We start from the raw sequence: 288,358 nt of genomic DNA, 5'->3' as shown, positions 1-288,358 counted from the left end.
TATAATATCCCAGTCCGGTGTACCCATCCATGCTCTCAGTTTATTTGTCTTACCACTTAGGCCTCTTACATTGAAATGAAAGCAGTTTTACCTAGACTTCTCTTGCTTTTTGCCATACTTTTGCCTGCCCTGTCTAGTGCTAGGATTACCAACACTGCCTTAATATAGAACATAGAACATTACAGTGCAGTACAGGCCCTTCGACCCTCGATGTTGTGCCGACCTATCAGATCAATCTGAAGCCTATCTAAACTACACTATTCCATTCTCGTACATATGCCTATCCAATGACCATTTAAATGTCCTTAAAGTTGGAGAGTGCATTCCACGCCCTCACTACTTTCTGAGTAAAGAAACTACCTCTGACATCTGTCCCATATCTATCATCTGTCAATATAAAGCTATGTCTCCTTGTGCTAGTCATTGCCATCCAAGGAGAAAAGGCTCTCACTGTCCAACCTACCTAACCCTCTGAGTATCTAATATGTCTCAATTAAGTCACATCTCAACATTCTTATCTCTAGTGAATAAAGCCTCAAGTCCCTCAGCCTTTACTTGTAAAGCCTTCCCTCCATATCTAGTAACATCAAAGCAAATCTCCTCTGAACCCTTTCCAAAGCTTCCATATCCTTCCGATAATGTGGTGAGCAGAGCAGTACACCATACTCTAAGTGTGGCTGCACCAGAGTTTTGTACAGCTGCCGCATGACCTCGTGGTTCCAAAACTCAATCCCTCTACCAATAAAAGCTAACATACCATATGCCTTCTTAACAACCCTATCAACCTGGGTGGCAACTTTCAAAGATCTATGTACCTGGACACCAAGATCTCTCTGCTCATCTACACAACCAAGAATTTTACCTTAACCCAGTACTAGGCATTCTGGTTGCTTCTTCCAAACTGAATCACTTCACATTTTTCTTCATTAAACTCCATTTGCCACCTCTCAGCCCAGGTCTGCAGCTTATCTATGTCCCTCTGTAACCTAAAGCGTCCTTCATCACTATCCACAACTCTACCGACCTTAATGTCATTTGCAAATTTACTAACCCATCCTTTCATGCCCTCATCCAAAACGTTTATAAAAATGTCAAACATCATTTTTTGAGAAGGTGACTAAGGAAGTGGATGAGGGTAAAGCAGTAGATGTTGTGTATATGGATTTTAGTAAGGCGTTCGATAAGGTTCCCCATGGTAGGCTAATGCTAAAACTTCGGAGGTATGGCATTGAGGATACATTAGAGGTTTGGATTAGGAATTGGCTGGCTGGAAGGAGACAGAGGGTAGTAGTTGATGGATTATGTTCATCTTGGAGCACAGTTACTAGCGGTGTACCACAAGGATCTGTTTTGGGACCATTGCTTTTTGTTATCTTTATAAATGATCTAGAGGAAGGACTTGAAAGCTGGGTAAGCAAGTTTGCGGATGACACAAAAGTCGGTGGAGTTGTGGATAGTGAGGAAGGAAGTGGTAGGTTACAGCGGGATATAGATAAGTTGCAGAGCTGGGCGGAAATGTGGCAAATGGAATTCAATGTAGCTAAGTGCGAAGTCGTTCACTTTGGTAGGAATAACAAGATGATGGATTACTGGGCTAATGGTAGGCTACTTGGTAGTGTGGATGAGCAGAGGGATCTTGGTGTCCATGTACACAGATCTCTGAAAGTTGTCACCCAGGTAAATAGTGCTGTGAGGAAGGCATATGGTGTACTGGGCTTTATTGGCAGAGGAATTGAGTTCCGGAGTCCTGAGGTCATGTTGCAGTTGTATAAGACTCTGGTGAGGCCTCATCTGGAGTATTGTGTGCAGTTTTGGTCGCCATACTATAGGAAGGATGTGGAAGCTTTAGAACGAGTGCAGAGGAGGTTTACCAGGATGTTGCCTGGAATGGTAGGAAAATCTTATGAGGAAAGGCTGAGGCACTTGGGGCTGTTCTCATTGGAGAAGAGAAGGTTTAGGGGAGATCTGATAGAAGTGTATAAGATGATTAGGGGTTTAGATAGGGTAGATACTAAGATCCTTTTACCGCTAATGGAGTCAGGTGTTACTAGGGGACATAGCTTTAAATTAAGGGGTGGTAGGTATAGGACAGATGTTAGGGGTAGATTCTTCACACAGCGGGTTGTGAGTTCATGGAATGCCCTGCCCGTATCAGTGGTGAACTCTCCTTCTTTATGGTCATTTAAGCGGGCATTGGATAGGCATTTGGAAGTTATTGGGCTAGTATAGGTTAGGTAGGATTCGGTCGGCGCAACATCGAGGGCCGAAGGGCCTGTACTGCGCTGTATCCTTCTATGTTCTATGTTCTATGTTCTATCAGTGGATCTAAAACAGATCCTTGTGGTGCATCACTAGTAACTAAGCGTCAGGTTGAAAATTTCCAACAACCACCTACCTCTGTCCTCTTTCAGCTAGCCAATTTCTAATCCAAACCACTAAATCACCATCAATCCCTTGCCTCTGCATTTTGTGTAATAGCCTAACATGGGGAACCTTATCAAATGCCTTACTGAAATCCATATACACCACATCAACTGTTTTACACACATCCACCTGTTTGGTCACCTTCTCAAAAAACTCAAAGGTCTGTGAGGCATGACCTACCCTTCACAAAACTGAGTTGACTATCTCTAATCAACTTCCTCCTTTCCAGATGATTTTAAGTCCTATCTCTTATAACACTTTCCAACACTTTTCCCACAACTAAAGTAAGCCTCACTGGTCCAGAATTACCAGGGTTGTCTCTACTCCCCTTCTTGAACAAGCAAACAACATTTGCTATCCTCCAGTCAATTTGCACTATACCTGTAGACAATGATGACATAAAGGTCAAAGCCAAAGGCTCTGCAATCTTCTCCCTGGCTTCCCAGAGAATCCTAGGATAAATCCCATCAGGCCCAGGGGACTTATCTATTTTCACACATTCCAGAATTGCTAACATTTCCTCCTTGTGAACCTCAATCCTGTCTAGTAGCCTGCATCTCAGCATTCTCTTCAAAACATTTTCTTCCCCTATCTCCTCTGACTCCATGCACAACTTCCCACTACTGTCCTTGATTGACCTTAAACTTACTCCAGCCATTCTTTTATTCCTCATATACCGAAAGAAAACTTTAGGGTTTTCCTTCATCCTACCTGCCAATGACTTCTCATGTCCCCTCCTGGCTCTACTTAGCACTCTCTTTAGGTCTTTACTGGCTAACTTGTAACACTCAACTGCCCTAACTGAGCCATCACATCTAATCCTAACATAAGCCTTCTTCTTCCTCTTGACAAGAGATTCAATTTCCTTAGTAAACCATGACTCCCCGCACTCAATAACTTCTTCCCTGCCTGACAGGTATGTATTTATCAAGGTCCCGCAGTAGCTGTTCCTTGAATAAGCTCCACATTTCAATTGTACCTGCAATTTCCTTGCCCATCCTATGCATCCTAAATCTTGCCTAATTTCATCATAATTGCTTTTCTGCCAGCTATAACTCTTGTCTTGCAGTATAAAACTATCCCTTTCCATCACTAAAGTAAACATAACTGAATTGTGGTCACAATCACCAAAGTGCTCACCTATATCCAAATCTAATACCTGGCCGAGTTCATTACCCAGTACCAAATGTAATGTGGCCTCGCTCCTTGTTAGCCTGTCTACATACTGTGTCAGGAAACCCTCCTGCACACATTAGACGAAAACTGACCCATCTAATGTACTTGAACAATAGTATTCCCAGTCAATATTTGGAAAGTTAAAGACCCCCATAACAACTATCCTGTCACTCTCATTCCTATCGAGGATTGTCTTTGTTATCCTATCCTGTACATCTCTGGAACTGTTCAGAGGCCTATAGAAAATTCCCAACAGGGTAAACTCTCCTTTCCTGTTTCTAATCTCAGCCCATATTACTTCATTTGAGATGTCCTTAAATGTCCTTTCTGTAACTGTATACTGTCCTTCACTAACAGTGCCACATGACCCTCTCTTTTACCATTTTCTCTGTTCTTACTGAAACATCTAAATCCTGGAATCTGGAACAACCATTTTTGCTCCTGCCCTATCCATGTGTCTGAAATGGCCACAACATCGAAGTCCCAGGTACCAACCCATGCTGCAAGTTCACACACATTATTCTGAATGCTCCTGGCCTTGAAGTAGACACACTTGAAACCAATTTCTTGCTTGCTGGTGCCTTCTTGCGATCTTCAAACCTTAGTTCTAACCTCACTACTCTCAATCTCCTGTATCCTCTAACTAAAATTTAGGTTCCCATCCCCTTCCTGGATCAGTTTAAACCCACCTGAAGAGGATTAGATAATCTGGCCCTCCCCCCCAAAACAGGATATTGATACCCTTCTGCTTGAGGTGAAGACCATCTTGTTTGTCGAGGTCCCACCTATCCCAGAAAGTGCCCCAAATATCCATGAATTCAAAATCTTTCCTCCTGCATCACCGCTGTAGCCACATGTTCAACTCCTCTCTGTCCCTATTCTTTACCTTGCTAGCACATGGCACGGGCAACAAACTAGAGATAACAACTCTATTTGTTCTAGCTCTAAGCTTCCACCTAGCTCCCTGAATTTCTGCCTTAAATCCCCATCTCTCTTCCTACCTACGTCGTTGGTGCCTGTGTGGACCACGACATGGGGCTGCTCCCCCTCCCCATCAAGGATCGTGAAAACATGATAAGAGACATCACAAACTCTGGCATCTGGGAGGCAACACACCAACTGTGAGATTCTCTTGTTCCCACAGAATCTCCTATCTGTTCCCCTAACTATGGAGTCCCCAATGGCAAATGTTCTGCTCCTCTTCCCCCTTTCCTTCTGAGCGACAGGGACAGACTCTATGCCAGAGCCTGCACCCCATGGCTTACTCCTGGTAAGTCATGCCCCCAACAGTATCCAAAAAACTATGCTTCTTGTTGAGGGGACGGTCACAAGAGATCCCTGCACTGCCTGTCAGTTCCCTTTCCTTCCCCTGAATGTAACCCATCTACTTTCTTCTTTTACCTGAGGTGTCAACACCTCCCTGTAACTCCTGTCAATAACCCCCTCCACTTCCCAAATGATTTGAAGTTCATCCAATACCAGCTCCAGTTCCATAATGCAGTTTTCGAGGAACTGGAGTTGGGTGCACTTCCCATAGACAAAGTCAGCAGGAACCCTTACTTCCCACATTCTGCAGGAGGCACATTCAACTGTCCTAACCTCCATTACTACCATTTTAAATTCCCAACAAGACAACTGAAAAACTAAAAAAAACTAAAATATAAAAAAAATTATTGTTAACTGTTAACTTGCTCTCATTAACTTTTGTACTGTTCTCAGCCCTACTGCTTTGCTTCCCATATCCCTGCCAGACTAGCTTAAACCCTACCGAATGGCTCTAAGCGAATTCCTAGTCAGGATATTGGTGCCCCTTCAGTTCCAATACCTCATCCCTCTTGTCAAGTCACCTCTACCCCAGAAGAGATCCCAATAATCCAAGAGTCTGAATCCCTGTCCCCTTTACTAGCTGTCAAATCACAAATTGGTTTACCACATCCTCCTAATCGTGCTCTCGCTAATAGGTGGCACCAAAAGTGATCCAGGAATTATCCCCTTGAAGTTCCGCATTTTAGCCTTCTGCTTCATTCCCTGCGATCACGCTTCAAGACCTCACCCCTTTTCTGAGGAAGTTTCACTCAACCGGAAACTGTAACTCTGATTTCTCTCCACAGATGCTGCCAGATCTGCTGAGCTTTTCCAATAATTGCTGTTTTTATGTCTCAATTATCATCCTCTGCTTCCTGCTACTTAGCCAATTGTGGATCCAGTTAGCTAAATTGTCTTGGATTCCATGGGCTCTGACCTTTGTTTTCAGCCATCTACGTGGGACCTTATAAAAAGCCTTGCTGATGTCCAGATAGACTACATAAAATACATTGCCTTCATCTACAGACCTGGTCACCTCTTCAAAAAATTAAATCAAGTTGGTCAGATATGATGTCCCCTTGTGCTGACTGTTATTTACCTCATCTTCCATCCTACTAACCTCCGTACACATCGCATCATCCTCCACCATTTCCACTACCTACAAACGGACCCCACCACCAAAGATATATTTCCCTCCCACCCCTATCTGCTTTCCATAAAGACTGTTCCCACTGTGACTTCTTAGTAAGGTCCACACCCCCTAACAACTCACCATCCCTTCCTGGCACCTTCCCCACCACTGCAGAAATGGCAAAACCTGTGCCAATACCTCCCCCCTCACCTAAAAGGAGCCTTCCACATCCATCAAAAGTTTCACCTGCACCTCCACACATGTTGTTTACTGTATCTGTTGCTCCCGATGCAGTCTCCTTTCAGACTGGCTGCCTACTCGCAGAGCACTTCAGAGAACATCCCTGGGATTTCCGCAACAGTCAACCCCACTGCTACGTGGCCCAACATTTCAACTCTCCCTCCCGCTCTGCCGAGGACATGCAGGCCCTAGGCCTTGTCCACCACCACTCCCTTACCACCCAATGTCTGGAGGAAGAACACCTCATCTTCCACCTCGGGACCCTTCAACCCCAGGGCATCAATGTGGATTTCACCAGTTTCCTCATTTCCCTTCCCCCACTTTACCCTAGTTTCAAATTTCCAGCTCAGCACCATCCTTAAGACCTGTCTCATTTGTCCATCTTCCTTCTCACCTATCTGCTCCACCCTCCCCTCCGATCTATCAACTTCACCTCCACCTTCATCCACCTATTGCACTCTCAGCTACCTTCCCCACACTCTTCCCATTTATCTTTCCACTCCAAGGCTCCCAGCCTCATTCCTGATGAAGGGCTTTTGCCTGAAATGTTGATTTTCCTGCTCTTTGGATGACGCCATGCCCTACTGTGTTTTTCCAGCACCACGCTAATCTTGTTCTTTATTAAACCCTGCTTCTCTAGATTAATTATGTCCCTTAAAATTGCTTCTAATAGTTTCCCTATTACTGAATTGAGACTGGCTGGTGTGTAGTTTCCTGGTTTATCCCTTGCTCCCCTCTTAAAAAACGGTGCTGCACTGGGATACATTTCATCCAGTCTTTGGCATTTATCTACTCAGAATATCCTTTCTACCTATGCTAATTTCTTTAATTATATCACAGTTCTTTTCCCTGCTTTCTATACCCACATTATAACTCTCTTGAGTGAACATGAACAGAGAAAAGGCATAGAGGAGTATGAGGAGACACGGTAATGTGTGGCAGTAGAAGGTAGTATGAGGTGATTTAGATGGAGAATGGGAAGTGTGTTAAGAGGTGAGTGGTGATCACTCTGAGGACTTTTTAATAAAGGCATTGCTTTTTATAAATAGAACTTGACAAGAATAGGAGTGTGTCTTCCTAGTCTCTGCACTAACTTCAAGGTGCTTGCTAACTCCTAGGGAATCTAGCACCCCAGAGATTTCATTCATACGATATTGAATTACTGAACAAATTTGATAGAATAAAGGACCTCCTCCCTCTTCCAATATGCAAAGCCAGATTTTCGGACAGATGCCTTTACCACATATTCAGGAAAGCACATTAAAAATGGTGCTGGCAAAACACAAGTGACTGAATGATGCGTAAGTAACGTGAGCAATTTTAAATCCTTACTTGCCTGTTTTTCTCTCCACTTGCAGGGATAAAATCATCCCTAAAGTATCTTGAAAATTCCAATACTGTTGCTACTTTATTTTTGATGATGAACAGGAGGCAGAAGATTTTCCTTGATAATATGTTAAGTATGTATTTTGATATATCAGAGGAATGTAAGCTGAATTTATGAGCTAAGTTCTTATAAACATAGCCTTTGCAAATATGCATGGAACATTTTTTTAAAGCAGTGTTCAATAAAATTTAAAATGTGGATCAAAAGTATTTGAACTCAGAATGGAATACAGAAAGAATCCCTACGGTGCAAAGGCAGCCATTCAGCCCACCGAGTCCACGCCAACCCTCTGAAGAGCTTCCCACGCAGACCCACCTCCTACCTTATTCTTGTAACCCTGCTGTTTCCATGGCTAATTCACCTAGCATACAAATCCCTGAATATTATGGACAATTTAGTATTGGTAACCTGCCCAAACTGCAAATCTTCGGACTGGAAGGAAACTGGAACACTTGGAGGAAACTCATGCAGACACTGGGAGAATGTGCAAACTCCCACACAGTTGCCTGAGGGTGGGATTGAACACGGGTCCCTGGTTCTGTGAGTCACCTGGCTGCCCAGTAATATCCTGTAATAAGATACAAATTGATTGTTTTTCCAGTATTCCATAGGATAATGATAATGAGAAATATTTTGTCAAAGTAAGAATGATGAGAGGTAACATAAACAAGGTAGTATAATTAGAAAGTGCAGAAATCACTGAGTGTCCACACACACAGAGCTTTGAAATTGGTGAGACAAATTAATGAAACTATTTTAAAAAGTTAACAGATGCCTTGGATTTATAAACTGGGGAGAGAAATCTATTTGCGTAGCACAAAACAGCATCATACGAATTTACATCAGTTCCCAGGGGCCTACTGCATTGCAAGCCTCTGCCCGTGCGACCTATGTGAGTATTCCATTGATATTATTGCAGAACTCAGCACAGGCTGCCACAAGTAACAGCCCATGGAGCTGTATGCCAGCAAGGACTCAATGTAGTTTGCATATCATTGCTAATTAACATTTCTCCCACAAAAATACAACAGCAAAGATGGTTTGCTAAAACTTTAAGGCTCAGTTGAAGTATCTAGGTGGTGGTGTTAATGCTGTTGGAAGGACATGGAGCCAGTAAAATGATGGTAGATCAATGTGAGTGAATCATTAACATCTTCCATCTAAGAAAGAGAGAGACAGAGAAAGAATAAGACAGCTCACTATCACCTTTGCAAGGGCAATTATGGATTGTCAATAAACACTGGGCTATTCAATTTTCCTACATCACATGAAAATACAATTCTTTAGAAAAACAAGAAACTACACAACAGAATGCAGTTATTAGATGGAGGCTTGTTTCATGGAATTATCAGAGCACTGGCATCTCTGAAGATCGTGTCCAGGTGGACATAAATATTTGCAGAATGCTAGAGAAGGAGCTGAGGTCCCTGCAGTGTTTCAGCCAACCACTTCCATGGACTCAATCCTTACAAATTAGGCTCAATCCAGGGATTTCTCAGTCAGTGATGCTCCAAGTAAACTGCAATTTCCATATACCACAGGACAGGGCAAATAGGTCAGAAATCATGCCAATCGGTTTTCTGTAATTAGGGTGAAGGCAATTGAATTCAGGCCTACAGCAAAATTCTCAGTCAAAGCGGCAATAATTGGACACATGCAGCCAATGAGGTCCCTGAATGCAAGAAGTTTTGTGAACGGGAAGTTATTCCAATTGTGAGAGGGTCGGCTGGTCAGCTGGTTTACCTTGTAGAGTAATGCCAAAAGCATGGGTTCAATTCCTGCAGCAGCTGAGGTTTCCATGAAAATTTCCCCTTTCCAACCTCTTCCCCTTGTCTGAGGTGTGGTTATCCTCAGGTTAAGCCACCACCAGTCATCTATGTCTCTCTCTAATTAGTTAGCAGCCCTTTGGTCCTCCTGTACTTTACCTTTATCTATTCCCCTTGTAATACTAGCAAAAGTATCTGCAGGTGTGTGCACATCTCCTGGGATGCTGGCATGACAAGCACTACTGAGACAGTCCCAGGTCCCTCAGTTTTTCAGGCCACCCAATTGGCTGATTGGATGGATCCTATGTCACTGTCTCCATTAAAGTTATGGCTCTGTGAGGAGTTGCTGAGCCATGGAGCCACCCTTTCTCTAATTATTCCTGCAGTTCGCTCTTGTTCTGTAACTCTGCCAAATCTTTCTTCATGTACAATCTGTATGTAAACTGTAGGTATTTTGGTGCCTTTAGGAATGACAAATTCCTTTAACTTGTTAGAACTTCCTTCCATTCTCATTTTTATTACTGTATATACTCATGTAAAAGTTGGATTTTTTAGACTATTTTTAAAGGTTCAATTCATAGGGTTGACTATTGCATGGGCACTACTTTAGGGGGCTGAAATCCATGCTGCAGTTTGAAATACCGTATTATTAGCAGAAGTCCATTTGATTGCTCAACTAATCTTGGGTAAAGAAGAAAAGCACAATGAACTACGGTAAAGGTAATTATTGGATAAAAGCAAGAAAAACAAGAATGAATTATGAACTACTGGTAGTGATTTTTATTTATACATACAGGTACAAAAATTTAACATGTCAATTATCATTAATATCCTGCTGTTCAACATCGTCATGGCCTCTTAAAATGAAACATTTACTAAATTCTGAATGTATAAGCGTCTTGAACTTTACCACCAAGTTTTTCTGTTTCCCTCCCATTCACTCTCGTATATAATGAAACTCAGTAATATTAACAAATTTGTCAAAGAATTAAAGATATATGTAGCTAACATACCTCACTTTTATTCAGATATAATGGCACAATTGAAATGGCTAACTTTTTAATGATATTAACGTTTGGATGTATAGTGAACAAAGTGCGATTAAGTACCAATAAATGTAGTACAAGTCTGAATGAATGAATGAATCAAAACATGCTGTAGCAAACCAAGTGGACTAAGTAGTGTTATGAATGAATGAATGAACAAATAGAGATGCGATATAGTAACAAATAGTTACCAGTATGAATGATTGAATGCGATTTTGTTTAAGTGGGATAATGTGAACATGCAGTTTCCTTTGTATGAGGCTGATAATGTGATAGAGTAGGGTTGACTTTTACATACAATATATTGAAAATATAAGGGTTTTTTGGCCAAAAGTAAGGGGTCAACCTTTACATGAGATCGATGTTTACATGAATATATACAATAGCATGTTCCCTTACCCTCCAGATATTACTTGGATGGAGGTAGGAAGATTACTAAGGAGGTCCCACTACTCATTCATATGGTCACATGACCCACATTTGACTTCAGTTTCAGGACTTCATCTCATTCAACAACTCCAGCCTATTATGTCAAGTTTTGCAATCCATAGTTTAGGTAGATCTCAAAGCTGTGATTCTATGTATTTATGATTAAAATGTGTATTTTGGTATGAATCACATTTTACAAAGATCACAAATGCTGTACTGAAATTCAGAAAAGAAAACCACCGCACTATATGACAAACAATAGCTTAAAGAAGAAAAGATTGATCACTAAAATACACAGTTACATATCTAGAAAAGAATGCTTATATGCTTTCAAAGAAAGCATGTTTATGATAAGATGAAAGAGCATGGAATCTGGATAATTTATTTTACGCCACCACCTTATAATGACAGGATGGCAGAGGAGACATATTTGGAAAAAAATGTACTCGGGTATCATTGGAGATTTGTCCTTATCTTATGCCTTCTCCAACAACAATGTTATTTGAACTTCTTTTTACTGACCATGATTTTTGAGAAAATTAATTAAAAGGGAAAATGTTGTATTAGATTGGGCAAGATATTTTTGTAACTGGTGTAAACATTAAGATATAATTTAGCTTCATAATTGGCATGCTGAAAGATCTATAGGGTGCCCTCTGACATTTTCTACTTTGTTTTAGATTTTCAACATCTGTCGTTTTCTCTGTACAGTATTTCGCCGATAACACGATGGTTGCATTCTTGTGCAATCCCATGTTATAGTAAAATCATGCTTTAGAAACAGCCCATAAAATGTTGGTGATGTAATTGCATTACAGCCAACACGTTTTAAAAGTTCACACTTTAGACACAGTGTCCCAATTTATCAATCATATTGTCATGAATTTGCATTAACAAAACATGCATTTTAGCACAAAGACGTGTATAGTCCTTAATTAAGCAAGTGGGACTACCCCAAACAAACATTCATGTTTTCTATAAAATATAGTCTCTTATGCACACAATTTAAAACATATTTGACAATCTGCTTCACATTAGTTTCTGTTATGATTTAAATATATCCAGTAAATACTATGGGTATTCCAGACTTTCATATAGTAACTGTTCATGTTTCCATAAGGTTTCCTTCTAAGTTCAATATAAATGTTAGCAATATCTGAGTTGAAAATAACAGTTTTAACTGGCTTAGCAATTGCAATCCAGATTGCATTCACTGCTTTTCTATTTTTGATAATGAACATTTCATTCTGATTCCATAAAGCAGAATACATAACTTACCACATTAAAGTACTGAATGAATGAGATAATCTCACAGGAAAAAGAAATAAGTAGAAAGGAACTGATGTGTTGTATGTTAAATGTTTCTGCAAATTTGCCTCAGAAGACATTACATTGTATTGCTGAGGAGTGCCATGGCATCACCCAATATAATGATGTCATCTGAACTTGTGGGCTGAGCAGCTTAAGATCTCAAAGCAATGTGATCTAATATCTGGTCCTCTTCAAAATCCCTGCAAAAATATCTGTTATATCAATGTAACCTAGAAACAACATGAAATGAATTATTTCTTGCTTAATGTAAAATCCCCTTCTATTAAGACCAGTCAGTGGTTTTCCTTCAGCACAGTGGACTAAGCAGGCTTCTGGATTCCTCCACTTAATGAGGATGATGGCAGCAAACCAACCACATGATCAGTTCCAGACTCTGCACGTACAATATATTGAACATTGGTGTCATTTTTCCTAAAGGTATCAATTTAATTTAAATAAAAATCTGACTTTATCTGAATGCAGTAAATTTATTAGTTAATCCTAATTGTTTAAATTGCAGTAGATTCATTTGGTTTGGTATTTGCTATAACTCTCAGACAGTAAATTAGCTTAAAGTAGACTGAAGGTATTCAATGAATACTTTGCATCTTTCTTTACCAAAATAGAAGATGTCCAGGTCATGGTGAAAGATAAGCTAATACAGATACTTGGAGGGTTTAAAATTGATGAGGTGAAGATACTGGATTGGCCATCTATACTTCAAGGTTGACAAACTGGAAGCAAGCTATGAGATGCATCCAAGGAAATGAAGCGAGAGTGGAAATTGTGAAGACCGTGGCTCTATAATTTCCTGATCTTAGAGTTAGGGGTGATCCCAAAGACTTGAGAATTACAAATTTTATGCCCTTATTTAAAAAGTGGTTTACATATGAAAACACTGACACCTACAAGATCCACATCACTGTCACACATTACTCTGCCTTGGAATTACTGAGTCATCCTTCTGGAGCTTCCTTCCTAACAGTAATATGCATGTATCCATATCCCAAGGAACGAAGTATTTCAAGAAGGCAGATTACTAACACCTTCCCAAAGACAACGAAGCATGGATAATAAATCTTGGTCAGTACATCAAAAGACACATCCTGTGAAAAGATAATAAGAAACAAAAATGTGCAATGATAAGCTTAACAATTACAGCCCAGTCAGTCAGGAAGGGCTGAATATGGGCATTGCTGACTAGGCCACCATTTATTGCCCATTCCTAATTGGTCAAAGGACCATTAAGAATTAATCAGGTTGCTGGAGGTGTGGAGTCACATGTTGGTCAGAGAAGGTAAGGATGGCAAATTTTCTTCCTAAAAGGACATTCAAGAGTCAAATGGATTCTTACAACAATCAACAGTTGTTACATGGTTTCCATTAGGCTAATTTCTTTGTATTCCAAATTTTCTATCATGGTGGGATCCAAACCCATATCCATGAATATAAACTTTGGACTCTGGATTACTTATTCAGTGACATTACCACGACACCATCACCTTCAAATGTCGATGAGGTTAATGCTGTAGATGTGCAGTATGCGGTTTTCCAAATGGCATTTGATACAGTTCCTCACAACGTACTTGTGAGTGAAGTTATGGGTCTTAGTATATTTGAAGAAACAAAATGGGAAGGGTGATAAGAAACAACAAGTAGCTGAAACAACTTTCTTTCAAATTTAAGGATAGTTTATAGTGGAATTTATCAGAGATTTTTGTTATGATCCTTGCTCTTCCTAATATATATTAATGAGATAGATCTTGTGCAATGTTAAAATTTGTGGATTAAACATAATTTGGAAACACTATGAGCCATGAGGATGGTGGAGAAATTCAATAGATGAGAGACAGATTAATGAAATGAATGGACACTGACAGAAAATATTTAATGCATAGAAGTGTGAATAGATTCGTTTTGGTAGGATAAAGGCTACAGTTTAAAAGAGGGTGCAAATGGACCTGGGCAAATATATATGAGCAATTAAAGGTGACACAATAGCTTAATATAGCAGTCAATAAAGCATGCAGGCAAACAGGTTTTATCATAGGGACATAGAGTTCAAAAGCAAGAAAGTTATTTTTTTTAAAAAACAATGGCTTCAACTGGAACCTTATGTTCTATTCTGAGCAACAGGCTCTACAAAGAATCAAAAGACATTCAAAAAAATGTAAGAAAAATTCACAGAAATTGTTTCAGGCCTCCTTCTGTTTTGACATTCGATGTTTCTATTGAATGTGTATCTATTATCTCTGTTTACCATCTCTCTCTCTTCATCATGTATAAATTATAACATTTTGAGGCACATTTCTGGATTTATTTTGCTATCTGATCAACAGGTAGGCATGGTGGCTCAGTGGTTAACACTACTGCCTCACAGTGCCAGGGACCAAGCCTCAGGTGACTGTGTGGATTTGTTTAGCCAAGTAGCCTGTTTCTGCACTGAAGGGATTCTATTAAACAAGAAAAATGCTAAGTGGTGGAGAAAAAGTAAGGTGTTCCACAGTTAGAGAAAGGTATTTATGTTCAGTAAGCTGTTGTTGGAGTAGGACACTCCAGCCAGAACTTGTCTGCTTCACCAGTCTTTTTCTTTTTTATCCCTACTTTTCTCCCATCTATGGTTTCTCTTCTTCTCTTCTGTTTTTCAGGTTCTGGACTTCAGACACCTGGCCCTGGCCTCTGACTCCGGGCCTTTGAAGCAAGGTTGGTGGCCCAAAGCAGGGAAGCCAGCGACAAGTATGACTGTAAGAGTGAAGCCAGTAACTAGTGAGTTGGAGCAGGGATTCCAGTGATGGTGGCCCAGTGCAGAGCAGGGTCAGTGGCCCAGATGTGAGATTAGGGGCAGTGGCTCAGTGCAGAGCATGACGACATGGGGGCCCCTCAGAAAGGCCTTGGAGAGACACTGTGGTGTTTGCCCTTTTAACTTCGCTTCTGATCTGTGGTTATATGTGTAGAGCTGTACAGTCACTTTTTTTCTTCATTTCTCTATTTGGTAACCAAGGATTGCGCCTAGGATTTTCCTCATCTCCTAGGATCCATCCATGCACTTGAGATTAAAGTGAATATCTGAGGTAGTATGCACTACTGGAAGATGAAAGAGTCATGTTGGCTACCAGGAAAGCATGCACACATATGGAGAAAACTCTTGTGATCATGGACTTTGAGAAAGTAGAAGCTCTTTCACATGATTTAATCTCCTTACTGAATGTAAGATAAACTTGTTTTGATGCAGTTTGAAGAAGTTTAATTACACTATTAGGATGAAAAGTCAAACAAAAACAAAATACTGTGGATGCAGGAAATCTGGAATCTAGCATTTTGTACTTTTATTACTGGGATGAAGGTGTTGTCTTATGAGGAAAGGTTGAGCAGGTCGGACCTCTATTCTTTGGGATGTGGAAGAATTAGAGGTGATTTTTCTGAAACATATAAGATTCAAAGGGGCTTTGAAAAAGGCAGAAGATTCTTAGTTGGAATTCTCTTTTACAGAGAGCTGTGAAAGCTGTGTCATTAAATATGTCTGAGACTGAGTGAGATCAGATTTTTGATTGAAAAATGTGTAAGATTTATAGGGCATAGGCAAGAAACTGGCATTTGGTCCATAGTCAGATTAGCCAAGATCTTTTTGGTGCTGGCTTGACCAATTCATTAACCTACTCCTGGTTCTAACACTTATGATCATTAGATCTGATTAGATGGTCATTGATTACTTTAATGTCAACATGGATGTAATCAATGATATTGTACACCTCGTTATGGACCAAGTCAGATGTCCTTAAAATATTTGAAAGAACTGGCCCAGACCCTACATTTGTTCTAAGCAGGGGTATGTGGATACTCCAGATGAGATGCCACTGGTCAAACCACATTGTTTTAAACAAAACAGAAATTATTAACAAGATTACTAAATGAAACACAAACAAAAAGAGAACAGAATACTGAATAACGTAGTGTCAATAAACAATAGACAATAGGTGCAGGAGTAGGCCATTCTGCCCTTCGAGCCTGCACCACCATTCAATATGATAATGGCTGATCATCCTTAATCAGTATCCTGTTCCTGCCTTATCTCCATAACCCTTGATTCCACTATCCTTGAGAGCTCTATCCAACTCTTTCTTAAATGAATCCAGAGACAGGGCAGAGCATTCCATACAGCCACCACTCTCTGGGTGAAGAAGTTTCTCCTCATCTCTGTCCTAAATGGTCTACCCCGTATTTTTAAGTTGGTTCAGGACTCTCCCATCAGCGGAAACATGTTTCCTGCCTCCAGAGTGTTCAATCTTTAATAATCTTATATGTCTCTGAGATCATCTCTCAGTCTTCTAAACTCAAGGGTATACAAGCCCAGTCGCTCCAGTCTTTCAGCGTAAGGTAGTCCTGCCATTCCAGGAATTGACCTTGTGAACCTATGCTGCACTCCCTCATAGAGTCATAGAGATGTACAGTATGGAAACAAACCCTGGAGTCCAACTCGTCCATGCCGACCAGATATACTAACCTAATCTCAGCCAATTTGCCAGCAATTGGCTCATATCCCTCTAAATCCTTCCACTTCATATGCCCATCCAGAAACCTTTTAAATGATGTAATTGTACTAGCGTCCACCACTTCTTCTGGCAGCTCATTCCATACAAGCATCACCCTCTACATGAAAAAGTTATCTCTTAGGTCCCTTTTATATCTTTCCCCTGTCACCCTAAGCCTGTGCCCTCTAGTTCTGGACTCCCCCACCCCAGGGAAAAGACCTTGTCTATTTACCCTATCCATACCCCTCATGATTTTATAAACATCTATAAGGTCACCCCTCAGCCTCTGACACTCCAGGGAAACCAGCCCCAGCTTATTTAGCCTCTCCACATAGTTCAAATCCTCCAACTGGCAACATCCTTGTAAATGTTTTCTGAACCCTTTCAAGTTTCACAACATCCTTCGATAGGAAGGAGACCAGAATTACATGTGATCTGATGGTAGTGTTCCTGTTGTAAATTTCAACCTTCTATTTAGACAGGTCAGCAAAGGACATTTGGGAAACCAAAGATTCATCAAGGTTCCAATATAGCAAAGGACAGAACCCGAATGTTTCTTCCTCAGGCAGCAGACTTCCCAAATAAACAAAGTCATCAGCTATTTATAAATTCAGAATCTGGGAGGGAGGGAGCTGGAGTAGTAATAAAACTTACTTAACTTATAGCAACAACTGTGTAAACAATGTAATAATAGGAATAAGGTTTGGAAGGAGATGCTATATATCACTAACTATCTGAAGAGGGTAACAGACATCATGAGATAAGTTCTGCCCATCAGGATGTAAGACTGTGTATGAGAGGACCGAACCACTTTACTCCACAAACTAATCAGTTCTGTGTTTCTTACCTATTTGGTGTGAGACTTTTTCAGTAACAGTACTCTCATGTAACAGATGTAGTATAGTCTGCTATTAATTAAGATATAATCAAGCAACCTTCTGCCATATAATTTCTGTGGATATTCTTCCCCACTTTGAGCCTGCAATTTAGAATCTCCCCAAGGTATCCTCGATGGCTGAAGTAGACACAGCTTTATAAGATGCTAGAAACACTGAGACTTAAACATATGAAAGATCAAAAGAGTAACTAACTTATATTTCTATTCAAGTCTGTGGCTAGATGTTATTTGCAATGTCAGGTATCTTTATTCAACAAATTATGTGGTATCAGGTATCAGATATACCTGATCAGGTAAATTAATCCACTTATTGGTGCATACACTAATAAGTATATTCCAGTAATAAGGATGTGAAAGGTAACACAGAAAAGGTAATAGATATCCACCTTGCCCTAATTTTAAGGGACATAGACTTGAAAGGATATAGTGGGCAAGACCACCAGATCCAGTTTGACAACTTAAAACACTATTTAGTCCTGACTTAATTACTATATTTATAGTGAAATGATTATTTGCAAGGGCTTCTTCTCCTGCTTTCGCTCTGTTTCTCTTATTATCCCCAAAAGGATCTGTAGTCCATTCTGTTTCTCATCTACAAGCTCTCATTCAGTACTATAACCTGAAAGCATAAAGAGGTGGTGAAAGAGATAGACAATGCATTGGTGATTACCTTCCAAAATTCTATAAATCATGTAATGATCCTGCAGTTTGGAAGTTGGTGAATGTCACCACACTATTTAAGGGAGTAAAAGAGAAAACTGAACTGCAGACCTATTAGCCTTATATCAGTTGCAGGCAAAATGGAAAAAACCATTATCAAGAAAGTGTTAAATAGGCACTTAGGTAATAGTGATTGGCCATAGTCAATGTAAATGTGCAAATAAGAAATCATGTTTGATGAGTTGGCTTGAGTTTTTTGAAAATTTTACTGACAAAACTGATAAAGGAAAGCCAATGGAGCGATGTAGTATAGTTAAGTTTGCAAAAGAATTTTGACAAAGTCATCAACAGGAGGCAGATTAGAAATGTGTAAGCATATAGGATAGGATGCAGTACACTGGCATGGATTAATGATTGGCTAACAAGCAGAAAACAGAGGGTAGAAATGAATGGGTTGTTCTGATGTTATTTGGCTGTGACTACTTGGTATCAGGAGTGTACCAGTCTATCTTTTCACAAATGTTGTGGTAAGTTTCTCATTACCACTGGCTAATTGCAAATTAAACATAAGTGCATATGTCCCAGACTCAAACATTGAGAGCCCAGAAGGAGGCCATTACTGACTACTAATTTTCCTTGGCTCAAGCCCTGGAGGCTATAACTATGATTGAATGTTTAAATACTGTTTACATGTTACAACAGCTTCTGACTCAAACCACCTTCTACCCCTTTCAGGCAGTGTATTTCAGACTTCCGTCACCTTCTGGATTAAACATGTCTCAACTCTACTCTTCACCTTTTGGCTCCCCAGCTGTGCACTATACACTGATTTGAAGATGGAGATGAAATGTAATATATTCAAATTTGCAGATGATACAAAGCTAAATGAGAATGCATGTTGTGAGGAAGATATACATTGGTTTCAGGAGGATTTGGACAGGCTTAATGATTGGGCAAAAATATAACAGATAGAATAAAATGTAGAAAAATGTGAGGCTATTCACTTCGATATGAACAACAGATGTGCAGAATATTTCTTAAATTATAAGTAGTTGAAAGGTGTAATGTGTAAAGAGACTTAGATGACTTTGTAGATAAGTTACTGAAGACTAACATGTGGTTGCAGCAAATTATTAGGAAGGCTAATAGAACATTAAGCTTTATTGCAGGAGGGTTGGAATAGAGAAGCAGTGAAATATCTGGTTCTGAGCTTGGTTAAATCACTCCTGGAAAGCTGTGTCCAGCTTTGGTCTTCTTTTCTCAGGAAAGATATCATTGTCATTGAGAGGGAACACCAGATGTGTTTCCTGGAGGGTGGGACTATTCTCTCAAGTTTTGAAGAATGAAAGATGATCTCATTGAAATTTACAAAATAATTAAAGGATTAAACAGAGTAGATACAGAGAAGATGTTTCCCGTGGTTGGGGATTCTAGAACCACAGGGCACAATTTAAAAGTAAGGAGATACTACATAGTTCTGAGTTGAGGAGCTATTTTTTCACTCTGATATTTTTACCTGTAGAAGGCTGTGAAGTAAGCTTTGTGTTGGAACATATTAGAATAGATTAGATTACTTACAGTGTGGAAAGGTAAGGATTGATAGATTTCTGATTACCAGTGGTATTATGGGTTTGTTTTGGATAAAAGTCATTGAAGTGTTCAGCCAGCCTTGCTCATATTGAATGGTGTGGCAGAGTTGATGGGGTGAATGGCCTACTACTATTCCTATGTTCCTACATTAGATTTCACACGTTGGCTGAAAATACCTAATTTGACCCAACCCCATCTGTTTACAGTCCTCCTACATTATCAAGGGCTTATCTGACATCCAGCATAAAATAAGCAATATCTCCAATTAAATACTGGGAAGATGGAAGTCATAATTTTTAGTCACAGATCGAAACTGTGTTCCTTAACTAATTATTCTGTAGCCTCTTGCCTAGAAAACCCTTTGTATGTATTTTCATATATGCCCCCTAAAACTTTACTGTTTGAGCATTTAATCTAATATTTCTGGTCAAATTTCCTTTTATGATGCTCTTGTGAAGTGCCATGGAAAATGTTATCATTTTGGTGAGGCAGCGTAAAAGAGACATTGCATATTGACAAAACAAACTGCAGGTTATCAATAGAATAAGTAGTTATTCACTTACCTTTTCTGAATTTTGTCTAACAATAGATTTCTGATTTCAACATACTGTTTCCAATTTTAACCTGGCTCAAAATTGTACACTGTACCAACTGGCAAATCCCCTGCTATTCAATGTATCAGAAATTTGGATTCAAAATTACATCACAGGCATTGGACTGGAGATACAAACCACTTATTAACTCCATTTAATCCTTGTGAAGAGACCATCACAGAGGCATTGTGCAAGGTTTAGTAAATGTTTATACTAGCTGGAAGAACAATGGTGGGCAGGATCTTAAAGGGATCTGAGTGATGTGAGATTTGTGGCAGAATCAGGTGAAATGCATAGTGATATCAGGAGCATATCAGTCTACCTTTTCGCAAGTGTTGTGGTTCGATTCTCACCAGCAGCAGCCAGTTGCAAGTTAAGGTGAGGTTTTCCTGTTAATATCATAACTCATTTCATTAGTCTCCTATCTTACCAAACATGATACATAAGCCAGATGTCAAGAAAACTTCAGCATGGAAACTAGACTAAGTACCTAGTAGACGCAGCTTATCCCTTGCTCCGAATGACTTCCACGTTGGCCACTGGGGTACTCGGGTATGTTCCATGGGCATCAGCCACATGCACCCCATGTCAATTCACTTTAGCATCTGATATGTGACAATCTCTAAGAATTCTAATGGTGTACTGTCAGCGAAGAAGGGCTCATGCCCGAAACGTCGATTCTCCTGATCTTTGGATGCTGCCTGACCTGCTGCACTTTTCCAGCAACACATTTTTCAGTATGTGGTTAATGAAGCAGGTTTGGTAAGTTATGGTGAAAGAACTGGCTAGATCTCATGACAGGATCCTTCCAAAAAATTGACACAACTTGGACTTAGCCAATAAATTAAAGATTCAGGTCACTGTTCCTGTACAATGGTTCAATGTTACATGATACATACATATGTTTAGAGAGAGATTTTGTTTCAGACAGATCTAATGGGCTTGTGCCTTCAGAAAATATGCCTGTTGGTGCATTCACAATCATGCAATTTTAACTTCCACAGAAAAATGCAGCAAGATGAGAAGTGAAAGGAGCAGCAAAAGGAATGCTATAGCTTTCTGAGCAACTCTTATCACTAAACTCTGATCACCAAGATCATGTGCTACTTCAGATGTGATTATTCTGGAGTGCTTCAGCATTTTGGAGATTTGAAAGTAGCATGAGGAAGGGATAGAAACATAAGCTGAACAAATGCAACGCATTGCTAAGCAAAAGCTCCTCATGTCTATGATGCTGCAGAGTAACCTTGTGGTGAAAAGGAAGAACATTCACAAGTATAAACTGTTGAATAAGCTCTTTGCCTCAGTGTGCTGGATCAGTTATCATTAACATAATCAAACCATCAGCACTGGGCAATTTATAGAGGTCACCAAAGAAAGTAGAAGCAGGTCCATGGTTAATCTTTGGTAAACTTTCTAATCCAATTTTCCAAAAACCAATAATTAAGAGCTGTGCAATAGAAGGAGTATGTTAAAGCAGTATAAGGGGTAAGTGAAGTGATACACAGCACTTACTTGAAGTAAATGTCACTGTATGTTTACTTGCCTTTAAGCAAGTTCATCTTTAAAGACTCCATGTGCTATGTGTTTGCAATCTTGTGACTGCCTGACAAGTTGCTGCATGGGAGCTGCATACCCTGAAATAAGTTTACTTTCTATAATATCTGCTTTATAATTTGTAAGGTGCTTTACTATCTAAATAAACTAACTCAAATTACTCAAACTCTGACAAAAGATTGAGGAATAAGAGTGGACAATGTTGTGCTGATAAGGGCGATCATGCTTGGGGCCAATAGCAAGCAATATATTCTACAGTTGGATGTTTATGAGTCAATCCTCATTGTCAGTGTTTGTTATGTTGTTGCTAAATGCACAGATTTTTGGTAAACAGACAAATCGTTATCAAAAAGCCAATTTAACTCACTCAAGAAAGGCAAGTAAACAGGCTGTGTGCCAGATCAATAGCACGTGAGAGACAGTTATAGGCACATTGCTAGATTGTTGACAGAATTTCCTAGTTTAAAATTGGGACACAACAAGCCTCTCAACAGAATTCAAAATGTTCAAATGGCACTCAGGGCAATGGTTTGTCTGAAACTAAGCTAAGATTTCCATGATTAATAACCAATGGGTTGAAAGATCCACATAAGACATAGACAATATTGGAAGACCAATTCAGAGACAGATGAAATTTTCCTACTCATTGTTTATAATTTATAGCATTTAGACAGAAACCTATAGAATACATAGACCACTTACTGAGCAGATGAAGAGATACGTAGTCACGTGATTTTTCAGATTGGGAACTAGCAAGAAGAATTGTTCAGGTTTTGATCATAACCACCTCAATGGAAGCTTATCAGAAAGATTTGCTCAATAAAGCAAAGATTAACTGTATCAAATAACTACTAAAAAGTATCAATATAAGTCTGAAGCAATGCTTACAGGTTGAGCAAATTTAGAGATCCTAAGTGCAAAATTGATGGTTGACACAATTGTTAGAACATCCAAACATAGCAAGGCATAGAAAGAATGTGGCCTTCAATGCACCAAGGAAATGCCTTGCTTTCAATTAATTTTCCAGGGCATGTTGCAGAAAAGATCATCAGCAAAGGCTAAACAAGAGCCATTCACACTCAAATTGACTAAACACAAGCAGTGCCCACAATCAATAATAAAGATCAATAAATTTTGCGTCAGAGGCATACACATAAAATGACTGATAAATCAAAATCTGGCAATGTACACATTGAGACAAAGAGTGGTGAATATGTTTCACACTGTCAATCTGTTGAAACACATCAGTGGCATCACATTGTCTGAAGTATTTACAAAACTTCAAGTTATCTGTCCTCAGAAAACTGGTGACTACATTATTGACTGAAAAGGACAATGATCAATTCTACATTGCACAAATTTTATAAAACACAAAATTACAGATAAGACAAAAACCATGACAAAACCTACAAGTATAAAACTTACAGTGTACAATAGTTCTTCATTTCCATGGGCAGAATTAAAACTACTTGAGAGTGGTATAATAAATCCACCTGGACATCATAGATGTTTATGTTGTAGACACAGTTTGACCAATCATGGCAGTTTACCAGCATACTGTAAACTTGCATTGCTCACAATCCACGGAATCAATTAAACATTAAAGACACAACAGAGACTGCAGCAGCCTTTTCAAGAAACACTTGCAGAACTGAATATGAAAGAAAAAATGGACACTTCACTGAATTAGTGAAATGAAAATCTCTGCCCTTTCTGTGGGGTGAAACATTACATTTCAAATGGATAAGACTCAACAACTAGTTTAAGGTGGATTTAAAAACTGAGAATACCATCTCTAAGGTGATGAAATCTTCAGAGGATGCTTCCACTCAGCCTACAAATATGAAAGAAGAGCAGTAGGAAAATATTGGAAGTGGGATGAACCACAAACTCTATTAGCAATCCAATAAAAAATATCATTTGCTTACTCACATTTAATATAGATTGGGCTCAGCAAGAGCAGCTACAGAAATATTGGCTTGATTAATGCTGGAGAAGTGAGAGCTCTGCAAACACAGGCAGAGATGCACAGCACACATATTAAGGAACTGAAAATCACTAAGGGATCAGTCCTTTCAGAAATACATGCCAGCAATGACATACTAATGAAAGAGTTCACGCAGGGTAAGGAGGAAAATCGACAACCACTGAAGCAGCAAATGGAAGAGATCCAGACTTCCAAGGAAAAGAAGTAAAAATGTTGGAGTGCCTGGTCCATTAGAGCTGGTGAACAATAAGAAAACATACAGGACGATCACTCAGTTGCTAACCTGTAACAAAGTTTAGCTTATATTGTATCAGAATGTGCAATTTTATGAACTACAACTATAATCCATGGAAGAAAAAACTTGGCAATTCAAAGAGAAATAATGAATCATATGACTGACAATTGTGGTAATCAATTACAACTCCAGGTAAGGTCACCTTCATGAGATCAGATGGAGCATTAAATTATCTATAATGTCATTAGAAACTCACAGGCTCCATTTTTATTGTAAACAGTCAAAGTTTCTTTTGGAAAGGAGGGAGTATTGTACCTGTACCTTTCCTTTCAGAGAGTTCATTTCTCACCACTCCATAGGGAAGCACCAAGGATCAGAGGAACCTTGGTGTGCACGTCTTCTGGTCCCTTAAGAAAACGGATAGTTAGATAAAAGAAGGTTTATAGGATAATTACCCTTTTTTAGTTGAGGCACAGAGTTTAGAACCAGGGAGATTATGCTGGAACTATATAAAAATGTGGTTAAGCCACAGCTAGACATTATGGAAAGGATATGACTGCACTGGAGAGGGTGCAAAGGAGATTTATCAGGATGTTATTTGGACTGGAGAATTTTAATTATTAAGAGAGATTGGATAGCCTGGTGTTCTCTTCCTTGGAGTACAGAAGACAGAGAGGGACATGATTGAGAGGTATAAAATTATGAGGGAGATAAAGAGAATATACAGGAAGATACCTTTTCCCTTGATGTAGGAATCAATGACAAGGGGCAAAGATTTAAGGTAAGGGGCAAGAGGTTTAGAAGAACTCATAGAATCATTGAATCCATACAGTGGGGAAACAGGCCCTTCAACCCAACATGGAGAAACTGAGAACTACAGATGCTGGAGATCAGAGCTTAAAAATGTGTTGCTGGAAAAGCGCAGCAGGTTAGGCAGCATCAAAGGAGCAGGAGAATCAACGTTTCAGGCATAAGTCTTCTTCAGGAATCATTCCTGAAGAAGTGCTTATGCCCTAAACATCGATTCTCCTGCTCCTTTGATGCTGCCTGACCTGCTGCGCTTTTCCAGCAACACATTTTTAAGCCTTTCAACCCAACATGTCCACACTGACCTTCCGAGGAGTAACCCACCCAGACCCATTCCCCTACCTTATTATTCTATATTTACCCCTGACTAATGCACATAATATACACATCCCTGAACACTATGGGCAATTTAGCATGGCCAATTCACTTAACCTGCGCATCTTTGGATTGAGGGAGGAAACCCACACAGACACAGGGAGAATGTGCAAACTCCACACAGACAATCACTCGAGGCTGGGATCGAACCTGGGGTCCTGGCACTGTGAGGCAGTAGTGCTAACCACTGAGCCACTGAACCACCCTAAAATTGTGAGGAAAAAAAGTTTTCACCCTGAGGGTGGTGGAAATCTAAAACTCATGATCTGCTAGGGTGGTAGAAGCAGACAATCTCAGAACATTTACGAAATATTTTGATGTGCACTAGCGATGCCAAGACATACTATGGGCATAAGTGCTGGAAAATGGGATTAGCATAGTTAGGTGATGGTCATTGACTGTTTCTAAGTTACTAGATAAAAGTCCACACATTATAACAATGGGTGAGGGAAAATGGCTTCCCTCAGGCATCAGGAATTTTACCAGAGAAAGGCATACCAATTCCTTTTGGGAGGTCTGAATTGTTCAGGCAGTATCATTCACATCCATAAGTTGTTCAGCTACCAAAAGGGCAATAGATAGTTGTTATCATGGTGATGACCTTTGTCATCCAGAACTATTTACAAATCAGCATGCACTTGTTCCTTGGTACCAGCCCATACACAAAAACCACTGGAACTCTGTTTCTCTATTGTTTGAACAAAGCTACAGTACAAACATGGCTTACAATGAGTTTCAGCAACTTGCTTTTAAAGAGTGCAGCAATTCCTTCTACCGTGCTTGGCTTTTAAAAACAGTCCTTCTTTCAATAAGTGGAAATAAGCTGGGAAGTACTAACCTAATTATGTATGATGTAGATATAGGCGATGCTGTTCTGATTAAGCAACATCGTTATAAGCATAACCTTGTAAAGTTGGCACCGTGTCAAAAGGAGATTGAACGCATGCTCCAAGATGACAGAATCGAAATCAGTTACAGTAACTGGAGCTCACCCATAGTTATGGTAAACTAGATGGTACCCATTAGTTATGTGTGGACTAATGCAAAGTCAATGCAGTTAAAAGACTGATACAATTCCAATTCCATGTTTGGCAGACTGTGTTGAGAAGATGGGACAAGCAACTTATATTTCTAAGTTGGACTTGCTCAGAGGATGCTGGCAGGTATCTTTGTCAGAAAGATTAAAGGCAATTTCAGCTTTTATAATGCTGAATGGACTGTATCAATTTAAAGTCATGCCATTTGTGAAAACTGCACCAGTCACATTTCAGAGACCAACCAATGAGGTCATTACCAGATTACCCAGCTGTGTTGTATTTATGAACATGGATGGAACGTTTGCAAGATTTATCAGACTTGTTCGATCAACTTCAGAAGGCAGACTTGGTGATAAACCTGACTAAAAGTGAATTTGCTAAAGCCAAAGACACATTCCTTGGCCATGGTATTGGACACGAACAAATGGTTGCGTGGGATGCAAAAACAATGGTAATTGGAGAGTTTCCCATACCATTGACAAAAAGAGGAGTACTATGGCGCCTGGGATTGAGTGGATTTTATCGAAAATTTGCACCAAACTTTAGCAGTGTGACTGTTCCACTCACTGAATTGCTAAAGAACAGCAAGAAGTTTTAGTGGGCATCAGACTGTCAGAAGGCATTTGACAGCCTGGAAGCTGTGTTAACTACTGCCCCAGTTTTAGCCACACCTAATTATGCAAAGCTGTTCAATTGGCTATTGATGCAAGTGATGTGGGTGTCAGTGCTGTGCTCTTACAAGAGGATGACAAGAAGATAGAAAGTCTATTGGGTATTTCTCCAGGAAATTGAACATTCAACGGTTGAGAAGGAAACTTTGAATTTTTAACTTGTGCACTGAGATCCCAAAGTTTCTTGGATCTCTTCTGAAGAATTACTGAAATTTCAAAGCAACCAGTTTTAGTTGTACAGTGAACCTGCAGGTAGCCAACGATGAGGCTGCTCTATGATAAAGTTGTCCAGTTGCTGCTGCTGATAGCAAGTGTAAATTGAGAACATAGAACATAGAACAGTACAACACAGCACAGGCCCTTCAGTCCACGAGGTTGTACTGAGTATTTATCTTAATCTAAGATCAATCCAACCTATACCCCATCAATTTACTGTGGTGTGCTTGTCCAGCAGTCGCTTAAATGTCACTAATGTCTCTGACTCTGCTACCACCGCTGACAGTGCACTCCACACACCCACCCCCTCTGGGTAAAGAACCTACCTCTGACATCTCCCCGATTCTTCTTTCAATTACCTTAAAATTATGATTTCTAGTGACAGCCATTTCTGTCCTGGGGAAAAGTCTCTGGCTATCTACTCTATCTATGCCTCTCATTACCTTGTACACCTCTATCAAGTCAGCTCTCTTCCTCCTTCTCTCCAGTGTGAAATTCTGAGCTCCCCTAACCTCTCTTCATAAGACAAGCTCTCCAATCCAGACAGCATCCTGGTAAATCTCCTCTGTACCCTCTCTAAAGCATCTACATCCTTCCTATAATGAAGCGACCAGAACGGGATACAATATTCCAAGTGTGATCTAACCAGAGTTTTATAGAGCTGCAGCAAAACCTCACAGTTCTTAAACTCAATCCTCAGGTTAATGAAAGTCAAAATACCATACACTTTCTTCACAATCCTATCAACTTGGGTGGCTACTTTGAGGGATCTATACATGTGAACTGCAAGATCCTGCTGTTCCTTCATGCTGTCTTTAACCTTGTATTCAGCATCCAAATTTGACCTTCCAAAATAAATCACTTTATCCGGATTGAACTCCATCTGCCACTTCTTAGACCAGCTCTGCATTCTGTCAATGTCTTGTTGTAGCCTGCAACAGCCCTTGACATTACATACAACAGACCTTTGTGTCTTTGGCAAACTTACTAACCCACCCTTCCACTTCTTCATTTGTAAAAACTACAAAAAGCAGAGTCCCAGGAACAGATCTCTGTGGGACACCACTTGTCACTGACCTACAGGCAGAATACTCTCCATCCCCTACCACTTTCAGACAACCAATTCTGTATCTAGACAGCCAAATCTCCCTGTATCCCATACCTCTCAACTTTCTGAATACCCTACCGTGGGGAACCTTATCAAAAGCCTTACTGAAATCCATACCCACCACATCCAATGCTCGACCTGTGCCAACTTGGCTCATCATATTCCCAAAGAATTCAATAAGGCTTGTGAGGCATGACCTGCCCCTCACAAAGCCATGCTGACTATCTTTAATCAAGCTATGTTTTTCTAAATAATCATAAATCCTATCTCTCAGAATCCATTCCAGTACCTTGCTTACCACAGACATAAAACTGACCAGTCTATAATTCCCAAGGGATTTCCCTACTCCCTTTCTTGAACAGAGGAACAAAATTCGCCTCCCTCCAATCAGTCGTTACCATTCCCATGGAGAGTGAGGATGCGAAGATCATCACCAGGGACACAACAATCTCATTTCTTACTTCCTGTAGTAACCTTAGATATATCTCATCTGGCCCTGGGGATTATCTATCACCCAGAATTTCCAACACATCCACGTTTTTTAATATCAATCTATTCAAGCCTATTAACCTGGGCCACAGTGTTCTCACTATCAACAAGGTCCCTCTCTCTAGTGAATACTGAAGCAAAAAACTCATTTAGACCTTCCCCTACCTCTTCATATTCCATGTACAAGTTTCCTACACTATTCCTGATCAGCCCTACCTTCTCTCTGATCATTCTCTTATTCCTACCTAAGTATAGAACACCTTTGGGTTTTCCTAATCCTTTGCACCAAGGCTTTTTTGTGCCCCGTCCTTGCTCTTCTCAGTCCATTTTTGAGTTCTTTCCTAGCTACCTTGTAATCCTCTAAAGCTGTGCCAGATCCTAGCTACCTCAATCTTAAGTAAGCTTTCTTCTTCCTCTTGACAAGAAGCTCCTCTTCTGTCATCCAAGGCACATTCACCTTAGCATTCCTTGCCTGTCTCAGTGGGACAAAATTATCCAACACTTGCAATAAGTGGTCCTTAAACAGCCTCCACATTTCTGTTGTGCATTTGCTATAGAACATGTGTTCCCAGTTTATACTCCCCAGCTCCTAATTGCGGTATAATTTTCCCTCCCCCAAATAAATAACTTCCCATAGTGCCTGTTCCTATGTCTCTCCATGGCTATGGTAAAGGTGAGGCAGCTGTGGTCACCATCACCGAAATTCTCTCCCACTGAGAGTTCTGACACCTGGCCTGGCCCGTTGCCTGACACCAAGTCCAATATGGCCTCCCTCCTAGTCGGCCTATCTACATTTTGAGTCAAGAATCCTTCCTGGACATACCTGACAAAATTGGCTCCATCCAGACCATCTGCACTAAGGAGGTTCCAATCAATATTGGAGAAGTTGAAGTCACCCATAACAACAACTCTGTTATATCTGTACCTTTCCAAGATCTTTTGTCCAATCTCTTCTTCCATCTCTCTGCGATATTGAGGGTCTATAGAAAACACTCAATAAAGTGATTGCTCCTTTCCTATTACTGACTTTTTACCCATACTGACTCAGTCGACAAATCCCCCTCAACAACCTTCTTTTCTGCAGTAGTGGTGCACTCTAATTAACAATGCCACTGCCCCTCCTCTTTAACCCCTAGCCCTGTTCTTTTTAAATGATCTAAACCTGGAAAATCCAGCAACCACTCTCGCCCCTGTGAAATTCATGTCTCCGAAGTTTGTGACCAGTTTTTTTGTCTCCAACACAAACTGGACTCGTTTTGATATTAGGCTAAAAGAGGATCAAGGGATCCTGGAGTCTGTTCAGCAAAACTTTGTCCAGTAGTATGCTTCCAGTCCAAGGGGAAGGTGGCTAGAATTCGGTTCTTGAGAATGAAGCAAGCAAAAATCAGACAGTTGGAGAACATGCAGGGGGATGTGATCATTGTATCATTAGGTTTAGTTTGGCTATGGAAAATGAATATTCCAGAATAAGAATAATTAGCTGGGGGAAAATAAATTACAGTTGGCTGAGAAAAGATGTGAGTTCAGATATACTGCAATAAAAGGTTGGCAGGCAAATCACTTAAAAAAAAGAGGTTCAGGTGCATTCAATGTGAATTCCTACAAGGAGACAAGGGAGGACAAACAAATTCACAGCTCCCTGGATGATGAAAGAGAAAGATGAAAAAGATGAAACAGAAAATATATCTCATATTTGTTGGTTACAATCTAAGACATTTATTATGTGGAGAATGACGGCCACATGAACTCTTTGGCTGGAGATCAGCTCGTTCTTGATAAATAATTTTATTACATATTACTCAGTGGTTGGTGCCATTACATCTGAGGTGCACGAGCATCTCACAAGAGACTATCAGGTTCAAGGTAAGATTAAGTACAAGCTGTTAACACTAAGAATAAGCACAATGCATGCTCTAGTGAACACATGCACAATTTGTCAGATTGATTAGCGAACAGATTAGTTCCTTCAAAGGAACAGTGCTGATGCATATCTGAGCTTATCCATTGTAATGTTTGTTAAGCTTTTGGGCACTAACTGTAATGCAATGATAAGTGCCCATGACAGATATCAAATGGAAAATATAATGTCCATGAAAAAAGACTGGCATAAAAGGGTATTCAAAAATCTTCAGTGGATAGATAAATAGTAGAAAGGTGATATAAAGACGAATGAGGCAAATTAGGGATTTAAAAAGGCAATCTACACTTAGAGGTGAAGAGCATGGCTGAGGTATTAAATTCTTCTTTAACCTATCTTTACCATAGAAGGAGGTGCCGGCTTGTCCACAGTGAATGGGAAGGTGGCGTGGAGTTATTAGGAGTGAATCGGGGGGGGGAGATCCCAGACTTCAAACTAGATCGATAATTTTTTAAAAACTTGCTATAATTTACTGAAACGCAAAATGCTGTGTATTCATGTTTAACAATAAAATGGATGTTTATTAAGCAATCAAAATTAAGATACAATATAATAAGCTATTTACATATAACAAATTTTAAAAATTCAAAAAATACACAGTAAAATGTAATCCCATTCAACCCAAAAGAGAACACTCCTTTACAGCAAATACCCCAGGTCTCCTTCCTATCGGAAAAATGTTGCGAAATTTGAAAGGGTTCTGAAAAGATTTACAAGGATGTTGCCAGGGTTGGAGGACCTGAGCTACAGGGAGAGGCTGGGGCTGTTTTCCCTGGCACGTCTGAGGCTGAGGGGTGACCTTATAGAGGTTTACAAAGTTATGAGGGGCATGGATAGGATAAATAGACAAAGTCTTTTCCCTGGGGTCGGGGAATCCAGAACTAGAGGGCATAGGTTTAGAGTGAGAGGGGAAAGATATAAAAAAGACCTAAGAGGCAACTTTTTTACGCAGAGGGTGGTCCGTGTGTGGAATGAGCTGCCAGAGGATGTAGTGGAGGCTGGTACAATTGCAACATTTAAAAGGCATTTGGATATGAATAGGAAGGGTTTGGAGAGATATGGGCCAGGTACTGGCAGGTGGGACCAGATTGGGTTGGGATATCTGGTCAGCATGGACGGGTTGGACCGAAGGGTCTGTTTCCATACTGTACATCCCTATGACTCTATGACTCTAATAGATTCCCTTCCCTTCACATTTATAAGCTTAATTTAATGCTAGCTTCAATTCCTTGTTTTAGGAGTCTGATGGCCTCTCCCTGGAGCCTTCATACAACTAAGCTTAGATTTTGTCTTTTTCTAGTAACTCCTTGAGAATTTGAACCAAACAAGTAGGGTCTAAAACCGTCAAACAGTTACTTACGCTTAGGTAACATCTTCCCTGAAGAAAGAAAATGTATCTTCAAGAGGTATTTTCAATATTCAAAAACTACCTCAACTACAGCTACAAATATGTTATATAAATAGTGGCAACATATTGACATTAAACAATGAGTTGCATGGCAATCATATTTTACAATGGGCGCCTCATCACCTCAGTGTTCTACAAACGTGCTCTTCATATAGGATCCTGTATAACATTTTCTGATCTAGGCACATAGATGTTTTATTCAAATTAAATGTTTGGAGAAATAAACTCTGCCAAAACAATTGTTAGCCTCATCAAAAATTGTTGTAAGAAATTAAAAAGATTGTAGTCTGTATTAATAACAGTTTCTTCCATGTTGTCACTGATGTGCATTTCAGAAATATGTAACTGACAGGTCATTCATTCCCCATGTTGCAGTATAAGTACCCTCACTGGTGTCAGCTAGTTTAAGTGGCTTCATGTACCTTTGTAGAGTTAACCTTGGTGCAATTTAGCAGTACAGCTTTCAAATTTTCAAAGGCACATGGTCATTCTGGTGTCCATTCTTCAACAAATCATTAAAGATGCAATAACTGGCTGAAGGTCAGAATCGACTAATGCCAATATAACGCAAAATTTCATGTTTTGTCCTAGGACTTAAACTTCTCTAGGTGTTACTTTGCCTTATCCCATAGTGTGACCCAAACCAAATACCTTTATCTTGGCAAATTCATTCTTAGCAAGATATACATGCAGATTGGCTTTTTATCACCAAATAATTCAACCAAGTGGCATAAATCTTCTTTCTGTGTATGGCAAAAACAAAACCAAATTGTCAGTGTAAACAATACAATTACATAGTCCTTCAATGATAGTGCATCACCAATCACCTATCTTGTTAAAGCCAGTGTTATAAAAGCCATTTAGTTTTCTTTGGCTTTAGCAGTCACCAGAACTTGCCAATTTCCTCCCGGTAAATTGATTTTTGTGAGAAATCAGGTGTCCAATTCACTCAATACAGATCTCCAGTTTTGGAATAAGATAGGAGTCTGCTTTTGTTATCATATTGATTTTGAAATATCTATACAGAAAATTTGACCCACCTGGTTTGACACCATCATGGTAAGTAAGCTATGGACCTCATTGAATCATAAACTTTACATACAGGAAAACATTTGATCTACTGGCTCCCGAAAGAACTCCCAAGCTAATTCCATTCTCCAGCCCTACCTCCATAGCCCTCCAACTTCATAATTTTCAAATATACATTCAAAAAAAGCAAACAGAAATTTGATTGTGAACTGTGTAATGAGTACTCCACACAGAAGAAAGATTCCAGTGTGCTATGTTAATATATTGAAAAGGTCTTATGACAGGGAACATAGTTGGAGAAAGGAGTTATTACTGTAGTGAAAGATGAAGGAATTAAAACAGAAATATTAGAGTAATTTGAGAAGGAGTCATAAGTTGAAAGTTCAACAGTTGACTCTTCAACATTCACATTGGAAAACATGGATTAACATGTTAGACAGTGTCAAACCTTATCTTACCGAGTTGACTTACAAAGGTTATTGATAAACCTTTAACCTACTAAATTCCAGCAACTTCGGACCATGCACACTCTCCTCCATTTCTCCACCACCCCCTATCTTTTCTCACGTAGCTCTGCATCTTGTTTGTATGGGTTCACTCTTGGTAGAGTTGATCTATTTTCTGCTCTTTGCTACTGTAATTATGTCCTACACTATCATTAGTACTCCCTTTGTCTTTTGCTCTGGGTGCCCTTTCCATCTGTTCCTCTTGCTGCTTTGTGCCTTTGTCAACACCATAAAAAGTTTTTCTGAAACCAGTTTCAAGGAAGAGTCATGTTGAAACATTAACTCTGTTTCTGTCCACCGATTGCTGTCAGACCTACTGAGTTTCTCCAGCACTTTGTTACTCTGTCAACTTTTCATAACTGCTTTAACCACCCTTCAAACTTCTGCTTTTTTTTATCTTCTCTATTGACATCTGTGTTTAAAAATTCTCATATTTAAATAATTCGTAGACAATTTATTTGAACTCAGTTCTTTATGTTTACAAGTCGAAACAAAAAAAAGCACATTTCAAAGAAAATATTATATGCCTTTACATTTATATATGCTCTATAGCAGCCATACAAGATGCTCTAACAGCTAAATAAAGGTATCTAAATGGTTTACTCAACTATCAGATATTAAGGAAAAGAGATGACACTGCAAGTGGTATTTTTGATCTGCACTATTTTTCACCAGTGTGAGTCACAGGAGCTTGGGACTCCGAGTACTACATTTTTTGAATGGAGGTTGAAGCACAAAGTTTTCTGATTGTATTTAGCATCCAAGCAGACTTTTAAAAAAAATCACTCATGGCATATGGTCATTACTGGCTGGGCCCGTGTTTATTGCCTATCCCTGACTACTTTTGACAAGGTGCTGATGGTGAGCTGTCTTTTTTAACTGCTGCTGTAGGTAGACCCACAATGCCACTAAAGAGGGAATTCCAGGATTTTAACACTGAAGGAATGGTGATAAATTTCCAAATCAGGATGTTGAGTGGTTGGGAGGGGAATTTGCTGGTGGTGGTGTTCCTATGTATCTGTTGCTCTTGGATTGGGTGGTTATTTGTGGACGTAGTACCAGTCAAGCAGGCTGCATTGTCCTGGTGAGCTTAAAGCTTCTTGAGTGCTCTTAGAGATAAATTTATCCAGCCAGCTGGGGAGTATTTTATTTCAATCCTGACTTGAGCCTTGTAGATGGTGAACATTTGCAGGGTCAGAAGGTGGGTTACTCAGTGCAATATTCCTAGCCTTTGACTGGCATCTATAGGACCCAGGAATGTTGATTAATATTCCAGTTAATCAAGAGATCCACATAATTAACGTCAAAGCACACACTAAGTAATACAAACCTAATGCAGGGACTATACACATGAATGTTTTTTTCAAATTAAATGTTTGGAGAAATAAACTCTACCGAAACAATTGTAAGCCCTGTCAGAAATTGTTGTAAGAAATTAAAAAGATTGTAGTCTGTATTAATAACAGTTTCTTCCAGGTTGTCATTGATGTGCTTTTATAAAAAAAGTAACTGACAGGTCATTCCATCCCCATCTCATCACGTTGCAGTATAAGTACCCCCACTGGTGTCAGCAGTTATTTTTTATTTACATCATAAATCACTTAAATAATAATGCAACTTTGCTTTAAATAAAACTTACTTGCAGAGCGCCTTTTCACTTGCACCCTGAATTGACTACTCAGACATTGCAGAGATCACAATAATAGTAAACTTTCAGTATACAATTTTTGTTGGTTTGTTGAGAGTGCTAGTTCATAAGGTTCTGGTTAAAATAAAGCTTGCTTAACAAGATTACTTTTGTCATATCAGAACAAAAATGACTGTTTAATTGCTTTTTTCCTTCTACTTTATTTTTTTAAACCAATAGTGTACAATTTAAACTTCAGTTTTTTTTCTCATCACTTTGTGGCCCTAAACTGTTGGTTACTAGATTTATGTCTAAACTTGGCACCACATGCTACTGTGGCAAAACAATCATGCTCTGCCTTTTTCTCTCTGGTTATGAAATAACTTCACAGAGGCCAGTATCCCATCACCAACTATGTTTACTTGTATACAATATACTGGCTGAGACCAGCCAACTATGAGTCAATCCCCTGAACTGAAGAGATTCTAACCTCCTGATCATTTGTTTTGTTTTTAAAATTTTCCTTTTGTGTTAACCCTCACACTATCTCCTGGCCCTGCTGGTCAGCCAGGGCTTCCCTGATTGCCCAGGGTTAACAATCCCAATCAACGATCTCGTAGTCAATAAGGTCTACCTGGTTCCAGTCACTACACTCCTCCCCCTAAGTCCGGGGATATGGGTCTGGTCTTTTGCTTGTAGCTTTTCCTGCAATGTTTTTGACCCAAGTCCAGTTCCTCTGACATGAGCAGCGTGTACCGGACCGTAGCCAGTCTTGTGTCCAAAGCATTTTGGAAGAGTTTTCTTCTCTTCCGGCAATAACGGTATCAAGGTTGCATCCATCTCAGACTCTGAGATTTCCTTGACACTAGACAGAGGTTTTTTGATAGGCCTGCTGGCTGTTCTGAGGGACCAGGTATGTTTACTCCTGCTCCATTTGCGATGTAACAGCTTTCAGGTAATCCACGTGTTTGTTCTGGACTATATCACTTACTCAAACTTTGTACATGACAGGATCTGACCTCATGTCAACCTCGCCTCCTACCCAATCAGGACCATTTTCATGGTTCGGATCCCGAACTTCGTCCCCCAAAGTAAATTGTCTCTCTCGCTTAGAGATGGTATGTGGCTAACACTGGCACTCCTGCTCCCATTTAACACTCCCTCCAAGGTCTGGGAATATCAGGTTTAATCCGGTGCGGAGTCTTCTCCCCAGCTGCAACTCTACTGGAGCTATCTCTGTTGTTGAGTGTGGGGTGGTCCTATAAATCGAACAGAAACAGAGAGAGTTTGGTGTCAAGTGACACTGTAGGCTGGCTTCTTTAAGTCTGCCTTCAATGTTTGGACCACTCTTTCCACTAGACTATTGGATAATGGACGGTATGGAGATGGACTTTAAGAAATATTTGAATTTCCTGCTGGTGTTGTTCATGACCAATATTTCTCGGAGTTAATGCATTGTGAACGATACTCGCAGCTTCTTAATAGTCATCCCTGAGTTTGCTGATCAAACGTTATGCAAGTTCAAACAATTTGAATGGGTATTCACAATGACCACAAATATTAAGCCCATGAAAGGACATGTAACTGAGCCCAGGGTTTTACCAGCCATTCCCACAAATGTGAAGGCACTGCTGGTGGCAATTTTTGTCCTTGTTGGCATCTGGGCACTGTCCCCCCAAATGCAACTATGCTGGCATCCAACCTTGGCCATCAGACATAGCTTCTTGCTAACATCTCCATCTTGGAAACCCCTGGATGACTCTGATGGGGTTCAGCCAATATCTGACGGTGGCCTTTGCTCAAGACAATTACCCTTGCTTCCGATATGATGTGATCTGGTCTCACCAGGTCCAGAAAGGTTTCAGTCCTGGTTGGGATGGCCCTTCTGTTTCCCCATTACCACCAGCTGTTTTAGTTTCGCTAGGACAGATCTTTGTGCGTCCACAGTCAGATTTTGTCAGCAGTGACTGGGTGTCCAGGAAGTTCAAAACCAAAATGGACTCTTCCAGGGGAGGCACCGTTGGTGGAGTATTTGCCAGCAGAAGGCAGCTCCAAGCATCCACATTAGCCACTTGGCTTCATGGACGATATTCTGAATTGTACACGCTGAGAATAAAGGGCCAAAACTGAATTCTACTGGAAGCTATGGGCAGCACCACCTTGTCTTTCTTCAATAACCCTCAGGTTTTATGATCTAAAACCATGACAAATTTTCATCCATAAAGGTACTGGTGGAATGTCTCACAACAAAGATGACTGCTACACTTTCCTTCTCTATCTGGGCATATTTGTGTTTGGCATCAGCCAAAGTTCAGGAAGCATATGTTATTGGGCACTCCCCTCCATTGGACCACCGGTGAGCCAACGCTACCCTGATCAAAGACCTCATAGTCAATGAAGTCAACCTGGTTCTAATCACTACAGGTTAGCACAAACACTGTATGCTATACACTTTAGGCATTAAAAGGTCCCTTATCTCGCTGATGCAGTAATAACATTGAACTGCAATACATTACAGATGATATGTGCTCTAGCCAGCAGAGATCGTGACATGAAGAAGTTAATGGCCACAGTCAACAGTCTCTGGCAGTACACATTACCTTGCTTTAAAGAAGCAGCAGGTTTCTGTTAGAACCACCTTCATAAAATGTAGGTAATGCACGTGATTTTGCGTCTAGGTTGGAATGGGAAAAATGTTCTCAGGAGATAAATAAGACATCTTTCAGAGAGGCCTTCTCCACTGCCCTCTCCATCCAAATAGCAATTTGTTTCATTTGTCTTTGCTTGATCTGTCTGTCATACTATAAGCATAAGAAAGTTGGTAACTGCAGCACCAATGGCTGGAAACAAATAGTCTGACCCAGACTTTTGAAGTTCTGACCAAACACTTCTCTGTTTATTGCACTGTTCAATGTAAATTTCACAAACTTGAACCAACTCAAAACAAAAAAGTACTTCAACGAAGCCAGACAGTCAAATAGAAAATCATTAACTCACCACTGTGATTGATGATCACTTTAAATGATAACAGTACAACATTCGTTTGCTGATGGTTTTATGTTTAAGAAAAGTCTCTGGAGTAATAAGGTTGGAATTGATAATGCTGATATCAAGTCAAGCATTAGATACAGATGTTTATAAAGTGTGGCACTGGAAAAGGCACAGGACGTCAGTCAGCATCTGGGGAGCAAGAGTCAATCTTTTGGGCATAACCCTTCCTCAGATGCTGCCTGACCTGCTATGCTTTTTCCAGTGCCACACTTTATCAACTCTGATCTCCAGCATCTGCGGTCCTATCTCCTCATTACATACTGATGATAATACAGAAACTCTGATTGCTGCAATCAAATACTTAACCAGTTCTATATTTGTGAATAGCTCAGGCTTGTTAATGTCCTCTAAATGTCTTGATAGGCATAGGTCACACCGTAAAACATGACTACTATTTTAGTCACTTCAGTCATGTTAAAAGGAAATTGAAAGGAGCAAGCTACCAAACACGTAGAACCTGCACATTTGTGTTTTTATAGGCCTGTTGTGTTTAAACTATACCTCATGTGTAACCATTTGCCAGTAGTTCACTTGTTCAATTTCAACCGTAGAATGGATTTGCATTTGTTTTCTTTCAATGTTTTTAATGCAGTCAAATTAGAGGTCTGTAAATGGTCAAAATCAGAATCTGCAAGTTCCCATGACAATTGGTTCTTTTGCTGCATTCATGAAGTGCATCTTAACAGTCGATTTATTTCAAATTGCCTGGTGTCAATTTTACTTGCTTATTGCTAAGACAGACACATTGCCCAAGCTTCTCATCTGATCTCTCTTTTCAGAGATTTTAAAGTTCTATATTATCACACAACTTCTCACCTGTTTCTGTAAAGATGCAACTTATCACAGTAAATTATTGTGGAAGTAAGTAACTATTTATAATCTGAATGAAGATGAAGGATCATTCTGCAACTTTGCAGATGATATAAATATACTTCACATACTTCTACATGAGAAGAATACAAGCCAGTCTAGGTTCAAAGAGGAAATATTTGGCAGTTGCACATTAATAGGAAAATATAACTTAATCGTGTGTGCAAAACAGATACAAAGGTCTAAATTTCCACTCATGGGCTGCATAGAGTTAGGAGAACTCTGATGCCATGAAACTTACCTTCAAACATGGCTGCCCAGATGTTAGATTTTCAGTCTGGGCAGATTAGAATTCCAGTCAGACAACTCCAGAAGAACCGAAGAGGTTGCCAGGTGTTGATTTGGGGTTTGTAGAAGGCTTGAATTGAGGATACAGCACTACGTCTGAAGTAAAACTATAGTAAAGAATAAACCATGAAATTCCCCTCTATCCCTCACTGCCCAACACATCCCCTCATGCCAAAGATTACCCTTACTAACATCCTATTCATCTTCATGTGCCAAGCCAAGGTATGTCCCCAAACAACTCCTATGGACCCTCATGCCTCCATATCAAGTTACATACCATACCTATACCAAAGGATCCTCACCAACCTGAATCTCTTCCCCACCCAAAACGGTGCTTTATGGTCCCAACAGCAACCGATTGTCAATTCTTGCCAACCAATGCTCTCACCCATCATCCTTTTCTCCTACACTTGCTATGCCAACTCACTTAGTAACCACCTTGGATAGACTTCAGGGCACACTGAAAAAAGTAAAACTTTACAAAATAGTTCCATGTGTGCACTGTGAACTTCACCATATTGAAAATAAATGCTTTCACAAAAAAAAATCCTTCAACTACAAACCTTTTAACAACAGATGTTTCTTTTATGTGCACATCCTGGTATAGCAACAGGTCATGGAAGTCAATTTAAAACCATTTAAATTGTCAAACAATGAAATGGCAGGCACCTTGCTGTGATAGTGGATGACTATGTGATCAGTCACAAAGTAAACCAATAGTGGGAGCCCTCAAGTTTGTCAACAGAGTAAAGTAGCAAGCAATATTTTCTTAAATATTTCAGACTTTTCTCCAAAAATTTCAATGCGGGACTTGTCAGCTTCCTTGGCATTTGTTTTTGACAGGTCTATTGACAGTTAATGGCCTTGACTGTTAGTGCATTTATGCACTTTCTATGCACAGTCATGGCTAGTTTTAGTTGTGTTAAATGGCATCCCCATCCCAAGGTATCCTCAGATGAGGTTTGAGGGTACCATGACAATCCAAAGAAATTGGCAAAGTTTAGACCTTCTCTCATCTGGTCTACTCAGAACACATCAAGTTTGCCACTTCTGGGCTACAAAAATCCAGCCAGAGTAGAGGCAGCTGATGATCTAAATGGCAAGCCACCTCCATATTCTGTATGACTGAATTCCCACCCCATTCTTATCTCAAATATACAATTTCCCACTTCATCTGCCATTACTAACATTGTAGGGAGGCTCTCGGTGTGGACGAAAAGTGTCCAGTCATATACATGCATTTAATAATTCCAGATTACTGGGTGCAATGCTGAATTATAGCAGTGCAGACAAGTTTAACAGATTAATTGATCTTTGCCTCTATTATCTTTGCATGTCTTCATCCAGATCTTTAATAAACGGAGCATGTAACACACATGCATGCAGGAATCTACGAGTTACTAGTTATCAATTCCCTATGCCTACACAAATCCATCAATGTAATAACTAACTCTGAATTTGCTGACCATTCTTAGCAAATCTGTATTGCATACAATTTGTAACAGGCTTCCATCAATATTGTGAAATGTTCAAATTGCAGGACCTTCTTTTCTCAGCTATTCTGAAATTTCCAAACATCATCTACTCCTTTGAGGTGGTCACATAACCCCTGAGACTTTTGCTGCTGACAGTTAAATCAAATACTTATAACTATCTGAATTTTATTTCCTTGAATCTGGCAGAATATTTGCACTTTAGATTGCCTTCAACCACCTGAAATATTAAGTTTTTGTCTCTGTAGCTGTTGCCTCAGTTATCATATACTTTCAGCTTTTACTCTTTTTATTTGTTGATTCTACCATTTACAAGATTTTGCTTTTGACTAAACAAGGGAACTTACTAGGGAGAAAAACTTAGAAAGGAAGAATGTTTTGAGAATTTTTTTCCGCTTCATATTCTTGATTAGTGTGATTTGGATTTAGTTTGTATTTTATTAAGTCAATTTTACATTTAGGCAAGGTATCTATTACATCATTATCTTTAAAGATGCCTAGGATCTTGGTCCCTGCAAGGTTTGTAGCTCAGGTTGAGGTTTAGGATGTAGATTTGCTCACTGAGCTGTAGGTTTGATATCCAGACATTTCATTACCTGGCTAGGTAACATCATCAGTGGCGACCTCCAAGTGAAGCCAAGATGTTGTCTCCTGCTTTCTATTTATATGTTTGTCCTGGATGGGGTTCCTGGGGTTTGTGGTGATGTCATTTCCTGAGGGGTTGATAGATGGCATCTAGATCTATGTGTTTGTTTATGGCATTGTGGTTGGAGTGCCAGGCCTCTAGGAATTCTCTGGCATGTCTTTGCTTAGCCTGTCCCAGGATAGATGTGTTGTCCCAGTTGAAATGGTGGTTTTTTTCATACGTGTGTAAGGCTACCGAGGGAGAGAGGGTCATGTCTTTTTGTGGCTAGCTGGTGTTCGTGTATCCTGGCGGCTAACTTTCTTTCTGTTTGTCCTACGTAGTGTTTGTGGCAGTCCTTGCATGGAATTTTGTAGATGACGTTGGTTTTGTCCATGGGTTGTCAGTTTTTGTTTGAGTGTGTTGGTGGGTTTGTGTGCTACTAGGATTCCGAGGGGTCTTAGTCGTCTGGCTGTCATTTCTGAGACTTCTTTGATGTATGGTAAGGTGGTTAGGGTTTCTGGCTGTGTTAGGTCTGCTTGTCGTGGTTGGTTCCTGAGGAATCTGCAGACTATATTTTTTGAGTATCCGTTCTTCTTGAATACGTTGTATAGGTGGTTCTCCTCTGTTTTCCAAAGTTCGTCTGTGCTGCAGTGTGTGGTGGCTCATTGGAGTAGTATTCTAATACAGCTTTGTTTGTGTGTGTTGGGATGGTTGCTGGTGTAGCCAAGTATTTGGTCAGTGTTTGTCGGTTTTCTGTATATGCAGGTTTGTAGTTCTCCGTTGTCCTTTTTTTTTGACTGTGACGTCCACGAATGCGAGGTCATTGTCAGCCTCTTCTTCCTTGGTGAACTTTATGCCTGTGACGGTGGTGTTGATGATGTTAAATGTCTCTTCTATCTTGTTTCGTTTTGTGATGACAAAAGTGTCATCTACGTAGCGGACCCAGATTTTTGATTTGATGGTTGGTAAGACCCCTCGGAATCCTAGTAGCACACAAACCCACCAACACTCTCAAACAAAAACTAACAAACTTAAAAGACCCAGTACAACCCACGGACAAAACCAACGTCATCTACAAAATTCCATGCAAGGACTGACACAAACACTATGTAGGACAAAACAGGAAGAAAGTTCGCCACCAGGATACACGAACACCAACTAGCCACAAAAAGACACGACCCTGTCTCCCTCGTAGCCCTACACATAGATGAAAAAACTACCATTTCGACTGGGACAACACATCTATCCTGGGACAGGCTAAGCAAAGACATGCCAGAGGCCTGGCACTCCAACCATAATGCCATAAACAAACACATAGACCTAGATATCCATCTATCAACCCCTCAGAAACGAACAGGAAATGACATCACCACAAACCCCAGGAATCCCATCCAGGAGAAAGATATAAATAGAAAGCAGGAGACAACATCTTGGCTTCACTTGGAGGTCGCCACAGATGATGTTACCTAGCCAGGTAATGAAACATCTGGATATCAAACCTATAGCTCAGCAAGCAAACCTACACCCTAAATCTTGGTCCCTCTGTTCTTTTCTTTTTTAGCCCAGTCTGATGTCAATTGCATACACCACATGTAACACATTCATTCAGAACTGAGGGGTACCAACAAGAACAGAACAGGCTGGTGAATTATTTTCTTTTCAGAAAAGATCTTGACCAAAGGCAAGGTGACAATTTTTGCACTCATAGACAGCAATTAAGAGCTTCAAGTCCTTATTGATCTTAATGCATTAGGCACTTATTTGACCTCAGCTGGTGTGCACGTACAGTTGTGGATGCCACATTACAGGAAAAACATGAATGCATTGGAGTCTGCACACAGCAGTTCATTAGGATATGCTGGGACAGTGTTCCTTTAAAGGGTGAGTCACATGAGCACCTGCAAGTTATCATCCAGGTTTTTGGGCTTGCTCAGACTTATTTTGGTTCTTAAGAGTGGACATCTTTGGAACCAACCTCCCATTCAGCAGCAAATGACAAGTTTGTCTGTTCTTTAATTCAAACTGGACCCTAGTAACTGCCCAGAATATACCGTTTATTTAATATTGTTTTACCATGTCTTTCCTACCAAAATGAATTACTTAACAGCATTAAATTTCATCTGCTCGTTCTATCAAGCGGTCAACTTCCTTTCCAAGTTCTACACTTGTCACCTCACAGTAAAATTTGTGCCAAGAGTAAATTGTGCCTTGTACACTAAAGTTTAGGTCATGAGCAATGTCAGGAAGTGAGATGTTTCAAACACTGAACCCTTTGAAACATAGAATATAAGAACCTAAGAAATGGGAACATTAATAGGCCATATATCCCCTCAAAGCTGCTATGCTATTCAATAAGATCATGGCTGGCCTTCTGGTGGACTCATCTCCACATACCCATCTACTCACCTTAAGCCCAATTCCTTTGCTGTTCAAAAACCTTTCTTTGCCTTAAGAACATTCAATGAGATACCCTCAACTGCCTCACCGTGCAGGGAATTCCATATATTCACAACTGTTTGAGTGAATAAGTTCCTCAACTCAGTCCTAAATCTGTACTCCCTTATCTTGAACTTTTGCCCCCTAGTTCTAGTTTTACTCACCAGTGGAAACAACCCCCCTGCTTCTATCTTATTTATTCCCTTCATAATTTTATATTTTCCACAAGATCCCCCTCATTCCTCTAAATTTCACTCAGTATAGTACCAATATGGTTTTTATAACCCAACCCTCTCAACTCCGCAATCAATCTAGTGAACTTCCTCTGCATCCCATCCAGTATATTCTTTCTCAAGTAAGGAGACCAAAACTGTACATAGTACTCCAGCACCTTATATAGCGGCAGAATAACCTCCCTGTTTTTACATTCCATCCCTCCAGCAATGAAGGACAATATTCCATTTGCCTTCCTAACTAGCTGCTGCACCTACAAAACAACTTTTGTGATTCATTTACAAGGACACTATACAGTAGAATACTGCAATTTCTCACCATTTAAATAATAGTCTATTTTACTGTTATTCCTACCAAAATGGATGACCTCACATTTTACCAACATTGTACTCCATCTGCCAGACCATTGCCCTCTCACTTAACCTATCTATATTCCTCTGCAGATTTGTGTCACTTTGCCCTACCATTCATCTGAATGTCATCTGAAAACATTTAATACACTACACTTGGTCCCCAACTCCAAGTCATCTACGTAAACTGGAAACAATTGCAGTTCCAACATTGATTTCTGAGGGATATTACTAGCCACTGATTGCCAACCAGAAAAACACCCATTTATTCCCACTGTTTACTTTCAATTAGTTAACCAATTCTCTATCTATGCTAACTACATTACCTGTAATGTAGTGCACCTTTATCTTATGCAGCAGGTTTTTGTACTTGTTGAATTCCTTCTATAAATCCCGATATATCTTAATCAACTAGTTCAGTTGTCTACCGTGCTCGTATTGTCCTCAAAGAATTCCAGTAATTTAGTTAAACATGACCTGCCTTTCATGAACCCATACTGCATCTGCTCAATGGGACAATTTTTATTTGGATGTATTGCTGTTTTTTCCTTAATGATAGATTCAAGCACTTTCTTCACTACAGAAGTTAAGCTAATGGGCCTTTAGATACCCTCCCCTTTGTCTACCTTTTGTTTAGAAAAAAAGGTGGCGTCACATCTGCTCCTTTCCAATCTGCTGGAACTGCCCCAGAGTCCAGCGAATTTTGATGAATTATCACAAGCAAATTTGCTATTTCCCCACCATCTCTTTTGGTACCCTGGGATGCACTTCATCAGAGCCAGGAAATTTGACAACCTTTAGCCCCATTATCAACAAGTATTGGCTTGTTATTTGTGAAGACTGACATTTGTGCGGCATAAATGTTACTTGTCAGCTCAAGTCTGGATGTCACCCGTGTGCTGCTGCATTTGGACATTGTCTGCTTCTGTATCTGAGGATTCACAAATGATACTGAAAATCAGACTGGAAACTTACTGATGTAGAAGATTTTCTCGAATATAATTGAGGAGTTCTTTCCCTTTTCTGCCCTTAATTATTGCTATATTGATCGTATTAATAGTGTAAACTCTATCTCATAATTCTTGCACTTCTGTTTGCAAATTTGTTACCCTATGGTTTCCCATTATATGGTGACATATAGAATGCAATCAGCACCAAAATGTAACAAGCAAAAACTGTACCAGAGGCATTGAATTGTACAGCATGGAAACAGATCCTTGGATCCATAAACATTCAACTGTGCTGTTTATATAGCAAGTCTCAGTTATCACCATAATGTTGTATTTCCACATGGCTGTGACTAAGGTCACCAAGTTTATTTAGCAACAAAAGCAGGAATTGCTGAAGAAACTCAGGCTTGGCAGCATCTGAGAGACAGCAGAGTCAATGTTTCAGTTCCAGCGATCCTTCTTCAGATTCTCCTTCAGTTCTCCAGCAATCTCTGTTTTTATTTCAAATTTCCAGCATGTGTAGCTGTTTAACTTAATTATCATACTACTGTATTTACGCAAAGTTTGTTTTTATTACATTCACTTTTACTCAGATAACACATCTACTCTAGGTTATCTTTCTCAATTTCGTGCACAGCTCTACGTTGCTAATTTTCCTTTAAAGTTTCTACATCCCTGTTAACTTGGTTTAACCCTCCCAACAGCAACAGTAAGTCACCCCAAAAGGAGACTGGTCCCAGCTCAGTTCAAGTGCGATCTTTCCAGCCAGAAGTCTATAAAATTTCAGCCTTGATTTGAGTGGCAGTGAGTTTGCAGTATACTTCACTTGACAGAAGTTAGACAAATCAATTTTTACCTCTGATTCTTGTCCAACTGTATGTTTTAAAAAAGCACATGCACAGGACTGCACACTGCCTGTGACCTTTATATTGATAAAGGAGTCATAGTCTTAGACGTCCATAGGGCAGGTCTCTCATGTGGGAGCAAGAGTAGAAGGGTGATTGAGTGAGAGGGAGAGAGTGCGAGAGTGAGAGCGAGAGGGCAAGAGAGAGAGCTAGCGTGATTACTGGTGGTGGTTTGACCTAATCTTCAACACTCTTCAGACAAGGGGAGAAGTTGAGGAGAGTTCTTTATGCTAACCCAGACAGGGCATGTGAGAAGTGAACCCACACTACTGGCACCACTCAGCATTGCAAACCAGTTGCCCTGCCAACATTGTAAACCTGCTGACACAATGCTTTTGCTCCACACTTGAACAGTGACTTGAAGTGGGAGGGATAAGGATGAAAAATAAAAATTCTAGAAAAAATTTCAAACTTCATTTCAGTAACCATTACTTGCATTTGTATGGCCTTCTATGAATATATAAAGATTTTAGACATACTGGACAAAACTGATATAATTGGACAAAAGTTTATCTAAGTCAAAGGAAGAAATATGAAGAGTGACACAAGCTTGTTAAAACAAATCAGTTTTTAAGACTTTCCTTTAAGAGACAAATGGAAGGATGAGTATTAAGAAAGGAAAACTGGAGAATGAAGCTGAGAAAGCTGAAGGAACAGCTACAAACTGTAGAGTGGGAGAGATGTATAACAAACAGGAAATGGAGATTTCTTCAAGGTAAGTTATATGGCTGGAGTTCATAGACATACAGAGCTATAAAGAGGTTTAACACTAAAAACATTTCCGAGGCTATTGAGAGATGAGGACCTTATAAAAGTTTGCAAGGCATAGGTGGTGAATGCATGCGATAGAATATGTACTGAATTAAGGTGAGCTTAAGTTTATGGAAGGTAAAAGTTTGGATTGAAAAAAAAATGAAGTTCCAAATTAACAAATATGTAGGTGAATGTTTCAGAAACAGATGGATTGAGGCAGGGAATTGTGAAGATGGAAGGAGTATTGTTGTGTTAGAAATCACATGCAATCAATTGATTAATGAGGCCTAACAAGACTGAACTTGAAACAATGATTGTACTAAATCAATTCCTATTTCCAAAGAGTTCATGGCAAAGCTGCAGAAACAGAATTATTTTCCCCCAAAATTTAACTGGGGGAAACTGCAGCTCATCCATGATTTTAGCAGTCTGACAAAACAGTGGCAGTGAAGTAAACAACAAAGCAGGGTAGAACTGAAGCTTCATATTATCTTTACACATGAAGTTAGCCCCTGTCAAGTCAGCACATAGATAAGGAACATAGCTGGCAGCCAAAATAATAATGCTCAAAATCCATACTGGCAGTGAATGCAAATTTGAATTCATGCGTGGGTGAAAAAACAAACTCCATAACATCCTTTCATAATTGGCTTTAAAGTCAAAACACTAATAAATTGACCCACAGGTAGCCACAATAGATGGAAAACGACATACAAGTCAGTCTGAATCGGGCATTAGATAGCTGAAGGAAAATCTTCCAAAGAAAGGAATGAAAAAATTCATAGTCTGAGCTAAAGATTAGGGATTATAGTCAATTCCTATTAAAGAAGATTTGAAGAACAATTCTCAATTCTGGTTCTGGGTTTTGATGTTTTGCTAATTATTAGTTGCCTTGGAACCAGTGTTTTGCAATAGGATTACACATTGCTTTAAAGATTAAAATTTTTATTCCCCCTCCATTCTGCTTGCTCAATTAATACCAAGCTTCTATCCAACTGCTTATTTACTACAATCAAGGGAGCATAAATAGTTCACTGCTAATAGTTGTCACTCAAATATACTGTATTAATCTATTATAATAGGCCAACATACAGTGATAAAGTTTTGTCACACCTTGTATTGAAAATTAATCTCAATTATATACCAATAACACATTTTGCAATTACCATACTGCCTTTCACAACCTCGATGCTTGGAAGCACTTTACAGCCAACGGAGCATTTGAAATATAGACAATATTGCAATACAGTAACAGCAACAGCTTTCACAAGAAGGCAAAGTTAACAACTTTATCTAATAATTAAATTTACATTGAATTTTAATAATTCTCTTTTCTCCCAGTATTCCAGGACTGTAACTAAACATTTTACATGATATGCATACTTACATATTTAACTGTTTATTGTTTCAAAATTTTGAACTTTTTGCAATACAGTAATGTTCATAACAAAGATTTTTATGATGGTTAATATACAATGAAAGATTGGTTTTAAAATTGCATGGACACTGGTCACTAAGATGAAACAATATATTACATTTAATTCAGCTGTAATTTCTGGAAAGCTTCAGTACTGTGTTGTTTGTAAACAACACAAATTCTTCCATTCCAATGTGCATACAAATGATTAATGATTGATGGTGCTTTTTTGCAGAAATGCAATTTTAGCAACAGATTCAAATTCCAGTCACATTCATTTGAACAGGTCTTCACCATACAGGGCTAGATCTCAATATAATTAAGTAACTTTAGTGTGTGTAGATTGACAACTAGAATGAAAATCCACAGAAGCAAACTGAAGATAAAACTTTATATGGGATGTTTGCATGCTAGGAATACTCCTATAAATATTTAAATGATGAAAGCCATATGGTAAAGATGATTTTCTCAAACTTATGATAAATTCCATTACAAATGCTGGTAATAATGAGAACTGTTTATACATCTGAGTATTCAATGATTTTTGTTTTGAACAGGCAAATCACATGGCTATTATGCCACAATGTAGAGGTCATGCTCTTTGAAAATAATGTATTTGGTCCATTTTTCTAAGTCATCTGGTTAAGAATAAAAGCAGTTCATTGAATGGGACTAGATGCATTTTATGATCTGGACAGTATTGAATTCAATACATTTTGAAGGGGGAGTATCAAAAAAATTAAGCTTTACTCCAGCAAGTTTCTATTTATGTGAATTCATTTGTGCTGCCTTCTTTTCCAGTACCTTTAGAAGCTCCATGACAAATAAAGCCCAAAAAGCTATAAAGGAATTGTGACAGAAAACAAATGTGGGCTAACAACAGTTTGTTTCATATCACTATTATACTTTCTTGTTCCAGGGTACTGCTTTCACTCTGTAGAATTTTGTTCCCAGAGGAACTTTAAATCTGTTTTGAGCCTGAAATAAATCAAACAAAATTTCAGTTTGATCAATATACAAAATTAACATAAGGTAATCAATCCTTATACGTGCATAGTGTCAAAGAATTTCCAATAAAGGTTACACAATCCTAATAAATAATTCCAAGGGAATAAATGTGATCAGATTTGATAGATTCCAAAGCATTCACAGACCAGATGTGACGAAGAAAGGCTAATCAGATTATCTAGTAAAAGCATCTGTTCAGTTTGTAGAATACTAAGAGTGAGTACATCGTCATTTTTATTTAAATTCTTTCAAGGGATGTGCCTGTCTGTTCCTAAATGCCCTGGACAAGGTAATGCTGAGCTGCCATCTTGAGCTACTTGGGTGGACGGGTTTATGGTCACACGCTGTGATAGGTAGGGAGTTACAGGTTTTTGATCCAGATGACAAAGAATAAGCAATGATGTAGTTCTGGTCAGAATGCCATTATGGTATATGGCTTGGAAAGGTGTTCCCACACATTTTCTGCCAATTTCCTTCAATATGGCAAAAGTTGTGCTTTTGAAAAGTGTGCACCTGAGGAGCCTTGATTGGTCAATGAAGTGCATCTTGTAAGTGATATGCAATGCTGCCAGTGTACTAACTGATAATAATGGAAGCAAATGTTGAAGATGGCAGATAGGAAGATGGTGCCATATCTTTTGAGTGTTGTTGCAGCTATACTCTCCAGGCAAGTGCATCACTGTGCCTTGTAGATGGTGGTAGGCATTGGTGAGATAGGAATGGAATTACTTTGCCATGGAATTCTTGGCCTCTGACCTGCTGTTGTTGTTATAGTATTTATATAACTGAGCCAGTTCAGTTTTTAGTCAATAGTAACACCCAGGGTGATGATACTATTCTAGTCAATAGTAACATCCAGGGGGATCTGGCAATATAATACCTCTGATTTCCTCGAATTCCAGGAGCAGCAATTACTGTTTTATATGCTGTTGCATTTTTTTTTCCAATGTTCCAAAACAAAGTCAAAACAACAGCAGTTTAAAAGGGAGAAGAGCAGACAAAGGAAGCACATGGTGAGGACAGTGCAGGAGTGAGAGAGAATGTGAGTGAGTGAGTGAACCTGCACAGTTACTGCCTTTGCTGTTTGAATTAGTGTATCGCTGGACATCGGAGTACATCTGGGAAAATTAACAAACAGTGAAATTCACAACTAATCTTGCCGGAACTGTTGGACAAAGTTCACAGCACAGAATCAGATAAGTTAATCGTTGTTTTGAGTGTGGCCTACAGAGAATCTGCAGTAGTGAGTAGAGTAGGTTCTTTCTTGATTATATGTTTTTGGAGATATGTCTCTTGATTAAACTTAAAATATAAGCCATAGCTATTAGTTTAACCTGGGACAGTGTGTGTCGAGGAATAAGACAGTGTTATTTTCTGTGTCTGTAGATTGTGAAACAGCAAAAAATGGCCTTTGCAGTGATATGTACTTCTTGTCAGATGTGGGAGTTTAAAGAGAGTTTACGGGTTACTGTGGATTATATCTGCCATAAATGCTGTTGGATGCGAGTCTGATCAGATCAAGTGGATCAGTTGGAGAGACAGGTAGAAGCGATAAGGAGTTTGCAACAGCAACAGTATGTGATCGATGGCAGTTATAGGAAGGGGGGGTGAGAGAGGTCAGCGCCTAGGACAGGAGTCTTTTGTGGATATACCCATTTCAAACAGGTATGCTGTTTTGGAAAATGTAGGGGGTGATGGATTCTCAAGGGAACGTAGCACAAACAGCCAAGTTTCTGGGATTGAGACTGGCTCTAATGCAACGAGGGGTACGTCGGCTTCCAAGAGATCAATTGTGTTAGGGGATTCTATAGTCAGAGGTACAGACAGACGTTTCTGTGGCCAGCAGAGAAAAAGCAGAATGGTGTGTTGTTTCCCTAGTGCCAGGATTAAGGATGTCTCAGAGAGGGTGCAGAATGTTCTCATGGGGGAAAAGGGGCCAGCAGGAGGTCATTGTCCACATTGGAACCAACAACACTGGAAGGGAAAAGGTTGAGATTCTGAAGGGAGATTACAGAGAGTTAGGCAGAAATTTAAAAAGGAGGTCCTCAAGGGTAGTAATATCTGGATTACTCCCGGTGCTACGAGCTAGTGAGGGCAGAAATAGGAGGATAGAGCAGATGAATGCATGGCTGAGGAGCTGGTGTATGGGAGAAGGGTTCACATTTTTGGATCATTGGAATCTCTTTTGGGGTAGAAGTGACCTAAACAAGAAGGACGGATTGCACCTAAATTGGAAGGGAACGAATATACTGGCAGGAAAATTTGCTAGAACTGCTGTGGAGAATTTAAACTAGTAAGGTGAGGGTGAAGAAGGGGGGAGGGGGAAGGGGACCCAGGGAGATAGTGAGGAAAGAGATCGATCCAAGACAGGTACAGCTGAGAACAGAAGAGAGTCAAACACTCAGGGCAGGCAGGGACAAGGTAAGACAAATAAATTAAACTGCAAGGGGCCTAACAGGGAAGGCAGATGAACTCAGGGCATGGTTAGGAACATGGGACTGGGATATTATTGCAATTACTGAAACATGGCTCAGGGATGGGCAGGACTGGCAGCTTAATGATCCAGGATACAAATGCTACAGGAAGGATAGAAAGGGAGGCAAGAGAGGGAGGGAGTGGCATTTTCGATAAGGGATAGCATTACAGCTGTGCAGAGGGAGGATATTCCCAGAAATACATCCAGGAAAGTTATTTGGATGGAACTGAGAAATAAGAAAGGGATGGTCACCTTATTGGGATTGTATTATAGACCCCTCAATAGTCAGAGGGAAATTGAGAAACAAACTTGTAAGGAGATCTCAGCTATCTGTAAGAATAATAGGGTAGTTATGGTAGGGGATTTTAACTTTCCAAACATAGACTGGAACTGCCATTGTGTTAAAGGTTTAGATGGAGAGGAATTTCTTGTGTGTATAAGACAATTTTCTGATTCAGTATGGGGATGTACCTACTAGAGAAGGTGCAAAACTTGACCTACTCTTGGGAAATAAGGTAGGGCAGGTGACTGAGCTGTCAGTGGGGGAGCACTTTGGGGCCAATGATTATGATTCTATTTGTTTTAAAATAATGATGGAAAAGGATAGATGAGATCTAAAAGTTGAAGTTCTAAATTGGAGAAAGGCCAATTTTGACGGTATTAGGCAAGAATTTTCGAAAGCTGATTGGAGGCAGATGTTCACAGGGAAAGAGACGGATGGAAAATGGGAAGCCTTCTGAAATGAGATAACAAGAATCTAGAGAAAGTACATTCCTGTCAGGGTGAAAGGGAAGGCTAGTAGGTATAGGGAATGCTGGATGACTAAAGAAATTGAGGGTTTGGTTAAGAAAAAGAGGAAGCATATGTCAAGTATAGACGGAATAGATTGAGTGAATCCTTAGAAGTGTATAAAGAATGTAGGACTATACTTAAGAGGGAAATCAGGAGGGCAAAATGGGGACATGAGATAGCTTTGGCAAATAGAATTAAGAAGAATCCAAAAGGGTTTTTACAAATATGTTAAGGACAAAAGGATAACTAGGGAGAGAATAGGGCCCCTCAAAGATCAGCAAGGCAGCCTTTGTGTGGAGCCACAGAAAATGGGGGAGATTATAAATGAATATTTTGCATCAGTATTTTCTGTGGAAAAGGATATGGAAGATATATACTGTAGGGAAATAGATGGTGACATCTTGCAAAATGTCCAGATTACAGAGGAGGAAGTGCTGGATGTCTTGAAAGTGGATAAATCTCCAGGACCTGATCAGGTGTACCCAAGAACTCTGTGGGAAGCTAGAGAAGTGATAGCTGGGCCTCTTGTTGGGATATCTGTATCATTGCTAGTCACAGGTGAGGGGCCGGAAGACTGGAGGGTGGCAAACGTGATGTCACTGTTTAAGAAGGGCGGTAACGACAAGCCAGTGAACTATAGACCAGTGAGCCTGACCTCAGTGGTGGGCAAGTTGCTGGACGGAATCCTGAGGGACAGGATGTACATGTATTTTGAAAGGCAAGGACTGATTAGGGATAGTCAACATGGCTTTGTGCATGGGAAATCTTGTCTCACAAACTTGATTGGGTTTTTTGAAGAAGTAACAAAGAGGATTGATGAGGGCAGAGCAGTAGATGTGATCTATATGGACTTCAGTAAGGCGTTTGACAAGGGAGACTGATTAGCAAGGTTAGATCTCATGGAATACAAGGAGAACTAGCCATTTGGATACAGAACTGGCTCAAAGGTAGAAGACAGAGGGTGGTGGTGCAGGGTTGTTTTTCAGACTGGAGGCCTGCGACCAGTGGAATGCCACAAGGAACGGTACTGGGCCTTCTACTTTTTGTCATTTACTTAAATGATTTGGATGCGAACATAAGAAGTACAGTTAGTAAGTTTGCAGATGACACCAAAATTGGAGATGGAGTGGACAGCGAAGAGGGTTACCTCAGATTATAACAGGATCTGAACCTGATGGGCCAATGGGCTGAGAAGTGGCAGATGGAGTTTAATTCAGATAAATGTGAGGTGCTGCATTTTGGGAAAGCAAATCTTAGCAGGACTTATACACTTAATGGTAAGGTCCTAGGGAGTGTTGCTGAACAAAGAAACCTTGGAGTGCAGGTTCATAGCTCCTTGAAAGCGGAGTCGCAGGTCGATAGGATAGTGAAGGCAGCGTTTGGTATGTTTTCCTTTATTGATCAGAGCATGGAGTACAGGATTTGGGAGATCATGTTGCAGCTGTACAGGATGTTGATTCAGCCACTGTTGGAATATTGCATGCAGTTCTGGTCTCCTTCCTATCGGAAAGATGTTGTGAAACTTGAAAGGGTTCAGAAAAGATTTACAAGGATGTTGCCAGGGCTGAGGGATCTGAGCTACAGGGAGAGGCTGAACAGGCTGGGGCTGTTTTCCCTGGAGCGTCTGAGGCTGAGGGGTGACCTTATAGAGGTTTACAAAATTATGAGGGGCATGGATAGGAAAAATAGCAAAGTCTTTTCCCTGGGGTCAGGGAGTCCAGAACTAGAGGGCATAGGTTTAGGGAGAGAGGGGAAAGATATAAAAGAGACCTAAGGGGTAACTTTTTCATGCAGAGAGTAGTACGTGTACAGAATGAGCTGCCAGAGGAATTGGTGGAGGCTGGTACAATTGCAACATTTAAGAGGCATTTGGATGGGTATATGCATAGGAAGTGTTTGGAGGGATATGGGCCAGGTGCTGGCAGATGGGACTAGATTGGGTTGGGATATCTGGTCAGCATGGACTGGTTGGACGAAGGGTCTATTTCCATGCTGTACATCTCTATGACTATGAATATTTTGGGGGATTTTTTTTTCTTGTGGATGGTCATTACTTGGAAATTGTATGGTGGAAAAATTACTTGTCATTTATCAACCCAAAGTGATGCTGCATACATACACTGATGCATCAGTATCTGAGAAGTAATAAACGGTACTGAATATCGTGCAATCATCAGCGACCATCCTTCACTTTTGACCTTACGATGGAGGGAAGGTCATTGATGAAGCAACTGATAGTGATTTTGGGCCTGGGGCAGTCCAATTGTGCTAGGGTTCCATAACAAAATTCTCAGTCAAATAATGCCTTGATTTCGAGGGCAATTGTTCTCAGCTTTTTTTTTTAAAATCCAAGTCTGAACTAACATAGTAATGAAGTCAAGAGCCAAATGGCCCTAGTGTAAATCAAACAGAACCTCAGAAAGCTAGTTATTCATTTGTAAGTGCCACTTAACTGCATTATCAACAACCCCTTCCATCATTTTACTGAAGATTGACAGTAAATTAATTTGACAGTACTTAATCAGATTGCATTTCTCTAGCTTTATATACATAGGACATCACAATTTTCTACATAATTAGGCAGTGTTGTAGCTGTACTGAAACAGCTTGACTTAGGGTGCAGCTAGTTCTGGAGCTCAAGTCTTTAGTAAAGTCTCCAATACTACTGTTCAAATGTTGTCTGGGTGTGCAGCCTTTGTAGTAGGCAATGCTTTCAACCATTCCTCTAGATCACGTGGAATGAACCAAATTGACCGAACACTTCCATCTGTATGCTGGGACCTCAGGATGACGCCAAGACGAATTACCCACTTGACACTTCTGCCTGAAGATGGATGCGAATACTTCAGACTTGCCTTTTACACTGAAGTGCTGGGCTCCACTCATTATTGATAATGGGGGAGCATATTTTTGGACAATTCATTTCCTGTTAGTTATTTAAATAATTACCTTCACTATTCATGAGGGAATGTGGAAAGACTGCTAACATTCAATTCATTAAACATGGGATCTTTTAGACTTGTCAACATCATGTTACTTCTGCCGCTTGCATATAAGCAATCCTGCATTGTAATTTCACAAGGTTTACATCTCATTTTTGGATGGGTGTCTGGTGCACCTCCCGCCATGCCGTCTTGCACTCATTATTGAACTAGAGTGGATCCAAGATGGTGGTGGAGTAACAGAGCTGAACCCGAGCTGCCGTTCCTGTCTGCTTTCTTTTCTCCCCCTCTCCTATTCTTTCTACTTTTATCTTCATTTTACCACTTTGTTTTCTTTTCTTTAAAGCCTGAGAATGGCTGGTGAAGGACGTGGTCTTCAGTAGCAGGACGAGCTGGATACTGTTCCATCCCAGCACGAGGTCTCCCCGCAAGCAAGAAGCTGTTAGTGTTTGAGCTGAGCCTGTCTGCTCCAAGCCAGCTGCATTTCCTCTCTCTCTCTCTCCTTTTCATCTTTTTTTCTTTGTCTTTTCTTCATCTTCCTGATGTTGTGGATAGGCCAGAGCTTCGTAGGCTCAATGTGTGGAATGGTGTTGGAGCGTCGGCTGCAGGAATGGTGGAACTGGGACTCCTGGCTGTAGTAGAGCTAGAGCGGAGACCTTGCAGAAGTTCTGGAGCTGCATTTTGGATTCCAACCGATGAAAGTGAACTCTACTTAAGATTAGATTAGATTCCCCACAGTGTGGAAACAGGCCCTTCAGCCAAACAGTCCACACAGACCTTCCGAAGAGTAGCCCAACCCAGCCCCATTTTCCTCTGACTAATGCACTTAACATTATGGGCAATTTAGCATGGCCAATTCATCTGATCTGCACATCTTTGGACTATGGGAGGAAACCGGAGAACCTGGAGGCAACCCAAGCAGACACGGGGAGAATGTGCAAACTCCACACAGTCGCCCGAGGCTGGAGGTTCTTTTATTCCTCTTGCACCTCAAAATTCTGCCACATTGTGGCAACAGAACACTTTTTGCGGTATCGCCCTAGATATATCATGACAAAAAATAAATCATTTATTCATCAATCTCATGGAGGTTAATGGTTATGGTACAGTGGAGGATATGCGGGTCATGAGGCTACAGACAGAGGCTGAATACTAATGGTTCACAGTACCTCATAGATGTCCAGTTTGAGTTGCTTGCATTTGAAGCCTGTTCCATTTAACATTTTGGCTGTCACACATAACATGGTGGAGGCTATCCCCAATGTGAAGACATTGCCAACACAGACACAGTAGCCTGAACATCATAACTGAAACGGTCTCTGTAAGGACTGTACAATGGCTGTTTTTATTCATACTGTTATGGATGGATGTAGATTGATGAAATCTTTCCCTCTTGTTGGCTCTCTCATTAACTGCCACAGATCTGGTCCAGCAGCTATGTTCTTCAGAACTCTGTAGTGGTGTTCCAGAGCCACCTTTGGTAATAAGCACTGGGATGTCCCATGTACAGTCCCTTCGATGTAATTGCCATTCTCCGTTCATCTTCCAAGTAGTGTTCAACATGGAACAGTATTGATTCATGAACCTAGGAGGTGCAGTAGGTTGTGTCAGCAGGGGGTTTCTTTGCACATGTTTGACCAGATGACATGAGACTGTTTGTGTCCAGTATAAACAGTCAGGAACGGATTTCCCTGGAGATGTACTGTTGTGTTACCACCAGGAGGAGCAGAATAAAACCCAGGCATCATGATGATAAAGTAAGGAATGATTCTGTATGGTCTGTTATGTTTGATTCCATGACTAAGACTGAATAATCTATGGGATAGTTCTCCCAATTTTGGCACAAGTCCTATATGCTAGTAAGGAAAATTTTGCAGGATGACAGGAGCCACTTGTGCCATTGTTGCCTAGTTTGATGAAAGGCCATTTACTAAGTTTCATTTCTTTCTTAAGATCTCATAGCACTTTGATAGGAGTGGTTTGCTAGGTCCTTTCAGAAGGCTTTTAAGTGTCAGTCACATTGCTGTAGGCCAAACCAGACTAGGATAGCAGACTTTCTTCTCTAACTAAAACTAGTCAATTAGATAGGTTTTTAATGACAATTTCATTAGTTACATGGTTACCATTAAGCTAGCTTTTAACTCCAGACTTTAATAAATTCAATATTCACCAGCTGCCATGCTGAGATTGAGGCCAGTATCTTCATAACATTAGGTTCATTGCTTTGTATTACTAGCCCAGTGACATTGCCACTATGTCTCACCAGTGACGTGAAATGTCTTCAGTTCGACAAAAGCTTGAGGAAAAACACTCCACCTTTTCACTTGGCACTCTACAACCTTCTAGACTCAGCAACAAGTTCAACAATTTTGGGGGTGGGGGGTGGGGGGGGGGGGGCAGCATGGTGGCTCAGTGGCTAGCACTGCTGCCTCACAGCGGCAGGGACCCTGGTTTGATTCCAGCCTTAGGGGACTGTGGAGTGGTGGTTGGGGCAGAAGGGTGGTTTTGGATGGGGTTGGGTTGCGGGCAGGGGTGATGTCGGACAGGGTTGTTGGCAAGGGATGGTGTTGGACAGGGTTGTGGGACGTGCGGGGACTGTGTTGGGGGTGGGTGGGGTGCGGTGTTGGACGGGGTGGGGGGATAAAGGGCAGTGGGCTGTGTTGGACGAGGTTGGAGGACAGGGGGCTGGTGCTGGACAGGCTTGGTGGGTGAACGGGGTTGGGCGGGGGCTAGGGGTGGTGTTGGACGGGGTTGGGGGTGCGGGTGGACTGGGTTAGTGTGGACGGGGTTGGGGGCAGCGTTGGATTGGTTTGGGGGCAGGGGGTGGTGCTGTACGGGGATGGGGGCAGTCAGGGGGAAGTGTTGGATGGGTTTGCGGGGGCAGACAGGCAGTGCTGTATGGGGTTGGAGGCTGGCCGGGATGCAGCGTTGGACGGGGTTGGGGCGGGCACTCACACACACTGTGCTGCAGTCTTCTGAACGGGGAACAGACTTAACAGAAAACTGAGTCCCATAAGAGAGGCATTAATATTGATTAACCAAATAATTAAATTATCCAAAACGAATTAGTGCCCACCCTCCTCGTTCGGATAATCGCGGTTCCTCTGTATAAGTTTCTTCCTTTCCTCGTTACTATTCCCTTTGGCTTTTATACCATGAAATGTTTGGGCTTTTAATCTTCCTGTTCTTTGCTTTTCCCTCGTTCAACCTATTATATTGTTACTTTACTTCAGTTCTGAAAACTACTTACTTGATAAGTTAACTCTATTCCTCCCCATTGATGCTGCCTAATCTGAATATTTGTAACATTTTCTATTTTATCACTGTTAGTATCATGCACTTGGCAGCACGGTTTGTTTTTCAGTATCACATAATAATGATTATTTGCCAATGGCAAATCGAAATTTTACCCATAAAGTGAAAAACCTCACCTTTTTAGCTTGACAATATTCTTTTTCCATCACTTTTCCCAGTACCCAAGGCCTCCTGGAAGAACCTGGAACTAAAAGTGAACAAAATGTTTCAATGACTAAATTAGTAACAATTAAGTTAACAGAAAACAAATTCAACTAACAGAACCACTTGTTCCTGGAGGAAAAAAAAACTAGAAAATTATATTTTTCAGTTTGGAGAGTGAGAAGTGTATTTCTTAACTTCACTGTTTTCACCATTCCTCAGTGATCAACTAACAGAAAATAATTAACATGCTTTTCTCCTCCATTTTCTGCTTATGTCGAGGAGCTACTACACCTTAGAGACTGGTTCAACTGATATGTAGATTTAAATATTGAATGATCAATGACATTGGGCACTGCCTTCACTCAAGTCTGAGAAATATTTCTCAATGTCAGATTACCAACCATGTAGATAGCTTTCCTTATTCTGATCAGAAGTGTGATTTCATGCATGATGGCTGCTATTATTCCAAAGATAGAAAGTTACATAGTGCCCCAGTTCTCTGATCAAATTACAGGTAAAATGCTGTCATTTTATCAGTTCATACTGTCTCACTCTGTAGTACAGAAGAGATCATTCTTCATAAAGATATCGAACATTCCAAAGTCCATCTAACAACAAAACTGATGTGGCTCATAATTTCAAATACTGCCTCTACAGAATAGCAAAATTTTAAATAAATTCATGGCAGTGTAGGATAGTGAAATTTGAGTTCAATAAAAATCTGGAATAAAAGCCAGCCAAATGGCAACACTGGTGATTGTTGAAAGAAGAAACTAATCTGGTTCAATAACGTCCTTTATTGAATGGAAATGAATTCTGGTCTAGCCAGTGATGTCCACATCTCATATACAAAAAAAAACTGAATTGAACACATACTTCACATTAGTTTTCACAATAAGGAATGAAGTAGCATCCTAGAAGCAGCTTTAAAATTAGGAAATGGAAGGGAAAGAGGAACTCTGAGAAATTACAATCACAAAAGCAGTTGTAGAGTCAAACAGTATGGAAGCTGACCCTTCGGTACAACTATTCCACACTGACCATGTTCCCAAACTAAACAGGTCCCATTTGCCTGTTTTTGTCCCATTTCCCTTCAAATCTTTCCTATTCATTTACTTATCCAAATGTCTTTGAAATATTGGAAGTACCTGCATCCACCACTTTCTCTGGCAATTCGTTCTACACACAAACTACTCTGTGAAAAGCTGCCCCTTAATGTCCTTTTTAAAAACTTTCTCCTCTCACTTTAAAAATATGCCCCCTAGTTTTGAACTTTCTTACCCTATGCAAAAGACTCTTGCTATTCACCTTATCTATGCCTCTCATGATTTTATAAACCTCTTCTTATAAAGGTTACCCTCAACCTCCTATGCTTTAGTGAAGGTCGTCCCAACCTATCCAGGCTACATTTATAAATCAAACCCTCCATTCCCACCAATACCCTGGTAAATCTTTTCTAAGCCATCTCCAGTTTAAGAGTATCCTTCTTATAGCATGGTGATCAGAATTGCAGTGTATTCCAGAAGAGACCTCACTTAAGGCATGTTGCCTGATTTTTCTTTGGCACCTGGATGATAGTGGCCTTCTTGAAGCTGGTGGGAACCTCACATCTTAAGGAGGAGAGGTTAAAGGTATCTGCATACTCCTGCCAGCTGGTCTGTGCAGGATCTGAGTGCACAGCCTGGGACTTCATCCGGGCCAGTCACTCACTTTTTGTGGGTTCACTCTCAAGAAAGCTGATCGGATGTCTGTGGCAGTGACCGTGTATTAGAAAATTATTGGAATTGCAGGCTGATAGTGCCTTGGTCCTTTCTAATATACTTTCTTAGTGCACACACTCCTGTCAAGTTAAGGAGACGACATTGGAAGCCCACAAGAACATATAGATAGGTTACATGAGGGGGCAAAGATCTGGGGTGTAAATGTCAAAAAGGTGAACTGGCAGGAAGAATAAAAGCAAAGCTCTAAATGGTGAAAGAGACTACCAAGGTCTGAAAATGCATGGGAATCTGGGTGTCCTAATTCATGAATGGTAAAAGTCTAGAATGGAGCTATAATACATAATACATAAATGTTATCATTTATAGAAAGGAGAATTGCATACAAAGTCGGGGTGGTTTTGCTACAGTTGTACAGGATATTAACGAGACCACATCAAGGGTAAGTGTATATGGCATTGGCCAACTGATTGAAGGAAGGCTGTAAATATGTTGCATGCAATTCACAGACTAATTTCTGGAATGGGCTTGTTCTCCTATGAAAAAATATTGGAGGCTTATGTCTTACTCTTCTAAGTTCCAATGGATACAACCTTATTGAAACATACAATTATAAAAAGGGTCTTAATAGGATTGATATGGACAGGGTGATTCTTCTTATGGGAGAATCTACAACTAGGTGTCACTAAATAAGGAACTGCCCATTTAAAACTGTACAGACAGATTTTTTTTTCCAGTTTTTGGAAAACTTCCATTAGAGAAGTTGAAACTTTTGAGTATTTTAATACAGAGATAGTCAGTGAAAATATAATGAACAATAAGGATGTATAAGAACAGACTTCAGGTGGTGGATGAATGGAATGTGAAACTTCATACAAGAAGCACAGTGATACATTTTTGCAGGATACATGAAAATAAACAGTACTACTCATAACTGCGCTTTCAAAAGGGAGCTAAGAAGTGATCTTAGAACATTTGCATACAGTTCTTTGGAAGTGGTAGGATCAGTTGAGAAGACTATTAAAATTTATGGATTCCTCAGTTTCAAAAATAAAAAAAAGAATCAGAAGCAAGGAAACTATGCTAAACTATTAGAAAGCACTGGTTAGGTGTCAATTGGGATATTGCAACCAATTTTAAGCATAACAGTTCAGGAAGAATGACAAATGTCTCAATGATGCAGAAGCGATACATTGGAATACTACCAGGGATGAGGGACTTTAGTTATGTGGTGAGACTAGATACAATAATTTATGGTCTTAGAGGAGAGAAGATTAGAAGTATTCAAAGAGTTTTGATACAATAAAGAAAATAAAAACGGTTTCTTGCAGTGACAATTTTGTAACCATAAATAAATAAGTACAGTTTACAAACAAAAGGATGAAGTTCAGATCTGGAAGCACAAACAGAATGAGTGATGGAAATGTAAGCAGTAATAATATTGAAGAGAAATGTAGATTCATAAATTGATTTCAAGTATTAAGAGGAAATAGCAGAGGTTGTTAATAATAAGATAACTCAAGAACCAGCACAGCAAGATGTGCCCTAGTCGACTGATGTTGCATGATTTTATGTTTAAGCTGCACTACGTTTTTACAAGGAAGAGCCACAGTGTATTACAAAAGGTTTCACTCTTCATAGATGCTGCCAGATTGGCCAAGTTCTACCAGCACTTTCTTTTTTTGTACATTTCTTTTTCTACGTTTTTACTAGCTCAAAACAGTTATTCTCAGATAAACATCTAGGGGTTTGTTATGTAACACTACTATGCTACATATGGATGTCACACATAAATCAAGAAAACATTAGACTGCTTAATTATAATCTGAATACTAAGATTACTGGCTGACAATTTACTGAAAATCTTATTTTAATCACTAACTGCATTTTACTGCATGTATTCTGCTATTGATGTTTTCAAATATTTTAGAAAAGAAATGTAATTGAAAGACCATATCAGCCTTATAGCTATTCTAATGCTTTGTGATGCAAACCCATAGAATCATACAGTGCTTATCTAAGTACTTTTTAGAGTTGAAGTTTCCTGCCACAACTACCCTCCTAGGTGTTGCATTCGAGACCCTCACCACTCTCTCAGTGAAAAGTCTTTTACTCGAATCCCCTTTCAACCTTCACTTTAAAATTATGCCCCCTTGCTACTGTTCCTTGACTAAGGGGGACAGCTGGTTTGTAATCACTCTATCCATTCCTCTCATAAACTTATCCTGTTCCAAAAGCCAACCTGAACTTCTCCAACCTCTCTTCACACTGAAATGCTCCATTCCAGGTCAAATCCTGATGAACTTCCTTCGCACTTCCTCTAGTTTATCCAAATCCTTCCTGTAGTTAAGCATCCAGAACTATATACTGTACTCCAGCCATGGGCTAATCATACTTCTGTCCAACTCCAACATGACCTCCCTGCTCTTCTCATCTATGTCATGACAGATATAATCTATGCCATGACGTTCCCTTCCCTTGTCTGATTCCCTGCTCCAAAGTGCATCACCTCATATCTATCGAGGTGAAATTCCATCTGCCACTGATCTGCCCATCTGACCAATCCATTTATATCTTCCTGTAACGTAACACTTTTTTCTTCACTGTCAACCAGGTGGGTAATCTTTGTGCCACCCACAAATTTAAAGATCCCGTTCACATTCTCATCTACATCTTTTGTGAATATCATGAACAGTAAGGGACCCAGCACTGATCCCACTGATACACCAATGCACACGGAGTTCCAGTGACACAAGCAGTCTTCCACCATCATACACTGTCTCCTAAAACTAAGCCAACTTTGGGTCCATCTTGCCAAGTTACCATGGAATTCATCAGCTTTTATCTTCTTTAAAGTTTGGCAAAGGCCTCTCTGAAATAAATTACATTCACTCCCCTACCCTCCTTTCAAACACTTGGTCACCTTCTCAAAAAATTCCACCAAATTTAGCAAATATGACTTAGCTCTGAGAAATGTATGCTATCCATGATCAAATCTTGCCTTTCTAAATGGAGATTCATTTTCTCCATCACTATTTTCTCTAATAGTTTCACTACAGCGGAGATTGGACTTTTTGGTCTATTTCCAGTCTTCTGGCACCTCCTGTATGACCGAAGGAGTTGAGTTTAAAAAAAAGGATCAGGGGCCCTGTAACGTCCTGCATTGTCTCCGTTGACAGTGTGGGATACAACTCATTTGGACCTGGAGATCCATCCACTTTTAAATACACAAAAGTCTCCAATACCTAATTTCTTCTACCAATCTATTCAAGAAATCCACAGTGCATCCTCTTGAGTATGTACTTGCATTGTACTTCTCCTGAGTAAAGATAGATGACTTCCACTTTACACACACATTGCTCCCTTAGTCACTACTCCTTCTCTGGTTATTCCGTTCCTCTTAACACACTTGCAGAATATCTTGATTTTCTTCTTAATCTTGCTTGCCAGTATTTTCTCATGATGCCTCTTTGCTCTCCTAGCTGATTTCTTGAGCTCGACCATGCACTTCCTATATTCCTCTAGGGCCTCCGTTGTTTTGCTCCTTTTCTAATTGTTATAGCCTCTTTTTTTTTTCCTTTTCATCCAGTCCTGAGTATTCCTAGACATTCATGGTTCTTTGGGCTTATTGCTACTACATTTCACCCTAAAGGGAACAAGTGGGCCTATATTCCCAAACCTTTTTGAACATCTTCTGTTGTAGATTTACCCTCAAGTAGTTGTTTCCAGTCTGTTCTGGCCATATCCTGCCTCACTTTAATAAAATCTGCCATACTCCAATCCAAAACCAATTACTTGCCGGCCATCATTCTCTTTTTCAATAAGGAGCTTAAAACAGTGTTATGGTTGCCATCACTAAAATACTTGCCCACTGCCACTGTAAACACCAGTTTGTTTCATTCTACCGATCATTCCACTCGACATATATCGATCAAGATACTCAACTAGTTACATTATGCATCTGTCTATTTTGCACACAAATATATACACAAAAATTAGAGGGTTGGCTCGTAGAGGAATAGCATTTTGAGAGATTTTTATATATCCTCTCCTATTTTCTCATGACAGCAGAGTTGCCTGGTCAGAGATTGCAGCTGACCATCTCACACTCAATGCAAAAAGAAACAAAAGTACATGTTCAGGTTATTGAATATAAGTCACGAACCTGGGACTCTAGCGCTGTGAGGTAGCCACTGAGCCGTCCTTTCTACTAAAACTTGTCAAATTTTAACACAAGGGCACAATTTTCAAATTATATTTGAAATGTTCCCATAAATAATCATGAATCAGTGTCAATAGAGGGAATAAAACACTTCCACAGTAACATATAGATAGATCTTCTAACCATATTGATCAGGTAGCAATCAAAACCGGATTATCTCTCAAGTTACTGTATTAGCAGTTGAAATCATTATTTTTCGACAGCAATATATATTGTAGTATTCTGGGTTATACTTTATGTAAGCCTTTAAGATATAGGACTACACCCACACTTCACTTTTCATTTTACCATCTACTATTCCCCATGCATTAGGGATTTATCAGCTTAAAAAAGTACTTCATACAATTTTTGTGAGCTGTCACAATGGCATGTTGACTGGTGTAAACTACTTTTTAAAAAGATCTATAGAGGTGTAAAACAGTAATGAATGCAGAACACCTGAAGCCATGCTCTTTAAATGTATTCATTAAGCCAATGGAGATGTGAATACCAAATATTAAGCAACTGTACATATCCATTGATGCCTCAATTATACAAGGTCCATAATGCATTGTAAAATTAATGGTCAAATAGTAATATAGGAGCTGCTAAGAATTGAACAACACTTACAACATTAGATATCAAACTGTGCACACCTGTAATGAACTGATTTCTAATTTCTAATAAAACTTGGGCTTACGTTGAAATTAAGATGGAGAAAGACCAGATTAAGGAATTTCTTTTACATAGAATCATAGCAAGTTTTTGGATGACTAATCTTCTAGCCTTGCATTCAATTAATGTTGTTTTAGTTATTGTATTTCAAAGTCTCTTCAAACTTTTAAACTTGTATTATCACCATGCTGCAGTGTTTTCTTTATCTGCAAACTTTTAAACTCCATTACAGCAACACCATATCATTTTCTTCTAATAAAGCTTTCAATTTAGTGTAATTGTAATGCTGTAGTTTTGCTAGTTGTAAATTTCAAACATGTTTTCTGAGAATAGCAATACCACAGCTCACATCTCTGTACTGCTTACTGGAGATTTTCCCACCTTCTACAGCTGAGGTGGAGGCTTCTTACTTCTTAATATGTAAACTGGACAAATCCCCCCCTTTCATGGTATAAACACAATGCACACATATTTTGTACCATTTTTATAATAAACCTGTGGTTTTAATCAATCTTCCTGTCAGAGATGCAGTTTAAATTGTGGATACCCCACTCTTATCACAAGGTTAAATTTCATCTGTCTTCTGTCAAGAGTCCTTGCTCAAATCTTTTAAATTACCTCTGTTGTCTTATGCCTACTGTTTCCTTGTGACCAGCCAATCATCCACCCATGCCAATTTATTTACTCCTCCTACCATGAGCTTTTATTTTCTGCAATAACCTTTGATGCGACACCTTACCAAATGCATTCTGGAAATCTAAGTACAAAGAACTCTAGTAGATTGGTGAAATATGACATCAAATTCACAAAACCATATTGAGTGTGCCTGATTAGCTTGAGTTCGAAATGCCCTGCATTAGCTTCTTTAATAATAGAACAAAGAATAGTACAGCACAGGAACAGACTTTTCTCCCTCAAAGCCTGCATCAACACATTTAGCACTTACACACTAGAACTGTCTTCACTTACATGATCTGGATCTCTCTATTCCCTTCCCATTCATGCATTTGTCCAGGTGCTTCTTGAAAGCTGTTAGTGTGTCTGTTCCCATCACCTCCTCTGGCAATGCGTTCTAGGCAGTCCCCACCCTTTGTGTGAAAAACTTGCCTCACACATCTCTTTTAAATTCTCCCCACCCCGCTGTCGCAACCCTCACCTTGAACCTGTGTTCCCTAGTAATTTAAGCCTACACTGTGGGAAAAAGACTCTTACTTTCCAATCTATCCATCCAACTCAATTTTATAAACTTCTATCAGGTCACCTCCCAACATCCTGGGTTCCAGTGAAAACAAAAACAGTCTATCCAACCTTTCTTCAGTGCTAAAATCCTCTAACCAGGAAACATTCTGGGAAACTTTTTCTGCACCCTTGCCAAAGCATTCACACATTTCTGGCAGTGTGGCAACCAGAACTATATGCAATATGCCAAGTGTGGCCTAACTAAAGTTCTATAAAGCTGCTGCATAACTTGCCTATCTTTATATACAATGCCCCCTTTCAATTAAGGCGAGCACGCCATAGGCCTTTTATAGTACCTTATCTACCTGCGCAGCCATCTTCAGTGATCCATGTACTTGCACATCCAGATCCCTCTGCACATCAATACTCCTAAGGGTTCTGGTGCATAATTTGCACCTGCACTTGATCTTCCAAAATGTATCACTTTTCATTTATTAGGAAAACACGTTCGAACATTTTCTCTATGGCAGACATTATGCTACCATTTCTCTCCCTGCTGTATTATTCTCTTTTATTCTATTCAAACTTCCACAAGTCAAAGGAACTTTGAAAAATTAAATTGAATGTATCAACCACTTCACTAGCTACCTTTTATTTTCAAAGACCCTAGGATGAAGTCCATCAGGACCCAGGCACTTACCAGACCACACCTTCAACAACTAAACCTGGAAATTGTTATTGTTTTTCGTAAAACTAATGCTTTTACAGTGGTAAGATCACTTCTGAATTTTTTTTCCACTGCTGTTACCTTGAACTACATGTGCGACAATCCTACTGCTTATCATCGTGTTGGATGTTGAGATACCAACCACTTGCAGGCTGAGGCCGAGATATATTGCTGTCACCAGTCCTCTGTTTTAGATATTTTAAAAATGAACCTGTTTGGACATGGCATGGGTCATCACCAGGGCAAATGGGACTTCAACTCAGACCTTCTGGCCTAGAGATAGTGTTATTACAACTGAGCCACAAGAGCCCTAGAATTTAAATTCACATGCTACCATAGTGACTTAATATATCTCCAGACTACATGGCTTCGGATTACTCATTCTACATCATAACTACTATTTTTAAAATTCCACAAAATGTCTAGGTGGACTTTGTAACCATGTCCTCAAAGCATAGGTCCAGACTGCCAAGTTACTAACCTAGTGTTGTTATTATGCCACTGCCAAACCCAGATTGTAGATATTTTTAATCAACATGTTCAGACATGTTTAACACACGTCTGGAGCAAGTTGGATTGGAACTCAGCTTGTCTTTCCACAGAAAGGGACACTATCACTGTGTCATAAGAGCCCTATAATATTTCTTCTTGGCTTTGAACTGTGAAATTTTCACGTGAGGCAAACGTGACAACCACTATAAGCTGAGTGTAAGGATCTCTCTAATTCGCAATGGCAGAGGATAAACCACCATTAAATCCTAATGAGAAAATGCACTTGTCTCATCAACAAAATGTAATTCATTGCATGATAGCAATAAAGGTACATTGACTGGTTAAGCATAATTACAAAGAATATCATGGCAGAGATGACATCTGTTTTTATCATGTCTTCATGCTAGATTTCTTTTTATCCATTCTGGTAGGCTGTTTTACTTTATCAGATTGGGTGGAGCTTAATGCAACTTTGCCATCAATTCTTTCAGAACCATTAGCTTAACTGAAAACGTGCAATTTTGTTTTTGCTGTTAGTATTAATTTGTTTTTGTTAAATTTAAGCAAATTTTAAGTGACTTGTATTGTTACATTCAGGTCAACAAACAGAGAAGTCATCTAAGTAATTCCCATCCATCATTAATACTCACAAGGACAACAAACAAGAGGAGAGCAGACGATGAGCAAGGCAGAGAGGAGACAGGTGCAAGAGACCCCGGGGGAAGTACCTGTCAGGAACAAGTTGAATCTTTTGGAAACAGTTGGCGTGGAGGCAGAGCAGAAGAGTCGGACATCGCACAGAGCCATGGTAATAGGGGACTCCACAGTGAGAGGATCTGACCAGGGTTTTTGTGGCAGCAGGCAGGACTTAAGGATGGTGTGTTGCCTTCCTAGTGCCAGAGTTAAAGACATCACAGACAGAGTGCAGAACATCCTCAAGGAAGAAGGTGAAGAGCCAGAGGTGGTGGTACATTTCGGCACAAGTGATGTCGGGAAGAAGAGAAGGAACATACCACAGCAGGACTTTGGAGAACTAGGAAGAAGGCTGAAAAGCAGAAAATCCAGTGTGGTTATCTCCGGTTTGCCTCCAGTTCCTCGGGCTGGTGAGACCAGCATCAGGGAGATAATGGACTTCGTGTGTCTGGGGAATTGGTGCAGTAAGCAAGGATTTAAATTCTTGGATCACTGGGGTATGTTTTGTGGTCAGCATAAATTATACAAAAGAGACGGTTTGCACCTTAATAGGTTGAAGACCAGCATTCTGGCAGGCAGGTTTGCTACTACAACACAGCTACGTATGAACTAAGTAGCGGGGGGAGGGGACAAACTGGATGTTTAAGAAGGAAATTGAAGGGAAAGTTAGAACAAGGGAAGTCAAGAAAGATAACTCTATCAATGAGGCAGAAAACTCAAAAAGGGATCACGCTGTCAGGTTGAGTGAAATAGGAGTTGATGGGAAGGGTGAGGGCAGTAACAAATTAAAATACTATACATGAATGCACGAAGCATTAGAAATAAGATGGATGAGCTTGAGGCTCTTTTGGAAATTGGCAGATACGATAGTGTGGAGATAACTGAGACGTGGCTTCAAGTGGACAGGGCCTGGGAAATGAATATATTCAAGGCTACACGTGCTATCGTAAGGTCAGACTGACAGGCAGAGGGGGTGGGGTGGCCACGTTGGTAAGGGATGATATTCAGTCCCTTGCGCGGGGGGACCTAGAATCAGGGGATGTAGAGTCGGTGTGGATAGAACTGAGAAATACTAAGGGTAAAAAGACCCTCTGGGGAGTTATCTACAGTCCCCCAAACAGTAATCTGGATGTCGGATGGAAGTTGAATCAGGAGCTGAAATTGGCCCGTCGCAAAGGTGTTACTACAGTTGTTATGGGGGATTTCAACATGCAGGTAGACTGGGAGAATCAGGATGGTACTGGACCTCAAGAAAGAGACTTTGTGGAGTGCCTCCGAGATGGATTCTTATAACAGCTGATGCAGGAGCCTACCAGGGAGAAGACAATTCTGGATCTGGTATTGTGCAACAAACCAGAATTGATCAGGGACCTCGAAGTGAAGGAGCCATTGGGAAGTAGTGACCATAATACAATAAGCTTCAATCTGCAATTTGAGAGGGAGAGGGTACAATCACAAGTGACAATATATCTGTTGAATAAAGGGAACTATGGAGCTATGAGGGAGGAGCTGGCCAAAGTTCAATGGTGCAATACCTTAGCAGGGATGACAGTGGAGGAACAATGGCGGATATTTCTGTGTATAATGCAGAAGGTGCAGGATCAGTTCATTCCAAAAAGGAAGAAAGATCCTAGGAGGAGGCATGGGTGGCCGTGGCTGATGAGAGAAGTTAAGAAACATATAAAGTTAAAAGAGAAAAAGTATAACATAGCAAAGATAAGTGGGAAAATGGAGGACTGGGAAGCTTTTAAAGAACAACAGAGGATTACTAAGAAGGAAATATGCAGAGAAAAAAATGAGGTATGAAGGTAAACTGGCCAATAATATAAAGGAGGAGGATAGTAAAAGCTTTTTTTTTAAAAAAGGTATATGAAAGACAAAAAAATGGTTAAGACTAAAATTGGGCCCTTGAAGACAGAAACAGGGGAATATATTACAGGGAACATAGAAATGGCAGAAGAATTGAATTGCTACTTCAGATCTGTGTTCACTGGGAAGACACCAGCAATCTCCCCGAGTGGCTGAAGGACCTGAACTTAAGCGAATTTATATTTGCCAGGAATTGGTGTTGGAGAGACTGTTAGGTCTGAAGGTTGATAAGTCCCCGGGGCCTGATGGTCTTCATCCCAGGGTACTGAAGGAGGTCGCTCGAGAAATCGTGGATGTGTTGGTGATTATATTCCAGAGATCGATAGATTCTGGATCAGCTCCTGCAAATTGGAGGGTGGCTAATGCTGTACCACTTTTTAGGAAAGATGGGAGAGAGAAAGCAGGAAATTATAGACCAATTAGTCTGACCTCGGTGGTGGGAAAGATGCTGGAGTCTATTATAAAGGATGAAATCACGACACATCTGGATAGTAGTAACAGGATAGGTCAGAGTCAGCATGGATTTATGAAGGGGAAATCATGCTTGACTAATCTTCTGGAATTTTTTGAGGATATAACTCTGAAGATGGACTAGCAAGACCCAGTAGATGTAGTGTATCTGGACTTTCAGAAAGCTTTCGATAAAATCCTACATAGGAAATTAGTGAGCAAAATTAGGGTGCATGGTATTGGGGGCAAAGTACTAACTTGGATTGAAAGTTGGTTGGCTGATAGGAAACAGAGTTGTGATAAACGGCTGTTTCAGAATGGCAGGCAGTGACCAGTGGGGTACCGCAGTGATCAGCGCTGGGACCATAGCTTTTTACAATATATATTAATGATATAGAAGATGGTATTAGTTATAACATTAGCAAATTTGCTAATGATACTAAGCTGGGTGGCAGGGTGAAATGTGAGGAGGATGTTAGGAGATTACAGGGTGACCTGGACAGGTTAGGTGAGTGGTCAGATGCACGGCAGATGCAGTTTAATGTGGATAAACGTATGGTTATCCACTTTGGTGGCAAGAACAGGATAGCAGATTACGACCTAAATGGAATCAATTTAAAGTAAAGGGGTAGTACAAAGAGATCTGGGTGTTCTTGTCCTGAAGAAGGGCTTATGCCTGAAACGTCGGATTTCCTGTTCCTTGGATGCTGCCTGACCTGCTGCGCTTTTCCAGCCACACATTTTCAGTTCTTGTACACCAGTCAATTAAGGTAAGCTTGCAGGTACAGCAGGTAGTGAAGAAGGCTAATAGCATGCTGGCCTTCATAACAAGAGGCATTGAGTATAGAAGCAAAGAGGTTCTTCTGCAGCTGTACAGGGCCCTGGTGAGACCACACCTGGAGTACTGTGTGCAGTTCTGGTCTCCAAATTTGAGGAAAGACATTCTGTCTATTGAGGAAGCGCAGCATAGGTTCACAAGGTCAATTCCTGGAATGACGGGACTACCTCATGCTGAAAGACTGGAGCAACTGGGCTTATACAACCTTGAGTTTAGAAGACTGAGAGGGGATCTGATTGAGACATAAGATTATTAAAGGATTGGATACACTGGAGGCAGGAAACAAAGTTTCCGCTGATGGGCGAGTGCCGAACTAGAGGACACAGCTTAAAAATAATGGGTAGACCACTTAGGACAGAGATGAGGAGAAACTTCTTCATCCATAGTGTGGTGGCTGCGTGGAATGCTCTGCCCCAGAGGGCAGTGGAGGCCCAGTCTCTGGATTCATTTAAGAAAGAGTTGGATAGAGCTCTCAAGGATAGTATAATCAAGGGTTATGGAGATAAGGCAGGAACAGTATACTGATTAAGGATGATCAGCTATGATCATATTGAACGGTGGTGCAGGCTCGAAGGGCAGAATGGCCTACTCCTGCACCTATTGTCAAACCATGTCACAATAAACCAGAAATTTATAGCAGATCATATGACAAACTAATCTACATTGGGGAAATAGGTTACAGCCTACACTATGTCATGGTGAAACCACGGAACAAGAGCATGATATCATCCTCAAACAGCAGCCTCCACACAGGCATCTGGCTAAACTTACTCAATAAGCACACTACCCTCTATTTTGCATAGTTGATAAATCAGCGGCAAAATTGTTAGCTCATACTGCTCTATTACCAATACAATAGCCTGACCAATCTTCCGGATAAAATGTCAAGCCTACCAGTTCTTAGAAGAAATATTAAGGTAACTACTCCCTTTCAGAACCTAATCTGCATTACGTAACCAAAATCTTCTTTCTCAATGTTTTTGTTCTCTCCATGTAAATTAACTTTCAAATAATGTTTAGTTTTTTTTTAAGTAAAACTAATGCACATGGCTGTTACAGAAAAGGTTGCATCTTCAAACTGCACCTTACACGTGCCTGAAGGAGCTCTTTTGTTTATTTTTATTCATGGTCGAGTGTGTTGCTGGCAAAGCCAGTATTTATTGCTTATCCTTAATTGCCCTTGAACAGATGGTGAACTATTATGTTAAACCATACAACTATAAGTAGGACCAGAAGTAGCGCATTTGGCCTTGTGCCTGTTCTGCCACTCTACAGGATCATGGCTGATTCAGTATTCCCAAGGCTACTTTCCTGCCCTCTCCCTTGATTCCCACAGTGCTATTAGGCAAGAAATTCTGAGATTTTGAGCTAGTAACCAGGTGGCCCAGTATTAAAGGGAGATCATGCCCAAAAAATTCAGCCAATGCTCTGGAGCCTCCTGCGAAGCGCTTCTTTGATGTTTCTTTCGGTATTTATAGTGGTCTGTCCTTGCCGCTTCCGGGTGTCAGTTTCAGCTGTCCACTGTAGTGGTTGGTATATTGGGTCCAGGTCGATGTGTTTGTTGATGGAGTTTGTGGATGAATGCCATGCCTCTAGGAATTCCCTGGCTGTTCTCTGTCTGGCTTGCCCTATGATAGTAGTGTTTTCCCAGTCGAATTCATGTTGCTTGTTGTCTGAGTGTGTGGCTACTAGGGATAGCTGGTCGTGTCGTTTCGTGGCTAGTTGATGTTCTTCAACTGTTGAACATCAACTAGCCACGAAACGACACGACCAGCTATCCCTAGTAGCCACACACTCAGACAACAAGCAACATGAATTCGACTGGGAAAACACTACTACCATAGGGCAAGCCAGACAGAGAACAGCCAGGGAATTCCTAGAGGCATGGCATTCATCCACAAACTCCATCAACAAACACATCGACCTGGACCCAACATACCAACCACTACAGCGGACAGCTGAAACTGACACCCAGAAGCGGCAAGGACAGATCACTATAAATACCGGAAGAAACATCAAAGAAGCGCTTCGCAGGAGGCTCCAGAGCACTGATTATGTCTCCTAGCCAGAGGACGAAACGTTTGCAACAAAAACTTCCAGCTCGGCGAACAGAACCACAACAATGAGCACCCGAGCTACAAATCTTCGCACAAACTTTGAAAATTCAGCCAAGTTTGTCGAAGACATGATCAGGTGTATAGACAATGCTTTTGAGGTAATCTGCTTGGACATCAGCAAGGCTTTTAATAAGGTTCCACATGGGAGGCTGATAGCAAAGGTGAGAGACAGGAGATCCATGGAAATTTAGCAAAGTGGATTCACAACTTGGCTGAGTGACATTAAGCAAGTAGTTCTGGTTGACAGGTGTTTGACTGCACGTCTATGTCCAGTGGAATCCCGCAGCGACAGCGTTGTGCTGCTGCTTGTTTGGATCTTATATAAGTGATTTAGATTTGAAGAACCTTGGTGCACATACTCACCAGTTCCTAAACACACAAGGACAAGTAGATAAAGTGGTTAAGGAGGCATATGGTATAGTTGCCTGTAATAGCCAAAGTATGGCGTATATCAGCAGGGAGATTATGCTGGAACTGTATAAAACACTGGTCAAGTCATAGATAAGTATACTGAGTGCACTTTTGGAATCCACATTATTGGAGGGATGCATTGAGGTGCAAAGGAGATTTATCACGATTATGCCTGGGCAGGAGTGTTTTAGGAATGGTAAGAGATCAGAGACAATGGGAGTATTGCATTCAATTCCTGTCAGCACATTACAGGAAGGATGTGGAGGTTTTGAAGAGGGTGAAGATGATATATATCAGGATACTGTCTGGATTAGAGGATATGAGCTTTAGGGAGACTAAGAAAACTAAGGTTCTCTCTTCTGGAGCTGCAGAAGCTGAGTGGAGACTTGATAGATGCCTACAAAATTATGAGATGCAAAAGTAGGGTTGACAGTCAGAAGTCTTTTCCGCAGAGCAGAAATGTCCAGTACTAGGGGACATGCATTTAAGATGAGAGGAGGAAAGTTCAAAGGAGATGTGAGGTACAAGTTTTTTTTTTAAAATACACAGAATGGTAGGTATCTGGAATGCGCTGTCAGATAAGATAGGTGCATTTAAAGGGCTTTTAGGTGAATTCAAATTAAATGTCCCTATCATATCTAGCAGCGTGTTCCAGATACCTACCACTGTATGTAAAAAAAAAACCTTGCACCTCACATCTCCTTTGAACTTTCCTTCTCTCATCTTAAATGCATGTGGACCAAAAGCAGGCAGATGTTAATTTGGCATCATGTTCAGCATAACATCATGGGCCATAGTGAGATCTGTGTGAAGCATGTTAATATGTTAGGGCATTTAAAATAAAAAAAGTAGTAAGTTTAGTGTGGAGTAATAAGGTGGACAAATTCCCAGGGCTTGATGGTATCTACCCCAGGTTACTGAGAGGAGCAAGAAAGGACATTGCTGGACCTTGACCAAGATCTTTGAATTAGCGATAGCTCATATTGTTCCTCTATTCATTAAGAGATAATCCAGGAAAGTATAGATCTGAGTTGGTGGTTGGGAAGCTATTGGAGAGAATTCTTAGGGATAGGATTGATGTGCATTTGGAAAAGAATGGCCTAAGTAGGGACAGTCAGCATGGCTGTGTGTGAGGCAGGTCATCTCTTATTGACTTCATTGAATGTTTTGAGAATGTGATTGATGAGGGTAGAGTAGCCAATGTCGTCTCCATTTATTTTTATAAGGCTTTACTTATGATCGACTCATCCAGAAGATTCAGATACATGGGATCAACTGTGACTTGGCCATGTGGATTCAGAATTGACTTGCCCATAGAAGGCAGAAGATAGTGGTGGAAGGGTGTTTTTCTGGCTAGAGATGGGTGACCAGTGGTGTTCTGCAGGGACCCACTCTGGGGCCTCTGCTGTTGGTGATTTATATATAAAGAACTTGGATGAAAGTGTAGATGGGTAGGTTAGTACTTTTATAAATAACACAAAGATCAGTGGACTTGTGATCAGTCTAAAAGGTTGCCAAAGGATACAGTGGGATATATGCCAGTTGCAGATATGGAGGGAGAAATGGCAGGCAGTTTAATCCAGGTAATTGAGAGGTGCTGCACTTTGGGAGATCAAATGTAAGGAAAAGTTTTGGAGGACCTTGAACAGTATTGATGTACAAGTTCCAAGCTCCCCGAAACTGGCCACACAAGTAGAAATGATGGTAAAAAAAGCATTGGGTATGCTTGCCTTTATTTTGGTCAGGGCTTGCGCAGAATCAGAATGTCATGCTGCAGCTTTGTAAGATACTGGTCCAGCTGTACTCAGTTAAAACCCTCTTGAGCAGCACTAGTGAACCTCGCTGCGAGGATATTGGCTCCCCTCCAGTTTAGGTGCAATCCATCCCTCTTGTTCAGGTCAGCACCTCTGCCCCAGAAGAAGAGGTCCCAATGATCCAAGAACCTGAAACTCTACTCCATTCACCAGCTACTTAGCCACTCACTAGCACATGGCACAAGAGATTACTACCTCAAGGTCCTGCTTTACAGCCTCTTTCCTAATTCCCACTTTCTACAAGCGTCATTGGCACCAACGTGCAGAATGACTTCTGGCTGTTCACCTTCCCTCTGAAGAATTTCATGCGACCGCTCAGCCATCCTTGATCCTGGCACCAGGAAGGCAGCACACCAATCTGGAATCTTGAACACAATCACAGAAACAAACACACAAACAAACAAAACTCCTACCACTAGCACTTGCTTGGACTTTGCCCTATCCTGCTCTACAGCAGAGCCAGTTATTTTGCCACAGGCCTGGCTGCTGCTGTGATGTTCCTCTAGGAGGCTATACCTCATAATAGCATCCAAACAGTATACTTGTTAGAAAGGGGAATAGCCACAGGAGACTCCTGCTCCACCTGCCTGACTGCCTCTCCTGGGAGTCACCTACCTACTTGACAGAACCTATGATATGACCAACTCCCTGTAACCAGCATCTAAGACACTCTCTGCCCCCCTAGGCCCCTCTGTGTCTAACTGCCACTTCAACCGAACCCCATAGTCAGTGAGGAGCTGCAGCCAGTCACACTTCCTGCAGATATAGATGTCAGGGACACTAGACTGCTTCCTGATTCCCTCACATTTTGCAGGAGGTGCACACCACTGCCCTGCCATCTCACCCCCCTTACACTAAAGATGGATAAAAGCATTTTACCTTGTTCACCTTTCTCACCAAAGCCCTGTATTCACCTCAACCCACACTTACACCAACCAGCAGCACTTCCATCACACTTCCCTCTCAAAATATTTTGCTGGTGATTTCTAATTAACAGGTTTAAATTACAACACAATCTTTACAAACAGACTAGGTACCTTCCAACGGCCTCTCTCAATCTCTTTTTTATTGGTTTGCTATCACTATGACAACAAGAGAGCAGTGATAAAGTTCAAGTCAGAAAGGTGATATGACTCAGAATGAGGAAATTTGCTTGAGTTTTTATGCATCAGCCACCTATGTCCTTCGATGTGGTAGAGGTGGTTGATTTAGAAGATGTTAATCTAAAATGTTCATCAATTTGTTATGATGTTCCTTGTAGATGATAGAACACTGCTACCACTATGCACAAATAGTTAAGGAAATGAATAATTAAAGTGTTGATGGTGTGCAGTACTGAAAGAGTTGCATTCAGCCAAGTACTCCATCACACTTGTGCCTTGCAGATTACAGGCACGCTTTGAAGAGTCATCAGATGAATTACTCACTGAAGGGTTTCCAACTTTTGACTTGCTTTTGTAGCCAGGATATTAAAATGCTGATTAATTATGATTCTGTTCAATGGTAGTCCCAAGGATGCTGACGGCAAGGGATTCATCGATGGTGACTCCTAAGGTGGACGGTTATATGTATACTGGATACACTACTTTGTGTAGCACATACATTACTTGTCTCTTAGGGCTTGCATGTCCTGGGCCGCCTCCATCACCAAATCCTAACCACCCTTCGCCTGGAGGAAGAACGCCTCATCTTCTGCCTATGGACTCTCCAATCACATGGTATCAACATCGATTTCACCAGTTTCCTCAACCCTTCTCCCCTCACATTATCCCAGATCCAACCCTCCATCTCGGCATCGCTCTCTTGAACTTCTCCTACCTGTCCATCTTCCTTCCCACCTATCCGTTCACTCTCCGCTGCAACCTATCACCATCACCCCCACCTGCATCCACCTGTCACCTTCCTAGCTACCTTCTCCCCCAGTCCCACCCCCCACTACTATTTATCTCGCAGCCCCCTTGGGGTCTCCGCACATTCCTGATGAAGAGCTTATGCCTGAAGTATCAACTGCCCTGCTTCAAGGATGCTGCCTGACCTGCTATGCTTTTCCAGCGCCACACTTTTTGACGCTGCCTCAGTATATAGCCTTATAATGGAGGTAAGGTCATTGATGAAGCAGCTGAAATTATCAGTTTGTAATACAACCCCGAGCAACTCATGCTTTGGTGAGCTGAAACTGAGACAATTGGTCTTGATCAAGCACAATCACCTTAATTTATGCCACATCGTACACTAACCCGTGGGGAGCTTTTCTTTCATTCCCAACATCTTCAAGTATCAATTTAATGATGGTTCCTTAAGTCAGATCCAATGAAATGCTGCCTTGATGTCAAGATAATTTACTCTCACTTCATTTCTGGAATTCAGCTCTTTAGTCATGTCTAAACCAAACCTGTAATGAAGTCCGCAGCAGAATGCCCCGAGTGCAATCTAAACTCAGCATGGGCTAACAAGTTCCTACTAAGAGGAGGGGGAGTAGCATTGTTAATTAGGGAGTGCATCATAGCTGCAGAAAACGTAGTTGTTGAGGAGGTTTTGTCGACTGAGTCAGTGTGGATGGAAGTCAGCAACAGGAAAGGAACAGTCACGTTATTGGGTGTTTTTGACAGACCTCCCCAGTAGAAGCAGAGAGATTGAAAAACAGATTGGACAACAGATCTTGGAAAGTTGCAGACATAACAGTTAAGACCATAAGACATAGGAGTGGAAGTAAGGCCATTCGGCCCATCGAGTCCACTCCACCATTCAATCATGGCTGATGGGCATTTCAACTCCACTTACCCGCATTCTCCCTGTAGCCCTTAATTCCTCGAGACATCAAGAATCTATCAATCTCTGCCTTGAAGACATTTGGCGTCCCGGCTTCCACTGCATTCTGCGGCAATGAATTCCACGGGCCCACCACTCTCTGGCTGAAGAAATGTCTCCGCATTTCTGTTCTGAATTGACCCCCTCTAATTTTAAGGCCATGTCCACGGGTCCTGGTCTCTTCACCTAACGGAAAAAGTTTCCTAGCGTCCACCCTTTTCAAGCCATGTATTATCTTGTAAGTTTCTATTAAGTCTCCCCTTATCTTCTAAACTCCAATGAATACAAACCCAGGATCCTCAGGCGTTCCTCGTATGTCAGACCAACCATTCCAGGGATCATCCGTGTGAGTCTCCGCTGGACACGTTCCAGTGCCAGTATGTCCTTCCTGAGGTGTGGGGACCAAAACTGGACACAGTACTCCAAATGCGGCCTAACCAGAGCTTTATAAAGTCTCATTAGCACAACGGTGCTTTTATATTCCAACCCTCTTGAGATAAGTGACAACATTGCATTCGCTTTCTTAATCACGAACTCAACCTGCATGTTTACTTTTAGAGAATCCTCGACTAGCACTCCCAGATCCCTTTGTACTTTGGCTTTACGAATTTTCTCACCAGTTAGAAACCAGTCTATGCTTTTATTCTTTTTGACAAAGTGCAAGACCTCGCATTTGCTCACGTTGAATTCCATCAGCCATTTCCTGGACTACTCTCCCAAACTGTCTAGATCTTCTGCAGCTTCCCCACTTCCTTAGTACTACTTGCCTGTCCACCTAACTTCGTATCATCGGCAAACTTCGCTAGAATGCCCCCAGTCCCTTCATCCAGATCATTAATATATAATGTGAACAGCTGTGGCCCCAACACTGAACCCTGCGGGACACCGCTCGTCACCGGCTGCCATTCTGAAAAAGAACCTTTTATCCCAACTCTCTGCCTTCTGTCAGACAGCCAATCCTCAATCCATCCCAGTAGCTCACCTCGAACACCATGGGCCCTCACCTTGCTCAGCAGCCTCCAGTGTGGCACCTTATCAAAGGCCTTTTGGAAGTCTAGATAGACCACATCCACTGGGTTTCCCTCATCTAACCTACTTGTCACCTCTTCAAAAGAATTCCAACAGGTTTGTCAGGCATGGCCTCCCCTTACTAAATCCGTCGACTTGTTCTAATCAGACTCTGCTCTTCCAAGAATTTAGAAACCTCATCCTTATTGATGGATTCTAGAATTTTACCAACAACCGAGATTAGGCTAATTGGCCTATAATTTTCCATCTTTTGTCTTGATCCTTTCTTGAACAAGGGGGTTACAACAGCGATCTTCCAATCATCCGGGACTTTCCCTGACTCCAGTGACTCTTGAAAGATCTCAACCAATGCCTCCGCTATTTCCTCAGCCACCTCTCTCAGAACTCTAGGATGTATCTCATCAGGGCCAGGAGATTTATCAATTTTGAGACCTTTTAGCTTTTCTAGCACTCTCTCTTTTGTAACGGCAACCATACTCACCTCAGCCCCCTGACTCCCTTTAATTGTTGGGATATTACTCATGTCTTCCACTGTGAAAACTGACACAAAGTACTTGTTAAGTTCTTCTGCTATTTCCTTATCTCCCATCACTAGGCTTCCAGCATCAGTTTGAAGTGGCCCAATATCTACTTTTGCCTGTCGTTTGTTTCTTATGTATTGAAAGAAACTTTTACTACCATTTCTAATATTACTGGCTAGCCTACCTTCATATTTGATCCTCTCCTTCTTTATTACTCTCTTTGTTATCCTCTGTTTGTTTTTGTAGCCTTCCCAATTTTCTGATTTCCCACTGTTCTTGGCCACTTTATAGGATCTCTCTTTTTCTTTAATACATTTCCTGACTTCCTTTGTCAGCCATGGCTGTCTAATCCCTCCCGGATAATCGTTCTTTTCTTGGGGATGAACCTCTGTACAGTGTCCTCAATTATACCCACAAACTCCTGCCATTTTTGCTCTACTCTCTTCCCCGCTAGGCTCTGCTTCCAGTCTATTTTTGTCAGTTCCTCTCTCATGCCCTCATAGTTACCTTTATTTACCTGTAACACCATTACATCCGATTTTGCCTGCTCTCTTTCAAACTGTTGTTGTTATGGGTGACTTCAACTTCCTTAATATTGACTGGAACCTCCTTAGTGCAGATGGTCTGGATGGATCCAATTTTGTCAGGTGTGTCCAGGAAGGATTCTCGACTCAAAATGTAGATAGGCTGACAGGGGACGCCATATTGGATTTGGTGCTAGCAAGTATGACCTTCGCAGAGCCATTAAGACAGCCAATCCAAACTAGAGACCCGGACAGACAGCCGGCAACTATGACAAGGACTGAATGACATCACCGGTTCTAAAAAGAGATAGTGCAAGATAGCAGACAATGACATAGCCCTCTCAGATCGTCTTAACGCCTTCTATGCTCACTTTGAGCAGAATTCCGGCAGAGAGGTAACATCTATTCCAATGAACCTATTCCAAAAGTCACTGCAGAGGTCAGATCAATTTTCCTTTGTGTGAATCCAAGGAAGGCAATGGGACCAGATGGAGTACCAGGCCCTGCACTCAGTTTGTGCAGATCAACTGGCAGAGGCTTCTCAGACATCTTCAACCTCTCCCTGCAGCAGGGCACTGTCCCTGCCTGTTTCAAGAAGGCTAACATCATCCCTGTGCCTGAGAAGGCTCATGTTATATGTCTTAGTGCCCAGTGGCCCTAACTTTAGTGGTCAGGAAGTGCTTTGAAAGGCTGGTAACTGGCATTAATCAACTCCAGTTTCCCCACTACTCTTGATCCACTCCAATTTGCCTATCAGACCAACAGATCCATGTCAGATTCCATATCACTTGCCATTCACTCCTCCCTTGAACATCTTGACACCAAGAACAGCTACACAAGAACCCCATGCATTGAAGGCTGAGCTGTAGTCAACACTATTGAGATTGATTACTAAACTTCGTGATCTCAGACTAAGCCTTACTTTCTGCAATTGGACCCTCAGTTTCCTGACCCACAGGCCACATTCAGTGAAGATTGGGGACAATATTTCATCCTCACCAACACTCAACATTGGAGCCTCCCAGGCGTGCATACTCGACCCCCTACTGTAGTCACTGTACACCCACAATTGCATTGCCAAAAACCAGACTAACAGCATTTACAAGTTCGCTGATGACACCACCATGGTCGGTCAAATCTCAGATGGGGACGAAACAACCTACAGACGGTAGGTAGAAGACCTTGAAAAATGGTGCACTGAGAACAACCTAGCTCTCAATGCTGGCAAAACCAAGGAACTCATTATTGACTTTCGGCCTGATGTTATTCATATCCCCCTACACATTAACAGCAGAAAGGTGGAACGGATGGAGAACATCAAGCTCCTGGGAGTGGTCATCCACAAGAAGCTTTAGAACATAGAACATAGAAAAATACAGCGCAGTACAGGCCCTTCGGCCCTTGATGTTGCGCCGACCAAATCCTACCTAACCTACACTAGCCCAATAACTTCCATATGCCTATCCAATGCCTGCTTAAATGACCATAAAGAGGGAGAGTTCACCACTGCTACTGGCAGGGCATTCCATGAACTCAAAACCCGCTGCGTAAAGAATCTACCCCTAACATCTGTCCTATACCTACCACCCCTTAATTTAAAGCTGTGTCCCCTAGTAACAGCTGACTCCATTAGCGGTAAAAGGTTCTCAGTGTCTACCCTATCTAAACCCCTAATCATCTTATACACCTCTATCAAATCTCCCCTAAACCTTCTTTTCTCCAATGAGAACAGGCCCAAGTGCCTCAGCCTTTCCTCATACGATCTTCCTACCATGCCAGGCAACATCCTGGTAAACCTCCTCTGCACTCGTTCCAATGCCTCCACATCCTTCCTATAGTATGGCGACCAAAACTGCACACAATACTCCAGATGAGGCCGCACCAGAGTCTTATACAACTGCAACATGACCTCAGGACTCTGGAACTCAATTCCTCTACCAATAAAGCCCAGTACACCATATGCCTTCCTCACAGCACTATTTACCTGGGTGGCAACTTTCAGAGATCTGTGTACATGGACACCAAGATCCCTCTGCTCATCCACACTACCAAGTAGCCTACCATTAACCCAGTAATCCATCTTCTTGTTACTCCTACCAAAGTGAATGACTTCACACTTAGCTACATTGAATTCCATCTGCCACCTTTCTGCCCAGCTCTGCAACCTATCTATATCCCGCTGTAATCTGCCACATCCTTCTTCACTGTCCACAACTCCACCGACCTTTGTGTCATCCGCAAACTTGCTCACCCAGCTTTCAAGCCCCTCCTCTAGATCATTCATAAAGATGACAAACAGCAACAGTCCCAAAACAGATCCCTGTGGTACACTGCTAGTAACTGCACTCCAAGATGAACCTAGTCCATCAACTACTACCCTCTGTCTCCTTCCAGCCAGCCAATTCCTAATCCAAACCTCTAATGCACCCTCAATGCCATACCTCCGTAGTTTTTGCATTAGCCTACCATGGGGTACCTTATCGAACGCCTTGCTAAAATCCATATACACCGCATCTACTGCTTTACCCTCATCCACCTCCTTAGTCACCTTCTCAAAGAACTCAATAAGGTTTGTAAGGCACGACCTGCCCTTCACAAAACCATGCTGACTATCCTTGATCACATTATTCCTATCCAGATGTTCATAAATCTTATCCCTTACAATTCTCTCTAAGACTTTGCCCACAACAGAAGTGAGACTCACTGGCCTATAGTTACTCGGGCTGTCCCTACCCCCCTTCTTGAACAAGGGGACCACATTCGCTATCCTCCAGTCTTCTGGTACTATTCCCGTTCACAATGACGACATAAGGAGGAGATAGCAGAGCCATTGGCCTTGATTTTTCTTGGACTTTTCATGTTGATGCACTGGTTACAAAGACCCAACGTCTCTTCTTCCTCAGACAGCTGAGGAAATTTGGCCTGATGGCAAATACCCTTGGCAACTCTCCAACTCTTAACATTTGCCTGTGTTTTTGCTTTTGCCGCTGTTTACCTACTATTTACTTATCTAAGCATTTTACTCTGTGATCTGCCTGTATTGATCGCAAGACAAAGACTGAGACTCGGTACACGTGACACTAAATTCAATTCAAATTCCACGAGCTAGATCTCTCGGTGGATGAGCTCACCTTTGCCATGGCCATGGAGAGGGACAGTAACAAACAGTATGGGAAGGTATTTAATTGGGGGAGGGGAAATTATACTGCCATTTGACAAAAGCTAGGGAGTATAAATTGGGAACAATTGTTCTAAGGGAAATGCACAACAGAAAATGTGGAGGCTGTTTAAAGAGCACTTGTTGCGAATGTTGGATATCTTTATTCCACTGAGAAGGCAAGGAATGGTAAGGTGACAGAGCTTTGGATGAAAACAGAAGACGAACTTCTCACCTTGAGGAAGAAGGACGCTTACTTAAGCTGACTTAAGGTTGATCTGGCAAAGTTTTAGAGGATTATATGGTAGCTAGGAAAAAACTCAAAAATGGACTGAGGAGAGCTCAGTGGGGGCACATAAAAGCAGTGGCAGGAAGGTTTAGGGAAAACTCGAAGATGTTCAATACTTACATGAGGAATAAGGGAATGATCAGAGGGAGGGTAGGGTTGATCACGGTTACTGGAGGGAACTTGTGCCTGGAGTCTAAAGAGGTAGGTGAAGGTCTAAATGAATTTTTTTGCTTCAGTGTTCACTGGAGAGAGGGACTTTGTTGATAATGAGAATACCCTTGATGAGGTTAATAGGCTTGAACAGATTGATATTAAAAAAGTGGATGTGCTGGAAATTCTGGGAAGCATCAAGACAGATAAGTCTCCAGGGCTGGACTTGATATACCCAAGGTTACTATGGGAAGCGAGGAATGAGATTGCTGCACCACTGGCGATGATCTTTACATTCTCACTCTCCATGGGAGTAGTACTGGATGGTTGGAGGGAGGCAAATGTTGTTCCTCTGTTCAAGAAAGAGAATAGGGAAATATCTAGGAATTACAGACCAGTCAGTTGTAAGTCTCCAGTAAGCAAGATACTAGAAAGGAATCTGAGAGAGAGGATTTATGACTATTTGGAAAAACAAAGTTTGATTAAAGACAGTCAGCATGGCTTTGAGAGGGCTAGGTCATGTCTCACAATTGAGTTCTTGGAGGATGTGGCAAGCCAAGTTGATGAAGGTCGATCATTGGATGTGGTGGATATGGATAACTGTAAGACATTTGATACGGTTCCCCATGGTAGGCTCATTCACAAAGTTGGGAGGTATGTGATCCAGTGAAATTTGGCAGTCTGGATACAGAATTGGCTAGCTGAAAGAAGACAGCAAGTGGCAGCAAATGGAAAGTATTCAGCCTGGAGGTCGGTGACCAGTGGTGTCCTGCTCTTGGGACTCTGCTCTTAGTAGTTTTTCTAAATGACTTGGATGAAGAAGCAGAAGTATGGGTTAGTAAGTCTGCCGATGACATAAAAGTCAGTGGTGTTTTAGACCGTGTCGAAGCTGTTGCAAGCTACAAGACATTGACAGGATGCAGAGCTGGGCGAAGAAGTGGCAGATGGGGATTCAACCTGGATAAATGCGAAGTGATTTATTTTGGAAGGTCAAATTTGAATGCTGAATACAGGGTTAAAGACAGGAATTTTCGCAGTGTGAAGGAACAGCAGGATCTTGGGGTCCACGTACACAGATCCCTCAAAATTGTCACCCAAGTTCATTGGGTTGTTAAGAAGGCGTACAGTATTTTGGCTTTCATTAACAGGGGACTGAGTTGAAGAGCCACGAGGTTTTGTTGCAGCTCTATAAAACCCTGGTTAGACCACACTTGGAATATTGTCCCCCGTTCTGGTTGCCTCATTATAGGAAAGATCTAGATGCTTTAGAGATGGCGCAGAGGAGATTTACCAGGATGCTGCCTGGATTGGAGGGCTTGTCTTGTGAAGAGGGGTTGAGAGAGCTCGGGCTTTTCACACTGGAGAGGAGGAAGAGAGCTGACTTGATATAGGTGTATAAAGGTAATGAAAGGCTTAGATAGATGAAATAGCCAGAGACTTTTCCAGGGAGAAATGGCTATCATGGGGAGTCGTAATTTTAAGGTGACTGGAGGAAGATACGGGGGAAGATGTCAGCAGTAGGTTCCTTATGCAGACAGTGGTTGGTACGTGGAATGCACTACTACCACAATTGTTCGTGGTAGTAGTGTCAGAGACATTAGGGACATTTAAGCACCTGCTGGACAAGCACATGGATGGCAGTAAATTGAGGTTCCGTTGATCTTAGATTAAGATAAATGCTCGGCATAACATTGTGTGCCGAAGGGCCTATATATGCTGTACGGTTCAATATTCTACTGCCACTTGACAGCATACTTTCTAGTCAGATGCAGCTCTTCAGACAAAGCACTCTTTTGCGATGAATGTGCTCTGCAGAAATATCCCATTCATATGGTTTTAAAAATATACCATCAAAATATAAGACAAGGCTGGAAAACGTGCAAGTAGCTCTCTGTAGTATGATTTGTAAAGTTATTTTAATCCAAGATGCATTAGCTCCCCAACAGGAAACTGGCCTAACCTCAACTGTCAGAGGATGCAAGAAAATTCATGGATTGTTTGGTGTTTTGTTTACTGATCAGTACTACAGTTACCTGACAAAAGTTAGCAATGAAATACCAGTACATTAACAAAAACATCAATTCCCTTTGCAACAAAACTAGATTATACTAATTCTGTTAAATTTGAAAACAAAATCAGATAGTTGTAAAAATAAAATTTACATGATTGTAGATTAAAAGCTTAAAAAAAGGAACAAGTCCTTTCAATCAAGTGAATGTCATGGTGATTGAACTTTTTTTTGGCATTCCTTGATTACAGCACAATTCTCTGCATATCCCCTTTTCCAATTATGCTTCTGGAAATGGAATATCCCAAAAAAGTGAAAATTCACAGATTTTGATTCCCATTTATCTAGTTACCCTTCAATGCATGCCAGATTTCAGTCTTTCAATATGTATGCACAAGTTGGTCAATGAATGATTACCATGCCAAGTAGTCACCCTCTTCACAGTTCTGCAATGAAGTTTGTACACTTGAACTATCTAAAAATGCTTTCTGACCTGACCTTTGTTCAAACTGCAAAAATTGAATAGATAAATTTTTTTTACGAGGTTACAACTTATCCCATGCATTTCCTCAAATTTCACCTGACTAAAATGGAAACAAAATCTTCCCAGACCTGCAAATAGTTATGCCTATTTCCATAATACAGTTCCCAGAGAATGAGAGAAAACAGAAGCCCTTGTCAACGTTATTGCATTGCACACGTTTAGGATTAATAATCTGTTGGAAACCCTCAGCGGAATACAATGGGCCATTATTTGCTCAGCCCGTAACAGACATGGGAATTGTGATACTTGATTGACTTACATCTGAAATGCAGGTAGATCACCAACGCCCACGGTGTTTATTCTTTGCATGCTTCAGCAAGAGATCATTATTGTTAGATCATTTCTTAAAATTGCCTTAAAGGGAAAGTGCTATGAGGCTCCTGCAGATACATGGAGGAGCAATGTATATGAAGCTGACCTAGAAAGATGAGAAGAATAGCTCACTCTGCGTAACAGCACATAGAAGCACAGAGAGATACAGCACGGAAACGGACCCTTCAGTCCAACTCTTCCATGCCGACCAGATATCCTAATTAAATCTAGTTCCATTTGCCAGGATTTGGCCCATACCTCTCTGAACCGTTCCTATTCATATAGTCATTCAGATGCCTTTTAAATGCTGCAATTATACTACCCAACCCAGGGAAGAGACCTTGTCTATTTATCCTATCCATGCCAGTTATGATTTTATAAACCTCTATTAAGGTCGCCCCTCAGCCTCTGACACTTCAGGGAAAATAGCCCCCAGTCTATTTAGCCTCTCCTTTGAGCTCAAACCCACCAACCTTGGCAACTGCCTTGTCAATATTTTCTGAACCCTTTCAAGTTTCACAACATAAAGTCATAGAGAGGTACTGCATAGAAACAGACTCTTCGGTCCAATTTGTCCATGCTGACCAGATATCCCAATCTGATCTCGTCCCACCTGCCAGCACCCGGCCCATATCCCTCCAAGCCCTTCCTATTCATATTCCCAGGTGCCTTTTAAATGCTGCAATTGTACTCACCTCTGCCACTTTCTCTGGCAGCTCATTCCATACACATGCCACCCACTGCATGAAAATGTTGCCCCTTAGATCTCTTTTATATCTTCCACTGTCACCCTAAACCTATGCCCTACAGTTCTGAACCCACCCACCCTATGGAAAAGACTTTGTCTATTTATCCTATCCACACCCTCATGATTTTATAAACTTCTGTAAGGTCACCCCTCAGCCTCTTTCTGAACTCTTTCAAGTTTCATATCTTTCTGATAGGGAGGAGACCAGAATTGCATACAATATTCCAACAGTGGCCTAACCAATGACCTCACAGCTGCAAAATGACCTCCCAACTCCCATACTCAATACTCTGACCAATAAAGGAAAGCATACCAAAACACCTTCTTCACTATCCTATCTACCTGCGACTCCACTTTCAAGGAGCTATGAACCTGCACTCCAAGGTCCCTTTGTTCAGCAACACACCCCAGGACCTTACCATTAAGTCTATAAGTCCTGCTAATACTTGCTTTCACAAAATGTAGCACCTCACTTATCCAAATTAAACTCCATCTGCCACTTCTCAGCCCATTGGCCCATCTGATCAAGATCCTGTTGTAATCGGAGTGTAACCTTCTTTGCTGTCCACTATACCTCCAATTTTGGGGTCATCAAACTTACTAACTATACCTCTTATGCTTGCATCCAAATCATTTATGTAAATGACAACAAGTAGAGGGCCCAGCACCGATCCTTGCTGCACTCCACTGGTCACAGGCCTCCAGTCTGAAAAACAACCTTCCACCCCCACCCTCTGTCTTCTATCTTTGAGCCAGTTCTGTATCTAAATGGCTAGTTCTCCCTGTATTCCATGAGAACCAATCTTGCTAACCAGTCTCCCATGGGGAACCTTGTTGAACGCCTTATTGAAGTCCATATAGATTACGTCTACCACTCTGCCCTCATCAATCCTCTGCTAATTCTTCAAAAAACTCAATCAAGTTTGTGAGACATTATTTCCCACACAATCACTTCTCTTGCTTCCCACAGAGTTCTTGGGTACACCTGATCAGGTCCTGGAGATTTATCCACTTTCAAGACATCCAGCACTTCCTCCTCTGTAATATGGACATTTTGCAAGATGTCACCATCTATTTCCCTACATTTCATATTTTCTATGTCCTTTTCCACAGTAAATACTGATGCAAAATACTCATTTAGTGTCTCCCACAACTCCTGCGGCTTCACACAAAGGCCGCCTTGCTGATCTTTGAAGGGCCCTATTGTCTCCGTAGTTACTCTTTTGTCCTTAATATATTTGTAAAAATCCTTTGGATTCTCCTCAATTCTATTTGCCAAAGCTATCTCATGTCCCCTTTCTGCCCTCATGATTTCCTTATGTAAACTCCTACTGCCTTTATAATCTTCCAAAGATTCACTCGATCTATCCTGTCTACACCCGACATATCGTTCCTTCTTTTTCTTAACCAAATCCTCAATTTCTTTAGTCATTCAGCATTCCCTTTCACCCTACCAGGAATATACTGTCAAATATCTTTCCTATAGGAGGGAACCAGAATTGAATGCAGTATTTCAATAGAGGAGTAACCGTAGAACCATAGAGTCATAGAGATATAGACCCTTTGATCTAATTCATCCAAGCCAAACAGATATCCAAATCTCTCTTAGTCCCATTCTCCACTATTTGGCCCATATCTCTCTAAACCCTTCTTATGCACATACCCATCTAGCTGCCTTTTAAATTAGATTAGATTAGATTCCCTACAGAATTAAACAGGCCCTTCGGCTCAACAAATCCATGCCGACCCTCCAAAGAGCAACCCACCCAAACCCGTTCCCCTATATTTACCCTTGACCAATGCACCTAATACTACAGGCAATTTAGCATGGCCGATTCACCTAACCTGCACATCTTTTGGACTGTGGGAGGAAACCCACGCAGACACTGGGAGAACGTGCAAACTCTACACAGACAGTTGCCCAAGATGGGAATTGAAACTGGGTCCTTGGCACTGTGAGACAGCAGTGCTAACCACTGAGCCACCGTGCTACCCTAAATGTTGTAATTGTATCAGTCTCCACCACTTCCACTGGCAGCTCATTCCATACACGCACCACCCGGTATGAAGAAGTTGCCCCTTAGGTCCCTTTTATATCTTTCCCCTCTCACCCTAAACCAATGCCCTGTAGTTTTGGACTCTCCCACTCCAGGAAAAAGGCTTTGACTATTTACCCTATCCATGCCCCTCATGATTTTATAAACTTCTATAAGGTCACTCCTCAGCCTCTGACGCTCCAGGGAAAACAGCCCTAGACTATTCAGCCCCTCCCTATAGGTCAAATCCTCCAACCCTGGCAACATCCTTGTAAATCTTTTCTGAACCCTTTCGAGTTTCACAACATCTTTCCAATAGGAAGGAGACCCAAATTGCATGCAACATTCCAAAAGTGGCCTAACCAATGTCCTGTACAGTTACAACATGATCTTCCAACTCTTTTATTCAATGAACTGACCGATAAAGGCAAGCATACCAAATGGCTTCTTCACTATCCTATCTACCTGCGACGTTTCTACTTTTAAGGAATTATGAACCTGCACACCAAAGTCTCTTTGTTCAGCAACACTACGCAGGACCTTACCATTAAGTGAATAAGTTCTACCCTGATTTTTGTTTAGATTAGATTTCCTACAGTGCGAAACAGGCCCTTCGGCCCAACAAGTCCACACCGACCCTCCGAAGAGTAAGCCACCCAGACCCACACAGCTATGACTTTGGGAAATTTAACATGGCCAATTCACCTGACCCACAAATCTTTGGACTGTGGGAGGAAACCCACACAGACATGGGGAGAATGCGCGAACTCCATGCAGACAGTCGTCCAAGGGTGGAATCGAACCTGGGTCTCTGGTGCTGTGATGCAGCAGTGCTAACCCCTGAGCCATTTGCCTTTCCAAAATGCAGCACTTCAAACTTATCTAAATTAAACTCTATCTGCCTGTCCTTGGCCCATTCACTGCCTTCCTGGGTCCCATTCCAATCTCCATGATCTTCCCTCACCCAAACCTTGTGGCACCGAGAGCAATCCAGATATCACTACCCTTGTGGACCTACTTTTAAACTCCTGCCTAATTTCCTATATTCTCTCCTCAGAATCTCATCCTTTTCCCTTCCGGTTGAAACTTTTTTTTTGCTGTTCGTGGGAAGACCTTTCTAACTGTTTTTACTTCACAAAAAAAATCCAAAAGTTATGTTTAACTGTTAAAGAACATCTGCAGCCTCATGCAAATGTTTTAGTGATTAGCCACCATAGTAACCTACTTCAAAAATTTAACACCTGATCTATCAAGACATGTTTCATCGAGAGATCTGATCTGTTCAGTATTACATCATGAGATCATATGTTCAATATTTCATCACTGTACAACACTAGTCTCAGCCAGCGCTCAATGTGCCTCTGTGCCATCACTCATCTTAGTAAGAATCTCAATCAATAAGGCCTTGTAGCTAATGCTATATGCTTCAGCATTTTTACACACTTAGCACCATTGACACAGGTTTTGCAGTCAGGTATTCATTGATGAAAGCCATATCACTTAAACAGATAGTCTATTAGACTGTCTGTCTATTTGGTTAAGATGTATACAGCGAGAGAGCATAAGCTAAGAATGTAAGAACTAGGAGCAGGAGTAGGCAATTCAGTCCCTTGAGCTGCTCTGCCATTTATTATGATCATGATTAATCTCATCCCTATCCCAACTTCATTTTCCTCTCTACAATTCTTCAATCCATTCATTACCAACTAAAAATTTATCTCATCAAATGTCCTGCTATCACAACACACACACAGAATTCCACAGATTCATGATCTTTTGAGAGAAGTAATTTCTCCTCATTCTTTTTTCAAGTATGCTACCCTTTACTCTAAAACTATGACCTCTTGTTCTAGATTGCCCTGCATGAATAAACAGCCTTTATACACCTAGTTTGTCAACTCCCTTTAGCATTTTATTTACCTCAATTTGATCATGTTTTTGGGCTGGACACATGCTGCTATAGAAAATTATCCTGGTCAGAATCTAGGAATGTCTTCCCCTCTCTGCCCTTTACATACATCAATTCCAATCTATATTCTGATTATTAAAATCCCAAATTATAACAATTCTATAATGTTTGGACCTTTCCTTATAGACTTATTCCTCTGTATCTGTTGGTGTAAGTTATTACAATATATTATCAAATTCAAAAAATCTCATTTATGATTTAATAATATGACTATAAAAACATTTTTATAGGGCGTCTGTTAAAGATGCAGAACTTTTCAGTATGGAGACTGGTCATTTGGCTGAATGCACTTATGCTATTTTATTGTCATAAAACCCAGTAAATCTTAGTCAACAGCAACAAGGATGTGGGAAAATTTAAAACTTGCTGATTTCAAGGAGTACCAACTCTAGATTGTCACAGCACAGCTTGTAGAGAAGTTCAGAGTGACAAATTTGCATGTGCCTGACAACCTGAATTCAAAATCAGCTTGAGAGGTCAAATGAGAGTGAATATTAAGTGTCACAAACAACCCACACCTGCTCTCTACAATTTTCAATTTCTGTAAAATGAGGCTCACAAATAAAAATGTTATCTGGAGGTGTAGGTGGAGTCAGATAACACAGTACAGACATTTAGCCATCGGTTCAGTGGCTGCTTAGAAAATTATTTTAATAATAACTTGTTTTTGGGAAAGGTCCCAGTATCATCCATTCAATGCCTGTTAAATGTATACAATTAGGAAATGCTAGCAAATTTTTAAAACTAAAAAAATTTTAAGATCACAGAAAACCTTGCAATCTGCATACAAGCCACAATTTAGTTATTTACTTACTATTCGTATTGAAGGTTTCTACAACATAAACAGAACATGGACCGCTGATTGAAATATAATTACACAATTCAATGACTATTATGACCTGAAAATAACTGAAGTGCATGCAAAAATAAAGAACATGCACATACACGTAGAAAGAATAACTCTGTATGGATGCTCTATATTAAATGCATAAAAATTACTCACCTGGCTTAAGATCTAGTGCTCCCAGTGACTCTGAATGTAAGAAATAAAGGGTTGGGCCAACGGTAAATAGAACGTAGTTATCATGACGTTCATCCAAGATAATAAGTACTAAATCCCCAACTTGGAAACTATAAGAGAAAGTAATAAAATATCAACAGTAAATCGGAATTTCACGAAGTTTTAATCAAATTCCAAACTGGTTATAAGTCAGTACATTTACTTAAAAACCTTTTGTCAAATTATATCCCACGGACATTAAATGGCATTACCATTGTTGAATGCTTCATCATCCTCATCAAAATCCTGGGGCAAAAGAGATGCACACGAATGACCAGAAGTTTAACTGAACTTGCAAGTAAACATTCCAATTTAAAGTTCAAGTCAAAGGTTAGGTATGCTGTGGCAAATAACTCACCCCCTGGCTCCTGAAAACATATCCAATTGTTCACAGGGAAGGTAAAAACCAGGAGCAAGATGGAATATATTCCAAATGATTAGATAATTACATGCCAAATTATTTAAGAAACTTAACACCATCCATGCCAACGCAATCCACTTGATTGGAATCTTATCTATCATCTTAGATATTCACTTCTTCCTCTATCTGAAAGCCATGATTGTTCAGTGTATTACCCACAAAGTACACTGCAACAACTCAGCAAGATTTATTTGATAGCATCTCCTGGAACTATGACTTCCAAGAGGGAGAACAGGAGAATGGAATCACTGTCAAGTTTCTCTACAAGTCTTGGGTGGTATATTTTGTTGCCCCTTTATCTGTTAGTTCAAAACATATGACCTTTAGCAACACATTTTGGTCGTACTTTCACCAATGAACAACAGTAGTTTAGGGAGCAATATGGAACTTGTGATAAATACACATTGCCAACAAAGCATATGTCATAAATGACTGAAAATAAAAAGCTTGTTCCAAAAAAAATGAAGATGGCCACTAATTTTGGAAGGTACGTAGGATTTGTGGACTTAGATTAAAAAAGTACTTTTTTCTATCATAGTAATCAATTACTCTTGTCACCAATTGCTCAAATTGCACTGGATACTCCATGAATACTGAGCATGTTTTAGTTATCCATGTTCATTTTCCTAGTTTTATAATCAAAGCATAACTAAAGGAAAGATTTTGCTTCAAAAGATCAAAGTTTCTTCAGAAAATCAGTACAGATTCTTGAGGCTTTCAACTTATCACAATATCATACTTTAATGTATAAACTCTATTATTGTGCCCCTCCACTGCAGTCTAATATATTAACATAGATCATGAGGAGCAGAGGTATTAAAACTGATATTGGCAACATCCACCATAAACCTTCCTTCAGTCTCAAAAAACAATAGTTCACTATCAGTCTTTGATTTCTTTCACATAGTCAATTTGTCAATGTTGCTCCTGTTGACCTAAGCATTCTAAAAGTGCTTTGTCCATTGTGCTGTAGTGTGTCAAAAGCCTTTTAGAAATTAATACATCAAATGGCTTTGGGATTTAAACATTCTGTAACTACATCAAAAAACTCTAGCAAATTTGATAAATAGAATTTATCTTCAAGAACTGGAAACTAGATTTCCTTAACTAACTCACATTTGCTCAACAATTACTTTTGTTCCAAATTAACATTTCTCTAAGTGTCACTGGAGGTTAAACTGATTGACTTAAAGTTGTTGGGATGATATTTACAACCTTTCCTGAACAAGAATATCACATCAGCAATTCTCTAGTGCACTGGAATCATGCGAGTCGAAGCAAGTTTGGAAACTTATGGTGAGTGCCTCTAAAATTTCCACTCTCACTTCATTATCTTTAGATGGATCTCATCCAGTCCTGCTCCCATATCAAATTTAAATACAGATGAATAACTCTACCAAGCTTAAAGATTTCAAGTCCCTGAGCTATCTCCTCTTTTTCAGTGATATGGGTAATAACTTCTGTCTAAATAAATATAGATACGAAGTGTTAATTAAATACTTCAACTATGCCTTCTACTCAGAGATGAAAATTCCCTTTCTCCCCCCTAATCAGCCCATCACTTCCATTTACCAGTGTTTTCTTGAATTTTTAAAAAAAATATTTTGGATGTGTTGTGATACACCTCCATAGCCACAACATCCTTGAACCTGTATCTTCTGACATCAGAGGGAGGGACACTACTACTCAAGGACAAGACTTCTGAGAATCAATTTAAAAATCTTTTGAAGAACCAGCCACAACCTCCACCAAGACTCAAGGTCAACACTGCAATATATAATACCTTTAGATAAAAAACACCATTTAAAAGAGCATCCCCCCTGGTCTTGTATCTTGTTTGTTCACGTTATTGCAAAATAATCTTTTAGAATTTTAGTAAATGTCATAATTTATAATACATTAACCAACATCAAGATGTTAGTTTAAAGTAACCTCTTTAACGCGGTTTATTCTTCATAGCGGTAATGCATGTCCTAGTACATATTGAATGTTTCTGTTAAAAATGGAAAACTTGATATAACAATTTCACTATTAAAAATATTTATTTACCCTTCCATATTTACACCTGGTTGAAACAATAATGGATTTAAAAATACCATCTAATTGGTGGTAGTCTGTGCATTGCATCTCATGCATAAAGTTTGGCAGGATGTAGAAAGGAAAATTGAAATATTATGTGGCCAGAGGGTTGGTCAGCTGAAAAGGATTCATATTTTAAGGGCCATGGAATCCATTTCCGGTTAAGGATAGCCTACACAGTAACTATCATCAGAATGGAGTGGAAACAACAGATTTTGCAGAGAAACTAAATACAGAATAAAGTGGAGTGGAAAAACAGTTTTGATCTTAACAAGATTAATAAAGCTATTCCAACAAGTTGGAAACATTGGGGGGGACAAAAAAAAAAGAGACTATTGTACAAAAAGAGGATGTGTTTGAGGTTAATAACAGACATCATTGATGGAAGCAGATTAAAAATAGAAGCTCATGGCAAGTGGTGAGAGATGTTGAGCTATGAGTAACAGCATAGTTTAGTGATGCAGCAGAAATTTATTTTCTTAGTGATAGGCTGCAAGCAAGGCAGAAAGATACCCAAGGTGGTCCTGTCAACAACTGAAACCTGAAACTTTCACATTGTACTGATCACATTGCTCTGATTCAAAGATTTTCTGAAGGGGCAAATGGACTTTATCTCTCCTCTCTGCACTCCCATCTTCCCCCAATAGTTAAAAGGCTAGGGAGTATCGCTGCCATTGTGTAATGATCAAAATGTTAATAACCAGATTTTAGAACAAATGATAGGAAAATAAAAATGTACAGAAAGATGAAATAATAAACATTCTGATGGTTTCAATGTTGGTTAATAGCACATCCAAGTCAGCTATTAAAGCTTATTTTAGTTCTGAATCATTGTATCAGGCAAAGCAAGACCTGACTTGCAAAATTCATATCAATAGCAAATGTCCGGTTTGAATTGTCCAATATTAACTTGTATTGTTTTCATTTCTACCGACAGGTTACATCGAAGCATTAACTCAAGTGTACTTTTGCAAATGATTTAAATATGACCTTGTTCCAAATGTTAGTCCAAATGCTTTCCTGAAGGACTCTGTTCCAATTTTGTAACACAAGTTTTCTCAATTTTCATACCAGAGGAGCTATTCTTGCTGACTGTTCCCTTATGTAGAAGTGAATCACTCCACCCAGAGGCTGAAGTGAGAACTGATCAAGTTAATTTATTTCAATGGCATGTAAATAAATGAGACAATTCAGTAACTCAAACCCCTTCACTATCTGGTCAGGAGGAAATAATTTTATTTACCGTCTCAGATAAATAAATAATAAAACATCAATAATCCAAGTCACAGGAAATCAAGACAAGCTAGTTTGCAGGTGACCACTAATAAAGTTCAGTAATCTAAGCCAGCAAATCAAAAGGTGAAAAAGAAATCAATGTCTGACATTCCTGAGCAAAAGGCCAATGACCCAGATTCTGTAGAAATAATGAAAAAGCTATCAGTACTCTCAATCATTAAATCACCATATTGAAAAGCAACTTCTGTGAAACACAAATGCAGCTAAATGTGAAAATCCAGAAGTTGCAGTTTGAGCTCCCTTAAAACTACACTCCACTATCACCTGATGAAGGAGCGAAGCTCCGAAAGCTAATGTGCTTTCAATTAAATCAATGTTTCCTTCTCTACTGTTGATTACCATTTTTGATGTTTATTCAGTTCTGTTGGAGAAGTATTCAATTGATCTTGTTTCAGATTTGACATCAATAAGGAAAACAGCCCTTACTGCAATGTCCCTCACATCACCTTGTATGCTTGTTTAAAATTTGGAGCTACAAACAAAGGCTCACGGAGCTTTTCAAAATCATAGTGCCATACTCATACAGCACGGACACAGACCCTTCGCTCCAACCAGCCCATGCCGAACATAAGCCCAAACTAAACTAGTCCCTGTCGTCATTAATGATGCAGCTGCAGTGCATGATGAAGAACATGTTCCTTGTTGTTGTATATGGGGAGATGTGCTTCTGCTTCTACCTATGTAGTCCAGGGCAATATTCAACTTTAATCCACTGTGTTCCACGTATGTCCCTTGAGTATTAGCACATTCTCTTTTCGTGACCATTATGTCAGAAATTATGTCAATATTTGCTGGAAGATGACTTCCAGTTGTTCGAACTGCCTTTCCCAGACATCTTTGTACAAGAAGGTCGGCTAAGTTTGCTGCATAATTAGATAACTTTGTCACTACTTGTTCAGACTTTGAAAAGAGTTGGAGCATTTCAGAGTCTGAACAGCAAGACTCCACACTGGTATAACCAGTTTGGAGATATTAAGGCAGAGATTTCCTTCTCACTGGCAGACAATGGAACCAGCCAGCACACCTGGAGAACATCACTGAGTATTGTAGGCTGCTTCACATCACCATCTATGCAATCCCTCAGTTTCACTGCAGCTTTACTTGATTCACCCTAGAAAAATATGACTAATGTTCTTTTGATAATCAAGGATTTATTTAAAACCATTTGCACGCTCGATTGCATTTTTACAGGATTCACAGCTGGTCTGCTATGCTCTTTGATGACTCCTATTCTTGCTCATGGTGTTGCGTTTCCCTTGAGCTTCCAATAGTTAGCCTCAGCTATTGATGAGGCTCCCTTCATTTCCCCTATCTCATTGGTTCTCAGTTTCCTGTCATTCATACTATGTTTTCTAGTTGTTAGGGTGACTAGAGAGGGTTCCTTCTGCAACAGGAATTTATGGAGTCACTCAATTATCAGCCAGTGTGGTGAATTGGCTTTACCCAGTCACATTCTACTTCCTTAGGTGCATTTTTATTAGAGAGGATATGGAGTTTTTGATTGCAAAGAGAATTAGTTCACAGAAAAATTAGAAACCGCTTTGGAATATAAGAACCCATGCCAATAGTTGAAAACAAGCTGCTTAAGCATCAAATTCCAGGTATATTTGGCCAGGCCATTTCCTGAGGTTATGGAATTTTCAATTTTATGCCTCCAGCACAAACCGGTGTATGCTTAAGATAGTCTTTTTTACTGCCATGTAAATCAGTGGTACTTTCCACAGATAAGAGGGAGTAAAAACGTCAACAGTACCTCAGGGATTAGATCAATTGTCATAATGAAGTGGATCCATTTTGGTAGGAAAAACTGTGTCATTTAAACAGTGGCAGATTAGAAATCTTGATGTACAAAGAGAATGTGGTGCCCTTGTACACCAGTCACTGAAAGCAAGCATGCAGGTGCAGCAAGCAGTTAGGAAGACACATGGTATGTTGCTCTTCATTGTAAGGAGGTTTGAGTATAGGAAAAAATTAAGTCTAACTGCAGCTGTACAGGACCTTAGAAGACACATTTGGAATACTGTGTCTTTGGTCTCCATATGCAAGAAAAAATAAGACATACTTCCCAAAGAGGGTGTGCAGCAAACATTCATCAAACTTATTCCCAGTGCGGTAGGTTTGTCATGAGGGGAGATTAGATTCACTTGCTTATATTCAGTAGAGTTTAGAAGAATGGGAGGTAATCATAACTAAGTATAAAATGTTGATAGTGCTGGGATTGTGTGTTAGGACACTGGGCTTGTCATTTTACACTAAGATGAGGAGAAAGCTCTTCAGAGGGCTGTGAACTTGCGGAAATGTCTATGACAGAAGACTGTGAAGGCCAAGTGACTATGTTTAAGAAAGAACTCAATAGATTTCGAGAGGCTAAAACAGTGTCAACAGGTATGAGAGAGAACAGGAGAATGACACTGTGATAGAGGATCAGCCACGACCATGCTGAATTGTCGAATGGATTGAATCTGAGCTGAAAATGCGTTGCTGGAAAAGCGTAGCAGGTCAGGCAGCATCCAAGGAGCAGGAGAATCGACATTTCGGGCATGAGCCCTTCTTCAGGAATTTTTTCAATTCAGGAATGGATTGATGGGCAGAATCCCTTACTCCTGTGTCTTTTATCTTTCTTTTTAAAAAGCTGCTTATTGAATTGCTTGCCTTGTTCACACAAATCCCAGATATCCAGTGGAGTGAATTATGCTGTTTTGAATTTCCAGAAACAAGAATTTCATTAAAAAAAATCCCATGGAAAGTCTATCGGAAACAGTAACTAATCACACTGGTAATAACAAGGTCTGAGCCAATATCTTAAATGACTCTGCTTTTGAGATTGATGGTGGAGGATTACAGTGAAGAGGAACGAAGAGTCAAAAACAAAATTTTTTTCATGAACCAACACTTATACAATCTAACCTCAAAAGTATGTTGATGTCTTCCAGCATCAGTTATGCAAATCAGTTTTTCTTTATGCAGCTAAATCCATACATTATAAAGAAATGTACAGGTACAATTTCAAAACATACCTATAAAAAGAGTTCAGTGACATTATACTTTAATGACTGGGAAATACTTACTCTCGAATAGCTATTTTGTCAGAATGTCTGGAAGATACAGAAGACATGCTCTGAGACATCTGAAAAATCAAAAAGTCAAACATTAGCCTAAGAAATATCATAATTATTACATTGTGATTTTTTCCAAATAGATTTTAGATATTGTAGTCAAACACAAGAGCTTGCTGTTTCGGCTGGTGATGGTCCCAGATCAGAGCTCACAATCTAATTACATAACCCAATACCCTTTCACATTTCCTTTGAGTATTTACCTACTTGTCTCTCAAATGTCTCATATTCTTGAGGTATTTGGTCAGAGACAAAAACTGTTCCCATTGATGGAAATAGTGGAGGACACCATTTCACAAAATTAGAAGTAAATGAATGAAAGCTCTTTTTTTCTTTACAAAGCACTTCAATTGGTTAGGCGAGAGGTGGTGGAATATGCTGCTTGAGAGGTGATTGATGATTATTCGGTAATTTTGATCCATCAAGATACAGTTATGGTGAAATGTTTTTAAGACATGATGTGTGAAATGGAGAGGGTATCTAGTTCATGTGGATTTCCATATACTTGCTTCTACCAATGGATATTGTGGACTTGATTACATCTTGGTGAACAGCTGCAGTGTGTGAGACTTGTAGACAATAAATAATGTTCTTGATTTATTCCTGATGAAGGGCTTTTGCCTGAAACATTGATTTTACTGCTCCTCGGATGCTGCCTGAACTGCTGTGCTCTTCCAGCACCACTAAACCAGAATCTGGTTTCCAGCATCTGCAGTCATTGTTTTTACCTAATAAATAATGTTGCTATTGTGATGGATTTAATAATTAATACAAACGTGGCTATGGTGTCACTGAGCCATGATTCAACTTATGTTCTTGGAGCTGCACGCATGCAGGCAGATAAAAATAATCAATTGAACAGCTGACATGTGCTGTATGAATGGTGGAAAAGCTTTCAAGTGGTGAGTCAATCAATAGTGAATAGCCAATCTTGCACCTGCTTTTGTTGCCATAGAATATGGCTGATGCAGATGAACTAGAAACAGGCGTCAACTGGGGGCTTAATTCGGTACTGTTAGTAAGTCTAAGGGCTGGTAGATAGACTCTCTTGTTGAAGACAGTCACTGCGTGCCATTATAGGTAATATCTGTTGGGGATAAAGGAGAACCATTGGAGAACAGCAGCTTGCTAATCTACAACCATTTCCACTGAGAAGGTCAAGGGCCAGTAGCTGGTGACACCCCTCCCTAAAAGGTACTACTGTTATTACCTATACCAAATGGAGTGCAGTTCAAGGCAGAAGCTCACCACCACCTTTTCAAGGACAACTGCGGCTGGGCAGTAAATGCTGGTCTAGCCAGCGATGCCAGCATTTCATAAATGAACTTTTAATAAACCAATTGCAGTTCACAAAAACAAAAGCTCATGGTGTAGTGGGTAGCATATTGGCATCAGCAGAGGATTTGTAGGCTAATGGGGTGCAGAAAATAAGCATAAAGTGCTCTTTTTCAAATTAGCAAGATGTAATGAGTGATATGCCACAGGGTATGGCGATGGAACCTCAACTGTGTCAAATTTATTTAAATACCATGGATGAAGGGATAAAAAATGTAGTTGCTAACTTTGATGCTGAGAGAAAGCAAGTTGTGAAGAGGATGTTGAGGTTACAAAGAAATATAGATAGGTTGTGAGAGTGGGTGAAGATGTGGCAAATGAAGGAAAATGGGAAAATGTGAAGTTCTCCATTTTGGTAGGAAGAATAAAAAGGAAAAAATCTAAATGGCAAGAAATTCCAGAGCTGTGAGAAGTAGAAGGATCTGTGTTTTCATGCCCAAAAAGGTTAGTATACAGGTGTAGCAATTCGGAACATTAATGATGTGTTGTCATTTATTGTGAGGGAAGTTGAATAAAACTAGATTTGGAGAAGGTTGTGCTTCAGTTGTACAGAGCACTGCTGAGACTGCAGTTGACGAAACTAATACTTGGAACTGGGGAAGGGGTAATGATGTTATGAGGGAAAGCTGGAGCTGAAAAGTAAGAGGTGACTTAAATGAAACAAGATCCTGAGAAGTCTCGACAGAGCATACATGAAGAGAACATTTCTTTTATTAGAAAATCGTGAACTAGGTGTTGTTATTTAAAAGTCTCTTTTCAATATAGTGAAAGTGGAGCCCTCAAATTTTTTTTAAAGTCGAAGTTAGATAGACTCTTCTTTAGGGGGTGAAAAGTGATCAGGGATAAGATGAGAATGTAGATTTGAGGTTACAATCAGATCAAATTTGATCTGATTGAATACCAGAGCAGGCTAGATTGTTCAGATGTGTAAGTGAAATTAATATTACTTGCTACTTCCTCCCAATCCTTAATGCCAATTTCTGTCTTTAAAAACTATTTTATAATTCATAAAAGCTAAAATCAATTAATATATACATTCTCCCAGAAATTACTCAGGGACACTTCCTATTGATCAGCTCAGTAACAAAACTGGCAGATTTTCTGCTGTGCCTCAGTCAGAAAACTGTATGCAGCAAAAGGATACATAAAATTGAAGTAATAGGGTGGGCATTGCAGCAGTGGAACGAGGTTGGTGGACGAGAAACCAGTACCTTGAATCTTCATTTGGAATAAGAGTTCCTAAGTCACAGCTCACAATTACTACTGTGGTTGTGGGGCAAGCAACTGGGGAAGCTGACTTGGAGCCTGCAACAGTGACTGTGAAACTTCTGGTGAAACAGGTCCGGGAGCCAGTTATTGTTTATGTCCGTGCATGATTAAATCAGTGTGTCCTAACAGACTCGTCTCAGAAACCTCAGAGTGCCTCCAAAATGGCTCTCTAACTGCCTCCTCTTCATTTTTTGGGTCGTAGCAATTTTCAAGGGTTAAAATGGAGCCATAGTGGGAAAACATTTTGCAATCTTAGCTTTAGGATTTAAATATAAACTGTTCTATATAGCAATCAATTTTGGATTATAATCAATTCCAGATTTAATCATTCTCTGTATCCACAAAGTCATGGAATCAGAGTCATATAGCACAGAAAGAGAAACTTCGGTCGAACTCATCCATGCCAACCATAATCCCAAATTAAACTAGTCCTGCCTGCCTGCTCCTGGCCAATATCCCTCCAAACCTTTCCTATTCATGTACTTATCCAAATATGTTCTAAATGCTGTAATTGTACCCACGTCCACTACATCCTCAGGAAGTTCATCTCACACACGAACCACCCTCTGTATAAAGAATTGCCCCTCAGGTTTTTTTCCAAGTCTTTCTCCTCATACCCTAAAAATGTGCTCCCTCGTCTTGAAATCCACCATCCTAGGGAAAAGACAACTACTATTAACTCTATCTATACATCTCATTATTTTATAAACTTCTATAACATCTACATCTATAAAGGTCACATAACCTAGTACACTTTAGTGAAAAATGTCCCAACCTTTCTTTATAACTCAAACCTTCCATACCCTGCAACATCTAGTAAATCTCTTCTGAACCCCCTCCAGCTTAATAATATCCCTCCTATAACTGGACAACCAGAATTGGACAGAGGGCTCACAGAATGAGCAACAAAGGCATGCATGAGAAATACCTTTTTAACCACTCTCCATATGTGGCACAAACTTCAAAGAATTAAGTACCTGCACCTCTAGGTCCCTCTGTTGTACAATTCTACCCATGGCCCTACCACTAATTATATAAGCCTTATCTTTGTTCGTTTTACCAAAATACAATAGACCTTGCATCTATTCAGATTGAACTCCATCTGCCATTTTCAGCCCATTGACCCATTTGATCAAGATCCCTTTGTAATCCCTGAAAACCTTCTTCACCATCTATTATGCCACTAATTTTGGTATTGTCCCCAAACTTACTAACGATGGCTCCTGTATTCTCATCCAAATCATTTATGTAAATGACAAACAAAAAAGAGGACCCAGACCTGATCCTGTGGAACTCTGCTGGTCACAGACCTCCAGTCCAAAAAGCAACCCTCCACCACCTGCCATTAAGCCAATTATGCATCCACCCTGAATCCCACGTGACCTAATTTGCTAATTACTCTACCATGCAGAAACTTGTCGAAGGCTTTATTAGAGTAAGCAATGTCTACTGCTCTGCCTTCATCAACCTTTCTCGTAATTTCCTCAAAAAAATTCAATCAAGTTTGAGAGACACTATTCTCCTTGCACAAAACCATGCTGACTATTCCTCATCAATTTTTGCCCCTCTCAATGTCCATTAATCACCTCTAATAATTTACCCACAACCAATGTCAGTCACACAGGTCTATAGGCCCCTAGGTTCTCCTTACAACCTTTCTTAAAGGTACAAGATTAACCACTCTCCAGTTATCAGGCTCCTCACCATGGTTATAGGTGTTGCAAATATTTCTGCAAGGGGTCTCACAATTTCCTTCCATGCTTCCCAGAGTTTTCTGGAATTTGTTAGATCAGGTTCTGCAGATTTATCCACCTTTATATTCTCCAAGACTTCCCAAACTTCCTCTTCTGTAATGTTAACTGTTTCCAAAACATCAAAGTTTATTTCTCTGCATTCTCTAGACTTCATTTCTTTCTTCACAGTAAAAACTGACATGAAATATTAATTTAATATCTCTCCCATCTCTTGGGGTTCAACACAAAGAAGACTACCTTCATCTTTAAAGGACCTGCCCTCTCTCTAGTTACCCTCTTGCTCTTAATGGGGGACGGCGCGGTTGTTCAGTGGATGGCACTGCTGCCTCACAGCACCAGGGTCCCAGGTTCAATTCCAGCCTCAGGCAACTGTCTGTGGGGAGTTTGCACATTCTCCCAGTATCCGCGTGAGTTTCCTCCGCGTGCTCCGGTTTCCTCCCACAGTCCAAAGATGTGCAGGTCAGGTGAATTGGCCATGCTAAACTGCCCATAGACAGAGGGAAATGGGTCGGTATGGACTTGTTGGGCTGAAGGGTCTGTTCCCACGCTGTAGAGAATCTAATCAAACATCTTTAGATCATCCTTAACCTTATCAGCCAATGCTATCTCATATCCCCTCTTTGCCTTGCTGATTTTTTGTTCAGAATGCCCCTACATTCTTTATATTGATTAAGAGATTCGATTGAACCAAGTTACCAAATCTAAAATAAGATTCACTTTTATTCCTGACCGGAACTTCAATATCTTTATTCATCCATTGTTCCTTAATCTTACCAACCTTGCCTTTCACTCTTACAGGAATATAATGCCTCTGAACTTGCCATCACACTCTTGAAAGCCTCCCCCTTGTCAGTCATCTCTTTACCAGCGAATAGTCTACTCCAATCAACCTTTGGAAGTTCTTGTCCCATACCATTAAAATTTGCCTTAGTCCAATCAAAAAAATTAACTTTTATGGAAGACTTATTCTTTTCCATAACCACTTTGAAAGTAAAAATTATAATCGCTAGACCCAAAGTGTTCTCCCACTTTGATTTCAGTCACCTGCCATGCCATCTTGCCAAAAAGAAAGTGTAATTTTGCTTCTTCTCTAGTAGGAGTAGCCACATATTGTTAAAGAAAATTGTCTTGAACACATTTAACAAATTCTTCACCATCCAAACCTTTAACACTATGGTAGCCAAAATCAATGCAGGATTGCTGCAAAAAGACATTTTGTTGAAGATTTTTGTCTTGTACTCATCAGGATCATTTACTAAAAATACTCAAGGAAAGAGAAATTCAAATTTATACTGAATTGAGGAGTAAGTAATTGAGATACCCTACCCTTCCAGGTTAAACCAAAGGTTTGCACAACAGATGAAGCTAACTACTTCACACTGCTACTATATAGTGCAAACATGATGGGCTTCACCACGAGCAAAATGCTGTCATCAACCAAAAAGACATCACACGGATGAGTAATTTAGTATACAAATTTCAATACCACGAGGATGCAGGTGTGTAGATCATCTGTGCAAAGACTGACAGCTCATATTAAACAGTGTATCCCTTCAGGTGATCACAACAAATAAGGGAACATATTTAACCAGCCTGTGCCTGAAAAATTCACAACACTGCTCAATATTAGATGTACTTCCACAACAGGACAACATTTGCTAAATAATCTCCAGCATGTGAAGAAATATGACGACAATTTTGGATGGTCAGTTGTACTTGCATGCACATTATCATCTTCCTTCAAAACAGAATGAGCATACATATGCAATGCCTCTGCTCCAACTTAAAATGGTGACAGCCATTCTGGTTAATTTCCCAGACCAATGAGTTTTCCAACTAAAGTCATCGGCACAGTTTAAAATTTAAGAAAAGTTGGACAATTAACTGTCAGTCATCATTAATTAGTGCATTCCACTTGCCAGCCAATCAATTTTTTTTCACAAAGCAAAGATGTTGGTTTCCCTTTACTTTGATATTTCTTGCACAATTTTCTGATGAGTGCAAGATGAAAAGCATTCACAAACAAGTCTTTTTCAGCAAGTCATATTCTGAACTAGCAACTCTTTCCAATTAAGAGGATTCATTATAAACCAGCTGAAACAATTTAATAGGGAAATAATGTAGTCAATAACACTGAAAAAATGTCACAAGGAATGGCAAGGTACAAAATTGGCAAAACTATGCCATCAAAGCCTAGAATTTATCAACCATAATTCAGGTTGGCTTGAAGTTCAGTTGAATTCCTAACTGTTCATGTTCATTTTCTTTTGAAGCAGTGTATCCCATCACCCTTTGGTTACATTTCACATTATTATCAGCTGACTTGAAATGATTACAATTTAGCTCATGTTGTATCCATTTGTACTGTGTCCTGTACATTTCAAATACACTTTTACTGAACATTACATTTGCAAGGTAATGATTAAATCTGGAGGTATCTGAAGAGATGATAACGCTGATTTTCATATAATTGGAGATAAAAAAAGTAATTTTAAAGATGATGTATAAGGATTCTCAATGACAACAAAATTAGCACTTGCTTTTGGTCAGCATCTTTGAGAAACTCAGATTTCTTTCTTACGATGTTTACTTGATTTGAAAAGATGTGAAGACAAGTTTCATTATACAGTTCACACTGCAGTTCCAAAGGGCATTCTAACCATGGAGGTTAAAAAAAAAATTGTTTGAAATATCACTGGATTGGCGCAATGGATAACTTCTTTGATTCTGAGCTAGACTGTCCAGGTTCGGTCCTGCTCCAGATCTTGACAGTCAAAGAAAATATATTCAATACATGGCCAAATAGATTGACTATTAACCTGCAAGCCCTTCCAATGGAAGGCAGTACGGGTGGAGAGATTCCTTATCAGCCATACCTTGGAAACATTGTTGTGCTTCTGCCATTACTAGTCATAGCTCCAGTATACAACGTGCATGCAAAAATATATACTTCCATAGCAACTCAGACTCACAGAATGAAGCGTAACACTCCAACACTATAGGAGCACACCAGACGATGAACATTGAATAACCCTGGGGTCTGTTACAATGCAGACTTTTGTAGTCTTGACATTTGTTGTTTCTTGTTATTTTGATGGTGCTACATAATTAAATAAAGCAGCTGCCTGTCTGTTTTAATGATTCTTCATCTTATTATTGTATAGTATTGTGAAAGTAACCATTTCTTTCAGATATTTTTAATTTATTGACTAATGTTCCCAGATACAAAGTATTTTGTGGTAATATCATTTGAAAAATGATTTATAGAGAAGTTTTGCGTAACTATTAGGAAGCAAAGTTATCACAAAATATTATCGCAAGATGTATTAAGATATTTTATGGAATTAGTTTTTCATTTAGAATGAGAGCAACACACTTTAGGTTTAAAAGCTTAAATGGAAAGACCCAATATTCATCCAAAAATCAAATCAATGCTATAGGAAACAAAAAATAACTTGAAATTCTTAGAACAAACATACAGGCAGATAAATATTCAACTGTAAAATATGCCAGATACTACAACATGCAACACTTTTTAAAGACAATGACAAAACAAAACTCATTAAACGTGCATTTCCCAGCAAATTCCCAAAAGTTCTTTTAAAAAATATTTTTCCCTTATCCAGTAATCAAGGATCCACAAATATACAAACAGCACAAGTACTATTGCAAGTAAAATTGCTGTGCATATCATGCTTCTGTTCTAATGGCAGTACCATGCGAACACCATCTCCTTGACATGAAATGCAATCTTTCTTGTTAGTTACATAGCATCACTCTTTACATAGACTGCTCGCATAGCTCTAAGGATTAGGGGTTTCAGTTAAAGGGTAGATATTCTATAGTTACCTAGTATTCACACTATATTTATAGTCTAGGGAAAAAAAAACCTTACAAATTGGTTAGCAAAATTAATTGTTACACCATATTTAAAAAAAAGCTGTGGCATTTATGTTCTTTAGCAACCAATCAATTTTACTTTCAACAAGCAAATAAGTGCTAGCTTCATACAAACTGCATTATTTTACTTCACTATACATCTTTTCCAAACTGAGTGTTCCTCAATAATTTGAAATTCACTAATAGTTTCTGGATATTTTAGAAGAGGCCAAAAAAGTTTTGATAATTATATGTCTGGAATCTGGAGCAAACAGCTTCTCAGAACAGGATAAAATGGTAGGGTACACCAAAAGGAGTTTTAAAATACAAAATTCTCATGTATTTGCATTTGAAAAATCCCCAATTGAAAATGATCTGTGTTGAATTGTGGGGCATTTGTTTAGAAATTAAACCTATTGTTTAACAAAATAAAAAGGAATATTAAGAAACAAAGTTGTTTTTGTTTTTCTTTTTTAAAAAAAAGCAAACTCTGATTTTATGAGGAGTCTGGAAGCAACTGCAAATTTGCAAGTAATAGTACTTTTCTCACCTCTTCTCTGCACTTTCCCTGATTTTCTAACAGAGCAGTAGAATTAAAATAGCTCATGATAGGGTTAATTCTGAAACTGTTGTCCTTAAAGATGTGAGTTGGGCCAAATATAACTATTTATTTGCTTTGTGGCCCAAATAGAATACATACCAATCTTTGATTTAAACGTTTATTCTCCTCTTCTTTCATTTGTAATGTCTACAAGCAAGCAAAATAAATTCATTTTTTAATTTGGTAGCACATTTGACATAAAACTTAGAATTTGTTAATTAATTGATTGGCAAGATAAAAGTACTTGCGTGAAAAAGTAAAATGCCACCATCAGATAACAGCAAAAAGTTTAAATAAGATATATTCAATGACATTTTTTCTCAATTAGTTTCCCTTAATATATGTACACGAACAACAGTAACAGTTGAATTACATTGAAACTTTTTCTTGGGTACTGCTGAGTTTGCTTGATTAGAATGTGCTTCAAGCCAGAAGTCATATTTACAAATAGATCAAATATTAGAACATATTTAATTCAATTATATACTGTGCAAAGTTTACTTCACAACATTGGTGCTGATGTGATCAGTCAAGTAGTTCCTTTTGTGTTGTGAATTTTCATGGTCAATTATAAACTGTGAAAAATGCGATGCAACTTTAGAGATCATTGAGACATGAAGTAACTGAGGAAAATTTTATTAAAAATATACATAAAATATAATTAATTTATGGGCAAAAAATAGATGTATGTAACACAGAAAGATAGTAACTAGAAAAAGGCTTAATTAAAAGGAACATGGCTAGCTCTCACTCTTGAAAACAATATGAACATTTTCTGAATGGACAAGGTGGAAGTGGAAAGTCATTTCTTTTTGTGGAAGTGTACAGAATTAGGATTTAAAATTAGGAGTTGCCTTTTTAGGACTGAGATGAGGTGGTTTTCGCTCTATAGAGGATTGCATGGCTTCGGAAATCTCGGACTCAGATGATAGAAGTGAAGTCATTGAATATTTTTAAGACAGAGGTAAACAAACTCTTGTTCAGGAAGATTATGGAGGTAGGTGGGGATGTGGAATCTGGGCAGACATTGTTGTTATGTTCTGGGAAGATGGGTTCCAATGCCACAATGGCATATGGTGAAATTTTAATTGAATAAATAAAATTTGGAATTTAAAAGAAACCTTCAAGGTGACTACTGATTATTGTAAAACTCACGTGGTTCATTAGTGTACTTTTGGAAAGGAAATCTACTATCCTTAAATGGTATGGCTTACCTACAGACACACAGCAACATGACGAATTCATGACTATCCTCCAGGCTGAATGAGCACATTCAATGAATAATTAAAACAAAACAGATCAGCTATGATCTTATCAAATTATGCAGCATTGTATGTTCATAAGATAATGGGAGAAATTGAATGAAATCCTGCCCTATTTGAACAATTTATGCATTGCAAGTGCAGGCAATGATATTGCTTCTTTCAGTTACAAGTAAATGTCCAATACTTATTTTCCAAGTCACTGGTAACTAACAGGTAACAATAAAGTAAAGGTGAAAGAAAGAAGATGATAACTGCATATTCAAGAAAGAATAAAAATGTTTTTATGCTGGGTTTTACATGACCAAAGAGCATCCAAAAACACTTTTCAGCTAACAAATTATTTTGAAATGCAGTGCCTGTTGCATCAGCAAACATACATACAAAGTCATCACAAACAACAAGATGAAGGGCAGTTTAAAGTTATTCTTGTTGCTGTGCATTTAGGAATACATCTTGTCTAGAAGACTTAACAGTCGAGGGTCAATTGCTCCCTTCAACAAGTTATATTTTGTTAATAACAGTTTGTCGAAACAGATGAATATGTGTAAAACAATGTTGTTTTTAATCAAGATTGTTTGAATTAGATCTCAAGTTATCCACTCTTTTTCAAAGATTCTATTGACAAATGTTGGCCTCAATATTATATAAGATTATCGACATTAAGAACATAAAGGGAGGCAAAGATTACACAATCAGGAAAGGAATGTTGAACCTTTAGAAAACTCTGGATAGGCACTCAGACATCACGTGATGGTCACTGTGCTTCAAGAAAGATGCCAAGGTCCTCAAAAAATTTACTAGAATGGTTCCAGGGTTTGGAGCAGTGTGGTTTCGTTACAAAACTAGGTTGGAAATGCTGGTATTATTCTCTTCGAACACATGAAATTATGCAGGATTTGATAAAGGGGTTAAACAGGCTTACAGAGGGTAGAAAATGAAATGGGTGGAATAACTCTTTTACATCGAGTGGAAATGACCTAAAATTCAAGGTCCGCAAGGGTGGTAAAAGAGTACATACAGCTGCAAATGTGTTGCTGGTCAAAGCACAGCAGGCCAGGCAGCATCTCAGGAATAGAGAATTCGACGTTTCGAGCATAAGCCCTTCATCAGGAATAAGAGAGAGAGAGAGAGCCAAGCAGGCTAAGATAAAGGGTAGGGAGGAGGGACTAGGGGGAGGGGCGATGGAGGTGGGATAGGTGGAAGGAGGTCAAGGTGAGGGTGATAGGCCGGAGTGGGGTGGGGGCGGAGAGGTCAGGAAGAGGATTGCAGGTTAGGAGGGCGGTGCTGAGTTGAGGGAACAGACTGAGACAAGGTGGGGGGAGGGGAAATGAGGAAACTGGAGAAATCTGAATTCATACCTTGTGGTTGGAGGGTTCCCAGGCGGAAGATGAGGCGCTCCTCCTCCAGCCGTCGTGTTGTGTTCTGCCGGTGGAGGAGTCCAAGGACCTGCATGTCCTCGGTGGAGTGGGAGGGAGAGTTAAAGTGTTGAGCCACGGGGTGATTGGGTTGGTTGGTTCGGGCGGCCCGGAGGTGTTCTCTGAAGCGTTCCGCAAGTAAGCGGCCTGTCTCCCCAATATAGAGGAGGCCACATCGGGTGCAGCGGATGCAATAGATGATGTGTGTGGAGGTACAGGTGAACTTGTGGCGGATATGGAAGGATCCCTTGGGGCCTTGGAGGGAAGTGAGTGTGGAGGTGTGGGCGCAAGTTTTACATTTCCTGCGGTTGCAGGGGAAGGTGCCGGGGGTGGAAGTTGGGTTGGTGGGGGGTGTGGATCTGACGAGGGAGTCACGAAGGGAGTGGTCCTTGCGGAACGCTGATAGGGGAGGGGAGGGAAATATATCCTTGGTGGTGGGGTCCGTTTGGAGGTGGCGGAAATGGCGGCGGATGATACGTTGTATGCGGAGGTTGGTGGGGTGGTAGGTGAGAACCAGTGGGGTTCTGTCTTGGTGGCGGTTGGAGGAGCGGGGCTCAAGGGCGGAGGAGCGGGAAGTGGAGGAGATGCGGTGGAGGGCATCGTCGATCACGTCTGGGGGGAATCTGCGGTCCTTGAAGAAGGAGGCCATCTGGGCTGTGCGGTGTTGGAATTGGTCCTCCTGGGAGCAGATGCGGCGGAGACGAAGGAATTGGGAATATGGGATGGCATTTTTACAGGGGGCAGGGTGGGAGGAGGTGTAGTCCAGGTAGCTGTGGGAGTCAGTCGGTTTATAATAGATGTCTGTGTTGAGTCCATGCAGGTCCTTGGACTCCTCCACCGGCAGAACACAACAACACGACGGCTGGAGGAGGAGCGCCTCATCTTCCGCCTGGGAACCCTCCAACCACAAGGTATGAATTCAGATTTCTCCAGTTTCCTCATTTCCCCTCCCCCCACCTTGTCTCAGTCGGTTCCCTCAACTCAGCACCGCCCACCTAACCTGCAATCCTCTTCCTGACCTCTCCGCCCCCACCCCACTCCGGCCTATCACCCTCACCATGACCTCCTTCCACCTATCCCACCTCCATCGCCCCTCCCCCTAGTCCCTCCTCCCTACCCTTTATCTTAGCCTGCTTGGCTCTCTCTCTCTCTTATTCCTGATGAAGGGCTTATGCTCGAAACGTCGAATTCTCTATTCCTGAGATGCTGCCTGGCCTGCTGTGCTTTGACCAGCAACACATTTGCAGCTGTGATCTCCAGCATCTGCAGACCTCATTTTTTACTCAAAGAGTACATACAGTCAAGTTCTACTTTTGTAGCGCTTATGTCCTTATATAAATTAGTTTTTTTCAATGGGAGCCAATTGGATAGATTCAAACATTTGCTAGACTCCTCAGTGATTTTTCATTATTTTTATTCTTCTATCAATTTTGGTTTGGAGCTGCAAACTGGGAACCAAGAGGTAAAGATGACCTTTTGACAGTGGATAACAGTTTGTGTTAAAAAGAAAACAGACCAAACAATCTTTTGCTCATTTGCAAGGCCAAGCCTAAGGTTTTTGCAAGTTGGCACCTAATCAAAGGCTTCTGTAGACAATTCGACATAACAGAACAACTTTCTATTTAAACAGATAGATTAAATTGGCTGTTAACAAGATCAGTATCTAGGAATTTGTTACAGCATGTCTGGAAAAGATCTTATGCTCAAGCAGTCTCTCAAAGAGTGGTCAGAGTTTAAATTAGGTTTTGGACTATGTTTTCTAAGAAAGAATCTAGATGATGGTGTTACTGAATGAAGGTTTGAAAGCTCCCTGCCTTACATTCCTCAAACAGGTCAGAGAATAGTAAACTAAGTTATAAGTATTACTACCTTCATGTGACTTGGAGGTGCTGGTGTTGGACTGGGTGGGCAAAGTTAAACATCACACAACACCAGGTTATAGTCCAATAGGTTTATTTGGAAGCACTAGCTTTTGGAGCGCTACTCCTTCAACAAGTGGTTGTGGAGGTTAAGATTATACACTCAGAATTTATAGCCAAAGGAGTCAAGTGTCATGGAGATGTGATATAGCAATCCTTTGCGATCCTTCCTGCTCTCCTGCATTTCTACAGAAACTGGATGTCTGTGTCAATACACTGGCACCTCAAAGTCATGGCAACCATCGACACCACAAACTGCCAGCTCAAAGTGGAGAGGATCTCCAAGAAGATCGCACATATTAACACAGACATCAACCTGGTGTGTGCATTTTTAAACTTTGTTTACCTTCATCTGAGTGATCTATAAAGGGTGACTCTGATCAATATTTTCAGAAAAAAAAATCAACCAGGAAATCATCATCTACGCCTGTGCAATAACACATCACGAGTACCCAAAACCACTTAAGCAATCTGGTCAGTGGTTTTATTTTATTTTGTGTCTGTCTGTCTTTCACGCAAATGGGGTTGAAAACAAAGGTTTACTTTGTTGTTTAATTTTACTCTACTAAAGATATTGCCTTATCAATAAATTGCTAAATCTTTTGTTTAAGATACAAATCTGTGTCTGGAATGATTATTCATGGAGACAGAGATTGTTTAAATAAAAGTCTATTAGGGACCATTGTGGTCAATTTTCAGGGTCTTTGAAGGTTTTAATTTTACGAGGTAGAGGGGCTGATATGACTGATTGTCTCTATGCTGTAACACATTCAACATTTTCATATGTACACAACACAGAGAAGGTAAAATTCAAGAACAATGATTTTACAAAATACAAAAGATGCTGGAGAAATAGTGCAATAAAGAAAAGTTCGCAACTTATCACATCAACCCTTATTGTGATAGAGATATAGAGATAAATGCCAAGAGAGTGGCACGTCTGATCAGTTTGATGAAATTTTATGAAAAGGTGACCAGATGTGTAGATGAGGGCAATGTTTCTTTTCAAAACCATTCACGAGATAACAGCATCACTGGCTAGACCAGCATTTATTGCCCAAAAGGGCAGTTAAGAGTCAATCCCATTGCTGTGGGTCTGGCATCATGTAGATCAGATCAACAGTGAACCAGGTGTTTTTTTTTCTGACAATCAATCAACATTGCCATCACAGTCATCATTAGACTCTTAATTCCAGATTTATATTGAATTCAAATTTCACCTTCTGCCATAGCAGGATTTGAACCTGGATCCCCAGAACATTACCTCAGTGATAATGCCACTAGGCTATTGCCTCCCCTACTTTCAATATAGTCCACTTGAACTTAGTCATATAGTACAGAAACAGGCCCTTTGGCCAAACTCGTCCATGCCAAACCAGTTTCCAAAACTGAAACTACATTTGGTCTATATCTCCCTAAACCTTTCCTATTCATTTACCTATTCAAATGGCTTTTAAATATTTTAACTGTACCTACATCTACCACTTCCTCGGGCAGCTCATTCCATGTATGTACCACCCTCTCCATAAAAATGTTGCCCCTCAGGTCCCTTTTAAGTTTTGGATTCCCCTGCCCAAGGGAAAAGGCCTTGGCTATGACCTTCATGATTTTATAAAGATTACCTCTCAGTTTCCTACACACCAGGGAAAATGTCCCAGCATATCCAGCCTCTTCTTACAACTCAAACTCTCCAGTCTCTGTAACACCCTTGTAAATCCTTTTTTGTACTATTTGCAATTTAACAACATCTTTTCTATTACAGGGTAACCAGAATTATATGCAGTACTCCAAATGTGGCTTTAGCAATGCCTTGTACAGCTGGACCATGATGTCCCAACTCCTGTACTCAAATGCTCTGACTGACAAAGGCAAGCCTGCCAAACACCTTCTTCACCATCTGTCTACCTGGAATGCCACTTTCAAAAACTATGTATCTGCATCTCTCAGTCTCTTTGTTCAACAAATCCCCCAAGGCCCTACTATTAAAAATGTAAGTCTTGGCCTGGATTTTTGCCCTGTAAAATGCAACGACTCGCATTTATTTAAAGTAAACTCCATCTGCCACTCCTCAGCCCATTGGGCCAGGTGATCAAGCCTCCTTTTAACCTCTGATAATCTTCTTCACTATACCACAAATTTCAGTGTCATCCACAAACTTACTAACTGCACCTCCTTTATTTTCATCCAAATCGTTTATATAAATGACGAACACAACCGATCCTTGTGGCACACTGAATAATAACCCTCTACCACCATCCTCGGACTCATACCGGCAAGCCAATTTTGTATCCAATTTGCTAGCTCTTCCTGGATCCCATGTATTCTAACCTAACTAGTCTATCAGGCGGAATCTTGCTGAAAGCCTTGCTATAGTCCACATAGTTAATATCTACTGCTCTCCCTTTATCGATCTTCTTGGTCACCTCCTCAAAAAAACCTCAAATCAAGTTTGACAAACGTAATCTCGCATCTCGCATGCACAAAGTCATGCTGACTATCCCTAATCATTGCTTGCCTTTGCAAATGCATGGAGATCTTCTCTTTCAGAATCCCCTCCAACAACTTACCCACCACTGAAGTCCGTTGTTCCCTGGCTTTTTCCTCCTGCCTCTCTTAAATAATTGCACATTAGCCACCCTCTAGTCTTCTGAGGCCTCATATGCAGTTGTTGATGATACAAATATTTCTGATAGGGAAGGGGTGGGTGGGGTAAAGAGGTGGGTCTGGTTGGGATGCTCTTTGGAGGATCAGCGTTGACCTGATGGGCCAAAGAGCCGGTTTCCACACTGTAGGAATTCTATGGTGATAAATACTGATGAGAAATAGTCATTTAGTGTCACACCCATCTTCTTTGGGATTAGAATAGCAAGGTGGCTGGTTTGACTGGCACAGATTCTATGTGGATCTCTGATTCCATGAGTGAAAGCAAGCCAGAGACAGAGCCAGAAAACCAAAGCCAATAATAGCATTCAAAATAAGATAGACGAATTAGCAGCGCAAATAGATATGAAGAATTGTGATATTAGTGCAGTCTTGGAGACATGACCACAGAGTGACCACAGATGGAAACGGAAAATTCAAGAGTATTCATTAATTATGAAGGACAGGTAAAAAGGGCAAGGTGGGATAGGACTGTTATAGAGTCATAGAGATGTACAGCATGGAAACAGACCCTTTGGTCTAACTCGCCCATGCCGACCAGATATCCCAACCCAATGTAGCTGTTAGTGAATTAAAGATAAGTGCAGGTATGAGGAAAGATAGTGGCTTGGAAAATTGTGATGTAGAAACTGTATAGGCGGAGATAAGAACTACAAATGAGTTAGAAAGTGTTTTTAGGGTTGTCTATAGGTCACGAATAGTAATGGAGATGCAAATTAAAACATTTTAACAAGAAATCAGAGACCATGCAAATCTCAGTACATTTGTAATCATGATTGGCTTTAATTGACATATTGATTGGACAAACCAAACTAGCAATAATATTGTGATAGTGAATTTCCTGGAGTATGCACTTGATGGTATTTTAGCTGAGGAATCAACCAGAAAACAGGCCATACTAGACTCGGTAAGGAACAATGAGAAAACATTAATTAACAATCTTCTGTGGGTTGCCTTTAGGAAAAGTGATCATAATGTTGTTCTATTCTTTCTGAAGATGGACAGTCAAATCTGAAATGAGGGCCTTGAATCTAAATAAACAGACTATGAAGCATGAATTAGAAAGTGCCAATTGGGGAATCTTACTAAAATGGTGGATAGTCAATGATCTATGGTTAAAGAACTGATACATGAATTACAAAAAAAATTCATTTCCAACTGGCGCAAAAATATAAGAGAAAGAGTGGTTCAACCATGGCTTACAGAAGAAATTAGACATAGTATTAAATTCATAGGGGAGATACAAGACTGTCTGAAAAAGTAGCAAGCCAGAGAACTGGCAGATTTTTAAATTCAGGAAGAGAGGAAAGAAGATGACCAAGAGGGGAAATATACAGTAAAATTAGAAGGGACAATAATAAATTGTAAAAGCGTCCATAAATATAAGAAAGAAAAAGAAATGAAGAAAAATGTAGACTTCTTGCTGTCAGAATACAGGGAAATTACAACAGGAAAACAAAGAAATATTAGAAGAACTGAACACATACTTTTGTTCTGTCTTCACAAAAGAGAGCATAAACAACTTCCCAGAAATGTTAGGGAACTAAGAGTCTTGTGAGGGTGCAGAATTAAAGAAAATCATATCAGTAAGAATATCATTGCAATGTAAATTAATGGGGTCAGAGGCTTGCAATTCACTAGACCTGATAATCTATATCTAGAATGTTAAAAAAGTGATTTTGGAAAAAAAGAATGTTAGTAAACAGTCCGAAAGAAGTGCTTCACCACAGGGAAGAAGCTAAGCCATCAGTGATAGTAAGAAAAAAAGCAGCTCCGGAACCATACACTGAAAAAGAATTGGAACAAAACATTCTTCAAAGTGAAGCATGGAAATAAACCATGCCCAGTTGAAAAGAAAATGAGAAGTTGCATGGAAGAATGAGTTACACATTAATATATAAATTTCACAGCATAAGGAGGTATGTGTAAATTAAACCATCTCCCATTATATCCCGACAGAATGGTACAGAAACCCAACAGGTCTAGCCGTATCTGTGGAGAGAAAAACAGGTTTAATGTTTTGAGTTTGTGTGGATCTGAAAAAGTCACAACAGATTCAAAACGTCAACTGTTTTTCTCTCTCCGTAAATGCTGCCAGACCTAATACGTTTCTCCAGTGTTTTGTGCATTTGTCTCAGATTTCCAGCATCTAAAGTATTTTGCTTTTATCCCACTACAGCCCCGCCTTAGACTTTATGAGTGTAACAAAACTGAAGTTTAACATGACCTGCAAGGTAAATGCTTCATGATGCACGCAGCAGCTTTAAAATGAACAGAGATGCTAACTCTATCCATGTTAGGAGTAACCACTTCATTTGAAGTAACAGACCACAGTCTCTAGGTGTACTGAGCTCAATGGGAAGGATCACATGGAAATGATTTATTTATTTGTTAGGCACTGCTCTACAACACACTTTGCTAAGTTGTTACTTTCAAATCAAATCACCAGTACTTACTGGGATGAAATTCCTTTTTCTTACCTATTTAAACAAAATATCCCTCTACCTCAACTTGTGATGCTTTTCTTTAAATTAAGGTGTCACAAGGGATTCAAGGAAGTCTGCCATCCTCACCTGGTCCAACCCACATGCGACTCCAGGCCCATAGCAATGTGGTTGACTCTCAATTGCCCTCTGAAATGGCCTAGGAAGCCATTTAGTTCTAACAATCACTACAAAGTCTCAAACAAATGAAACCAGACAAATCACCTAACATTGACCTAGGCACCGGAAAAGACAATGGCAGAAATAGCACTGTCGACCTTGCAATGTCCTCCTCATCAACATCTGGGGGCTAGTGCCAAAATTGGGAGAGCTGTCAAACAGACAATAAAGCAACAGCCTGACATTGTCTACAGGTATGATTCCATGAGTATGACGATTTCCCAGACACCACCATCACCGTTCTTGTCTCACCAGCAGGACAGACCTGCCAGAGATGGCAGCACAGTGGTACACAGTCAGGAGGGTGTTGACTCCAGATCCCATGAACTCCTATGGCTTCAGGTTAAACACAGGCAAAGAAAGCTCCTGCTGATCCCTCGGCTGATGAATTAGTACTTCTCCAATTTGAACAACACCTTAAGGATGCATGGAGGATGGCAAAGGCATAAAATGTAATCAATGTCTACTCCCAAGAGTGGTTCAGCAGCAGTACTACTGATTGAGCTGGTCAGGTCCGAAGATTATAACTGCTAGACTGGGTCTATGGCACACGGAGAGGTAACCAACAAAAAGGGAAAAACATATTTGACCTCATCCTTACCAAGATGCAGCTGCATCTTCCCATGACAGTATTGATAAGAGTGACCGCTGCACAATCCTTGTGGAGACAGAGTTCTACCTTCACATCGAGAATGACCTCCATTGTGTTGTGCAGCACTATCACCGTGCTAAATTGGACAAACTTTGAACAGGTCTAGCAATTCAAGTCTGGGCATCCATGAGGCACTGTGGGCCATCAACTCCAACACAATCTGTATCCTCATGGTCCAGTATATTCCCCATTCAACCAATACCATCAAGCCAGGGGATCGACCCTGGTTCACTGGTGGGTGCAGGAGGGCATGCTAGGAGCAGCTCAGGCATATCTAAACATGACATGCCAACCTGGTAAAGCCACCAAACAGGACTACGTGCACATCAAACAGCGTAAGCAGTAAGTCATAGACAGAGGTAAGTGACCCCACAGCCAATGGATAGAAGTAAGCTCTGCAGTCCTGCCACATCCAGTCATGAATGGTGGTGGACAATTAAACAACTCATTGGAGGAGGCGGCTCCACAAGTAACTCAATCCTCACTGATGGAAGAGCCCAACACATCAGTGCAAAAGATAAGGCTTATGCTTTTGCAGCAATCTTCAGTCAGAAGTGCTGAGTGGATGATCCAGCTCTGCCTCCTCCAGTGGTCCTCAGCATTACACATATCAGTCTTCAGCCAATTCAATTCACTGCTCATGATATCTCTAGCCCCCAAATGTTGGAGGCTCTGGATACAGCAAAGGCTTTGTGCCCTGACAACATCCCGACAATAGTGAAGGCTGGTGCTCCAGAACCTGCCGTTCCCCTAGTACAGTTACACCACTAGCACCTACCTGACAATGTGGAAAATTGCCCAAGTGTGTCCTGTTCATAAAAAGCAGGAGAAATCCAATTCAGCTAATTACTCCTCGATTAGACTACTCTTGATAGTCAGTAAAGTGATGGAAGATCTCATTCAGCTCAGTGATACCCAGTTTGGGTTCCGCCATGGCCACTCAGCTCCTGACTTCATTACAGCCTTGGTTCAAGCATGGACAAAAGAGCCGAATTCCAGAAGTGAGGTAAGTGACAGCCCTCGATATCAAGACTGCATTCAATCAAGTGTGGCATCAACAAGTCCTAGGTAGAATCAATGGGTACAAATGTGTTGCTGGTCAAAGCACAGCAGGCCAGGCAGCATCTCAGGAATAGAGAATTCGACGTTTCGAGCATAAGCCCTTCATCAGGAATGCTCGAAACGTCGAATTCTCTATTCCTGAGATGCTGCCTGGCCTGCTGTGCTTTGACCAGCAACACATTTGCAGCTGTGATCTCCAGCATCTGCAGACCTCATTTTTTACTAGAATCAATGGGTATCCAGGGCAAACTCTCCAGCAATCAGAGTCATACTGGACACTTTAGGAGATTGGTATAGTTGTTGAGGTCAGTCATCTCAGCTCCAGGACCTCGCTGTTGGAGTTCCTCAGGGTAGTGTCCTGGGCCCAACCATTTTCAGCTGCTTCATCAATAACCTTACTTCCATCATAACGTTAGAAGTGGGGATGTTTGCTAACAATTGCACAATATTCAGCACCATTCGCTACTCCTCAGATTCTGATGCCGTCCATGTCCAAATGCAACAAGAATCTGGACAATATCCAGGCTTGGTTAACATGTGGCAAGAAACATTTATGCCACGCAAATACCAGGCTATGACCATCCCCAATAAGAAACAGACAGACAATCTAACCACCACCCCTTGACATTCAATGATGTTACTATCACTGAACCCCCCCATTATCAACATCTTGGGAGTTATAATTGATCAGAAACTCAACTGGACTCACCACATAAATGCAGTGGCTACAACAGCCAGGTCAGAGGCTAGGAATTCTGCGGCGAGCAACACACCTCCTGACTTGCGAAAGTCTGTCCACCATCTACAAGTCATAAATTAGGACTGTGATGGAATACTCTTGACTTGCCTGGATGAGTGTAGTCCCAACAATACTCAAGAAACTTGACACCTTTCAGGACAAAGCAGCCTGCTTGATTGGCATTGTATTCACAGCCAGCGATGCCCATATCCCACAAAAATGAATAAAAAGTGCTTCCGCACAATGCTGATTTAGGACAAGAGAAAATATAATCAAATCGGACTAGTTTCAGAAAATTGTTATTCATGTGTGAAAAGGGGAAAGTGACATAATGATACAGCTTGAAACACACTAAATTCTTGTACTTAAAAGCGCTAATTAGATAAATTTAAAATTTCAGGAGACCATGAGTCTAAGAGGTTCTATATTGGGTTTAAAAGATTTATTATTGCCTTAATAATAAAGGCATCCTTCATAAGTCAGAACACAAGAGGTTTCTCCCGCCATCACGTCCACTACTGGCCTGGTGACAGGAAAGTAGCAGTAACAACTTGAACTAGCATGATTAAAATTAAGATTTTTCGGTTAAAAACAAAGCACACATTTTGAATTCTGACTAAAGTACAATGGGAACCAAAGAATAAAAGCTTTCAGAGTAGAGACTTTCCTACTTCAGATAATTTTGCAGGGCATGATTGGGACTCTAACCATCTACCTCTTTAAACCCTCCTTCCCACTCCTTCCAATCTTACTTGTATTGACAAGTCGTCAAGAAAGATAGCTGGTAATATGAAAAAACTGAGGAGTTTATACAAGTATTAAGGAAGGAAAGTTAGTAACAATAGAAAACAAACCAAATTGCAGAAGGTTTGACAGGTATATGGTACAAGACTTCGAAACTTTCCTAAAGATAACTGAAAATCATGACGTGATAGGGAGGGATGACAGATGACCTGTTACAAGAATTAGAAGTGCAGACAGTACGTGCATTAGTTATATTCTTCCAAAATCCCTTTGATTCTGTAAAGATCCCAGCAGATTGGATGTGTTCATGCTAGTGGGAGCAAATTTCAGCTTCCTTCACGTGCTTTTTGTTTTCCTTATGCTCTGTATTTAGTTTCAGTATATCCAAGAGGGAGGAGCCTTGTATTAACACAAGTAGACCAACTGGAATTTGGTTCCTGAAAAACCTTAATTTCGAATGTGAGAAAAATTCCCCTAGAATGGCTACAGTGAACAAAGACAACAAATTGGCTGTCATACCAGAACCACAAAAGTACTCAAAAAGGTATGCTCTGACAACCACCACATCTATGCTACAATTCCATTCACAGAGTTAATGTGTAAGTGGAATCATGCCCACCTGAATAACACCACAACAGATTTATTTTCATGGATCAAGAATTTTACTGGAGCGAGTAAGATAAATCTGTCTTCCTCTGTGTTTTAAAACCAATATTCATGAGATCATCCAAGTATTAGCAAATGGACAAACCCAATTCGAAGAACTAAGCAGTCACAACATTAGCGTAATACAATACAAAGATGTGAGAAGCAATGGTTGGGTTGAACTGCACCGACAGAGTTGATCACTGCTATAATTTCAGAATCTGCAGAGAATCAAAGTGTTTCAAGTTAGTTTTTTTCCCCTCATTCAAAGGATGTGGATATCATTGGTTGGCCACAGTTATTGCCCATCTTGACTGCCCTGCTTGCTTGAACATAACTCATTAGTTTGGTCAAGGGTACTTTTCTGAACAGCTTTGAACCATCTGCCAAAGAGTCATTGCACAGTATTATAAATTAAAGTTCACGGTTTTACTTCATAGTCTATCTCAATTATGAATATACTGTTACAGGCAGATATGCCATTCAACTTCTCAAACAGACATTTCCTGTAGTAATTTGAGAAGGAATGGTTATAGCCAGAACCATAAACGACAATAATTGTCACAAACAACGAGACGCTTCACATATTCAAGTAATACAGGCTGTTTCACAGACTCCTTTCCTAATGAAGGGCTTATGCCTAAAACATCGATTCTCCTGCTCCTCAGATGCTGCCTGACCTGTTATGCTTTTCCAACACTACACTTTCAACATTAATACAGGCTGCTGTCGGTTTACTTTTTAAAGAGTAAAATAAAAATAATAAACTTGCATATTTCATATCCTTAGGATTTTTAAAATTTATTCACAGTCACAGTAGGAAAATGAGGCGAGTGACTGTCTACTTGTAGCTTGGTGCCACATTGCAGGCACAGCCAACTGAAATAAGCACTGTTTGCGAAGCTTGTGTTGAGTAAATATTAGAGGTAAAGCACTCAAAAGGTCAGAGTAGCAATCATGTTATTGCATTTTTTTTTAAGTAACTCTAGACATTCATCATAATTTGGACAAACATTTTCCTTTTACAATGAATACAGAAAATACTTTTTATTCAAAAAGAAACAGAGAAACCGGATTAAAATGGTTAAAAACAAGCATACGTATTTTGACTTCAAACGTTACTGAACAGTTGAAGTAGCATTTAAGGAGAAAAATATGCATGTATAAAATGCATATATTGTGGTATCTGCAATGACAATTAATAGTTGGTACAAAGTAATGGTCCCTCCTCTAGCCTCAAATTCATACTCCTGCACACAATAAATATTTACAATGTATATCAACATTTGCTTGAGCAAGAGAACACAAGAGTTGTTCTAGTATAGGAAAGTCTATTCGATAGCTTTATTAAGACATCTACTACAACTACAACTATTACTACTGCTACAACTTGCACTATTTTAGTTCTTTTAATGCTATAAAATATCTCAAGGGTTTACAGATGAAGAGTCTTTGTCCTAAACCTAGTCCAAATTTAAATACAGGCATCATCATCACAGATTCTAGGGATGAAAGAAAAAACACTATGTGTGTAAGCTGACATTTTCTCCATTTCATTAGCATAACATATTTCCAAATAGCAGCATTTGATTAAGACAGACAAGTAATAGGCTGAGAAAGAGCGTCAACAAGGTTTTCCCTCCAGCTCCAAGTGCTTCTGTTTGAAAGAGAGTGGGAGGATGGGGAGCGAAAGATTACGCTTAGGGACAAACAAACCATCACTGAGTAGTCATTTTGCATTCAAAGGACACAAACACAGCTTTACTTCATATATTTAGATTGATTGCTTTTTCTTCAGTCGTGTTTTATAAGAATGGATTAATACTAAGCACCATGCCAATTCACTTACATTCCCAATTTCTGCTATAAATACCTACTTTATACTGCTGTAGCCAAATCAATATTTATTCTGAGAAGATAGTCAAGCATAATCCTGAGATAAATCTTTAAGGATATCTTCAGCACAGCACATTGTATAAACAATCATTAATGTAGTCAAAAAGAATCCTACAAGTTCAAAATATTGCTTTTTAAAAGGAAGTGCAAGTACATAGAGAACATAAATGGAGAATTATGAACTACAAGCCTAAATAGTCACATCAAACAAAGATGTTGGATGCATTATTTAGCATTTCAATTAAAGATATTATTCTTTAACTAAATGAATAATTCATTGACAAGTGTTAATTTTTTTCCCCCGTAAAATATAACTGTCATGCATAATTAGGCAACCTCCATAGCTCACACTTAATTTCCATGTATTCCAGTATAGTTCTGAAATCAATTGCAAACTATTAGCCTACATTTTATTACTCTAGCATCAACTGGATAGTCAATTTACAAAATAAACGGACTTCCATATTTAACATGAATAGCTGGAGATTCTTTATTTAAAAATAGCTCCATCAGACAAAAAAGGTAGAATGTGCATTGGCTTAACAGCAATCCAATTATTGGGAGCCACAGCAATATGGTCTTATTTATTTGCTGGTAGGGTTAAAGTTTTGAGGAATAAGTTTGGAAAGACTTTAACACTGGCCTGTGATGAATAAATTCTGACGCTTTTCTTGCATTGGGAAGTTCAGTCATATGAAACTTAATGGGGACATGGATATAAAATTAAATGCTTTTATAACAATAAGTGTACAATGTATTGGAAACCTCAAATGCAAGCAAATCTGACAGCCAAGTTAAAATGCCCCACAAATGAAAAATTAGATTACTACTTTTTGAAAAAGGAAAACTGTTGACCACAGCATTGACAATTTGCTACTGTTGTTTGAATACTGGATAACATCTTGCATACCTATGCACTTAGTCAATACTGACCATCCCTATATTTCACAACCAGATTTAAAACCACAACCTTTAAATTTGGAAACAAACTTACGAACCCAACACACAAATTAACCGTAAACAATATTAAAACAAATTTAAATTTATGTTCATTGAATTGCGATTATCTTCATTCAGTTCTTGGAGTATTGCTGTGCCATACATGCAACATTGAGGAATTTATTCTATTATGGACACTTGCCTGTATATTAAACTATCTCCTGCATGACTTTAACCATAATTAATTAGACATGACCATTTACTTACTCTTTCTAAAATCATAATCCTATGTTTTTCTTCAGACATTTGGATGGTTTCACTGTAACAAAATAAGCAGAACTTTGATTAATGCTTTGAAAAAATAGATTTAAATTGAATTTTTCAATGCTTTTTCCAGCTAACAAATCTCAGAGTTTCAGATGAACAATCAACAGCAGTATTCAAACTGTGGTAGGTACACTTTTTGAAACAGTGCTCAACGATTTTCTGAACTCCCGCCATCATCCTCAAAAGTATAATTTCTTAACAAGATGGATATGCAATCAAGCTTCTTAAATGCAAGATAAATGGTGTAGGGGACAGAAGAAAGGACAAAGATAAAGAGGTAAGCTTCATCTGAAAAAAAATTGAAGCAATTTGGTTTATTTGATTTTTATAAATAAAGTAGCAAAAATACATTTTTAATGTTTAGTGGCACAACAATCTAATCTTACCTAATTTTTCCTATCAACAAAGCAGAACTTGTACATTCAAAAACTTTGATCATTTTGGAAATAGCTAAGATTATGTGACTGAAGTTATAACGTGGGCTAGTGTAACAAACAGTTAATTTTGAATACACAATAATGCACTTGTTACACAATATGATCAATGGGTTATTTTTGAAATAGGAAACAGAACTTTCCAAATTACAACTGGAATTGTGACCCATTTTAGAACTGCATAGAATGACACTGCACCATACTTCATATAACAGTGCTTGTGTAGCATCGTGCCCTGTTTTGAATAGCAGTTGCATGACAAGACACAGTATGCACGAGCTGTAAATGAAAACTGCAATATTTTTATTCATTCATGAATTTATGGATGTTGCTGGTTACATCAATATTTATGGCCCATTCCAAATTTCTCTGCAGAAATTGCTGGTGAGCTGCCCTCATGAACTGCTACAATACTTTGGGTGCAAACAGTACTGTTGGGAAGAGAATTCCCAGATTTGATTCAAAATTCAGGCTCACTTAGCAAGCTTTAGGACAATTTTACAATTACGACCATTATGAACGATGCCAAAATCAATGCAATTTAAGTAATGTCACAAAAAGTTCCATCAATCAGTACATCTTAAATAGAGAGTCAAATAGTGAAATCCTCTTTTCACCAGCCAACAACAGAACTGGAACTACTGAACAGTAATTGTTGCCGTATCTGCCCTTACTGGCAATTCCTGTGGCATTAATGCTTTTTCGCTTAATATGCAAAAGAAAAATAGAAACATGAAGTGTATTACACTAGATGAAAACAAATAGAAGGATCTCACTACAAACAATCAGAAAGATAGATAGATTCATTTTTTTCTTCTCCCTACAACACCATTACTGATGCTTAAACTTCAGTAAGTGGCTCCCTGAGATCCAAAGATTTTTATGTTAAGCTAGCACAGCTGCAAATGGATTCCCTACAGCAAATTTCTGCATTCTCACTAAATGCTATTTTAGTCAGTTAATACCTTCCTGCCAGAGACCCTTAAACAAACTGTTAACTCTGCTCAGTTTTTCTTAACATAGAAACTTTAAACTTACAACTTCAGCAGCCTCACAAGAGGACCTATTCACTGGTGTCTCAAAATCTTTCTACTTCTAGAATTTCCATCTCACGTCCCTCTAAGCACCTCAGCATGACTTACCACCCTTGGCTGTTTCAAAACTTAATAAAGCAGAAGTGAGGACTGCATAATACCAACACTTAATAACACCACTCTTTCTGTCATTGGCCACTTCTCTCTCTTTCTCATTGTTGTAAAACTCAAGTCAGAAAACCTTCAGCAAATATCTCATGCAGCTTACTGGTCATTTAACTGAAATCATGTGAGATCTTGCCAATGTTGTTTTGAGATCATTTTAAAGTCAGACCTTCACAGAACTGGGAAACCAAAATCTATTTTCTTCCACTGTAAATCCAAAATCAGTAATATATTGTAAACTTGCATAACAGCCTTCAAAACAAAATTAAATAATCTGAACAGAAAGTATCTACAGTGCTAAAGGGAAAAGATTGAGGAGCCGATCTAGGGAATTGCTCTTGTTAGAAGCTAGTGTGGATACAACAGGCAGAATAGCATTTCCTCTACTGAAATCACATTTAACTCCATGAAACCATTATTAGACATTACTGGATGGTGGTTTGTTCGGGCATATTCTCAAACAAGTAGTACAAAGTAGCATCAACAGAAAATCATTGGACACATCTCATGTAAGTAGTTCTGCCCATGTCCATGGAGCGAGACAAAAAAAAATGCAGATGCTGTAATCCAAAGTAGGCAGGCTAAAGGCTGGACGAACACAGCAAGTCAGGCAGCATCTGGAAGTGAAGAAGTCAACGTCACAGGTGCAACACTTCTTCCGGATGAGGGGTGGGTGTAAGCAGAGCTGCAGATAAAAGAATGGTGGGGGCATGATAGTCCATGTTCAGATTATCATATAGTGGAATAAATCATCAGAAATCTTCTCTGATAATGAGTACCAGAAATCAAACTCCCTTTGGGGAAGTGATGGAACAGGTTCAGCACCTGAATATTCAAAAGATTTTAAGATTGCTTGCAGCAGGGATCAAAATTGCTATTCACCTGAACTCTTGAATGCTGTAAGTTTCTAAAGCAAGTGTGTGGTTATAGAATCAATTGTATAGACTATGTAACAGTGAATCAGGCAATTAACCCAATAAGTCAATTTCAATATTAATGCTCCACAGTAGCTTCTATTCTAGCACTATTACCATAAGAAACTACCCGTTTCTCCCTTTCATTTATCTCTTCCTGAAAAGGATCAACCTGGAGAAGAATCTAGAAATGGGTGGGGAGTGAGCAACAGCTGGTTCTGAAGATTTGATTGTGCAATCCAGCTGCACAGGACAACGTTTTATCAGACATCAATTGAGGAAGCACCTATAATTATGGAAGGCAATCCTCAAGATTTGCACATAAGAGATATAAAAGCAAGATTCAGTTTGATCAAAATAAGAAAATAAAATACAAACTGCCCCACAACATAAGCCAGAAAACACCAGGTGTTTTTAGGTGATAAACAATCTACTCAGGACTTAATATGGGGGAAAGTGAGGAGTGCAAATGCTGGAGATCAGAGTTAAAAGCATGGTGCTAGAAAAGCACAGCAGGTCAGGCAGTATCAGAGGAGCAGAAAAAGTGACGTTTTGGGCATAAGTCCTTCATCAGGAATGAAGAAACTGGCAGACAAGAGGAAATACCAAGACACTGACCATATATTTGGTTCTGATATAACGTGATAATTCCATTGCTGTGCAGTCCCACATTATAAGAGAACTGCATAGTAGCAGCCCCTTTTAGATTAGATTAGATTACTTACAGTGTGGAAACAGGCCCTTCGGCCCAACAAGTCCACACCGACCCGCCAAAGCGCAACCCACCCATACCCCTACATATACCCCTTACCTAACACTAGGTGCAATTTAGCATGGCCAATTCACCTGAATTCACCTAACCCGCACATCTTTGGACTGTGGGAGGAAACCGGAGCACCCGGAGTAAACCCACGCAGACACGGGGAGAACGTGCAAACTCCACACAGTCAGTCACCTGAGGTGGGAATTGAACCCAGGTCCCTGGCGCTGTGAGGCAGCAGTGCTAACCACTGTGCCACCGTGCTAATGGGACCAGGATCACGTTATAGCCAATACAGGTAAGGAAAGTTTATGTTCTACAAATAATGGTCACAGTTCTTCCATCGCATTATAGCTAGTTCACATTGAAGAAATGCACATTATAGCAGAACTGACCATTATTTCCACCCTTCATTAACAAAAATACTTGGAAATACAATTAGTAGTCTTATTTTTACTGTTGATCTATCAACAGGTTTGCATTACTCACCAGTTCCATTGTAACATGGCCTAAAACCCAGTAATGGGGGCACATCAAGCCTCAGAAACTGCAGCCTATACTCAAAAATAACTGCCTAATTTATGTCTTGAAATCCATTTCCAATGTTTTGTCGTCTCAGTCATAATTATAAATTTCACTCAAGTTTCAGATACTAACCAGGTAACACTGAGATTTCCTCTCTCTTGTTTTGCCTCTCCCACCCTATCCCTATTGACACTAATTAGAACGTTAATATCAGTAAATGTCAACAATCATAGCAATAATCAGACCATTACCAACAAGCTTCCATTTCAATTACTTTTATCTGTTTTTAAAAAAATTGAATAGCAAAAGTTAATTAATAACAAAGTGGGATCAATAAGTGACTTTTAAGCTATTCTGTCCCAAGCCTCCAACACGGCACCACCCTCTTGAACTGTCCATCATCTTTCCCATCTATCCGCTCCACTCTCCTCTCCAACCTATCACCTTCTCCACCACCTTCATCGACCTATTGCATTCTCAGCTACCTTCCCCCCACCCCACCCCTCACCCATTTATCTCTCAGCCTCCTTGCCCACAAGCTTCAGTACTGATAAAGGACTTATGCCCCAAAATGTTGATTCTCCAGCTCCTCAAATGCTCCCTCGCCTGCTGTGCTTTTCCAGCATCACACTCCTAATGCAAAATGTTAGCGACAATATTAAAAGTAGGGATTGAAAGAAGATAGATGGATGGAATACCTTCAGATGCCATTTACAATACATGGAAGATGCGCTGCTCTTCCAAGGGGAAGGACGTAAGATAGGTTAAATTAGATGTGGAGAGAGGAATGGAAAGCACATGGACTGAGTCTCCCACAAAATCACTACCCTAGCCTGGAGGAAGTCAGGCAGTAATGGCGAGCTAATCGATTAGAAGTGGCACATGGACTTCAGGATCCAGAACTCCGTGTAAGGGAATTTAGTGGGACGACTGAAGACCAGAGGCGTCATGTCCTTATCACTCTTTATTGGAGGAAAGGCAATGTACGACAAGATATTGCATTATTATACACTGGAGCAAAAGTTATTATTATACATGACAATCCATATAGACACGTAGGGCTCAGAACGATTATTATTGGATTTGGTGGAGTGATAACATCAGCAGTAAGAGCAAATATTAGAATGACCTTGGAAAATGGATCCCATGAGTAGTTCCAATATTGCTATCCAACATACCAGAAAATGTGTTGCTGGAAAAGCGCAGCAGGTCAGGCAGTATTCAAGGAACAGGAGATTTGACGTTTCGGGCATAAGCCCTTCTTCAGGACTTAAGAGGTACCACCTTGCAAACCCCATTGGGTAAATTCTCTTTTGGTATACAAGCTGTGACAGTTATTGTTGGCAAAGCAAAATGGGAACCCCTCATTATCCCTCCACCTTCATGGGTGGTTTTTGATGAACAGTATCGTATTCCTGTAGGACATAAAGAAATTGGGGATACTATACAGGGCCTGTTAGCTGTGGAGATTGTGACTCATACAATATCGGTGTACAATAGCCTTGCATGGCCTGTAAAGAAGCTGGATGGAAGTTGGCAAATAGCAATTGATTATTGCCAACTTAACAAATGTGCTCTTCCGCTGTTGGTGGCCCGACGTGGTCACAGTTATAGAATGTTTGTCACGGGGGCCAGATACCTAGTATGCCATTATTGATCTGGCAAATGCATTTTTCTCAATATCAATAGCTCCAGATTCACAAGCTCAGCTTGCTTTTATATCTTCTGTCTGCAACCACAAGGATACTTACACAGCCCAACCTTACAATATGGACTAGTAGCAGGGGACTTCGGTATGTGTCCGCTATCATTAGACATTCACACAGTACGTTATATTGATGACATTTTGATCCACGGACCAAAGACATTGCAGCGTTGGATGCTAGTCATACTGGTGCAACATAAGCAAGACAGAGACTAGGAAGTGAACCCGAAAAAGATACAGGGACAAGCACAATTAGTGCAGACTTTAAGGCATTCAGTTGACAAAAGGGGATAGAATCATCATAAAAATAGTAAATAAAGTATCTAGGCTGAGGCACAAAGTTATAGGTTTGCTCGGATACTAGCACAGACGTGTACCTTAATTGACTACGTTACCAAGACCTTTATATGCTACTATCCAAAAGAAAGTTCAGTTTGAATGGTGCAATGAGCAACAGAAAGCATTTATGACCACTAAAAAGGCCGTAGAAACAGTGCTGTTCCTGGCTCCTTGGACACCTGGCCTACCATTTGAATTACAAGTATCAGTAGTACAAGATGTAGCCATGCGGAGCTTATGGCGGAAACAGAAGAGGAAAGCAATACCTTTGGGCTTCAGGTCCACAAAGCTAACTGAAGCAGCTACGTGTTACACATCATTTGAAAAGCAACTTCTGGCCTGCTAGTGAGTCCTTGTAGAAACTGAACAGCAAAAACATGAGGACAAAGTCCTCCTCAGACCTAAATTCCCTATTCTGACAGGTATTAATCTGATGTTGCGAACCACAACAGTGGTTCAGTAGAGCCCAACAAAACACTACTGTAAAATGGAAATGGTACACAGCTGATCAAGCTAAGAAAGGAAAGAAAGGCATTGCCAACACAATGAACAGATAGCTGGGTACCCATCAGGTGAACAACTTCAGAGTGCTCACCAGACCATGCCTGCATCTCTCATTCAATGGTGCATTCTGCTCGAACAACTGCCTGAAGATATTCATCAACGTGCTTGGTTCACTGACGCATCAGCCACCTGGCCAAAGGTGGTGGCGAGCTGTTGCATTTAATCCTTCCACACATTTAATTATCCATTTTGAAGAAGATGGGGGAAATCGAGGCAGTGTGCCAAATTAGCAGTGTTGGTGGAGGAAAGTCAGTGTCTGCAGATTTATACTGACACATGGGCGGTGGCCAACAGAATGGTTGTATGGATGCCAACCTTGTAGTCACATGACTGGAAGATTGCTGGAAAGCACAGATGGGGAACAGAAATATGGAAACAAATATGGATGTAGGCACAGGACAAGAAAATTACTGTGTACTATGCTGATGCCCATTTGAAGAAGGATTGTTCTTTTTCTTTATTTCAAACTAAAAAAATTTACACCCCAGGAACAGGCCCTTCGACCTTCCAAGCCTGAGCCAATCCAAATCCACTGTCTAAACCTGTCGCCTAATTCCTAAGCAGCTGTATCCCTCTGCTCCCCACCTACTCATACATCTGTCCAGACACATCTTCAATGAATCTACTATGCCTGCCTCTACTAGCTCTGCTGGCAATGTGTATCAGGCACCTACCACCCTCTGCGTAAAGTAGTTGCTGCGTGTATCTTCCATAAACATTTCGCCTCTTGCTTTCAAAGTGTGACCTCTCGTTATTGAATCCTTCACCCTGGGAAAATGCTTATCTCTATCTACCCTGTCTATACCCTTCATGATTTTGTAGACCTCAATCAGGTCCCCCCTCAATCTCCCTTTTTTCTAGTGAAAACAATCCTAACCTAGTCAGTCAATCTCTCTTCATAGCTAGTACCTTCTATACCAGGCAACATCCTCGTAAACTTTCTCTGCACCCTCTCCAAACCGTCCACTTCCTTTTGGTAATGTGGCGACCAGAACTGTACACAGTATTCTAAATGCAGCCAAACCAATGTCTGGATGCCTTCCTTGAAGAAGCTCTCTTCCTCCCTCTACAAGGATTTCAGTGAGTCTCTCTCTCACTGCACCCCCCAGGTCATCTCCTCTGATCTTAGCCTGCTTGGCACACTCTCCTCATTCCTGATGAAGGGCTTATGCCCGAAATGTCAAATTTCCTATTCCTTGGATGCTGCCTAACCTGCTGTGCTTTAACCAGCAACACATTGTCAGCTATAATTTTAACATGACCTGCCAGCTCTTATACTCAATACCCCATCTGATGAAGGCAAGCATACCACATATGCCTTCTTGACTACTTTATCCACCTGTGCAGCAACCTTCAGGGTACAATGGACCTGAACTTCCAGATCTCTCTGCTCATCAACTTTTTCCAAGGCTCTTCCGTTTACTGTATAATTCGCTCTAGAATTAGATTTCCCAAAATGCATCACCTCACATTTGACTGGACTGATCTGCCACTTCTCTGTCCAACTCTCCAATCTATCTATATTCTCCTGTATTCTTTGATAGCCCCCTTTGCTTTCTGCTACTCCACCAATCTTCGTGTCATCTGCAAACTTGCTGATCATATCAACAGTGCCCTCTTCCAGATCATTTATATATAATCACAAACAACAGTGGCCCCAGCACTGATCCTTGTGGAACACCACAGGTCACTTTTCTTCATTTTGAGAAACTCCCTTCAACTCTTACTGTCTCCTGTTGCTCAACCAGTTCTTTATCCACCTAGCCAGAACACCCTGCACACCATGTGACTTCACTTTCTCCATTAGTTTATCATGGTGAACCTTAACAAACGCCTTACTAAAATCCATGTATACGACATCTAGAGTCCTTCCTTCATCTATCAATTTGGTCACTTCCTCAAAGAACTCTATTAAGTTGGCAAGGCACGATCCTCCCCGATCAAAACCATGTAACCTATCACTGATAAGCCCATGTTTTTAATATATAAATATAATTTATTCCTCAGTGCCTTCTCCGTCAACTTTAGTTATCCCGGAATATCCCTACTAATTCTTCTTGTACAGGGGGACAACATGATCAACCCTCCAGTTCTCCAACACCTCACCTGTGTTTAAGAATGCTACGAAGATATCTCTCAGAGCCCCAACTATGTCCTCTCTCGCCTCCCGGATAGATCCCATCTGGTCATGGGAATTTAGGAGAAAGTGAGGACTGCAGATGCTGGAGATCAAAGCTGAAAACTGTGTTGCTAGAAAAGCGCAGCAGGTCAGGCAGCATCCAAGGAGCAGGAAAAATGATGTTTCGGGCATAAGCCCTGAAGAAGGGCTTATGCCCGAAACGTCAATTCCCCTGCTCCTTTGCAGCAGGTCAGGCAGCATCTAAGGAGCAGGGGAATTGACGTTTTGGGCATAAGCCCTTCTTCAGGGCTTATGCCCGAAACATCGATTTTTCCTGCTCCTTGGATGCTGCCTGACCTGCTGCACTTTTCCAGCAACACATTTTTCAGGTCATGGGGATTTATCCACCTTAATAGCCTCGAGCTTACCAAACATATCTTGCCTACTTACAACAAACTACTGAACCGTAGACGGATTAGCAAAAGCCAGAACAGTTGAAGTTGCATCTGAAGTGTATCACACTGAAAAATGGGCTCATGAGAAATCAGGACATCTTGGATATCACTGCACTGTGTAATGGGCAAGTGATCGAGATTTGCACTGACCTGCCGATCTGCTGAAAGAAGTCATTGGCAAGTGTGAGATATGTCAAAAGGTAAAACACGTATCACTGCTGAGAATGCCAATGGTACAAATCAAATGAGGAGATCAGCCTGCTCAAATATAGCAGATTGACTACATTAGCCCATTACCATTATGGCAACGATATCTGTTCACCATCGTGGACACTTACTCTGGGCTAGTGTTAGATTTTCCAAAAACCAAAGTGAATCAAAATAACACTGTTAAAGGCCTAGAACTGCTGATATCCTTTTATGGTGAATTATCAGATAATGGCTCACACTTTACAAGTTAACAGGTGGAGCACAGGTGAGGTGCCGGAAGACTGGAGGTTGGCAAACGTGGTGCCACTGTTTAAGAAGGGTGGTAAAGACAAACCAGGGAATTTTTGACCACTGAGCCTGACCTCGGTGGTGGGCAAGTTGTTGGAGGGAATCCTGAGGGACAGGATGTACATGTATTTGGAAATGCAAGGACTGATTCGGGACAGTCAACATGGCTTTGTGCATAGGAAATCACGTCTCACAAACTTGATTGAGATTTTTGAAGAAGTAACAAAGAAGATTGATGAGGGCAGAGCAGTAGATGTGATCTATATGGACTTCAGTAAGGTGTGTGACAAGGGAGACTGATGAGCAAGGTGAGATCTCATGGAATACAGAGAGAACTAGCCATTTGGATACAGAACTGGCTCAAAAGGTAAAAGACAGAGCGTGGTGGTGGTGGTGTTGCTTTTCAGACTGGAGGCCTGTGACCAGTGGAGTGCAACAAGGAGGGTGCTGGGTCCTCTACTTTTTGTCATTTACACAAATGATCTGGATGAGAACATAAGAAGTACAGTTAGTAAGTTTGCAGATGACACCAAAATTGGAGATGTAGTGGACAGCGAAGAGGGTTACCTCAGATTACAACAGGATCTGGACCAGATGGGCCAATGGGCTGAGAAGTGGCAGATGGAGTTTAATTCCGATAAATGCGAGGTGCTACATTTTGGGAAAGCAAATCCCAGCAGGAATTGTACACTTAATGGTAAGGTCCTAGGGAGTGTTGCTGAACACAGAGACCTTGGAGTGCAGGTTCATAGCTCCTTGAAAGTGGAGTCATAGGTAGATAGGATAGTGAAGGCGACGTTTGGCATGCTTTCCTTTATTGGCCAGAGTATTGAGTACAGGTGTTGGGAGGTCATGTTGCAGCTTTACAGGACATTGGTTAGGTCACTGTTGGAACATTGCATGCAATTCTGGTCTCCTTCCTATCAGAAAGGTGTTGTGAAACTTGAAAGGGTTCAGAAAAGATTTACAAGGATGTTGCCAAGGTTGAAAGATCTGAGCTACAGGGAGAGGCTGAACAGGCTGGGGCTGTTTTCCCTGGAGTGTCCGAGGCTGAGGGGTGACCTCAGAGGTTTACAAAATTATGAGGGACATGGATAGGATAAATAGACAAAGTCTTTTCCCTGGGGTGGGAGAGTCTATAACTAGAGGGCATAGGTTTAGGGTGAGACGGGAAAGATATAAAAAAAGAGACCTAAGGGGCAACTTTTGCATGTAGAGGGTGGTACGTGTATGGAATGAGCTGCCAGAGGATGTGGTGGAGGCTGGTACAATTGCAACATTTAAGAGGTATTTGGATGGGTATATGAATAGGAAGGGTTTGGAGGGATATGGGGCAGGTGCTGGCAGGTGGGACTAGATTGGGTTTGGATATCTGGTCGGCATGGACGAGTTGGACCGAAGGGTCTGTTTCCATGCTGTACATCTCTATGACTCTATGATTCAATGGGCTGCTGTCAATGGAATACATTGGATGTTCCACATCCCTTACTACCCTCAAGCAGCTGGCTTGGTAGAATGACTGAATGGGTCATTAAAATAACAAATTAAATTACTGATCCCAAATCACACATTTACAGGGGTGCCTCAAAGTGTTGCCACAGGCATTGTATAACCTGACTAACTGTCCTTTTAAAAAAAAAGAGGGACACCCATGGGTAGAATGTTTAAAAAAGGGAGTGGCCAGTTACATCCTACCAATAAACCGACAATATCAGATGATCTTTGTACAGGGGAAAAGCGTGGGTACCCCACGCACAACACCCGCCTTAGCCTGCTGAGATACTTGTCCATGGTCATGGTGATACCTATTAAGTATTGACTGTGAAACAAGATGCAAACTGTATGGACAGAGGGAAGTTAACAAAAAGACAGTGAGTTGTCAAAGATTGTAAACTGATAAGATATAATTTCTTCACAAAACCATGCAAATTTACTATGGATGGATAATGCTGCAGATGATTTATCAGTTGGTAGCTGCTGTACCTAATCTCATGAAAAAGGCAACTGTTATAAATTTGATGATACATCCTATTGTTATATTATTAGTATTGACAATGGATATTCCCATTGTAGTTGTAATTTTTTGGTGTAGGTTACATACTCTTACTATATGTTCTCAAATGGCTTTCGCTGATTTGCATGTGCAATTACAACATGCATTCAAATATCATCAGGGTGGATTGTACAGGATGGGGAAATAGGCTGGGAAAGTTAATGATGATATTCGACTGTTGCATGACCTTGAATTTCTTTACAGGCCAAAGACAGCATCAGTAGCTGTTTGTTACACTGTATGAGAGAGGGGAGGGGGGTGGGGGAAGGAGAGAGAGAACACGAGAGAGAGAGAACACGAGAGAGAGAGAGAGAACACGAGAGAGAGAGAGAGAGAGAACACGAGAGAGAGAGAGAACGAAAGAGAGTGTCGATGTTTTGGGCATATGCCTTTCATCAGGAATGGTCAACCTTTCTTTTAAAATAAAAACCAACATATTAGCTGCATTCCCAATTTCTTGCTGTATGAACGCTAGTTCTTTTATGAGTGCACCACATTACTCTCTTTAGATTTTAAAGATATTCTTGATTCATAAACATTTCTTAAGCTGTCCATTCCTGATGAAGGGCTTATGCCCGAAACGTCAATTCTCCTGCTCCTTGGATGCTGTCAGACCTGCTGTGCTTTTCCAGTACCACATTATTCAACTCTGATCCACAGCATTTGCAGTCCTCACTTTTTCCATGAGAGAGAGTGAGTTTTGTTCCAAGAATTGGACTTCACCTTGGGCCAGGATCATAAATGGTGCCAAGAACAAACCTAAGCCTCCAGACCAGCCATCAACCAACGGGATCGAAGGGCAGAAAGACAGGAGAATTGTTGCTTTTTCTCCTCTCTTTTCTATTCATTATTCTTATTATCATTATTATTACTTAATAAACATTCATAATTAAGCAAATAGCTGATGTCTAACACTCTCTTAACAATATTTAACCAAATCCAAAAGAACCGCTTGGATACAAACAAAGTCATCCAAGACATCTGAAAGCCAAGTACAACTGGAGTAATACTGTTTTACTGTTGGGGAAAGCCCCTTTTTAATAAAAACCACTCATCAGGATAATTTATAAGGAATAATAAAATAAATATAAGAAGAGTGTGCTGATGGATTGAAAAGTGGCTTGAGATTAGTAAAGATGATGGAACATAGACAGGATGACTGACAGTTAACTACTGAGTTTTGCTTAAACTTGAACCAGGCATTACTCTATGAAATTAATCATGAAATGATTTCTAATCCAGAGAAATTAAATCCAAAATTGAGATCAGAGATCCAGCAAAGAGGTTGTGCTGCTTGGTTAAAATATTTCACTTTTGTGCTTTTGTGATTGAAAATGCATGAGCTGTGTTCAGATCAGTCTACAGGAGTGATTTTTGGAACACTTGCTCTTTGTGTTGAAATGTATCAGTTTGAAAGAACAAGTTAATTAACGTACATCTGTTGCATTGTACCAATTTACATTCTGTACTGTTAAGGAAATCACACTTTGTTGTGCGTTGTGGCTTTAACTTAAATGTAGAGTTGATCAATTTATGCAAATGAGTTCATAGAATGACTACACTACAGTGCGGAGAAGCCATTCAACCCATTAAGTCTACACCGACCCTCTCAAGAGCTTCCTACCCAGACCCACTCCCGCCACCCTACCCCTGTTTGGATGGAAACCTAAGTAGACACAGGGAGAATGTGCAAACTATACAGTTACCCAATGCTGGAATTGAACCCAGTGCTGAGTCCATTGAGCTGTTAGCTAGAATGAAAACATGGTTTCCAAAAATCAAAATGTAGTTCTCAAGAAAATCAAGATGAGCCTTAAAAAAAGATTTTTGATCTCTGCTGGTTGTTTCCTGTTTCTTCAGTGTACAGGATTTCTTCTCTGAAGAGAGTTTTGATCAGGTGATCAAGTCACTAACTAGTATAAAATGGAAAACAGATTGGGGGAAGAGGTTTGCAGCATCTTTTCACATCTACATGTGCTGAAGTGAGTTCTGCTATTTTGTTAAGTACCGGCTGGCAAGAGGGTGTTTCAACACGTGCAGTTTTGGATACGTCCACATTTCTCATTTCAAATGTATGAAATTGCTTATTGAGCATGTTAGAAGGGATTCTACTGCTTGGTTCCACTCTACCATATAAAAAAATTACTTTGAGAACTAAAGGGATCCGAATTGATAGGATTACTAATTTATTTTGTATCACAGCAAAACACTACTAATTTCAAAACAAAATAACTGAAATTAAATTATTACCCACTTAAATTATAAAAAATTATTATGGCAGGTGCCTACTTACCGTACAGTCATAGTGCTTGCTTCCATTGCAGATTCTATCCTTATTTCTTCTGCTACTGCAGCAGCGGGTGCAAGTCGTTCTGAATCAAATGGAATGTCAGGCCCAGGAACCGAGGACTCAGCTCCAGAAGTTCCAGGTGATGGAAAGGTAGAACAAACAAGTGCATTACTTCGCAGTCTGTTCAGCTCCTCATCAAGCTGTTTCTTTTCTTGTAGTAAAGTAGCTCTGTCTGCAGAAAGGGTTTCTATCAAAACTGAACACAATATATACACATTTAGAATCACGCACATTAGCATAAGATTTCATTTATCCAACAAATATTAGTACTACTTTATGCTCAAAATACATCGACCAATTTTGACAGCTGTTAACTTCTTAGGTTCACAGAGATTAGATTAGATTCCCTACAGTGTGGAAATAGGCCCTTCGACCCAACAAGTCCACACTGACCCTCCGAAGAGTAACCCACCCAGTCCCATTTCCCTCTGACTAATGCATCTAATACTACGGGCAATTTAGCATGGCCAATTCACCTGACCTGCACAGTCGCCAAGGCTGGAATTGAACCTGGCACCCTGGTGCGCTGAGGCAACAGTACTAACTACTGAGTCATCGTGCCACCCAAGATGGACCAAGTTAAAAATAATACCGTGACAAATGTACTTACTTTATTTTGGGATCTGGCTTTGACTTTGAGGCTTGTGGGATAGCTCTCTGTTTTGTTTAAAAAAGTTCAAAGTCATTTGAAACAGAACCCAAATGTATCAATTCCACAAACATGTGACTGAAAGAACCCTTTTAGTGTTAATGGATTAAATGACTATATTGCTGAGTTTACAAAGGTCCAGAAAACCAACAGAAGGTTCAGGATACCAGTCCAGAAGAATCAAGAGTTTTGTTCAGAAGGGGTATCAGTTTTTCTAAACAGGAGAATCGAAGTTCACAGGGCCTACCACTCAAACTGAAGTGTTTTAGTTCGTGGAGCTCCAAGCCAGGGGTTTAAAATTGTTACACTTCATGGGGCTAACACATGGAAATCAAGAGTCTCTATTCCTGGAATTGTTGTTTTGAAATCTTTAACTTTTGCAATTAATTTCCCAATTTACATGAAACTTTAGACCCAAACTAGTAGAAAGCGTGGACTTTGACAAATAACTATGACAAATGAATAGATTCCAGCTACAAGTAAACAACTAAAGTAACAGAGATGTAAGCATGGACACAGACCCTTCAGTCCAACTCGTCCATGCCGACCAGATATCCCAAACCAATGTAGCCCCATCTGCCAGCACCTGGCCCATATCCCTCCAAACCCTTCCTATTCATTATATCCATCCAGATGCCTTTTAAATATTGCAATTGTACTAGCCTCCACTGCTTCCATTGGCACCTCATTCTATACATGTACCACCCACTGAGAGAAAAAGTTTTTAAATATCTTTCCCCTCTCACCCAAAATCTATGCCCTTGGGTTCTGGACTCCCCAACCCCAGGGAAAAGACATGGTCTATTTATCCTATCCATGCCAGTCATGATTTTACAAACCCCTATAAGGTCACCCCTCAGCCTCTGACACTCCAGGGAAAACAGCCCCAGCCTGTTCAGCCTCTCCCTATAGCTCAAATCCTCCAACTCTGGCAACATCATTGTAAATCTTTTCGGAACCTTTTCAAATTTCACAACATCTTTCTGATAGGAAGGAGACCAGATTTGCATGCAATATTCCAACAGTGGCTTAACCAAATGTCCTGTACAGCCACAGCATGACCTCCCAACTCCTGTACTCAATACTCTGACCAATAAAGGAAAGCATACCAAACGCCTTCTTGACTATGCTATCTACCTGTGACTACACTTTCAAGGAGCTATGAACCTGCACTCCAAGGTCTCTTTGTTCAGCAACACTCACTAGAACATTACCATTAAGTGTACAAGTCCTGCTCAGATTTGCTTTCACAAAATGTAGCAAGTCATATTTATCTAAATTAAACTCCATCTGCCACTTCTCAGCCCATTGGCCCATCTGATCAAGATCCCGTTGAAACCTTTGGTAACCTTCTTCGCTGTCCAGTACACCTTCAACTTTGTCATCAGCAAACTTACTAACTATACCTCTTATGCTCACATCCAAATCATTTGTATAAAATGAAGAAAAGTAGTGGACCCAGCACCGATCCTTGTGGTGCTCCACTGGTCACAGGCCTCCAGTCTGAAAAACAACCCTCCAACACCACCTGTCTTCTACCTTTGAGCCAATTCTGTGTCCTAATGGAGAGTTCTCCCTGTATTCGAGATCTAACCTTGCTCACCAGTCTCCAATGGGGAACCTTGTCGAATGCCTTCCCGAAGTCCATATAGATCACATCTACCGCTTTGCCCTCATCAGTCCTCTTTGTTACTTTTTCAAAAAACTCAATTAAGTTCGTGAGATATCATTTCCCATACATAAAGCCATGTTGACTATCCCTAATCAGTCCTTGCCTTTCCAAATACATGTACACCCTGTCTGTCGAGATTCCCTCCAACAACTTGCCCCACCACCGATGTCAGGCTCACTGGTCTATAGTTCCCTGGCTTGTCCTTACCACCTTGTTTAAACAGTGGCACCACGTTTGCCAACCTCCAGTCTTCTGGCACCTCATCTGTGACTATTGATGATACAAATATCTCAGCAAAAGGCCCAGCAATCATTTCCATAGTTTCCCATAGAGTTTTAGGGTACACCTGATCAGGTCCTGTGGATTTAACCACTTTTATGCGTTTCAAGACATCCAGCATTTCCTCCTCGGTAACATGGACATTTTCAAGATGTCATCAGCTATTTCCCAAACATTGTGCATCTTCCATGTCCTTTTTCCACAGTAAATAATAGTACCTCCCCCATCTCCTGTGGCCACACAAAGGCCACCTTGCTGATCTTTGAGAGGGCCTATTCTCTCCCTAGTTACCCTTCTGTCCTTAATGTATTTGTAAAAAGCCTTTGGATTCTCCTTAACTTCATTTGCCAAAGCTATCTCATGTCCCCTTTTTGCCCTCCTGATTTCTGTCTTAAGTATACTCCTACTGCCTTTCTACTGTTCTCAGGATTCACTAGATCTATCCTGTCTATACCTTGCATATGCTTTTTTTAAAACCGAACCCTCAATTTCTTTAGTCATCCAGCATTCCCTATACCTACCAGCCTTTCCTTTCACCCCAACAGAAATATACTCTCTCTGGATTCTTGTTATCTCATTTCAGAAAGTTTCCATTTTCCAGCCGTCCCTTTACCTGCAAACATCTGCGCCCAATCAGTTTTTGAAAGTACTTGCCTATTACTATCAAAATTAGCCTTCCTCCAATTTAGAACTTCAACTTTTGGATCTGGTCTGTCCTTTTCCTCACTATTTTACAACTAATAGCATTATGGTCGCTGGCCCCAAAGTGCCCCACCATTGACACCTCAGTCACCTGCTCTGTCTTATTTCCCAAGGTCACTTTTTACACCTTCTCTAGTAGGTACATCCACATCCTGAATCAGAAAATTTTCTTGTTTACACTTAAATTCCTCTCCATCTAAACTCTTAACACTATGGCAGTCCCAGTCTATGTTTGGAAAGTTAAAATCCCCTACCATAACCATCCTATTATTCTTACAGATAGCAGAGATCTCCTTACAAATTTGTTTCTCAATTTCCCTCTGACTATTAGGGGTTCGAGAATACAATCCCAATAAGGTGATCACCTCTTTCTTATTTCACAGTTCAACACAAAACTTACCTGTATGCATTTCTGGGAATATCCTCCCTCAGTACAGCTGTAATGCTATCCTTATCAAATATCTCCTTCCTCTCTTGCCTCCCTTCCTGTAGCATTTGTCTCCTGGAACATTAAGCTGCCAGTCCTGTCCGTCCCTGAGTCATAGAACATAGAACATAGAACATAGAAGGATACAGCGCAGTACAGGCCCTTCGGCCCTCGATGTTGCGCCGACCGAATCCTACCTAACCTATACTAGCCCAATAACTTCCAAATGCCTATCCAATCCCAATCATGTTTCTGTAATCGCTACTGTATCCCAATCCCATGTTCTTAACTATGCCCGGAGTTCATCTGCCTTCCCTGTTAGGCCTCTTGTAATGAAATAAATGCAGTTTAATTAAATCAGTCCTACCTTGTTCTTTGCTTAGTCCCTGCCTGCCCTGACTATTTGACTCGCTTGTGTTCTCAACTGTACCAATCTCCGATGGAAATCTTTCCTCACTATCTCCTTTGGTTTCTGCCCCCTACCTTACTAGTTTAAATCCTCTTGAGCAGCTCTAGCAAATCTACCTGCCAATATATTAGTCCCCTTTGAATTTAGGTGCAATCCGTCCTTCTTGTACAGGTCACTTCTACCGTTTCCAAAATGTGAATCCTTCTCCTGTACATCAGCTCTTCAGCCATGCATCCATCTGCTCTGTCCTCCTATTCCTGTTCTCACTAGCTCATAGCACCGGGAGTAATCTAGATATTACTACTCGTGAGGACCTTCTTTTTTAAATTCCTGCCCAACTCTCTCTAATCAACCTTCAGAATTAGAAACCATTATCAAAAACTTCACTAATTAATAGTGTAAACACCTTATAAATTTCCCCTCTGCTCAGACAAACAAAAAAAAATCATTATGGATGGAAAGAAAATCTGGGAAGGCTGTTCAGTGGTTCCTGTCTACTTGCTGAAATGATTTTTGCACAAACTTCCTTCTCTGGATGCTTTCGTGTTTGTAGGAGGCACAAGGTTACTGAACTGAACAAACACAATGCTGTAGAGCCCAAACAAGTATAGTAGCATAAGTGTAGAGAGAAACAGAGTTAATGTTTCAAGTCCAGAATGACTCATGTCCAGTGTGTCTTTTCAGAACAGGCATATAGTCAAACCAGACTTGAAACGATGACTTTGTTTCTCTCTGCACAAATGCAGCCAGATCGGAGTTTCTCCAACATTCTCTGTTTGTTTCAGATTTCCAGAATCCACAGTATTTTGCCTTTATACAGCATAACGATTCATACTTATAAATGTGCCTGACTTATTAGCTAAAAACCACAGCTCACAGCAACTAAACAAAAAAGTTTTAATTCAGGCTTAGAGTGTTTTTCTTCATTGCAGCCAGCTGTTACAGTTTCTGAACTTGCAGAGATCTGATGCCTTTTCATGATCTTGTTCACAGTTCCAAGCTGTTCAGCTACCTATGAACCAATCACAACACTGCTGACAGGCAGAAGGCCATGGTCATTGATAAATGCTCACTAGTCCATGGCCCAACCAACTTCGTTCTGCTGGCCGAATCCCCATTTTATATACAACTCTTGGTTCAAGTTTCTACCAAAGCTACCACTAACTGTTTGAACCAGCAGCTGTGTAAATAGCACTTACAATGAGCATCAGGTTGCTTAGGTCAAAAAGTGCATAAACCTTCAACTGTTTGATTTTTGAAACAGTAATTTTCTCAGGTTCACAATCAAAAATACAGAAAATAAGAAGTCACAGTCTTGGTAGGACAAAAATCTCTGCCGTGCTTCACTGAGGTAGCACATCAGAAATCATGTACTGCTATTCCTAATTTTGTTAAAATATGCAAACTTGTGATAAAGTATGCAGAACTCCCAAGATACCTTTCTTTTTAATCTCAAAATAATAAAAAGCATGGGCAAGATTTCTGAAAGTATTAAGAATCACTGTTACTGGGATGATAATCTCTGAATTAATAATACACATATTATTGCATACTAGGTATAATTGAAACCAAATGCTCACATATCTTCAGACACGAATACAGTATCGAAAAATTCTTCCACTATTTTAATACAGAGGGTATGTATACACAGGTTAACGTATTCATTTCAATTAATTTTATTAAACAATATTTGAAACACATATCTTACAAGACAGGGCCACTTATGACAAAATATTTACAGATATTGAAAGTGTGACATTGGCTTGCCAGAATACTGAAAAAACAGATACTCTTGTAATCCACCAACATTTTAGCAAGCACAAGTACTTACATCAATATTTTCAGTCACATTTCAGTTTACTCAACATCTGACAAAAATGCTACATGATGATATGATCTGATGAACTACATAGGAAATCAAGTAACTGAACATTTCACATACTGAAAGCAAAATCAATTTATAATGCATGTTTAAAATGACCTCCAAGAGGAGTCTCAAAGCCAGATAGAATAATCTAACATGGATTACAGTCCTGTTCACCCCAAATTTATTGATAAGGAGCAGATACTTTTCCTTGCATGTGCTAGCAATGAATAGAGAAAAGATGGAAAGGCTGCGCCATGTTCAATTTTTTTCTTATTCTTTTCTCCTGTGATTCTATATTCATCAGATTAGTAAAGCGAAAATCTACCCCACTGAAAATTGATAGGTAACTAAACTGATAGAAAGTCAGATTTTTGATTAAAGGCTACATACCAGAAATGCCAACTCTGTTTCTCTTAAATATTTCCAGAATTTGCCATTTTAAATAATTTGGTTAAAATGTTTTGTACTAATGGATCTTTTACAGAATCAATGGTTCTAACTGGAATTAGTATTTTAAGTTTCCTTCTCCCCCTCAAAAATCCAAAAACAAAATAGGCGCATATTGCCCATTTTCAGAGTTCATTGAATATATGAAAACATAAGTTTAAAGCTGTGAATGGCCACCTGCTGCTTTCTCTTATGTTTTAGATGGATCATACTAGTGATTCAAATGTTTAAAGGACAGATGGAGAGGAAGACCAAGATTTATCAAAATATACTTCTAACTTAAAACAGCCCAAATTGAACTAGCAAACCTTCAAAATTAATCCCGCAGTAAATGAATCTTAACTCACCTCTATCTTTTTCTTGCTGCTGGGTTAGCTTTCTCAGTTTGTCATTCAACTCAGTAATAATTTGTTCTCTCTTCATTTTTTCTCGAGTTAGGACTGTATTGAAGTTAGTCTGAAAAACAAATCATTTGAGTGCAATCCAAGATTTATCAAATCAGCAACCTGACAACCCACGTTTTCATAGTGCTTCCACTGGACCTACAATGAATTCCTTTGCACAAAATAATAGAAAGGATTTATTTTGAAAAGACAATCAAATATCATAGTAGTCACATGTTGTACAAATGCATCACTTGGTTCAGAATATAAGATATAACAAAGAAATAACCAAAAAGAGTCCAATGGTGAAAATAAAAAACATATAGTTATAATGTTTGAACTACATTTTAGAACTAATCATTTTGGAACTCCACTTGGAGTTCCTTGAAATATTTGTACCAACGTTTAACGTGACAATGTACAAGTTGACAAAGTATTCATGCAAGGTATTATGGGATTATAGCAACAGATAGAAAACAATATGATGGATTGAATTTAATTAGATTGCAAAATTGTAACTTCTTGCATGAGTTGCAAAGCTTGAAACCAAGGCTGAATTATATATAAACAGCAATGATGCAAATATTAACTCTCAGATGTCAATTCAGAACAAGAAAATTCTACCTACAGGGATTAGATACAAAGTTAATACACTGGCAACAGGATAATTTGCCTCCAAACCACTAAGCACATAATCTAACGTTTATTTTACAAAATGTATAAAATCAATTGCCCAGGCCCCCTGATAGAAGGTGCTGTTTGCTTTACGTGTAGGAAAAGTCTTTACGTTAGGTTTCTACTTTCACTTGCCTCAATACTTTGGACAGGGTGGGATTTGGTAGTGAAAAATAATACCTATCATTTCAATTTACAGCTTAACTCCAAAGTTAACTTTATACGAATACCTCCACATTTGACTTTGCAGTCCAAATTTGCGCCTTTAGCATTCAATAAACCCAGTCATGGCCCACCTGTATAAAAGTGCTATACCAGTATATCATTATTTTCTTTTAATAATTCAGTGCTCTGGAGCAAGACACCCAGAAGATATTAATTAGAACAATTCGATTAAGCTATCAATTGATCCGTGATCAAAGTCCATATACAGGTAGCTCTCCTACAACACAATGGTTGCTTTCTTACGCAACCCTGCATTACAGATAAATCACACTTTACAAACAGCTCTGTGACTCCAAGTGTAATTGCTTTGCAGCCAATATATGTTTTAAAAGTTTGCGCTTTAGAAACAATCCCTCAACTATCAATAGTGTTACAGTGAATTTGTGTGAATGAAACAGTTGTTATAGCCTATATTCCTCACCACATTCAGTGAAAGAAATTCCATCAATATCAATTTCAAAATTAACCGATCTAGCATCAATGGTTGTTTATAGAAAAGAAGTCCAAACCTGTGTGAACTCTTGCATGAAGTATTTTCTAGTCTTACTCCTGCAAGATCTAAAGATAATACTCGTTAAACCTAAACTCTTCCATCAGCAGAAAATGAATATTTCCAAAGAACAAAGAACAATACAGCACAGTAACAGGATCTTCAACCTTCCAAGCCTGCACCAACACATTTTGTCCTTCCATATTAAAATGGTCTTCACTTCTAGGATCTGTATCCCGCTATTCCCTTCCTATTCATGTATGTGTCCAGGTGTTTCTTGAATGTTTAAATCGTGTCTGCTTCCACCAACTACTCTGGTCACGCATTCCAGGCACTCACCACTGTGTGAAAAACATGCTTCGTACATTTTTTTTTAAAACTTCCCCCTCCACCCGCACCTTGAAACTATGACCCAGCAATTGACCCCTCCATTCTCGGAAAAAGCCTCATACATTCCACTCCATCCATGCTTTTCACAATCTTATACAATTCTATCACGTCACTCCTCAATCTTCTGCATCCCAGTGAAAACAAACCCAGTCTATCCAACCCTTCTTCATAGCTAAAATCCCCCACTTTAGGCAACATCTTGTAAACATTTTCTGTACTCTCTCAAAAATATCCACATCCTTCTGGTAGTGTGGTGATCAGTGCTATAAACCATATTCCAAGTGTGGCCTAACTAAATATCTATAAAGCTGCAGCATAATTTGCTTATCTTTACACTCAATGACCCTTACAATGAAGGCAAGCACCCCACAGGCCCTTTTTTACTACCGTATCCACCTGTGCTGCCACCTTCAGTGACCTGTGGATCTGCACATCCAGTTCCCTCTCATATCAAAACTCCTAAGGGTTCTGCCATCCACTGTATCACTTCCACCTGTACTTGACCTTTCAAAATGCATCACCTCTAATAATTTGGGATTAAACTCCATCTGCCATTTTTCTGCTCATGCCTCTAACTGATCTATATCCTGCTGCATCCTCTGACAAACCTCCACACTACCTGAAACTCTACCATCTTTGTATCACTCACAAATTTACTAATTAGACCAGCTAAGTTCTCCTCCAAATCATTTATGTAGATCATGAATAGCAGAGGGCCTGTGGAAAATCACTAGTCATAACCCTGCATTCTGAAAAGCATCCTTCCACCTCTAACTGTGGTCTCCAGAGACCAAGCCAGTCCTGCATCCATCTTGCCAGCTCAATGTCAATCCTATGTGACTTTACCATTTGTACCAGTCTGCCATTCGTATATGCTTCGTACATCTCTTTTAAACTCCACCCTCCCTCTGCACCTTGAAGCTATGCCCCCAGATATGCTTTACTGAAGTCCATGCAAACAATGTCAACTGCTTTTCCCTCAATCATCTTCATCATCTCCTCAAAAAACTAGATCAAGTTGGTGAAGCATGACCTCCCTCGTACAAAACCATGCTATCACTAATAAGTCCATTTGCTACTAAATACACACAGATCTTGTCCCTAAGAATCTTTTCCAATAATTCCCCTAACCACTGACATGAGCCTGTAATTTCCTGGATTATCCCGGCTACCCTTCTTAAACAATGGGACAACATCGGTTATTCTCCAATCCTCTGAGACTTCACCTATAGCCAAAGAGTATACAAAGATTTCTGTTAATGCTCCAGCAATTTGTTCTGCCTCCCTCGACATTCAGGGATAGGTTGTATCAGGACTCATCTACTTTAATACTTTTTAAGACACACACCTTTTCCTTTTTAATAGCAACTTAGTTTAGAAATTCGACGCTCCGTTCCTTGAGGTCATCCTCCACCAATTCCTTCTCTTTGGTGAATACCGACACAAAATATTTATTTTACGATCTCACCTTCTGGTTCCACTCTTTTGTCCTTGAGTGGGCCAACCCTTGCCCTGGCTACCTGCTTGCTTTTTCTAAAGCTTTGGAATACTCCCTAACCCTGTTTGTTAATGACTTTTCATAATCCCTTTTAATCCTTCTAATTCCTTGTTTAAGTTCTTTCCTACTTTTATATACTTCCAGGGCTTTTGTCAGTTCCCATCATCCTCGACCTTGCAAATGCTTCTTTTTTCTTTTCGACCAAGGTCATAACATCCTGGTCATCAAAGTTCACATGAACTTGCCATACCTATTTTTCATTCTTGCAGGAATGTGCTGCTTCTGAACAGTTATCCACTGTCATTTGAAATATTCTGACATGTGGATTTACCCTCAAACAGCCATCTTCAATCAAAGTTCTTCAGTTCCTGCCCAATATTATTGTAGTGCGCCTTCCCCCAATTTAACACCTTCACCCAAGGACTGCTGTTATCCTTATCCCTATCCATAGCATTATGGTTGCTACTCCTGAAATGCTCACCCACTGAAACTTTTCCTAAAACCAGGTCCAAGATAGCCCCTTCCCTGGTTGGACTATTTACGTATTGTGTCAAGTGTTTCCAATTAACTGTACCTGCTAACCTTAATATCGCAAAGAAAAATAGTCAAATCATCCTCAAATTTCAAAATTCCAGGGAAAGTAACCAAAATTTATTCAATCTATCCTGCACCTTAACCACTGAGGTACAAGAATTACTCCAGTAAATTACACTGCACGATTCCAAGGTCAACATATGTGTATTATTGTCAAGTGCCCACAACTATGGTCTGCAGGAAATGTTAAATGAAGGAATGAAGTTTATCGTCACCTGTACTCTACAATGAACATGGTAAAACAGTGAAAAGCTTCAACTGTTGCCCCAATCTGGCACCACTCAAATACTTCTAGAAAAAGGCTGAAAAGATCTTTGCTCCACCGCCTCCACCATGAGTCCTGAACTCTAAGTCAACCGACCAGTGAGACCTGTGCCACCACCTTGCCAGATCACCAACAGAGTTGCCACTCTTCAGGTGCTATACCTTCATTGCTGGGTCCATCCTGCAAACAGGTCACCAATGCAGGGTCTCGTGCTGGACCTGGAGACCCCAGCTCTGGGCCTACCATACCCAGGAGCTGCTGTCACTGTTGCACCGACAACCATGAGTATCTCCCCCTCTGGGGCAAGCACAACAAGGAGTCAATTGCTCCACTGCTGCATCAGAGATGCCTGTAGTGTATGCATTCCACACCAACACACCTGTTTCAGCCACCACCGCATCAAAAAAGACCCCCTCCGGGCCTATCAGAACCAGGAATCCCGCTACCTTGCCAAGAGTCCCACTCCTGCCACACCCCTCTGCCATTTCCAACAGGAAGAAGATAAAGAAAAAGAAAAGGCAAGTAAAACAAAAAAGGAGAAGGTAAGAAAGGAGGAACAGCTGCCTGGTGTAGGTTGGCCCAGGAGCGTGAACGCAGAGACAAACCACTATAAATGCCGAAGGAAACATGACAGAAGTGTTTCACAGGAGGCTCCCAAGCACTGAGGATGTCACCTAGAAAGGGAACGAAACGTTTGCAAGAAAAACTCCCAGCTCAGTGAACAGAACCACAACAACAGCACCCGAGCTACAAATCTTCTCCCAACCTTTGAGCTGCCTACTCTGCCAGAACCACCATCTTGGATGATAGATTTTGGCTGACACTTGACTTCTACCCCTTGTAATCTAATCACCTAGATACAAAGTTGCATTCCAATAAGCTTTTTATTTAATTTGTTTTTGTATTTGTTGATAACATTTAAATGATGTGTATACCTGGGCCATGAGGCCTCTTTGGAACTCCACTGTTTCCAGGTAACTATCAGATAGAAAGTAATCTATCTTACCCTTTCTCAGGACTGTGTGTTTGACCTTATATTTGTGACGATGCTACTCCTTTAACAAGGTTGAGTTGTCCTTGGTTTTTGTTTGAAAAGTGTTGCACGAGGCAGACTTGCCAACATGTCTGGTTTGGATGGGTTTTAGGGCCAATTTGATTATGGCTAACAGATACTGCCTCAGACCAAAGGCTTTCATGTTTGATAGACTTGGGTGTGATGGTAGATGTTATAATCGGAGTACTTCTGGATAACAAAAGCCTACCCAATTTCTCAAAAATGGTAGTGCTCCCTTCCCAGGTAGTTTAGTCAGGGATGGAAAGGCTAAGACTTTACTACAAGATTTGAGAAGAGTTTCCTTAGGAGTGGCCTGAAAAATTTCTGGTTTGTTAGGAGGTATCCACCTGCTCTGACCATTCCAATGCCAAGAGGCTAAGGCCAACTCCAGAGAATCTTTGGCGATTATACTTACAGAACTGTCCAAGTTTGATGGGAAGTATTGGGGATTTTTTTGGGAGTGCAAACTCAGTAGTTAATTCAGTACAACTATCTGAATTAAATTGCTATTCCTCCTGGGCTGCTAGAGAAGTCAGAAAGGGACTACAGTGCAGGCTCAGGGACTGAGCATGCATTGACAGCAATTGACCTACAAGGTGAAGATCTCTTAAAACTCTTGCCGAATGATTGAAGGTTAATTAGAAGTACTGAGACACAAGCTAAATGAAGAGCTTGTGATAACCTTGCCCAAGGCCTGATAGATGTAGTCAGGTCCAACATTCAGAACCATTCCCTGACATTTATTTATATCCCTGTTCAAATGAAATCTTCAACATTCACTGTGGGCACCTAGTAAAGGGAGCTATAAAATTTGTTATAGAGGTCCCAAGAAAATCTATCCAATGTGATCTTAATTTGAAACACTGCATCTGGAGATAAAAAGGGAATGGGTTTACCAAATCAAATCTAAGGGATACGTAACCCACAAGTAGGGCCTGACTTATGTAACTACTGGAGTGTTGTTCAAAATCACATGCATTGTAAAATGTGTACTTGTCAGATACTTGAAAAATATCAACATAATTGCTGTTGTTTGGCATTTATCTATTAGAAAAGGCATGTAAACATTGTACAGGTGGGCCCAACTCAATGATGTTTCATCACGCTGGAGGTAAAAATAATCTCCAGGGGCTTAATTTGTGAACCAGAGATTTTACGGGCAAGTAACGATTCATTGATTGTGGAGATTTTCAACTGTCCAGCAATACATCTGGCTACCTGCTTGTGGTCTGGCAGATGAATGTAAGTTTACAAGAACCCTGAAAAGGTGATCAAAGAGGCCATGCAGAGGGCTACGCAAATTGGCCACAGAATACGTCAGGTGCTTCAGAAAGTAGACTCGTAAAGGGAAGTACAAATAAACAGAACTACTCAGGCTGCCATCAGCTTAAAACAATCCAGGACCCATCACTGCTGAGATTTCTTACTGCATGAAATTGTGCGACCAATTGGTAGGAGATAACCAGAATGGTGTATACCACTGGAGTAAGAATATTTTTATATGTACCATTTATATCCAGAGGCGATATAACTATTATATCTTTAGGCTAATGTTCAAATAATGTTCAAATAATAATAGTTCAAATATAATAGTTCAAATAATGTTCTAGGAACCCAGGTTCGAATCCTGCCAGTGTATGGTCGAATTCAATAAAAAAAAATTTGGAATTAGAAATGTACAGGTGAACACAAAAGCATTGTCGATTGTTAGAAAAACCTCACCTGCTGACTTCAGGAAAATCTGCCATCACCACCTGGTGCCAGTTGGTCTTGGTCTAACCTGCATGTGACTCTGGACTCACCGCAAAATGGTTGACTCTTAACTCCTCTCTGAAAAGGCCTAGTAAGCCACTTCTGAAGGGTCACCGGACCCGAAATGTTAAGTTTGCTTTCTTTCCACAGAAGCTGCCAGACCTGCTGAGTTTTTACAACAATTTCTACTTTTGTTTCTGATTTCCAACATCTATAGCACATTTTTTTTGTTTGGCAAGCCACTCAATTGTGTCAATTGCTACGAAGTCTCAACAAAAGAACGAAACCAGGCATACCAGTTGGCATTGACCTAGGCACTGGAAAAAAATGGCAGAAACAAACACAGTCTTGTCAACCTTGCAAAGTCTTCCTGATGGCATTGTGGGTCAATTTACAGCATATGGACTGCAATAGTGAAAGAAGGTAATTCACCAGCAATAGATGCTGGCCTAACCGGCAACACCCACTTCCCAAGAGTGATTAAAATAATATTATTACCACCTCTGCAAATGTTTAACAGTTGAAGAACATCAACTAGCCACGAAACGACACGACCAGCTATCCCTAGTAGCCACACACTCAGACAACAAGCAACATGAATTCGACTGGGAAAACACTACTATCATAGGGCAAGCCAGACAGAGAACAGCCAGGGAATTCCTAGAGGCATGGCATTCATCCACAAAACTCCATCAACAAACACATCGACCTGGTTGTTGTGGTTCTGCTCGCCGAGCTGGAAGTTTTTGCTGCAAACGTTTCGTTCCCTGGCTAGGAAACATCATCAGTGCTGTTGGAGCCTCGTGTGAAGCGCTGCTTTGATGTTTCTTCCGGTATTTATATTGGTTTGTTCTTGCCGCTTCCGGGTGTCAGTTTCAGCTGCAGTGATTTGTATGTGGGGTCCAGGTCGATGTGTCTGTTGATGGATGTTCTTGCCGCTTCCGGGTGTCAGTTTCAGCTGTAGTGGTTTGTATATGGTGTCCAGGTCAATGTGTCTGCTGATGGAGTTTGGGGATGAATGCCATGCTTCTAGGAATTCTCTGGCTGTTCTCTGTCTGGCTTGTCCTATGATAGTGGTGTTTTCCCAGTCAAATTCGTGTTGCTGGTTGTCTGAGTGTATGGCTACTAGAGATAGCTGGTCATGTCGTTTTGTGGCTAGCTGATGTTCATGGATGCGGATTGTTAGCTGTCTTCCTGTTTGTCCAAACCACTATAAATACCGGAAGAAACATCAAAGCAGCGCTTCACAGGAGGCTCCAAAAGCACTGATGATGTTCCCTAGCCAGGGAACGAAACGTTTGCATTAAAAACTTCCAGCTCGGCGAGCAGAACCACAACAACGGATACCCGAGCTACAAATCTTCAATCAGATTTTAAACAACGACCTGGACCCAATATACCAACCACTACAGCGGACAGCTGAAACTGACACCCGGAAGCGGCAAGGACAGACCACTATAAATACCGGAAGAAACATCAAAGAAGTGCTTCGCAGGAGGCTCCAGAGCACTGATGATGTCTCCTAGCCAGGGGACGAAACGTTTGCAACAAAAACTTCCAGCTCGGCGAACAGAACCACAACAACGAGCACCCGAGCTACAAATCTTCGCACAAACCTTGAATAAAAATAATCTTGCAGAATTATGCTAAAGGCTACACAGTTGCAAGCTGAGATTTGCTAGCTGTGAATGAACACACAGGGATACAAACAGTTCAAACAATGCCAAATTAATTGTAAACTATGGGAAGAAATGTGGGATCACTCAACCATTTAGTCTGATGTCAAGTTGTCTATGTGGTGGCAATGAAATGATAATGGTCAAAGTTCCACAAAAGGACTATTTATTCATTGAACATTAATGTATTGAAAAAAAATCATTAAAACATCTGTGGATTCAGACAAGGGAGGACAATTGATATATACAAGCTAGAAATAAATCATGCCAAAGAATAAATTGTAGCTGATACTGGATTTTATAACCTTCACATCAATTGTGCATCATAATTAATATACACAGCCAAGTTGTGATTGGTTAGTTGAATGTATAATGTAAACCTAATCTATAGCTGTGATTGGATTTAGATAATTACACGTTTTTAACTGGTATACGATAATTTCTTGTAACTGAACCTGAACGTATAACCGACACTATAATCCACTGGTCGAGGTCTCCACCGACTCAGGGTCTGACATCCTGGGACCCTTGCTATAAGATGCAACAAAGGCTATTCTAAAGACTCTGAAGATCTCCTTCTGGTCACTCTTTGCAAATAACGTTCAAAGGATAGCTGAGCAGCTATCAGACCAGGGAAATTCCTGTGCCCAGACACACTTAAATCATGGGACAAACTGCACATCCAGACCCCTCAAAAAGAAATCTTTTTGCCAATACGCTGGATGGAGGAATAGATCAATGTGGAATATTAACAATATATGTCAATTTAGTTCAATATGGAATCAAAGGGAGGGGAGGGTATGGGACAGTGTAGCCACTGAAAGCCATGTCTCTGTCACTGCCTCAGAGTTCCCTGTCCCTTCTTCCATAACATTCTTTAGGTCATCTGCACTCACCTGAATCTTTGCAGTATTATCAGCAGCAACCACTGTTCCATTAGCAAAGGATAGTTATTTTCCACTACTAGGTCAATAGCGCTCAGGGGAGCGGGAGGCTGGACTTTCAGCTCCATGGTTCTAACATCCAGGGAATTCCTGGTCAAGTGTCTGCCACACAGAAACAATTCAAGTTTTTCACCAGTTTTGCAACCAGTGAACAGAATCTGTATCAAGACAGAAATTTCATCCACCTTGCTGATACAGTAGCACCCCTTCGTTGCTGCACTGGACTGCCATTCTAGATTTTCAACTTTTATTTCTAAATTGTGACTGGAACCTACATAATTCAGACTCAAGGTGAGTGTGTTATCAATAGCATACATGGCCGACACATTATGCACTAGGATTAAGAACATTTATAACCAACAGTTTTCAACAACCACGTGTTATGCAGTAGACAACATGAGAAAATCTACCTGTTGTTCAGCTATCAGTGATGTTTTAAGGCTCTGAAGTTCTTCATTCCTTTTTTCTAGTTGGTCTAGTAAGTTGGCCTTCTCTTCTTGAAATTTTCCTGTCAGGTCAGCAATGGCACTTGCTGGAGGGGTCCATTTTACTGATGTAGATGAAACTGGATCATAGCTGCATTAAAAATAATTAAAATATGAAGCCACAACTACAGGACATGGAGTAAAATTCTCAAAGTTGGTCTGGAGAACTATTATTAGATTATTCTCTTTTCTGTACCCTAAGATGTAAATAATTTTGTCTACTCAGTCTGCTTATTTTGTTTTGAGACCCAATTTGCAGTTCTACAAAAAAACATGTTCCTTTATGAATCATTGAAAATTTTATCAAATACATGTCAGGTCACATAACCTACAGTATTTTGGGGAAATAAAGTTCTCAGTTCTTTTAGGAACAAGAAACAAAAACAAAGACCCCAAGAAACAGTAAGAGTACATAAATATTCATAGCTGCATCAGAACAAAATAGGCAGCAATACAAAGAGTCAAGCTTTAATTTCAAACATGAAATGTTTGAAATAAATGAAGGTAGCTAATGTTTTCCCTATACAGTCTACTTTTACTAACAGTAGTATACAAAGCAAGTGCAAAAGGTATAAGTCTGAAGACCAACATATTCCAACAATTTGAACCACAGCAGTACCAAAGCCTCTAGTATCCTGAACTGTCCGACTTCTTTGCTCACTTGTTTGGAATTTTACCCTCCGTCAAAAAGTGTGGTGCTGGAAAAGCACAGACGGTCAGACAGCATCCGAGGAGCAGGAGATCAAAGTTTCGAATGCAAGATCTTCATTAGGAAAGGGAGTGGCGGGGGGGGGGGTTAACCATGCTACCATGCCCGTGTTGGTCATCAGTAAACAGGCAGGAGTCCGGAGGAACAAGCCAGGCATCAAGTGGTGGTGGAGAAGTCAACGTTTTGGGTATAACCTTTCATTAAGCACCTATTTCTCAAATTCATTTCACAACACCTGAACTTGCATGCTTTGGTGATTCAAGTGTTCATAACTTACTTGAGCCCCTTTAATCAATGCTCTGTTAACTGACCTCCAACCAAGGGGAGAAGGTTATTCCGATCAATCCTACCTATGCTCATTATTTTGTAGACCTCAATCACCTTCTCTGCTTTAAGAAAAACAACCCTTATGTAAGCTGAAATGCTCCAGCTCAGGCAACATCCTAGTGAATCTACCTTCGCACCTTCTCCAGTGCAGCACATTCCTCCTATAGTGTGGTGACCCCAAATTACGCACAATGGGCCAGTTGTGGTCTAACAAACATCCATGACTGTTCCAGCCTAATCCCTCCTAATGCCTCAACTAATAAAGGCAAGTAATTCCTACACTTCCTTACCCACCATGTATCTGTCCTGTTGCTTTCAAGGGTATATGCACATACTCAACAAGGTACTACCCCAATAATCATGTACATCTTTGCATTGCATATCCTCCCAAAATGCATGACTTCATGTTTATCTTGATTAAATCTCCACCCGCCAATGTTTTGCCAATTGGACTAGCCTGTCCAAATCTACCTGTAGTTTAAAAACTTCTCATATATCACATAATCAGGTGAAGGAACAGCACTTCAAAAGCATGCGATTTCAAATAAACCTGTTGAACTACAACCTGGTGTCTTGTGACTTCTCACAATCATTACGAAGCAGGTAATGCCTGCAAAGGTTTTATTACATTGTGTCAAATCTCCTGTCTTTTTCCCATATCCTTGCAAACCATTTCTATCCCAATCTTTTTTGAATGCCTTGATTGAACACTTTACATTCCATAAGCCTTTTTCCACATCACTCTTCTTTGTTTGCATGTTGCTTTGAACCTAAATACTCACATTCTTTTCTCCTTCTGCGAGCAGGAACAGCTTCGCCCTATCTACTTTATCCAGCCATTTCATGATTTTTAAAAGATCTATCAAATCTTCCTTAAGCTTCCTACACAGCTCAGGATACATCTCATCATTGCCTGAGAATTTATCCAATTTAAGACTGTTCGAACTGATAGTATTTCTTCCCTCTCATTTGTGATTTGTTTAACTGTATCATAATCCTCCTCCTAGATTTCTGAAGTTACAGTATGCTTCTCTACAGTGAGAAGGTAAAAGGTACTCATTTAAAACTTTAGCTATGTCTTGTGGCTCCACCAACAGATTCTCTTACTGTTATGGAAAAGATAAAATTGATCTTCGGCTGAAAATGCTACATTGGGTGGGGGGTTACTTACAACGGCATTCTGCACGATCGGGAAAAAAAGGTAACTTTCAGAAATCAAGCAAGTCACTTGAGGAATATAAAGGAAGCACAAATTAACTTAAAATAAATCAGAAGGGCTAGAAAAGGCTAAGAAATGTCCTTGCCAAGTAGTATTAAGGAAAATCCCAAGGCACTTTATTTATATTAAAACCAAGAAGGTAACTAGGGATAAGGTAGATTGTGACACAGTGTAAACTTGAACTTTAAACACTTAATGGATTAAAAGAATCAACATATGGAATGAATTAGCAATAAACTACTTCTTAAGATGACAAGGTAAAACTGTCATAAAGCAATTATTGTATCCATTGCTCTCGATGCGGTCTCCTCTATATTGGTGAGACTGGGCGCCTCCTAGCAGAGCACTTTAGGGAACATCTCCGGGACACTCGCACCAATCAACCACACTGCCCCGTTGCCCAACATTTCAATTCCCCCACCCACTCTGTCGAGGACATGGAGGTCCTGGGCCTCCTTCACCGCCGCTCCCTCACCACCAGACGTCTGGAGGAAGAACGCCTCATCATCCGCCTCCGAACACTTCAACCCCAGGGCATCAATGTGGACTTCAACAAATTCCTCATTTCCCCTTCCCCCACCTCACCCTAGTTCCAAACTTCCAGCTAAGCACTGTCCCCATAACTTGTCCGGACTTGTCCTACCTACCTATCTCCTTTTCCACCTATCCACTCCACCCTCTCCTCCCTAACTTATCACCTTCATCCCCTCCCCCACTCACCTATTGTACTCTATGCTACTTTCTCCCCACCCCCACCCTCCTCTAGCTGATCTCTCCACTCTTCAGGTTCTCTGTCTTTATTCCTGATGAAGGGCTTTTGCCTGAAACGTCGATTTCGCTGCTCCTTGGATGCTGCCTGAACTGCTGTGTTCTTCCAGCACCATTAATCCAGAATCTGGTTTCCAGCATCTGCATTGTTTTACCTTATAAAGCAATTAAAACCAACATGTTCATTAACCATCCCTGGGAAGGAGTTGAAGCAACGAAGAAACTGTTCCCTGGGAGAGGGGAAATAACACTGCTGTCAACCTACCTGACTGTACACCTCCATCCCCCATCACGAAGGACTCAAAGCCCTCCGCTTCTTCCTTTCCCGCCGCACTAACCAGTACCCTTCCACTGACACCCTCCTTCGACTGACTGAACTGGTCCTCACCCTGAATAACTTCTCTTTTCAATCCTCCCACTTCCTCCAAACTAAAGGAGTTGCCATGGGCACCCGCATGGGCCCCAGCTATGCCTGCCTCTTTGTAGGATATGTGGAACAGTCCATCTTCCGCAACTACACTGGCACCACCCCCCACCTTTTCCTCCGCTACATCGATGACTGTATCGGCGCTGCCTCGTGCTCCCACGAGGAGGTTGAACAGTTCATCAACTTTACTAACACCTTCCATCCCGACCTGAAATTCACCTGGACTGTCTCAGACTCCTCCCTCCCCTTCCTAGACCTTTCCATTTCTATCTCGGGCGACCGACTCAACACAGACATCTATTATAAACCGACTGACTCCCACAGCTACCTGGACTACACCTCCTCCCACCCTGCCCCCTGTAAAAACGCCATCCCATATTCCCAATTCCTTCGTCTCCGCCGCATCTGCTCCCAGGAGGACCAATTCCAACACCGCACAACCCAGATGGCCTCCTTCTTCAAGGACCGCAGATTCCCCCCAGACGTGATCGACGATGCCCTCCACCGCATCTCCTCCACTTCCCGCTCCTCCGCCCTTGAGCCCCGCTCCTCCAACCGCCACCAAGACAGAACCCCACTGGTTCTCACCTACCACCCCACCAACCTGCGCATACAACGTATTATCCGCCGCCATTTCCGCCACCTCCAAACGGACCCCACCACCAAGGATATATTTCCCTCCCCTCCCCTATCAGCGTTCCGCAAGGACCACTCCCTTCGTGACTCCCTTGTCAGATCCACACCCCCCACCAACCCAACCTCCACCCCCGGCACCTTCCCCTGCAACCGCAGGAAATGTAAAACTTGCGCCCACACCTCCACACTCACTTCCCTCCAAGGCCCCAAGGGATCCTTCCATATCCGCCACAAGTTCACCTGTACCTCCACACACATCATCTATTGCATCCGCTGCACCCGATGTGGCCTCCTCTATATTGGTGAGACAGGCCGCTTACTTGCGGAACGCTTCAGAGAACACCTCTGGGCCGCCCGAACCAACCAACCCAATCACCCCGTGGCTCAACACTTTAACTCCCCCTCCCACTCCACCGAGGACATGCAGGTCCTTGGACTCCTCCACCGGCAGAACACAACTACACGACGGCTGGAGGAGGAGCGCCTCATCTTCCGCCTGGGAACCCTCCAACCACAAGGTATGAATTCAGATTTCTCCAGCTTCCTCATTTCCCCTCCCCCCACCTTGTCTCAGTCGGTTCCCTCAACTCAGCACCGCCCTCCTAACCTGCAATCCTCTTCCTGACCTCTCCGCCCCCACCCCACTCCGGCCTATCACCCTCACCTTGACCTCCTTCCACCTATCCCACCTCCATCGCCCCTCCCCCTAGTCCCTCCTCCCTACCTTTTATCTCAGCCGGCTTGGCTCTCTCTCTCTTATTCCTGATGAAGGGCTTATGCTCGAAACGTCGAATTCTCTATTCCTGAGATGCTGCCTAACCTGCTGTGCTTTGACCAGCAACACATTTGCAGCTACCTGACAAATAGGCAGTTACATCAGCCGTCCTGAACTAAAAGGAGTTAACTGCAGGAAAAGCTGTGTTTTTTTTAAAAACAGACAGCTAACTCAGTATAGGAAAGAATAGCAGGGCTACTTCAGTTAAGGAGGCAAGCTATAGACTTGGTCTCCAGAAATATAATCAATGTTGGGGATGAAAGAATCCATTCAATCATCAATAAAAGTCAACCACAAACTTGAGAGAAAATTGATAAGAATCCAACACCAGAACCAACTCAAGAGCAGAATTTTAAAGTACAATACTGCACAAGGATAGAACCTTGGACATTTCCAAAGACTGACAGGTTAGAATCCTGGCTAGATTCCACCACTCATCAGGTAATAGCCAAGTTGAGTTGCAAGACTTAACTTGCTTACTTAAGAGATCTTACTTTGGTTGCTACGTACAATAAAGTTTAAACCGTTGTTTCAGGATTTGATTGTCTGAGAGATTTCTGAGTAAGTAGTCGAATTAAAACTAGCTTGTGGTAACTTATTGATAAGGTCAACTGAAGAACAGAGGGTCAAGCGGGCAGTAGTGAGTTGGAGGTTTGGGACCAACTTGGGACCACCCTCTTGACCTGTCCATCATCCTTCCCAAATTTTTCTCCACCTCTCTCTCCGACCCATCACCTTCTCCCCTACATTCATCTACCTTTTGCATTCCCAGCAACCTTCCCCACCCCTCCCAATTATCTCTCAGCCCCCCCCCAGCCCACAAGCCTCATTCCTGATGAAAGGCTGATGCCTGAAATGTTGATTCTCCTACTCCTCAGATGCTGCCTGATCTGTGGTGCTTTTCCAGCACCTATCTCTGGATGTTCAAAGTTCGTGAGAAGATTTGTAGCTCGGGTGCTCATTGTTGTGGTTCTGTTCGCCGAGCTGGGAGTTTTTCTTGCAAACGTTTCGTCCCCTTTCTAGGTGACATCTTCAGTGCTTGGGAGCCTCCTGTGAAGTGCAAGAAAAACTCCCAGTTCGGCGAACAGAACCACAACACCTATCTCTGGACTCTGATCTCCAGCATCTGCAGTCCTCACTTTCTCCTCGGACTTGTACAGTTAATGGTAGGGTCCTGGGGAGTGTTGCTGAACAAAGAGACCTAGGGGTGCGGATGCATAGTTTCTTGGAAATAGAGTCACAGGTAGACAGGGCGGTCAATACAGCATTCGGCCCGCTTGCCATCATTGGTCAGCGCAGAGTTTAGGAGTCGGGAGGTCATGTTGCGGCTGTACAGGACATTGGTTGGGCCACTTTTAGAATACCGTGTGCAGTTCTGGCCTCCCTACTATTGGAAAGATGTTGTTAAAACTTCAAAGGGTTCAGAAAAGATGGACAATGATGTTGTCAGGGTTGGAGGGTTTAAGCTATAGAGAGATGCTGCAGTGGTTGGGGCTTTCTTTCCCCTGGAGCATTGGAGCCTGAGGCTTATGAAGGTTTATAAAATCATGAGGGACACAGATAGAGTGAGTGAACAGCCAAGGTCTTTCTTCCCCACGATAGGAGAGTTCAAAACTACAGGGCATAGGTTTAAGGTGAGGGAGGAAAAAATTTAAAAAAGGACTTTGGGATAATTTGTCTGTGCAGCTACATGTATGGAACATGCTGCCAGAGGAAGTGGTGGAGGTGGTATAATTGCATCATAGACATCTGGATGGGCAAATGAGCAAGAAGGGTTTAGGAGGGATATGATCCAAATGCTGGCAAATTGAACTAGACCAGTTTAAGATATCTGGTTGACACGGACAGGTTGGACTGAAGGGTCTGTTTCTGTGCTGTATAACTCTTGAGTATCTGCATCCTGTTATTCATTCATAATCTTTCATGATTTTACTAGAGAGCCTGGATTTGAAGTATTGTGTGCAGTATCACTTTGCTCTCTACATCAAGCGGTTTTCTATTTAGTACTCTCACAAACCATTGTGTTGGCTGAAGGATCGCTTAGCTATTTACAGCAAGCTGCCTTTACAGTTTAGTATTTAGAAATTCATCTTATGTTCATTGACAATCCCTTTTAAGATGTGCATGCACCAAATATACTCTCCCACATTCCTCAGCAAATCAGGGTTGAATCCCCAGCGTGCCAATAATAATAAACTGAACGATATACCAGACAAAGAGGTTAAAAATTGCGAAATACAATCCTGCTGCTGCTGATGGTCCACCACATCTCTCAGATGCCCAGTTTTCAGATTAAAGATTTGTTCTGAATCTACCCCAATTAGCAAAGTTAGGTAAGTGCAGGTGAGGTTAACAGCACTTTTCCCTTGTGTTGGTTGTATCACCACCCGAGAGGATTCGCAGTAGGTTAAAATCTTCTAGGAGAAAGTGAGGACTGCAGATGCTGGAGATCAGAGCTGATAATGTGCTGCTGGAAAAGCGCAGCAGGTCAGGCAGCATCCAAGGAGCAGGAGTGTCAACGTTTCGGGCATGAAGAAGGGCTCATGCCCAAAACGTCGACTCTCCTGCTCCTTGAATGCTGCCTGACCTGCTGCGCTTTTCCAGCAGCACATTTTCAGCTCTGTATCACCACCTAACCCAGGTTCAGGTTCGCAAATATTTTTTTTTGATTGGAGCCAACTCAGTCAGTACTAGAGCTCCTGAGATACTCTTGCTTGTGGACATTGACATCTTTAATCCTGTGTGTCATAGGGTTTTGCAGACAGAAGAGGAGGTCTTTCACCCCACTGAGTCCTCAGTGACATACCTACACTAATACCACTCTCCAATACACGGCCCATAGCGTTGAATGTTATGACATTTCAAGTACTCATCCATGTACTTTGTAAAGGTCCTTCCTGGACAGCACATTCCAAACTCCCACCACCCTCTGGGTTCTTTTTTTTAAAAAAAAGACTCCCTACAGTGTGAAACTAGATCATTCGGCCCAACAAGTCCACACCGACCCTTGGAAGAGTAACCCACTCAGACCCTATTACTCTACATTTACCTCTGACTAATGCACCTAACCTACACATCCCTGAACACTATGGGAAATTTTAACCAATTCACCTGACCTGCACATCTTTGGTTTGTGGGAGGAAACTGGAGCACTCGGAGGAAACCCACGTAGACACGGTGAGAATGTGCAAACTCTACACAGACAGACAGTCACCAAGATTGAAATCGAATCCGGGCCCCTCATGTTGTGAGGGAGCAGTGCTAACCACTGAGCCACCGTGCTACCCTCACATCACCTTTAAACACCTTGCTCTTCTCCTGAAAAGAAATATTCTTCCTTGTTATTGACCAGTTGCTTCCTATCTACTCTGGCTATGCACCTCTATCAAGTCTACCCTCAAGCTTCTCTAAACATCCTTACTTCACAGCGAAAATGCGCAAACCCAAGCAGGAGCCTGGCGAGTCTCTTCTATGTTCCCTCAAGTGCAATCATGTTGTTTTAATTGTGTGGCAACCAGAAGTGCGCACAGAACTCCAATAGTGGCCTAACCAAAGTTTTGTACGTCTCCAATATAACCTCCTTGCTCTATGTTCTAAGCTATAACTGATTAAGGCCAGTGTCCCACATGCTTTCTTAACCACCATGTTAACCAGTCCTGTGCTTTCAGGGATCTGTGGACAAGCACCCCAACATCTCTGTTGTGTGTCCATGCCACCTTCAGTACTTCTTCCAAATGGTGCTCAACATTGGTCCTTGAATAGCATTGTCTGATAAGCTGAAGGTGAGCAGTAGGTGGAACAAAAGCTTTCCTTTGTTATGATTTACACAATACCATGAAACTTTTTGGGATACGGAGTCAACACTGAAATGTCCCTAGGCCCCTTCCACGAAAAGCATACCGATATGCTGCCACCTCCTGTGTGTGGAACAGTACAGATCCATAAATGACTCTGCAGGATGAAAGCAAGATACTGGTTGTTTTTCGCATTAGAAGGACTCTGCAGTGGAGTTCCCTAGTGAGAAAGAAAGACTCTAAGGGAAGGGTGTACCATCAGTGCCAACTAAAGAAGCTGAAGATATTATTAAATTGAAATGAAAAGATGAGTAGCAGGCCAGAAGTGCCTGAAGATATGAAGAATGTTAAAAGAACAACAAAAAGAAATAAGGAGAGAAATTACAATGTAATATCAAGCAAGTTAGAAATATAAAAACAGAACTTAAAAGTTTCTTCAAGCATTTGAAAAGTAAGAGGAAGTAAGGGGACAGGGAGGGGGACTGGGGTATTAATAGTGGAAAAATGGAAATGGTATATGATTTTTGAGTGTCTTCAATATAGTATCCTCAAAATAATTCTGAATCAGAATGTGAAAGGGATTGAGCAACTTAATTACAGTACAATCATTGGGGGAAAGAGTATTCAGAAAACTCTTAAACTTTCACAGGTTCCCTGGTCCTGATAGAATTCATCCAAGGGTGAAGTGACTGCTGAGAGCGGAGATGTAATACTTTTAATTTTCCAGAATTCACTAGATACTGGAAATTTCCTATCAGACTGAAAAATAGTTAATGTAACTCCACATTTTAAAATTGCAGAGAGACATAAAACAGGAAGCTACAAGCCAGGTAACCAAATATCTATCAGAGGAAAAATGTTTAAATCTATTAAGGATGTTATATGGCAAGGCAATTTGAAAATCTTATTGTACACAAGGAGGATGAAAGTGATTTTGTGAAAGGGAAATAGAAGAGTCAGTGAATGTACTCCACTGTACTCGTGCAGCTATTTACAAGGTGCCCGTCAAAGGTTAGGAAGCAAAACAAAAGCTCCTTTTATGAGAATGAGCATCCTTTTGCCCTAGTTAGAGAATTGGTTGGCCAATAAGAAGCAAACAATGGACATAAATGAGAAACTTTTAGGTAACGGGATACAATGGGTGGTGTGCCATAGGCATCAGTGATGGGATCTCAATTATTTATAATGTATTTAGATGACTTGGATGTAGAGACCAAAGATATGGTTTCTAATTTTCCTGATGATACAAGGATTGGCAGGAAACTCAGTTATGAAAAAGACATTAGTACAACAAAGAGACCTTGGAATGCAAGGTCTTTCATTGCTCCTTGAAAGTGGAATGGCAGGTAGATAGGATAGTGAAGGACAGCAGGCCAGGCAGCATCTCAGGAATAGAGAATTCGACGTTTCGAGCATAAGCCCTTCATCAGGAAAGCCCTTTCCTGATGAAGGGCTTATGCTCGAAACGTCGAATTCTCTATTCCTGAGATGCTGCCTGGCCTGCTGTGCTTTGACCAGCAACACATTTTCAGCTGTGATCTCCAGCATCTGCAGACCTCATTTTTTACTCGAGGATAGTGAAGGAGGCATTTGGTATGCTTTCCTTTATTGGTTAGAGTATTGAGTACAGGAGTTGGGAGTCATGTTGCGGCTGTACGGGACATCGGTTAGGCCACTGTTGGAATATTGCGTACAGTTCTGGTTTCCTTCCTATCAGGAAGATGTTGTGAAACTTGAAAGGGTTCAGAAAAGATTTACAAAGGTGTTGCCAGGGTTGGAGGATTGGAGTTGTAGGGAGAGGTTGAATAGGCTGGGGCTGTTTTCCCTGGAGCGCCAGAGGCTGAAGGGTGACCTTATAGAGGTTTATAAAATCATGAGGAGCTTGGGTAGGATAAATAGATAAAGTCTTTTCCCTGGGGTCAGGGAGTCCAGAACCCGAGGGCATAGGTTTAGGGTGAGAGAGGAAAGATATAAGAGAGACCTAAAGAGCAACCTTTTCTCTCAGAGGGTGGTACATGTATAGAATGAGCTGCCAGAGGAAGTGGTAGAGGCTCATACAATTGCAACATTTAAAAAGGTATCTGGATGGGTATATGTATAAGAAAGGAAATAGGCCAGGTGCTGGCAGGTGGGACTAGATTCGGTTGGGATAACTGGTCCAACTCGCCCATGCCAACTAAAGGGTCTGTTTCCGTGCTGTACATCTCTATGACTCTATGACTGCAGATGCTGGAAACCTGAAATCAAAACAAAGTGCTGGAAAAATTCCACACACCTGGCAGTATCTTGGAGAGAGAAAAGGAGTTAATGCTTTGAGTCAGATTACTTTCTTAGTGTGGAAACAGGCCCTTCAGCCCAACAAGTCCACACTGACCAGCCGAAGCGTAACCCGCCCAGACCCATTCCCTACATTTACCCCAGCTCCTATGTGCAATTTAGCATGGCCAATTCACCTAACCTGCACATTTTTGGACTGTGGGAGGAAACCAGAGCACCCGGAGGAAACCCACGCAGACACGGGGAGAACATGCAAACTCCACACAATCAGTCGCTTGAGGTGGGAATTGAACCCGGGTCTCTGATGCTGTGAGCAGCAGTGCTAACCACTGCGCCACCATGCCGAGTCAAATATAATTTCCGTCAAAACTGAAGAGGGGAAAAGTGATGAGATTTATGCAATATAAAGAAGGCAGGGAGTGGGTTGGTGGAGATGGCGTCAGGTAAAAAGGAAATGCATCGACAGGTTAGAGAGGAGGACATTCTAAAATGTTTTTAAAAAGCGCCATGGTAGCAGTAAACAACAACATTGGAAGTAAAGGAACAAACTGTTGATCCAGAGCAGGTGTTAATAACAGAATAAAGATCAGCTCTGACTGAAAGCAGAAACACTGTAACAAGGCACTAACTAGGCTTAAGCTGGGCTGAGATGTACCATTCTGGGTGCCACACTTTAGGAATGATGTGAACACATTGGAGCAAGCCTGCAGAACAGGATTACAAGAATTTATTCCAGGGACAAGAAACTTCAATTATGAAGGCAGATTGGAGAAAATTGGGATTGCTTTCCTCAGAGAGGAGAGAGCTAAAGGGAAATTTGATTCATGTTTTCAAAATCACAAGAGGTCTGAAGAGGTAGGGAAGAAATTGTTTCCATTCGTAAAAAGGAAGAATGAAGAATGAGGAGATGAAAATTGATTGTAATTGGCCAAGGAAGCAAATGTAAGGTGGAAATAAACCTTTTTCTCACAGAGTATTTAATGTCTGCAATGCACTGTCTGGATGAATGGTGGAAACTAGCTCAATAAGTTACTCAACAGGGCATTGGATGATCATTCAAGAGAAGGTGTGAACGTTATTCTTCTGCCCTGAAAGGCTTCTGTGAAGATACATCTTAGCACTGGGGCAGAATTCAAAATGGAGGACATATTCATGGTTTAAGTTGTTAAACTCAACATGAAGTTAAGACAACTGCTAACCTAATCAGAAAATGAGGTCTTTTCCTCTAGCTTGTGCTCAGCTTTAGTGAAGCATTACAAAAAAACCAAGGAGGACATTCTTGTAGATTGAGTGCAGGAGTTTATCAAAGTTGGTCATCTGGACTGTATTTGGTCTCTCCAACATATACCAGCCTTCAGTGTGAACAGTGATTCCAACAGAATACATTGAAAGCAGTAAATGTAAATCACTGCTTCATGTGGAAAGTGAGAGAATTGGAAAATGGAAAAGGCGCACTACCCCTCCTATTAACATGATAAACCTGTCCTGAGTTAATCATTTCTTTACAGGGAGCAATGGTGAGTCCCTTCAAAAGTTAAAGGTTTAGACAACAATTAAATTGGAGAAGAGATGTCACAATTAACATATTAGTCATAAATGCACATTAAGAAATATCAATATTGTTTAACATTCATTCCCTCCACCACCAGCTCTCAGTAGCAACAATACGCACTGCAGAAATTTAAAGTGCCTTCTACAACACTTTCCAAGCTCTCAACTTCCATCTAGAAAGACAACAGCAGTAGATATATAGAAACACAATCACCTGCAAGTTCTCCTCCAAGCGACTTGCAATCCTGACTTGAATATATGTTGCCTGTCCTTTAATGTAGCTGGGCCAAAATCATGAAATTCCTTTACTAATGGCATTGTGTGCATATCTGTAGCATATGGACTGCAACAGTTCAAGGCAGTGGCTCACCACCACCACCACCACCACCACAAGGGCAACTAGGGTTTGTCAATAAATGTTGGCCAGTCAGCAATGCCCACAATCCCACGAGTGAAAAAACAAAAGTTGCACAATTGTTTATTAGGACAGCATCTGAAAATGCATTAAATAAAATTTGTTTTTGCCTCTCTCATGGGAAAAGCAAGTGAGATGTAAAGAATATTGAGTACAAGATCAAGAATAAGAAATAAAGATTTGCCCGGAGACATCCTATTACGCATTAATTGATTAAGACATAGAAACTTCGCATACCTCTCAGCTCTACTTTGATCTTCAAGTGGTCTTTCAGACTGTTGATTTTTTATTTGCAATTCTTGCTCAAGTGCTTGTTTTTTGCACTCACAATCTTCATGCATTTTACTTCTCATAAATTCCTCTCTTTCCAGGCTGGTGTTGAGCAGCTGTTCCTTCTCCTCTTCAAGATCATGAATAGTTGCTTTATATTTTGCTTCTATTTCAAATGCAATTCGCTGTTTTTCAGACATCATTTCCTCTCTTTCGGTTTCCATTGTTTTCAAACATTCTTTGAGTTTAGTGGTGAGCTCTTCAACTTGTCCCCTTAATGCTACCTCCATGTCCAGTGCTTGCTGTCTCATTACATCCAACTTATCTAGTTCTGCTTTAAGTATGGCCTTCTCCTGTTCTTGCCTGTCTAGCAGATCAGAAATACACTGATCTTTCTCTGTAGTCATTAGTATTCTTTCTTCTGCAAGGCCTACCTTGTATTCCTCAAGTTTTAGCTGGAGTTGGTGCTTCAAGTCAGTTATCTCTTCTCTATATTTCTCAGTTTCTTTCATGACTTGACATTTTGCAATCTCCTCTTGTTGGACTTGAGTCTCTTTCAAACGCTGCTTTAATTTCTCAGTTTCCACTTCTTTCAAAGCCAATTCAGCTTCCAAATTGCACCTAGAGTCAGAAAGTTCAGATACGTTCAATTTAAGTTCATTTAGTTCTTGCTCTCGTTCCTGGAGCTTGATTGTAAGAGACTGCTGCACATGATCTAACCTTGCTTCATTTTCCTTTGAGATTTGTTCTTGTTGCTTGCTATGATCAGCCAGTAATTTTTTCAATTCTTGATGATGCCTGACTTTCAGGTCATCTTCAAGATCCTTCAGATGACTTTGTTCAAGAGTCTGAAGCTCTTCCCTTAAGCACTTCATTTCATGGTCAGCCGTTATATGAAGTCTGTTTAATTCTTCCAATAAACTCTCTCTCGATTGTCTGAGTTCTTGGATTTCAGTCTCTTGCTTTTTTCTACCTTCCACTAAGTCATTTATTTCTTTGTCTTTACTAATTTGTAAACATAAGAGAGTTTCATTTTCAGTTCTTACCTCAGTAAACTCGCAATCCTTCTGTTTTATGTAATTTTCAAGTTCCAACAAATCTTTTTTCAGCTTGTCAGTATTTTGCTGAGCAGTCACCAACTCAACATTCAATTTGTCCATTTGATCTTTGTAATCCTTTCTTAAAATCTCTAATTTTTGCTGATAATTTTCTTTTGCTCCCACTTCAACTCTACATTTTACAGTTTCAATTAGGCTTCTTAATTCTTCACTTACATTTTTCATTGAACTACTAAAATCACACTGCTCCTTCTGAACAAGCTCTCTGAAATGATTAAGGTCTTTCTTAATGTTTATAAAATGCAATTGAGACATTTCAGTGATAAGCCTGTATTTTTCTATATGCACTTTAAGAGTTGCAACTTCTTTAGAATCCTCATTTTCACCAAAAGTTGTATCCTGCATGCGTCGATTATCAATGGCATTAATAACTGAAGAATATAATGATTCAAGCATCATTTCAGGACTTTGTGGATCACTGTTTATGTTGGGTGAAGTTGAGCTCTCCTCAATCATAAATTCGTTTACAGCTGACACAAAATCAGACTCTGGACTTTCTGCCAATGAGTCCATATCTATAGATCCTTGTTTGAGAACTTGTTCTAAATTTGGATGAGGAATGGTTTCAAAATCAAACGTATGGGCATCAATACTATCAGGAGACAGCTCTTCTAATGAGGCAGGAACATTAGCAGGTGGGCAGATTGGTCCCTGAAGGCTAAGTGTTGATGTGGATCTAGAAGAGGTAGTTTTAGTTCTGGTTGTGCTTTCCAACTTGTGTTTTGTTGGTGTTGTTACTGAAGTTTGATCTAGAGACACCTGTAAGCAGAAAAAAAATTAAAAAGCATCAGTAAAAAAGTTGTTTCATTCAAGTTACAAAATAACTCTAATTTTATAAATTGACTATCCTATCTCAAATTCCTCCTCTTCTTTTTTCATTCCCCCACCCACTCTTGCCTTTCTTTCACCATCTTCCTCCCCCTTGTTTTCACCCATCCTCTACAACACCAAAATGTACACTCTTCAATTTCCCAAACACATTCGTCCATGGCTCAGTGATTTATCTTCCTCATAATTCTTTACTTTTTTCCCCCAAACTTTATTGGAGCTTAAAAGATTGGACTTGACTGTTCAAGCACAACTTTCATGTACAAATGTCAAAACACACATAGCCAGTCTTTGATGACTAGAGAGATCAACTCCAAAACAAGAAACAGCAATGATATCAAAATAAGTAGCAAATTAAGATATAGGTTTTATTATTCACTCACAGAATGTGGGTGTCAACGCGCATGCCCACATTATATCTCGATTCCTAATTAAATCAAGTTGGTGGTAGCAGTGGTAAGTTTCCTTCTTTAACTTGTGCAATCTATGCAGAAGTTGGACGACATCTCTTCTGCTGTTTTTAGATTAGACTTACAGTGTGGAAACAGGCCCTTCGGCCCAACAAGTCCACACCGACCCGCCGAAGCGCAACCCACCCATACCCCTACATTTACCCCTTACCTAACACTACGGGCAATTTAGCATGGCCAATTCACCTGACCCGCACATCTTTGTGACTGTGGGAGGAAACCGGAGAACCCGGAGGAAACCCACGCAGACACGGGGAGAACGTGCAAACTCCACACAGTCAGTCGCCTGAGTCGGGAATTGAACCCGGGTCTACAGGCGCTGTGAGGCAGCAGTGCTAACCACTGTGCCACCGTGCGGGTTTCCAGGATCTTGACCGAGCAATCATAGAGGAATGATGATATCTTTTTGAATCACAATGATGTTGGGCTTCGAAGGGGACTAGCAGGTGATGATAGTCCCAGGTCTCAGCTGCTCTTGTTCTTACAGGTGGTAAAGATCTTGGATTGGGACAATGCGGTTAAATAAGTCTCGATCTGCCCCTGGTAACTTGTAACTGTAATCTTGTAACTTCTGCCACTGTGCGCTGGTGGCATATTAAGTGATTGCTGTAGATATTAGATGCAGTACTAATCAAGTGGACTGCTAAGTTCTGCGTAGCATTGAATATCTTAACTGCGATGAAGCTGCACCATTCCAGGGAAGTATAAAATACTCTATCACACTTCTTAATTGTGCCTTTTAGATGGCAGACAAGATTTGAGTAGTCATAGGTGACCCACTCACTACAGAATTCCCAGTCTCTGACTTAGTCATGCAACCACAGAAATAGTATGGCTGGGCCAGTTTAGTTTCTCATCAATAGTGATACCCAGCATGGTCATAGTGGGGGATTCATGATGGTAAGGACATGGAATGTCAAAGGACAAGGTTGAATTCTCTCTTAAGAGATCATCACTGCCTGACACTTAGACGACAAGTATATTCACATCACCATCAGCCTTGATATAAACATTGTCCAGGCACCGCTACATTTGGACGTGTACTAATGCAGTTTGAGAATTTGCAAAAGGTACAATCATTGGTAAATATCTTCACTTCTGGATTTACGATGTAGCATTCCAGTTGATGAAGCAACTGAAAATGCTGTCGGACTTTTGTTGGACCAAAGACACATCCCTAAAAAAACTCCTCTAGTAATGCCCTACAGTTGAGATGATTGATCTCCAGTAGCTTCAACTACTCAACCTCATCTTGCTGCTCAAGTACAGTTTAAGTCAAGGCTGTAATGAGATGAGGAGCTCAGTGAACCCAGGTAGAACTGAAAACAGAGTGACAGTGAGCAGATTACTGTTGGACAAGTACCACTTTCAAGTATTTAGTTTTGAATATATAGTTTTTAATGACCTCAGGTTTGCAGAGGGTTGAACTTGGGAGATCAGCAAACAATTAAAGCTAAAATCAGCAAAGATAGTGATGTAGATTTCAGCAGTAGATTACCTATAATATGATTTAAATTAGACAAAAATTATAGAGGTGAAAGTGTTGTGATAATGCTGTGGGTTGAAGAGGTTATATTATCCTGACTCTTTTTTGAAGAAAGGTTTTAAGGCACAGGCACCAAGCAGTCTAAAAGTACCACTGGACTAAACGGTTTGTGAAGCCTTGGCTTTTTTTTTCAGAAGTCAGAACAAAAGAAACATCCTAAATGGTGTCAAAATAAGTGGCAAGTTAAGATATAGGTGTAGAGAATGGGTGTGGAGAAACCAGGACCTTTATTCAACTTTGCTGTTGGGGTCTTGAAAAATGAAAGTTTTTTTACCCTCTCTCGGTTACAGCCAAAAGCTCAGGGCTCTCTGTCTGCTCTGGGATTTGCATGTGAAACAACCGGTTTTCTGAATTTGCCTTTTGCCAGGGGTGTGTTTATGGGATGTTACTATATTGGAACACAGTTAATTAGTAATGTTACTGTATGTATTATTCTGTTAAGTTTTCCAATTCCTTCTTTCATTTGTTGTATTTTAACCACAGTGAATGAATAAAGTGATCTTTAATTTAAATTTGGTAGTTTTAGCATCTGGAACACAACACATTACGTATACCGTTAAATAAGAAAAAAGTTAGGGTCTACACTATCTTCTGCGAAGGGGTTTGATCTGGTCCATAACATGATGAGGATTCATCTCAGGGTCAAATATAACATCATGCTGAGGAACAGCCCAGTTCAAGCTCAGACAGTTTCCAAGGGGAAAGACCGAGTCAGTGATGAGAGCATAGCATTTGAGACAGCCAACAATTACTAATGTTGAATTTGAAGACATTTCTGCCACACCAACACAATGCTATTCAAGTAGTCAAACATCTACGAGAGAGGGGAGGCAGCAAATAAAAATGCAAAACAGATACATCTGTGTATCACATAGGAACTGGTGGTATAATTTTGGATGATAGCAAGGGGCTGCACATAACTGAGCAAAATGCATTCAGGAAAGTACTAATTGGGAAACACCATGGGCAATGGTATAAGTGAGAAGGGAAGCTACTGCAAATGATTTCCTGGCTGTATCTGGACAAACACGGTAGCTGAGTTCCCTTCCAGCTGGGCAAATGTGGAGAGACACTGAGTAGAATTCTGCAGTCAACTGTACCAAAGTCTGCAGACACATCAAGCATATCAAAGCAGGGCCAATTACTTTTGTTAATCAATAAAGAAATCATTTGTGACCTCCATAACTGCTTCTATGGTACAACGGGAGGGGTAGAAGTACCAATTTCAGAGATTCAGACAAAGAGCAATGAGAAAGATGACAGTACCAATTGAGAGGGAAGTGTGGTTAAGATGGCGTAGCAGCTTGCAGGAATAGAGAAATCAAGGGATTCTTCTTGCAGTTAGTAGTAAGGGAGGAATATGATCCCAGATTTAAAGGAAAGTGATTAGAGCTTGAGGGGTGATAACTATTAACATCCGTTCACATTGAGTAAACATACAGTCAAGAGGACAGAATATGGGTCACATGGAGAAGCATAACTTAGGACATGTTCGCCGAGCTGGGAATTTGTGTTGCAGATGTTTCGCCCCCTGTCTAGGTGACATCCTCAGTGCTCGGGAACATCCTGTGAAGTGCTTCTTGATCTTTCCTCCAACATTTATTGTGGTTTGTCTCTGCCACTTCCAGTTGTCAGTTCCAGCTATCCGCTGCAGTGACCGGTATATTGGGTCCAGGTCGATATGTTTGTTGATTGAATCTGTGGATGAGTGCCATGCCTCTAGGAATTCCATGACTGTTCTGTTTGGCTTGTCCTATAATAGTAGTGTTGTCCCAGTCGAACTCATGTTGCTTTTTATCTGCATGTGTGGCTACTAAGGATAGCTGGTCGTGTCGTTTCATGGCTAGTTGGTGTTCATGGATAGGGATCGTTAGCTGTCTTCCTGTTTATCCTATGTAGTGTTTTGTGCAGTCCTTGCATGGGATTTTGTACACTATGTTGGTTTTGCTCATGCCGGGTATCAAGTCCTTTGACCTGGTGAGTTGGTGTCGGAGACTGGCTGTTGGTTTGTGTGCTGTTATGAGTCCTAGTGGTCGTAGTACTCTGGCTGTCAGTTCAGAAATGTTCTTGATGTATGGTAACTTGGCTAGTCCTTTTGGGTTGTGGCATGTCCTCATTCATTGTCTTTCCCTTAGGCATCTGTTGATGAAATTGCGGGGGTATCCGTTTTTGGCGAATACATTGTAGAGGTGTTCTTCTTCCTCTTTTTGCAGATCTGGTGTGCTACAGTGTGTTGAGGCCCTTTTGAACAGTGTGTTGATGCAACTTCTTTTGTGTTTGTTGGTGTGTTGCTTTCGTAGTTTAGGACTTGGTCTGTGTGTGTGGCATCCCTGTATGCCTCTGTGGTGAATTCTCCATTCGGTGTTCTCTGTACCATCACATCTAGGAATGGGAGTTGGTTATCCTTTTCTTCCTCTCTAGTGAATCGGATTCCTGTGAGTGTGGCGTTGATGATCCGGTGTGTTTTTTCTATTGCTGTGTTTGTAATGATAACAAAGTTGTCATCCACATATCTGACCCAGAGTTTGGGTTGAATTTGCAGTAAGACTGTTCTAATCTTTGCATTACCGCTTCTGCTATGAGTCCAGAGATGGGTGAGCCCATGGGTGTGCCATTGATTTGTTCATATATTTGGTTGTTGAATGTGAAGGGTGTCATAGACGTGATGGTACAGAGAACACCGAATGGAGAATTCACCACAGAGGTAAAATTGTGAGGGGTAGGTCTTGACTTACAAGTCTTATTGAATTCTTTGAGGAGGTGACCAAGCATGTGGATGAGGGTAGAGCAGTGGATGTAGTGTACATGGATTTTAGTAAGACATTTGATAAGGTTCCCCATGGTAGGCTTATGCAGAAAGTCAGGAGGCATGGGATATTGGGAAATTTGGCCAGTTGGATAGAGAACTGGCTAACCGATCGAAGTCAGAGAGTGGTGTTAGATGGTAAGTATTCAGCTTGGAGCCCAGTTACAAGTGGAGTTCCGCAGGAATCAGTTCTGGGTCCTCTGCGGTTTGTAATTTTTATTAATGACTTGGAAGAGGAAGTCGAAGGGTGGGTCAGTAAATTTGCAGACGATACGAAGATTGGTAGAGTTGTGGATAGTGAGGGCGGCTGTTGTCGGCTGAAAAGGGACTTAAATATGATGCAGAGGTGGGCTGAGGAGTGGCAGATGGAGTTCAACCCTGTCAAGTGTGAGGTTGTCCATTTTGGAAGGACAAATAAGAATGCGGAATACAGGGTTAACGGTAGGGATCTTAGAAAGGTGGAGGAGCAGAGGGTTCATAGCTCTTTGAAAGTTGCCACTCAGGTGGATAGAGCTTGTAAGAAGGCCTATGGCGTATTAGCGTTCATTAGCAGAGGGATTGAATTCAAGAGTCGTGAAGTGATGTTGCAGCTGTACAGGACTTTGGTAAGGCCACATTTGGAGTACTGTGTGCAGTTCTGGTCGCCTCACTTTAGGAAAGATGTGGAAGCTTTGGAGAGGGTGCAGAGGAGATTTACCAGGATGTTGCCTGAAATGGAGAATAGGTCGTACGAGGATAGGTTGAAAGTGCTAGGCCTTTTCTCAGTGGAACAGCAAAGGATGAGGGGTGACTTGATAGAGGTTTATAAGATGATCAGGGGAATAGATAGAGTAGACAGTCAAGAGATTTTTCCCCGGGTACAACAGAGTGTTACAAGGGGACATAAATTTAAGGTGAAGGGTGGAAGGTATGAGGGGGGATGTCAGGGGTAGGTTTTTTACCCAGGGAGTGGTGGGGGCATGGAATGCGCTGCCTGTGAGAGTGGCAGAGTCAGAATCATCGGTGGCCTTTAAGCGGCAATTGGATAGGTACATGGATAAGTGCTTAAGCTAGGACAAATGTTCAGCACAACATCGTGGACTGAAGGGCCTGTTCTGTGCTGTATTGTTCTATGCATACATGAAAGCCACACACACAGACGAAGTCCTGAACTATGAAAGCAACCACCCCAACACACACAAAATGAATTTGCATCAAGACACTGTTCAAAAAGGGCCAAAACACACTGCAGCACACCAGAACTGCAAAAAGAGGAACACCTCTACAATGTATTCGCCAAAAACGGATACCCCCGCAATTTCATCAACAGATGCCTAAGGGAAAGATAACGGAATGAGGACATGCCACAACCCAAAAGGACTAGCCACATTACCATACATCAAGAACATTTCTGAACTGACAGCCAGACTACTACGACCACTAGGACTCATAACAGCACACAAACCAACAGCCACTCTCAGACAACAACTCATCAGGACAAAAGGACACGATACCCAGCATGAGAAAAACCAACGTAGTGTACAAAATCCCATGCAAGGACTGCACAAAACACTACATAGGACAAACAGGAAGACAGCTAACGATCCGCATCCATGAACACCAACTAGCCACGAAACGACATGACCAGCTATCCTTAGTAGCCACACATGAGGATAAAAAGCAACATGAGTTCGACTGGGACAACACTACTATTATAGGACAAGCCAAACAGAACAGTCAGGGAATTCCTAGAGGCATGGCACTCATCCACAGATTCAATCAACAAACACATCGACCTGGACCCAATATACCGACAACTGCAGCGGACAGCTGGAACTGACAACTGGAAGCGGCAGAGACAAACCACTAAATGCTGGAGGAAAGATCACAGAAGCGCTTCACAGGAGGTTCCCAAACACTGAGGATGTCACCTAGACAGGGGACAAAACGTCTGCAACACAAATTCCCAGCTCGGCGAACAGAACCATAATAACGAGCACCCGAGCTACGAATCTTCTCACAAACTTTGAATAACTTAGGAGATACATATGTGCAAACAGTAGAGAAAATTCAGAGAAAGATGCAAAACCATGGCTGACAAGTAGGGTGATCAGACATTCTAACATTGTAACAAAAGCAGAAGTGCACAAGTTCACCTCACTTAGTGTTGAAGGTAGCAAGGAACATTAGATTAAGATATTATTATAAGTGAATTATACCTAACAGAAAAGAATAAACCTAGTAGATAAAAGAAAGACTGAAAGAAAAGGTTGACCAACTAAAAATGCTTTCATAATCTCAAGTATTTAGTATGGGCATATTTAGGGAATGTGAATACACTCAGAAGACCAAAACTAAGGGTCTTACATAGAAGATGGTCTTAACGAATCCAATGAGGAATTCAGGTGAAACTTCTTTACCCAGAGTCTAAGAATGTAGAACTTGTTACAAAAGTAGTAAGTGAGATAAATGACAGACACATTAGTAGAGAGATTAGCCACTGGAGGGAGAAAGGAGTAGAGACACAGAGTGAATGCTAAATGAAGGAAAGTAGGGAAATGTGCATGAAGAGAATTTATAGGAGAGAATTTATTGAAGAGAATAATGCCTCTGTGCTGCAAATACTTTGTCACTTTATTACCTTGCACTGCATGCAGCTGGTCTGCAGCTTTTTACACAGACATAGATTGCCTCAAACAGAAAAAGAGTCCCATTCTCTTGCACTGATGAGCACTTCAGGTTGATACAGCTGTTAAATGTACACTATTTGAATATTCAGGACAATGAAGTGCAATGAATTTTTAATAGTTCTTCAATTAATTAAAGGCTAAGCCACTATATATAAACTATAATATTCATGCAATACAATATTTGTTTATCAATTTGAAAGTCACAACCTTACATAATTCTTCAACCTTGAAGAATATATAACCGCTTTGGAACTTTTCGATGAATGATTGAATTTGCACGATAAACTGGCTTTTTCCCCATTCACAGATATAAATGCATTAATGATCAGGAACATATAAGTATGTTAAACATAGTTAAGAATAGATTTGCTTTTCTGGTCACTGAGGAAATAATTATATGTCATGGTTACAAAATAACAAATTAAAAATGTAAGTCCTACTAATGAACACAAAACAGTACCTTTTGCTCAGTCAACAAGTCAGTGATGGTCTGGGACATTTCATCCAAACTCTGAGCAGCTTTGACTAAATTACGAAGAATTTGATGATGCTGCTGTAATGGTTCAAAGTCACACAGTGTAGGAATCCTTTGAAAAAAAGAAATAAAATGAGTTTAAACATATACTAAATTCCCTTCATGCCTCCACTACATTCATTATCATAGCTAAACAATTTAAATAAAAACATTTGATGGTGGTTTTGCTTTTTCTCAGAGTACCATTAAAACATGTATTTGGCTTACTCACCTGCACTCCACCAAACAAGGAACTTCGAGACAATATGAAAATCATTTAAACACTCTCTGACACCATTTTCAAACTTAAGGCTTAAGATGTAGAAATAAGTGCTGTATAATCTGACGTACCAACCAATTGCTGAAAACGAAAGAAATACATTGCAATTGCTATGTAGTTACTCACCAAATGCACTAGTGCTACAAGGAAATCAGTAGAGGCAATTCACTTCATTTCAGGGGGGGAGGTCATTAAATGTGGGCACATTAGATAACTTATCCTTTAGGTACTGGCGACATGGCTAATCTCTCCATTGATAACCGTGCATGATTGAAATGATAATCATAAAAGAGCTGGAAACTTTTTTTAATTTTAAATGCTCACCTTTACAAGAAGTAGTCCTCACTTCAGGAACCAAGTTATCCTCAACATACCATGGCTAAGGTCAGCAAACGGCAATGAAAAAATAAAAACAAAACTCTAAGACTTTCAGCCAGAACTACATGATATTAATATAAAATATAAGTTGTGTCCCTGAGCGACCATCTCTTCAACCACAGGTGGCAAAGGAAGAAAAAAAAAAGGCCTCATGCGATTCATTTAACAGAAAGCTTTTGACAACATTCAAAACAATTAAATGCTAACTGTTCAGAATGGTTAACTTAGCCTAATTACTGTTTTCTTCAAGGACATAAAATTTAAGTGGACAAAATTGTTTATATCAAATGTGATGTGCAGGAAACATTAAACACTAAACTAAAAGAATGAAAAATGAAGAAATCATTTTGCAATTAACTTCATTTGAAGTATGAAAAATATGAAAGATGAATAAATCTAACTATCTTCATTTTTATCCTCCACATACCACAACATAGACTTTGCAAAATACTATCCTTTTAGGAGCAAGGATAAATATATTACCATTCAGTGAAACTGCTGACTCTGCAACATTTATGTAGGCAAATCCAGATGATGCCTCTTGTATGTAAGAATTATTAATTAACTGAAATTCAAAGGCATTAATTGCCAAAATATTTGCCTTGATGGTTTCTCCACACGTGGGCGTTACTCTGCTTATTCCACTAACGTATTAGGTGGTTGATTTTTAAAACATGATTAACTCACCAATGAGCAGTTTTGTCTAGTTGGTATTTTATCTTCAGTAGTTCTTTTGAAAGGATTAACAAAACTTGGGATGTTAATCTGAACAATCAACATTCTATAAGTGGGGTTCGTATCCCACTCTCGTCGCTGTTTGGGCAGCACGGTGGCACAGTGGTTAGCACTGCTGCCTCACAGCGCCAGGGACCTGGGTTCAATTCCCGCCTCAGGCGACTGACTGTGTGGAGTTTGCACATTCTCCCCGTGTCTGCGTGGGTTTCCTCCGGGTGCTCCGGTTTCCTCCCACAGTCCAAAGATGTGCGGGTCAGGTGAATTGGCCATGCTAAATTGCCTGTAGTGTTAGGTAAGGGGTATATGTAGGGGTATGGGTGGGTTGCGCTTCGGCGGGTCGGTGTGGACTTGTTGGGCCGAAGGGCCTGTTTCCACACTGTAAGTCTAATCTAAAAAAGTGTTACAAAAACAAAAAAATCCTTGGCAACTACATGGAGAAAACCACATTAAAATTCACATCTACACAGATGGACAAAGGATATCAAAATGCTATGGGATTCAAAGGCACTGAACAAGAATGTGGCAACCTCCTCAACCTACGTTAATGCTACACATGAAGGTTCATTCATACTAGTAAATGATTCCCTTTGATGATACTGATCTCATTGAGTCACAATTTCTTCACATTTAAAGTTTCATGTAATAAGCAACTCATGACATGAAGTTCAACTAGGAGATACAGCATCTATGCAAGTGTACTGCAATGCTACTAAGATGCCTACAGTTGGTGATACGTCAGTAGTGCTGCTAAAGTTAATTTTCCATATATGCCGAGAGGACACAGGTTAACAATCAGAAATTTCATGCCCTAATCTCAGGAACTGACATAAGATATAAAGTTTGAAAGCACAGGAGGGATGAGCAAGAAAATAGTTTTATTACCCTGTACTTCCATTTTGCCTGCATGCCATCTGTGTGAAAATGGTCAAACAAACATCAACGGTACAAGTACAAGCAGTGGATGGGATTTTACAAAGAGAGAAAAAGGTTTGGGAAAAAAACTCACAAATAACACCATCTAGAAGAGGAAAAAATATTTTTTCCCTCTTCTAGATGGTGGTATGTGTGATTTGTTTTTCCCTTTACTGCAACCAATTCAGTTTCCTGCACTTCTCCTCCTCTTTGGTGGTTTCTTGGGATCAAGATTGAATTGCTTCCACGTCAGCATAATACGTTCTGAAATGGCTAATAAATCCAATGTGCAATCTGCAGATTCAGTCATGTGGTGTTTAAAGGGTGGAACAGATGAGTCGTTTAGATGTCTGAACACTTCCTCAGACACTATGATTTCACTTTTTCCTGATACTATGTTTTTTGATGTAATCATTTGTTTCCCAAATTAGTTTCTTCTATTTTGTTCAGTCAGGAGCTAGTTTTTTTTTCCCTGAATCGGCAAGAACGGTTGATCCCTTCAGCATTTCCACTGCACTCCTTGGAGTCATAGTCACAGAGGTGTACAGCACGGAAACAGACTCTTCGGTCCAACTCGTCTGTACACAGTAGGTATCCCAACCTAATCTAGAATCGCTTGCCAGCACCTGACCCATATCTCTCCAAACCCTTCCTATTCATACACCCATCCAGATGCCTTTTAAATGTTGCTCTGTATCCAAATGGCTAGTTCTCCTTGTATTCCATGAGATCTAGCCTTGCTAATCAGTCTCCCATGAGGAACCTTGTCGAACTCCTGAAGTCAATTTACATCAAGTCTACTGCTCTGCCCTCAATCCTCTTTTGTTACTTCTTCAAAAAACTCAAACAAGCTCCTCAGACATGATTTCCCACAAACAAAGCCACGTTGACTGTCCCTGCCTTTTCAAATAAATGTAAATCCTGCTCCTCAGGATCCCCTCCAACAACCTGCCCACCATTGATGTCAAGCTCACTGGTCAATAGATCCCTGGCTTGACCTTATGACCTTTCTTACATAGTAGTACCACGTTAGCCAATCTCTAGTCTTCCGGCACCTCATCTGTGACTGACTATCAGTGAAACAAATATCTCAGCAAGGAGTCCAGCAATCACTTTCCTAGCTTCCCACAGAGTTCTAGGATACACCTGATCAGGTCCTAGGGATTAATCCACCTTTATGTGTTTCAACACAGCCAGCACTTCCTCCTCTGTAATATGGACATCTTTCATGATGTCACCATCTATTTCCTTACATTCTATAACTTCCAAGTCCTTCTCCACAGTAAACACTGATGCAAAATACTCATTTAGTATCTCCCTCATCTCCTGCGACACCACACAAGGCTGCCTTGCTGATCTTGGAGGGGTCCTATTCTCTTTCTTGTTACCCTTTTGTCCTTAACGTATTTGTAAAAATCCTTCAGATTCTCCTTAACTCTATTTGCCAAAGCTACCTCATGTCCTCTTTTTGCCCTCCTGATTTCTCTCAAGTATACTCCTATTGTCTTTATACTCCAAGGATTCACTCAATCAATCCTGTCTATACCTGATATTTGCTTCCTTCTTTTTAACCAAACCCTCAATTTCTTTAGTCATCCAGCATCCCCTACACCCAACAGCCTTTCCTTTTACCCTAACAGAAATATACAGTCTCTGGACTCTTGTTACTTCATTTCTGAAGGCTTCCCATTTTCCAGCCATCCCTTTACTTGCAAACATCTGTCCCCAATCAGCTTTTGAAAGTTTAGATTAGATTAGATTACTTACAGTATGGAAACAGGCCCTTCGGCCCAATTTGCCGAAGTGCAACCCACCCATACCTCTACATTTACCTCTTACCTAACACTACAGGCAATTTAGCATGGCCAATTCACCTGACCCGCACATCTTTGTGACTGTGGGAGGAAACTGGAGCACCCGGAGGAAACCCACGCAGACACGGGGAGAATGTGCAAACTCTACACAGTCAGTCGCCTGAGGTGGGAATTGAACCCAGGTCTCTGGCTTGCCTAATACCATCAAAATTAGCCTTCCTCCAATTTAGAACTTCAACTTTTAGATCTGGTCTGTCCTTTTCCATTACTATTTTAAGACTAATAGAATTATGGTCACAGGCCCCAAAGTGCTCCCCCCTTGACACCTCAGTCACCTGCCCTGCCTTACTTCCCAAGGTCACATTTTGCATCTTCTCTAGTAGATACAGCCACATACTGAATCAGAAAATTTTCTTGTACACACTTAAATTCCTCTCCATCTAAACTCTTAACACTATGGCAGTTGCTGTCGATGTTTGGAAAGTTAAATTCCCCTCCCATAACCACCCTATTATTCTTACAGATAGCTGAGATCTCCTTACAAATTTGTTTCTCAATTTCCCTCTGACTATTAGGGGGTCTATAATTCAATCCCAATAAGGTGATCATCGCTTTCATATTTCTCAGTTCAACACAAATAACTTAGCTATCTGCATTTTCGGGAATATCCTCCCCCAGTACAGCTGTAATGCTATCCCTTATCAAAAACGCCACTCCTCCTCTATTGTCTCCCTTTCCATACTTCCTGTAGCATTTGTGGAACATTAAGCTACCAGTCCTGTCCACTCCAGAGTCACATTTCTGTAATTGCTATGATATCCCAATCCTACGTTCCTAAACATACCCTGAGTTCATCTGCTTTCCTTGTCAGGCCTCTTGCATTGAAATAAATGTCAGTTTAATCAATCAATCAATCAATCAGTCCTACCTTGTTCTACTTTGTCCCTGCCTGGCTGACTGCTTGACTCACTTCTTTTCTCAACTATACTATCTTTCTGGGTCCCACCAACCCTCACAAACTGACCTTACTAGTTTAAATCCTCCTGACCAACTCTTATTAGTCTCCTTCCAATTCAGGTGCAATAAAAAGGTCACTTCCACCCCAGAAGAGATTCCAATAATCCAAAAACGTGAATTCTTTTCTCCTGCACCAGTTCCTCATCCACACATTCATCTGCACTATCCTCCTATTCCTACCCTCACTAGCTCGTAGCACCGGGAGTAATCCGAATATTACTACCCTTGAGGACCTCCTTTTTAAACTGCTGCCTAACTTTCAATATTCTCCCTTCAGAATCTCATCCTTTGCCCTTATGTCATTGGTTCCAATGTACACAATGACCTCCTGTTGGTCCCTCTCCCCTTTGAGAATGTTCTGCACCCTCAGACATCCTTGAGGCCCGTGAGGCAACACACCATTCTGCTTTTTTGCTACTGGCCACAAATGTCTGTGTCCAACTAGAGAGTTCCTGACAGAATTGATCACTTGGAACCAGACGTACCCCTCATTACATTAGGGCCTGTCTTGAGACCAGAAAATTGGCTATTTGCGCTACATTCCCCTGAGAATCCATCACCACATATATTTTCCAAAAGGCATACTTGTTTGAAATGGGGATAGCCACAGAAAATTCCTGTACTACCTGCCTACCTCTTATCTTTCCTGGAGTTAACCTATTTGACTGTATCTGTAGTTTTTCTCCCTTCCGAAAACTGCCATCCATCCACCCTCTTGCTCTTGTAAATTCCTCATTGCCTTTAACTTGTTGCTCTAACCGATCCATTCGATCCGATAGGATTCGCAACCACCGACATTTCTTGCAGATATAATCCTCAGTAACATGTAAACTCTCCCTTAACACCCACACTCCAACATAAGAGTATATCACTCTATTAAAGGGCCATTTTTGCTTCTTCCAGACTACAGATTCAGAAAATAGCACCGTCTTCTTCCTCTACAAAATATTGCTCCAGACTCACTTAATACTTATGACTTCAGAGACATATCTCGATAAAACACAATCAATAAAGAACCCACTGTACTCAGTATTGTAGATTTACAGCAAGGCTATACTTAAACTATTCACTTATCTGTTTCTGTGCTGTGAACAGGTTCATCCAAGATCAGTTGTGAAACTTGCTGTTTGTTAAGTTTTCCTAGATGCAGTCTGATGTCTAGTGATGCAAGAATTCAAACAGCAAAGGCCGTAATTGTGCAAGTTCACTGCTGTGACAGTTAGCAGTGTGGGTTTCCTTCTCTCTCTGTCCTGCTGCTTTTCTCTGACCTCCCTTGAAGAGTACTGTTGTATTGACTTTGTTTTTCTCAAAAGTTCTAAAACAATGCAAAGCATATAAAGCAGTAATTGCTACTCCTGGAATAATGAGGAAATCACATCCAAAAAAAAACCAAAAAGAAAAAAAGCAGCCGGTTACAGCCAGAAATTATTCCGGTCTTCCATCTTGGATTACCCAGGCATGTAGAATAGTTGCTAAGTGTCAGTCATCTCAGCTCCAGGACATTTCTGCTGAAATTCCTCAGGGTTGTATCCTATGCCTATCTTCAGTTGCTTTATCAATGATATTTGCTTTATGATAAAGGTCAGAAGTGGGATGTGCTAATGGTGACACAATGTTTAGCACCATTCATTATCATTCAGATAGCAAAGCAGCCCATGTCCAAATTCAACCAGACTTGGACAATATTCAGGCTGAAAAAGGTGATAAGGAGCATTCGCACTGCACAAGTAACCAATAACCATCCCCAATAAAAGACTAGCAAATTACCACCACTTGACATTCGAAGGTACTGTCATCAGTCAAACAATCACTATCAACGTCCGGAGGGCTATCATTAACCAAAAACTAAACTAGCCTAGCCATAAAAATGCAGTGCCTAGAACAGCAGGCCAGAAGTTCCCTCCAAGACACTCACCGTCCTTACTTGGAAATATATCAATGCTCCTTTAGTGTCATTAGGTAAAATCCTGCAATCCCCTCCCTAACAACAGTGTAGGTCTAGCTATAACACAAACTGAAATGGTTCAAGGAGGTCACCACCAGGTTCGAGGGCAACTATGCACAGGCAACAAGTGTAAGTCTAGCCAGCAATATCAATGTCCTACAAACTTTTTTTAAAATCTGGTCAGGGATGGTATGCTCCACACAGTGAGACGACGACGACGACGACGACGACGACGACAACAACAACACCTCAAGAGTACTTCATAGGTTCTGGTGGTTATGGTAAGCCCTTTTGTATATTCCCACGACATACTCTACTTTCAAAATAAGTAGAAAAATCACACAACATCACATTATAGTCCAACAGATTAATTTGGAAGCACTAGTTTTCAGAGCTTCCCTGATGTTACTAGCTTTAGCATCAGATGCAAAAGGCTACATTAGCAATTTGACATTCTGGCAATGCAAGGTTGGACATGGTGCCCGATAATTTTCAAAGACTGAGCAGAGTTTAACGTGAGCTTACAGTTCAATCAACAAAGAACACAATATATCAAGCTTGTGAAATTAAGGCAATGTAGCACGTTGTTGACAAAAGCTAAAATAAAAAAAATTGCCTTGTTATACTGAATTTTTTTTTAAATACATTAATGATAGTTGGGCAATAATCGGTAGAATCAGTATTTACTCTTGTTTTCTAATTATCCGAGAAGGCGAAGGTCTACTGCCTTATTAAACTGATACAGCCAGTGTGATTTAAGTATACCAACAGCATTATTGTTAGCTAGCAAGCTCAAGGATTTTAACTCAACGACAGTGAAGGAACAGCAATATTGTTCCAAGTGAGTATGGTGCAGCTGGGAGGGAAAATGCAGTGTAGATGCTCTCTTGCATCTGCATCAAGGTTGTCAAGGTTTAAAATTGGAATGTCCTGTTGAAAAGGGTCCAGCTGAGTTGCTGGCTTGTATCTTTAGGTGGTACATACTGTTAGCACCGTGTGCTGGCGAAGACAAGTGCAAGTACCCATGATGGATAAGGTGCAATCAAGTGAGCTGCTTTGCCCAAAGTATCAAGGTTTTGTTGTAATTTTGGAGATGCACTCACCCAGTCAAGTGAACAGCATTCTATCACTGTCCTGACTTTGCAAATGTTCGCAAAAACAATTTGAGACAGGTGGTGAGATATTACCTCAATAACCAGTTTCTGACCTGTTTAAGGTCACTATATTTGTTGGTGGGTCTCGTTAAACATCAACTTAATAGTGATCCCTCGGATGCCAATGCTTCCAGTATTAGGTAATGGTAATGTCAATGTCAAAACAAAAAGGTAGTTAAACTTCCTTGTAAGATGGCAACTGACGAGCATCATAAGGGCAACTGCCACCTGAATGCTATTCACAACAATCCACACGTAGGCACAGTCCACTAAATTATCTATAATCAAGCTACGTACTCACTTCTGACCTTATATTGGACAAAACATTATAGCTGAGGATTGTCACGCTAGGTTATTATCCTAAAGAACTCCTACTGTGAAGTTCTGGGACTGAGATGATTGCCACCGGAGAGTGAGGTTCTGGAAAAACGCATCCAAGCAGCAAGAGAATCAATGTTTTGGGATGAAGGGCTCATGCCCAAAAAGTCGATTCTCCTGCTCCTTGGATCCTGCCTGACCTGCTGTGCTTTTCCAGAACCCCACTCTCAACTCTGATCTACAGCATCTGCTGCCCTCATTTTCTCCTCCCAGAGATGATTGCCTCCAAACAACCATAACCATCTTCCTTTGTGCCATGGCTTCAGTCACAGGGGTTTCCATCCTGGTTCTCATTTACCTAAATTTTACTTGGGTTCATTAATGTTACTCAGTTAAATGTTGTCATGATATCAAGTTCAGTGACTTTCACTGCACCTCCAGAATTTATTGCTGGACAATTGTTTATTAAATCCACGAATGAATGCTATGGCAGAACCCAAACACATTAAATGATAAGTAAGTGACATGCCTTAGCACTGCTGCTGATGCCTTCAATTACTTAAGTGCTCACTGAGATTATGCTGTTCTTAAAAACATTGCATTTAAATCTTCTGCAAAGATCAATCTAGGATCTAAAATGGATTATTGATGTTTAGCATGAGATCAAATGTGGGGATTTTACTTGGAATTCAAATATTTTTATTTCATTTAATTTTTGCTTGCATTATGGTGAAGAATGCCAGAGCTAGAGCTTATAGAGCAATTCACTTTCGATGTTCGATTAGAATGTTAAATTAGAAAGTTTCTTCTACTTCAACTATGAGATATTTTACCCCCATTTCAGAACGAATGCTCCATGACATGGAGGTCTAAGAACAATTCTTCAGAAATAATTTGCAAATAAGTTACATTTATTTTAATTAAATGATTTCACACAAGTAATCATGGTCTTTATAGCCACACAGTGAAATCACAAAGGAATTAGTCACTTAAAATGAACATAAGGGCTAGATAAAGTTCTAGAATATCACTGACACTTCTTGGCTCTGTTCAGAGCACAGCAAAAGATTTGCCAACAAGTCCCATTTATTTCAAACAGATTAGCAAGAGATATTTTTCAGGATCTAATCCCAACTAGAGGAACCAGAGAAGAAGAGGTTGCAAGTTTTGATAGTCCTCATTCACCAACAAGCCGAAGTCAAGCCAGTCCCCCAGTTACATGATCAGAGGTCATAAAAAAAGCAACATGCTTGTTAAAACATAGAGGAAATCCAATTGTGACAAAGATTGCTTGTAAGGTCAGAGACAATCAGAAAAAAACTGGCCAAGAATTCAAATTTTATGATGGCATGGTATGGTGTATTAGATTTCTGTGTAGAGAGGAAGTGGAACCAGTTAAGCAAGATTCAGGTGCAAGCGTTACCCTGTCTATTCAAGTGTCTGTAAAAGAAAACATCTATTTAATGTGGTTTTGCTATTAATGGATTCCACTGAAAAAGAGAAAAAGCATAAGGGTATTATTAAAAGATCAATGCAATTTTTAACATCAATTTTCATTATGGGTTCTCAAGTTACAATTGCATTTTTGAATTATAGTGGTCCCACACCTACGAGGAATCAGGTTAAGAAACCTGCAATTACTAAATGTTCAAACAATTTACAATTTTGACCAATTTTGTCCAGCTTCAACATTCCTCAAAGTCAGTCATTTGGCTGATGCAAACAAATTATCTCAGCAACCCATGTCCAATGGCATATCCTCAGGATTTCAACTAAACATGCAGAAAACATATGAGAAATTGCTTTTCCCTCAGAAAATGAAAATGACTAAGTTTTAGAAAAGCACAAAACAGTGAAGAGCCAAATTAACCTTATTGCTTTTCTAAAGCAAAAAAAAAATCCGGAGGGATACAATTTACTAAGATACATGCACTAGATTCTCTCATGAATAATAAACAGAAAGAAAGTCCAGCAACATCTGGACCAACACATTCAAGCCGATTGCAAAAACAGCCTTGCAACTAAAGATAAATTTTGATGCATACGCTCAGTCTGATACAATGATCATTTTAATATTATTCTAACACATAAAACATATTTTACTAAAACAAGGCAAGATAATTTCTTCCTAAAATAAACAAAATATAAAAAGTCCCAATGATAGGAGGATTAAACATTATACAAACTGACAGAGACAGTTAAAATTGATCATAGAATATTTCTTGAATGTGAAAGGAAAGTTAGATGGTTCTGGCTGAAAAGAAGTCTTTTAAAAAAAAAGGACTGACGCCCCCAGAATGCTGATTTTACCAATGGTATGTGGAGGATAATACAGGAAAGAAAACAATCAGATTTAGATTTAAAAAACAGTTGCGTATCTTTCTAAAATGTATTTGGAATTGTCAAGCCATGCTATTTCATGTCATAGGTAAAAGTTTACCTCCAAACAAAAACAAATCACTGGTGAAATGCAGTAGATCTGGCAGTATCTGTGAGGAGAAAGCAGAGTTAACATTTCAAGCTGGTGACTCTTCACCAGAACTACTGTTCTGAAGGAGACTCAGCTGATTCAGGATACTAACTCTGCTTTCACCTCAGAGGCCACCGGATTTGCAGAGTTTCACCAACAATTTGTTTTTGTTTCAGATCTCCAGCAACCGCAGTTCTTTTATATTAGTTTGCCTACCTTTGGCAGCGTTTCCTTTATTCTGTAAATATATTTCACTAACATATAAATTATCAGTCACAGAACACAGATTTTTTTTTCTCTTTTAGTAGGGTACAAATCACCAAGTTCCCTAAAATGATTGCACTCAAACTTGTTCACAAATTCATACAGCACAAATTCAGTGTTGTCAGTGACTCAAGCACCAGAGTAAGCTCACACTGAAGGGAAAACAATATAAAACACATTTACATTTTCTTCAGTTTTGATACAATGTTACCTCTATACAAAATAAATCAATTCTTAATCTGTTTTTGGGAAGATAACTTGGGTGTTTTCTTTCCTAAGTCTTAAAACTCTTACGTACTTCCCACAATTAGGTGCATGTCTAAATGAGTTCTGCATATTTGAACATTAAGTAACAGTTCTAGTGTGATGGATCAGAAATTAGAGGCAAACTTTTCATATGTGGTTTACACAGCACCAATAGGAGTAAAACTGGTCTTAGAGTAATTAATTGAAGATCATTAAATTAATGGATTACAAATACAAGGAATACAATGAAACTGTTTAGTAAAACTTGATGCAAATTTGAAACAATCTGAAATCATCCCTAAACTAGAAAAGTACAGTGAAGATTTCACTCAGAAAACATCTTAGGCAGTACTGCTGATACAGACTAAACCCATAAACAAAACTGGTAGATGAAGCGCTGTGTTTTGAACTGATGAGCCAATCATCTCCGGGAAATTCAGATAGCTGTCAACACAAGCCTAAATGAATCAGACGCAATTTTAGGATTAATGTTTCAATAGGGCGTAACTTATTTCTTCACCTGTAAAACACTGAAAAGTATGAATTATAATAGTGAACAGAACCACACCGCAGATTAACTCCAGTCCTTCTGTAAAGGAGTTTTTCCTTGTAGGAGGTTTGTAAATAGCAGTGTTCCGCAGGGATTCATTCTAGAACCTCTTCTGTTTGTAATGTACAAAAATGACTGGGATGAAAATGTAAGTTCGCAGATGATGCGAAAATCGGTGGAGTTGTGGATAGTGAGAAAGGTTGTCAAAGAATACAGTGGAATAAAGATCAGTTGCAGATATGGGCAAAGAAATGGCAGATGGAGTTTAATTCATCTAAGTATGAGTGCTGCACTTTGGGAGGTCAAATGCTAAGGGAAGGTATACTGTTGACAGCTGGATTCTGAATAGCATTGATGTACAGAGGGATCTTGAGGTTCAAGTCCACAACTCTCGTAAAGTGGCCACGAAAGTCGGCATGCTTACCTTAAAAATCGATCAGGGAATTGAGTACCAAAGTCAGGATGTTATGTTACAGCTTTAAAAGATTTTGGTTAGGCCACAAAGTATTGCATTCAATTCTGGTTGCCACATTACAGGAAGGATGTGGAGGCTTTGGAGAGGGTGCTGATTCCGCTAAATCCCACAATGTCTCACAGGCAGCCATTCAAAGTTTGTAGATCTGTTTGAAGTCTGTCCCAATTTAGCACAATAATATAGAGGCACACAACACAACGGAGGATATCCTAAAGGAGGACTTCATCAGCCCAAAGATTATTCAGCAGTGTCATGAGCAGACAACTGTCAGAATGACTGGTTGAGATCATACCTGTTCGCTCCCTCACCTGCCCCAGACCCAGTCTAGCAGATATGTTTTTGAGGGAAGTTCATGAATGCCTATGGACAATTTCTGGATTAACGAACATGTCAAAACAAAATACTTATGCATAGCAGCACCAGTCAAGTTTAGCTATCTTTCTTTAAAGTCAGTATATTTAATGTGTTTAAATTTTATCAAATAATGTTTCAATATGGTCATCTGAAAAGGACATTAACTTATTGTACAGTGAGCTTTTCCACATTAACCAGTCAATTTATACAGGTAACTGATTACTAAGTAATCTGAGACTTAAATTGCTCCAAAAGATTCATCAATCTTTTTTAGTTCCAGGTGCGATGTTTCTAACAAGAGTTCGCCACTTCCTTGATACTTGACTGGAAACAAGAATGAGAACGACCTCCAGTCATGTTTTAATGGTTGAACACACAAAAATGTTTCCAAGTGGAAGACTTAGGAATTCAGCTGAACAAAAATCTAACTCTGAATCTATCTGTGAGACATAAAGCATGATATTTACATATATTTTAATATCACTTTGATTTTTTTATCTTTTCCATGTGGCATGTGTGTTGTTCTCCATGGCTGAAGTGGTTTAATGATTTTTTTTTAAAACACAGTCAGTCAGAGATAATTTGGAAACTAACGAGAATTTTATTTAGATTTTTATGAGGATACAGTGAACAGTAATGCATTTAATGTTTAGTATAGAAAGCCAGGGATTGATTTTTCTTTCTGATTAAGAAACACCTATAACTTGGCAAAAATAAATGTCTTAAGCTTCAATTTGGGCAGATTGCAGAAGAGAGTTGCAGCTTGACCTGTAACATAGTGGCTTAAGAAAGAAAGAAAGAACTAAAAATTGAACTGTTGAAAATGAGAATCAGTGCAAAGAGATTAGTTTGAGAGTTCCAGATCAGAAGTGTTTGGGTATTTAAAGCTGTGAAAGTCCAACCTCAGTTGTATGAAGATAGCATTGAAACCACAGTTACACCCTATAAATGAGAAAGAGAAACAAGCTTTGTTTGGTGCAAGTACTATTAATGAGAGCTTGGAAAGGAGAGAGATTGCACTTTTACTAAGCATTTTGAAATTATTAAACTTGTTATGCTTATTCTATTTTAGTTTATTCTATTTTATCTGAACTTCTTTTGCATGATAAAGTTCTATTTTATTGTTAAACCCAGATCATAGGATTACATGTTTATGCTTCAGTGAAAGACTACCTCAAAAAAACAAAGACTAAATAGGATCTTTTGAGCCATATTTCATCCTGGGATCTGATTTATCCAGTAATACATCAGCTGGGATCAAATGCTCTGAGAAACAGGTGTTAAGTTTCTGACACAATCGATCAAATACTTTTTTTGTTTCTTTCCATCCTCAGATGAAATATCACAGTTAAACCAGAACCAGAAAGTGTTTTTTTAAACTGTCGTCTGCACAAGTGATAGAATAAATAAAAATAAAGTCAATTTATATCCTTGGAAGAACATAAACTACAAGCCTCAATGATACACAATTACCTGAGAAAAGGCTGAACTTCCGAAGGACAGCAGGACTGCAGAAATTGTAAGTCAGTTAATGATACATCAGGAAGCTCAAAGTCAAACTTTCGAGGCTTGTGTGTCTATAACAATAAAAGTTAACAATTCAATGATATTGTTGCAAAATATATTTCATAAATAATGAACATTATTCTCAATTATGCAATTCTCAAGATGGTGTAATGAGACACACTTCAAAAATAACATTTTAGAATGTGGTTTTGCCCCCTGCAATTTCAACTTTAGTGGCAAACGATAATGAAAACTAATTGTAGCACAAATGGTAAATGTGAGGAGTGAACAGTCTCACATTTTATCTTTGCAATGGCGCCTTAAATTTTCCTACACTAAATAACCAGCTATCCTGCATTATCAGTATTACTGGTAATGAGAATCTGGTAACCACAGTCTACATTAAATATAGATACAGAAGTTTTTAGTTTTGCCTTGCTAGAGAACAGTGTAGAAAAGGAAGTATGCATCTCTCATTTATTCACAACAGCTCTCAAACATTTCTGGAATTAAAATTTCATCACCCTGTTAAGAATCAAGTATTAGCAACAGTACATCAAATTAGAGCTGTTCAAACATATTTGAATATCAATAGCTTAGGAAGGAATTACAGATTGATTGAGGTCATGGTCTGACAGTCGGCATTGCAAGGCGTAGTAGTTTTAAATTCTCAGTGCTAATATGTTCAACAAAAAAAAGTGAACAGTTAACCATATAATAAAGATCCCATGACAAATTTAAGTGCAGCTTTTGCAATCACTACCAAAATAAAATTTTGAATTCTAGACTCTACGGAATGTTTATGACTGGGCAAAGAGCTCATCCATTATGGTTAACAGAACAGCTGATCTTTCTGCTGATCAATAGTTCACACCTCTGGAGAAGATCACCACACTGAGGGCTAATGACCCACATTTTAGCCTGAGAACGAGGTTCAGAAGTCCACAGGGAAATTTCTAATCTATGATTCGAACATTTTCTTCAAAAAATATACAAATAAATCTTGGTGCAGAAGCTCAACAACTTATAACATTCTAGCAAATTTAAAAATCACACAACACCAGGTTATAGTCCAACAGGTTTAATTGGAAGCACACTAGCTTTCTGAGTGACGCTTCTTCATCAGGCGATTGTGGAGGGCTCGATCGAAACAGAATTTATAGCAAAAATTTGCAGTGTGATGTAACTGAAATTATACATTGAAAAATTGAATGTCTGTTAAGCCTTTCATCTGTTAGAATACAGTGATAGTTTCACTTCTTTCATGTATAAATCACAAAACCCTTCTTTTTAAAGTGCATTCTCGGGTTAGTTGCTAACAATGGTGATACCTAACAATATGCTGAAGGTGTTAGCCCCCTGTGTTCTCTGTCTATGATGTTTAGATTGATTCTAATCTAATAAGTGAGATAACAGTTTTTTACATAAATTCCTGCAGTTTTTGAACTCAGAGTTTTACATGAATATGTGCAGTTTTTGAGCAAAGTGCAATGTAACTCTGCAATATAAATTCACCACACAAAATGTGTGCGCATGTGGGTCTTTGTCTGTCTGGGGTAGGGGTTGTGAGTGTGAGTGAGTAGTGGGTGCAGAGTGTCTTAAGTCTGTGAGGGGGTGCATGTGTGAGCGTGGGAATGTGTGTGTCTATAAGGGTGTGTGTGTGGGTGTCTGTGTACACGTCTGTGTGTACCTGTGTCCGTGTGTATGTGAGAGTGTGTGTAGTCCAATGATGGTCACCTGTAATGTGACATGAACCCAAGGTCCCGGTTGAGGCCTTCCCTATGGGTACCGAACTTAGCTATCAGCCTCTGCTCGGCCACTTTCCTCTGCTGCCTGTCCCGAAGTCCACCTTGGAGGATGGTCACCCGAAGGTCCGAGACTGAATGCCCTGGACCACTAAAGTGTCCCCAACTGGGAGGGAACCCTCCTGTCTGTTGATTGTTACATGGTGCCCATTCATCCGCTGTCGTAGCCTTTGCTCAGTTTCCCCAATGTACCATGCACAACAAAACTGCAGGAATTTATGTAAAAAAACTGTGTACACCCCAGTCCAACACCGGTATCTCCAAATCATAGCAAATTTAATGCACTGATCCTTCAGACAAGAGTTATGCATACATACACAGAAGGATGATGGTGGCCAAGAGTCGAGCCCCTTAAACAAGCGATTTCGAAGAAATGATCTTCCTGTGGGAGGAGAAACTTCAGTGTTAACATACAGTTGGTGCACAAACTCCTCGCAATTTACATGAAGCTTTTTGTACAAGTACATTAATAGAGAGATGAGCAAAGTGACACTCTGTCAGATCAGCTAGATGAGACTATGATAAGTAATCCACACCAGGCAAGTCCAGTTCAATTTTATCAACATGTTTGAACATTTTATAACAATGTCAGGTGGAACTTAAACCTGGGCACAATGGCACAGAGGCAGAGACAATACCACTGTTCGTAAAAACCTTGGGATCAATTAGAGTATTGATATTTTCTGAATAGAGATGGTCATTATATGCCTATAAAGCCAGTTGGACTTGAACCTGGACCTTGTGATTCAAAGGTAAGGACATTACTACTGCACCACAAGTGTTCCCATAAAACTGCTTTTGGATAATTTCTAATTGATATTCAAGAAGGATAGGAAGCTAGGTGAAGATGGAGGAGTACCACTGTTTCAAGAAATAAGGATGGAGAATCATCATTTAGCATTGATCAGAAACTCTACTGGACTAGCCATTTAAAACTGTGGTTACAAGTACAGGTCAGAGGCTAAGAAATCTACAATGAATATTTCACCTTTTAACTCCTCAATGTCTGTCCACCATCTATAATACAAACATCACTGTGAGATGCTCTGCTCTTGCCTGGCTGGAGTGCAGCTCCAACATTACTCAAGAAGCTAGATTATATCTGGGACAAAGCAGCTCACTTGAACTCTCATCCACAAATGGTTACTCACTCCACCACCGACAGAGTAGCAACAGTGTGTACCATTTACAAGATGCAATGCAGATATTCACCAACCCTCCTTACACAGTTCCTTTCAAATCCATGACCACCACCATGTGGAAAGACAAGGGCAGCAGACACATGGGAACACCATCACCTGCATGTTCTTCACCCCCTCCCCCACCCCCAGCCCCACCAAGCCAATCACAATCCTCACTTGGAAATATATCACCATTCCTTTAGTGTTTCTAGGTCAAAATCCTGGAACTCCCTTTCTAACAGTATCGTGGTCTACCTGTATTAGATGGATTACAATGGTTCAATAAATCAGCTCAGCTACATGCTCTCAAAGGCAACTCGGGATATACCATAAACGTTGGCACAATCAACAACATCCATAACTGATGAATGAACAATAATTTTAAAAACTGGAGTGGTGGAGATGAGGAATGTTATGGAAAATCATTCACTGGTCATAGTGACCTACGGGCCCATAACGCTAAGCACAATGTATATAAGAAAAACTACTGGATGCTTGTAACAAAGGGACACAAATAATCTTTGACGACTTTAATCTACCTTTGGAATATTGTGTGGAATTCTGGTCTCCATCCTACAGGGTGGATATTGCGTAACTTGGAAGGGTTCAGAAAAGATTTACAAGGCTGTTGCCAGGGTTGGAGGGTTTGAGCTATAGAGAGGCTGAATAGACTGGAGCTGTTTTCCCTGGAGCGTCAGAAGCTTATAGGAGGTTTAACAAAATCACAAGGGGCATGGATAGGGTAAATGGGCAAGGTCGAACTAGAGGACAAAGATTTAAAAGGGACCTAAGGGTAAACACAAAGGGTGGTGTGTGTATGGATTGAGCTGCCAGAGAAAAGTGGTGGAGGCTGGGATAAATAGACAAAGTCTTTTCCCTGGGGTAGGGGAGTCCAGAACTAGAGGTCATAGGTTTAGGGCGAGAGGGGAAAGATATAAAAGAGACCTAAAGGGCAACTTTTTCACGCAGAGGGTGGTATGTGTATGGAATGAGCTGCCAGAGGATGTGGTGGAGGCTGGTACAATTGCAACATTTAAGAGGCATTTGGATGGCTATATGAATAGGAAGGTTTGGAGGGACATGGGCCAGGTGCTGGCAGGTGGGACTAGATTGGGTTGGGATATCTGGTCGGCATGGACAGGTTGGACCGATGGGTCTGTTTCCATACTGTACATCTCTATGACTCTAATTACAATATTTAAAAAGCATCTGGATGTGATATATGAATAGGAAGGGTTTAGAGGAAAATGGGGCAAGTGCTGGTAAATGAGACTAGATTTATATAGGATATCTGGTAAACAGAGATGAGTTGCACTGAAGGGCCTGTTTCCATGCCGTACTTCTCTACAACTCTAGTGGAAGTGGTCAATGTTCTACAACCTCTCCCCGTGGACCCCTATGATCAGGAGTTCACTCCACAATACCAAGCAGGTAGGTGGAGGACCTTGGCCTATGGATGTGCAGGGTGAGATCCATGCTCTCATATGCCTCCGTAATGGTGCAGAGGATGGTCTGGAGTACATCCTTAGATTGCACATATGCAAGCATTATCTGTATACTGCAGCTTAATGACAATCGGTAGGGTGACTTTGGTTTTGGCTTGAAGGCAGTAGAGGTTGAGTAACTTCCCGCAGACTATGTAAGTCAGTTTCACTCCAACAGGGAACTTGTTGGCAGTGAGGTGAGGTATTACAATGAGGTAGATTGAAAACAATGTTTTACGCAAGGAAGATCGAAATGCATACTTTCTGCCTTCTCGGATAGAAATTTACTTGTACATCTACCAATGTTTTTTTTGGCATCTGTTGCACCCAGTGTGGTCTCCTCTACCTTGGGGAGACAGGACGTCTTCTTGCGGATCGTTTCAGAGACCATCTCTGGAATACCTGCACCCAGGAACCCCACTGCCCTGTGGCTGAAAACTTCAACCGCCCCTCCCACTGCATCAAGCACATGCAAGTCTTGGACCTCCTCCACCAGCAAATCTTTACCACCTGACAGCTGGAGGAAGAACGCTTCATATCTTGCCTTGGGACTCTGCAACCACATTGGATAAATGTGGCTTTCAACAGCGTCCTCAGTACCCTCCCCCCACATTATCACAGTCCCAAGCCTCCAACTTTGCACCGCCCTCTGGACCTGTCCATCACTTCCCCCTCTGACCTTTTCCCTCTCCTTCATCCACCTATCGCTTTCTCAGCTACCTTCTCCCACACCATCCCCCAATCCCACCCCCCTTCCATTTACCTCAGCCTCGGCCCACAAGCCTCATTCCTGATGAAGGGCTTATGCCCGAAACATCGATTCTCCTGCTCCTCGGATGCTGTCTGATCAGCTGCGCTTTCCCAGAAACGCGCCCTCGATTCTGATCTCCAGCATTTGCAGTCCTCACTTGGCATTGACTAGCTGTTGGCATTCATTTCCCCCCAACTCCAGTTTCCAATCTTCGCCCTTACCTTTCTCCAATCTACGTCCAGTGGCATCAGGTTCACTAGCAGGAGATAACAATGAATTCTGCAGAGTGCACATGAGAGCAGCAAGTATGGAGCTGTAGTCATTGTTCCTCCCACTCAGGCACACAACAAATTCAATAGAGAAGCAGATGTCAGCTCCCTTTAGGTATAATTCTGTTTTCTAAAACATTGAATTCTTGCCATACAGCAGAAATTAGGACAAGCAACGCAAGAGATTCTTAGAAATCAGATAATTAATCTAAATTATGGAGAAAATTACTTACGAAACAGTTTCCCAAAGGATTCCCTTTTTACTCGCTCAGCTTCGTAGAACTGTTTTCCTTCTTTTACAAGAGCACTGGCCCACTTTCAAGTTAAAAGAAAGCTAATTAGTTTAGTTTTAAATGTTGTACATCCATAGTAATATTATAAGATTTAGAACAGAATTGATTAGACACACCTCTCTGTAATGTTTAGTGAACACTTTTCGCCTTACTACCTCAACTACAGCAAGGCAGTACATTTGAGGAACATTGCTAAGTGCCTCAACAATTCGTATTCTCTCTTGCAGTTCTGTCAGAAGCCTTAGCAAAGCCTGGAGTTTTTCACCATTCTGATCTGCATGAAGCATCACGTAACAGCACCATCTAATAAAAACAAATCAAAAACAAAATAAACGCTAAATCGAATGACTTTGAAACATAGGATCTGGAAAGATTTTATCCAGTGAAATTTACTGAAAACTTCTGCCACAATAACATCTTTAACAATGGTAGATAACTAACTCATTGCACATGCAAGGAGTAAAAGATGACAGAAGGCATTTCAAATAAAACCACAAATTACCTTTTTAGTCCACTGGGGAGCAGCTCCTCATAGAATCGGTCAATTTTACTTTTGGAGTGACTTTCCTCCAATTATCACCCCAAATGATTGAATTTTGCAAAGTGTTGTGGCAGCGTTTGAGGGCCTGCCAATGTTTTATGAACATTACTGTAATGGGTATTCTAGGCATGTTAGAAGTCAAACTAAGCAGGAATTAATGTCTCTTAAAAACAGTGTGTTTAATTTAAAAATATTAAATGAACAATTGTTTCAGAAAGCAAAATTAGTAATATTCATCTCAACATTTAAGTTAATATTCTGTTCTTACATTTGAGCTGTCATGCACAATAATCAGATAGCAATAGTACAAGTACTCAATCCTTTATCCAAAATCCTGAAAACCAAAAAGCTCCAAAATCCAAACTTTCTTTGTGACTTTTTTTCTCCGTAATGAGGTTGTTTGGTGTGCAAACACAGTTAACCCAACTCCATACCCAAGCAAACCACATGACTCAGATGTGACATGGGGGCGTGGCCCAGCTCTGGAAGATGTCAATTCTGCCTCAGGGCTCATCGTGCTCACTGGTGCTCGGTAAGATTGTTTTAATTTCACCGTTAAACTGTCACTTATTCTAAAGTCCAAGAAATTCCAAATTCTGAAAGCCAGCTGGTCCTGCAGGTTTCAGATAAAGGATTGTGCACCTGTACCACAAACTGGCACTGGAAAAGCAGGCAAATTTCAAAACAAATAATTGAAGATTGAATATTCCCTGCGCCATGTTGTCAAAATTGAAGAACAGGTTCAAAAATAATGATAACAGTGCAATTTAAGGACTGAGAAACAATTTAGAGACAGCTTTTAAGTAACTTTACACAATTCAAAGACTGGAGCATCAGTTATTGATATCTCAGTGCCACAGGGAAAGTATACATCCATTGTATATTTAACATATTAATATGGAATTCAATTTTGAAATGGAGCTCCAAATGTGAACTTATCTCCATAAACAAAGATATTTTATAAACAGAAATTAAAACTAGAAAAATCACTAGTCAGCAACTAACGTTTGAAGTGAAAATGATGCCTTCTTGTTGTGAGAAATTGCTCATTTCTCCTTAATTAGAAACTTTGGAAACTAAACTTTTGATCTCAAACAATCATACTTACTTCAATCTGACTTGTAAGTTATTTGCAAGTTCCTGCTTAGCAGTGGTACATTTCTGTTTAATATCCAGCAGTTTCTTGTGGTTTGTTAACATAATCATTAACTGATTTGCATGACTCAGACATAAATCAGGAAGAACTGATGGGTCTTTCAGGTTTTCAGCCCTCTGCTGATTTGCTAAAAATCCCTGTTAGTAGAAAATAATATATTTATGATACAAAATTCACATTTACAAATTACTTTTAGGCAGTATAGAAATACATCAAAAGGTTCCAGCATCAAATTACATTGCAACTCACTTTGAAGAAGGAATCCAGACAACCATGTATGTATTTAAAGGACATTTAGTTCTTCAGAGGTTTTATTTAAAAAAAACCCTATCTCAATTACTTTGAGCTGATGCCAGACTAAGAAATGCATTTACTGATTTTATTTAAATAAAGTGTGACAAACAAATGCCACAGAACTATCAAAATCTTGTAAACAGATACGTAGAAATGGGGAGATTCATGTAAATTTGCTGGTTCCAATTAAAAATTATTCAAAATAGAATGTACAGAAATATGCCACGGCAGTAGCAGTCATTCTCAAGTGAAGCTACAACTCAAAATTACGTGAACTAAACATTAGAAATAATATGCCAAAGAGAGCTAAGCAATCCCACAAAAACGCATCAAATCAAAATCAAATCCCTACATTTCTGCTACATTTAATTCTGAATGATGGAAAATTGAACAACCGTCAAAGGAAAAGATTCCATGAATGTTTGCAATGGCAATGACAGCAGCAACCTGCCCACCAGCAAGACTAAAGCACTTGCAATTATTTTCAGCCAGAAATGCCAAGTGGTGATGTAACTTGGCCTCTGGTAGAGGTTCCCAGCATCACAATAGCTAGTTTTCAGCTCTGAAGAGTCATCTAGACTCTAAACATTAGCTTGCTCATTCTTTCTCTCCATGGATGCTCCCTGTCCCGCTGTGACCTCCAACATTTGTTGCTTTCAGTACAGATCCCAGCATGTGCAGTTCCTATATGCCTGTTCTTCAGCTAATTCCAATTCACTCGAATTGATGTTGAAACTGCTGAAGGTGCTGGATACTGCAAGAGCGCTGAGACCTGAAAATATTCCACCACTAATACTGAAGATGCGATCCAGAACTAGACATGTCATTAGCTACAACTCCAACATGGAAAATCACTCAGCTATGATCTGTACACAAATGGCAGGAGAATCCAACTTAGCCATTTATTACTCCAAAAATCTATTCTCAATAAAAATGATAGAAAAGGACAATAACCTGCTCAGACACTCAATTTAGGTTTCTACAGAGGCACTCAGCCTCTGACCTCATTACAGACTAAGTCATAGTACAGATAAAAGAGATTAAATCTACAGGCGAGGCAAGACTGATTGTTAAATGTTGTCTTTTTGTCAAAGTACAGCATTAGCAACCTTGGTAGTATTAGAACTGGGGACAAAGCTCTCCAATGGTTACCCAGTCAGACATAGTATAAAAGGAAGATGGGTTGCGGTTGTTAAAGATCAACCATCTCAGTCCCAGGTCATCACTACGAACTTCTCAAGGTACTGTCCTCACCCACCTATCTTCGACTGAAATATCATAACCATCCCTCCAACATAAATTCCAAGTGAGGACATTTGCTGATGATTGATGTTCAGCACCATTAACAACTCCTCAGAAATTGAAGCAGTTCATATCCACCTGCACTTGGACAACATCCAGACTTGGGCTAATAAGACATTCGTGCCATACAAGTGCCAGCCAATGACTTCACAACCATATCCTACTCATCAGGGACCAGAAACTGAATGGGACCAGCCATATAAATACCATGGCTACAAAAATAAGTCACAGATTAGAAATTCTCACCTCTCGTCTCTTCAGTACTTGTCAACATTTGCAAGGAACAAGTAAGGAATGTGATGGAATACTCTCTCCACTTGCCTGACTGGATGCAGTTCCATCAACATTCCTTTTGATTGTCCACGCAACGCTTTTAACGCACACCCCCTTCACCACCAATGGACAGTGGTAGCAGTATGTATCATCAACACGATACACTGCAGCAACACTAAGGACTCTTTACTCAGCGAGTCATGAGTTCATGGAATCCCCTGCCAGTAGCAGTGGTGGACTCTCCCTCTTTATGAGCATTTAAACAGGCATTGGATAGACATATGGAGGATAGTGGGCTAGTGTAGGTTAGATGGGCTTGGATCGGTGCAACATTGAGGGCCGAAGGGCCTGTACTGCGCTGTATTTTTCTATGTTATATGTAAGGCTCCTCTGACAGTACCTTCCAAATCTACAACCTCTACCACTTTGAAGGACAAAGGATGGCAATACCAACTATACGTTTCTCTCCCAAGACACTCACCAGACTGACATGGCAACATACTGCCCTTCTTTACCATCATGGAATCAAAACTCTGAACTTCCTTTTTAATGTCACTGCGGGTGTGTGTATCTGCACCAAAAAAAAAAGCACGGTGATTCAAGAAGATAGGTCACCACCACTTTCTCAGGGGCAATAAAGAGGATACTGCCAACATCAAGATATTATTTGAACAAACAAGGAAAATGTATTCACTGTCTCTGCAGCCACTTCCTTGAAGATCAAGTCTGCAGGCTATCAGGTCCCTGGAGTCTGTCAGCTTCAAGTTTCATTGGTTTTCCCCAATAGGTTTTCTCCAGTGATAGTTTAAATTCTCTGCTCCCTTTAGTCTTGATTTTCCTACATACTTGGGATGCATCTTTGTGTCAGATTAGTGAAATATAAAATACTCCAAGTCTCTGCTACTTCCCATTAATTCTTAAGTGCACCCTTTAAGGGCTAGTAATCACGTTAGTTATAGAAGATTTTACATCTGTTTATATTTGTTGCTAGTTCTCCCATACACCAATTTCTTCTTCATTCTTCTCAAATTTTTTCTGATTTTCTGGGCAACCATTAATTTTTAATAGTATGGTACACTACACTTTTTTCTATTAGATAGCAACCTCAACTTCCTTAGTTAGCCTGGGATAATGCATCCTTCCAGTAATGCTTTATTTTCTCAATGAAATGCAGCTTCAAAGTGTCTGCCACTGTACCTCTACTGTCTACACCTTTTAACCGCCTTACCAAATCCACTTTTTGCCTTATGTCTTCATACCCTAGTAATGTTTTAGTTTCAGACAATACATTAAGATCCAAGTTTGTCATCCTCAAACAAAGTGTGAAATTCTATCATATTATCACTCATATCTAGGAGGATCTTTCACAATATCTTTAACCAATTCTGCATAATTATTGCCACACATGGAATAAAAGTCAATAAAAAAGTCTAAAAAAATAGCAGCTTTAATCACATGACTGGGTTTAGCAGCAGGCAGCAAGTACAACCGCTGGCAACTAAGCATGTGCACTCATTCGTGCATGTGGTAAGAAAATATTCCATCACTGATACTGAAGAACTAGAGTGCTCATTAGCTACAGCTCCAACATGGCAATGTGAAAAATCATCCAGGTATGATCTGTACCGAAAAGGCCAAATAAATTCTGTGTGATGGCATATTGTATGTATAACATGTTCGCAAATTCAACAGTGCGCGTGTGCAGGAGATTCTGAAATTCTTCAGCGATGGTGATCCTTGGGAATGAGAACCAAGGGGGCCTAGAAGCCAAATCCCAATTACTATTCACCACCCCCCACCTTCCTTGGTTCAAATCTCCCCCACCCAATCCAGAACTCTACCCCTCCCTGGGACAGAGTTCCTCAAACTGCTTGTTTGATCATGTCGAATTTAAAATGGCACACAATACACTGCGACAGTGTAGCACGCTCAATTTCTCCCTAAATATTTTCACATCTTGGTTTCTCTGAGCTTAAGTCCTCCCTCTGTACTGTGCTAATAACATCATTAGCAAACAGCACCATCTCTTCAAACTTTCAGATTTGGTCATTCCTAAATGTTATGTACACTTCAAGATCCAGGTTTTAATCCATGACATCCTGCAGCAATGTCTCTGTAATCATTTCCAGATTATACTTACTTCTCTTATTTTGCGTATTCAGTTCATTCATTTTATTTCACACACTTAGTATATTTAGATACATGGCCTTCAGTTTTATCTTTTTACTCTCTTGCTTTGGGTGCAAAAGAAGAGATGTATGCTTTTATCTGATAGTTGGAGTGCATTTGGTAAGAATGACTATGCAACATAATATTTCAAATGGCTGAGTGTAAAACGGTGGTAGATGAATAGATGGAAGTTCACAGAAAGATGAGCAGCACTTTATAACAATGTAAGTTGTACCACAAAGGTAAGTCAGTCTGAGGTGTGGTGTGTTGAAGCCAGGTTAACAAGGCAGAAACAAAGTGGTAAGATTAGATGTATAGCAGAATACAGATAAATATCTCACCGTTCAAATTTGCTTAGATCCTTAAAGCATTTTCAGAATTCAATTCATCAGCATAGAACTACAGGGAGGTTACAGGGGTGACATGGTGGCTCAGAGGTTATTACAATACTGAGGATCAGATTCAATTCCGATCCTGGACGAGAGTGCAAGTTTTATACAGACAGACATTCTTCCCACGTCTGTGTGGATTTCCACTGGGTTCTCTGGTGCTGCAGGTTAGGTGGTTTGGCTGTGCTAAATTGCCCTGTAGTATCCAGGAATGTGCAAGTTGGGTGGATTAGCGATGGTAAATGAAGAGTTATGGGGAAAGGGTTGGGGAGCGGTGGAGGAGTACTGGGGGCTAGGTCCGAGTGGGATGCTCTTTAGATGGTTGACGCAGAGTTGATTGCCACAATGACCTCTTTTTGTATTTTAGGGATTCAACATTCTACGACAGCCAAGTGGTATTATCACTGGATTGCTAATCCAGGTATAGACCTGGCGACTTGCATTTAAACAGAGTAAAGCAGATGTGGAATTTGAATTTAATAAACTTTGCAATTAGGAGTATAAAATGATGACCATGAAACTATGCTCCTGATCAGAAAACTCATCTGGGTCACTAATACCTTTTAGGGAAGGAAACCACACTTCTTGCACAATCTGTTTTACACATGACTTCAAACCCACAGCAATTTGGTTGACTTTTAACTGTCCTCTGGGCAATATATGCTGGCCTGGACAGTGATGCCCACATCCTGTGAATGAATAAGAAAAGACTCCTACAGCCAAACTCCTCTGCTACGTCTAACTCTGTCTTTTGGTCTATTATGCTCTTTAAAACCTATGGTTAGGGAGACGGATATTTCCATCACTTCACAAAGTTTAGCTTTTATCACAAGACTCAATTGTGGCACATCCTCTATTTAGTTCTGATTTCAAACTGCTTCAACCCAACGATCCTTTAAATACTGGTGGTATTGCATCATGCAAGCCCAAATCACAGCGATTATAGGGAAATCTGGAAATAGATTGTACTGACGTGACAAAATCAAGACATCACTGACAGATGCACTATTTTTCCAAGATTGCTATGCACTCAGTTATCCCTGAACAGGCCATCACAAAATGAAACCTGGACATTGAATTGAATTGAATTGTCACGTGTACTGAGGCACAGTGAAAAGCTTTGTCTTGCGAGCAATACAGGCAGAGGACATAGTTAAGTAGCATAGATATTTACCTATATTTACTTAATGACAAAAATACACTCATTAAAACACAATAAGTAGCTAAATCCGTACAAAACATCATGCCCCTTGTTGATTCTCAGACTTTGAAGCACATCACATTGTATCTTATCCTGCATTACGTGATGGAGATTTACCTGAGCTAATTCTTTTTGTTCATTCACCAGTCTGTTACAGCTGGCTATCATTTGATCCAGGGCATATAGTCTGTCTTCAAGTCCCTTAATAGCCTTCATATTCTGATTATCAAGTTTGACAATTGTTTCATGACACTCTGTCAAAAATGGCTGAAGAATTTCTGGATCAAGCTGAAAGCAAAAAAAGTACGAGATGTTTAAGTTACGGCTCAAAAACAGTCAATGATATTTTTTCTTACATCCTCTGTTCCTCCAACAATAAGATATTTAACTTGGCTGCAACCAATGGATGCTTTTGGTTAGATCATTACCTTTTATCGGTCCACAACTCAGTTTAAGTACATAGTCAATTTTGGATTGAACTTTCACAGATATTTTAATTGTACTCCTTCTGAATTAGTACTATCTCAATTATTTTCCATTCAGTTAAGAATAATGAGTAAATTAACTATTGGATTTGCTTCCTTGAAGCATTGTGGCTGTACCTACAGCTGATGGACAGCAGCTTCTCAAGGCAGCAGCTCACCAGTTCCTTCTGAAGGTCAAATAAGGATGGACAATAAATGCTAGCCTAGCAAGCGATGCCCACATCTCATGAAGTAGTAAAAGAAACATGTAAACATTGTAACCTTAAAAATTGCATGAGTTTGTAAAAGCATCAGACTAGAAATCCAAAGATGGAATTGTTTTAGAAAGTACAAATTTTAAATTTATAAAAAAAACTATCAAATTTTAAAACATCAAAATGAAACTAATCTCAGCTCACCGAATAAAAGATACCTTTTTTCCCAAAATTTTGGATTAATCAAATATTTGAACAAATAGTTCAAATTTAAATTTCAAAAACACTTACTCGGTTCATTGAATCAAAGCATTTCCTGACCAGTGATTCCACATCGTTTGGTCTATCTTGTACATTAATCCAATCCAATAAGGAAACATTGAAAAAAGCTTGGTCATCTACTTCTTTGGATTCACCTTCTGCTTCAGTTTTCTGTGTTCTGTCTTCAATGGTCTCATTGTCCTTTTCTTCCTGTTGGATAACACTATTCTGTGCAGAACATCCGAAAGATATGGAACTAGACGCCGAATTCCTGTTAACTGTAGATTTAACAGAACAAAGTGCAGAACTGGTAGATTTCACATCCTCACTTTCTTCTTCTGTACTTCCTTTCTGTGTTGGTAATTTCAGTCTTTCCTGACATTCTCGGTAACTGTGCCTGGTCAGGCATTCCAACAGTGGTATCTTGGCCATTACAGAGACTGCAGTGCCTAAGCTTAATCCACAATAGAAAACAATTCATTAGCACAATATTGAGTAATTGAACAATCACACAACTCGACACACATACAAATTTACCTGTTCCTCTTCATAAAAAGATTCAAAATTGAAATACTAGTGGTACTGGTCTCAAGAGAAAGAGGCACTTTCCAGTCATTGGAAAGCTAATGAAAAGGCAAAGTTTCTACAATAAAAAAAAATATAGACCAACCTGCTACAAAAGCAGAAGCATCAAAACTGTTCCAATGGGACCATAATTAAAAAATGTCATTCCGATTGGGTTTCTTAACTTTCCTTGCAAATTGAAAGGACCTTTACAAAAAATCATAAGTGTGGGTATCACTGGCTCAACCAAAGTTTATCACCCATTCCTATTTGGCCTTGAGAAGATGGTAATGTGCTATTTGTTGCAGTTTGACTTGCAAGTAAATATAGGAAGTATGGTTAGTAAGTTCGCAGATGACACTAAAATTAGTGGTGTAGTGGACAGTGAAAGTTACCTCACAGTACAACAGAACCTTGATCAGATGGACAAACGGGCTGGGAAGTGGCAAATGTAGTTTAATTTAGATAAATGTGAGGTGCTGCACTTTGAGAAGGCAAATCAGGGCAGGACTCATACACTTAAAGGTAAGGTCTGTGGAGTGTTACCGAACAACAAAAAAAGAGACCTTGGGGACCAAGTTCATGGTTCTTTGAAAGTGGAGTCGCAGGTAGGCAGGGTGATGAAGATGTGTAAGTTTGCCTTTAAATCGGTCAGTGTATTGAGTACTGGAGTTAGGAGGCGATGTTGCGGCTGTGTAGAACATTGGTTAGAGCACTTTTAAGGCAGCACTTTTGGTCTCCCTACTATGTGAAACTTGAAAGGGTGCAGAAAAGATTTACAAGGATGTTGCCAGGGTTGGAGAATTTGAGCTATAGGGAGAAATGAATAGGATGTATTCCCTGAGTGTTGGAGGCGGAGGGCTGATCTTACAGAGATTTATAAAATCATGAGGGACATGGATAGGGTGACTAACCAAGGTCTTTTCCCCAGGATAGGGGAGTCCAAAACTAGAGGGCACAGGTTCAAGGTGAAACAGGAAAGATTTGAAAGGGACATAAGGAACAGCTGTTTTCATACAGGAGGGTAGTATGGAATAAGCTGCCTGGGGTAGAGGAAGCAGCAGGTACGATTACAACATTTAAAAAGGTATCTGGATGCATACATGAATAGGAAGGGTTTAGACTGATATGGGCCAAATGCTGCACACATCTGTGGCCTATAATAACTTGATTTTAACTCACTGACAGTGAAAGAAACAGCAATATATTTTTCAAGTCAGAGTGATAAACACCTTAGAAGAGAATGCTGAAGATATGCTGTACCCATGCATCTTTATGCTGTTGTTGAAATGGCAGTGGTTGTGAATTCTGAATGTGCTATCAAAGAGGCTTTGATGAATTTATAGTTAATCTTGTAAACTCTACTACTGTGCATTAGCAGTAGACGGAGTGAACGTCAAGTTGGTGCCAATACAGCAAACTACTTTGTCCTGAAAAATTAAGGTCGAGTGTTGTTGCAGCAGCATACATTCAGCCAAGTGCTGAGTACTCCTGATCACACTTCTGATCTTGCCTTGTAGACAATGGATAGGATCTGGGATATCAAAAGAGTTACTCACTGCAGGACCTCTAGCCTCTGATCTGACCTTATAGCTACAGTATTTATAAAGCTAGTAAAAGTTGTTTCTGGTCAATTGTAACAGTCAAGATGTTGTTAGTGAACAAATCAGTGATGATTGTGTCATTGTATATTAAAAGCCAGATTCTCTTGTTGGAAATGGTCAATACCGGAAACTTGCATGGCATCAATGTTACTTGCCACTTGTCAGCCAGAATCTGGACATTGTTTGGGTCTTGCTGCATTTGGATATGGACTGCCTCCGGATCGCAGGGGTCACGAATGGTGTTGAACGTCTGCCGTCATCAGCACATATTCCCACTTCTGATCTTATGACGAAGCAACTGAAGATTGTTGGGCCCGGAACATTACCTTGAGGAGTTCCAACAAAGATGTCCTGGAACGGAGATGATAGATCTCCGATATCCTTTTCTATCTTACTTTGCAGCACCTAAGACTTCAATCAGGAGAGAGATTCTTGCCTACTCTCTCACCACATCCAATACAAAAGATTTACATTGACCAGTTTTGCTCGGGCACCTGGATGTAACACAGATACGGCCTTGACGTGAAGGACAGTCACTCTCTCACCTTACTCTGGAATTCAGCTTTTCTGAGCATGTTTGAAACAAGACAATAATGAGAGGTGAGGAACAGAGTGGCCTTAGCAGAAGCCAAGTTATGTACAGAAAGTCAGTGTTGCTAAGCAGATGCGATCTGATAGCACTGTTATGACAACTACCATCACTTCACCATTTATTGAGAGTAGACCAATTGGACGGTAATTGGCCAGGTTGGATTTGGCTTCCTTTTTGAGGACAGGACTTTGAGCAATGCTCCAATTGTTGGGTAGGTGGCAGTGTTGCAGCTAGACTGAAACAGTTCAGCTCGAAACATGGCAAGTTCTGCAGCACACAGCTTCAGTACAATTGCTAAAATATTCTAAGAGCCAATAGCCTCTTTCTTATCCAGTCCCTCACACACGGACTAATTTTCTTTCTGGCTGGACACTCCAAGGTCCACATGCAGCAGTGGAAAACAATACCTTAATTGCTATCACAGTCAATCACCATGCACTAACTTGCGTGACTGCACTCATACACAGCTTAGAGGGAGCATCGCTCCAACAATTTCTTGACATCATGGAGTTAATAAACTAGGCCGAGAGATACTGGGAAGCTGTGGAAGAGGCTCATATGAATCATTCTTCCAATACTTCTGGCCAAAGACTGTTGCACATGCTTCTTTCTCATGGTTTGCACTGATGCTAAATTACTATTGAAAATATTCCTCTTAATGACAGTTGTGTGTTTAAAAAGAAACCAGAATTTAATTTCCTAAATCATTTAGTTTTAGTTTCTAATTTTGTAGAAAATATTTAATCAGTTCAGGTACTGTTGCTGTATTAAAGTACAAGCAAATAGCACAAGTTAACCAATTAGTAGTTTTAAGTACACAATTCTCAAAATTTAACCTCGATTTCCAATGGTGCATTAAATTGAAATATTTTTCATCAAGCCAAAACAAAATAATCAGCAGGCCACCTAAGAACTCACGAGGAAGGCAGCAAGCAAAGAGTATGAGACAACTGGACCACCAGTCAGTGTCAAAAGGAGTAGCCCTCAAATAGAAAAGCATAGGAAGACCACTGGTGTCAATATAGAAAATGGCAAAAAGGCATCATTCCTCATGAAGGGCTTATGCCTGAAACGGTGATTCTACTGCTCCTTGGATGTTGCCTGAACTGCTATGCTTTTCCAGTGTCATGTTTTTCATGAATGATTTCCAGCATCTGCAGTCTTCACATCCTCCAAGCAAAGGAAGATGTCAAGCACAAAAATTGTACAATGCTAATGGATTTTTAAAAGTATCATCCAATTATTCCCACTAGAAATGGAGTACATTGAAAGTAACCATGAAGTACAAGTTTGGAGGAGTGGGGATGCCATCTAGAGTTGGAAAGCTGATCGCTATCAAAAATATGGATAGTATTTTTTCAGATAATTATAAAATACATTACAGTATCAGTTATGACGAGATATAACTACTTCAGAAAACACCATAAAAATCAGGAATTAAGTAATAATTAACATTTTAACAAATTTCTAGCCAATTTCCTGTGGCATCTCAAATTAAGAAATTAAAACCAAGTGATGGTCAAGGCAAAATACCGCCAGGATCAAAGCTAAGATTTCAACATTCCATACCATTTATTCTTTTTACACATTCCCATATAATGGAAATTGCCTATTTAAATAAGCCACACTATATTATGCGCCTGCTGCTGTTCATGGATGCACGTGTGTACTTACAGCATTACAGGCAATAAAATAATTATGATGGTAAATGTAGGCAAGAAGGAAACAAGCCAAAACCTTCATTAAATCAACTTGCTTAGTGGCTGTATTTATACAGGAAAACACTACTTTAATACCTACGTACAGTCAACCAAATACAGCCGTGATTTTTTTAAGGTTTGGTTGTCTGGTTATGACTTAGCCCAATACGAAACAGTCTTGAAAATCATGAAAACCATATGCAGCCACACTATTAAATAGTCTTTTTAGTCTTCAATCCTTGAAATCAAAATAGCTCTCTGCCATTCTAGAGTGGTGGGTCCCAAGGAGACTGAACAATCCAATGCTGGATTTCTCATCACTCCATAGGTAGGACAAGTGGTGTTTGAATAGGCAGGTGAATGGCCCTCTTAATTTTTTGTCGATGGTTTGCACCTTCGTGGACACTTCTTCACCAGTTTTGGGTGGTCTTGGTCAAGGCATTCCAACAAGCCATTGGGATATTGCATTTTTTCAGGGAAGCATTGACCACATACCAGGAGGGCAAAGAAAATAAGTAAGTGCTTGCTGTGCCAGAGCTCCAAGTAGAGCTGCTTTCTTGGGAAGTCTTTTATCAGATATGTGGACATTGTGGCTCACTCAATGCAGCTGATCAAATGTAACTAGCAACTCAAATCTAGGGATACTGGCCAGAGAAAGGACACTAATACTGAGTGCCTACCTTGTCATTGAATATACAGGACTTTGTGGAGGTGCTGAAGCAGGTTAGACAAGCTGAATGCCCTACTCTTTATGTTCACTAGCTTCGGAGATATCTATAACTGTTCATGTCACTGATGGACACAGGACAGGATAATAGACTGTCCTGGAGAACATGAGCTATCCGTTAATCCAAATACGATGTCAAAGATTCCACATTTGATTCATTTAACTATATTCTGATCAAGTAAAAGGCATACTCCAGGTTGTATGAAGTGGAGTCTCCTTACAAGAAATAGTGCAACACATTGAATCCAAAAATAAATTTATGGTAAAATTCCATGAACTTACAATTCAACATGCAAGTCTTTTATAGTTACGTTTGTAGTTCAACAAGAGATGTTTTAAAGTATTTGTTCATGGGATTTGTGCTAGCTATGCCAGTAATTACTGTTCATCACTAATTGCCCTCAAGGAGTTGGTAGGGAGCTGTAGTATTCAGAGTGTAGATGCCATTCAAGCACTGTTGTGTCTTGGGCACAAAACTTTGAGCATTAATGGAACAGGATTCATCCAGTCAAATGGAGAGTAATCTAAAATATTTCTGGCTTGTGCCCTTGTCGATGGTATACAGGCGTTTGGGTGACAGGAGGTTATTTACACATAAGCACTCAAGTTTTGAATGTGCTTGGCTTAAAAATAGGAAGCAATTTTCTTGAGTTAAGAGCAGTGTGATGTCTAGCTGCCTACCTCATTTAAGGTCATTGTATATGCATTCTCAAATAATGAGAGGTGACAAGATCAGAATATTTTTTGGTTCAAGAAATTGGAGAAAAATCGCATCCTTGTAAATGTAAATATCCAGCTCATTAAAAACAGCAGTTGAAAATATTGAACACTGAACTTGGAGGTGGGAAAAATCATAGACATCAGGCAACTTCACCTCTGCTGAAAAAAAGTTCAACGAGTGGGAGAAGGACTACTTAGCTGAGGTTTACTATCAAGTTATCTGTGAAATGTAATTCTTATTTAAACAGGTTCAAACAGAAAGAATAGATCAGAGACATAAATTTCAACAATACCATCCAAGGTGAAAATAGTAAACATTTAAGGAAATCTCTTTCTATTTAAACCTATTAAGGAAGCCGTTACAAACGCAGGTGTTATGAACACAAATGAACATTATATAAACCACTTGAATAATTTGTCAGATGAACTTCATTCCTCCTGCCCCCAAGTTTGAATTTGCAAACTCATGTTTTTTGCTCTCAACTGCAGAACCACAACACAGCTAGAATGCAATAATGTATTTTGCAAGGCAGCACTCCATCATATGGATCTATGTTGTTATGTTTTCACTGAGAGCAATAAAAAGATAATTGTTTGGAGTTTCAGCCAAAGCACTCTTACATTAGTAAATTGGTGATTTCTGTAATTCCACTTGAATAGGAGTTTCCAAATGCTGAACCAGCAATTTCTACTACCTGCAGCTTACACCTTGTAATTCCCATCACATTTTGCAAGCACAAATGACTTGTCTGAGGAGTTGGCTTGAATTTAAAGTTTGGGAACAGTGGTCTCCTCAAACAGCAACTTTTAACTTCAGAAAATCATTTCTGGCAAAGTATCAGATCACGTGTGTCGATTTAATCAGCAAGATCAAGTGACGCATTTAATTTGATACTATTGTTGTAAGAGGTTAACAAGTCAAGATACTGACACAAGGTCATTGCTCACACAGAACGCTTTTACAGATTCTACCACTGTCCACATATATCACTGAATTATAGCATCCAGGTCATTGGTAATCACTCATGTCATGAATGATTCTTACTTGTGGATGGCTGGGTTTAAGATAGGTGCAAGCATTAGGATATTGTTGCAACATGGTTTAAGAATCCTAATTTAAATCTTACAGCATTCCCCATGGTGAGAGCATTGGTCATCAGGCAGCAAAGGTGGTGGTGGATTGGCAGCTTGATCAGCTGCCCTTCTTTTCTATCCTTCCTGCCATTCTTTTAGTGAGCATGCTTTTATTGATTGGAAGATCTGAACAACATTTTTGATCATTGATTCCCAGTTTGATCATGATTAAAACACTGATAGCACATGCACAATGTTAATAGATCATGTCTTTATGGAGAAATGGAAATTATTTTCGTTTAACTCCCATGACAGCAGGCTGTCAGGTGTGAAACACTTGTGAGTCAATCTTGGACCAATTGTTGAAATGCTTCTATATTTGGCAGGTCAGCATCTTTCTTGTGTTATACAACTTGATTCACAAGATCCTCAGAAAACATTGAATGCATGGATTATAAGGCATTGATACAGCAAAAAGATGTTTAAGTTTCAGTTCCACAGAAAAAAGTGCAGGGAGAACTACTAGCCAGGAGACATTACTGTTGAATCTGATATCCCAGTTCCAGAGGGTGAGCGAACACGTGAGGAGGTGCACTACCAGATCCATACGAACTTTTGGATAGATGTGGGAAATGAAGGACATCTTTCAACACTTCACCATGAATATCAATTGAAAGCTCTTCGATACATTTGGTGCAAGTTGATTTAGGACTTTCAACTTCATGGGCAAATTGCAGGCTTTCATAGGTTTTAATGAATTTTTTTTCAATTCTGCATCAGAAACATTCTGTAACTCATTTTTCTGCAGTTAAAATGAAGGGAGATCATCAGCTTTGCTCCTGCTAATGTATCTATCCAGATACGTCTTCAACATTGCCAACTTGTCTGCTTCCACCCCCTCCACTGCAAGTGCATTCTAGGTACCCATCATCCTAAGTGTGATAAAGTTTCCCCTCAATTCTCTCCTAAACTTTCTCCCTCTCACCTTGAACATATGCTCACTTGTAGTTGATTTTTCCACTCTGGGAAAAGGCCTCCGACTATCTCTGCCTCTCATAATTTTGTCAACTTCGATCAGTTGGAAATAAGTCTGGCAATAAGTACTGCAGGCTTGAAGGGTCTTTTCCTGTCCTGCATTGTATTGAAAAGTTTTGCTGAACAAATGCAGCCTATCCTACAGAGAATTTCTAAATCCTGGAGTTCACCAACGATCAGAAACCGAACAGAATTAGCCCGTAAATACTGTGGCTTCAAGTGCATAACAAAAGGTCAAGAATTCTATAGTGAGCAACTCCCCTCACTTTTCCAAAGCCTATTCCATCATCTACAAGACAAAATTCAGGAATGTCCTAAAAGACTCTCTCCACTTGCTTAGGTGCTTGCAGCTCCAAAAACATTCAAGCTCAACAGCAGTTTGCTCAATTAGCACAACATCTACCATTTTAAACATTTATTTACTACTGTACCAAATGTGTAATGTCTGTAGCACTACATACAATGAAGTAACTCAAAATTTGGGAGAAGATTTGTAGCTTGGGTGCTCGTTGTTGTGGTTCTGTTCGCCGAACTGGGAATTTGTGTTGCAGACGTTTCGTCCACTGTCTCGCTGACATCCTCAGTGCTTGGGAGCCTTCTGTGAAGCATTTCTGTGATGTTTCCTCCAGCATTTAGAGTGATATGTAACTGCTGCTTCCGGTTGTCAGTTCAAGCTGTCTGCTGCAGTGGCCGGTATATTGAGTCCAGATCGCTGTGCTTATTGATTGAATCTGTGGATGAGTGCCATGCCTCTAGGAATTCCCTGGCAGTTCTTGGTTTGGCTTGTCCTATAATAGTAGTGTTGGCCCAGTCAACCTTATGTTGCTTGTCATCTGTGTGTGTGGCTACTAAGGATAGCTGGTCATGTCGTTTCGTGGCTAGTTGGTGTTCATGGATGCAGACCGTTCGCCGTCTTCCTGTGTGCCCTATGTAGTGTTTTGTGCAGTCCTTGCATGGGATTTTGTACGCTACGTTGGTTTTGCTCATGCTGGGTATCGGGTCCTTCATCCTGGTGAGTTGTTGTCTGACAGTGGCTGTTATGAGTAACTCATCAAGCCTCTACTGCCTCAGAAGGTGAAAGGCAGTAGATGTATGGGAATACCATCATCACTCACAGGTTCCCCCTCTAAATAACACACCACCTTGATGTGGAACTACATCACTGGTCCTTCTCTACTATAATCAAAATCCTGGCACTTCCTTCTAATAGTACGGTCAGTATTCTTGCATTAGATGAACTGCAACTGTTCAAGAAGGTAGCTCAACAGCAAGGACAGTTCGAAATAGGTAACAAAACGCTAGCCTCATCCATGACATCCACAACTCAAGAAAGAATTTTTAAATGCCTTAACTCAAATTCTCAACTTGCACTCTCTCACTTTTCTAATACAAAAGTGGGTGCTTTGGTTTTGGTTTTCCATTGGTTGAAGCTTATTATCAAGGCAATAATTATTAGGTATTAGTCTGAGGAAACCCACCAATCACAAATTTCAGCATTGCTACAAGCAAGATTATGAATGTTGTTAATGCAATGGCACACTCTTGTTCAAGATCTGTTTTGACAGGGAAGCTGTGGTGGAATGAAAAGTCCCTGTGAACTTCAGAGTATCCCTGTATCACCTTCCAAAGGACAGTTTGATTTTGAGCAAGGCACAAATTTCTAGACTCTTCCTGAATTTTTTGTGTTGTGAAGATGTTGGTTCCTACTCTGGTGAGACTTGGGGGACCTCTGCTGCAATTCGTAAGAAGTGATCAAGAAGTCACCTAACTCAGAATTTACCAACAGTTAAGAGCGTTACTCTGCATCTGCAGTTCACCATGTCTTGCTTATATTTTTTTTTAAATCTCAAAGGCAACTTGGAATTTCATAATTACTGGACACTGTGGGTTTAGCATGGCCATCCATCTAATCTGTATACCTTTGGACTGTGCGAAGAAACTGGACCACCTGTCCATCACTGGCATATTGTGAAGACCAGAATCTATGTATTTTTAACCAGTTTTGCAGTAGTTTTTACTTAGCCAAGCAATGGATCGTTATCAAGCACTCTTCTGATGCGAAATTCTTCACAGGGAGTTTGGAATGAATGCTTCTACAAAGTGTTCTTTCCAGTGAGTACTGATACTAACCATGCCCAAGGAGACATTTGCTATCTTTGCATCTTCCTATGTTAGGTCATGAATGGACTTGAAAAAGATCCCACATCATGTATGTCAGCAAAAAAATGAATTTCCTTAGCCTTCTGTTCTTCGAATCACAGGTTCTCAGCTTTAGCTGTCAGGTGAGCAAGTATTGTTTCTTTGGAATTTTGATCCGGTCATCAGGATGGAAATATTGTACAAGCAATGAGTTTGCATATTTCTGTATTGCTATCATCAAGCCAGCATGGTGTCTTTAGTCATCTGAGAGAGGAGACCTTGTGTGTAATGGATTTCAATGGATTGAGCAACATCAAATGAGACTGCAATGATGTAGTTGGCATGTCTGTAGTTTCCAATTCATTTGGTCTTAATTCTGTCAGTTTGATGTTATTTGACAAGTGATTGTGTACACGTGACATCAGAACTTGGACCCCAGTTGTTCAGGATAAAATCAATTTTGATATGGGGATCAAATTTAGCATTTTAAATTCACTGATACAAAGCAAAGTGGGAATCAATGTGTGCTATGAACATGTGCAAAGAGATTTCAAGAGGACTTGGAAAGTTAAGTGAGTGCTCAAGAACACAGCAGATGGAAGGAATATATGGATGATTGAGAGATTATCCACTTTGGTAGGAGGCACAAAGGTGTAGAATATTGCTTAACTGTTAACAAACTGGGAGATGTTGATCTCGAAAAGGACCTGGACATCCCAGTTTAGAAGTCACAAAGTTAACATGCAGGTGCAACAAAGTATTAGAAAAGCCAGTGGGCTGTTGGCCATTCTCAAAAGAGGCTGAGTACGTAAGACCAGCAGTAGATCATTTAGCACCAAGTCTGTTTCACCACTGCATTAGATCATTGCTGATCTGTAGCCTAAATCCAAGTACCTATCTTTGGTGCATAATGCTCAATATGTTTGCTTAACAAAAGATGATCTATCTCAGATTTAAAATTAACATGTGATCTAGCATCAACTCCTCTATGTATAAGAGAGCTCCAAACCTCCAAGACCCTTCCATACATCTCTCTGAAATGGTCGAGCTCTAATGTTTAGACTTTGTCCCCTAGCTGTAAAATCCCCAACCAGTGGAAATAGTTTATCATTATCTAAGTCTTTTCTTGTCAACATCCCAAAAACTTCACCCGTTTCCATTCCAAATTCAAGAAAACAGGCCTAACCTGTTCAATCTCTTCTCATAATTTAACCCCCTAAGTCCAGGTATCATTCTTCCAAAACTATCTTGTACTCCCTCCGGACCGAAAATATCCTTAAGGTGTGGTCCCCAGAGTACAGGAGTAAGGATGCATTACTTCAATTTTGTAGGATCTTGGTCAGACTACGTCAAGAGAAACATGTACCATTCTGATCCTCTTACCTATGGAACAATATATGTTGGAAGAAATATGGAATGCCAATTGCAGTGGATATTCGGCAAACTAATTCCTGAGGTTTGCCCACGTCTGCCTGTTTGAAAGGCCCCACACAGACATAAAGCAAAACTAATGTCATTTACAAAATAACTTGCAAATGTAACAAACATTACAGTGGACAAACAAGCAGAAAACTAGCCACCATGAACATCAACTAGTCACAAAAAGACATGACCCATTCCCACTAGTATCCTTACATACAGATAAAAGAGGGCAACACGTCCAGAGGACAAGCCAAACAGAGACACGCATGAGAATTCCTAGAAGTATAGCATTCCAACCGGAACTCTATCAACAAACATAGTCTTGGACCCCCATTTACCACCCTCAGAAAAAAAAAAGAACACGAAATAACATCACCAACCCAAGGAAACCTAAACACAAGTAGAAAGCGGGTCACTAATACTAGTGCTTCACCAGAGGCTCACTGATTATGTCACCTAGTATGGTGATGAAATGTTTGAAAATGAACCTTCCAGCAAGCAAACTTACATCCAGGACCTCAACCCGAGCTACAAATCTTCTTAAAACTCACTGACTCGGCCTTTCTTAGAACATGCAAAGAAAACAGCAAACCACAAACAACCAATAATCCAAAGGCTGCTGAAACGATGGGTTACTGCTGTCATAATGTTCCAAAAACCTACACATACCTTAACATTTCCTGCAGTAGAGTATTCTGTGCTGACAAAGATATCGTCATACATATGTATTAACGATACGCCACTGAACGTAACTGAACCATATATAAATACCAACATAACTGGGACCCTCTTCTTGATGCCCTTCCTCTAGTTTCTTGTTCTCATAAACATCCTTCCCCAATAAATGCACTGGGTGATTAAAACACACACGCTTGTAGAAACCAGCCATACTGCACAGCACTTTGTAGTTTGCTTTTTAATCAAGATCAGACATTGAACATATCTATATGCCTATCCTCCAAATCCCTTCTGCCCACTCACTCACTCAGCAGCACCTCTACCTAATCACCATCTCACATTCACCAGCCCTTGTTCTCAACTCCAGACCTACCATTTACTCATCATCCTCTCCTTCCAGATACCTCAGCCAATCCACAAAGGCTTATTTTCCCCAAACTTGGTAACCATCTCACTCAGCAGCATTTCTTTCTAAGCTCCTCTCCATCCCACTCAGTCTTATAATGTTTCTTTCTAAATCCTCTCCCCACCCACTTTTTATCACATCCCTAGGTCAAATACTCACTTTGCTGTCTGTCATCCCAACCACTCCCTCCAACCTGCTGATACTCAGGCTGATTTCATCCCAAATCCTAGTTCCTCTCAGGTTTCCACCAGGATGGAGATTGGGGATTGGGTAATAAATGTTGGCCAGCCACGATGCCCAAGCCTCATGAGTGAATAAAATTACAAAACAAAAACCTGTCAGTAACAGATCTCACCTTCCTAAACGGAATGAGTGAAAGCTAAAAGTGTGCTCCTCAGTCTTAATATTAAACAAGAGGTTTCAGATTTTGGGATTCCCTTTTCACAGATTTGGCATGGTTTGGAGGTAGCAGAAGGTGGTGGTGGTGGGAGGAATCAGAAAAAAAAATGACTAGAATTCTATTATCCAAAACTCAGACTAATGCCATTTCCCATCCTTCTGCACTTCCTCATAACAGACAACAGCAGTTATTTAGAATGAATGATTTTATCGAACGTAATCCGAACAATATACATACCACACAATAACGCAGTCAAATCAAAGACTACTGTTATCCAGTATTTGGCATCACAAGCTAACAAGATATGAAATCAAATACTGCACACTGTTCCCAACCTCACTTTCTAGAGATGAACTATACATGGATGTCTCATTGCAGGTCAAGCTCATACATGCCCTTATGCATGACAAAAATAGATGATTAGCTAGAAGTGGAGTAGAGGTAGAATTGAAGGATTCATAATCTCAATAGAGAATGCCAATTGTTTGGCCTCGACTATAACTCCCTGTTCAAACTAATGAAGCACCACAGAAACAAAATAATAATAAATAATATTAATACATTTTTAAAATGTGTAATTCGTGAATACCACATACAGGTATTGCTACAGTGTCTAAGCAAATAAAAATAATCTATGCATGATTCAAGCATTTTAACAAGTTGTGGTGGATTCCAAGGTGACAATATAATTTCCAAAAGCACACATTGTAGAACTGTTAAGTATTTATAAATTATAAACACCTACTTTGTAAGTTTTTGCTTAATATCTTCCACAGAATGTTCGTAATTGATGTATGCATTTTCAAACTTTGCCAGCAGCTTTTGAAAAGAATGTGTGCAGTCCTCCAAATTGGCCATAATGGCAGCCCAACCTTGATGCTGAAGATGTTCATCATGGACCAATCTTTCACAGAATGAACAAAGCTTCTTTGCTACTTCATACATCTCCTACCCAAGAAAACAAGAGCACAAACTTAATATCAACTCATTTCCATGGTAACCTATGCACATTATTAAATCAGAATTTGTGGGGTACTTCATTCTTCAAATGACTTTGCTGATATGCTGTTAATTATTCAAATCTACATGCTTGAAAGCAAAGATTAACAAAAATGAGGATTTTTCAGGGCAAATCAACTAAAAAGCAATAAACCAAATCAAACAAATCAATTAGAATATTTTGTTTCCCACAGATGTAAGGTGAAACTTAGCAGATGCAATCCAGTCTAAACATACACATACCTAGCAGAATATTTTTTGCAACGATTTATACAAGATGACAATGCATTAAAGACATATTATCTCTCGATGAATTTTTAAAGGACCATGGAAATAAGATCACAGACTGATGGCCTGCAAATTTCCACCACAAGCTACCATATTCCCACTTCCTGGCCATTTGGGAATATGTTGGTTTTGGGAAGAAAGCTCCACCAGTGGGCTGGAATAAATTAGGCATCTTTAAGGGTGTATTAAAGCCACACTACTGATGCCAACTGGCGTTTTCCAGTCAGCATGCAGAATCCCATTAAGGCTAAAACATGATCCAGGGATGGAGATAACTGTCACCATCACACAAGAATTGGAACAGATTCTATCTCCTCTTTCTCACCTCTCAACAATGTGATTGTGAGATGGCCAGAGTTTTACTTTTGGTCTTCTAATAAAGCCTTCATAGGGCTTCCTTCATAAGTTGCCTTGTCTCTTCCAATGACTTTCGAGCTTCTAATGCCGGGACTGTCAATCTCTCAAGACTGGAGTGTTGGGTCATCTACTTGTTGTCCAACTCAGGACTGAGCCTGCTCATTATGCTCAATGGGACTGCAAAAGCACTGGTCAGTAATTGACCAACTTGGGTGGAAAATTTTAATATGATACAGGTCAATACCCAGAAATACACTTGAGGACCTCCTATCACAGTACTAGACTGGAGCCCAAGTTATCTAAAAGTGTGTCATACCAAATTACATTTGAACATTGCTGGATGTTTCACAGATAAACAATGCGGCCAAACACTGCACAGCAATTTCCATTAATGACCAATAAAAGTAGCAAATTCATTTGCTTTTGCTAGTGTTTAAGGGATATGTGCTGAACAATTCAAAATGAAATTAGAGTATCACAGAGAAAACAAAGAAATGCAGAGAAAGGGCACGGCATGGAACTTGTTCAAGAGGTTATTTTGTCCTTTTTTCTTAAAAAAAAGGAGATTGAACAAGAGAGGAGTTGGCTGTAAGAAAGTAAACAGCCTGAGAGGCCTTGAGTGTTTTTTTTAAACAAAGTTGGAACGATGGAGGCAGCTTGGCCCAGTTGGACCAGCTCTTACAGAGAGGGATTTATAGTTTTATTTTAGGTTTAGCTTTAAGCATTTGTTGTTGAGGGCTTGAAGAGGTAGAAGCTATCTTTCCACTCTCTTGGTGACAGCTGGAAGCTGAGTTACCAAAGAGAAAATTTTACTAAATTTTTCTTTATCCCCAATGGGTGTGTTTATGGGACATTACTATGTTGGAACAGTTAATTAGAAATATTTTAATATCCAGTTAAGTTTTCCAAGAGAGTTAAATTATTCTATGTTCTTCTTGAATAAATTGTTTTTGCTTAACAGTAGCTTGACCAGTCACATTGGTCTTAAAAATGGTAGCAGTTAGGGTCAAGGCTACCTTGTTAAACTGTTCTGAGGGTGTCTGGTCTGGTCCATAACAATATGCATCTGAACAAGAAGAGCTTTGGTCCAACCCAGGAAAGCCTAAGTCCTGCCCACAAAAGGCAACACAAAGTCAACCATGCTTATCATTCTACCTTTGGTGATCAGCAAAAAGATAGAAAGGATTATTTATAGTGATATCAAGCAGCAATACAAATAAATAATCTGCTTGCTAATGTTCTGTCTAGGTTCTGTCAGGGCCTCTCAGTTCCTGACCTTATTCTAGCCTTGCTCTTAATATGACTTCAGAGAAGAACTTTGGAGGCAAGATGGGAGCGACACCGACATCAGGTCAGCATCTGATAACATCTGGGGCACACAGTAGATCAGTGGCTAGCACTGGTGTCTCACACCGCCAGAGATCCGGATTCGATTCCATGCTGCATGGCCAATTCACCCAACCTGCACATTTTCTTTTGGACTGTGGGAGGAAACCAGAGCACCTGGATGAAACCCACACAGACATGGGAAGAATGTGCAAACTCCACACAGCCAGTTGCTGAGGCAGGAATTGAACCGGGGTCTCTGGCACTGTGGGTTTCCTCCAGGTGATCTGGTTTCTTCCACGTCCAAAGAAATGCAGGTTAGATGGATTGGCCATGCTAAACCCATAGTGTCCTGTAATGTATAGGCTAGAATAGAATCCCTACAGTATAGAAACAGGCTCTTCGGCCCAACAAGTCCATACCGACCTTCCTAAAGTAACCCACCCAGGACCCATTCCCCTACCCTATTTATCCTATATTTACCCTGACTAATGCATCTAACCTACACATCCCTGAAGACTATGGGCAATTTAGCATGGCCAATTCACCTAACCTGCACATCTTTGGATTGTGGGAGTAAACTGGAGCACCCAGAAAAAACCCATGCAGATACGGGGAGAATGTGCAAACTCCACATGGATAGTCACCTGAGGATGGAATCGAACCTGGACCACCACTGGGCCACCATGCTGTCCCACATTAGTCAGGTTAGCCATGGGAAATGCAGGGTTACAGGGATAGGATGGCAGTGTGGGTCTGGATGGGATGCTCTTTTGAGAGTTGGTGTGGACTCGATGGGCCAAATAGTCTGTTCCCATACTATAAGGATTGTGTGATTCTAAGAGTATGGCAGCAAGGTGCCCCAGCAAAACTAGAATCAGGGACTTTCTGCTGGTCAAAATCATACTAAGCATGAAGAAAGATAATCAACAGTTCCTGAGCCTAGCCATCATCAGCTACTTCAATGACCTTGCCTCCATTACAAGGTGAGCATTCAAAATAACATCCATCATTAACTTCCTTCATCACCAACAGCAGCAGAGAACCATCTAAGAGATACATTGCAATAACCTGCCAAGCTTCCCTCATCAGTATCTTCCATACGTGCAACCTGAACCACCTAGGAGAACAAAGACAATGAATACATGGGAACACTACCATCTAAAAGTTTCCCTTTAAGCCATATATCATCTTGACTTGGAACTACATTGCTGTTTCTTGGCTCTGGGTCAAAACCTGGAAATCCTTTACTAATAGCAATGTGGGGGACCTACATCAAGGACTGCAACAGTTCGTGAAGGCAATTACCCTTCAAGGGCAATCAGGAATAGACAATCATAAAACTACTAGGGAAATTAACTTTATGAATAAACTAAATTAGTCATTAATCACACTAAGTATATTTATTGATTAAACTAATTTTATATTACTTTGTTTAAATTTAACTGACATAGGATTTAGTACAGCAAACTTTTTTCATTAACCAGTACTGATGGAACCAGGATTGTGGTGGTTGATCAAATATTCTGGTTGATCAAGAGGTTCACATTATCAATGTAAAACACAAATTAAGTAATAGAAATGTAATGCAGGAGGTATACACATCACTGTTATTCTTTATTTACAGCATAAACCACTTAAATAATAATGCAACTTTTCCTTAAATAAAAAAAAACTTACCAGCAGAGAGCCTTCTCACTCACACTAAAATTGACTACCTGGTCCTTGCAGTGCTGACGATAATACAGTAAATGAGATATATAATTTTTGTTGGTTTATCAAGAGTGCCAGTTCACAGGGTGCTGGTTAAAACAAAGTCTAAATATCATGCGATTCTGCTTGGCCCTACTTGACAAAGAAATGCACCATGGAGTTGTGGAAAGAAAGAAAACATACTGATACATTTCAAAATTACAGAACAAGTGCCAGAGATTCCTGTTTAGCTGATTTCACAAAGCCAGATTCTGACAATGTGCAATCTTCAAAGTTGAATAAAAAAAATGTTAACATCCTCCCAGTTTTTCAGAGAGTTCCTCACAAAAACCTTCAATTATATAGATTAGTAATGGCTAAGCCTAGTACCAGGTACTTGATAGGTATTGAGAAGGTTGATGTAGTTCTGACAGAACTGTAGAGGACTTTCCATTATTCATTATAAACGTGAGAACTTTAATTCTTGAAGGCGTTATCTGGAGCCAAAATATCAGGTCTGGTTCATAACAGCATCCCTATGGGATAGAATGTACACTCTGTCACAGAAACAAAAGTTCTGCAATTAGATTAGATTACTTACAGTGTGGAAACAGGCCCTTCGGCCCAACAAGTCCACACCGACGCTCCGAAGAGCAACCCACCCAGACCCATTCCCCTACATTTACTCCTTCACCTAACACTACAGGCAATTTAGCATGGCCAATTCACCCAACCAGCACATTTTCTTTTGGACTGTGGGAGGAAACCAGAGCACCTGGAGGAAACCCACACAGACATGGGAAGAATGTGCAAACTCCACACGGCCAGTTGCCTGAGGCAGGAATTGAACCGGGGTCTCTGGCACTGTGAGGCAGCAGTGCTAACCACTGTGCCATCATAAACTTCTCGTTGGTTCAAAGTGATGGCTAGTTGAACTTCGAGATTCAGATGACAAAGTGATTCTCAGGGCAAAATCTAAGTAAGAATGCTGTGGGAAAAAAATGCCAGTGAGAAAGTAATTAGTTAGCAGACAGAAAGAATATTGATAAAAGAGTCAAGAGGAACGTAAAAGGATCAAATGCTGACAAAGGAGTATATCTCATTAAAAGAGCAAGTTCAGAACATTTGAAGGAGGGCCTCAAACTATACAAGAATGCTGTAAGCATACATACCTGTTTACAATCCTCAATCACTGTAGACTGTTACATTTCCAGAAAATAAATATGATTTCACCCTTTCCCACTAATCTTCACCCCTTTGATATTTATTAAGCATGATTTACATTGTATACCTATGCCTGCAGTGTTTGACAACTCTGATCATTGTGAACAAAGTTCCTCCACATTAGCAATGCTGTACCAATATTTTAATATATTATTGCAATTTCATTTTAACTCTGATGTTCCATTTAAAGCAAGTCAATTAAAAAGAATGTTTCCATTGCCCTGGAGTTCCTTACAAATATAATTTCTAATTTCCATGCAATGTGTACATATTCAAAAAGTGCACAATGTAATTGAGGAGCCACAATATTACTGTGGCTAGACAGCAGAAAGTCAGATGAAAATATCTAGGTTGGGCATTCAAACTGGAAAGCACTTCAGAAGTAGCAAATTAGATACTTAATACTTTAGCCAAATGCACAGGGATCTTGTGCATGGTTCACACATATAGGAAAACATTAATTACTGTAGCTATCAATTACACATGTGTTTTTTTAAAAAATCAACTTTACACTTAAGATTTTTGTCTGGTTCATGTTTTGAGGAAATCTTTTCTACATTTGGGACATTTTTGTTCTACATTGCAAATAGTGTTTTCACTGATGTAATCTAATGTTTAAGGCAAATTCAAGAAGAGGTTGATTAGAATAATTTGTTAAAGTCTGAATAACATTTGGCTTTAGAACTGCACTCTCATATCAGTTATTTGGTGGTCAGTTTTACAGATTTGCAATAAGAAAAGGTGCAGTCATTTTAAAGTTCCCTTTTCAGTGCTTTTAAACCTAGCTTCGCAAATTAACTTGATAAGATGCATGAAATAAAATCTACAGAACATCAGAGATTTTGGATTTCTTTTGAAATCTTTCAGTCGATGCCAGAGCTACCTAACGTAATAAATATGGACAGGCAAAGTATCACAGTTGAGATACAGATTCAAGTTATTTAGATTATGCAATATTTCTCAAAGAAGGGACGACTCTTAACTAAAGGTTAGCATCAGAATCGGCTGAGTGACTGTTGAAATGAAATAAAGCTCCTGTTTACAGATGAAGTGTTAATTTTGTAGAGCTGTTGCAAGCAGCAGAATTAGGTACCTAATGGTTATTTCATTAATATTATGCTACAACTGGAACCAGATGCTAGCTGTCACAGGAATTAAAGTTTAGGAATTTCATAGAAATGTAAGCTGTGGATTGTAAACTGCCTACTTTCATAATGCACCGAAAATGGCTGATAGCATGATAATGAAATTTGACTAAAAATCTGGTTTGCCACTTCAGAGGCAAATGTGATGGTAAATACATTTTTATCACCATCACATGTATGCAGATCATTTCAGAAATGCAAGAACATGAAGCAAGCTTTCTAGTGAATCACCCTGTTTTGTTGTTTGTCCTCCATGCAAGTGAATTTATCTAATCACATTTACCCACTACTCCTACATACATCTAAGCCCTTTTCCCTCATCAACCTATTCTTAAACATTGACACTGTCTTTCAGCAATTTTGACATTAAAAGATAGCTCTTAAAGGAAACAAGTGCAAGATTTAAAATTAGCAGACTCTTTCCATTTGTACAAGTTAAAACACCACAAAATTGGTGATAAAAAGTGCCCTGAAAAATATCTTTTTACAATACAAGGCAGACAGATAAATGACCAAATATTAATGAAGCTCATTTAATTGCAGGTTAACACTTCAAAAAGGTTCCATGGGGAATACTTATTTGAATTTTCAGTCTACATTACAGAATTGCAAAGCATTACCACTCATTAGGGAGCAGCAGCAACAAGGCAGGAAAAATTCCTCCATTAAACATTTTAAAATGTACATCGGATCCCTAATTTACAAACATCTTATGCTCGTATTTACGAGTTAACTCTCATGCATGGTTGTCATTTTTTAAAAGACTTGACATACTAATATTTCCTGCACTTACAAATGGCTCTTTTTTTTGTCCTGCATTATGTCCTGACTCTCACACAAATCAACTTACAAACGGATTCCAGACGGAAAATGTTTGCAACCTGGGGCCTACCTCTAACAATGTATCTAAATAGCATAAATCTGAAATAGTTAACTGAGATCCTGTATCAAAAAGGTGCATCTTCACGAATTAACATTTAATTTGAGTGGTACAATCGAGCAAAAGTTGCACAAGAAACAATGTCTCTAGTACAATGAGAACAAAATAAACAGCTTTCTATTTAGAGTATTGCTTTGGTAGATCAGAAACATATTAATTGAGTAATACTGCTGCAACGATTTAGAGAACCATTTGAATTTCACGATAACACCAATTCAGAAAAATAATATTTCAACAATCACTTTCAGTAACTTGCATGAAGTGCAAACAAACTCCATGCATAGATTTTTGCCCATCTTACCACAGCAAGTTGAGTTCTAGAGGCTACTGTGTGAAATACAGCCGGCATCATTAGGGACTCCTCCACCTTAAGCCCCATCTCATTTTCTGCAGAAAACGTTGTCTTAGGTATAGTTGGTGCACGATCACACAGAATCATCTCTTTGTTGTACAGAAATATGGGATTTGTATCCTGTGATTTAAAAATGTATAAAAATAAATTCAGATCATCTTCCTACAAAACAGGAAGGATTAACCATTTGTAACAGAAACTTATTAGAACACCCTGGCAATATCTTTAATGAATGTACAATTACAATAGCTATGCAAATTATGTCCCATCTGACAAGCATTTTAAATTAAAACATTGATTCAAATTCATACGCATCATGCTAAATCTTGAAAACTCACTGCAATGCAAAATAAGAAAAAATGTAGACATTTCATATTAAATAAGTACACCACATTAAATTATGGATAGATTAAAAAAGGCAATTTATTAAATTGCCATTTTCATTTGGTTACTTGCATCAATCTTACGTTTTACATGATACATTCTGAATCATACTTCTCAGGTACGAAACTTCTGCAGTCACAGTAACCATTTTGCTCCAAATAAACATCTAAAAAAATTGTCCTTATCCTGATACATTTAATGGTTCACAAGATGATATTTAACTAATGACACAGCATTTTCTTTGCTGAGAGTCTATCCTGAGACTTGACAGTGGGAGGGCAGAGATGTGGGAAGCAAATAGCAAACATAGCATTCATTTCCAAATCTTGCTGATTGCCAATTTATTTTGTGTACATGTTGAATTCCAACTTTTTAACATCTAAACTTTCCTTTCCTCTTAGCATTAGTTTCAATCTATTTTCTCTGGAAAAAGATAGATAAATGCAACAAATCTCTCAAATTTTCAGATCCAAATAGCAGAAATCAATCTTGGTTGCTTTATTCCGAATGCACTAAAGATCCTCCAAAACTCCATTTGAAAAAAATGGACACATGCTAAAGGTTCTCTCACTGAAAGCCAATATGTATATAGTTAGTACAACTTATTTCAATGCAAGATTACGATACATGATATAGATCTGATTTAGATTACTGATAACTATCTATCTAATATTGCCTGGTTACTTCTACTCCATAATTATCCCAAATTATCTGGCAACATTTTCATGCTTCCTGTTCCAATGTTCAAGGCCTTTAATCTCACTGCTTAATACACCTTAATTATGCTAAATCTCTTTCAGCCTCTCCTTAGTCACAATGTTAGTCTAGTTTTCAGTCAATAAACCATAACCTGGTTGATATTGATGAGTTGGACTGAGACGTCTGTTTCAGTGTTGTATGACTATTTGGTATCCTTACATGAAAGCACATTCAATTTGATGCTTTTGAGGAATTAATAGTAGAAAGGGATATTGTTGATTTTACAGTACAAAAGTCCTATGATAACAGCTGAATGCTTAATGGCTAATTTGTAAATTATACTAACAAAGGGCAGCACAGTGGCTCAGCGGTTAGCACTGCAGCCTCACAGCGCCAGGGACCCGGGTTCAGTTCCTTCTTTGTGCAAACTCCACATAGACAGTTGCCCGTTCTCCCTGTGTCTGCGTGGGTTTCTTCTGGATGCTCCGGTTTCCTTCCACAGTCTAAAGATGTGCAGGTTACTTGAATTGGCCATGCTAAATTGCCTGATGTGTTAGGTGCATTAATCAGGGGTAAAATACAGGGAATGGGTCTGGGTGGGTTGCTCTTTGGAGGGACGGTGTGGACTTGTTGGGCCGAAGGGCCTGTTTCCACACTGTAGGGAATCTAATCTAATCTAATCTCCATGATCTTTAACCTATTATAAAATTTAAAATCAAACATTTTTAAATTGTCTATAATATCCACGTGAATAATAATCATGAAATTTATCACAAACCAAAACCGCCCAAGACCACAGTTATGTATAACATGGTGACATAAAACATGAACTATGGAATGCAAAAGTCAATTGGCTGATTTAACATCTGGGGCTTAAATGGACTGCAGTTATATTTAAAAAGCAACCAGAAAAATGGCTTAAAATAGCAATAGGGTTCACCTATTGGTCAAATGTCCAAATTTCAATATGAATTAGAAAACAAACAAATTTAAATTAACATTTTATTCTAAGGCAAAGATTGCAATCACACATGCTTTTTTTAAAAATAAAAAAAACACTTGCCTGTGCTTAATGTCACATTTTCATTTTTCCTCTGCATGAGCAAATAATAAGTGTTCTTTCTTCTATGCATTTAATTTGTTCCTTTCTGCTCAAGCAGACATTTATTAACAACCATCTTAATTGGAGAGGGGTATAACCTTAAGTTAACAAACTTAAATCTTTGTTATGGCCAACTGAAGTGGTTGAATGAGGAGCCAACTTATCCCCTTCATCTGGTCATGGCACAAAGAAATCTGTGATCTATATAGTAAAATAAACTTCAATCTAAAATAGTTTCATTTGGACTCTGCACTTAAAGCTTTAACCAGTGACTGCAACCTTGAAATTCTCAAAAATGCACACATTTTCTTTAAAACAACAAAGCATTTATTCAGCCACTTGAACTTAATGGTCACATACCGTCCCAGCACTGTAGCTACAAACACGTCTGTCAGCAACCATGCACTCTCCTCCATTGACGACCAACACTTGATGCTGAGTCGCAATCTTATATTTAGCTTGGATTGCATGTTTCAGATCTGCAACACTGAAGTTACAAATTCAGAACATTTACTTAAGAATAAAGTAAACTATCTCAATTTTGAATAATGCCTAACTAGAAATCATATTTTGCAAATTCAACTTATTACAAGTTATAACTTACACATTAAATACACATTTTACTAGATCACAGTTTGCCAAAATTAATGAAAAATTAAGTACAAAAAATTTGTGAGGGGAATTGGTATTTGTTGGGTCACATGGTCAGATAATAGCAACATGAGTTCACGTAGACAGCTAGTAATATTTTCATTAGTATGCCACGATACAGGGAGATATTGTTACTTGGGAATCTGAATTTGAAAGTAGAGGTGATTAGGTTTTCAGTTTCCATTCTGTGAAGGGTAGGTTTTTGTTTGAAATGTCAGGAAGTTACTTGGTACAGTCAGCTAAATGCATAACTTCCAAATTGTATGAAACTAAGATACATGCCTAAATGGGATAAAGTGAGGACTGCAGATGCTGGAGATCAGTGTCAAAAAGTGCGGTGCTGGAAAAGCATAGCCAGTCAGGCAGCTGCCAAGGAGCAGAAGAGTCAATGTTTCGAGCATGAATTATTCATCAGGAAGTTTCCTGATGAAGAGCTCATCCTCGAAACGTCAACCATATGTGCTTAAATATCTATTAGTTAATTGATGAAGTGTGTACAATGAGGAGTTTTACAACATATAAAAAATGGAGGAGTCAGCTTCAGCCTAGGAGGTTCATCCTAACAGAAGGGTAATTTGTTAAACCTGCTGACTGTAGGAGTTTGCTTTATGGAATCGCTAGATTCTGAGAATTGGTAGAAAATATTGGGCTGTCAGAACCAAAAAGGAATCCATAACCTCAGAAATGAAACAAGCCAGTTAAAGAAATTGAGGAGTTAAAATATGAGTGATACTTCACTAGGATGAAGTATCTATAAAGGACTGCCTAAGAAATGAATTGAACACCTATTTTTGGTGTTAATATTAAGATTTTTTGAAATTATAATTTTGCTTTGTTATTGTCCTTCAATGCAATAAACTTGTGTTTGTGTGTTAAAAGAACACTGGCAACTCAGTACGTTTGGTGACTAATTGCCACAGTAACCAGACTGTAAAAATAAAAATCATCTATTAAATCAGGTCTTACTTTGAGATCTGATTTGCCCAGAATTAACATCAAGTGGATGTTTGAATTCTCTCTCTTTCATAATGCAGAATTCTATGTTCTCACATCTCTGTCATTGAAACACATCACACCATTTAAGAGATTATGTTGGAACTGCATACAACATGGTTCAGCCGCAGCTACACAGTGTGAGCAATTCTAGAATTCACATTATAGGAGGAATCTGATAGCATTGGAAAGGTTGTGGAGGAAATTTATCAGGAGGTTGCCAAGGCTGGAGAGTTTCAGCAATGAAGAGAGATTGAACAGAGTAGGGTGGTTTTCCTTAGAGAAGAAAAAACTGAGAGGACATGATTGAGATGTATGAAATTATAAGGGGCACAGATACAGTAGACAGAAATAAATTTCTTCCCTCGATGAAGAATCATTGCTTAGGGGACACAGATTTAAAATAAAGGGCAGAAGGTTTACAGGAGATAAGGATTGTTTTTGCCCACCCAGAAGATGGTGGGAATGTGGAATGCGCTGCCTGTAACTAACTCTACCTCCTATGTTCACATTCATTAAATATAACATTTTAAAGAGCATTTGCAATGTTAAAGACATGAGGCTATGGGCCAAAACTTTGATCCCACAATTAAACCATGACTTTCAATAGAAAAAGAATATCATAGCAACCAGGTTGGCAAAGTGATTCATAAGATGAAGAATGAACTGAGAAAATGGGAATAGTTAAATGCCTGCTTTTGACTAGCATGGATTTGATGAGCCCAAGGGCATTTTTGTGTGGATCTCCATGGTTTTATCACAATTTAGTTCAACTGCAAAGGATTTATTAAATATCACCCGAGGTATAAAAGATGCATTGATGTGTTGAATTATTGACTTTAAGTTCAGAGCTGCTGCCAGCACAAATATGACCAGAATTCACAAATTAGATCATTCAGAAATAAACCAAAAACTACTAACTTTATATCACAATGCATGCTAGGTTATGGATCAATGTCTATTTCTTGTAGCATTACATGGCCAAAAACTAATTCTAGATCATAATAGGCAGAAGCATGTTAGAAATGTTAAAGAAAGGACTTCATCCACATGGTTATAAGTTTTCGAATTTAAGTCTTAGAAAAAGCCAAGATCAAACATGGCACTTCATGCACTAATATTTTTCCCAATGCAAAGTTATACTTAAAATAAAAATCTCAATTTTGTCCAAAAGCAACATACAGCAAAGGAAATAATTTGTTGATTTTAACAGACAAGAAATTGCACAAGATTCACCAGCATTAAAAAAAACATGATCATTGGAGTTTGGATCATCCTGACCATAGAAAGACTTGAGCCATTTTTTCCCAAACTATCTTTGATGTTAAAGTGTCAGCAATATTGTATTCTCATCCCTTTCTCATATTTATGGTTCAAATCTAAGAACCAACTGAGGCAAATTTCAAATGGCAAAATACAAAATAGTTCAAAACAGAGCTCATTGAGCTTTCTCAAAATGAAGTTTAAGACTGTCACTCCAACGCTGATGCTTCATTCAACTTCTGCTAAAGAAACTATTCCAACTTCAGTTAAACTCATACCAAGTAGTATAGAATATGAACCCACTTTTCAGCCTACAGTGGAACAGAAGCAAGACATTTATTATTGGATTTCCAGCATCTGCAGTTCTTGAGGATTTTTTAAAATAGCAAAACATATTGCTTCATTGTAAATTTTAAACAGCAATCCAAGGCAGGGCTTTTTTTTCAGAACTTCTCCCCATGCATCAACAATAATGTTAGTAAAAATAAATGTGGGTCAAAACAGGAAAAGAACTTATGAAATCTGTACAAAATGCCTTCTTTATGTTATAGGCAATGCAAATCAACTTAGCTTGGATACAAACCTCAAAAGGAAGACAACTTCAATGACTTTTTTTACCCACAGCAGACCAATCATAAAATATTTGCGGATTGGAGACAAGATAAAGGAAAAAGAAAAACCATTTTTTTTTAAAAAAATCTAACTACCAACCATTTATATAGATATAATTTAGTTCATTAAAAGGAATAACGGACTTTAGCTCCTATAATGATTACTCAGCACATGTATTAAATTTTGTTATTTAAACACGTGTGATTAAAGACAGAACCTTTGAAAAAAATGTTAATAAGTGTATTTTTGTAGTACCAATTATAAAGCACGTAATGCCCAGACCAGGAATAACTGACAGATATCAATAACACAACAAATACATGAACTGTTGAGTACAGGAGTTGGGGTGTCATGTTGAAATTATATAGGACATAAGTGAGGCCTGTTCTGGAATACCTGTATCCAGTTCTGGTCGTCCAATTACAGGAAGGATATTATTAAGCTGGATAGGGATCAGAAGAGATTTACCAGGATGTTGTCGGGTATGGAAGGTTTGAGTGGCTGGGAATAGAAGGTTGAGAGGCAACCTGACAGAAGTTTATAAACTTATGAGAGGTATAGATAACAATTGTCATCTTTTCCCTAAGATGGGGATTTCAAGACCAGAAAACACATTTTTAAAGTGAGAGGACAGAGACTTAAAAGATAGGAGGAGCACTTTTTGTTTCCACAGAGGGTGGTTCATATGTGAACTGAACTTCCTAAGAAAGTGGTGGATGTGGGTGCAATTACAAACATTTAAAAGACATTTGGATAAGTATGAAGAAGAAAGGTTGGGGGGGGAAATATGGGCCAGGAGCAGGCAGGTGGGTCTAGTTTAGTTTGGGGTTATGTTTGGCATGGACTGTTTGGATGGAAGAGGCTGTTTCTGTGCTGTATGACTGTATGGCAATATAAGTGTTTTCTGCAAGAAGAGGAGTCTTTGGGATCTGCAGATATTGGTAAAATTCTGAAGATATATACTTACGTCTGTACTGCAAGTTCTGTGTCAAATGTAAGAGTAGTTCCAGTGTTAACCAGAAATACATACAACTTCATATTGTTCCTGACACTTTCTTCTGTTTCACTTCAGTCATTTGTCACCTATTCCCAAAAAAAATTATAAATGCACAAGTTTACAGCAATCAAAACTAGAGTTGTAAGCAATCCAAAGCTATATCCAAAACAATTGCTCAATGTAACTTAATATTAACTGTATGCAATAATCTACATTTCTTCTGAAGTTGAACGTATAAAACTGATCTTCAATTCACCAGGATAAATTGTTATAATGCAGTTTGGTTCAGCAGCTTGTGTTACAGAAAAAACCCACAAGATTCCACAGGTTAAAACAGAAGAATTTTTACAATACAAAGATTCAAACAAAGCAAAACCTAAATACTTTTGCAACAAAATACATTCTGAAACCCAGAATCAACCAAATGGAGCAACATGCAAACTGCAGTCAATTATAAAACTATAAATTACGTATTAAATGGCAAAAGACAGGTCTTGCAAATTAACCTAGGTCCACTTAGCATATGACATCAGCCTTAGTCACATAATCCTTCAAAACTCAATCTTCCTTAAGTCTGTGGAACTGAAATTATATGATTTAGCTTGATCTCCAGCCCAAAGCAGCACACTGTATGAATGACACATGAATAGTCTTCACAAAATTGTACAAGCCTGCAATGCCTCATAAAAACTTTGCTTAAAACCATTTTAATGGCATAGGTTTACCAAATACATACGTTTTACTGCATCTTTGTACAAATTTTTGGATTTCACTGATATCTTCTAAAGTGGCCTTTACTGCGGCACTAGAATCATCTACTGATTTCAGATAGCCAGTATATCTTGTACAGTTCAACCAGTTTAAATCTCCAGAGAAATTTTGATTTCTAATCTCAGTTTAATTTCCATAGAACTTGCACCTTTTTGTAGATTTTTTTGGTACGTTGCAGAGTCGGGAGATTCATAATCCTCTAAGTGAAGAAATTGTTTGTCTAAACTTGAAAGGGTCAACACTTCAGTTGTAGGCTCAGCAAACAGGAGGAACAGCCTTTGACATCTACTCCAGTACATCTGCAAGATTTTCCCCAATATGACTACATTTCATGGCCTTAAAATTGTCACAATCCCTTTGGTAAGAACTGAGAAAGATGGTATGGGAAGTATTGTTGACTGGGAGTGAGAGAATCCAGAAATTCAGCTTGTGACCCCACTTGGGTTCTCAAACACCACTTTAGGAAGTCCTGATCTGCCATGCCAAACTTGTTGAGAATCTGATGTTTCAGTGAGATTACATCAGATTCTTCTAAATGACAAAGAATAACAGGTCTCTTCCATACAAGTTCTGAAGAGAGAACATACCCTCATTCTCATGTCAACTCTTTCATTCAAAAATTAATTCAATGGACATTGGCCAAGTCATCTCAAGGTGAATAGTTTGATCTTTAAGAACACAAATACTGTACAAGATTTCTAGTTGTCATCTCAGCAAGGACTGGCATAATTCGAACAAGACCTCCTTCAGACTTCAAACCTGTTATTAGAACAAGGGACAAGGTTTCGGATTTTTAGATCATTGGGTTCTCTTCTGGGGAAGGTTTTACCCATACAAAAGGGACAGGTTATACCTGAACCAGAGGGCTCCAATATCTTTGCGGACAGGTTTGCTAGATCTGTTGGGACAGCTTTAAATTAAGTTGGCAGAACCAGAGCATCAGGTCACAAGATGCAACGAGCATAGAGAGACTGAGGAAGGGTAAATTAAAATGGCAAGAGGACAGGCAGAAAGGCAGAAGGAAGCAATGCGGACAACATAGCAAAAGTAAAATTGGGTGACAGAATCATATGCAAAAGACAGGGAGATTGCTAGATTCTAAAAGGGACAATGAGGACAAGGGTTCTTTATCTGAATGTCTGTAGTATTCAAAACAAAGTCCATGAACTTGTTGCGCTAATCAGTACAAAGGGGTATAATTTAGTTGCAATTACAGAAACATGGTTGCAAGGTACTGATGACTGGGAATTAAATATCCAAGTGTATCAGGTAATTAGGAAGGATAGGCAGGAAGGTAAGGGAGGTGGAGCTCTTAATTAAGGATGAGATTGGGGCAATAGGGAGATCTAAGGAGCAAAATATTGAATCCATTTGGGTGGAGATCAGGAATAGTAAGGGGAAGAAGTCACTAGTGGGAGTAGTCTGTAGGTCACCCAATAATAATGCTACAGTGGCATCGGCAATCAATTAAGAAATATCTGATGCATGTACGAATGGAACAGCAGTAATCGTGCACATCGATTGCCTCTACCAATTTCATTTGGCCAATCTTGAAGAGGAGTTCACAGAACACATCCACGATAACTTTTATGAACAGCATGTTACCGAACATAAAAGGTAGCGTGCAATCTTCGATCTGGTCCTGTGTATTGAGACAGGTAAAATTAACTACTCCACCAAAGATCCTCTCAGAAAGAGTGATCACAATAGGACTGAATTTTAGATGCAAATGGAGGGTGAAATAGTATAATCTAAAACCAGGGTGTCCTGCTTAAACAAGGGGAGACTATAATGGGATGAGGAAGGAGTTGGCTAAATTAGGCTGGGAACACAAGTTATATGGTGAAACAGTTGGGGAACAGCGGAGGACTTTCAAAGAGATTCTTCACACTACTCAAGGAAAGTATATACTGGTCAAAAACAAGGATAGCAAGGGTAGGAAGAGCTGGCCTTTGATAACCAAGGAAATAAAGGAAGGCATCAAAGTAAAAGTTCAGGCTTACAAAGTGGCCAAGAGTAGTGGGAAACAGGAAGATTGGGAAAACTTTAGAAAGCAAAGAACCACAAAGCAAGCAATAAAGAAAAAGAAAGATAGATGAATTCAAATTAGCACAGAATATAAAAGCAGGTAGGAAAAGGTTTTATAAATTCATAAAGTAGACGTAGATCCTTTCCAGGATGAGAAAGGGGAATTAATATTGGATATTGCAGAAACAGCTGAGGCCTTGACTAACTATTTTGTGTCAGTTTTCATAGCGATGTGTCTAACACACCAAAGGATGATGTTAGAGATACGATGGGAGGTGAGAATCCCAATTCAATGGTTATCAATAAAGGGTAGTGTTAAGCAAACTTGAAGGTCGAAAAGTATAAAAGTCACCTGGTCCTGACAGAATGCAACCCAGGGTGCAGACAGAAGTGATATTAGTAAATGAGTTAGTGGTAATTTAGCAAAATTAACTGTACTTCGGGCAGGTCCCAGTGGACTGGAAGTCAGTGAATGTCACGGCGCTGTTTAAAAAACTGTATAGACAAAAGGCAGTTAACCAAAGGTCAGTTAGCATAACATCTGTAGTCGGGAAATTGCTAGAGGCTATCATTAAAAAGAGGAAATAGAGAGATATCTGGGTGGAAAGGGTTCCATCAGGCAGGCGCAGCATGGATTCAGGAAGGGAAGATTGTGTTGGACAAACTTACTGGAGTTCTTTGAGGATATAACAAGCATGGTAGATGGTGGGGAACAGCTGGACATTGTATACTTGGATTTCCAGAAGGCCTTTGACAAGGTGCCACATAAAAGACTTATCCTAAGAGAAGAATACATGGAGTTGCAGGGAATGTACTAGCATGGACAGAGGATTGGTTAACCAATTGAAAGCAGAGAGCTGGGATAAATGGATGTTTCTAGGGTTGGAGATCAGTGGTGAGCAGGGTGCCGCAGGGGTTGGTGTTGGGCCTGCAATATAGGAAACCAAGTGTACTATATCCAAGTCCGCTGATGACACTAAATGGAGTGGAAAGTGAAACAGTGCAGAGGATGTGGAGGGTCTAGATAGGTTTAGTGAAGGGGCAAGGGTCTGGCAGATAGAGTACAATGTTGGGAAATATCAGGCTATCCATTTTGGAAGTAAAAATAGTAGGTCAGAATATTATTTAAATGGCAAAAGCTTGCAGCATGAAAAACAGAAGACCTTGGGAGTTCGCATATGAATTGCTGAAAGTTGATTTGCAGGTGCAACAGGTAATCAGGAAGGCACACGGACTATTGGCTTTCATTGCTTGGGGGGGGGGGGGGGGGGGGGGGAGTTTACCCTCTGATGAGAGGATGAGCCGTTTGGGTCTGTACTCACTAGAACTTAAAAGAATGAGAAGGGATCTTATAGAAACGTATAAAATCTATAAGATACAGGCAGGCAAGTCATTTCTGCTAGTAGATGAGTCTAGGATTAGGGGACATTGGCCTCAATATTAGTTTGGGGGGGGGGGGGTAAATTTAGGACAGAGATGATGAGGAACTGCTTTTTCCCCAGAGAGTAATTAATCTTTGGAATTCTCTGCCCAAAAGAAGCAGTAGAGACAGCTTCATTAAAATATATTCAAGACACAGTTAGATGGGTTTTTACATGATACGAGAGTTAAGGGTTATGGAGATAATACAGGTAGGAGGAGGAGCGGAGATAACGGATAGATCAGCCATGATCTTAATGAATGGCATAGCTGCCAAATAGCCTACTCCTGCTTCTATTACTCATGAAACTATTAGAAGAGTGAAGTGAGTGATACACGGATGCAGTCACTGTTGGACCGTACAACCAACGAGCTCATGTTATATTGACTGGACAATCCATCTTCATGATATCAGTTGAGGGATTTAAAAATAGTGGCCAAGGCATTAAAGGTTTCTCAGTTGTTCCTCAAAAGCATGGTGGTTTCTTTGAGATCTGCTCTAGCAGTTTTAGCTTTGTATTTCACCCACAAAGTAACATCTTTGACAGTGCAGTACACACTCAGTACAGCTGACATTATGCAAAGTGAATGAAGAGATTTTGAATCCACAACTTGGAAACTCGGGTTGATAAAATGGTATAAAAATTAGCAAATAAGAGACCATAAGAAATATGTGAGAAATTTAAAAGTCTTTTACACTGGAACATGCTTCTGAATGCCAAATTCTAAAGACACTAGACTTAACTATTGCTCTATTTTCTCCTTTAACAAAAAAAACATGATCCAACCTTTCAGAAGAAGTATAATAATCAGCATTAAATAAGTACTTCTAAAAGATTGATGTGTTGCTGTTTCCAGCATTTCCACTGCTCTTTGTTTCTTTGGAAATTGGTAGTGTAAGCACTACATAGGAATACATTAATAGAAATATGGCCAGCTTAACAACAGACAGCATCATTAAAATACAAAATCTAAATAAATGTAATCCAGGCATTCAACTCAAATGTGACAGGAAACAAATTTTGCTGCTACTGATGTCCCACAAATTGTTACAAATATATCTCATATTGAACTGCTATCTAGTTTCTGAATTTATTTCATTTAACGTCTCAAACCTAAAGGCAGGGCAGTGCTGTGGTCACCCCTACGAGAAAAGCTAGGTATACCTGTGACAGGCAAACTGGTGAAATTAAGTAGACATTTCCCATTCACTTGTCAAATTCTTTCCATGCAATCTTCCAATCCCTGGAATTGGATATGATCTGCCTTCATTACTATGTTTGGTTTTGCAATAATTAATAGTCTTTATCGCCTAACTGGTTTAAACACCACAACTGGTATACTCCAACGATGGCTTGATTCAATATCATTGACCATCATGTACTAATCAGTTGTTACTTGATCATATTTCTGGATTGAACCTGTAATGTTTTAGAGTAACTTATCGAGTCCCTTAGCATCATATTCAGAAAAGACTTTTCTTCCTAGCCTATTCATACAATTCAATTTAAATTGAGTTTGTAATATCTTTTCCAAGTCACTTCAATAGTTTTCCAGAAGTGTTTATTTTTAAATTCACTTGTGGGACAAGGGTATTGCTGGCTGACCAGCATTTATTGCCTGTCCTTAGCTGTCCTTGAGAAGATGATGAGATTTAGACTTATTAAATATGTCACTTGTACCTAGGTACATGTACATAAATGTCACTATGCTCTGGCACCATCTTGGATTACAGAATAAATTAGTATGAGAAACGGCTTCAACAGTTCATCTTTCCCTCTCCATAGACTTCATCCTTTCTCTTCTGTAGTCAGCCATCCCGCATCGCCCCCAGGGCTCTGAAAATGTGCTCCGACTCTGCCACCACCAGCATTGCTGCTCCTGCATCTGCCGCCTCGGAATTGAAGGCAGTCACACTGCACAGAGGACATCAGGAGGCGACCAGGGTCTTTCAAACTAAAAATAACATTATATGCTACCAAGTTACTGAGCTAGAAAGACGACGCGAAGGGGCATTGATGTGGCTTAATCCACTGCATGAGCCTACAAGTGGCTAAGCCCCATGCTCAATAAGCGAATCTAAATAAACATAATTCAGGCCTTCAACTCAAATAGGACAAAATATAACTCTGCTACTAATGATGACCCACAACACTTTGCAAGTGTCTCATACTGGACTACTATCGCTGTTCTGAATTTACTTCATTTAGTGCCTCAAACCTAAAGGCAGACAGTGCAGTGGTCACCACTACCAATAAAATCACAGCTAGGTGAACCAATGATAGGCAGACTGGTGATGTTAAGTATATATTTCCCATTCACTTGTCCAATTCTTTCCATGCAAATATTCTAATCACTGGAATTGTCCCATGCTCAGGAGTCAAACTCTGTCAACCCAGCTGCTGCCATCTTGAGGTTTAAAACAAAAGATTTAGGGTGTGACGACACTGCTCCTTTAGAAAGGTTAGGTTGTCCTTGTTTTTTTTCCCCAGATGGGTTGTAAACACATGGATTCCGAAATATCTGCATCTTACCTACTTGAAGAAACTTTTAAGTTTAAAAAAAACATTTGTACAATGAAAGGGAAGTGGTCAGTTCTTCCAGCTCAGCTATGCTCTGTTTTGGTTTGATTTTAGCAAGCAGTCAGCTTGAGGCTGCTGGTCAAGGAAGCAGCTACATGGCAGATGGTGTTCCACGCTGAATTTCTCTGCCATCTCTCTCCCCTGTAATACCCTGTGTTTGATTTTATCTTTATTGCCAGGGGGATGTTTAATGGGGATTGGTGCAGGAATTTGGAACAGCATCATTATGTTAGGAAAATCAGCTGGGTTTTCAGATAGGTTGTTATTCTGTATTCTGTTCTCTCTTGTTTGTGTTTCAATTGGTAATCTCGCAAATAAATTCTGTTTTGTTTAAGACTAAATGATTGGGCCAGCTGCACCAATCCTGGAATATGCAAATCACACCTGCTTAAAACAACTAGCAAAGTAAGGGTCCAGGCTACTTTCTTGAAATGTTTTAAGGCAGTCTGGCCTTGTCCATAACAAGGGTGAACTGTCTTCTTGAAACACTATAGTCCATATGCTACAGGTAGACCAAAATGCCCCTAGGAAATTGCAAAATCTTTGACCCAGTGACACTGAAGTAACAGAGATATTTCCAAGTCAGGATGGTGAGTGACTTGGCAAGCAACTTGCAGGTGATGTTTTTGTATCTGCTGCCCCTATCCTTCCAGATGAAATTAGCATGGTTTTGTGAGGTGCTATCTAAGGATCTTTGGTGAATTTCTTTGGAGCATTTTGTATATTGAACATACTGTTGCCACTGAGCATCAGTAGTGGAGGGAGTGGATGCTTGTGGAGGTGGTGCCAGTTAAGCAGGCTGCTTTGTCCTGGATAGTATCAAGCTTCTCAGAGCTGTACTCATCCAGGCCAGAGGGGAGTGTTCCATCATACACCTAACTTATGCCCTGTAGATGGTGGACAGGCTTTGAGGAATCAGGAAGTGAGTTACCCACAGCAATATTCCTAGTCTCTGACCTGCTCTTGCAGCCACTGTATATCTATTGGCAAATCTATTTACATTTCTGATCAATGGTAGCCCCCAGAATGAGAGTGTGGTGGTAACACCATTGAATTTTGAGGAGTGATTAGATTGTCTTATATTGGAGGTGGTCACTGTTTGGAACTTAACGTGAATGTTAGTTGCCACTTGTCAACTGAAGTCTTGACACTGCCCAGATCTTGTTGCATTTGAACATGGACTGCTTCAGTATGAGCTGCCATAAATAATGTTGAATATTTTGCAATCATTGGTGAACATCCTCACTTTTGACATTATGATGGAGTTAAGGTGTATAAGATGATAACATAGTATTCCATTAACTTTTTTTCAGCCACCCCACGTTACCCTTTCTGATTACTGGAAGGTCAACTTGGGAATTTTCTTATTGTGATTATTTTTGAATCACCTGATATTTTTGTTTTCCCTACTTCTTTCATTACTACACCCTTGACTATCTTTGCTATCATAGAAGATCATGATACAATTGCTGATTTTATTTCTGCCAGGAATCTTTCTTCTAGCTAAAAGTCACATCATTGAGTTTGCTTCTGATTTGGTAAGGATCAGTAATTGAACTTCCACAAAGACAAGTATAAACGCAGTAGCTTATATCCAGCAAGAAAGTTCTGAACTTTGGCCAGTTAATTTGCTTTAACTTTCATTGATTATGGACTACTTTTCAGCTAAATCATTGGGTATTTTCTCTTAGAAACTTGACATATTAGGCCCTAACTGTAATGTCATTGAGAAATAATTTGTAAACCAAACCTCAATCAATTTAAGGGGACCTCTCACCTCATGTTCATATAACAGTTCAAATGATTCATTTGCATATCCCTAATGGCAGTAACAAAGAAACCCTTTTATTACAATCATTAGAAAAATAAGCTGTAATCATGAACTTTAAAGTGTTATGAAGTTGTGGGTGGACTGTACCTTTAAGACAGTTAAAAGGCTGGCAAGGAGGGAGCAAGCACACAGTACTGGAAAATTTAAAATGTAACATTTTTGTGCAACAGTTAGCTGTAGCTGTGAAACAAAAACAAATTCAAATTCATCCAGTTTAAATTATGCCCAAGATACCAAACTCCAATCAAGTTTGAATTTAGTATTTTGATATTAAAACCAATGAAATGATCCAATGCTTTGGGGTATAAATATCAGACATTTTGACCAGTTAGCTAGAAGGAAGAACTGCCAAGTCACCAACAAGTATATACTGGCAGCAGAACGGCTCTCTGAGAGGTACCTGTCTATAAGTTTGTACATAGACATCAAGGCCAACCTGGAGAGAGAATCTATAAAGGAAGTTCAACAAAGCTGACTGGTTTTGAAAAGTGATTTTTTTTTTGTAAATTGCAATCAGGATTGTTTTTAAATTTGACTAGTATGGTAAAAGGGGAGGTAAAAGATAGATTTAAGAGAAAAGAGTTGTAAATAGTTGTCAGTTAGTACTCTGTTAGACAGAAAGAATAAAGTGTTAATTTTTACTTTCAATTGAGACTTTTGGGACAATTCTTTGCCTCTCAAACTTTAACAGATTACAGCATGGGGTGAATCTTTTCTGTGTTGCTGGTTTAAATTCACAGAGCGGTTTAATATTAAACAAGAGTGTAATATTGTTCAAATGCTCAAGATAGTGGATAATATTGCCAACAATTTTTTTTCATGTTTGTGACATTTAATTTGAACCAGTTTGATTGTATTTCTTTGGTAATCCATTTCTCCTAACAAAACAAACTAACCATAGTTGTCACAACTTTCCCCAAAAATGCTGCTTCAGAAAATCTTGCTGAGACACCCTTAATTGTTAAATATTAATTCTTAGTCTTGATTTTAGGTAGGGGTCCTAAACAATTAAGACCCTGTTAAGTGGTCCTTTGAAAAAAATTGGGATCAGAATTAAGTATTTAGGTTTAATTGATCATTGGGGATTCTCCACTGCCTGGTAAAATTTCACTGCATTCCTGGATCAAATAAATGTCTTTTAGCTGGTGTTTTTGTAATATCCAAGTGACCTGCCATTGAAATTTTGTGAGCCATTCCAATACTCAGAAGGAACCATCAGCTGAGAGTCTACTGCTAATTCCTCTTTTGCTGGTAGTTGAGACGGTTTCGATTTCCTCATCAGCATTTTGCCTTTTAAATAGTTATTGTCAGGTTGATTCAATTCCCACTTAGGCCGCTCAGTAGAATTCTTTCAATTCAGTATCCATCTACAGCATTTCTATTAAAAAGGAGGGTGGGCTTAACACACCCGCCTCATTCCCAAAGATACAAGTCGATTTTATGGAGATTTGTTACACTACAACTTCTCCATTTAAGGTACTATTCGATATAAAGAGCCCAGTTTGTAACCTTCAAGATTATCTCCAAATAGTATTTTCTCCACCATTAACTCCTTTGGAAGGTAAATGGTATCATCAGCTGAAATCAGTGATTGACATCCTCCAGTGATTTTGTTTAGCAGTAAATTCTCTCCTTTTGAAAAAATAAATATTCAGCACCTTCAGAAGATCAATAATTGAGGAGGAATTTTCTTACCTGTCCAGAGTTGTCTCTCCCTTCCTAATAGGTTCTGAAGAAACATAGCCCACTGTACCACTGCTATAATATAAATACCCCGATTTCCAAAGGTCATTTTCTGAAGATACCTTTGGCATTCCTACAATGACAACAGTTCTCTCATTTAACCCCCTGCAATTAATTTTAGGGTAGAAAGAAAATATGCTTCCATCAATTTTCAATTAGCATTTTCCTTTAAATAAAAAAGCGTTGGCATCCATCTCTTCCTAAAATCTATACCTATTCCATCCCTTGGATTTTCCATGGCTCCAATTTCTTTATGGATTCTCATATCACCATTTTCTGAAATGTAATGGTCTGTATGAGGTGGTATAGGTATCTACTAAAACTATAGTTTCTCAGATCTTTAATGTTCGCCACTCAACTAGAAATGTCTTCAAAGGGATACTATTTCAGAATTCTCCCAAAGTCATGATTGCTGTCATGTTTTCAATTTTTTCCTAACTTCAATGATTGAAATCATTAATCTCATACCAGTTCTTTTTAAATCACACAAATTCAAAAAATTTGTGTTCCTTTCTTATGGTCCTCAATTTTAGCCGGTAAATTTCAAAGAAAGTCCAACAAGCTCGAAGGATTGGTCATCAGCATAAACAGGAGAAAGTGAGTCTGCAGATGCTGGAGATCAGAGCTGAAAATGTGTTGCTGGAAAAGTGCAGCAGGTCAGGCAGCATCCAAGGAACAGGAAATTCGATGTTTCAGGCAAAAGCCTTCCTGAAGAAGGACTTATGCCCGAAACGTCGAACTTCCTGTTCCTTGGATGCTGCCTGACCTGCTGCGCTTTTCCAGCAACACATTTTCAGCATCAGCATAAAAACTTGCATAGTTTGTAGATTGCTTTTCTGACCAACTGGCATACACATTCATATGTGTATCCATAAAAATACTAAAAAATTTTTCAGGCATTTTTTTCCCCCCATTTCATCTACTCAGCTACCTCTTCAAATGAGGTGAAATATCTTCTCATTTCATTCTCTGGAAAATATAGGCACAAAACACAGATCTTAAGATGCTGAACACCTTAACTCCCCCTCCCACTCCGCCAAGGACGCGCAGGCCCTTGACCTCCTCCATCGCCAGACAATGGCAACACGACACCTGGAGGAAGAGCGCCTCACCTTCCACCTAGGAACCCTCCAACCACAAGGGATGAATGCAGATTTCTCCAGTTTCCTCATTTCTCCTCCCCCCACTTTTTCTCAGTCCCAACCCTCTGACTCAGTACCGTCTTCTTGACCTGCAATCTTCTTCCCAACCTCTCCACACCCACCTCCTCTCCGGCCTATCACCCTCACCTTAACCTCCTTCCACCTATCGCATTCCCAACACCCCTCTCCCAAGTCCCTCCTTCCTACCTTTTATCTTAGCGTGGTGGGCACACCCTCCTCATTCCTGAAGGAGGGCTTATGCCCGAAATGTCGACTCTCCTGCTCCTTTGATGCTGCCTGACCTGCTGCTCTTTTCCAGCAACATATTTTTCAGCACAAAACACAGATGTTTAGTTGAATTAAATCCCATAACGGAATCAAAATTATATCAGAAAATACTTCTTCTTTCCTCCTTTGCTTTAAGTTTTTCTCTAGCCAAATCATTGTCCATTACTTGCTATTTACAGTTTGAGCTTTTTAAAGTTTTATTATAGCTTCTAATGCTTTGTTTCCATAAGATATCATCCCTTCTTAATGAAGGAATGGTCTCTGATCACATCACCTCCTCTTCTACAAATCCTCCTCATGTCACCTGAAGATGTTATACCCCAGAATGTTGAGATGCTAGTCCTCTCACAACCACATGTTTCTGTGATAGCAATGATGCTATCTTCCCAGGTATTAATCTGCACCCTCCGATCATCTGTCTTACATGCAACACTGCTTGCCTCAAATTAAACACCTTACAACATCTTGTATTAGTTTGACTATACATGCTCTACCCATCAAACTGCCTCGGCTTTTTCCTTTGCTTGACTGAGTGTCACCCATTACTGTACCTCCACACTGTATTCCATTCTCCTGTCAAAATTAGTTTAAACCTCCACCCTTCCACAAGGATAATGGTCCCATTGCTGTTCAGATTCAATCTATCAGACTTGTATGGATCCCACCTTCCTCAGAAACGGACCCAATATTCCAGGAATCTAAAAACTTCCCTCCTTCAGACACGTTAATTTGATTATTCCTGTACTCACTGGATTATTCCTAGTGCCACTTGACAGAGTTTACAACCTTTGAGGTTTTGCTTTTCAATTTGCGACAGAGCTCCCCAAGTTCTTTCGACCAAATGTAGCCACTAGTTCTGACTGTTCACAATGCCCTGCAGCTGATTATCCTTGATGCTGGCCCCAGGGAAATCAATCATCATCCTAGATCAACATTGGCAGCTATAGAAATGCCCTTCTATACCCGTCCCAATGGTGTCTCCTATCACTATTGCTTTTCCTCTCCCAGGAGAATAATTAATAGATATGACTCCAACTATCACTGTCAGGAATTGTCCTAGGATAAGAAGCCAAGTATTTGAAGCAACGCATGAAACAGATCATTCTGAGGGTGACTATGGCAAGGATGAGCATCAAGAAAGTATTTACTCATGGCCAAAGACCCAAGTCAACCCATGAGTATCTGGTTTGTGATTAATTCAGCTGCGCGATACTGGCTGCCAATCAGGGTTTCGGACCAATTAGCTGAACTATTACTCAGAAACACTGGATAAAGCAAACAGCAATAGGGCATTAATCGTATTCCATTGAAGAAACTGAACGTTAAGCATCAAGAATTCCAAGAAGTGACAGTCACCTCAGTAGATAGCAGTTTCACTGATGAGAGGGTTATATGGAAAATGCATAAATAATTTATTAACCCTCTTACATACAAAAGTTTAAGCTACATTAAAGAATGCCAGCATTATGGATAAAGAATAGGAATCTCTTGTAGAACAGATAAGAATGCAAATGTGATATTTGTCATAAATATTGTATCACACCAGCATACCCAACTAACAGTTACCCTTAGACAGAAAATTAAAAGAAAATTAAATTCAAATGCCACGGATCTGAAGAAATGGAACAGATTGCAATGTCTTACATCTTGTGGATATGGGGGTCAAGTTCAGCATATCCACAACGAAAATAGTAAGGAAAAAGAGTTTGTACTGGACAAAGTCATGGAAAGGAGGGTCATCACAGGCCTGAGGCCACCAAAATTATTAATAAATTAATAATTCTAAATTTCAGAACATACATGAGAATTTTATGATTACTATAATGCATACTGTTGCAAAAGATCCTTTCAACAAAGCCTTGCACAAAAGAAAACATACTAAAATTAAATGCTGCTTAAAATAAAGGTTGACCTGCCAAATACGTAGACATACAAAAAACTCTTTACAGATAGCTTGGAGTTATAGACCATACCAATTAGTATATAACCCAAGATTGCCTTGATTGCTGCATAATAATCCTCCAGAATTTTTGCACACATCTAAAAGGGATTGATGAAGTACCATGTACTTCACGTGCCCATGTATTCAACAATTTGGAACCAGAGGAGTACAACTTAAGAACTCAAGAAAAATATACCAATAAAGGTATGTACATACCAACACGAAAAATATCCATTGAGGGACTATTTTCTAATCACCAGCCATAAGAGGGATCCTTTGCCTGCAGTCGACTCATGGGTAATTTAACAGCGAGAGTCAGATGACTGAAGGGTAGCCACAATGAGGACTACAGACATACCTGTGGGAAAACAAAAACTGGTTCAACGTCCAAGGTGATGGTCAGGAAGTGAGGGTCATGGATTAACAGGAGTTACTAATACTGTACTTTACCCCATCACCACAAATCTAATAGAGCAACCTAGATGATCCAAATATCAATTATCCAAATTTTGGATTATCCAAGATGATCTCAAGGTCCTGTAAAAACATTACATCTAAGAGTTACCAAGACTGGTGCGGCGATCGTGTCTTTTGTTTACAATGATTAAACGTGAATTTGGCTTACAAATGATTTGGATGATATATAAATGATTTGGATGTGAGCATAAGAGGTTTAGTTAGTAAGTTTGCTGATTACACCAAAATTGAAGGTGTCATGGACCGTGAAGGTGGTTACCTCAGATTACAACAGGATATTGATCAGATGGACCAATGGGCTGAGAAGTGGCAGATGGAATTTAATTTAGATAGATGTGAGGTGCTGAATTTTGAGAAAGCAAATATTAGCAGGGCTTATACACTTAATGGTAATGCCCTAGAGAGTGTTGCTGAACAAAGAGACCTAGTTGTGCAGGTTCATAGCTCCTTGAAAGTGGAGTCACAGGTAGATAGGATAGTGAAGGCGGCATTTGGTATGCTTCCCTTTATTGGTCAGAGTACTGAGTACAGGAGTTGGGAGGTCATGTTGCAGCTGTACAGGACATTGGTTCAGCCCCTGTTGAAATATTGCATGCAATAGTCTTCTTCCTTTTGGAAAGACGTTGTGAAACTTGAATGGGTTCAGAAAAGATTTACAAGGATGTTGCCAGGATCGGAGAATTTGTGCTTTCAGGAGGGGCAGAATAGGCTGGGGCTGTTTTCCATAGACTGTCAGAGGCTGAGGTTTATAAAATAAATGATGGGCATGGATATAATAAATAGACAAAGTCTTTTCCCCGAGGTGGGCGGGCAGGCGACTCCAGAACTGGAGGGCATCGGTTCAGGGTGAGAGGGGAAAGATATACAAAAGAGACGCAAGAGGCAATGTCTTCACTCAGACGGTGGTGGGTGCATGTATGGAATGAACTGCCAGAGGAAGTGGTGGAGGCTAGTACAATTGCAACATTTAAAAAGGCATCTGGATGGGTATATGAATAGAAGGGCTGGAGGGATTTGGGCCGGGTGCTGGCAAGTGGGACTAGATTGGGTTGGGATATCTGGTCGGCATGGGTGAGTTAGACCGAAGGAGGTGTTTCTGTGCTGTACATCTCTATGCTACTGAGAACAATGGCATTGTCCAAGCTGTACATTGAGGTGAGCCCAGGCACCATCTCAAAATGACTGACCTCCCCCCCTCCCCCTCCAAACGAAGGCAGATGTTATGACAATCTGGGCAAATTCAGAGCGCTGTATATTCTCAAATAAAGACCCTAGATCATGTCTCCAAAATTGCCTTCTACAGGGCAGAGTGGGAACTTGTCAAAGTTGCAAAAGAATGTTGTGTGCTTGAACCTGCATGCACTATTGAGAGTCTTCCCCAAAAGACAGCAGCAGTCTTACTGTTGATATCCAGTCCGACTGCCGTCTACATTCTGTAACATCATTTTGTTCCTGAGTCCCATTGGGAAGAAGAGATAAGACACATCTGGCTGCTTCACTCCATCCGCTAGCTGGAAATGTGGAATGCTGAAAGCACAGGGCATGGCCGGTGGAGGGGGGGGGGGAGTTTGGAGTGGGAATACTGCCTGTCCATCTTAATTGGATAATCGGGGTTCCTCTGTAGTATGTTTGTCCATGACAGTATCAGTAAGATGAACACCAACACCTTCCAGCAACTAAGTCCTATTTTCACATCAAAGATATCATCCATCATATTGTGTACTACTACAATGCTAAACGGGACAGACTTTGATCAAAGCTAGCAACTCAAAACTAGAGATCCACGAGACAACATGGGCCATCAGCAAAATCATATTCAACCACAATCTCAGGGCCTGACATACACCCATTTTTAGATCAGAGTGGTGCTGGAAAACCACAGCAGGTCAGGCAGCATCCAAGGAGCAGGAAAATTAATGTTTCAGGCAAAAGCCCATTCCTGGTGAAGGGCTTTTGCCCAAAACATCGATTTTCCTGCTCCTCAGATGCTGCCTGACCTGCTATGCTTTTCCAGCACCACACTGATCTAAACTCTGGTTTCCAGCATCTGCAGTCCTCACTTTTACCTATATACTCACTTTACCATAACCATTGAGCAAGGAGATTAATCTTAGTTCAATTAAGAGTGCAGAAGGCTCCGCTAGAAACCGCACCAAGCATAAGTAAAAATGAAGTTCTGACCCGAAAGTCAAAGAGTCCTACTCATCTGACCAGATATTCTAAATTAACAATCCTATTTGCCAACATTTGACCCAAATCCCTCTAAATTCTTCCTACTACTGAACAAAGAGTTCTTGGCGTGGAGGTTCACAGTACCTTGAAAGTGGAGTCACAGGTAGACAAGGTCATGAAGGCGGCCATAAATGTTCTAACTGTACCAGTTTCCACCACCTTCTCTGGCAGCTCATTCCATACACATACACATTCTCCAACAACAGGTTGCCCCTTAGGTGACTTTTTAAACTCATTCACCTTAAACCCTCCAGTTTCAGACTCCCCCTACCCTGGGGAAAGAAAAATACCATGGCTATTCACCCTATCCATGTCCCTCATGATTTTATAAACCCTGTAAAGGTCACCCCTCAGCCTCCAACACTCCTCGGAAACTAGCCCCAGCCATTTCACCCTCTGCAGATAGCTCAAACCCTCCAACTCTGGCAACAGTCAATCAATCTTTTCTGAATGCTCGAGTTTCACAACAGCGTTCGTATAGCAGAGAGACCAGAATTAAATGCAATATTCCCACAGTAGCCTAACCAATGTCCTGTACAGCCACAGGATGACCTCCCAACTCAACGCAATTTTGATTCAATAAAAGGGGAAGCATATCAAACACCTTCACGATCTTGCCTACCTGTGACTCCACTTTCAAGGAACTATAAAACCTGCACACCAAGGTCTCTTTGGTCAGCAACACTCCCCAGGACCAGGCCATTAAGTGAATAAGTTCTGTCCTGATTTGTCCTACCAAAATGTAGCATCTCACATTTATCTAAATTAAGCTCCATCTGCCAGTCCTTGGCCCATTTGATCAAGATCCCATTGTACTCTTACGTAACCTTCTTCGCTATTCAGTACACCTCCAATTTTGGTGTCATCTGCAAGCCTACTAACCATACCTCCTATTTTCTGATCTAAAATCATTTATCTAAGTGACAAAAAGTAGTGAACCCAGTACCAATCCTTGTGGCACACCGCTGGTCACAGGCTTCTAGTCCAAAAAACAACCCTCCATCATCACACTAACTCGGAGTCAATTTTGTATCCAAATGGTGAGCTCTCCCTGTTGGCCAATATGATCTGATCTTGCTCACCAGTCTACTATGCAGAAGCTTGTTGAACGTCTTGCTGACACCCATACAATATCCACAGGTCTGCCTTCATCAATTCTTCAGAAAATTCAATCAAGTTAGTGAGATACAATTTCCCCACACACAAAACTACACTGACTATCCATAAATCAGTCCTTGCCTTTCTAAAGGCATGTAAATCCTATTCCTCAGAATCCCTTCCAAAACTTACCACTGACATTTGGCTCACCAGTCTATAGTTCCTGGATGTTTCTTTACTACCTTTCTTAAACAATAGCACGACATTAGTCTTCTGGCACCTCAGCAGTGGCAATGGTATAAATAAATATCTCAGCAAAGGATCCAGTAATGACTTTCCTATCTTCTTACAAAGTTCTGTGGTACACCTGATCAGGTCCTGGGGATTTATGTTTTTTTAAGACTTCCAGCACCTCCTCCTCTAGAACATGGATATTTTTCAAGATATTTATTTCTCCAAGTTCTCTCAATTCCATCTTCTCCATAGTAAATACTGACAGAAAATATTTGTTTCATACTTAGCCCATTTCCTGCAATTCCACACATAAGCAGCCTTGTTCATATTGAAGGGGCTCTATTTTCTCCCTAGTTACTCTTTTGTCATTAACATATTTGTAGAATCTTGTAACCTTGACAAAAACACAGACAGGTACAAACAATGACTGCAGATGCTGGAAACCAGATTCTGGATCAGTGGTGCTGGAAGAGCACAGCAGTTCAGGCAGCATCCAACGAGCAGTGAAATCGATGTTTCGGGCAAAAGCCCTTCATTCTGCTGTCCTACCATATCCAGTTCTGAATTGTGATAGACAATCAAGAACTATCAGAAGACAAAGGGATGTTTTTGCAGCCTATCAAAAAAAAGGAGCCCACCAGATCAATGCAAAGGACACTGCTGAAGTGTTTGCATCCATCTTAGTCAGAAACGCTCAGTAGATAATCCATTTCACTTTCCTATGATCCTCAGCATCACAAATGTCAGTTTTCAACAAATTTGATTCACTCCATATGATATCAAGAAATGGTAGAAGACACTGAATAATGCAGAGGTTGTGGGCTCTGACATTTTGGCAACAGTACTGAAGGCTTGCGCTCCAAAACTAGCAGCGCCATTCACCAAGCTCTTCCATGAATAGCTGCAGTACAGGCACCTACCTAACGTGAAAAATTGTCCTCATGTTTGTCCACAAAAAACTAGATAAATGGACGCAGCCAAGTACCACCCAAGTACGTTCCTGAGCAGCAATAAAAGGATATAACGTCAACAGTGTTACCAATTCGCACTCACAATGGTATAACCTATTCACTTGCACGCAGTGTGGATTCCACCTGGGTCATGGACTCCTGACCTCATGACAGTCTTGGTCCCAACATGAAGAAAAAAAGCAAAATTCAAGATGTGAGGTGAAAGCTACTGCCTTCGGCAAGTGTGGTATCAAACAGCTTTAGAAAATCTGGAGTCAGTGGGAATCAAATTCTCTGGTTGAAGTCACGCATGATACAAAAGGAAGATCGTTGCAGTTCTTGGACGTCAATTATCTAAGCCCCAGGACATCTCTGCAGGAATTGCTCAGGATAGTGTCCCAGAACCAGACATCTTAACTGCCTCATCAATGTCCTTCCCTCCATCATAGAGGTCAGAAATGGAGATGTTCAATGATTACACAAATGTTTTGCACCAGTTACAATTCCACATATACTAAAGCAGACTGCATCTCTTTCTAGAAACACTTGGATTGCACCCAGGCATGGACTGAAAAGTGGCAACCACTGTTTGTGACATAAAGAGCCAGGCAATGACCATTTCCAACAAAGACAGAATCTAAGCATTGCCCATTGATATTCAAATAGGACTACCATTATTGGACCCCTCACAATCAATAGCCTAGGATGGTCACTGACCAGAAAGAGTCATACACGCATCAACTTCCTCTGCCTACAAAAGCTACATCTGTATATCCTCTCAACTCCAAACATCAAAATTCAAACTCCAATTACTGCTTATTAAAACAGTTGTTTACAACGCTTGCCATGGATGTCAGGTTTCTTTTGTTTCAAAATTTACAGCCACTCTTTCAAAACTGCTTTCCAAATAGTTCTCTCTCATTTCAGTCTCCAGTTTTAAAAAAAAGTCCTTATTGTCCACTATCTACAGAGTACAAGTCACATGTGCGCTGGATGAGCGCAGCTTCAACAACACTCCAGAAGCTCAGGACCAACCAGATCAAAGCAGCCCATTAGACAGGCAGTTCATCAACTTCAAACATTCAATCTTGGCACCAACAATGCACGATAACAGCAATGTGTGCTATCTACAAGATGCCCTGCAGTAACTCTCAATGACTCCTTAAATAGCATCTTCCAAACATGTAACCGCCAACACCTAGAAGAAAAGATAGCAGATAGATTAGAACACCACTGCCAGTGATTTCTCCAACAAGTCATATTTGGCAAAAAATAGAAACAACAAGCCAGTTAGACTGACCTCTGTCATGGAGAACATGTTAGAATCAATAATTACCAAGGATAAATGCACTTAGACAAATCCAAAGTGATCACAAAGAGTCAGCATAGTTTTGTCAAAGGCAAATCATGTTCAACCAATGTATTTGAGTTCCCAAAAGAATAACATGAGCTCTGGATAATGTGGTGCCTGCAGAAGTACTGTATTTGGGTTTCCCAAAGACATTTGACATGACGCAACCTAAAAGATGACTGCAAAAAACAAAAAGAGCTTCAAGTATAGGGACTAGCACATTCACATGAATAGAAAATTGGCTGGCAGATAATAGAAGAAGCATAAAAGTGTGTTGTCTGATTGACAGGATCTGATGAAGGAGTCTTGCAGGGGTCTGAGCTGAGATCTGAAAAGTTTGCAATTTATATCAATAACTTAGACTAGGGAGCCAATGCATGTTATAGCAAAACTTGCAGAGGACACAAAGATAGGTGAAAAAGTATGCTGTGAACATGGTATAACAGGATGCAGACAGCTCACTATAGGTCAAATGAGGTGATCAAAAATCTGACAATGTGAGAAAACGTAAAGTTGTTTGCTTTGGCAATAACAGCAGGGAATTATTTAAATGGAGAATACTGCGGAATTTCAAGGTAAAGAGAGATCTGAATGCTGTAGTGCACAAGTCTTAAAAATTAGTATGCACATGCAGCAAATCATTTACAAGGCTTATGGATGTTATATTTTATAATGAGTGTAATTAAACATAAAAGTAATGATCTCATACTCCAGGTATATAAGAAACTGGTAAGGCCACACCTCAAGCATTGCGTGCAGTTTTAAATGCAAATACCTTGGTGATTCAGAGGAGTTTACTGGATCGATACCAGGGCTGAGCATATTGTTTAAATAGGAAGGGTTGGACTGACAGGTCTTTTTTACCCAAAGGATCTCCAAAAGAATGATGGGTGACTTGTTTGAAGTATATAAGATCCTAGAAGGTCCTGACAAAGTGGATACAAATCTAGGGGGTACGGTTTAAAGAATTAGGGTTCGCCCTTTTAGAGCAGGGATTAGTAACTTTTTTCTCATCTTAGAAGGTTGTATGATTTTTGGATGCACAGAAGGCATTGGAGACAAAGTCACTGAATCTTTTGAGATAATTTGATTACCTTGCCTAACAACAAGAATGTAATGTAATCAAGGGCGGCACAGTGGTTAGCACTGCTGCCTCACAGCACCAGAGACCCAGGTTCAATTCCTGCCTCAGGCAACTGTGTGTGTGGAGTTTGCACATTCTCCCCATGTCTGCATGGGTTTCCTCCCACAATCCAAAAGTGTACAGGTTAGGTGAATTGGCCATGCTAAATTGCCCATAGTGTTAGATGTAGGGGTCTGGGTGGGTTGCTCTTTGGAGGGTCAGTGTGGAGTTGTTGGGCCGAAGGGCCTGTTTCCACACTTTAAGTAACCTAATCTGAGAAGAACACAAAAACAAGGTGGATGGAAATTCGAAACACGAGAACATCAGCCACGATCCTATTAAATAGTAAAGCAGATGTGAGATGCTGAATGGCCTACTTATACTCCTAACTTGGATCCATATTGTTGTTCCTTCACTATTGCTAGGTGAAATTACAAGGACTGAAATGGTTCAAAAAGGCAGCTTACCACCACCTTCCAGACATGTATGGACAATAAAGGTCAGCCTGGCGAGCGACACCAACACAGAGTCATAAGATGTACAGCACAGAAATAGTCCTTTCGGACCAACTTGTCCATACCAGATATTCTAAATTAATCTAGTCCCATTTGCCAGCATTTGTTCCATATCCCTCAAAACCCTTCCTATTCATATACCCTATCAGACATCTTTTAAAATATTTTAACTGTACCAGTCTCCACCACCACCTCTGGCAGCTTATTCCATACATGCACCACCCTCTGCATGAAAAGGTTGCCCCTTAGGTCCCTTTTAAATCTTTCTCCTCTTACCTTAAACCCATGCCCTCTAGTTCTGGATTCCCCCATGCCAGAGAAAAGTCCTTACCTATTTATCCCATCCATGCCCCTCATGATTTTATAAACTTCTATAAAGGTCATCCCTCAGCCTCCAAAGCTCCAGGGACATCTCATGAACGAATAAAAAATATTAACAAGACCAATAATATGAACAGCTAGCTGTGTTGCAGGGGACACTACAGATGTTCTACATGGAAAACCTATCAGAGTAAAATAGTGCATGGAGTTTCATGGATATAATGTAGATAAAGTTTTATAAAGCAATCCACTTATATTAAAGATCATAATGGTGACAGAAACATAGAAACATGTGAGTAAGGACTACCCTTTGAGAAAATGTCAAGTAGATTGATCAATAATTAAAGTTTTACTTATATATAAATAAGTATCACTATAGTGTGATTGCAGTACTCCAGATTGGTTTACTTATAGAGATGATAGTATTAACTTCTTCAAAAGTTGCAATGTGTATAGTTTACTACTTGACATTTACATTTTATATCTTGAATGCTTCCTTAGAAATTTATAGTACAAAATTAAGGTAATCTTAATTAATTAACTGCTCAGAAACAAAAATTGTTCTTATAAAATTAAAATTAATTTTATAAAAACAGATGACCCAACAACACTGCAATATAATGGGAGTGTTGGAGTATGTGCCTGTTGATAGATTATGATTTAACACAATGGCAGATGACATGATTTTAAACTACACTAGATTTTGAATAGGATAAGCATTTTTTCTTTTCCCAGAAAATATCAAACCTCTGAAATGTTTTGCCAGCGACTGGAGAGAGTGTTGTCTCTACACTCCTTCAGGGGGAGCTGAACAGTTTTGGGACTTTTCCAGAAGACAATAAATAGCTTTACAGATAATACATGGTTAACATGACCTCTTGGTCTGACCTTGTTCATCTATAAAAACAAGAAGATCTGAACGAAACATTCCAGACTAATTTTTCCTTATTGATTCAAAGACAACTTGTGCATTTGTCTCTCCCAGAAGTCATAAGAGGCTATAAGGGGCATAGGGAACATCTGGTCAGGATCCATCAACTATATCATCTGGAGCAATTGACAGTTCAACTGTCAACTCAAATGTTGATATGTTTTCATGAAGTTCATTACTGTACTGAAGTAAAATTCAAATGCTCAAAATACAGACTCATAGGAACATTTATCACCACTAATTACCAATCCAAACTTAAAAGTTAACAAAACAAAAGCAGCTGTTGTAGCCTGGCTAAGGTGATTTCCAACACCAATACATATATAGCCAAGCCATCGAAACACCTCTCCAAAACACCATTCCTAAAAATTTCAACACAATTTATTTTTAAGGATGACAGCTACATACCAAAAATATGCACTTCTCCATAAATAGTTTAAATTTGAAAATGTACTCTGATAAATAAGACATTCCTTGTCTTAACAATAATGAACAATAGGAAACCGTAAGAAATATAAACAAGATTACTTTATATCTCCAAGTTACATCACCGCCTGGTGTTAACGCTTGTATGTTATTTTCTAGCTTAAAAAATAAATACACTGCTTGCACTCAACTCCAAACAGCAACACAAGCTCAGTATACCAGAACAGCAACTATCTGCTAGACGTGTTAAACCAAATTATTAAGCAGAATAAACAATATTTCTCAACATATTACTTAGCTTGCACTTGTAAAAAAATAACATTTGACAATTTCAAACGTATCAGCGTGTTCAGTGAAACGGAGGACCACGCTTACTGTATGTAAACCACAATTCTGTTAAGCAAGCAACGCGAATCCAACAAACTAGAACCATAAAACTTTACAGCCCATTCTGCTTCGGCAAAGCTGCTCGAACTTTTTTTAAACTATTGTTAAATAGCAGGGAAACGGCCTCAGAGGCTGAGTCATCCCCAGTGCAAACCTGACAATGTAAGCAGCTTCACCGCCTGACCCCATGCCCAGGCATGCGACGGCCTCACAACGGGCTAATACGACCGGGAAGGGGGAAGAAGAGGGAAAGGGGAATAAAAGCCCTCCCCTCCTTTCCTTACACAGTACTCGGTCGGCACCATCAGCGGCCGTTTATCGTATCTACCAGCCCGAGGCCCGAGGTTGATGGAGGCCCTGTAATCAAAGTGAGCTGTCAAATGTTAGGCCTCACCTCCTAGTCGCAGCCCCGATCGTCGGAAGGAAGTAGGGGAGAATGGGGGCTGCAGATCCACCTGCTCAGGGAATTGTTATGTTAGAGGAAAGGTGGGGGGGGGGGGGGGGGGGAAGACCTCAGCTGAATTCTCTCACCTGGCAACTGCCCACTCGGAAAGCAGCCTGACGCTCCTCCTCTCCTCTCCTGTTTTTGTTTCAAGTCAACAGCCGACAGGCGCCTGTGACGTCACCGCGCCTGCACGCGTCACCGCGGCCCATCGGTCACACGCGCTGGATTCCGTCCCTTCATTCATTCATTCATTCATTCATTCTCCCTGCTTCAGACCACCCTGTGCACCCGGGACCCGGCGCGTGCACGAAGCAGCTCCTCTGCTGCACCTTTTGGGGGTTGGGGATAAAGCGCTTGCCAGAGCGAGCGAACCCGACACTAGAAAATCATTCAACTCTGAGGTCGAGGGATTGTGGTATCATCAGACGTACATTCCGTATCAAAACTGAAACTAAGTGAGATTTTGCAACGTTTGTCAATTTGGGAAATCTCGCACAACAACAACGTGCTTATCCAGCGTCGCTTAATGGAAGATTTTGTATTTGACTACCTGTTTTAATTAAACAGTAAAGTTGTGGATGTGAGTTTAGAATTTGGGAAGAACTGGAGTAAAAGTACAGTCGACTTATCCTGCTGGACTCTTCTCTCATGAGAGGGAGAGATGGTTTAACCAGAGGGTCACTGCATCAGATAAGGGTGGGGTGTGGGAGGGTGGGGGTGAGATTGACAAGGAGATTTTTTCACTAGAAGGGGTGCAGAGGATGTACACTACTTTTGATTTCAGAGAGGGTTGACTTATGAGGAGAGACTGAGTGGGCTGGGATGATATTCATTGGAATTTAGAAGAATGGCAGTGGAGGAAACTTAGAGAAACATATAAGATTATGATGGGAATACATAAAACTAGAGAGAATGTTTCCACTGACAGGTGAAACTAAGACAAGAGGGCATATACTCAAAATTTCAGACTGAATTAAGAAGAAAACAGAGGGTTTTGAATCAGTGGAATTCCCTGCCCAATGAAGTAGTTGAGGCTCCTCAGTAAATGTTTTTAAAGACAGATAATTTTTTGAACAGCAAAGGAATTAAGGGTTATGTTGAGAGGGTGGATAAGTGGACATGAGACCACAATAAGATCTTATTGAATGGCAGAGAAGGATCAAGTAGCTAGATAGCCTATTCCTGCTCCTAATTCTTAGGTTCATGTTCACCGCTGCTGGCATGAAAATTGAACCAATAATCTTAGCATCACGCACCAGCTGTCCAGCCAATTGAACTAACCAATCCTCTATATATTTGAAGAAGAATTGTGATGGATTACATTCCTTAATTGTATCTATTTGATCTGCGTACGTAGGAATCAGAAAACTCTGAATGGCATGTATATATTAAATTGGAGAGACTGGAAAATGGAATTATTTAGACATTATTGGGTTGACAAAATACTAATCATATGATTTCATACAAAAACTGAGGAAAAACAATGGGTTATTTGCTGCTTTCTGGAAAAGCAAATCACCTTGAAAAATGTCTATATTACAGAGGAGGAAGTGCTGGATGTCTTGAAACGCATAAAGGTGAATAAATCTCCAGGACCTGATCAGGTGTACCCTAGAACTCTGTGGAAAATTAGAGAAGTGATTGCTGGGTCTCTTGCTGAGATATTTGTATCATCGATAGTCACAGGTGAGGCGCTAGAAGACTGGAGGTTGGCTAACATGGTGTCACTGTTGAAGAAGGGTGGTAAGGACAAGCCAGGGAACTATAGACCAGTGAGCCTGATGTCGGTGGTAGGCAAGTTGTTGGAGGAATTCCTGAGGGACAGGATGTACATGTATTTGGAAGGGCAAGGACTGATTAGGGATAGTCAACATGACCTTATGCATGGGAAATCATGTCTCACAAACTTGATTGAGTTTTTTGAAGAAGTAACAAAGAGAATTGATGAGGACAGGGCATTAGATGTGATCTTTATGGACATCAGTAAGGCGTTCAACAAGGTTCACCATGGGAGACTGGTTAGCAAGGTTAGATTTCCCTGATATCTCAGGGAGAACTAGCCACTTGGATACAGAACTGGCTCAAAGGTAAAAGACAGAGAGTTGGTGGTGGAGGGTTGTTTTTCAGACTGGAGGCCTCTGACCAGTGGAGTGCCACGAGGATCGGTGCTGGGCCCACTACTTTTTGTCATTTATATAAATGATTTGGATGCAAGCATAAGACGTGTAGTTAGTAAGTTTGCAGATGACACCAAAATTGGAGGTGTAGTGGATAGCGAAGAAGGTTATCTCAGATTACAACAGGATCTTGATCAGATGGGCCAATGGGCTGAGAAGTGACAGATGGAGTTTAATTCAGATAAATGCGAGGTGCTGCATTTTGGGAAAGCAAATCTTAGCAGGACATACACACTTAATGGTAAGGTCCTAGGGAGTGTTACTGAACAAAGAGACCTTGGAGTGCAGGTTCATAGCTCCTTGAAAGTGGAGTCACAGATAGTTAGGATAATTAAGAAGGCATTTGGTATGCTTTCCTTTATTGGTCAGAGTATTAAGTACAGGAGTTGGGAGATCATGTTGCAGCTGTACAGGACATTGGTTAGGCCACTGTTGGAATATTGCGTGCAATTCTGATCTCCTTCCTATCAGAAAAATGTTGTGAACCTTGAAAGGGTTCAGAAAAGATTTACAAGGATGTTGCCAGGGTTGGGGAATTTGAGCTATAAGGAGAGGTTAAATAGACTGGGGCTGTTTTCCCTGGAGTGTCGGAGGCTGAGGGGTGACCTTACAGAGATTTATAAAATCATGAGGGGCATGGATAGCATAAGTAGACAAAGTCTTTTCTCTGCGGCAGGGGAGTCCAGAACTAGAGGGCATAGGTTTAGGGTGAGAGAGGAAAGATATAAAAAAAGACCTATGGGGCAACCTTTTCACACAGAGGGTGGTACAAGTATGGAATGAGTTGCCAGAGGAAATGGTGGAGGCTGGTACAATTGCAACATTTAAAAGGCATTTGGATGGGTATATGAATAGGAAGGGTTTGGAGGGATATGGGGCAGGTGCTGGCAGGTGTGACTAGATTGGTTTGGGATATATGGTTGGCATGGATGAGTTGGACCGAAGGGTCTGTTTCCATGCTGTACATCTCTATGATTCAATTTTGGCAAAGGAGACAATCGAAAGCTTTTTCAAAGAGAAAAAAATGCATTTTTGGGCTTAATAGCTGGACAAAGAAACTGATGACAACAAAGACAAAGAACTGCAAATGCTGGAATTCAGAAACATAAACACAAATCACTGGAAAAATTCAGCATAACTGGCATCATCTGTGGAGAGAAAGCAGAGTTAGTGTTTTGTATCCAGTGACCCATCTTCAGAACTGATTGTAGTTAGGAAAATTTTGGTATGTGCGCTGAACATAGAAAGGAGTAAACAATACAGGTAGTTTGGGGATAAGCACATTTTGACAGCACGATTTAGGTACAACGTCACTGAGGAATTATGGAACAGTGGTTTGGAAAATATTTACCTCCATTGGCAATAGCGCAATTCTGGCAAGGATCAGTTTGCACACTTCATGCTGCTTATGCGCCAATGTTCTTGCAGCTCTGCGCATGCGGAAGTGTTCACATTGATCTTCATGTTGTTCTGTGCATGCACCAATGTCAGCTTGCAATAGAGCAGCTTTCTATGAAGGATACTGTAAAGAGAGCAGGTTTCTTGCATAGTTTAAATGTATTGTGTTAAATTTAATTTTGTTTCATCAATAAATATGATTTCAACCTTCATTCAGGCTGTGCTGTACTTTGCATTAGACATTTGGGTGATGTTTGAACAATCATAAGTGATATTCTTTGCTGGTCTGCGCTAGCCCCACTTTTTCCATATACCCTGTTATTTGTATTAAGCGAGGTTTCACTGGAATTCAACTACGGCATTGAAGGAAAACTAACTGCAGATGGAACTGAACCCTATAGAGAGAACAATGTAAATACTACTTTCTCTTCACAGATGCTGCTAGACCTGCTGAATTTTCTAAGAAATTTCTGTTTTGAACCTGATTAGAAAACCTCAGATTTCTGCAACTACTGTCTAGCATCAGCCTCTCAACTTTTGTTTTCAGTATTGTCAAATTTAACAGATATAAGAACATTTTCAGAAAGGAAAACATCTATCTCTCCCTTTCCCAGTGAGTATAGGAAAACACTTAAATCAAACCTGCTGCAATCTCAGTGAAGTAATTTCTTGGAATCAGAGTAAGTTCCAGGAATTAGATTCTCAGATACCCTCAGAAGCTCTGAAAACTGTAAACCTAGTCCAAATGCCAAGGTCTAAATGTCTTTCCATTCTGAAGTAACTGCACAGAGGCTAGTGTCCCGCCACCAAGTCACCCTTTATTTACATATGCACAATACAATGGCCATGGCTAGCCAGCTTGGAGTCAGTCCCTGAACTGAGCAGATTCTAACTCCCTTGTTTTTTTATATATATATATATATATTTGTTTCTTTTTTAGAAGCACCCAAATGGCCAGTGACAAACAGTGCCCTTCACATCAAAGGGCAATGCTGCGTGATCAAACAGTGAAGGGGAGGGCAGGGATTAAATCATAATAGAATTAGACGGGGAAATAATACACCCCACTTCCTGCAGTGCCCACCTCTCCCTGAACAGCTCAAAGGTGTTGGTGGACACCGCGTGCTCCTTGTAGTAAAAAATGAGGTCTGCAGATGCTGGAGATCACAGCTGCAAATGTGTTGCTGGTCAAAGCACAGCAGGCCAGGCAGCATCTCAGGAATAGAGAATTCGACGTTTCGAGCATAAGCCCTTCATCAGGAATAAGAGAGAGAGAGCCAAGCAGGCTAAGATAAAAGGTAGGGAGGAGGGACTAGGGGGAGGGGCGATGGAGGTGGGATAGGTGGAAGGAGGTCAAGGTGAGGGTGATAGGCCGGAGTGGGGTGGGGGCGGAGAGGTCAGGAAGAGGATTGCAGGTTAGGAGGGCGGTGCTGAGTTGAGGGAACCGACTGAGACAAGGTGGGGGGAGGGGAAATGAGGAAACTGGAGAAATCTGAATTCATACCTTGTGGTTGGAGGGTTCCCAGGCGGAAGATGAGGCGCTCCTCCTCCAGCCGTCGTGTTGTTATGTTCTGCCGGTGGAGGAGTCCAAGGACCTGCATGTCCTCGGTGGAGTGGGAGGGAGAGTTAAAGTGTTGAGCCATGGGGTGATTGGGTTGGTTGGTTCGGGCGGCCCGGAGGTGTTCTCTGAAGCGTTCCGCAAGTAAGCGGCCTGTCTCACCAACATGGAGGAGGCCACATCGGGTGCAGCGGATGCAATAGATGATGTGTGTGGAGGTACAGGTGAACTTGTGGCGGATATGGAAGGATCCCTTGGGGCCTTGGAGGGAAGTGAGTGTGGAGGTGTGGGCGCAAGTTTTACATTTCCTGCGGTTGCAGGGGAAGGTGCCGGGGGTGGAGGTTGGGTTGGTGGGGGGTGTGGATCTGACGAGGGAGTCACGAAGGGAGTGGTCCTTGCGGAACGCTGATAGGGGAGGGGAGGGAAATATATCCTTGGTGGTGGGGTCCGTTTGGAGGTGGCGGAAATGGCGGCGGATGATACGTTGTATGCGGAGGTTGGTGGGGTGGTAGGTGAGAACCAGTGGGGTTCTGTCTTGGTGGCGGTTGGAGGAGCGGGGCTCAAGGGCGGAGGAGCGGGAAGTGGAGGAGATGCGGTGGAGGGCATCGTCGATCACGTCTGGGGGGAATCTGCGGTCCTTGAAGAAGGAGGCCATCTGGGCTGTGCGGTGTTGGAATTGGTCCACCTGGGAGCAGATGCGGCGGAGACGAAGGAATTGGGAATATGGGATGGCGTTTTTACAGGGGGCAGGGTGGGAGGAGGTGTAGTCCAGGTAGCTGTGGGAGTCAGTCGGTTTATAATAGATGTCTGTGTTGAGTCGGTCGCCCGAGATAGAAATGGAAAGGTCTAGGAAGGGGAGGGAGGAGTCTGAGACAGTCCAGGTGAATTTCAGGTCGGGATGGAAGGTGTTAGTAAAGTTGATGAACTGTTCAACCTCTTCGTGGGAGCACGAGGCAGCGCCGATACAGTCATCGATGTAGCGGAGGAAAAGGTGGGGGGTGGTGCCAGTGTAGTTGCGGAAGATGGACTGTTCCACATATCCTACGAAGAGGCAGGCATAACCGCGTGCTCCTTCTCCAGAGACACCCAGGCTCTAACATAACTGCAGAAGAAGGGCAGGCAATCGGCTTGGCCCAGGAGCAGACCCACGAGGAGGTCCTCAGACCTGCCCTCCATACCGGGTGCCCGAAGATCAGGAGCGTGGGACTGAAGGGCAACCAAAAACAGAGAAGAAGGTTTTTTAGAAAATCAAAAAGGGAGTGCAAGCGCCCACACCCAATATATACATGGTCCACGGACTCCACAGCACCACAGAACAAGCAGTTGGGCTGGGTGTCCGTGAACCACTGCAATCTGCAGTTGCAAGGGACTGCTGCGTGCAGCACCCTCCACCCCAAATCCCATAGAGAAAAGGGGTGGACTCCTACATAGAGAGCCCTCCACTGGGGATCTCCACTGTCCGGTGGCAAATAGGCATGCCAAGGTGTGTCCAGGCGGTGGATGAGAGAGAAGAGGTGGACGGTCTGCGGCAGTAGTCGATAAGGGGCAAAACTAAAATTCCGGAGGCGGCTCAGGTTGTGGGACACAGGTCCCTGGGAGAAATACGGAACCTTGGAGCCAATGTGAAATTCCGTCCGGGCAGGGGTGAGCATAGACGGGATTCCACCACATACCTGATCATCCTCCAACTGGTGTACTACATCAGGTCTGAGCACCGCCATTTTGAGGCATTGAATGTGGCCATGAACCGGACGTCTACCGCTGCCCTACTCGCTTGTTTATTTTTGTTTTCTGCAGTAGTGCTTATTTATTCCCCAGGACACATGTGTGTGCAGGTGTAAGACACAGTAAAAGACACAAGATGCACGAATCTTTATTCAGTTTCCACCACCAGGAAGAAAAGAAACACCCAAGTGGCCAGTGACAAACAGTGCCCTTCACATCAAAGGGCAATGCTGTGTGATCAAACAGTGAAGGGAAGGGCAGAGATTAAATCAAAATAGAGTTGGAGCGGAAAATAATGCATTCCAATCCCTGCGGCGCCCACCTCTCCCTGAACAGCTCAAACGTGTTGGTGGACACCACGTGCTCCTTCTCCAGAGACACCCGGGCTCCAATGTAATGGAAGAGGGGCAGGCAATCGGCCCTAACGACCCACTCCATGGCTCGCTGCCTGGACCTGTTTATGGCCAGTTTGGCCAGGCCCAGGAGCAGACCCATGAGGAGGTCCTCAGATATGCCCTCCCCCCTCCATACTGGGTGCCTGAAGACTAGAAGCACTACCATTGTGAGGCGTCGAATGGAATAAACCAGATGTCGACCGGTGCCCTACTCCCTTGTTTATATTACTTTTTTTTAATTAACCCCCACACTACCGCCTAACTGCGGTAGTGCTTATTATTTTTAACCCCAGTACCGATGGTGTGTGTGTGCGCAGGTGTGAGACACAGTGAGAGACAAGGTGTACAAATCTTTATTCAATTTCCACCACCAGGAAAAGGAGGAAAACACCCGAGTGGCCTGTGACGAGCAGTGCCCTTCACATCAAAGGGCAATGCTGTGTGATCAAAACAGTGAAGGGGAGGGCAGGGACTAAATCAAAATAGAGTTGGAGGGGGAAATGATGCACTCCACTCCCTGCGGCACCCACCTCTCCCTGAACAACTCCAGGGTGTTGGTGGACACCGCGTGCTCCTTCTCCAAGGACACCCGGGCCCTAACGTAACCGCGGAAGAGGGGCAGGCAGTCGGCCCTAACGACCCCCTCCACGGCCCGCTGCCTGGACCTGTTTATGGCCAGTTTGGCCAGGCCCAGGAGCAGACCCACGAGGAGGTCTTCAGACCTGCCCTCCCTCCTCCGCACTGGGTGCCCGAAGATCAGGAGCGTGGGACTGAAGTGCAACCAAAAGCAGAGGAGAAGGTTTTTCAGAAAATCAAAAAGGGAGTGCAAACGCCCACACCCAACATACACATGGTCCACGGACTCCACAGCGCCACAGAACAAGCAGTTGGGCTGGGAGTCCGTGAACCACCGCAATCTGCGGTTGCAGGGGACTGCTGCGTGCAACACCCTCCACCCCAGATCCCCAAGAGAAAGGGGGAGGACTCCTGCGTAGAGGGCCCTCCACTGGGGATCCCCACCGCCCGGTGGCAAATGGGCACACCAGGGCGTGTCCGGGCGGTGGATGAGGGAGAAGAGGTGGACGGTGTGCAGCAGCAGTCGATATAGGACACACCTTTTAACGTCCTTGAACGGGACAAAGTTAAAATTTCGGAGGCGGCTCAGGTTGTGGGGCACAGGCTCCCGCGGGAAGTACGGGACCTTGGGGCCAATGTGAAATTCCGTCCGGGCAGGGGTGAGCATAGACGGGATTCCACCACATACCTGATCATCCTCCAACTGGTGTACTACATCAGGTCTGAGCACCGCCATTTTGAGGCATTGAATGTGGCCATGAACCGGACGTCTACCGCTGCCCTACTCGCTTGTTTATTTTTGTTTTCTGCAGTAGTGCTTATTTATTCCCCAGGACACATGTGTGTGCAGGTGTAAGACACAGTAAAAGACACAAGATGCACGAATCTTTATTCAGTTTCCACCACCAGGAAGAAAAGAAACACCCAAGTGGCCAGTGACAAACAGTGCCCTTCACATCAAAGGGCAATGCTGTGTGATCAAACAGTGAAGGGAAGGGCAGAGATTAAATCAAAATAGAGTTGGAGCGGAAAATAATGCACTCCAATCCCTGCGGCGCCCACCTCTCCCTGAACAGCTCAAACGTGTTGGTGGACACCACGTGCTCCTTCTCCAGAGACACCCGGGCTCCAATGTAATGGAAGAGGGGCAGGCAATCGGCCCTAACGACCCACTCCATGGCTCGCTGCCTGGACCTGTTTATGGCCAGTTTGGCCAGGCCCAGGAGCAGACCCATGAGGAGGTCCTCAGATATGCCCTCCCCCCTCCATACTGGGTGCCTGAAGACTAGAAGCACTACCATTGTGAGGCGTCGAATGGAATAAACCAGACGTCGACCGGTGCCCTACTCCCTTGTTTATTTTTTTTTGTTTTCTCCCCCACACTACCGCCTAACTGCGGTAGTGCTTATTATTTTTAACCCCAGCACCCATGGTGTGTGTGTGCAGCTGTGAGACACAGTGAGAGACATAAAGTGCACAAATCTTTATTTAATTTCCACCACCAGGAAAAGTTGGAAAACACCCGAGTGGCCTGTAACGAGCAGTGCCCTTCACATCAAAGGGCAATGCTGTGTGATCAAAACAGTGAAGGGGAGGGCAGGGACTAAATCAAAATAGAGTTGGAGGGGGAAATGATGCACTCCACTCCCTGCGGCACCCACCTCTCCCTGAACAACTCCAGGGTGTTGGTGGACACCGCGTGCTCCTTCTCCAAGGACACCCGGGCCCTAACGTAACCGCGGAAGAGGGGCAGGCAGTCGGCCCTAACGACCCCCTCCACGGCCCGCTGCCTGGACCTGTTTATGGCCAGTTTGGCCAGGCCCAGGAGCAGACCCACGAGGAGGTCTTCAGACCTGCCCTCCCTCCTCCGCACTGGGTGCCCGAAGATCAGGAGCGTGGGACTGAAGTACAACCAAAAGCAGAGGAGAAGGTTTTTCAGAAAATCAAAAAGGGAGTGCAAACGCCCACACCCAACATACACATGGTCCACGGACTCCACAGCGCCACAGAACAAGCAGTTGGGCTGGGAGTCCGTGAACCACCGCAATCTGCGGTTGCAGGGGACTGCTGCGTGCAGCACCCTCCACCCCAGATCCCCGAGAGAAAGGGGGAGGACTCCTGCGTAGAGAGCCCTCCACTGGGGATCCCCACCGCCCGGTGGCAAATTGGCACGCCAGGGCGTGTCCGGGCGGTGGATGAGGGAGAAGAGGTGGACGGTGTGCAGCAGCAGTCGATATAGGACCCGCCTTTTAACGTCCTTGAACGGGACAAAACTAAAATTACGGAGGCGGCTCAGGTTGTGGGGCACAGGCTCCCGCGGGAAGTACGGGACCTTGGGGCCGATGTGAAATTCCGTCCGGGCAGGGGTGAGCGCGGACGGGATCCCACCGCACACCTGAGCGTCCTCCAACTGGTGCACTACGTCGGGTCCGAGCACCGCCGTTTTAAGGCGTCGGATGCCGGTGGCCACGTACCGGACGTCTACCGCTGCCCTGCTCGCTATGTCTTGCGGCAACGTCCAGCCCAGCCCCCCTGCACCCAGCACGTCCCCGACCCTGGTCACCCTCGCCGCCACGGCCCTCCCCTCCGACAGCCACTCGAACCCGCGAGCACGGAGGTGCGGATTCCTGAGCAACGGCTCCCTGACGACAGCCGCTACTCCTGCCGGAGGGTAGGCGCGACGCGATTCGACCATGTTCCAGACAGTGATCAGGTCTTGGTAAAAGACAGGCAGCACCTTGAGGGCGACCTCCAAACCGTCACGGTCGACGAACAAGAGCTGCGTGTCGTAGTTGAGGTTACGCACCTGGCGGAAAAAATACGTCGCCAGGGCGCACCACCTAGGAGGAGGCTCGACGTAAAGGTATCGCTGCAAGGTCTGAAGGCGGAAGGTCGCGACCTGGGTGCGGACGCACACCAGCGACTGACCGCCCTCCTCAATGGGGAGACTCAGAACCTGCGCAGCGACCCAGTGCATCTTTTTGTCCCAGAAGAAGTCGACCAACGTTCTCTGGATGTCAGCGACAAAGCCAGGAGGAGGGACCAAAGTGACCAGCCGGTACCACAGCATGGCGGCCACCAGCTGGTTTATGACCAGCACTCGGCTTCTGTAAGATAGCACTCGGAGCAGTCCTGTCCAGCGGCCTAGGCGAGCCGAGACTTTGGCCTCCAGCTCCTGCCAGTTGGCCGGCCAGGATTCCTCGGTCGGGCTGAGGTAGACCCCCAGGTAGAGGAGATGGGTGGTACTCCAGCTGAACCCCCGGAACTCCTCCGGCAGGGAATCCACCCGCCACGGACCCACCAGTAGCCCGGAACATTTGGCCCAGTTGATCCTGGCGGAAGACGCCGCCGAGTACACGGCCTGGCACTCGCGCATCCTCCCCAGGTCAGCCGGGTCGGTGAAAGTGAGGAGCACGTCGTCGGCGTAGGCCGAGAGGACCACCCCCGCGCCCGCGCCGCGCAGAACCAGCCCCGACAACCTCCTCCGCAAGAGGCGCAGGAAAGGCTCCACGCACAGGGAATACAGCTGGCCGGACAGGGGGCAGCCTTGACGCACTCCTCTCCCGAAGCGAAGGGACGCCGTCAGGGACCCGTTAACTTTAACCAGACACTCTGCGGCGGCGTACAAAAGTCGGATCCGGGCGACGAACTGCGTCCCGAACCCGAATGCCCGCAGAGTCCCGAGCAGGTACTCGTGATCGACCCTGTCGAACGCCTTCTCCTGGTCGAGAGACAGGAAGGCGCTCGGCAGACCAGCCCGTCGACAGAAATGGATCAGGTCCCGGACCAGATGGACGTTGTCTTGTATCCTCCGGCCCGGGACCGTGTAGGACTGGTCCGGGTGAATCATGTGGGCCAGCACGGAAGCCAGGCGAGAAGACAACACCCTGGCGAAGATTTTGTAGTCCGTGCTGAGGAGAGAGACCGGACGCCAGTTCTTCAACGAACGAAGGTCCCCCTTCTTTGGCAGCAGGACGATGACCGCCCTGCGCCAAGAAAGGGGCAGCTCTCCGGCATTTAGACACTCCCCCAGGACCTGTGCGTAGTCGCTCCCCAGGACGTCCCAGAACGCCCTGAAGAACTCCACAGTCAGCCCGTCCAGCCCCGGGGATTTGCCCCTCGAGAGCCGGTCGAGGGCGCCGGTCAGCTCCTCTAAGGTGACAGGAGCGTCGAGCCTTCCGGCGTCCTCCGGGCTGAGCTGCGGCAGGTCCTCCCACAGAACTCTGCGAGCATCCTCGCTGGACGGATCCGGAGAGAACAGGGCCGTGTAATAGGATTGGACGTGGGCCCTGATTCCCTCCGGATCCGAGACGAGAGACCCGTCGTCGGCCAGCAGCACAAGGAGCTGCTGACGGGTGCCGCGCCTTTTTTCCAGCGAGTAGAAGAAGGGGGAACCGCGGTCCAGGTCCTGGAGGAGCTGGAGCCGCGACCTCACGTACGCGCCCCGAGCCCCGACGAGCTGCAGGTCCCGGAGCGCGGCCTTCTTCTCTTTGTACACCCCGCGCAGGGCCGGGTCCGCGTCGGGCTGACCGAGGCGTGTCTCCAGGTCGAGCATCTCCCTCTCCAACTCCCCAATCCTGGATTTCCGCCTCTTTGTCGACCCCCTCGCGTACTCCTGACAGAAGACGCGGACGTGAGCCTTGCCCACGTCCCACCATAGCCTCAGGGAGGGGAAGCTTCCCCGCTTCCTTCTCCAGCCGGCCCAGAAACGACGAAACGAGTCCCGGAACCGCTTGTCCTCCAGCAGCAGGTTGTTAAAGTGCCAGTACGCGGAGCCCAACCTGGCGCCGAACGGAAGGAGTTCCGCCCACACCAGGTGATGGTCCGTGCACGACACCTGCCGCGTGGAGGCCTTCGGAAAACAGGAGACGTACGCCCGCGAAACGTACAGGCGGTCGATTCTGGACGCTCCGACCCCAGGCCTCACGAAGGTGAAGGCGATGGAGTCAGGATGGAGATTCCGCCAGACGTCCACCAGGTCCAAGGACTTGACCAAGTCCCCCAACCTCCTCCCCGACGCCGAACTCGTGCGGGCACCGCCGTGGTCCCTGTCCTCGAGGACGCAGTTAAAATCTCCCCCGAGGACGACGCACTGGTTCTCGTCGATGGAAGCGAGATGAGCGGACACTTCTTCGAAGAAGCTCGCTTGCCTCAGCCCGGCCAGGGGAGCGTAGACGTTCACCAAGTGAAGCACCGCGCCCCCCAGCCGAACCGTCAGGTGAAGCAAACGGCCTGGCACTGGCTCCCTGACCCCCAAGATCTCCGGCTGAAAATGCGGGGCCAACAAGATAGCCACCCCGCCAGATCTGCGGGTGAGGTGACTCATGTAGACCCCCCCTCGCCACTCCAGGAGCCAGGTGGCTTCGTCTCCCGGGGTAGTGTGGGTTTCTTGCAGGAAGCACACCGCATACCTCCCGTCCCGAAGGACCGAGAGGGTCTGGAATCTGCGCTGTGACTCCCTGCTGCCGTTGATGTTGAGGCTGGCTATAGTTGTCTCCATGTCGGAAGTATAGTGCAACCACCACCAGTACACACAGTTAAACTATGTACATATTTACTGGGAGGACGAGAGAGGGGCACAGAAGTCCCTCGCCCTCACCAGGAGTGCTCCCAGGAAGTTCCTGACTCGCTTTCGCTCATTGACGTCAAGCCCGGGCGCCTGGCGCGCAGCGTGGGCCGACCAGTAGACTCTTTCGAAGGAGCTCCAGCGGTCGAGCGCCAGTTGGGCTCTATCCCGGCGACTCCGAGTTTCCTCGACAAATTCCCAGAGTTCCTCGAGGGGGATGAGCGGGATGAGGGGGAGATCGGTGGGGGGCACCTGGGACTCGAAAATGTCGCTGGAGACGGACTCCGCGTCGTCCCCGGTGTCCGCCACCGATCCAGAACCCTCCTCCTGGAGGTCGCCTTCGGTCACCGACCCCTCCCCCACCGAGAGGATGGGGGCTGGTCCGGCACCGCCAACTGGCCTCAAACCTCCAGTGACCCCACCCCCAGTGTCACCTTCAGTCCCTTCCTCGGCGCACCCCTTCCCGGAACGCCCCGAGTTCGGGTCGCCGGGCGGCAGAGGCTCGGGGCCCCGCTCCTCTCCCGACACCGGGAAGCCCGGCTCCTCGGGGAAAAGGTCCTCCCCCAGGGCCAAGGCCCCCGGAAAAACAGTCTGGGAGGGAGGAGCGAGGATAACACCTTCCTCGCCTCCACCGCTCGACGACCCAGCAGTGAATAAAAATCTGTCGCCTGCACCATGGCCCGTGTTGTTATTAAAATCCTCCCCAGGGGCTGGAGGAGTTATGGCGGTGGAAGGCCCGGCTGTCGCCTCTGGGGGTTTGGGCAGGTCAGGCCATGGTGCAGGACAGTGGGGAGACACTGTCGGCTCATCCCCTGGAGAGGGGCAGCGCCGCCGGCGCGCTGATGGGATTTCTCCCCCCTCCAAGGGCCAGTGCCTCTTCCCCAGAGAGACAGGGGGGAATTTATGAGCCTTCTCCTCCCTGCCCGCCTTGGTGGTCATGGGGCCCGAGGTCCCGCCCCCCCCACCTTTCCCGGAATACGATTGGCTGGGGGAAGGCAGGGGGCGTGGCCAGGGTGGGGAGGGTCAGCCGTGTCACTTCCTGCCCCGCCCCTGGTATATCAGGTGATGGTGGGCGGGGCAGGGGCCCAGTTCCCTCTCCAGGGCTAGAAGAATCAGTCTCTGGAGGTGGTAGGGCAGCGGTGGTTCCCCCCAGGTTAGTGCCAGGGGGTGGCTGGGTGGGGCGTGGCTCAGTTTCTGGAGGGGGGGTTGAAGCCCCAGGAGTTTCCTTAACGAGGTGGGCGTCGGTGTTGGGGTCGGGGTCAATGGGGCCAGGATCAGGTACGGGTTTGGGGGTTCGGGGGTCAGGGTTCCCGCGCCGGGGCGACGCTGGCACGGCCGCAGGGGCATTGTCGTACCGGGGCGGGGCAGGTCGTGGGTTACGTGGAGGGGAAGGGGAAGGGGAAGGGGATGGGGATAGGGTGGTCACCCCGTGGGCGGGCTTGACGCGTTGCGTCTTCCTGAGCGCCTTCCGTTCGGTCGGACGCTCACCCCCCTCCCTGCCAGAGGCTGAGGCATTGGGAGCCTCCGGCTTAGCCCCCGGTGCCGGGGCTTGTGGTGTTGACTTTGGGGGAGGGGGAGTGGGTGCGGCGGCACCACCCGCAGCCGTTGGTGTGGGCTGGGCAGCCTTCTGGGTGGGGCAGTTCTTTCTAATGTGCCCCACCTCACGGCACAGGTGGCACCGCACGCCGTCCGCCGTCCAGAAGGCGCGGTATGCCGCGCCCTCATGGAGGACAGTGAAGGAGCCCTCCGTGACCTCCTCCCGGGCCAGGCAAATAAACACCTGGCGTCGGAAGGAGTACACGTGACGGAGGGTGGGGTCCTTAAGACCGAGCAGGAGCGGTTGAACACCTGACCGGATCTCCCCCAAGGTGTTGAGGTGGGGAAGAAGGAGCTCGCTGGCAATGAAGGGCGGGACGTTGGAGATCACGACTCTCTGGGCCGTGACCTCCAAGGGGTCGACTGGCAAATATGTCCCGCCCACAGTGAGCCCCCTCTCCACGGCCAGGTGGACCGCCTGCTCGGTCTTAAGGAAGAAGACGGCCTTCCCGTACATGCGGGCCGCAGCGACGATGGCCAGTGGGCCGACCACACCAGCCATGGCCTTACTGCAGGCCTCGATGGTCATGTTGGGATGGGGATAGGCCTTGACCCCCAGGCGTTTGGTCAGGTGCCTGAAGGGGGATGTGGTTGCGGCCGGGGTTGGGCCAGCCGAGCCCAAGGCAGCGGCTACCCCGGCGTAGGTCCGGCTGGGCCCTGCGACCTTCGGGCTCGCCATACTCCGTCGGCCCCCGGCAGCAGCGGTGGAGGTGGGCCTCTGGCAGTATTAGCGATGAAGTCCTTGGGGAGGTGCCCGAGGCCAGTCACCCGAGGCGAGTCCTAGGCAGCGGTGGTGGAGGCAGGCCTCAGGCAAGTCCTCGGCAGGCCCTCAATTGCAGTGTTGGGGGCAGGCCTGTTGGGGGGGCCCCAAGACAAGTCCCAGGCAGCCCCAAAATTGAGTCCTGGGCAGCAGCGGTGGAGGTGGGCCTCGGGTCGCAGCAGTGGTGGAGGTTGTGGGGAGTGGCCTCAGGCGAGTCCCAGGCTGCAGTGGTGGAGGCAGGCCTCAGGCGACAGCAGTTGAGGCAGGCCTCTGTCGAGTCCCAGGCAGGCCCTTGGTTGGGGAGTGGCCTCAGGCAGTGGTGGTGGAGGCAGGCCTCAGGCGACAGCAGCAGTTGAGGCAGGCTCTGGCAAGTCCCAGGCTGGCCCTCGGTCCCAGCAGTGGAGGCAGACCTGTTGGGGAGGGATTCCCAGGCAAGTCCCAGGCAGCAGCGGTGGAGGTGGGCCTCAGGTCGTACCAGTGGTGGAGGTTGTGGGAAGGGGCCTCAGGCAAGTCCCAGGCAGCGGTGGTGGAGGCAGGCCCGTGTGGGGTCTCAGAGACCAGCAGTGGGTGTGGGCCCCAGGTCAGCTGCAACACTGACTTGACCTGGGCAAGGCCCAGGCTGCAGCTCCAAAACTAGGCCCAGGACTCCAAGCTCTCGCCTCCTTCCACCTCCTTCTTCTCTCCTCTTTTCTCTGTCTTCCTCTTCTTGCACAGCTACACACTGCCACTGGTCCAGCCCAAGTGATAGATAAACACCCAAGTGGCCAGTGACAAACAGTGCCCTTCACATCAAAGGGCAATGCTGTGTGATCAAACAGTGAAGGGAAGGGCAGAGATTAAATCAAAATAGAGTTGGAGCGGAAAATAATGCACTCCAATCCCTGCGGCACCCACCTCTCCCTGAACAGCTCAAACGTGTTGGTGGACACCACGTGCTCCTTCTCCAGAGACACCCGGGCTCCAATGTAATGGAAGAGGGGCAGGCAATCGGCCCTAACGACCCACTCCATGGCTCGCTGCCTGGACCTGTTTATGGCCAGTTTGGCCAGGCCCAGGAGCAGACCCATGAGGAGGTCCTCAGATATGCCCTCCCCCCTCCATACTGGGTGCCTGAAGACTAGAAGCACTACCATTGTGAGGCGTCGAATGGAATAAACCAGACGTCGACCGGTGCCCTACTCCCTTGTTTATACTGATCAACCAGGGCTTCCTGATTTGCCCAAGTTAACATCCCCAATCAAGGAGCTCATAGTAAATCACATAGATCTCACCATCTCCACAAGTCTGGAATGTAGGCCTGGTCTTTCTCTCCTAGCTTTCCCTGCAACGTTTTTGCCCTTGGTCCAGTTCCTCTGACTTGGACTCTGACACAGGTGATGTGTACAGGATCATAGCCTGTCTCTTGCATCTATTGCATCTTCAGAGAGTTCCCTCTTCTGACGGTGACAGTATCGAGGCTGCATCCATCTCAAACTCAGGGATTTCTCTGACACTAGATGGAAGGGGAGAACCTATGCTTTCTGACAGTCCTTCTGGCTGGTCTTAAGGGCCAGGTATGTTTTGGTCCTGTCCTGTTGCGAGGAGCAGCTTTTGGGTGATCCACATGAGTGTTCAGAACCACTTCACCTACCTGAACTTTTTAAGTCGCAGGACCTGACCTCACATCAATCTTGCCATGTATCCATACAGGGCCACTTCCATGGTTCTGACACCAAAATTCATCCTCTGAAATAAATTGTCTCTCTCACCAAGAAGAAGCATGTGGTTGGCATTGACATTCCTGCTGCAGTTTCACTCTCCCCTCCTCCAGGTCTGGGAATATCAACTTTAACCTGGTGTGGAGTTTTCTTCGCATCAGCAACTCTGCTGGAGCTGTCTCTGTAGTTACGTGAGGGGTGGTCCTATAATCAAACAGGAACCAGGACAGTATGAGTGACATGGTAGGCTGTTTCTTATAGAAACATTTGGATAGCTCTTCTCACCAAGCCATTGGATGATGAATGATATAGAGCTTTCCTTATGTGTTGAGTGCTATTTGATTTTAGGGATTACTCTAATTCCCTGCTAGTAATTGACGTCCCATTGTCCATGACCAATACTTGCAGGAGTCTGTGTATCGTGAATGATGCTCACGTCCTTTTCAACTGCCATCCCTGAATTTGCTGAGTGAACTCTATGCACATCCAGCCACTTTGAACAGGTACCCACAATGGACAAGAACATTGACCCCATGAAAGTCTGTCATAATTGACACTTAGTCATGTCCAGGGTTAACTCAGCCATTCCCATGAATTTAGGGGTGCCGCCGGTGGCAACGTACATCCTTGTTGGCACTCTGGGCACTGCCCCACCAATGCAGCTATGTCAACATCCAACTCTGGCCATCAGACAAATTTTCTTGCTCGCATCTTCATCTCAGCAACCCCTGGATGACCCTAGTGGAGTTCGGCCAGTATCTGGCAGTGACTTTTACTCAGGACAATCACTCTAGTAATATTCTATCCTTAATGGTGATCTGGTCTCACTGGGTCCAGAAAGGTTTCAATCCTGGTTATAATGGTCCTTCTTTTTCCCCCATTACCACCAGCTCTTTTAGTATTGCTAGGACATGATCTTTTTGTGTCCACAGTCAGATGTTTCAGCGGTGACTGGAAGGGTGCCCAGGAAGTTTAAAATCAGAATAGACTCTTCCAGGGGAAGCACCACCAGTGGAGTATCTGTCAGTAAGAGGTGGCTCAAGGCACCTGTATTACCCAGTTGGCTTCTGAGACAGTGTTCTAACTTGTCGCATTTTCTAATGACAGTGCCTGTTTGAAATCAAGTTGGGCTTCAGCTAGTAGGCGCTTTTTCATGGATACATCATTAATCCATATGCCAAACGGTCTCTCAGCATCTCATTCAGGGTTAACCCAAAATCACATGCCTATGCCATTCATCTTAATCTTGTCAAAAATCCCAATACAATTGTCCCTGTTCTCAAACAGCTGAACAAAACTGATAGCATCTTGAATTAGAGGAGGTATGAGGTTGTTATATTCCTGAAACAAATCTGTCAACTCTTGAAAGGTTTTCTACACAGAAATGTTTAGAACGTAGAATAGTACAGCACAGTACAGGCCCTTCAGCACTCAGTATTATGCTGGCCTTTTACTCTACGATAAGATCAGACTAACCGGCATACTCTTCATTGTACAAACTTTCATGTCACGATCCAAGAATCGCTTAAATGTCCCTAATGTATCTGACTCTACTGCCACTGCTGGCAGTGCTTCACACACACTCACCACTCTCTGTAAATAACCTACCTCTGACACTTCCCTTAAACCTTCCTCCAATCACCTTAAAATTATGCCCCTCATGATAGCCATTTCTGCCTTGGGAAAAAGTCTCTGCTTATCCAATCTATTTATGCTTCTCATCATTTTGTACCCCTCTTATCAAGTCACCTTTCATCCTTTTTCACTCCAATGAGAAAAGCCCCAGCTCCCCCAACCTTTCTTCTGCATTCTATGCAATCAAAGGTGGGGGACAGAAAAACAAATTGTGGCTATAAGAGTTGTTGTTTTTTGGGGGGTATTTTAGGTGCTGAAGGTGATTTGCTCAAATACCAGGAGCAGTAATTACTGTTTTATATGTTGTTGCATTGTTTTGAAATTTGGAGAACAGAAATGTCAAAACAATAGCACTTTTAAAAGGGACAATGACAGACAAAGGGCAGCACATGGTCAGTGAAGGAGAGAGAGAAAGAAATCAACAGTGCTAACTGATAAAGCAGTGAATCTGCGTAGTTACTACCTTTGCTGTTTGAATTAATCTATTTCTGGACATGGGAGTGCATCTAGGAAACCATAACAGTGAAATTCACAACTGACCTCTGTGGGAGAGCTCACAGCACAGGAACAGATAAGTGCATAGTTTTTAGCATGTAACCTTGCTAGAAGTCTATAGTTGTGAGTAGAGTGGGTTCTTTCTTGATTATATGTGCCTTGAAGTCTGTCACTTGATTAAATCTTACAAATATAAACCATAAATACTAAAGTTAGCATGGATCACTATATTTTTTAGAGCAAAAAGACCGTGCTATTTTCTGGGTTTGTAGATTATGAAGGAGCAAAAATGGCCTTTAGTAGAGTGATATGCTCTTCTTGTCAGATGTGGGAGTTTAGGGAGACTTTACATGTTACTGAGGATTATGTCTGCAGGAAGTGTCATTGGTTGTGAATCCTATCAGATCAAATGGATCGGTTGGAGTGACAGTTAGAGGCAATGAGAAATTTACAAGAGCTAGGGGGTGTGATGGATGGCAGTTATAGGAAGGAAGAAAAGCCGCAGATACAGTCAGATAGATGTGTTAACTCCAGGAAAGGTAAGAGAGGTGAGCAGGTAATGAAGGAGTCATCTGTGGCCATCCCCATTTCAAACAAGTATGCTTTTTTGGAAAATGTAAGCAGTGATAGATTCTAAGGGGAATGTAGCACGAACAGCCAAGTTTCTGGTATTGAAACAGGCTCTAATGTGATGAGGGGTATGTTGGGTTCCAAGCAATCAATTGTGATAGGGGACTCTCTGGTCAAAGGCACAGACAGATATTTCTGCGGCCAGCGGTGAAAAATCGGAATGGTGTATTGCTTCCCTGGTGCCAGGATCAAGGATGTCTCAGAAAGGGTGTAGAATGTTTGCAAAGCAAAGAGGAACCACCAGGAGGTCATTGTCTACATTGGAACGAATGACACAGGAAAGAAAAAGGATGGGATTCTGAAGGGAGAATACAGAAAGTTAGGCAGGATTTTACAAAGGACGTCCTCGAGGATAGTAATATCTGGATTACTCCCATTGCTATGGCTAGTGGGGCTAGGAATAGGAGGATAGAGCAGATGAATGCATGGCTGAGGAGCTGGTGCATGGGAGAAGAGTTCACACTTTTGGATCATTGGAATCTCTTCTGGGGTATATGTTCCCTATACAAGAAGGATGGATTGCACCTGAATTGGAAGGGGACTAATATACTGACGGGGAGATTTGCTAGAGCTGCTCAGACGGATTTAAGCTAGTAAGGTGGTGGTGTTGGTGGTGGGGGAGGGGGGGGGCATTCATGAGGTGTGACCCAGGGAGATAATGAGGAAAGAGATCAATCAGAGTCTGATACAGTGGGAAAAGGAGCGAGTCAAACAGTCAGGGCAAGCAGAGACAAAGCAGAGTACAAGGTAGGGCTAATAAGTTAAGCTGCATTCACTTCAGTGCAAGAGGCCTAACAGGGAAGGCAGGTGAATTCTGGGCATGGTTAGGAACATGGTACTGGGAATAGCAATTACAGAAGCGTGGCTCAGGGATCGACAGAACTGGCAGCTTAATGTTCCAGTATATAAATGCTATAGGAAGGATAGAAAGAGGAGCAAGACAGGAGGGGGTGTGGCATTTTTTTATAGGGGATAGCATTACTGCTGTACTTAGGGAGGATATTCCTGGGAATACATTCAGGGAAATTATTTGATAAATAAGAGCACCTCATTGGGATTATATTATAGACCCCCTACTTTATTCACTGTACACTCATGACTGGGTCGCCAATACCAGAGTAATGCCATTTCCAAGTTCACTGATGACACCACCGTAGTTGGTCGAATCTCAGATGGCAACAAAACAGACCTGGGATGTTTTGGGATGTGGAAGACCTGGAAAAGTGGTGCACTGAGAACAACCTAGCTCTCAATGCCAGCAAAACCAAGGAACTCATTACTGACTCTTGGTGGGATGTTACCCATGACCCCCGACACATTAACAGCACAGAGGTGGAACGATTGGAGAGTGTCAAGGTCCTGGGAGTGGTCATCCACAACAAGCTTTCTCAGACTCTTCATGTTGACGAACTGGTTACAAAGGCCCAACAATGTCTCTTCTTCCTCAGGCAACTGAGGAAATTTGGCATGATGGCATATATCCTTGCCAACTTTTATAGGTGCACCATTGAGAGCATTCTGTCTGAATGTATCACTACCTGGTATGGCAACTGTACCATTCAAGATCGGAGACGGTTACAGAGAGTTGTAAACACTGCCTGGACAATCACAAGGGCCAACCTCCCATCTATAGAATTCACCTACCAGGTCCAATGTCAAGGAAAGGCCACCGGCATTCTCAAAGACCTATCCCACCCTGGTCATATTTTTCTACAACCTCTACCATCAGGGAGAAGGTTGAGAAACCTGAACACATGCACCAGTCGGTTTTGTAACAGTTTCTACCCTACTGTTGTTGTATAGCGAATGGATCCACAAATTCTTAACATTCACCTGTACCGGGGTTTTTGTTTTTGCCGCTGTTTACCTATTACTTACTTATCTATGCTACTTTACTATGTGATCTGCCTGTATTGCTCGTAAGACAAAGCTGTTCACTGTGCCTCGGTACAGGTGACAATAAATTCAATTCAAGGTTCCTTCTCCCTAATATCCCTTCCATGCCTAAATGGGACAAACCTACCCAGCACTCACAGCAAGTGTTCCCTATTTTAATGCAAGAAGTGTCAGGAATTAAAGTGATGAATTAGAGCATGGATTGGTACTTGGAACTACAAAGGTGGCCTTTACAGTGACTTGGATTTCACAGGGGCAGGAATGATTGTTGAATGTTTCAAACCTTTTATTTTACAATCTCGCAGACTTTGAAAATCATTGAAAACAACAAGGCTCAGCAATGAAGAAGTGAAAGTCCTTCTCCACAACATAAGCAGGTAATGAATATCCATCTTACACTGGCAAAATAAAATAAAAGTAAAGGACAGCAGCTTGGAAAAGTGGCAATTAATTAAAGATGTGCATTGTGCCTGTGAATAGATTATTTCTAGATTAACACATTGGATAGAACAATTGGAAATGTTTAAATGATTCAGAAGTAGAAATAGATAGTCTGTTTAGTGTTTCTTCTTTCCCTAAAGAATTCTGAGCTTCTAAAATCCATTTTAGCGTTCAGAGTGCATACTTTCAAGAGAAAGCTAGAACTGTTCTTAGAGTCATAGAGATGTACAGCACAGAAACAGAACCTTCAGTCCAACTTGTCCATGCCGACTGGATATCTCAACCCAATCTAGTCCCACCTGCCAGCACCTGGCCCATATCTCTCCAAACACTTCCTATTTACATACCTATCCAGATGCCTTTTAAATTGTGCAATTGTACTAGCCTCCACCACTTCATCTGGCAGTTCATTCCATAGACGTACAACTCTCTGAGTAAAAACGTTGCCTCTTAGGTCTCTTTTATATATTTCCTCTCTCACTCTAAACCTATACCCTCAAGTTGTGGACTCCCTGACCCCAGGGAAACGACTTTGTCTATTTATCCTATTTATGTCCCTCATGATTTTATAAACCTCTATAAGGTCATCCCTCAGCCTGCGACACTCCAGGGAAAACAGCCCCAGCCTATTCAAGCTCTCCCTATAGCTCAAATCCTCCAACCCTGGCAACCTCCTTGTAAATCATTTCTGAAACCTTTCAAGTTTCATATCTTTCTGATAGGAAGGAGACCAGAATTGCACAAAATATTCCAACAGTGGCCTAATCAATGCCCTGTACAGCCGCAACATGATCTCCCAACTGCTGTACTCGATACTCTGACCAATAAAGGAAAGCATTCTAAACGCCTTCTTCAGTATCCTATCTACCTGCAACTCCACTTTCAAGGAGCAAGGAACCTGCACTCCAAGGTCTTTTTGTTCAGCAACACTCCCTAGGACCTTACCATTAAGTGTATAAGTCCTGCTAAAATTTGCTTTCCCAAAATGCAGCACCTCACATTTATCTAGATTAAAATTCACCTGCCACTTCTCAGCCCACTGGCCCATCTGATCAAGATCCTGTTGTAATCTAAGGTGACCTTCTTTGCTGTCCACTACACCTCCAATTTTGGTGTCATCAGCATACCTCACATCCAAATCATTTATATAAATTATGAAAAGTATGGACCCAGCACCGATCCTTGAGGCACTTCGCTAGTCACAGGCCTCCAGTCTGATAAACAACCCTCCACCACTAACCTCTGTCTTCTACTTTTGAGCCAGTTCTGTATACATGAGATCTAACCTTGTTCACCAGTCTCCCATGGGGAACCTTGTTCAACACCTTACTGAAGTCATATAGATCACATCTACCTCTCTGCCCTCATCAATCCTCTTTGTTACTTATTCAAAAAACTCAATCAAGTTTGTGAGACATGATTTCCCATGCACAAAGTCATATTGACTATCCCTTCATTCAGGATTCCCACCAACAACTTGCCCAACACTGACATCAGGCTCACAGGTCTATAGTTCCCTGGCTTGTCCTTACCACCCTTCTTCAACAGTGGCACCACATTAGCCAACCTCCAGTCTCGCAGCACCTCACTGTGACTATCGATGATATAAATTTCTCAGTAAGAGGCCCAGCAATCACTTCCTTAGCTTCCAACAGAGTTCTAAGGTACACCTGATCAGGTCCTGTGGATTTATCCACTTTTATGCAAAGACAGCCAGTACTTCCTCCTCTGTAATATGGACGTCTTTTAAGATGTCACCATCTATTTCCCTACATTCTATATCTTCCATGTCCTTTTCCACAGTAAATACTGATGCAAAATGCTTGTTTAGTATCTGCCCCATCTCCTGCGGCTCCACACAAAGGCCGCCTTGCTGACCTTGGAGGGGCACTATTCTTTCCATAGTTACCCCTTTGTCCTTAATGTATTTGTAAAAACCTTTTGGATTCTCCTTAACTCTATTTTCCAAAGTTATCTCATGTCCCCTTTTTGCCCTCCTGATTTCCCGCTTAAGTGTACTCCTACTGCCTTTGTACGCTTCTAAGGATTCACTCGATCTATCCTGTCTATATCTGACATATGCTTCCTTCTTTTTCTGAACCAAACCCTCAATTTCTTTAGTCATCCAGCATTCCCTATACCTATATCACCCCAACTGGAATATACTTTCTCTAGTTTCTCGTTATCTCATTTCTGAAGGCTTACCATTTTCTAGCTGTCCCTTTATCTGCAAACATCTGCTCCCAATCAGCTTTTGAAAGTTCTTGCCTAATCCCATCAAAATTGACCTTCCTCCAATTTAGAACTTCAACTTTTAGATCTGGTCTATCCTTTTCCATCACTATTTTAAAATAATAGAATAATGGTCGCTGGCCCCAAAGTGCTTCCCCACTGACAACTCGGTCACCTGCCCTGCCTTATTTCCCAAGAGTAGGTTAGGTTTTGCACCATCTAGTAGGTACATCCACATGCTGAATCAGAAAATTTTCTTGTACACACTTAACAAATTTCTCTCCATCTAAACCCTTAACACTGTGGCAATCCCAGTTTTCATTGGACAAAGATCATATCATGTAAATGATAAATGGATCTACAGAAAACACTTCAGTCGAAGAAATCTTCTAGATTTGAGGTGGTCTGCAAAATATTTTGAGTATTTTTTTCCCTTATTTTCCATGAATTTTCATTTTATTTTGCCATTCCCAAGTTATTTTCTTTGGCATGGCTGTGTAACTCATACGCACAACATATCAACTTCAACATGGGCAGGGAAATTGTAATGCTTGTAAACAAATAAGTATTTTATCTGAATTAATAATGCCAGTTACTAGAAGATTTGTGTACTGTGGTGTAAGCATGCGGGTGCCAGGGCATTGAACAGAGCTTGGTCAGACCCTTCCAGTTTTATCTCCAAAAAAACCTTTCCTTTCCAATATATCTTCATCAGCTTGTTCAGAATGGATCGCTGGACCCGAAATGTTAGCTTCAATTTCTCTCAACAGATTCTCCCAAACCTGCTGCAATTTTTGAACAATTTCTGTTTTTGTTTCAGATTTCCATCTTTCACAGTTCTTCTAGTTTCTCAACTCATTATTTATATTGGACTCAGCAGGGGAGAGGGAAGGGGCTAGATCAAAATAGAGTTAGAGGGGGAAATAAAGCACCTTATCCCACTCAGTGCCCACTTCTCTCTAAAGACATTGAAACCATTGATGGACGCTGCATGGTGCCTCTCCAAGAACACCTGGTTACGAATATAACTGCAGAAGTGGGCAGACAGTCAGCAGCTAGGACCAGGTCTACTTCATTCTTTTTCTTCTACCCAGAACTGTTATCACACGCAACTGAGCAGCTTTCCCACCACCAAAATCACATTTTCTCTTGCCATTTTTAAACTTACTATAAACTACCAGTAAAAAGACGCATGTAGCCAATTCAGTATTTACAAGCTAGGCTCATTATTGGCAATCCAAGCCATCAAAGGTAAGGGTAGTGGTGAGGATGGTAGGAAGTGTGGGAAGGGACTAAATCAAAATGGAGTTTGAATGGGAATTAAAGCACTGTGTACCCAATGATGCCCACCATGCTCTCTAAAGGCATCAAGAGCATTAAAGGACGTGGCACGCTACCTCTGCAATGATACTCAGGCACAAACATAACTGCAGAATATGGGCAGACAGTCTGCCAACACGATCCCCTCCACATCCCTTTGCAGGATCTGTTTATAAGCAGCCTGCCAGGCCCAGGAACAGATTCATAAGGTGGTCCTCTGATCTGCCCACAGCCCCCCACCTGGATGCCCAAAGATCAGAAGTACAGGGATAAAGATTTCAAACAAAAACAAAAACAATTACTATAATAACTGAAACAGGAGGGCAAATTCCCACAACCACTATAAGCATAGTCCACAGGCTCCACAGCACCACAGATGGACTGTGAGTCAGTGAAGGGTGACACGATGGCTCAGTGGTTAGCACCGCTGCCTCACAGCACCAGGATTCCAGGTTCAACTCCGGTCTTGGGCGACTGTGTAGAGTTTGCACATTCTCCTCGTGTCTGTGTGGGTTTCCTCTGGATGCTCCAGTTTCCTCCCACAGTTCAAAGATGTACAGGTTAGGTGAAGTGGCCATGCTAAATTGCCCATAGTGTTAGGTGCTGTAGCCAGAGGGAAATGGGTCTGGGTAGGTTACTCTTCGGAGAGTCGGTGTGGACTGGTTGGGCCAAAGGGCCTGTTTCCATACTGTCGGGAATCTAAACTGTCACAATCTATAGGTATAAGGAATTGCTGTCTGCAATATCCTCCAAACCACTCCCCCAAGGAAACTGGAAGGATTCCTGCATAGAGAGGCCTCCCTGCCACCTAACAGCAAATAGAGGATCTGCTTTATCAGTTGATGAGTTCTGGGTCATTTTATATTACCAAGGGACTTCATACTCAACCAGCTCATTAGGGAGATTAATTAATTCCCCATAAACCTTGTCAGTTCGCAACTGACGAAGTACATGGGGCAGCATGGTAGCTCAGTGGTTAACACTGGGGTGTGTGGAGTTTGCACATTCTCCCTGTGTCTGCGTGGGTTTCCTCCGG

The 288,358-nt window shown here is 41.1% G+C and overlaps 1 protein-coding gene across 4 annotated transcripts; it reads right to left on the bottom strand.

The window, feature by feature from the left end:
• Nucleotides 1–48,510: 48,510 nt before the first annotated feature.
• On the bottom strand, nt 48,511–261,382 carry rb1cc1 (RB1-inducible coiled-coil 1). Of its 4 annotated transcripts, none has more exons than XM_060823471.1 (24): nt 261,312–261,382; nt 250,952–251,093; nt 236,960–237,075; nt 232,834–232,960; nt 230,238–230,408; nt 222,711–222,913; nt 208,935–209,358; nt 208,082–208,252; nt 202,289–202,473; nt 200,756–200,942; nt 200,580–200,661; nt 196,979–197,043; nt 194,824–194,927; nt 180,385–180,511; nt 170,455–172,364; nt 157,245–157,410; nt 147,236–147,344; nt 140,380–140,632; nt 126,462–126,513; nt 109,694–109,741; nt 100,709–100,767; nt 93,788–93,915; nt 59,478–59,548; nt 48,511–49,806 (listed from the first exon to the last, which is right to left on the bottom strand). In XM_060823471.1, the coding sequence occupies exons 3-24, from the start codon at nt 237,028–237,030 to the stop codon at nt 49,729–49,731; spliced, it is 4,791 nt and encodes a 1,596-aa protein (XP_060679454.1). In that variant the 5' UTR covers nt 237,031–237,075; nt 250,952–251,093; nt 261,312–261,382; the 3' UTR covers nt 48,511–49,728. The 4 variants fall into 4 exon arrangements, with proteins under 4 accessions (XP_060679454.1, XP_060679455.1, XP_060679457.1 ...); XM_060823472.1 differs by lacking the exon at nt 261,312–261,382 and adding an exon at nt 261,175–261,249; XM_060823474.1 differs by lacking the exon at nt 109,694–109,741.
• Nucleotides 261,383–288,358: the final 26,976 nt, after the last annotated feature.

The sequence above is a fragment of the Hemiscyllium ocellatum genome, chromosome 4 (genome assembly GCF_020745735.1).
Source record: "Hemiscyllium ocellatum isolate sHemOce1 chromosome 4, sHemOce1.pat.X.cur, whole genome shotgun sequence".
NCBI lineage: Eukaryota > Metazoa > Chordata > Chondrichthyes > Orectolobiformes > Hemiscylliidae > Hemiscyllium > Hemiscyllium ocellatum.
Note: the sequence above shows the minus strand (reverse complement) of the source record. Positions and strands in the feature narration are given on the sequence as shown.

Bases quoted from the DNA above. Each gene is read 5' to 3' on its own strand.
- rb1cc1 (XM_060823471.1), bottom strand. From the start codon at position 237,030: ATGAAGTTGTATGTATTTCTGGTTAACACTGGAACTACTCTTACATTT. The intron at 208,253-208,934 runs GTAAGTGTTTTT...TTTTGCTTTCAG, and splicing joins GCTTTGATTCAATGAACCGA to CTTGATCCAGAAATTCTTCA. The intron at 59,549-93,787 runs GTGAGTAATTTT...GTTCACTTTTAG, and splicing joins AGCACTAGATCTTAAGCCAG to TTCCAGGTTCTTCCAGGAGG.